Genomic DNA, 288,358 nt, shown 5'->3' on the forward strand with positions numbered 1-288,358 from the left:
AGAGTTAATAAATGTCATAGAACTTCAGCTTTATAGTGTGTAATTAAATTGAAATTTATTTTGTGTAGAAATCAACTGATACAGAACTAGCACTGGTGCGATTCATTAATAAATAAAATAATATGATATCAATTTATTTCAGACCCTATAGCACTCAGGAATAATATGGAACTACAAATAAAAAAGAAAAAAAAATTGGGCCTTAAGTTCCAGAAATTACCTCCTACATATAAACAAACAAATTGTACGATTTTTTTTATGGCATTGGTTGGCGGACGAGCATATGAGCCACCTGATGGTAAGGAGTCACTACCGTCCATAAACAATGGCGCTGTAAGAAATATTAACCATTCCTTACATCGCCAATGCACCACCAACCTTGGGAACTAAGATGTTATGTCCCTTGTGCGTGTAGTTACACTGGGTCACTCACCTTTCAAACTGGAACACAACAATCAAAGAGGTCTAACTAATATTTTACCTTTTTGTTCCTTTTTTAAACGTAACAAAATTCTTTTTTTTTCGAACCACTTACAAAAGTTGATAGAGGCATAAATTATAATTGTTTTTATGCATTTTTTATAAAAAAGGCCGATATTTTTTCAATTGTATGACAATTTATTTCGTTGGAACTTTTCATTTCCTAAACCATTTACAAAACTGGTGTATATAAAAAAAAAATATTTGTTTATATTATCTATGAATGAAAAATGAATTGTTAAATTGATTTTTTGGAATAAAATATAAACAATAAAATCGTAAACATATTAATAATAAATTTATTTGTTAATTCGGTTTATTAACAATAACTTACACCACACATACGGATCGAAATATCTAAATTAAGTGATTCATTCAGCCGTAAACAAATCATGGATACAATACTAAAACATATTAAAGTAAAATAATTATATACAAAAAATATATAAATATGCATGATCAAATTTTATTACAAATATAAAAAAATAATTTCAGTAATTGCATATTTTATAAATTTTTAAGTTATTGGAATGACTTTGAAAGCTCCTTGACTTCGCTTTCACAAATAAAAGCGTAGAAATGTCCACAGTAAACGTCATTATATTTTCCATCAGCTATGAATATGGTTCCGCAGTATTCATTTTGTAAAGCATTATTTGGTTCATTGTCAGACCAGTGACTGTAGCCCGCCTCTTCCAAAGTTTCATCTGAAAATATCACATCATTAACATCTGAGTTCTCGAAGTTGATGGCGCATTTACGATGTAAGGGATAGTTGATATGTCTTATGACAGTGTCTATGATCGGCGGTGACCACTTATTATCAGGCTGAACTTTCGCCACCTCTGTATAATAAAATCTATTTTTTTTTTATTTAATTTCTTTAAGATGAGAGAATGTTAATGGCCCCTTGCAGACGGAATCACTCCTAACACTACCAAAAACGCCGTCAACGATGAGATCTAAGATGTTTTCTCTTTTGTATCTTATCACGCTTGATCAATCAACCCATCAACCGGAACACAGCTATATGGAATATTCATGTTCGGTTAGAAAATATTCAAAGTACCTACTAAATTATTTCAATATCACGAATTGTGATTTTGATTGCAGTTCCATAGTATTCGTTTTATTTTATTTTATTATAAATAAGTGTAATACTTTATTGAATAAAGAAATCTAGATATTATAATATTTTTCTAAAATATGTACATACAGTAACGTACTTCTCCGTTTATTTCCTACTCCTACGCCCCATTTTCTCTCATGGAAAAGACTTGAATTGTACTCCCCCGCGCTGCTCCAATGCGAGTATCGTGTCATTTGTCAGAAATTCAACCGTTCAGAGGGATAATTCTACTAAGTTATAACGGTTGTGATTCGTCAAAGATTCTATTTCGATCTATCTTTTATCAATCCTCACAAAAATAAATCTCAGCTTAATCGTAACTGACGGCCACTTCTACAATAAGTACATTTATATTCTAATCTAATTCTAAAATAAGTATTATTTGCATCATTTACGATACTTCGACCGAGCCGCGCCTGGATCGGTGATTTAGTAGAATAGGAAAACGGCTGAAAAAAATTATTATTAGAATTGGCGCCCAGATTCCCTTGCGATATTTTCCTTCACGTTTAAGCACAAGGTGAATTATAAAGCAACTAAATTGATAAAAAACTCGTGATCATCGGTTAAGAAGCGTTTTATATCCACCGAGTCAAGTCAGCTCTCATGCTTCGACTTGTGATGCACTCTAATTAACAAAATACTTAGGTACAAATTTTCTTTCTTATAACACAAGTACCAAAGAGCAAGAAAACATTAAATCGAATACCGTAAACCTCGGTACCGAAAAATTATACGAGTATTACACGTTATTTAATTTAAATACGTAAAATACTTACTGAAAACAGTTTTGAAGACAATCGGAGAACCGTCTATTTTCTTCTGCGCTCTTATGCCAACGAAAAAGAAGAAAGTCGCCTGAGCACCGGGGACACTCGGAGTGGATTTCAAGAAGTTACGAAGAACCTGGCGTTCCATGTCTGAGTTCAGGATGGCCAGGTGAGCTCCTTCGGCACGACATTCATCATACGCCTGGTCCCACGAATACGGTAAACGAGGTATTTTGTAACAGCTGCTAACGTTTGCAAAGTATTGGTAGTCTGAAATAAATATTTATATTTAAAACATGGTAAACCTTTCGTAGAAATATTCGTGATTGTACAAAAAATGTGCCTTATTTTTTTTTTATAAATCGTAAAAGTTTAAAGATTCCTAATTCACATAGGCTCTTATGTACTCTTGTATCGTCATGTATCAATATTACAATGTATGTAAATCTACCACCGGTTCGGATTCAGATACTGCCGGTAGAACCAGCATGAAAGTAGGTAGGTACTTTTTATCTCAAATAACAATGGACACTAAATACTAATGTTAATAATATTTAGATCTGATGTAAAGAATGTTAAGTGTTAATGTTTCAATTAAATCTCAATAGATGGCGCACATCAGATAGCTCATAAGAATTTAATTGGATTTTTTTAACAAATAATAGTGTATTAAATCATATTTGAATTTTTATGCTATTTGCTGTAAAATTCAATTTCAAATTTGCATAAAATTGTCTCAAATAACGATTATTTTTTGCATATCCCAATTTAATTGATTAAGTACAACCGTGTAGCATTTCTTTTTGTTTAAAATCCGTTTAGTTTATAATATTTAGTGTGCATAACGTGGTCTCCTGTCATTGAAGAATCACATACATTTTCTTCTTTTAAGTGTGTCCTTTGTCGGAGATCCTTAATAAATGAATAAAAAATACACTCATCTAATATACTTACTATTATTTTGTTAAAAAAATACGATCTGAACTAATATATTACATATATTTCTCCCCACCGATCTATCCAATATATACAAAGTCGCGAGCGACAACTAGTTAAAATATATTTTAGAATATGTATTTGTGTTAGATGAGACAAATCTAGACAAAACCAAACATACAAATTTTTCTTAAGTTCTTAAGTCACCGGATCTTCTTAAGTCCTGACCTAAGGACTTCATAGTATGTTAATTTAGTTTAGTTTTTAATTTAACTATTAATATAAACCAGTAAGTGTACTTCTACATCGAATAAATTAAAATACCTGTACCAAGTAGCTTCTCAATTTGTTTTTAACTTACCTCGTCCATAGACCATGCATCGGTTATCAAAATATGCTTGATTAGCTTCAACTTTGCAGATGAATGGGAGCGTTCTGTAGCACTCGTACGTCTTGATTTCACCGTCCCTTGTCAGAACATCGCATCCTCTATCGTAACGGACCAAACTCATATCTCTGCTACCAAGATCATCCACTAAAATAATAGTAAAAATATAACGATGTTGTTTTTATTTACGTAACAATTATTTACATAAAGGCTTAAACCATTTACTTTTCTGTAATAACATATATTATTATAGATGCGAAACAGCATAGTTAACCACGTTACTCTGTGTTAGGAATAAAACTTCTCCCTTTGAGCAGGTTTGGACTTGGATGCCAGTTAGTGGATACACATGCTACAGAATTTCCTTTGAAAAAGCTTACTGGCTCACGGCATTTTTTAAATTCTATTATATTAAATTTGAATCTGGTAAATCGGTCACAGCTATTTATTGATAAAAAAAAACCTTATTTTTAATAATAATAATCCAAAATCCAAATACAATAAACCACTCATCCCGGCACTGCAAGGTTTTATAAAATATTCGTATCCAAAGACAAACAAAAAAAAATATTCTTTTATTAGATCTAGAACTTTACAACGTACGCAGAACAAGTCATCAAAGTTTCATCACAATCGGACCAACATAACAATTTTTTTTTTCATTAAAAAGATGAAGTGTTGCTGGTCGTTCCCCATCGTTGAGTGCTTTTGGTCAGCGGATAAAGGTATGTGTACCAGAGTTTTACGTGAAACACAGTGTCTAATAGACTTTATTTTTCATAGCCGAGCAGGAAGTTAATTATAGGCACAAATTAACACGAGAAAACTGAATGCCGATTGCCTGACTGAAGAAATGTGTATCCACAATACGTAAACAATATTTTACTCTAAAATAAATACTAACAATTAATTAACGGTTGTTCCTCCGCCGATTCATGAGTTTTTCCATCATATCCAATCCAAACAAAGTTTCCCAAATCGGGGTAACCTTTGAACATGCCATGTACTTGAGACACGTCGTTGTCAGAGGTTGGTATCATCACGCTGGCTCCCTCGAGCTGGCAAATGGATTCTGCTCGTGAAAACCAAACACTCTCGATGTGGAACTTATAAAATGCATCAGTTTTCCGGTTGTACACATAATCCGTCCGAAACTGTTTTGAATATGTGACAGGAATTTCTGTAATAAGAATTACGTTTAAAGATTTACTGTATTAGAATTTAACAGTTTGGAAAGACGGAGAATCTATAATAAAAGTCATCCTTCCCCTGATGCTGATTGCACTGCGACCATTCTCAAAGCAGCATTTACATAGTACAAACGTGTATGCAAATACTGGTGCACTCTCTATTTTCTCACTACCAAAAATTCGACACGATCGAAAATTCTAGAACGCAGGATCGAAGGACCAGCGGTTTTTCACGCGTACGTATCTCGGTAGTGTGAACGCTGTCAACATCTTAATTATCTATCTACTATTGAGAATTTTTCGGGGCTTAAACCCAGGATCCACTTGACGAACGAGGCAGTTAATATTATAACTAATATGCTTTATATTTAAACTAACATTGACTCCTAGGATGCGTTCTCGTCGGATATGACACAAGCTGATAATTTTTTTTTTAATACTTGTAGTAAGCTGATAATTATTTGTAACTGCAAAATTTTCGACTTACTTACCTTTCATTTAAGACATTGAGTTTATCAGCTTAAAATAAGAACTATGGTAATGTGTTTTAAATTAAATTTACTTTAATGTATCGCACTTAACATTCTCAGAATATAATTTATAGATGATATCATAAATAATCATGACCTATGTCACAAGTTCATTGATGATCTTGAATTAGTATCATATATGTTAATTTTTATGCTTGGAATATTTAAGTAAAGATTTTGTAAAGGAAGACAAAATTTTATAAAAAAAATATTTAAATCTTTATATATTCCAATGTTGGGCTATCCTCCTCTCTTTTTTGAAATGGGTTTGGAGTACATCACGCTGCTTTAATACGTATCGGTTCATGATGGCACATAATATAACTGATGACAAAAAAAATATTGAATAAATAATGATCTATATATTTGTGTGTAAATATAGTGAAAAGGTATATCTTACCAATTATAAACGTAAGTAGAAAAATATATAAACACTTCTGAACACAAGACATCTTGAATTAAATAACGTCTGATCCCATCTATATAATTGGACATACTAAGGTATCTGTCTGATAAGTTTATTATTTTAGTTTACAGACGAGATAATTTGAGTGAATAATGAGTAAACGAGTTTTGTGTAATTATGTAAACAAGGAGAGAATAACAAATTTAATGTTATTACTCAAACAATTTCTAGGAATATTTTGACGTTTTTTTATTTATCGTTTTTTAAATTTAACAAAACAAAATTATTAAAAGTTAACTATTCTTGTTTTAAAGTTTGAACGCGTTTTTTTATATCTGTGTGTATGTGTGCGTGGATGTAGGTGTACTTGAACTAACATAAGTTATTAGTAAACAAAACAAATGTAGGTACATATGAATGTAAAACACAAGAGTGTTTATGATATAAAATTGTTGGTAAGAGCAATCAAATGTGACTTAATTATAGCGTGGACAAATTTCACACATGGTTCATATTTTAAAATTTCTTTAAAAAAGTATCGATCTGGAGTCAGAACGCTTTAGTATTATTTTAGACGTAAAGTCAACGAAACACAAAAAATAGTAAAGTCAATACTTTAGGTCAAAGTTTATTTTAGATATTTTGTATTATGCATTTATTTAAAACCTAGCCCAGGATAGGAAAATACAATGTTGTCTTTGAGATGAATTTATTTATTCAATCTTTAATGTGCACCTCCAGAAAACATTCCAGAAGATGCTTAGAATTACATAATAAGTACATAATGATTTATGAATTATTAGCCTTTTCTTTCAAATAACCCTACCGAAGATGATACTTTAAAATAGAAACCGGGTAGGTGATACAACAATATAATAAAAACGAATAAATTTTCTTGTTTTCCAGTCTGTCCTTTATTATTAGGTAGGCATACTGGCGAATGGGCCATGATGGTAAGTAGTCACCATCGCCTATAGTTAAGTATATCAAGTTATCTGACTTATTTAACTGCTCGTAATTATTATAACAGTTCTCCGACACAGGCCCTACTCATTCATAGCCTCCTGGCGCATTGTCAAATATTATAGATAATTCTACTGTAAAAAAAAACAATTTAATACAGACATAGACAATTATACTCCTTTTTTATTATTTGACATATTCTTGTCAAAAATGTAAGAAAAAAAGTAGGGTACACACTTATATAAAAACCTCGCAGACTCGACTTACTACCCTAGGAGAGTTTATTGCGCAAACTTCGGGCACGATTGGTCGGACGGATTGCGTATCTCTAAATCTGACTAGACTTGTCTTATTGCAATGACAATGTTGTAGTCGTGTTTGTCATCTTATGCGTATACACTTGAGTTAAGGGTGCGTCTTTCATTGCACAGAGACAAAATGTGAAACTCTTCAATGAATGCATAGTACACAAATAGTTAATATGTCAAGTGTATCTTTAAATAAACATTATTAGAATATAAATAGGATAGGATAATAAATAAAACATCAGAAATATATTTATGCAATAGTTTTATTGTTACAGTGTCGAGCCCGGATGTTACAGCTCTACGCCGGGGCCCGCTACACTACCGACTACACAGATAACTACAAACTGTCTTCCATTCTATCATATTTAGTTCAGTTTATTGCGCGTACACGACACAAATCTTTACATATTTATACATACTAACACTATTCCATTGTATAAAAACAAGCGTACATATTGATTAGGAACATAACTGTCACTTTGACATTAGTGTCTATGGTTGTATTTATTATCTGCATTTTGCATTTGTCAATATCAATCGAGAAGTTTCCAAGAAATGTGTACGCTTCTTAGAACAAGACCTGTTTAGAATTATCTCAAACGAACATCAAGGCGGATAGCAATAAACTGAGCTGAACATATATCAGAACAACGATAAGTCTAAACATTTACACTTCATCTATTCTATGTTAACTTACGTTAATTCTAATAATTAAACGTTAACCGATAAACGTCTACATACGGTCGGTATACATTACAAAATTATAAACTGCTGAGAGACAGGTTGCATATTATCCGTGTTGCCGTGGACACGACGCTACAAAATCATTACATTAGTTTTGGCAGTTTGCAACAATGGTAAAATGCAACTAACTTCGTACACGACAGAAACACGTATCAAATATATTTACAAAGTCCAGTTTCTGTTTTTTTTTATTTTATTTTATTTTATTTTTAATAATTCAAATAAACCCCAATACCTAACGAGTCCATCGTGACACAAATAAACTAAAACTATGATACACGTAAACGTCGATAAGAATCGTTATCGCAAAGCAAACATTCCTAATACACGAGGTATTACTGAGTGAACATGTTTTGGGCATTATATTAATCGATACAGCTATCCGATAGTATTTCTAAATTACGTTTACCTTAATCACGACTATCAGTGCACAAAATACCTACTATTTACATTACTGGTAAGTAAAATTAAAACGAATCGTGTGTCTTACGATCGAGCAATTCTTTTGTATTTTTTTTTTTAATTATTTTCATTATAAGTAAACAGACGAATAATTGATTAGAGAACACAAATAAGGGCAGATGCTTAATTAATACGAAATTAAAAATCTTATCGCGTTTCTAATATTTACAGGACAAAAGAGCGTAAAAGAGACGCACCTCTCGGATGCGTCAGTGCATCAGCGTTGACGTTAAAAAGGAACAGAAATGCGTGACGCCTTAAGAACTAAAAACCGTTTTCTCAAACGATCTTGTTAGAACTTAAAATATACGAGATCTCTGAAAGTCTGGAAACGAAAAACGCATATTACATAAAATGAGATGCAGGAGACCAAGTAAAGCCGATCGACGCTAAATATTTACATTGGACAATCGGAAATTGAACAACTAACATTTTAATATTTACTCGCACTTGATTCAATCGCCTATTCTGTACGTATCGTGTATGAATTACGACGTCATCGACTCTCGTTTTGTAAACAGTCAAATGTAGGAGCGATCGGAAAGCGTATAATAATAAAGATACAATTGTCTATACAAGTCACACTGACTGCGGGAGGTGTGATTGAGTCAAATAACTACACCTAACGGATCACAGTGACAGTTTTCTGAGTTAAGGCAAGGTGGGTCCGTAGCGGTCTGAACGCACGGCATGTAAGTACAAGCACTATGAATGATCTGAAAAATACTAGACGGCAAACTAAAATCATGATAAATTCGAAATCACGGTGTACAAAAATATATCATCGAGATTAGTAGATGTTCGACACCAGAGTTCAGAGAGGGTGGAGTTTCGTTTAGAACTGAATATGAGCAAAGCAAATGTGTGTTGACTTCTCAGTTTTCAATTTACTTTCCGAATAGTAGACGATCGGAATATTTCATTCACAATGTATTAGGGAATTCTTGAAAATGAATTTTATACCAGTTCCATTAAAGGTATTGCCATAATGTTCCATATTCAAATTGCCGCCAAAAAATAGTATGTTCCAAAAAGTTCTTATATAAAGTGATAAATTTTCACTATTGAATATAATATTAAAAATAATAGTCTAGTAAATAGTACATATGTTTGAATCGATCATATCATAGTACGTGTACTTATCAGTGAACGCAGACACGCTTCCTTTTGTACCATCAATCGAATTTGATTGTACCGTTACATGCGATATCTCGGATTTGATTAAACCGATCCTTATGTTCAATACTATAAGGTTCCTTTTCCCTTGTAACGGTACACCAAACTCGCCAACCTAATCGTGCGGGATATTACAAGGGCTCAATCGATATAAGAGCCTAACTAACACTACTCATTTATTTACATATTTTTATTAATTTTTTTTTAATTATATTTTATATAGCTTTGAACTAGTTTTAAGGCTACGTCTCTTGACATGCACACAGTTTCCCCTATGCTATATTATGTTAGCAGCGTGATGCAGAACGTATACTAAATTAAACACAAATGGAAACATCGATATCGATAAACGAAAATATCGTATCTCGACACTCGTGTCACGCACACTAACACACAGTTACATGTAATACGTCTAATACACTATAAATGCTTGAATTCAATATGTATCAGTTAAAGTTACATCACTATACAATAATATAAACTACGGCGCAGATAGTAACATACTTTTTCCTCACTATTTCCTTGTGTTTCGGGTATTTTTTAATAAATTCTAATCTAACCTAACTACGTAAAAATGTTCAGTCAATGTTACATACAATGGTGTATAGAGTAAGCTTATTATAAAAGTAAAGCTCCGTACAGACTGCGGTCTGTCGAGATTCCAGAATTGGCACGAGACTGCGATCTAAGTTAAGTACGAAGCCGAAATCTGTACGAGGCTTCAAATAGACAAAGAACACAAAAAAAAAAAAAACATATTAAATTGATCGATAAAATTAATGCAATACCGCTATATTATATTGCAACGTTTATTGCTTGCAATGTCCATACAGTCAGGCACACACACGCGTATACTACATAGAATCGCAAATATAAGGAATCGGTCACACCTGAGCGGACAAGCGACAGTATGTTCCATTTGGCTTCGTTTATATCTTAGGTCGCTATTCTTTGCAAATTTCGACCGTAGCGTTACTGCTTCCAAAGAATTACACTTAAGCTCCGCTTGGTCGTTTAGATGTGACAAATCCTCGAATGTATATCTATACCTACCTACATATAAAGCAATCGGTTACATTGAACATCACATCAAGTTTTTTAACAAATCTTTCGCATTACCTTTAACGTTAATCTGCGATTCTTTCGTTGTATCAAATCTGGCTCGCGTTATATTACGATGTTTTATCTCTTAACCTATGTCAACGTTTGTATCATCTATCTCTTTCACGCACAGGGTTATTTTTATATAAGAACAGACAGAGATGGAACATCTGCTAATCTATACATTGTAATATAACATGAGCTAGAATTCCATCGTTTCCTTTGCTATAATTATCTTCCCAAGCCGGTACAACTTAAGGCTATATTCACAAACTAACCGTAGCCTTAACCTAACCTAAGAATCGAAACAGTACACATTAAAATTGGTAGCTATTTTTATACGTTTCAAGTTATTCAAATCGCACATTTTCGTACAATAATTATAATTTTTCCTCATTTAAGTTAATGCCAATTAATAATCATTCTTCTTCGAAGTTTTTGTTAAGAGTTTTGCTATAACATTAAGTGCTGTGTACATTAGTTTAGACGAAGTAAATTAAACATATGCACATAGCTTTATCATTTGATATCAGGAGTGATCTAATGTTGATTGTGATTTTTATTAAACACATTTAATCAATTGTTTGAAATTATATTAATATTATCCATCCCGTTTTTATGGTCACCGCGTGTTTTCAAAGATCTAAGAATCTTGCGATCGGACACATATAGAATCAAACTAGTAATTGGCGTATTTGTAAACATTAACCACATTGGCCATATATACGTATATCTAACATATTATTATAAAGCTGGAAGTATGTATGATTTGACGGGATGACGATTAGTCAGTTTTCAATTATTATTTCCAAGATTGTAAGTAATACAAGGCCAAGCTAGGATCTTTAAGTGAAAAGAAGTAACCATAAATCTCATTGATAGTGAAACTATCGAATCAGAGATATATGATCCAAATTTAAACGCGAGGCCCAGCCATTAACGTCCGCTGAGAAAATACCTTCCTGCCGTCCGTCAGTTATCAATAAACAGTTGACATAATCTTGTAACATTGTAGTATAGATTAAAAAAATATATTGTTGTCTTATTTAATTTGAATTAACTATAGCGTCAAATCAGAAAAAATATTTTAATTTGACATGTTTATACGATTTGTATACATATATTTTTATTTTAAATTGTTCTCCACTCCAAAGTTACAACGTCCAATCGAAAACGGATTCAAACTCATTGTCATAGTGGACAGTGAATTCTTATAACCCCCATATGTTTTCATTTTGGAAACCTTTTACTATTTCAATTTTGACCATGGTAATGTAGAAGTTTTAGTTAAAATTATATCACATCTCACTAATGAATATAGGTCTTAAATCGATTATAATCGTCGATCAAAATTAACGGAACCTAAGAATGTATTTCAATTTATGCGGTTCAAATATTGCAGGGCGACTTATTCGCCGATCGAATATCGAATGAATCGTGATATTACGATTATGACTCGTCACTTGGATTTATATCGTCAAATCGAGTTGAGATACCTCAGCGAGATCTCTGTTAAAGTTCGATTGTCGATTCGAATTGGAAAAACAATACAATCATAATAATGCTTACTTTTTGTATTTTCCTCTTGACTAAATATGTAGTCATGCGGACATATATTGCTCGATTTCGTTATAGTAATCGTTTTGAAAGGTGAATCGACTATCAAACTGTCGATATCTGTCGATGTCAAATAATCGATTAATCGAGATAAGTATTAAGCAAGTCGTAATGTTCGTCCAGTGACGCACTTAATGCGAATAATATAATTCACATGAAATATACATCGTCTATTGTAAAGCTATGGTCACACCGAGCGAAACATGACAATAATATGTCACACGCACATCAAGATGCTACGTTCATCCTTTCAAATATCTAAAGTGAGCCTCAACCAGTATTTTCTTCAAATTAAAGACGATTATTATCGATTTACTGATACACATACGTATATGAAATGCGTTAACAGAAAGCATTGTTACAATGTATTAATAAACTTTATAAGCAAGATGTTTCTACCTCCATTTTAATGAGTACAATAATCATCATACCACAGCACTTGGTCTGCACTGGTACCTTGAAATCAGAAGCGACCTTAAACAAATAGCTACATCGGGCATGGAATATTGAGCGCTACGTGCTAGAATATAACGTCGGTTATCGCGTGTCGTTGTATACGGCGCGTCGCTTGTCGAAGCCGCGCTTGGACTCGCGTCATTCCCACTGGTGCGGCGACGGCGGCAGCTCCGAGGGGTGCGCGACGGTCGAGCTGAAAGGTATGCGCGGTTAGACGTCGTCCTGCGTGCGACACCGACACCCACGCCACGAGATCTGTGCTGGACTTCGTACGTCGTTACGGAAATCGATTTTTATCATGCAAACCCCAATTTTGAGCATTCAAAATGTGTATCATATTCGTTTCAATCCAACACAGAACTTATATTTGACCATGCATGAATCGAAAGATATCTGAATTTAAAATTTTCGTCTATGATAATAAAAGACTTATCAGCAAAACTGCATCACAAATCAAACTACATTTTTAACTACTTTTATGAAGTGTAAACACAATATCACCACAACCGAGTGCTTGGCACTGTTCTCACTGACTACGCATGCACTAAATACCAGGATAAAGGATATAAACTGAAACTGTTTGCGAATTTCAAACGTAAACGTTTAACGATAAGGTGCAATATTGAAAAGCCATACATAGTTTCGTAGGATAGGTATAATGTCTTCGAAAACAGTTTCAATTGTAAACAATCTGCAGATATAATTAGATATTTTCTCCCATATCTGATATTTGCATTCAACCCTTAGTATTTGGAACTGTTTCGTTGCGCGATTCGAACTTTTTTCTTTTCCTATTTTTCGTACCCACATTGCTAACAACCATTATATATTTAATAAATCTTTTGTCTGATGAAGTCTCGCATTTTATTCTGTGACTACGATTCTTTTTTTCAATTTTTTTGTACATTCAATGCAAAGATTATTAATGACTTAGTTTGAATGTTTTTGAAAATTTATGACTTATATAAATAGTGATATAACGTTGAAAGAATGTGGGCATCCGAATCGTTATAGAAGATGCATAATCGCAAACGATCGTATCGTGAAGTCGTATTCCTCATGCATTGCAACCGAACCGGTGCGGAGCGGAGACTATCCAACGATCAACCCTTTTGAAATTACGAACGACGTCCGTTCGCGAAGGCAACACTCGTTACAATTTTAAAATTGATCGCTAATCTACCCCAAATTTTTGAATTCCGAAGAGGTATTTTTTTTAAAGTTGGGTAGATAAATTATTCGAGAACATAAAAGTGCCTTGTCGAACGGCGTTCGCGTACACATATAGATGGACAACACAAGGGCGTGCGGGCGCTTACTGGGGGGGCGCGCTAGGCAGCGCACAGAAATATCACGGGCGACAACAGCAGAATTTTTGCCGCAGTCTTGAAAGGGGAACAAACTTTTGCTTTCGAACTGGCTCTACGGCTGCCGCGAACACAGAAAAAAAAGCAAAACGTTATTACGTCTACTCTCTCGTCTAATACAAACGCGAACCACCATTTCAAGAGGGTTGATGTCGCTTGAACTGCGGTGGTGGAGAACTATCGCTCGGAAGCGGATCAAAGAAAATAGATGAAAAAAAATTAAAACCCATGCACAAATCGGGCTTGCAAAATCGGCCCGAAGGCGCGTCGTGTTAAAATACAAAAGGTAAATAAGGTATTTTTACCTACGCTGCAAAACAACTACGGAAGGCGGTTTCGGAAAGGGGGAAAGAGAGGGGGAGGATCTCGACATAGGCTTACTTTTGCGACCACCATGTATAGTATTTTTTTCGGTACTAAATAGGGATTACGATGCGGTCAAACACGCACATATTACGAGAACACAAGGCTCTAATGTGCCACACATAGTTGTGATGATCATTTGCTTTAGTCTATTTTATTATCGTTAACAAGACGTGCAGACAACTTTTATTTAACTTTAACAACAAAACGAAACAATATATACAATACTTACTATCTGGAATCATATATTATTTAACAATCAAAACTTTTACAAAACCATTACAAAAGTACATACAATTATTGGGTCACATAAAACAATTCGCCTTAAGTAATGACTGAGGCTGTGTTGTCCACACGTCACCATTTAAATAGCGTGGCCGAATATGGGTGCGGGGTGGTCGCTATATAGCTCAGCGTATGGTGCCGCCCGACTGTGGCCGAACGTCAACATTTTTTCATCATATCGAACAAAGACATATAGCCTTAACACTAATTCTTATCTACATTTGGTATATAAGTTCGACGTTGATATTTATGAGTGAAACGTTGTCTGTCGGCCATAGTCCAGGGGGCAATAGGTTATATCGCAAAGAAATCACCTAGTGTCGGTTGGTTGCGGTGGGTTGCGGGCGGCGCCTTACCTTGCGAAGCTCTTGAACGCCGCAGACTGCGGGTTGATGCAGAGCGGAACCCGCGAGGTTTGAAGTTGTTCAGCTATGAACTTGTGGATCTCTTCTGCGGATTTAAGTAGTAATGAAATTAGTATTTTTTTAGTATCTTAATTTCTACTAGACTTTATTTTATTTATAATGTTCTTTATAAAAATATAAAAAGGCATTTTAATGTAACTTTGCGCCAAATTTTAAGAAAAGGCTTCATCGTAAAAGTTAGAATTTTTTTATGTTTGAAAAAATATATGTTAAATTCATTAGGACGAATCCGATTTGGCAGAGGTGATTTTACCTTACTTGGAAAAAATGGCGTTTCTTGGTTGGATTTTAATCCAGAACATTCGTTACAACGGCGAATTCTATACACTAGACACTTGCAATTGATAAAATGTTTCCAAAAATCCTTGAACGTTACCTTTAACCTGATGAACCGAAGTAAGTTTCCTCTCCCAGCCGTCGTGGAAGGCGTGGGGCGCGACGGGCTCCAGGTCCGGCGAGTAGTGTCGCGCTGCGGGGGGCGCGCTGTAGCAACATTTACACATGCACGAATGGTAACGCAGGCGACCTTCCTCCAGGTACGGGTGGGCGAGGGCATCCACGACAGATATACGTTTGGCCGGATCAAAGACCAGCATCTGGAATTCAGAATGGTATTTATTATTACTTTCGGTATCAAGTCAAATTTTATTCAGACTACAGAAGTGTTATTTATTGATTTTATCTAACACAAGGTTCAGAGAGAAATGCCCCAAAAAATCTGAGAATACGGCGATAGAAATTTAGGGGTTTTTTATGTTAAGATGGTATAGCCGTGTAATTAATTTCATATTGAGTATTAAGTCTAGTTTTTCTTGCGAAAACTTGGAAAAAAATGGTAAGCATTCTTTTGAATATTAAGAATCTATCAAAAAGTGGCCTCCTTTCTTATCTGACGTGTTACAGTAATTATATTTAAGTATTATTAATTTTTTCTTTCTTCGCAGTTTCGTTTCGGAACCGGATCTAGTTTTTTTCGTTATTATTATTACCTAAGTGCTTAAGCTTCTACATTGAATAAATGAATTAAAATTTACAATAGCATTGATCAACCAAATGATAAAGTTGATAAATGGAGTCTGAATAGGAAATCTTACCGAATGTCACATAAAAGATTCGCAATTAAAGTAAGAACCGATTTAATAACCTGCGATAAAATAGCTCTTTGTCTGACTAAATTAATATTTCTACACTGTACGTTCGAGGAGGAAAATTATTTTTATACAATTCTATACTAAAAAACATTATTAAAGTTTGAAATTGACAGTAAGACAACGTAAAACGTGTCCGATTTCAAAACGTGCGCTTGTCGCGTACACTGAGTCGCGTGTTTTGATATACACATGAACAATGGAACAGGTACGAATGTCTGCTGTATCACGTTTTAGAATTTATATTATATTTCGAGAACAATCTATCATGTGCGATAGTAGCACGTGTACTGGCAATTAATTTTAATAATTGAAATTCACATATGAAAGACCGCAAATACAAATTTTCAAATAAAATTACCCCCATAAGTAATATTATCAAAATTGGCTCAGCAATTAGTAATACAAACGTAACAGACCGGTAGTTATTTTATCTGTTAATAATGTACAGTGCGTTTCGAAAGTTTAATGGTATTTGCATCTAGCCTACTCGCTCTTGCGTTGAATTTAACTTATATCGAAATACTTATAAATTCTCATTTATTGTAAAAGACTTGCAAATACACTGCACAAACATAAAACTCACACTCTAATATCACTAAAAGTTTGGTGGCACCTAAAACGGGAGTAAGTAAACTCACCTGTGCCAACAAGTGCACCGCTTCGTGCGTGGCTTGCACGGAGAGCGTGTAGAGAGCGGCGAGCGCGGGTGGTCGCGGCGCGCGGCGCAGCATGTGCGCACGCGCGCCCGCGCACGCGTATCGCATGTCCTCCAGCGACGGAGTGCCTAGCAGCTCGGTTATTAGCTCCAGCTGAAATAACGTGATACTCCTATGAGATGATGAAGATGTTTTATAAATTGTTGTTATAACTCCGAGATTTGATTTTCGAGAAAAAGATTTGAAGAAAGAAAAAAATGTTAGGAATTGGTTCCTTAGTTCCCTAGAGTAAATGTAGTTACAATATATTCTACTGCTAAGCGAACATTAATGCTTAAAATGATACTCCGGTTGTAGCTGAAAAAAATAAACCAGTATGAATTTATATTTGTACATTACATTACGAATGAGACGTTACTCTTTAGGACTTCTAATTATCACATACTAGACGACAAAACATTGCTTCACTTCTATCCAATGAGAAGGTGCTTATGCTTATTTGCCAACCATTTTATATGTTATATTTACTATTTATATAACAATACTCGAATAAATCTATAGATACCTGCTGCACGGGACTCTGAGCTTGAAACAGTATGCGTCGACCGAGCAGCTCGCCGAATATGCAGCCCACAGACCACACGTCCACCGCGGCAGTGTAGTGGTTCGCGCCCATCAAGATTTCCGGCGCCCTATAATCACGAAATCAACGTATTACGTATAATATAGTATATTACGTACATATCGTAAAATTAATTTACAAAAAATCATGAAAACATGCTATTAAATTTTCTAACATTTATTTAATTGTAAATGTCGGCGGCATTGAGAAAAAAAAGTTTCTCACAACTAATTACAAGAACGAAACGTATTAATAAATAGTAATTATTATTAATTATTAACAATAACAATTGTACCTAATATAATTGAAAAATATAACTATTAAATAAATTAGATATGATTCGGGTAGAAATCAATGTAATAAAATGTTTCTTACATTTTTATTGTTCATTAAAATGTTTTAATGTTAAATAAAATTAAATTATATTAAAATGATAATAAAGTCACGGCCGGTTCGAATCATACACACATTGTCCAAGATTGCGAAATATGTAGCTTCTAAATAGATTTTACTCCGATTCTAAACCCGTTCACGTCAAATTTTTATCCAACCAGATTTTTACTGCGCGAATTTCAAATCGCGCGTGCGTAAACATACATACATATGCTTACTAGTATTACATGAGAAAAATTCGCATTGCGGACTAGTCCTAAGCATGAAAACAAAAATGAAATAACAACAAAAGTTGATCGTTGTTATAAATCAAAATACGATTCGAGTTGAACGTTCAAGACGCCGTTATGCAAAGATAGAAATCACGACTTACAAATATATTATGCACTAACCGCGTAAAGTAAGATGAGCTAGCCGTGGCCTACTTTCAAAACCGCGGTCAGCGGAGCAAAGGTCATGCATTAAGCAATTTTATAATATCAAGACGTTGAATTTTTAATAATCGATTGTAGTGTTTAAGATAATTGATAAAAAAAAACCCTTGATAAATATCAAGGTTTTTTTAACACCTATCAATATAAATAAAAATAATAATTAAAATATAATTATAATATTAATTATATTATTATATTATAATTTAATAGGTGTGAATCGATAAACTTCAAAGTAATTTATGTCAAAATTAAAGTTCCTTTTTGAAATGTTTATTTACTCAGTGGGCGCTATAGGATTAAAAGCGAATCGTTTATCTTCAATTTTACACCCAAATGCACTTGCTTTGGGTTTGAGCAAAAGTTGCAGTCACTATATACGCTAGGCTGTAAAGCGGCAGGCCCGTCTTAAACTAGAGTACAGGACGTGCCTAAACCCGGGTGCCGCGCATTTGAAGCCTTGCCGTTAATAGTCAAGTCTGCAACCGAGCCCAGATGGTGTCTTAAAAATATTCATTGGGGAAGGAAGAACGCCAGAACACTGCACCGGGCGCTTGTTATGCTTAAGACGAACTGCAAAGCGGTGCCAAAATACTAACTCGCTTCTTACGAATTTATTTGTAATCACATGATCTTGATAACTCAAAGCTGCATAAATTTTGACAGATGTAAATTTTTCTGATTGACATAACTTTGCAATGACGAACATATTCTCTTAATTTAATAATTTTAAAAATTGTAAAAATATTTTAAAAAATACATATAATACAAAAGTTCCTAAAAATTCAAGCGTTATCCGAAAATTTTAAGGCTTTTCCTATTATATATTATTGCTTCAAAGTAAAAATTTAAACAGAAACACTGAAAATAATAGACGCTTGTACAATGTTACATCGGTCGGACGGTAGGGACGCGAATAGCAGGCAGTAACTGCTACAAATATCGATTACAAAAATCCTTATTAAAGATCATTGTTAAGTTATTGTTACGAACGGGGGTCCTTTTGAATGGGGTCTCTTTGGCTAGTGTTTGAGGTCTCTTTAGCTGGTATAATTCTTTTTAGAAAAATAAGTTAAAAAAAATAATAAATCTAATTTGAATTACGCATTCCATCGTTCCATCGACTGTTATATATATTATATTTTCTGTTTCTCATCACTAGCAGGTCCGTCAAAAAGATCAAGCTAACTTGAACAGGGTATAAATGTTGATGGCATTGATGGATGCACTTGACTGCAACTGCACCGCTTAAGATGATGTCACTTTATATTTATTCGAGTAACGAACAACCATTCTTCGAAGGCAATACAATGGTTTTCACTACGATTTATGTAAGTCGACTGGACCAATTGTTATATAAATAAATCGTTATGCCCAATTATCTTTATCGATGTTTGATTTCAATAAAAAATGATGTTAACTATATATTAAACAATAATGACAATTGATTCAATCGAGTTATGGTAAAAATAAAGCTATATATCGATGTTATTTTATTTGGTTAGGTTTTAATTGCTTAGGTAACATTTATAATGTTAACTACAAATAACTCGGTAAACATTTACCTTATGAAAATCTACTAATTATTGGTAAATCCCAACAAATTTTCCTATCTAGAACTTATTGAATTGTGTATATCCTTAACATATTTCTTGTATTTATTTTTACGTTTCATGAATTGAACTCTATCACCTACATAATAGAGGTTATTACGTACATATCACGATTATTTATCACTTCATCTATTCATGGAATCGATTTGCATAATTTAACTTATCTAAATGAGTTCAAAGAAAATGAAATAAAATTTATCATAATTAATATCTATCAGAATTATTAATATAATTAATTGACCATTAAAAAAACATCCTTCAATAAGTGTATGTATTGCTTTCAATACTATAGGTAGGTACTATTTAAAACAAAGTTTTCGATAAATTCGACAAAGTTATAAGTTGAAAATATGCCAAAAAAACGACAGAACACACCGCTATGCGAGAGCAACTATATCACATTTACGACCATTACGTTACGGCTCCTTTACTAACCTATAGTACTGCGTGACGACTTCCTGGGTCATGTTCTTCGTGGCGTCTGGCTCCTCTACTCTGGCGAGACCGAAGTCACATATCTTGAGCACACAGTTGCTATTTACGAGCAGATTGCCTGGCTTAATGTCTCGGTGAAGGATTCGAGCTGAGTGAAGATATTTTAACCCTGGTAACAAAATATTATATTTATTAAAAAAAATACTTAATTTTTCGTCAAAAAGTCGATCATGTTATGTACATACATACCCAGTTTTTATATATTTAAAGGGTATTTACAAAACAAAAAAACTATTTTTTGAAATGGTTCCACTTTTAGACATTGTAGCTGAAATTAATCTCAAATGATTTTTGGTATTAGTTATTAAGTAATTTCAAATAAATTTAAACTATCACATACAAAATGTTAACTTCACATATAATATTGCATGAACAACTGAAGTGACCAAATATTGCAGGTTTAGGAAATAGTAAATAAGATTTCATTTAAACGACCACCGTGGTCGAGTAGTGTGTACACCGGTTTTCATGGGTACGCCACTCCGAGGTCCCGGGTTGGATTCCCGGCCGAGTCGATGTAAAAAAGGTCATTAGTTTTCTATGTTGTCTTGGGTCTGAGTGTTTGTGGTACCGTCGTTACTTCTGATTTCCATAACACAAGTGCTTTATCTAATTACATTGGGATCAAAGTAATGTATGTGATGTTGTCCAATATTTATTATTACTATTATTTCATTTAACACTTTAATAGACGAACCAAAAACTGAACAGATATGAAAAAGACAAAGGAGATTTAACAATAAAAGGCATACAATAAGAAAATTCTAGTGACAGAACTTTACGGTCTTTTGAATTAATTGAAATTGTTAACATCGCAATTTACTTCACAGGGATATTAAAACAATCGTCTTGCAATTGTTTTAATATCACATTGAATATTGACATGTATCATAAACGTCATTGTTCACTTTACTCATCATCAACAATTTAAATGAGTCTGAATTGTTAGGAACCGGTTTAAATCCGATCCTACTCAGAGTTAATAAACAAAAAAAACAATTTCATCATATTATCCAAATCCAGTTCGATCCGCTTTCCGCCGGTCATTACCAGAATCTCAATGTACCAGGGAAACATAAAGTTCCGTACAGTTATACAGTTTTCCCCAAGACTACATGTAAGAAAGATTTGAGTTAGGATATATGAGGCTACTTCCAACCGGCGCCAGATTTCCAAGTCATAAATTATAGATACCACGAACGTAGATTCTTTTTAACAGCCGCAGTCTGTGATTCTTATCATTTTTGTTATTTGAAAGCATGTGGTTTGATAAAGCGTGATATAAAACTCTGTAAATAAAATAATTAACTACTGGACTTTTAGTAAATATTTTTATATTCATAATAAAAATTGTACTAATAATATGATGATAATGAAAATATACATATATAATGCCTACTGGTTGATATTCGTTGTTTTAGGATTTGGTCGTCAGGTATGAGGGATAAAGAAGTAGCATATTATGTCCTTTCTTGGAGTTCAAACTTACTTCATCCTAAATTTAATTAAATTGTAATAAAAATTAAAGAGCAACAGACAAACAGACAGACAAAGTTACTTTCGCATTTATAATATTAGTATAGATTACAAATACCTGCTGTTATAGCGAAGAACAGAAATGTTAAAGAATGTTAGAAATTTCGCAATACATTTTCGTGGACATATAGTGAAAATGTTTGCGATTTTAAGACGGTAGGCGGAGCGTCAGACATCCGCGCCATCCCGCAGGAACGCGTACGCGTCACCGCTGAACCGTACGAAGCGGGCTGGATGCCACGTCAAAACAAATTAACAACACTTCACCACCTCCCGAGTTTAATTTCCCAAAGGAAGTAATATTTTCGTGTACCTGACGACAAACTCCTCATTTTCAAATTTAACGTGAAAATAAAATGTAATTTCGTAACAATATTCTTTCATTCGTATTGAAATCTTAACCGATAACACGCTTCTACAAAATCGATTCATAAAAATGTATATAATATTTAAATGTAATAAATTAATAATGTGTTACATATACTCTACGTATAATTATATTTAGTAGAAATAATTATTCCCGGAACAAGCCCTATAGTTCTACGTCAGCAAATCGCCTAGCGATCTAAAAGTCTCAAATTCGAACCTTTGGCCTCGTATCCATTTCCAACAGAAGTATCACATTTTATTTGAAAATATAAATATTATTACCAATACCTTGCAAATAGACATTTTATGTTTTATTTAGAAAGTTACAAGACTACACTAAGCCCTTATTATAACAATTTTAACAGGATACACAAATCGTGCTGTGACGTCATACAGGTGTAAACATTTGGCTTGAAATACTAATTCAATAACAAGTAAATTATATCGAATTATAATTAATATTACAACTGTGTTAATTCTAACTAGAACAATGTAGGATTAGCTTAATATAAATGAGTTAGTAAATTAACATACTGAACGAATTATGTATTATGAGATCGTTTTCGAAATCTAAATAAATAATTGAAAATGAAAAAAATAAAATATATATATTAAAAATAATTAGTTCGTAATAAAAATATTATGTCAAAAGTTCTTAGCTGTACGTAAAATATATCGTTACAATTTACATAGATATGGAACTGAACAATGACTACGAGCTCTGAGAGTCTGGTATACTGTTCTTCAATTGCCTTGTGACTCACGATACCTTGAAACATTAGCCGGAGGAGTTATGTATGGTAGGAGTCTTAACGTTTTACGTCAGTCAAAGTCCATAATATTAAAGCTGACGATTAGTCTAACGGGACATGCGAGGCACAGTACACTGCAACATATGAACACATTTATAAATGCACATTTCCGTGCCGGAATACAGTTTAGAAAAGCCTCTATAAATTCTTTTTGTTTTATATAATAGGAAAATGAGCTACCTGATGGTAATTGGTCGAAATGGCTTATAAAAATTGGCGCCGTAAATAATATTAACCATTCCATACAACACCGATGCGCAATTAACCTTGAGAACTAAGATGTTATGTCCCTTATGTCTGTAGTTAAGCTCTCTTTCTTTAAACCGGAACACAAAAATACTGAATGATTGATATTTGGCGGATAATAAGTGGGTGCCTATACAGATTGGCTTGCAATAAACCCTACTTCCGAGTAAAACTCATACAAGGCATTGAATTGACAAAGGCCAATAACATAAATAACATTTAATACAACAGTTTATTTACTACTTTAAGTCATACGGTCTAACTTATAAGTTAAACAGTGATTTCTCTCTTTCATTAATTCGACATTTAAAAGAAGAAGATAAGACAGATTATTATTTAACTGAACACCCCGTACACAACATTTATATGTGAAATCGTTATTATGTATTTCAGAATGAATGATTCTAATTTTTAATATTAAATGACTACATTTAATATTTAAAAAAATCTATTGAAAATGTGGTGGCAATCTACGGTGCCTCTATTATTTCATTCAAAAAGTTATTATTTGACATTGCAAATATTATAAATATTTGTAAAACTTCATCCAAGAGTTGAGCACAGGTCGTCGCCCGCGCACCCGAGCGCGACGCTCAGTAGTCCTCGCTCCTTGCGCGGACAAAGCGCTAAACTCATTTGACTACGGTCAACGTGATACTAATTACATTTTACAACTTCATTTACTTATATTTAAGTATTACTCCCCGACCGATATATTATATCATTCCAGATATTTATTAGGACTCAATCTCGAATTTGATTTATAACGCTTATGTTATCCAGGGCTCGGCCTACATCTAAGACACATTCCATTTCGATTAGTTCAGCGGTTTAATTGAGATGATTAATATAATTGATTTGGTTATAAAGAAGCTCTAGACGTGTTTTTAAGTTTGCAAGCCATTGTTTCTTAGAAAAAATTTAAGGAAATAAACCGCTACAGAAGATTCATTATAACGCTAATAACAAAAATATAACGGCATAAAAATAAAACTTAAAGGTTACAATTGAAAAATTATACGTATTGATTAAAAAACAACGTTCAACATAAAATTATCAGTTAGATAAATGTATATGATGAAAAAGGTCATCATTTATTTCATAATTACAGTTGCGAAACATTTACCATTCACAAAATGAAACTTTTTAAATCGCATGGTTGTTTTAGACTACAACGATATAAACAATAATTGTCCAAGCATCGATTCATCACTGGTATAGATTTAAGACGAAATGCAACCCGAATGTAATATGTATCGCACAAGGAATAACAGTACGGGGTGTGATGTTTTCTCACGCACTGGCAGCAAACAACATTGCTTGCTCGTGCATCGCTCTCACGGTGAGGATGCATCACCGGGCACCGTTAGGGTGACCGCTCCGAAATGGGACGTTTTACAGTTGCGCAATGATGTTCTGATCGTCCTTTACAGTCTTATTATATATTTAATATGATAAAGGTAATATTTTAAATAGTTTATAACCATAACATTTTCCTGTGTCGACTACATTGGCCGTGAAATGATTTATACTATTTAATTTACATTGAAAGTTTTGTATTCACAATTATTTATCAACCAAAATCGCTACAGATGACTACAGTTCAATGAAATGTCAAGATAAAACATCGGACGCCATGGATTTAGACTAACATAGAATATTAAACATCATCAGATATACCTCGGGACGTCAATCGTCAAGGAATTACACAAGGGGTATTTAATTCTCAAATTGATCATAAATTATTCATATTCTTATACTTACGACTGCAAAGCAAGTTTACACACAAATGGATACAATATGAAGAATGATGTAATAAAAAATAATAAGATTTTTAGTCTGTGTCAGCATAGACGACTTCTTAAATAAGTTAGAGTCACAGTAAGGTGATAGAAAAGACTTCAAAGCACTACATGTATAATATCTTCGACGTCTTGAGATTTTATGTAACTAATACAAGACGTTTTATTTATCGTACCGACAAATACGCTGACGTATAGGAATAAATTCCATTAGCGAGATCCCGGTAGGTATAATAGCGTATGACGGTTAAAATTTTAACATCTAACGACGAAGCAAAATCCTAATAACCAGATTGATTTTAAAAGATTCTAAAAAATTATATATTTGTAGGTATCAATGCTAAAATGACTACGACATATTTCCATTAAATTAAAACAGTAAATCACAAACTCGTTTAAGCAATAAATACGATACCCAACGACCTACTCTATTTAGTATTCCAAGCATCAGCCGAGACGTAATTGATATTTTTATTTACGCCGGTGAGGCACTTGAAAAGTGTTCTTGCTTACCGTGACCATTTATCACAATAAACCCCTAGTAGCTTATACTGAGGACCGCGCAGAGATTTCCTGGGTAAAAAAATCTAGTACATAAATAACGCTAGCTACACACGAGTCGCAAAAGACCGGGACGCCGGCCGCGGCCGCATTTCCATAATTTCGCTCGTTACCGCCGCACAGGCTCTGCGATTATATCTCTTCGTTTCGTTGGATAAACAAAATTAATTAAGCCTCTTTAACTAACTGGCCTTATTTAACAATTTTGAAATTTAGAATTATGTGAAACCGACCAGTTAAAATAATACTCTCACCGATGCGAAATTGGCGAATTGTTAACGGGAAAAAATCATATTTATATTAAACAATGACTTTACGAAATACCATTATATAGTTAAATTAAAATAATGAGAATATCTTTATCCATAGTATGTTGCACATACTATATACAATCTTATTAATAATAATAATAAAAAGTTACAAATCAAAGCAAGAACATTGATACAACAGACAATGTATAATTATATATGACCCTAATTGTATATTAGGTATTCAAGGATCAAAATACCTTCCAAGTACCCGAATATTATAAAAGACGAAACCATCGGTGGAGCGATGGCTTACGAGTTGCGACCGAACGGACAGCGCATACATTATTAATATCGAACGAGCAACATTAGCATACCTACGTAGATACCTAGCTCGGTGCTATCGACGAGACCGAAACGATCAACGGAAACTGTTGGTGCGTGCACAAATATACGAGTGTAAATGTTGCATCGACGTGATGGGACATTTCAAACCGCGATGCGAAAGATACTTTAAACTTAAACGGTTAAAATTTACAATCACTGACAAGACATTTTGAACATTTTACTTATCTACTAGGGTTATTAAACTTGATGTAACGTTACCTATCTCTATCAACAATTTATAGAATCATTATTTAAATCAGTCTATTTATTGAGTAATTTGGACGATGTTTTGCAATTTGTCATTTCAATTACCTTTATTAACGAAGTAATGTAGGCACATAATTTTTAGATAGTCGCGGGACGCTGTCAAAGGACGCCTATCCTTTTACTTGAGCCGAGACCACTAAGGCAACTATAAAGTTTTTAATTAAACTCCGAGCGTCGGGAGCTTAACGATCGCATTTTTCTGGATTCCCTTCGCGCGTTTCACTCGAGGGAAATCTCTTGCTATCACAGGAATAATTGCAAGAATTAATAATATGAAATCGGGTGACGGAACGGCTGCGAAACGCTTTAAAAATACTAACGATCAGAATTAATTCCACAAAAAGATAATTAAAACGTGAATTGCAAGAATACCTTTAAGTCTCAGCACTGAGCGTAGTTGAAAAGTTTTAGCTCTTAGTAGTTTAAATTGATTTAAGCCAGGTGGAAATGGAAAAAGCCGGTATAGAGCTAGTTGCTTTAACTTTACGAGTATCCTGGTCATGGCCGTCGTACTCTCGGGAGCTGGTTTGTTTTAAACTTGAATTTATAGACGTTAAACTCAAAACGACGAGCTAGCTCCTGTCTCTGTATTCTCCGAAGGAAAATAACCCGAACATTGGCACGTACGAACCTTTTGTCATAATTAATTTGATAAAATTTTACCTTTGTTTATAACCACATTCAATTAGCAAACATACGAAAACATATTTTATTAATTTAATTTAATAAATGTTACCGTCTATATCATTGTTACACATTTGTATTTCGTTTGAGTGCATTTAATCGAGACAAACGATGTTGATGTCAATTTAAACAAAAAAAACATTAACATAATTTAATGTTACATTCATTGTTGGTTTTCATACGAGTTATTTATAAATGAAAATATTAAGGAAAATAAACGGATTATTAAATTTTGACGTTACTTTATGCGAGTTATAAGTGAAAATTAATCCTAGTTTACATCCGCTTTCGCAAATTTTCCTCCGCCCATTAAAGCCTTATTTCAAAAGCATTCCAGTATAATGAAATATTAAACAAACCTCTGAGTATTTGGTAGAGGAAGACTTTGATGTGGTCGGCGGAGAGGTGTTGAGGCGACACGATTATCTTGTGCAGGTCGCTCTGCAGGAGCTCCGTGATTACATAACTGTTTTGTTATTATTAAGGAAATTATACGAAATATCATCTGAAATTAAGACATTATTAAAGTAGTACTTACACAGAAATTTATTCGTATTCATTGGAAAACCATTCAGAAACAACGATAATTCAGTTTTTATTGATTACTAGTGACAAAAGAACTCTTTGTAATTAATTATATATACATCAGGTTAAAAAAAGACAATAATTTAATCATTACGAGAAACTAAACGACTATTAAGCATCAAAATAAATAATGAAACGATGTAATTAACAGAGAAATGAATTCATGGGCATACATAATTGCTTACATTATAGGCAATTGCAAATTTGCAACAGCAATCGGACATCGCATAATCACATCTAGCATTAATTCGAGCGGTTTTGCCCATTACAGCAGTAATAGGACTTTCACAAACAAACACGTAACGCGCAGGTAACGCTAATGAGCACAAAACCACCCAAATTTAGTTAGTATTGGATGTGGGCAACGTGTGCCGTAATATAAACACCCACGGAGGGTGTTTTCCATGGAGTTCGGAATGTCCCTTCCCTTGGGTTCCGAGGTACGGAATTCAGGACCGACGGCCGTCAGTGCTATCTCGCTTATCTGCGCTAGGTACGCCCCTAGTGGCCATTACCAAAATTACAGGACAAGCTACCTGCGGAATTATGCAGCACTTGTGGCGGTTAGTTCCGAAAGTCAAGGTCTGGAGGAATTCCGTCTAATTCATATAAATTACCATTCGCCGGAAAACGTGGAAGAAATTTGCAAGCTATTATTTTTGCTTATATTCTTAAGCCTTTTTAGAGATAACTTTAATCACTTCATTACAATATATGACAATTCTCAAGTAAGGTTTTCTAAATTTTCTATTTTTTGCGTTTGAGTCCAAGTCATAAGGACCGAGATAAATATGCCCGCAGAGACTGGATATATTGCGATACATATAATATTTATATTTCACCGTACAAAATGGGAATTTATTGTCCTTGAAACCTTGACATATAAGTCAGTATTAACTTAACATATAAGTCACTATTACCTTTGACAGATATATTTCCATATATCAACTACCGCAATGGATATAATATTTAAGAGTCATATCCCAGTCTATAACGGAGATATACGATGACGTCACAGTATTTATAAATCATCTGAAGCCTGGATAGCAGCCTTTACACACAACGCCTGAATAATTAATAATAATTTGATCACTTTCAGAGAATAAAATGAGAGGTATTATCTATAAACACAACGGCATTAGTTCATAAAAATGTATATCATTTTTTGATATGATAGTAATCTTGTATTACATAAATACCTAAACGTTTAAACAAAAACTACCAAATTGTCACTTTCGAAGTGAAATGAAATCTCAAAAATACATTGAAGTCCTCAAAAGAATTATAAAACAAAGGAAATCGCTTTTCAAATACAAAAAAAAAGTATAGTCACAAAACAGACACTCGTCCAAAAGAAAAAGTCCGTCTACAGTAATAAATAGCCTTACGTCAGGTAACTTTTGACCTATATCTTGCAACAAAAAGAGAATCCACTAGCCGTTTCCAAGTGAATCTTTGTATTCACTTGCATGTTCCATCGTGTGAACGTAGAATGCAAATTCTATTTGATATATCGCACCTAAGAAACTACATTTTAAGCGGACACATTAATATACCTATAGCCTATTCCAATGGAAGTAGGAAAAAAGATAAACAAGTCTTGGGTTCGCTAATAACTTAATATTGTGCACTACTAAGACTTTATGATTAATATACTTTTATTTATAATACAAAACTATTACACTTAACTACTTATTTTCACTTTAATTGTACTTCCAAAATTACTGATAACAGTTTCGTCGACGTTCATTCAAAACGCCATTTTTTCGCAAATCCATATTGAATATCATAGATTAATCAAGCTCTCGACCAATGATATCGCGCCAATTTGCTGTCCAATGTTTTATTTGGCCTTCCTCGTCTTATGGTTGGAATAGAGTATATGTGTTTATGCTTAGGCATATAACCCCTATTGGTTTATTATATAGAAATTAGTATATAATACGAGTAAATAAAATTCCATCCTGTCTCTAAGGTTGTTTTTGAATTTTTCGCTAGCTACAGATTATTAAACTCAAATTCGAATCTCGAATCAGGTTAAGAGACTTAGCTGTGATTTCAGAAACTATATGTACATCCCATTGCCGCGAAAAAAATGTAAAGCTAATATTACTCTTTCTGACATGTTTATTTTTGTGTGTGAGTTTAGTAGCGTTTAGAAATTGTTATTATTTTTCAATATTTAAAAGAGAAAACCACTTATAAAGTGGCACTAATCCTGTTACTATACAAAACGATCCAATTGATCGTAACATGTGTTATGTGTTACCATATTCATAAATTCGGCTATTCTTATCTAATAAAGTATTTTTATTATTGAGAATAAATTAAAATATAAAGTCGTAAGCTTATGCCGGCGCTTGCTTTTTGTATTTTATTCGATACCACCTAAGGTGAACCGCAAGATCTAGTCTTACATTTACTAGCAAGGTTCGGCTCGACCTAACGAGCGCATTTCGTAAGCTACGCGCGTTTATTTCGACTAATGAAAGGTAAAGGTTATCCACAAAGTCAGTCGGTACATCTGACCTTCGTAATAAACCAACTTTCTTTTTTTACGTTAAAGAAGCGGAGCAATCACGTTTCAATTTCTAAGACTGACGAAAATATTAATTGTCCTTTTGATAGTACTTGGAAATGCTTACAAAGGAGATAAAATAGAAGTTTTTTATCGATTAATGTCACCAATATTGTCAACATCCGAGGATTATTTTCATTACAATATTTACACTGTTGATTGATTAAAACTGTTACGGCTCCAAAAAACCACAAACACATTAAAATAATTAGGACAGTATTCATTTACAGCTTGCTACTGACTAGGGAAAAATCCGAGAACGAAATCTCATACATAAATAAAACTTGTTAATGTCTAAACTCATTTACAACATAACGTAGTGTGAATTGTATACAATTAAAATTCGTATATTGAGTAATGAGTAGGAAACGAAGGGACTTCTATTCTCTTCTTTTATCACTGGAACTCCCGAAAAGCCAAAGGAAACATAAAAGCGAGGGTTCCACGCTTAAAACTGCTAGGGGATGCGCCCTCGTGGCGTCGTAGTGGGCAGACGTAATTATTTACAGAGGGGCTGAGATTCCAACCCCTTAGCTGTGTTCAATGTTGGGCGTTATATGACCCTTATTGCGTTAGACATAAGATCCATAATGTACGATACGAATGTGAATATTGCTATACAGTACATTTGGAGGACACAAAGGGCATGCTTCAAGCGTCTGTGACTTGTTGCGTTACTTAGAGTTATATTTTGTGAAAGGTTAAGAGATTACAATAATTCAAGAAAAGGCTTCCGACCCAAAATGTTAATGGTATTTAGAACTTATAAATTTAATGAAAAGTCTTATCACAATAAGTACTAAAAAACATAAAGAACTTCTCGTCTGCCGCTTGATACAAAAAACGACTTTCGAGGGACTTTTACTTACCCTGCGATTCATAACGGACTATTTATAGAAAATTAAATGAAATATTTAATATGAATAAATAAAAAATTAAAAATAATACGAGTTTTCGATTATCGATTTTAGCAGAAAAAAATAAATCTTTTATTTTTCATTTCTTCAAAAGGAAACTCCTTGCTGAAAAATGGCTTAAAAACCAAGTTATTCCCCTTCGTTAAGCGAAGTTGGTAATTTTCGACGTCATAACTTTCGATGTGTTTGACTTAGAAAATCTAACTTGGCACGGGTCTCATCAAAGGTAATTGTTGTTCATGAATACATTCAAGCTCGTTTATGACATTCACAACAAATACATAAAATAATTGATTATCCCAGATGAATAAAAACTACAAGTATCATCTGTAACCATTAACTAGTTTATTTTCCATATAATATTAAATATCGAAGGTTTTCTGAAAATGTAATCATTAAATCAAATTCTTTTTCAGAAGCATATGGATATTTTTCATAATTATTTTTTCAATCGGACGGTCAGAAGCCACCTAATGATAAGTGGTCACCACCGCCCATGGATGTTGGTGCCGTAAGAAACGTAAACCATTCCGAACATAAGCAATGCGCCACCAACATTGGGAACTAAGATATTATGTCACTGATTACCGCAGTAATACTGGCTCACTAATCTTTCCAATCGGAACACAAAAATACTAATAATTCTGTTTGGCAGTAGAATATATGAAATAGAATATATATGATGGATTGTAAATTCAATTGAAATAGACTGGAACGATGAAATGAAGTTTACGATGGAAAGTTATCCCAGATGTACTTAGTGTACATTGATATAGTCCCAAGGAAAATCTCATTGGCTTCATCTAATCAAAATCAAAACATATATGAACTTAAGTAGGCTCTTGCAAGGACTTGATATTATTACAAGATAAAATGTGTGTAATGCAACAATTTACAACTATTTAGTTTCGAAATATAATATTTAGTAGTAGGTTAGTTTAAAAGGTTTTGGTTAAGAGTTTATTAATGGCCTACTGGGCAAAATTTGGATTTTATCCATCATGCTGCACCAAAACGGCTTGGTGGACACACACGTGGCAGAATTTCATACATCACATTCAGGTGCCCTCACGATGTTTTGTTCTAGATAGCAAGGTATGAATTATTAACACATATTTATCGCTTGCCTGTTCTTAAATCTCTTCCGTTAAGATTACCATGCCCCCCTGGGCCATTTAGGTCTGTAATTAAAACCATATCGTGTAACACAGTTAGAATGTAATACTTGATATTAAATATTATATGAATTAATTATTATTATCTGTATATTAGAGACGAGTATCTGACATTTTGTATATATTATAAAACAACTTTTTAATCTGGCAACATTGAGAGATACTCGTCATGGCGGGAAAATTGACTCTCGTATATATATTTTTAATTGGGCATCAAGTAAAACATAATTATGTTATTTATTTTTTTTAATTATATTTATTATATTTTGTTTGGTTAATTTCTTAGATAAGACCAAATTCTTACAATCGGTCTGTAAACTTGAACGTTAACACACTGAATAAATATATTTACAAATATAATTTCGAACAAATTTATGTAATAATCATAATACTACTTGTTGGTATATATGCTACGCACTGATCCAATGCAAAATACGAACAGAGACACAAAATAATTAAAAATACATATTTACAGGAACAAGGGATATAATATCTTAAATCTCATGGTTGGTACTCATTGAAGATTTAAGAAATTTTTAAGATTTCTTGCTGTACCGATATCTATGGGCGGAGGTGATCACTCACCGTCAGGTGCACTTTGCCCGTCGGCTTCCTGTTACAGATTAAAAAAGAAAAACTTACAGAGTTACAGTATCGACTCGGGTCAATAACACGACTAATGCTTGAATATTAGTGTCAATATCGTTTAAGGTAATCGGAAACAATCCTAACGCAATAAAAAATGGGTATGTTGGGTCGCGGCCCAAATCTCTATCCTGTCAAGGCGTCCCATTGGATTGTGATAGTGTGGAAACAAAGCGTATTTATAAGAACAAACCAATATATTGACGACCTCCGTGGTCGAGTAGTGTGTACACAGGTTTTCGTGGGTACGCCACACCGAGATCCCGGGTTCGATTCCCGGCCGAGTCGATGTAGAAAAAGTTAATTAGTTTTCTATGTTGTCTTGAGTCTGGGTGTTTGTGGTACCGTCGTTACTTCTAATTTTCCATAACACAAGTGCTTTAGCTACTTACATTGGGATCAGAGTAATATTATTATATACATTTATTATATATATATTAATATTTTGTCAATGGCTATTTGTCATGATATGTCAATTACAAACGAAATAAAAAAAGAATTCCGACAAAGTGACGGAAATGTCATCGAATCAAAACGGAACTGGATAGTTTCGATCCATCGACGAGCTGCTAACGGAGCGTTCCGAAACATTATTATAGACAAAGCAATAAATATTACATTTGACCATAAATTCAGTCTTGAAAACATAACAGTAACATTAAAATTAGTATATAATAAAAAACATAATGTAAAGTTGTTATAAACATCTAAATAGAGAACTAAAGCGACGCATAGATATTATTTAAGATTCCACTAGAAGTAAGTTAAAAAAAACAGCAGTTATATTCATGTACAATTTTGTATATGTATTTAATTTTCTTGGTTTTGCATATTATTTAATATTGGTAAATAACCTTAAAATATACTATATATATATAAATAATCCCTATTTTTGCTTTAACAGTAACAAAATTATAAAGAAGCTTGGAAATATTTTTGTTCTATTTTGTCAACGTACTGAAATTGAACGTATACGTATTAATGGTACGAGCGCACGCCACATCTAGTGCACTCTCTGCTCTGAGGTTAGGATGCACTTGTGTTTACTGAAGCACGATGTGGCGGCGGCTGGGCCGGATGCGGTGCAGCTGTGCACCCGACCACTTTAAACCCGAATATGTTAACAAAAAAACCTTCATACGTAAGTTTCACAATAATAGAATCTATAGTATTGTAATAAGGAGGAAATGTAAGTTTTTACTTGATACGACTTGTGTTAGAATTGACGTCCTGATTTGGATTGAAAATAGTGGATGGCCGTATAATTTCGATACTTCCAGGTTAAAATGTGAGAAACTTCAATACTGTTTTGTTTACTGTTATAACTTTATATAATTTAATGTTAAACCAAACACTCGAAATCTATTTAAGAATAATTATTTTGATGGTGACATTAAAATACATAATATGTTCACACATATAGGCAAACCGAAAGTACTAGGTAATAATAATACAATATTAATCATTCATTTTTAAATTAAATTGACATAGAATGTGATCGAAATGTACCGTCCTCATTATTGAAAAAAAAATCGTATTACTCAAACCTTCATGCATTCTTAATGCAGCTAAAATAACTCATGTGCTCCAATTGTATATATATATATTCAATTCTGATATAGAGATTTTTAAATGCTAATAACTAGAAGGAACCAGCTGATAACTTTCAAACGCTTTGTATTTTTAAGAAATTGTAAGGACTTTTGCATTGCATATCCTTTACATAAAACTGGCTCTTATAAATAAATTAATTATTATTGCAATATAAATATTCTAAACAGATTGATGCATCTTCAGAATCTGGTCTCGACAGTTAAGAATTGTTATTTTTGTAAACTTTATCTGTATTGTAGTTTGTAATAAAATTACAAAGTTTTTGATTCGACGTTTCTATCTCTACGAAATTAGTACAACATTATGTAAATGTAGCAATAATAATAATGTCTCGTTGGTCTAGTGGCTTCATATGAGTCGATCGATCCCAAGGTCCCGGATCAAACCCCATGACATCATCAACACCTGTATCAAAAAGTAACATTTTTGAATAAAAATTGACTAGCTTCTGTTACGTGTACTAAGTTGCAAGTCATTTATTATGTTGTATACAGAACTCCGTTAACGGCTTACGAAAGCGATATTTATAAAACTTTATCTGTCCGGTGAACGAGAGACGGTTGGTTATCGGACATCTTACTCATGAATCTCATGACCGATAAATCATTAGCCGCACGCTCCACCTGCTAACAGCTTGAATACAAATTACATTTTTTTTAATATATACAATTATCTAATGTCTTCAATTTATTGATACCTATATTTATATATTTATTTTATGTAAGCTAATAAAGATATACCCGAACATTTGATTTGTCCTTACTTAGACCGGATCCACTCCATATAATGGAAATGCATATAAAAATTTATCAATGGAAACCGCTGATATACTTAAATTGCCTGCATTATATCAATTATAAGTAAATTATTACCTTACAAATTTAATAAGAACGCTTTAAGATCATTCATTATCAATATTCGTGTTGGTTAACTGTTAAATCGAAGCAATACATTTAAATGCATGCGTATGTCCAGGCGATTTCGTGGCATTGTTTAAAAACGGACTGTTCGCTCCAAAACAATGAGCATTTCATCAGCTAACCTACGTCCACTCTCAATTACCGTAGCAGATTCATGAATATTCTCGAGTCGAGTCACAAAAAACGATATGTAGCTGCGTTGCCGCAATTTCTTGCTCGCATTCTTCCTGTCCGATGTTCTAAACTAGAATGCTTTCCATAAAACCGGGTAAAAAGGTGACATTGATAGACCATCGACGCTGACGTCTGACGACAAAAACTCGTTTCGAAGTGGAATATTTGCATTTGCATAAAACGTACTTGAATAATGGAAAGTGTTTGTACGTGGGTTTAATCATTCTAAAATTAAACATTCATAATTGTTGAAACTAAAATAAATTTCTAATGAAACACGTGAGTTAATAACGATACGAGGCCAAATTAATTTCTTATCAAAAGTATTTTCGTACATTTATTTTTTCTAAAACAAAATATCACTTAAGAGATGTATATTGGAAAAAAATACTTCTATTAAATGTAGTTATTAAGATTATGTCTAATGGAAAAACACTAAAAAACTAACACGCTAGTTGTTTGAAATGATTTCCTCAATTCAAATGTTTATTAAAGGAAAAAGTTATATCGAAAATCGCTACTAGGAATTTATGCAAAAATAATATTATTACTATGACAAACCGGTGTTCTTTTTTACCCTGAACCTGAATTATATCAATAGATAAACTTCAATATAATTTTGTGTTAAAAATCTATGAAGGCCGGTCAAAAAGTGCAGCCAACAAAATTCAGAACTACGTGTACAGTAACTGCAGAACGCGATCGTGAACGTCAAAAAGTAAGATGCGACTAGAATTATTACGAAGTTCAAGCATACCAACGCACTCCGGTATCATAATCCGGTTACACACATTACGAGTGAGATTGTTGTATATATGTAGGTAAGTTCTTACAATAAATAACACAAATCGACATTCGTGCCTACTTTGTTTTCGAACCAACACAAATCATTGCGATCTGAACGAAATACTTAACATAAAAAATAAAATTAACTTTAAACAGCAAATAAATGCCCTACAAATATGAAACGATTAGAAATATTCTGCGCTTTAGCAGCACCATCGGTTTTAATACGGTTAAGTGTTGGTACATTAATGGAATTCATTAAATGGTGGCCTTATTTTGTAAATATTATAGCCAACCGGCAGAGGCCGAGGCATATGCGGCAAGTAGACGTAAAAGCAGGCAAAGGTCGGAGTTCGGACGCTGATGAATAGGCCCACGGCTGTAGTGGCACACGTCCGAGCAATACATCTGATTCAAAGAAATTTTAAATTTGAAAAGTGAATGCCATAAATAAATTACTGTATGGTATACTTATAAAATATTTAAAATGTCTTTTCTATTAAAACCAAAGTTTGCAATTGGCTAAAAAGGACAAAGGAAACGTTTGCAATAAATACTTGCACAGCCTATGTTAATATTTGTCGTGGAACTTCAAACAGTAAAGACGAGGGAAATTTCATCAAACAATCAACATTCCCAAAGATTTTTCCGAAATGATTAAGGATTTGTATTAAATAATTTTCGTAAACAAGGATAATAAACAACATTTAGTTCTAGCTGAGAAATATTACTTTTACGTCAAGAGACGGCGTCAACGAGTTAAAGCAACAAAGTTCCGTCGGCGACAGTCTTCTACGCCACTAAATTATCAGCAGGATGTTAATCTAGACAAAGCAATTCACTTTGTGCGATTGAAAAAGGGAAGAAAAGTGGCCAGCGGACGAAGGTTACGCTTTATAAATCGCAAATATATTTAATATGTGTAATGTTGTTATGAAACATATATTTTAATTACATGATAATACTTTATCATATATATCCGTATCATTGAATACAAACTATTCTAATACGACGTGTTGTTTTTTATATATTTTTTTTTCTACCAATAATACGATAGGCGCCTGAAATGAAATCGAACAAACAATTCAGTCAGATGTTTAAAAATTCAATTACGTTTAGGTTTTAGGAAGAAATATTCCATGCAACATTTCGAATCTAATTTCAGAAGTATTTCAGCGAAGGGATAACTCGCTCATCACAGTTCTGACAACTAAAGATTTAAAACATGATCCCCTTCATTACGTCGCCAGCGTGTTTACACGAAGAGCGACGTTTTTATTCGCATTTCTGACATACTCGTAATGTCTACCCCAGTTTTTAACTGACAAGACTTAACAGAACGAGTGAGTTTGTGAACGTCGGTCATAACAATAAACCAAGCTACGATACTAAATTTTGACATCAAATTAGAGGATATTAGAGTTATTTGTCTTGAGTATTTTGCAGTAAAGCATTCCGTTCCACGATGTTATTTAGTAGTGACTTTGAAAAGACAAAAAAATTAAAGGGGCAGTGCTATTTCTAAAATTAGAAGATATATATTTTCTCTTTGTTCGCAATAAATGAACTTGGCTATAAATAAGCTGATGTATAGTCGTGAATCACATTTGTACATTGCCATACAAAATTATCTCTGGATAACCAAAAACAAAGGCGCAATGTAAACGAAATCGGAATCTCTAATGAATCACGAAAAAAGTTCATAACCTTCGGCGAGAGTCGCAATACGGTAGCGTTTATCTAAAGCCTATCGGGCAAGTTTCCAAGGCGTTGTGAAGGGTGGAGTGTTCTAGAGAGGAGCCAAGATGCCTCTTCGGTCATCTCATGCCAAGTGCCCCCGGCGTCTAAGCTCGCTTATGGGTTCCGGGAAATGTGTCACAAATTTTGATGCTAATTTCATATTCTTTGACAATTACTAATTTATAATGTTCAATTTTAAAGGCCTTTCTAAAAATTTTACTCTCTTATGATTGACTATTAAGACCTAAATACAAAAAAAATACTCGGTATAAATTCTTTTAAAAATACTTTAGATATAAAATAATTTTAGAGAATGAAATTTTGCTTGAAATAATTCATGGATTAGTTTTATAAATTTTAGCAAACAATCCAAAACATGTAAGCTTTGTATCATTTTTATCATATTCGTATTTATTTCGACGAGTGACTCTATTCACAAAAGACGTCTGTTTCACGGACGCGTTGTTGATCTTTACGAACAAAACCTTTACGTAAACATTTCTACATATATGCATATAAAGTTGGTAGTTAAAGATAGTTCGGGAGAGGAACTTGTAAATAAACACTGTACAGACCCACTTCGACCCATGAGGATCGTAAGTTGAGGCAATAAACACATACCTACATTTGAATCTAATTTCAGAAACTTGTACCACTTAATTCGATTAAATATTCTAGCTATCATTAAATTGAAAAACACAATATCCATTCAACAAACAAAAACATTTATATATGTAGAATAATAAATAGCCTTTAAGAATAAAATCTGAAAAATAAACTACAAGTTAGGGAACATACTGATAACAGACAAATTAAATTTACTAACATAACATGGCGGGCATAACATAGAAGCAACGCACCGTAAAAATATAATAACGCTGAAAACGAGCATCGCATAAAACATCGGAGCACATCCTGCTCAATATATCCGAAGGCAGTTTTAAGAGAAGTCATACAAAATGAAATATCACATTTAAAATTTTACTAGTATTTCAGGAACAAAAGATTAAGCACAATATATTCAGACGAAATTCTTAAAGATATTCTAGCGTACGGAACCTTGACATCAGAACATTCGCGTCGAAAGTAATAAAAACAGAAGGGTACAAATTTAATCCGGCCCTAGATGGGATTCTCCCGAGAGACAGAGCGTTAGCGAAATTGCTTGAATACATTAGCAAGGGCCGCCCTATCTCAACAACTTGCTGTCTAAGGAAGGTAAGCCTACATCTGAACGGCCTACGCATTCCTCTTATCAGTGATTATGTCAACGATAGCATAAGCGACGCTCACTTAATCCTAATATCACTATTTATTTGTTTAACTTTGATTAACTAGTTTATTTGTGGGAAATTTTGATGAAACGTTAAATGGAAACACCGAAATTATTTAAGATAAGATTACGGCTTAGTATGTTGATTAGCATACATTTAAAACACTGATTGTGTTCTGAAATATAGTATCAGAGAAATGCAAATAAAGAAATCTATATCTAGTGAGTTTTTTTTTATGATATCGGCAGGCGGACGAGCAAATGGGCCACATGATGGTAAGTTTTCACCACCGCCCAGACAATGGCGTTATAAGAAATATTAATCATTCCTTTCATCACCAATGCGCCACCAACCTTGGGAACTAAGATGTTACGTCCCTTGTGCCTGTAGTTACTCTGACTTACTCACCCTTCAAACCGGAACACAACAATACTGAGTACTGCTGTTTGGCGGTAGAATATCTGACGAGTGGGTGGTACCTACCCAGACGCGCTTGCACAAAGAGCTACCACCAAGTAGTTAATGCTTGAGTACGAATACCATAACTCCAATGTTGTATTATTAAACATAATAAATTCATGGTTACTATAACGGAGGCTGTTTACGGCAATATTCTTTTTAAGCGTTCAGGTGCTAATAAAGCCAAGGTTTAATGTTTCACGAAGGTCTTAAAGGTACGTTATGAAACGACATAATTTTAAGCAGGGCTATGGTGGCCGTTTGTATTGTACTTAACCAATAACGGCTCACAGAAAGGATAACACTTTAAGATGAACTATTAAATATCTAGAAAAATCGTATATTTCTTTTTTGTATTGGAATGTAACGAAATGAACTACCATATCATATATAGTATACTAACTATTACCCGCGGCTTTGCCCGTGAAGAATATGAATATATTTACAAATTCACTTAAAATATTACGTTCATATAAGACCTCTTTGTGTACCACATTGGTGTGTATTTCAGCCCTTAGGGTAGAATATTCAGAAACCTTTTAATACGTATCAGCTCATTTTTAATCAGTGGCACAAAAATTAAGTTTCATACTTCTAACTTCAAAAATGACGGACTTCCAGACAAACCTGTATACGAAATGTCAACTTCTATTTCTGCCCTTAGGCGTAAAATATCCAGAACTAACCTGTATACGAAATGTCAACCCCTACTTTTTCCCTTTAGGTGTAAAAAATCAAGAAACGCTTAAATATGTATCTACTCAATTTTAATCAGTAGTCAAAAAATAAAATTTCTAGCTTCTAACTTCAAAAATGACAGACTTCCAGACTAACCTGTATACGGAATGTTAAACCAATTTCCCTCCTTAGGCGTAAAATGTCCAGAAACGCTTAAATACGTATTTACTAATTTTAGTAAATAACAAAAATAAAATTTCTTGCTTCTAACTTAAAAAATGATGGACTTCCAGACTAATCTATATAAGAAATGTCAACCCCTATTAAACCCCTTAGAGGCAGAATATCTAGAAACACTTAAATACATATTAAATCATTTTTAATCAGTATCCAAAAAATAAAGTTTCATATTTTTAACTTAAACAATGACTGACTCCCATAAAAACTTTCAACCCTTATTTCACCCTATTAGGGGTATAATATGCAGAAACACTTAAATAAGTATCTACTCCTTTTTAATCAGTATCCCCAACATAAAGTTTCATGTTTCTAACCTAAAAAAATTACGGACTTCCATACAAACGTTCAACCCCTATTTCACCCCTTTAGAGGTAGAATATCCAAAATTCGCTGCTTAGTGGGTGTCATGATATGTTACTTTATAAGTGTACAGCCAAAAATATAAGTTTTATGCTTCTTGTTCTAAAATTGACAATACTCTCAACAACTTAGAAACTTTCATCCCCCTTTTCAACCCTTTATAGCATTTTTTCCAAATAAAAAGTAGCCTATGTCCTTTCTCAGGCTCTAGACTATTTGTGTACCAAATTTCATTTAAATCGGTCCAGTAGTTTTGGCATGAAAGCGAGACAGACAAACAGACAGACAGACAGTTTTTTTTTAGACTTTTAGACTTTCACATTTATAATATTAATATGGAAATATGGATGATTGTATCTAATTATACAATATTACATATACATATATACTATACAGCATTTAGATGATAGTGCTTCCTTGGTAACCGATTTACGAGTGGGTAGCTACTACCCAGACGGCAAGCACAAAGCTGTAACAAGAGTGAAAATAAAGTTTGTCGGTCTTTCGAAGTTCGGAACCGTTCGAGAAAATTCTATTGTACAAAACATGTGTTCAATAATTGTAATAAAAACTTAGCGAAACAGTTTTCCGTTATCATTTATTTTGAATAGATTATTTTACGGGAAATTATAAAATTTTACTGTTTGGTATTCAAGTGAGATAAATATTGATGAGGAAACGAGGCGTGACACAGAATGCACTACGCACTCGAAATTTACTACGCATCTTGACTTTTATTGTAAGTTTTACGATCTTATATGCCTAAATTTAATGTTGCCACTTAATTTTTTATATACCACCGTGATAAAGATTAATCTTATGACTTTATTTTTTATCTTTAGACCATAACTTAAGCTTGTTAAAGTACAATTGATCTCTTTAAAGATCCGAGTTCGATTTTTAGTTGAACGGTACTAACTGTTTTTTTCTGATACCTTGTACTGAAGTTTTATTTTTTATGTAATAAAATAATATATATAAGACATATATTGCTTAATTTGTTTCTATACTTGTGAAATAAGAGTTAAATATTATTATTTACATAGCAACACTATGCGATAAGACCTATAAGGCGCCTTTAAAACATTGAACATTTTGGTACATATCCGAGAAGGGATTTTCCTTCGTTACCGTCATATTTATACTTTGTCAAAGTTACTTAGATTCTCAAATGTAATCTTCTTAACTAATATGCCCGTCCGCACGTCGGTGGATGTGAAGATTAAGTAAATCTCGCTACATAACAGCCACCACTTTTAAGCTTACTTCACCCTCATGTATATAGCATAATATGAATTAACCGCATACAGTTTAAGTGTTTCGTATATTTATAGAAACTTTTATCGAACAAATAATTTTAAATATTACTTAGATCCATATATCGGGATGACGTGTTCCCCGACGCAAAAATGTAAAGGTACCTGCGTATGCGGAATTTATACATGATAGGTATATATACTTTAGTGTTCATAGATCACGATCAACTTTCTACCTTTAAATTATAAAATAAAAGGCAGATGGAGCATGCGGAACATTATACTAAAGAAAAATTACACGTTTTTTTGTTAATACGAAAAAAGTTTAAATATTCACTACTAACTAACTTCCTACCTATTACTATACAATAAACCATTTCGCCGGTTCTTCTCAGATCCTATTCATAAATTTGACTTTGCCTATCAATAAGTATAATTAGTTTGCATGTATGTATGTAGGGGTAAACACCGGAACTAATGATTAAATTCTGAAAACTTTTTTTAGAAAAGGTCCATTATTCCTAACTCTATAGCAGAGTATAACTTATATTTATTTAATATCAATCGTCCCTGGGCAAGACGTTTTATTTAAATAGTTCATATACAAAAATGTTATAGGATATAATAATATTCACGGATAAATCATACTTCAAATTACATACGAAGGAATCATCATCCATCCCACATAGTTAGAAACTGGTTTTAATCCTTCAACCCGTGATGGTATCCATATAAAAAATAGCTACAATATCGGTTCACCGAATGCATGCTTCTCGCATGCGTCATATTGAAAACCTGCACTGAGCATAGGTCGTAAGATCAAAATATAATTTAGCAACACAACTGTTATTTATACATCTATGTTATTAAGTAATTATTAATGTGTTGGTATGACGTCACATATGAAGTGTAGCGGAAAGGGCCACTTAACACGATGCAAAAGTAACAAAGACAATGAATTATCATACTTTTAAGATATGTATGTATTTCTTTAGAAACGTAATTGAATAATTGTATAAAATTAATTTTATATAAAAACTCGATAAATATAATAATTATAACAAATATAATTGTATGTAAGCAATAACACAAAGTTAATAAACATTTGTATAGTCTATTCCGATCGCAGAAGGAATAAAGATAAGCAAACATTTGATTTAATTATTCCACGCGAATTGCTATTAGCTCTGCCATATTGTACTACTAAGTTCTTAACTAGTATACCTAATAAATACAACACAATTTCACTATACTACTTATATCCACTTGAATTTTACTTCCAAAGTTGCGATATAATTTTCGTCGACATAAACGCAATTTTTCACAAATCCACAATGAATTTATCATAGATTATTCAAGCTACCAATGATATTGCGTTAATTCGATGTCAAATGATGTTTATTTGGCTTTAGGTCTTGTGGTAGGAATAGACTATAGAACGACAAGCCAGATATTACATGATTTAAGCGTAAATTAAAATAATTTGATATCTTATAAAGTCAAAGCAATAAATCTAATAGAATATTTAAGCTGAATCGTAAAAAAAATCATAGCAATATACATCTGAATAAGGAAACTATAAACTTAATTATAGCTGCAGTCGGGCTGTGAAAACCGAAATTCCGTGAATTCCTTGGTGAAAACATAGGTAAGTAACGTATTCCGAGAGTTAAATGTGCCTAGTTCATTGCGATCAATTAGTGCCAGCGCCAAACTTCAGTCACACGTGTATACGCTCGTGCTATTTAATTACCAATTTAAGAGCAGGTTACAATTCAAGTGTGTTGTTGAAATTTAATACTTGTAAAAAAAAAATGACAAAAATCATTGAGACCCTTTATACGAATTACACTCGCGCTGAAGGCCTCGCTCATCCATAACATTTCTATGCTAGTTTCCGTTCGTGGCTTTGCCCGCGTGTTAGAGACTGAACACCGTACCCTTGACAACGTATATACAACATTTCATGATGATCACTTAAGTAGTCATGAAGTAAAAGTGTGACGAATAGACTCACTTTCGCATTTATAATATTAGTTAGGAATAGAATTGGTATCTAGGTGTTTAGCCCGGCTTCACCTGCGTTTAATGTGACTTCTCGATCGCTGTGTCATGGCTATAAATTTACTCAATAAATGAGCTATCCAGTACACCTGGATTGTAAAGCGTTAAATTATGATGATGTCACGGAGGCTAATCTCAAAGGAGACCAGCAAACTACGCAGAACATTTTACAGTTCACACGTGCGTGCGCAAACACAGATGCCCTCTCTATTCCCTGACGCTCATTCAGAGTTCAGGCGCAGGACCAATTGATTTCCGTGCTTTCCGGAGCACGGGAGTGTGTGTGGACCTCAGAATTTGCAACCTTATATCTAGGCAGTTAAACGTACTCTTGAGCTTTATATAAAACTATAGACTAGCTGATGGGCCGAGATGGCCCAGTGGTTAGAACGCGTGCATTATATTAGAATGGTTGCGGGTTCAAACCCAGGCTAGCACTGAATTTTCATATGCTTTATTTGTGTTTATAGTTCATCTCGTGCTCGGCAGTGAAGAAAAACATCGTGAGGAAACCTGCATGTGTTTCAACGAAATTCTGCCACACGTGTATTCACCAACCCGTATTGGAGCAGCGTGGTGGAGGGTGCTCCAAACCTTCTCCTCAAAAAAAAAAAAAAGGAGAGGAGGCCTTAGCCCAGCAGTGGAAAGTTGTGGCTATTACTGCTTTAAACACACATAAAAACGCATAAATAATAACAACTATAAATACTTACAATTGTGCAATTGTGCGTGTGTGAAAATGCGTTTGTGTGCATTTATGTGACGCATGAACAAACCATTGTCTATTATAAGCAGGTGCAACTGACTGATTGTTGGAATTTGTTTTTTATTTCACGTTCATTCTTCAGCCTATCGGTACTATCGGTCGTAAAAATTAACGAATCAATATATCACTGATTGAATCGAAATTTGTTTAATGACTTTCTGCTTTCCTTGATGTTATTGTAACGTCGGATTTCAATTAGACTCGAGTAATTAGGTACTCGTGGAGTTATTGAATAAGATGAACATACACTGTTTACTTTTCCTCCTTTTCTCATCAAACTTAAACTTTTGGGAAATTCTTTTCAGAAAACTAAATAACTCGTCCCGACCAAAGATCTAAACTCAGCATATATCGCTATCAGCGGCCTTATACGCTAGTCTAACTAGACTAACGAGGCAGTTAAATTACTGTTTCATATACAATTCAATGAAAAACATATACATACTAGAACACAATTATCAAAAACTTCGCCTTCATTTAATATTTTTTAAATTAATTACTAAGCTACGTACTAACTACTAAGCTAATTTTTTAAATTAATTACGCAGTATCATCATTTCGTAAACTTTATAATTCCAATGTTTATTCAACGAAAAAAATCGCAGACTAATATTTCACTTGCAACCGTTCCCCAAATCAGTGGCTATAGGCTCCGGCTGTAATTAAAGCCGCCTAAGGTAATGGCAACAGGGAGGGACATTAGCAGGGATCGCGCCCCCCCTGAATTCCAAACACGGGTGTATATAAAATAGTATATATGTTATGTTGAGTTAAAATAATTTATGCGAATTACGTGTATCTTAAATTTTACTTGATATTTAGTTTATTGTTTGAAAAATAGATATGGCCCATAAGCATAAGTCAAACGTGAGGCGGGACGTCCCGTCTTAAATAATACGTCTCGCGATACATGTCCGCGGGACGCTAACTGTATAAATGCTAGTGAAACTTCTTTGTGCGTAATGCGGCTATAAAACAAGGTCGAATAAAAGTTTAACGTTTCTGACGCTAAAAGATTTCGTATCTGTCACATATACTGAATTGTCATTGTAGATGTACTAAACGTCAGATTTTTATATTAATAAAAAACTTCACTTAAAACTTATAACATTTCAAATGGTAATAATGTTCAAATAGCTAAAAGGAATGTATTAAAAAAAAACGAATTCCAAAAAAAAAACAAATTAAAGTAGCGACCCACCGCTAACTTATATAAATATTTATATGAAGAAGTAATCGAATAACAATTAAATAATTGAATGTTTTCAAAGCGTTCGTAAACAAAGAGAATATTTGAACTCGACAAACTTAGATAATGTATTTAAGACATCAACGCAATTTCTAGGAAGCTATCGGAATCGCGTGTTAACGTATACATATATTATGTACGCACAAATACAAACAGATTGGCATGGCATTGAAAATATGTCTCCTTTATTATTTATACTTAGGAATGTAACGCATGAACGAATACCTAGTCAAGTGGCTAGTTTATAATGCCCCGAGGTTCTGGGTTCAAGCCCAAGTCCGGTAAAAAAGTTACCGGGTTGTTCCGTCGAAGCTCAACAGCTCGCGATACATAAAAAAAATCGCGTGTACTTATCTACGCGCTCGAGAAGTTTCATTAATTCGGCATTATTAAAAATAGTTTTTAATTGCATGTAAATAATTATAATTATGACAAATGTAATTTATTCTTTTTCATCATAACTATAACACTTACTCAAATTTAAACATTCACAATTTTTTTTTAAATAAAATTAAGTAAATAAACTATATAAGACAAGGTGTAAAGTTGTCTATTTCGAGCGGCAATTCATTGACGGCTTAGCGAGCAGCTCCATCATATATCATAAACAATCTTTCTAATATATTTTTTCATGATGCGCTAAAAAGAATTATAACTTCAAAAATACTGTAGAACTACGAACCTCCTTCTTTTTTGTGTCGGTTAAAAATCAGAACCAGATATATCAAAACATAACAGTCTAAAAATATTACAATGCTTGGTAAAGCCTTCCTTTAAGAACGTTTAGAACTTAATACTCCCTTACTCTACTACAGTACGGCTTGATCATACTAAAATTAGCAATTCTAGGAACTTCAGATTCAAACTACGTTTAAAACATTATATACTTGTTATAAACTCAAGTTATTTTAGTGCATGTTTTAATTCTACCGCGACGTGTTTTATTCAAGTTGAATTTTCTGCAGTGATAAATTTGAATTGAAATGAACTAAAACTGCTGCACATAAATATAATATTACTGTTGCATTAAATGTATCCGTTGCGTACAACACTTATTAGTTAAGCCGATTTACGAGAACAAACAACAATAACGCACTTTCATTAAATAAATACCAATTTCAATAGTCAATAGTTAAATCCGTATTTTCACTTGAATTTTCTAATCGAATTTAATACAAATAAACTATCTAGAACTAAAATCTTAAATATTTCGAATACTTTAGTTACTCTTATGTTTTTTTTACAATAAAACTATATTATTAAATGTATCCCTGAGCTAGAGTCGATTTTATGAAAGAGATTTACTTGATGGTACGACTTCAACCCCATCTGGGTTCATCACACATTCTACCGGCAAACAGTAATAAAAAGTTCCGCCGTATTCTGGTTTGAAGGGTCACTGAGACACAACAGTCACGAGGGACATAAAATCTTAGTTGGTGGCGCATTCGCAAGGAATAGTTAATATTATTATATAATAGTACCAATATCTATGGGCAGTAACCACTTATCAAGTCTGCCTTTTTTATAAAATGAAAAATAATAATATTAAAAGTTATAATTTGATAAATGTAGCCCACATTGCTAAAAGAGCTTGGAATTAATCGTTTCTTATTCATCAATTCAAAATTTGTAAATATTGCAATATAAACCATTTTAAAACGTTTAAAACACCAAAAGTTTCATTAAATTCCCTCAAAACATCGCAAATGATGCATCATTAAATCGACAAAGCGGTCACCACAAATCCCGTGAGGTTTCGTTCCTCGCTCGTGACAAATATTAGTAGACTATATTATAACCGTGTATTTTAATATGGTGCGGTTCTCGAATAGCGACCACGGACCGGAAGACGCAGCGTGCGTAGGCCCGACAAGGTGGTCCGAGGACCTGGTGAAGGTCGCGGGAAGTCGCTGGTTGCTGACTGCGGTCGTTGTGGCGATCTTTGGGGAAGCCTATGTCCAGCAGTGGACGTCCTTCGGCTGAGAGATGAGATGAGAGATTTTAATATGTCACTCTATTATAACGAAAACATAAGCCTGACTTCAGCACATATGTGTATTAAAGGGAAAATATTTATCAAATCATTTTAAAAACAAAATATGTATATCTGTTTCGTCATTTAACATGATCAAATTAAATTTAAAGCTACAGCCGAAACAGAAGGTAGATTCTACGGAAAAGTGCCAGCAAGAGATTCAATAGTTACTCTTTTCGGAGAATCAGTTACACAGATTATACTTTATATGTAGCATTACACTTACGTAATAATGTAAATTCAGTACTCAGTACCGGAAAGAAACACTTCAGACGCCTTGAGAAGAACCGGCTCAAGAAACTCAACTAGGTTTATCTTTTATTTCAATTTAAAATTGTTTCCAATATATTTATTTGTATTTGAAATAGATTTAAGGCAAAACCAAAATTGGTACTGAACATAGAAAACTAAGTAAACTTAATCGTCACTTAATTCGTTATTTTCATTGGTGTCGGAGTAGTTTGGAGGCCCGTCTTAGTTGGTACCACCCACTCATTGGTTATTATAACACCAAAGATCAATTTTCCGTCGTGTTCCGGTTTGATGACTAAGCCAGTATTACAGGCGATATAACATTTTAGACCCCACGCAAGTAGTAAGGAAAAGTTTAGTTATCTTGCAGAGCCATTATCGACGTGCGAAGGTTATCTGCATACGATAATTTGGAATGTCTTATCAAATGAGAGTTCATCAGATACAGGCAGACCCGTGTGAGATGCGTCAAAGTTTAAAAGTCTGAATCACCGCCAAACATGTCATAAATAGTCTAAACGAGCTACAAAGAGCTATATCGTCAACAATGAAACAGCAAACGCAGTCGCGGTGAGGAAGTTCATCATTTTCATTACTGAGAATAATAAATAACAAAGGACATGACATTCTTAATATTATGGACGTGTTGTGTAACTTGTACTAATTGCAAATATAGCCTTTAGCTTTGTCTCTGTTTACTTCGTATGCTATTACTCGTTTGCTAAACGACTGTCGCTATTGCCATGGCAAATACTGTCGTAGTTATATTAATCGATAAGATAATGACATATATAATACATATTCTGTCTTAATAACTTTAAAAAATAGTAATACAAAGTACACGCTGCTTAATAGGCTACCCTGGAGTATTAATTTATCATTTTTACCCAAGAGTGTCGCTTTTACATCCGCAAATAACGAGGCACCTTCTTGGGTCACCAGTCTGACTTGATATCATTTCTTGATGGTAATAGATACTATTTTCCAGGATAAAAAGTAACCTATTCACTATTCTAAACCATAATATATGTCTGTGTCAAATTTTATTCAAATCTGTTTAACCGTTTTGGTATGATTGATTATCATCCATCCATCCAAACTTTCGCATTTACAATTTTAGTAAGATTATCTAATCTAACTAAATACTCAATATTGATTGATAATTAGGTCGCCGGCTGATCGTACTAAAGTAAAAATAGTTAATCAGACTTTGATCAGCGTTTCGGAAACTGGGCGTGAGATTTTCTCTTTAAAAAAACACTCGACACAAACGCGATAGTACATCACACTGAAAATACAAGTAACGACCTCAAGATCTATTTCTGTCTCAAATATGAAACAATGTTACTTTTTATTTCCATATTTATAAATTGACAGAGATTTATTGTTGAACCTTTCCCTTGTCAGTTTTATATATTTTGTCTTTGTTTTATAAGCTTTGTATAGAGGTATTTTTATCTTTACCAAGAAGGCAGATGGGCAGATCGGCTATGGGCCATTTTATGATAGAAATATAAAACACTTTTATTTTTACATTGTCAAATGCAATAACCATCTATGGTAAAATGTCACCTGACCCAATAGTAACGACTGGCTATTGTTATTTGCATTAAGATAACATACAGGTAGCCTTGCACAAAGCTCTGTCACTAGTTTTCGGAAGAGAAGATGCGTTTTTTGACTAGCACTCCAAGGACTTTATTCTAAGAGGCAACACCTGATTTATTCTTGCATACATACATACGCAGACAAAATATATTTTAATGAGACAGTCTACGATACCTATATAGACATAAGTGTTTGAACTTAAGCGCGATGATTAATGGAGACGGCCGGATCATATCATAATTATAAAGATTTTCCTGACTGACTAGGGAATCCCAAAAAGGTTCCATTTAACAAAAATACAACAAATACGCGATAAATATGAGGCAGAGCTCTATTACGAACATTCACGCTACTGAGAACCTGAAAATATCCACACAATTCCACTCTCTAAATAATCTGAATGAATGAATATGAATATTATTACGGAATATGGAGATTACTATGTTATAAATAAATTAAAATATTAACAAGGAGCGGAGTGTTATATTGGATTTTATTAAATATAACTATTTAAATATACATAAAATAATAATGTTTAGTTTTTGTACACCATGAACGCAATTTAGGTAATTACTAACTTAAAAATTGATAATTTCAATTAATTTTAAATAGAAAATACAAATTCGATATAATATAAATAGGAACAATTTACAAGGGCACGGTGATGCGTGACGCGTCGAGGTTAAATCAGGCAAGTCGGCCCACGCCGCTGCTAATTAAGAAACGCACGCTCAGGCCGCTGCACCTCGAAACCGACTCACCGCGAACAGAGACAAAGCACCTAACAAATGACACGTCTTCGAACAATGTTCAACCGTTTACGAACAAAGGACCTAAACTGGTGATGATTCGTCTTGTGACATTTGCTTACAAAATTGCGAGCTAATATTAGAAGTCATCATCGCTCAACTTAACCCAATTCTTCGGGTTCGGCCACCTGCCATGCACCAACCTTGGAAATTCTTTTTCTAGAGAATTGTTTAGCAGTTACCACTCGAAATATTATACTGATGATATTAAAGGAAACACTTAACCGAAAAAAGAAGAGCACGGGGTGGCTCTTTTTTACTTTGGGTGTAACAACACAGAACAATTACCTACCGCATAACCACGCAGGCTAATATTAGAAGTAATATCCATAACCTGAGAGACGATCAGTCTGAAGTAAACAAAGGAGTCTTAAAATATTGGCGTCCAAAAGGAATGCGGGCTAGAACGCCCGTTGAACCCTAATAATGGAATATTTCTCCAACAAAGGCGGCGTAAAGTCAGAAGTACTTAGTGCAATCATCGCTCAGCCGTGCTTCCCAACTGCCAATTTTCCTTCTTTGTTTTCAAACTGGATGTAAAAAAGGAGTTTGAATTTTAAAGGCCATTTCGGTGTTAAATTGTTATTTGCAGTTTGTATGAGTTTCGACGTGTTTTTCGACTAAAAAAATATTAAGCAACGTCTACGGCGACTGGTAGAAAATATTTTGTATTGAATGCGGTTTAGTGTACGCGAAGTAGCTCGTCAGCATTGTGTATCGTTCACGTGACAAATAAACAATACATAATTCAGCGTGAGTAATAAAATTATTAACATATGAAAATGATAAAGTCGACTTGGACCGCGCATGGGTTTCATTATGCAGACAACCTATTTAAATATCGGCTAATTAATGAATATTATTAATATTAAACATATCATTCAATTTTAAATGAGTAACATAGTAAAAGGATTTTATTTTTCAATCAACTTAAAAGCTGCATAAATACATCGGATTGATATAGGAGAAAAATGGTAAATACGAATTATATAAAAGATATAATTGAACATTATACTAATTCGTATGATATTAATCAATCATGTATTTTCAAAGGTTTAAAAAAGAAAATGCTTTAAAAATGTATGTTTGTAAGTTGTAAGATAGTCAATAAGCTGACAAAACTACACAAAAGATCCCGCTAAGTTTCTTTAGTCTGTTCCGTTCAAGTTTCTAGTATTTTCGTATTAAGAAAAAAAAAAAACGTAACCTTTCAATTTCTTTGATTTATTATTATTTTTCGATTTTGATTTTATTGTCTTTCAGTAGATATATTGCACATTTACAAATTATAACTTGATTATTTAAACTTAACTATAACTTCGACCATAACATTGTTAAGTTTTATCTTTATTTTATGTCTTCACATAGACGTTTTTTTGTGTTTTTGGAAATTTGAAAAACTTCAATAACATATTTAGTAGATGCCTTTCAAATTCGACAATCATTTTTTCTTATCACCTTTCACCCTCAAAATTATAATTTCAGAAATGCACTACGAATCGAGAAAACTTTGTCGCTTTAAAAGAACACAATAATGGCTATTAATTACTCTAATCAAAGAAAGCGCTGAAGATTCATTAATTCGATTCGATGGAAAAGTTCTAGGTGTGAAATGAGTAAAGACTACGTAATACGAACGCTTGATTTTTAAAGATCCTGGAACACCTTCATGTGTAACTACATATCTAGTGCTGTTTGCGTTTATAATACACGAGCTGCTGCTGCGACTTCTCAGCTATCAGATTCTATCATCATTTGTCGTAACGTGATGGTATATAAGCCTTCCTCGATAAATGGGCTATCTAACACTAAATGTTTTTTTTTTTTTAATCAGACTAATAATTCGTGAGATTAGCGCGTTCAACTAAACGAACACTTCAATTTTATAATATTAGTATAGATACGTCTGAATTATTTGTACTTACAAAATTGTTAGTGATGACAAAAACTAAGATGTTTTATGATAATTAAGTTATACTGATAAGGCTTTGTGAAAATCCGACTGGATACCAAGTACTGTTATCGTTGTTCTTGTAAAATATAAACAATTTATTTTAGAGAATAAGGAACTTAACTAAGACTGGTTGGTGGCACATGGACGTTGTAAAAATAGTTTATGCAGTGTCTTATACGTCTATTTTAGATAAAGGTGGCAATTTAGCTTTACACAGCTTTTTCTTCTAGTATTTTAATATACATATATAGAAAAATAAATGTTAGTAGTAACTAAGGTAAAACTTGCAAACCAATATATGCAGATCTTTCTCTGGTTGATTTACAATATACCAAACAAAATATGGAACCACCGCGAGACTTAACTTTGCAAATCGATTTTAACTTTTCCGTTCGCTTTCAACTCGAGTACTTTTTCAAGGATTACACATGTTCGTATTTCTACCTGCTCTTTTTGTGGAACAGAACGAGTAACTCGTAACGGGTCCCGTGGGATTTAGTACAAAAATTGTGATTTATTTTGTTATACTAATGTTTCTTTAATAAGCATTCGAAGCGTAAAATTGTCTCTTTGGTCGCCCTCTTCCGTTCGCTGAGCTGTGATTCCAAGCAATAATTAAATTTTAATTTATTGCCTCATTATATCGGAATGACTATTAAAATGGTAGAAAACGTAATTTCTAAATATAAAATAACGAGGGGGATTATAAAAATAATGAAAGTAGGAAATAAACAATTATCTGTTATTTACTTTGTCATTCCATTCTTAGCTTACTTAATATAATGTATAATTTATTTATAAATACTTCTCATTAATATTTCACAACATAACTTAAACGTATTGTATTTATAGCATTAAATCGAATAGTTTAGTTTGAAGCTGCAGCTTGTTCTAGCAAACCAAAGTAGTTAAATTGTAACGAAGTGATAAATTCCCTAGTCCTAAAATCAAAATGATTCGATAATAAAATACATAGCATTCAATTGCTTTTTCTGTTGTCGAAAAAAGACGTACTGTCGAAAGTTAGAAGACCCCTAATATCAATGGTCGAAGGGGAGCAAATCGTAGGGTAGGAGCCAGCTGACGCCCTCAACGCGCCGGTGGCGAAAAATAATGGGAAGGGTAATTGTATTAATTGCATTCGCTTTCCTCTTAAAAGAGGTTAAAGTTGATAGGGATTTTATAGTTTGATAGAAATTTCTAATGTTGATAAACGTCGTACTACACACATTTAATAATAATAGTCGTTGATATTATAAAGATATTGTATTTCACAAAAAACCACCTCGACCCAATCACAGTGTGATGAGTAAAAAACTCATATACCTACTTAATTGAGGCTTCCGGGCAATATTATACAGAACAAGATAGGCATCGCGTTGAAATGTTCATTCAAACCGAACCTAAATACGATTTTAAATTAACATGGTTATTTTTATTACTAACATTATCTAAAACGGGATATTTACCATGTTTTTTATTTTTATTTGGTGGAGCTCGATATTTCGACATTATCTACGAATGTCTTGTTCACGAGTCTCGTGAACAAGACATTCGTAGATAATGTCGAAATATCGAGCTCCACCAAATAAAAATAAAAAACATGGTAAATATCCCGTTTTAGATAATGTTAGAACCTAAATACATTCGCGCTACAAGATAAGATCTACCTACGAGAAGCAGAAACTTCGTCTTAAGTCCTCTAAACTAGGGTTGACAACCGCTCTTCTTGCGACTAGTTTACCTAATCTTGCGGTGTATAGATTTTGCAACTTTTTAAATTTTGTTCTAGAAAAATAAGCAATGTTTTTGAAGTCTCCTCTTAGGGCCGGTCTTCTAATATATTCGGGTTCTTCTAGTATATTTTTAATTAAAAAGTACGTAGTATTTAGATTCAGTAAGTTAATATTCGTGATATCTAGGTGAAATATTTTCAAAGGCGAACGTTACCTCAGTTAATGCAATCCAAACATATGGAAGTAAATTTTCTTTGAGTTTTGGAAGCACTTGTCTCTTAGAATTTTAACTCGAAGAACACGAGCAAACTGGCGGTTAAAACGCGATCTTGAGATAGGAAGACACTTTTTCTTAAACGACTTTTAAAATGCTCTCTTAACTCAGTTGTCGCCAATCACACGGAAAAACAATTTATTCGTTCAAATAAAATCGTGACAATAAAATATGATTATTTTTAGTTTAGTTGAAACATAAAAAACAATTGTTCTTAAACTGAAACTAGTCAATTTGAAAAGAAATAATTATATATTTTTAATTTTTAAATAAAATAAAATTCCTCAAATAATTATTGTTTATTTTTTTTAAATTGTACATATTATTATTATCGAATTTAGCCGTTGACGACCCTACTCAAGGCGAGTTCGGGCTATGAACAAAGAAACGAAACGAGACGAAGGGCGAACGTCCCCGGGCGGACGAAAATTCGATCACATTCCGTCCTTGGCTCGCCGTGTCAACGACTCTAACATGACGCTAATATAGAAAGTGCATTAAAATTGGCTAAGACTGAAACATTATATTTAACATGTAATACAAGCATTACGCCAATACCTAATGCTCCACCAAAACATGTGAATTGTTTCAAGCCAAATTATGAAACACATTTGCAATTTGAATCGTATTCTAATTTAAACAGATATCATTTTAGTGTGGCCAAATAATAGTATGATATATTTTTATTTTATTATTAATAATATATTAGGATAGAGATTTATTACAAAATTTATAATAATTTAAGACATATCTCCGATGAATCCACCACTTTATTCTAGTGAGGGTTCGTTGTATATTTATTCAATACTGAACATGACTTGAATTACAACTACAAATGACGCCTACGATAATCCTATTATAATCCATGGTAAGTAGCACTTACCCAGATTTAAGCCTCAACTTCCATGTGTTATATCCACTGTATCTTGGCTTTTATAAAAAGAAATGATATTAAGTATTCCGTTTTTACAAGATTAATATTTAAGTTAATTTAGTTACTCGTGCGTATGTTCGCTTGAACTTTGGACATAATAAGACTTTTGGCTCCAATCTTGATCTTTGATTTCCCAAGATAAATTGTGTCAGTTGATTTGCAATACAAATTTTCAATGGAATAAAACGATTCTGTGGTATTTGCGTGAATGAAGTAATTTCTGCCATTTATGAATCTTTTCTTTAAGCGGCACGCGTTATAAACTACGAAGTATATTTTATGTGTCAATAGAATCTAGTCTAGTAAATGTAATTCTACATTTACCTAATTTGTTTTGTGCAGGTTTTTTTGTCTTTCGAAGAAAAATATTTAAGAATTTAATAAGAATAAAAAAGTTTTGTTTAACCATTGTAAATATTTCAACATATATAATTATTTTTTGTATTGTCGTTGGACAGACGAATATGACCTAAATCGGTTAGGTCAGGTCTGTTAGTGATTGGTTGGAAATAACACGATCACTGCCAGACGTACAAACGATCATATATTTAAGCTCATAGTAATGCCAAGAGACAAATTTTGTTTGTTCGTTTGAATAAATACAATAGTATTACATTCATGATTTACGTTTTTCACATAAACAAATCAATTTTTAAAATGTACCAATTAGTATAAAAATATCAACCAACTAACCGCTATCATCTCCAGAAAAATCCATTCAAGAATTCAAACTAATCCCAAAAATACGTTTAATATAGTTTCTTGGCATGTAGCAATATTGCCAGTTAACAGCTTCTAGCAGTCAGTCAATGATGAGAATAAATTTATAAAGTAAAAAACTAATTTCAAAGAGGTTTTTTGCCACCAGATATTAATCCTAATTAACGTTGACAGCTGTGTAAAATAGGTAATTTAATTAACCTTTAAAGGTATGGACGTGAATATAGATTATACGTTATGTAGTAAAAGGATACATTTCTTGGAAGAAGTCGAGGCTTGGTGGCTGGAGGATATCTAACGCCGACAATACCTGAAATTAATAAAATTGTTATAGCATATGAAATTTATTATTTACGAAACGAAAACAGTATAAAAAATATGCTCCACAGTTATTGTATGTAAATCACGAGGGACTGTCTTACAGCAATTTTTTCCTAAAGTTTTCACATAAATTCCAGCTAGGTCATTAACACAATAATATCTATTCTTTACTATATACTTGCTAACAATTTACGATTCTAAATAAAATAACCATTATACTGTATTACAAGTGATTTTAATTTCGTCTAGGTATGCACTATACTTGTAAGTGTGCACTAACACACACACGTAAAACAAAGTTAAACCTTTAAATCCGCTTGCATTATTTATTCAAAAACAATGCCAGTGTATCCGCATTTAAATACCTTCATATATATAACAGTAGTGTGACAATAGTTTAACATCTTTATATATTTACATTCTTAAATTGTTAAACTCATAGTGTATAGGAGTTGTTTTCTTTTTCTCTCAAAAAAAAAACACTGCGATTGATACGGACCTTTCATAATATGGTAGTTTATAGTTTCAGTCCGGACGCTTTCCAAGCGAACGCTGCCAAAACATTAACAGATACACGAAAACTTCGTAGCAGAGATTTTAAAAATTAAAAAAAATATTTTTACAACAACTTTGTAAGTAAATCTAGTTGAACCTCTTTTTGTAACACAGTTTTAATCCGTGTCAAAACAAATAAACATACCAATGTTAAATGTTTCTGTAAATAAAAACTGCTGTTTAAACTTTTCAATTTGTATCTTAGTTTTAGTTACATATAATACGACATCATTGAACAACGCAAGAAAAAGCCCCGTGTCGCGTTAAGTAAGATTACATTACACACAATACATGCGGATACACTGGCATGATAATAATATTTATTCACATAATTATTTTAAAAAATTTCAAGGATTATTTTTTTGCCTGATCGAAGTCGTGACGTTACGTTTCATATATTATCAAACTATACGCATTAATATATAGTTCAGTTTATAGTATATTTATAAACCACAATGCATAATTAATTTTGTAGTTTTAATAAGTCACGTACCCATAGATAACAGATTTAATAATATCGTACTGTCCCCCATATTAAACACTCGATGACGTCAAAAAATACAAAAAAATATATGATTTAAGTTTCAATATATCATTCCGAATAATTTATAAAAAAAATAACGTATCAAATGAGAATAAAACCCGTTGTCTCGACCACTTGGCAAATAATTTCCAAGTATTTTCAACATTTTGCAGAAATTCGGTTCGCGCAACGGAGGATCCAATTTTCCCGTTTCAATGCAAATCCTGTTTAAACATGGCGACAAATACTCGACCACCGCAAACAATACACGTTGATCGATAAAACATACAGGGGAAATGAATAAAACATGATCGTGGGCCGCAATATAATAATTACACTAACTATGCATGTGTAGAAAATAAATCTGCCACAAACCAAAAATACACTAGACCGTTTCGGCTTACCTTAACTAAATCAAATGTTTAGAGACTTTTATTTTACTTATAATAATTATTAAGAAAATAAGATTAATGTTTATTTTATTGTTGACAGCGATGATGATAAGAATTGAGCGGCTATTTGATTAGCCTTTCAGAAACCCGCCGTATTGTTGAAGTCAAAAATAACTTTATTTATGTTTGAACGAGAATCAATAAGTCCAGACTCGTGATTAAATATTCAAGCCATCAGTTAAGACCTTCGATGATTTCGTTACGTTATATCAATATCATCTATATGATAAGACGGATAAACACTTGCATGAATAAATCACTATAAAAACCACGTCTTGACTTGTAAAATGATACAATTGAGCAATTGATAAAACGACAGGTATTCCCATCGTAATCGTTAAGGAGTTATGTATTATTTGTTTCGGTTTTATAAATAAACACACTCACATACCTACACATACGAAATAAAGTACGATACATTATTCAAAACTTTATAAACATGAGTTTGATTTTATTTAATTTTGTTTAGGATCTACAATGCTGTTTAAAGTTCTTAATAAGATTATTATTCAAAATTGGAACATTCATAATACTTTATATGGAACGTTCATAATAAATTAAGATTGGTATTCAAAATTGGAACTTTAAAAAATGTGAGTATCTATTCAGCCTCCATTGTTTTTGGTAGGTATGTTCCTCTACAGCCGATTGTTAACTAATTTGCTTAAAAAAGATCAAACGAAATTGCTTTCATTTTAATTAAAAAAAAAAAAACACCCATAAGGTTTTATTAAAAGTAGAAATAGGATTTCTCGCTTGTTATTTGTCACTCAGCGTACTATATAATTTGAAGAAATTGTTTATTACACGTAATGTGGTTTTAAACTACTAGTGTTTGTACAGTTGGTGAACAATTAGAGAACCGTAATTCAGGTCTGTATTAGTCAATCCCTTCACCGATTGAAAATTTGATTTCATATATATATATATAGTATGAACACTATACATAATCAAATAATCAGTCATTTTTTTGGGTCAGTTAGCGAAAGCGGGCAATACAAATCATTAGATATGAAATTTTATTTAGTTTTTTTTTTTTAAGAATAATAAATAAATATAATATGTGATTTTTGGTAGAACTGATACCGATTGTAAGCAATGTATGTATTCTCATAATCAATTGATTACTTACGTTCTCGTGTTTAAAGAAGCAGAGCATCTTCAGCTCGCGGAAGACACGTTTTGAAGAGACGAGCGACTGGAAAACGTTGGGCAGTTTCTTGAGAGCGACGCGGCGGCCATCGCGCGGGTCTGTCACTGCCCTGTGGACAATCAAACATAGACTTTTAGTATATTATAAAACGGTAGAATTAAATTTAACTAACTAAAATAAAAACAAATGAAACTCAATCAGGTACACTTTTACGTTAAGCACAAAGAAGCGGTTATACTAGCGATTTAATTCGCGACAATTGATATTTTATTTTATTATACAAAAAATATATCGTATTCTTATCTAAATTTTAAACTAGTCTTGTTTCGTTTACACCGATCCAGTTATATCTATGTAAATTTAAAAAAAAAAAAAATCAATATAAATACGATCTCTATTTTATAAAGCGATATACAATCTCGATTATTGCTTTATTCAATAATTTAATAAAACTTAACAACTACATAATACACATAGGATATATTAATTTAGAAATAATTACTTTTACATATAGAATTTATTGATTAGATTCACGTTTCATTTGTATAATAATCACGTATTACAAAAAAGTCTATCGTATTGAAATCATTAATTACAGCGTTGAGAACTCATATTATTTAAAAAAAAAAATTACAAATACATAAAGTATTTTATACTTCAAAAGAATACTGACTTTAAAAAACGAAATATATAAAAATAATAACTATTAATATTTTTTTATGAAAAACGGGCAAATGAGACACCTGATTATAATTAGTCTTCACGGTTCATAGACCGGCCGTTTGATATATATATATATATATATATATCTCCAATGCGCCACCAACCACCCTTCAAACCGTAACACAACAATAAAAACCATTGCTCCTTGGCGTTAGAATATATAATAATATTTATTCCACAAAAAAAAACATCTTTATAAACAATTACGTGGTTGATCTAGGACAATAAGTCTCAGTGTATAATAACTTAGTCATCAAACGAAACACGGTTCAAGTACTGGCTATCTTAGCTAGGCTAATTAAATAACCCGTGTTAAGGATAATCAGTCCTCTCCCCGAAAGTTGAAATAATTTAACATTAGAAATATCGTCCACAAAACATGTCTTATGTAAAGTGTTTGTAAATAAAATAGAGGAATGTTTTTGTGTGTAATTTTTTAAAATTATTTTTATTAATTAAAATTTGAATTGATTTAAAAATAAAATAGTTCAAGCATTTTTAAGTCCAATAACAAAATATATATTTAGATCTAAATAAAACAAATCATCACAATATATAAAAGAACTCTAAATATATATTCTAAATAACCTTCCGACCCTTACAAATAGAATTTAAACTTTTATAAAGAAAAAGTTCGGGTCGTTTCACAAAGAAAATAATAAGAGTTGAACACGTTCCGTTTCGACATACTGTTCGAGCGATACGAGACGACGATAAGAAACAACTTTTGAATTTGTTGAAATCATATATTTTCACAAAACGGATATATTCAATTTGAAATATTAGACCTAAATACAAAATTTTCATAAGGTATTTTTTCAAAGCTGCCTAGTGCCTATGGTCTACTGCTAAACTTATCTCATTATGATGCAGGTTCGGATGAATAGAAATATATCAGTCAAGTGTTATTTATGCATCAAAGATCATCATCGTAAAGCAACGTTATTTCTTATTTTGAGTATACATCTAATTCATTAATAAGCCTTTATTATTTTGTCACTGTGTGGTCGTATTTTTATTAAAATATTAATATAAATATTTTTGAGTTCGTTGCAGTTTTATTTAACTTTTCAACGAATGCAATTGAAATTAACGCACATGAAACAAGTTATTTTTTTTACAACTACATATAAGAAATTAATTTAATAGCAGCATAAAAAATAAAGGTTTATTGTAACGGAAAATTAATAAGTCATAAATTATACATTATTCAATTACCACTTATAACTGCATTTATTATTACTACTTATCCACCAAACCGTAACGAGATGATTTCGGTACAACTTCAAGCTTCGTTCCCAGCCGTGGGTCACGTCACGTATTCTAATCACATTATATACTACTACAACGTGCAAATGAATGCGATCAAAGTTCATAAATCTCTAAGTAATCGAGTAACAAATAACCCGAACAATCGAATCGAACGAGTTGTTTTTATCGATACGTAAAGTAATTGATATTGCACGCCATTATTTCGTCACACCCATATATAGCGTTGAATGCTAAAGTCCCGTTTCGGTAACATTGAAAACAAAGACAGGAAACGTTGAAGGGTCATAGAAGTTACGGCGGCGAGTTCAACAACTTTATTAAAAGTTTTTCTGTTCACGGTGACCGATCGATTTTTTTTTTTTATTTTATAACTTTGATTGATCCTTCGTCAGCTGTCGCCATACGTTTGATGTATTTTGTTGAAGGTTAGATAAGAATTCTGAAGTTAAAATAGGTAAGGTCTTCGCCTTAACCTCGGTAACTTTAGCGAGAATATTTTACGTTACAGGTTTTATTTCATTCAGTGTTCACTGGCAGAAGTGATACGATATTTTTACCATTACATTAGTAATGTAAAGTAGACGTAAGAAGAATTATTTATTATATAAAACCAATAGCAGACTGAGTGATAGAGAGCAAAGTTTGTTTATCTTTAAAATTGAATTTTTTATGCATTTTTAAGATAACTTCGGACAAACGGACAGACAAAAAATATGTAATGGTTGTTTCTGGTTCGGAATCACACACACATATGTCTACTGCTACCCAAAATATTCCTGCTAACCAACCATCTATACCAACATATTATACTATACTACACCAACCAACATTCAATAATAATTAATTTACATTCAAACTTTTCTCAAACAAACATAGAGTTCAAATAAACTACGAACATTTGAAATTACATCAAAAAACAAACATCATTCGAGACGAATTGTTCATTTAGGTGAAGAAGTTTAACGAAAACAAAAAAAAAAATTATGCATGTCAACATCTTTATTTACACAGCTTTAAAAACATTGCACCTTCCGTATAACGAATGGTAACGTTAAAAGGAAATCAGGTGGTATGTGTGTGCATTTGAACTTTATGGAATGTTGGAAACAATAGAGGAGAAATGGAATTAACTTAAGTGTTTATGGCTCATTGATGTTTATATAAGAACCAAATTGTAGCACACACAGCGGTACATTCAACAGTGCAGTAACCTATGTTGAAAAAGCTCGTCCAATATTTATGACAGGTACCAGGCTTGTGGAAAACCGGATGGTTCTAGTAAGTTGTGAGTGTATTTACAAACCACTGCTTATATTATTATCAATGCTCTACCAATTGAGGTATCTACGGTATTATATACTTTGTAATTACACTGGCTCACTCACCGTTCTAATTTAAAAACAGTTAAAAACACAAGCAACGTGTTAGAGTTCTTATAAAATTTAGCTTTTTCTTAAAACATATTTCTATGTATATATAAATTTATATTAAACATTACATTAGTACATTACTCAAAAAAATAATGTTTTACGAATATGTTTTTAAACACGTATGTAATGTTTCAAATGCACTCGTCATGATATTCAAATTGCATTACGTATGTATTACAAACGAGGCGGTTTCGACGAAATCAATTCAGAATTTTCAAATCAAGATCAGCTCGAATATACAAACCAACGTGCTTTGGACGGTTTTTTTTATCAAGTACTGATTTTGTTTTCAAATGTTATTCGGTTTTGAGATAAATGTATTTTGAAATAACAGGATTCCTTTTCAATTGTACTAATATAATTACGTGACTATATCATATTAATATTGTTTTCAGAATAAGGATATTTAAAAAATAAGATATATTTTAGGGCGTAACTCAGCTTATTCTCGTAATGTTCTCGTAAACTCATTTGTTTAGTTTAGAATGTATGTTAGTATGTTAAATACATTTAGCTTACGAAAGAAATACTAAATATAGTATATTAATTGTGCTTAACGGATAATTGATCACAATTAACATTCGGGATGCTGATATATTTATCTACGTCATAAAATAAATTATCAATATTTTTAATTTATTTACAAAAAAACTTATATGTTAGATAAAAAAAGTTAATATAGAATAAAGTAGTAGTACCATAAAATATTTGCGAGTTTATGATAACTGTTAAAGAAAAGTCCATGGTTTAAGACGATATTTGCTTAAAATAAAATAAAAAGTTCTTATATTACATTAAAAGTGTTAAAAGCTTAACATTACCAAATAGTTTAACTTTTAAAACTGACTCTCATAGGTGCCATACACGTCGCAGAATCGCTTTACCTAATACCTAACCTCAAAAACAACTAAAAATCATAACATAATAATTTAAAATACCATTGTAATGCTGGATGTTGAAAAGAAAAAGAAACATTTGAAATTGTATTTTTAAACGACATCGTTCGAGGGCATTGCTTTGGAATACATATATTTCGAGAAATAATTATTTTCTTTGTAAATCTTCGTTCAATGTCAAATGAAATATAACTAGAAAACAATGTTAAAGACGTTTTACTGTTATCCGATTACGTCACGGCGAGAAGGTTTATGCGTTTAGTATATGAATATTGCCGACATAGAGATATAAATTGAACTAAGAGATATAAATTTTTGTTATTAAAACCGATTCTTAGGAAAGATCACGTTACCAATTTTTATAATTTTTTCTCAAATAATTAATTTAACATTATGATAAATTTACAAAATAATATACATGAATTTTAATTAAAAAAATAATAATAACGTGTATCCAGAAGAAATGACGGAAATCCAAAAGTGCTTCGTATCGCTAAAGGCCGATCTTTTCGTAACCTTGCGTAATAAGATTTAATATTATTTAATACCACAAGGATATACACATTTAAATATATAAATGAATCTTTACTTTAAATTAATTTATTCGCATATAAAACTGAAATGTTTTCAGTGGAATTCAACCACTTTTAAATGAGTAGGGCATTCGGAAATGTATATTTTAATGGAAGACCGGCTCGATTTGGCAACGGGAGCCGAACACGATGTATTAGATAGGCACGAGGGATCCCACTGGATTCGCCCTCTCCTCTATACATCGAATTATGTACTATGTACTTTATATAAGACACGTAAAGGAGATGGAGGAAGTAAAAATATCTGCAGTACATTTCCTTTATTAATTTTAAATCAACGGAGACATTTCAAATTTAGAACTTCTCCCATAACACCTGTTTAGATTGCCAGGCCAGGGTTACACTCATATAATACTTTACTAGCCATCTATCACTTATCCTAATAGACGACTAATTCAGTGCGATACACCATTACAGCCATTTACAACAATACATAAACAATGAACAAAGTACACTTGTCTTACATTGGAAAAGTACAAAAGAAAACATAAACTAAAAGAAACAAAACTCAAGTAAATCTTTTATTTGGATACGGCGTTTTCGTCCAAATTTGTCACCTTATACAAAGTGAAATATAAGATTTATTAGCATCATTGACTAACGGATTACATTTTTTAAATACTTGGTGGTAGGGATTTGAGCAAGCCCGCCTGATTACCAGCCATTTAGTATTGTTGTGTTCCGATTTGATGAGTGAATGAGCCAGTGTAACTACAGGCACAAGGGCTTATTCTAAAAATCATAGCTCCCAAGGTTGGTGGCACATTGGCGATGTAAGAAGTGAGTAATATTTTCTACAGCAGCAATGTTTTGGGAGGTGGTGACCACTTAACATATGGTGGCTAATTCGCCTCTCCGCCTACCTATATTAAATGAGACAATAAGTAAGTACAGTTAATTCGGGTAACATTGAATACTGTTTGTGATTTATTTTATATTATCAGTAAGAGTTGTATGTGTGCACAACAATTTTATGGTTTAATTAGTGTTCTCATTAGCTTGTTTATCACACACAATAGAAAAAAATCATAAAAATGATGATTAACTTCCGAAAATTTAATCTCAAATCGGGGTTCAAAATTATCACGAATTTTGGGTAAATTTGAAAAAAAAACGCTTAGAAAAAAATTATTAAACAGTCTGTTTCATTTCATTCAAAGTTGCACTCAAATTCAAAGTTACCCGAAATGACTGTACTTTTCCGTTCAATTTAGGTAGATTTATGTATAATCCGAATTAGTAGTAGTACAATTAATTAAATCCTATAAAATGATTCAAAAGTGCTCTAAGGTCGTACTCGACTAACGTATACTTGGACGAACAATTCCCGATTGTTATATCATTTTTATGTTACCGCCCGTGTGTCGTCTCAGCCCGGCGGCAAGACAAACAGTTATATAATAAAAAGGCTAATACTTAAGACTACGACTCAACCAAATATATTTTATCTAGCAAGTTGAACGCCACTGTGTTAATGTTTGTTTATATAAAAAGAATAATAATTAAACATTCAAAACACACAAAACACATTTAAAATATAATTTCTATATACTCCCAACTATAGAACAACTAGTCGCCCGCGGCTTCGCTTGCATTTTAAGCTTATGTCCTCAAGTGTTTCGTATAATAAGTAGCCTATGACTATCCTTGGGAATCAAACTTGCTTCATTCTAAACGTCATCAAATTTAATTTAGTGGTTTAGCCATGAAAGCGTAACAGGCAGACAGACAAAATTACATTCGCATTTATAATAGACTTAATAACATGAATAAAGAGGAACAATGTAACAGAGAAACTAACAATGGAACCAACTATAATAATTTGTAAAAGTTAATAAAAAAAATAATACGAAACTCAATTCACAGAGGTGAAACTTCGTATCAGAGACGATTGATGTCGATAGGTTACAATCTAGAAACTTTTTAAGACAACTATATTTCTAGTGATAATGACTAAAATATCATCAGGATCGAATGCTACTTAAAACTCTACCATCAAAATTAACCCATACAAAAATCATACAAGTGCAATGGATAGATATTGGTAAGATTTTAGTAAATTTAACGTTTATCATGGTTTCCTGAAAGTTAACTATTCCTAGACGACCGCTTAGGGAGTATAGTAGGAGACAGTTTACAAATTACTTGCTAAGTCTAGATAGGAAGATTATTCTAATTTTAGTCATTGTTATTAATTCACCCGAGAGCGTTATTAAGGTCAGACAGCTTGTGTCAAATCAGGGTTAGGCGAATGAGTTAAGGACAAGATGCTTCAAACATAACCGTAACGAGTTGAAGATAAAATATTTACCGTAGTGTAACCTCCAAACCTTTTCTACTAATGGAGAGGCGGTTTTAACCCAGTAGTGGTTGATGTTCAGACTGTTACTTATAATCTTCTATAATCAGCATTATATTTAAAAAAAAATGTTAAATCTCAAAAATCAACTACGAATACAGAAAATAATTTTAAAAGTTCTTAATTACAGAAGGCTGATACAAATACCGTCTCTGGAGGCATCAAGATGAAAATACGTTGACTAAGCGATAATTTAAAAAAAAAACTAGTTTAATCAAAATGAAAAAAAAAAATATTAGTACACTAGATAAAATTTTCACCAGCACCAAAATTGGTATAAAAACTTCATTCTATCGTTCAAAAGGTGTGACCCACAAATACTAACAGGTGAAGTTAAGTACAAAATTATATGCGTAATAACACTACATCAAAAATCACTGAATCATTGCGTAACTGACACACAGAAATTTAAATGCCGTACCGTGGTGACCGAACACGAATCTATCGAATATCGCTAGTTCAACAATCATTGTATTATCAAATGCTAAATCTATACAAATATTATAAAGAAATTGTCTGTTCGATCGTGCTAATCTCAGGATTCGATAAAGTTTATGCATTAGAAAGTCCGTTTAATTAAGAAGGTTTTATAGGCTATATAACTTCACGCTACGACCCCGAGGAGAGGAACAGTAACCGTAAACACGAACCAATCCGGCGAACTGTATTGGCATTACGTTAATGAGATGCCACTTCGTTGTATACTCATCATATGTATGAACCAGGAATGCATAATCCTAATTTAATGTTGATGAAACTACGGGATACAGCTAGTTTCATATAGGTAGCATGGAATTCATACATTTAATTTCCAGATTTGGATAATTAAGCTCTCGTATAATCATGAAAATCATTGAAGATAAATTTCAGAGTATGAACATTAAACATGTGGATCATTAGATTTGTCACAAATGTCGCAAGTTCGAATCCGAATGGGTACCATGTAGTTAATTCAGATGTTCATATTACTTCTCGTACGTGGAGTACGAGAAGTAATATGAACATCTGAATATAAACCGCTATGGTATGGTAACATAGTATGCATAATATGTGAGATAAAATGTAGCCTTGCCAAACTGAGGTAGAATGGTGAAATTAACTCTTTGGAGTTTTTTTATACAGTCCCCGTCCTTAACAGAAGAGTCCTTTGTCCGTTTATTGTTATTATACATTTAATCTTAAATACTTAAATCGCTATCAATATTAATAACATATCTGTTAAGCCTTTTGAACAATGTTTGTTCGACTTGAAACTTTAAACATGTGTTGAGGTATATCGGATAATTCCTATCCTTTATAAGGAACAAGATTAAACTCTTATACTTCACAGAACGGAAATAAACATTCCTCAATGAAGTCCATCTATTGTAAGGGCAATATTGTTAGTTCACAACAAGAATTGTCTTCGAACCTTTTATCTGTGTGAATTCGAGCGTATAGCAGCAAAAATAAAGGACACATTACTTTATCAAAGATACTTCGTAGAACCGAAGCTGTTCCTCAATTTATCTATACATGTAGTATGAAATTGATTAAAAATATACAAAGTAACTAGTCAGGAGATATATATAAGCCGATATGGCCCAGTGATTAGAACGCGTACATCTTAACCGATGATTGCGGGTTCAAACTCAGACAAACACCACTGAATTTTCATTAATGTGTTTATAATTTATAATGAGCTCGACGGTGAAAAAAAAACGTCGTGAGGAAATCTGCACGTGTCTAATTTCAACGAACTTCTGCCACATGTGAATCCACCAACCCACACCGGAGCAGCGTGGTGGTATATGCTCCTAACCTTCTCTCAAAGGGAGAGAAGGCCTTAACCTAGCAGTGAGAAATTTACAGGCTGTTACTATACTCCTCCCACATTTCATCTTCTGTTTTCTTAGTTAGCGTCTATGTCCCGAAAGCAGTAACTATCCTAAATTAGTCACTGGCACTGAAGGAAGCCTATACCACTTCTAATGACACTGGCCCAATTTTATCTCATTCATTTGGGATAGGCGTAGTGTTTGTTATAAAAGAAAAAAAAAATCCTTAGGAACTCTTCAGCTGGTTCTGTTTAAAGCGCTGGACCCAATACCATCCATCAATATCAGCATGATGGATGCGCTTAACATTTCCCCTTACATTTTCCCTTAATCTGTTCTTTCCTGTTCGGATTGGAGTGGGGTGGCTGCTACTCTGATAGAGACCACACAGCATTATTATTAATTAATCTTTATATGTTCAAAAGAACATAACTAATCGCATAGCAAGAACTAAAGACTAGAGACTAGACTAGACTTAGTCGGAACGGGCAAAGTTTAGTTTGGTCTTAAAATAATATTAGCGCTGTAAGATATAATAACTATTTCTTAAATAACACCAATGGACAACCAAATTTGGGAGTTGAGATATGATGTTCCTAGTGTATGTAGTTACACTAGTTCAGTCACCCTTACACACACAACACAACAGTACCAAGTATTACTGTTTGGTAGTAGAATATTTGACGAGTGGGTCGTACCTAGATAGGCGGGCTTGCACAGAGCCGAACCTCTAACTAATTATATGTAGCTTCTTTACATAGTATAAAACAAAGTCGCTTTCTCTGTCCCTATGTCCCTTTGTACGCTTAAATCTTTAAAACTACGCAATGGATTTTGATGCAGTTTTTTTTAATAGATAGAGTGATTCGAGAGGAAGGTTTTTGTATATAATACATAGACAATATAGTTAAGTAACACTGATAATTTTAAAAGTTTCTAATGTGATGTCGTAAATTTATACATTTTTTTGCGCTTACATTGGAAACGCTGGCTGAACCCTACTAGATAGATCAAAATAATGTACTACAGAATTGTACACCTCAAAAATGTCTACAAAAAAGTCCGCGATGGTATAGGTCTATCTCTTAAAGATAGCCCACAATAACATTTTTTTGTCATTTATTTTTTACCACAAATATTGGCCAATTTTCGAAGCGATTTTAACCTATACAGCATTAATCCTTATCCAATTAGGTACCTTAAATAAATTGTGCACTCAATATAGATCAATATGGCCCTTTATAGCATGTAATTTAAATGAATATTTTCGAAGATATTACAGTTTTAAAACGCAGGGACATAGCGGTTTGTCTTTCCTAATAAGTGAAAACTGTGTGCGTTGTACCTATTTGTTATCACTATATAGTATAAAACAAAATTGTTGCCGCTGACTGTCTTTTTCTGTCTATGCTTAAATCTTTAAAACTATGCAACGGATTTTGATGCGGTTTTTTTTAATAGATAGAGTGATACGAGAGGAAGGTTTTTGTATATAATACATAGACAATATAGTTAAGTAACACTGATAATTTTAAAAGTTTCTAATGTGATGTCGTAAATTTATACATTTTTTTGCGCTTACATTGGAAACGCTGGCTGAACCCTACTAGATAGATCAAAATAATGTACTACAGAATTGTACACCTCAAAAATGTCTACAAAAAAGTCCGCGATGGTATAGGTCTATCTCTTAAAGATAGCCCACAATAACATTTTTTTGTCATTTATTTTTTACCACAAATATTGGCCAATTTTCGAAGCGATTTTAACCTATACAGCATTAATCCTTATCCAATTAGGTACCTTAAATAAATTGTGCACTCAATATAGATCAATATGGCCCTTTATAGCATGTAATTTAAATGAATATTTTCGAAGATATTACAGTTTTAAAACGCAGGGACATAGCGGTTTGTCTTTCCTAATAAGTGAAAACTGTGTGCGTTGTACCTATTTGTTATCACTATATAGTATAAAACAAAATTGTTGCCGCTGACTGTCTTTTTCTGTCTATGCTTAAATCTTTAAAACTATGCAACGGATTTTGATGCGGTTTTTTTTAATAGATAGAGTGATACGAGAGGAAGGTTTTTGTATATAATACATAGACAATATAGTTAAGTAACACTGATAATTTTAAAAGTTTCTAATGTGATGTCGTAAATTTATACATTTTTTTGCGCTTACATTGGAAACGCTGGCTGAACCCTACTAGATAGATCAAAATAATGTACTACAGAATTGTACACCTCAAAAATGTCTACAAAAAAGTCCGCGATGGTATATGTCTATCTCTTAAAGATAGCCCACAATAACATTTTTTTGTCATTTATTTTTTACCACAAATATTGGCCAATTTTCGAAGCGATTTTAACCTATACAGCATTAATCCTTATCCAATTAGGTACCTTAAATAAATTGTGCATTCAATATAGATCAATATGGGCCTTTACAGCATGTAATTTAAATGAATATTTTCGAAGATATTACAGTTTTAAAAATTGCGGAACGTAGCGTTTGCGGTGGTACCGGCCGGCCGGTGCGGCGGGAGCGTGCTATAGGCGCGTCGGATGCCGCGGTTCTCCCTGTAGCACTTTGAATTTAGCAGCAATCGGACGCGGTTATTATCGGAGCTCTCTAGCGATTGAAATAACAATCCATACTTCCATACTAATATTCTAAATGCGAAAGTAACTTTGTTTGTCTGACTGTCTGTCTCGCTTTCACGCCAAAACTACTGGACCGATTTAAATGAAATTTGGTACACAAATAGTCTAGAGCCTGAGAAAGGACATAGGCTTTTTATTTGGAAAAAGTGCTGTGAAGGGTTGAAAAGGGGGATGAAAGGTTGTAAGTTGTTGAAAGTATTGTCATGTTTAGAATTTTTAGAACTAGAAGCATAAAACTTATATTTTAGGCTGTACACTTATAAAATAACATAATATCATGACACCCACTCGGGAACGAATTTTGGATATTCTACCCCTAAATGGGTGAAATAGGGGTTGAACGTTCGTATGGATTTCTTTAAGTTAGAAACATTATTTTATTTTTGGGATACTGATTAAAAAGGAGTAGATACTTATTTAAGTGTTTCTGCATATTCTACCCCTACGGGGGTGATATAAGGGTTGAAAGTTTATATAGAAGTCCGTCATTTTTAAGATAGAAACATGAAACTTTATTTTTGGGATACTGAATAAAAATGAGTAGATACGTATTTAAGTGTTTCTAGATAATCTAACATTAAGGGGGTAAAATAAGGGTTGAAAGTTTTTATGGGAGTCAGCCATTTTTTAAGTAACAAACATGAAACTTTATTTTTGGGATACTGATTAAAAATGAGTAAATACGTATTTAAGTGTTTTTTGATATACTACCACTAAGGGGATGAAATAAGGGTTGTAAGTTTTTATGGAAGTCGTCATTTTTTAAGCTAAACACATGAAACTTTATTTTTGAGCTACTGATTAACAATGAACAGATACGTATTTAAGCGTTTCTTGATATTTTAGACCTAAAGGGCAAAATAGTTGTTAACATTTCGTATTCAGGTTAGTCTGGAAGTCTATCATTTTGAAGTTAGAAGGTCGAAATTTTATTATTGGGCTACCGATTAAATATGAGTTGATTCGCATTCTAAGGGTTAAAATTCATACATGACAACATACAATGTGGTATTCAAAGAGGTATTACATTAACGTAACATTTTAAATTAATTTGTAAATATATTCATATTCTACGCGGGCAAAGCCGCGGGTAAAAGCTAGTTATTTATATATATCGTTTAAAGTAGCTAGTATTGTATATATAATATGATATAACTTGTACTTCCGGCTACGCTTGTGTGGACGCTGCCATATTTTGAGTACCCTTTGAAAAAATATCGAAGAGACAATAGTGCCATCATATGGCGAGAAGCTAGCGCTATTGTCTCCACAAAGATCCCTCAGGACAATCTATAAAACGTGTTCCTTTTATAATCTTTATAGTATGTTTAATTTTAACTTCGAAGCTAACAATATATATATTTTTAAATCTATGTAGACTTTGTAATACATAATTAAGATAGACTTGTAATCCATATTAATATTATAAATGCGAAAGTAACTCTGTCTGTCTCGCTTTCACGCCAAAACTAATGGACCGATTTAAATGAAATTTGGTACACAAATAGTCAAGAGCCTGAGAAAGGCTACTTTTTACTGGGGTGAAATAAAGGTTGAAAGGTTTTATGGGAGTCAGTCATTGTTTAAGTTAAAAGCATGAAACTTTATTTTTCGGCTACCGTTTAGAAATGAGTTGATTCGCATTTAAGCGTTTTTGCATATTTTACGCCTAAAGGGAAAAAGTAGGGTTTGACATTTCGTATACAGTTTAGTCCGGAAGTCCGTCATTTTAAAGATAGAAGCATGAATTTTATTTTTGAGCTACTGATTAAAAATGAATTAATTTGCATTTTAACGTTTTTGGATATTTTACACCTAAGGAGAGAAATTGGATAGACATTTCATATACAGGTTGATTTGGAAGTCCTGTCATTTTGAAGTTACCGATTAAAAATTAATAAAAACGTATTTAAGCTTTTCTTTATATTTTACTCTTAAAGGGAAAAAATAGATGTTGACATTTCGTATACAGGTTAGTCTGAAAGTCCGTCATTTTTGAAGTTAGAAGCATGAAACTTAACTTTTGTGCCACTGATTAAAAATGAGCTGAAACGTATTTAAGGGTTTCTAAATATTCTACCCTAAGGGCTGAAATACACACCAATGTGGTACACAAAGAGGTCTTACGTGAACGTAATATTTTAAGTGAATTTGTAAATATATTCATATTCAACGCGGGCAAAGCCGCGGGTAATGGCTAGTAGCTAATATATTAAATAAAATTAGATGTGATTACTACAATTTTTTTTTATGATATGTTTAAGTATCTCAGTCACTATGTGATCAGTCGATGTGTTCTCGATATAGATGCAAACGTTTTTAATTACAGTTCGCTCTCAATAATATTATTATTATTATTAGCCGTTGATTAGATTTAAACCACAAATTCGAATTACACAGGTGTTAGCTGTTTTGATTATTACGTCTTAAAATTATACTTTTCACATTTGTATATAATGTGGTTTTATTATACATAAGCTCACATCATGAACACTATATTGAGATTCAGTAATAAAGTCTTATTCTTTTAAATTTAGACAAAAAAAACATATTGTCTTCAACTTATTCCAGTATTATTAAAAATGAAAAATTATATATCTATGTATGTATATAATAAGTACGTCATATTTTAATACCAAATAAAAATGTATACATTATGTACAATGCACTTCGCTTACACTCAGATTAATGTTAAAACTCTTTTTTTTTTTTCGTTTCAGAACTTTTAAAAAGTTAAAAGCTACAACTATCAAATCGTTATGACAGTTCCAGTTTCAAATAAGCCAGAATCGAATTTGAACTGTCAAAAATGCCCTCAACTGACAACCATGCCAAAGCTCGGTTAAAATGAATGATATGCTACGCCATTGTGAAAAAAAAGTGACGTAAATTATCAGCTAAATAACTCAAAGTTAGACATCACGATGTATTAGTTATAATATATCACACAAAATAAAAAATCTAATGTCTTTTGTCCAATGCCATTCGTACCTTGACTAGTGATTGAAAACTTTTGTAAAATTATAAAATGTTTTGTCATTTCTTTTAACATCAATTAATTAACTTTCACCAATTAAAAGACATTGAAATTGACCAATAATATATATTGAAATTGACTATACCTCACGTGATTATAAGAGTGCATTACACTTAAGCAAGGAGGGGTTAATTTCCGTGGGCGTGTAGGCGATCACGCTGCTATATTTATGGCGGCCGATATAAATCCTATACAATAGTGTGGACACGCTAACCCTCCACTTATCTCACGGACGCACAAGTTCCATGAGCTCTCGTTTCTTTGTTGAAAAAATAACCGCACTGCGATATATAATATCAAATAATTCGCAGACGTTCAACAATTTCGTTGAAGGAAATTTAGTATCATCTGCGGGTTTACGTATTTCTCTGTTTGATGTTATATCATTTGTAATGAAATCACAAGAGGAATGGTGTTTGAAAAATGAGTATAAATGCGACCTCCATGTTAAACATATCACACAAATATAACATATAACGGTTCTGGTAGTGGAACAGTTCTATACCTAATACTCGTATTATATTTTGATTCTTAACTTTTTTTTCAAACTCAAAAACTTGTCAACCTTCCGTGTTTTCAGTATGCCTCTAGTGGACATATAGTTGTTGTGATACACTTTTCCACGACGATATTTTAAACGTATTTATGTCAATCATTCACGACTGTCATAACCGATTTTAAATACAATTAATCAAACATCGCCTTAATTTGTAGTTTTCATTATAGATCATTAATATCAATAAGGAAATAAATACAAATTTATTGAACATTTCGTTTTCAACCACAAGCGTAACATTATTTTTTACAAAAAAAATGGTCAATTTGTTTGAACACCAGAAGAAATAACGACAATTCCTTCAACTGTTTAAGGCACCAGACACAATGGGAACCAAGATATTATCTCTCATGTACCTGTAATTACACTCGTCCTTCGGGACGAGAGAGCCATTCGAAAATTGGAACATGGTAATATGTTCAAAGTATTGCAGTTGTGTGAGTGGTACCCCCCAGACGAGTTTGCCCTAATCATTATCATCAAGTAATAATCTATATATGAATTGGAAAAACCAAACAGATATGACGAAAACGAATTTAAAAAAGAATAACACAACACTTAAATAATTAAGATCAGATCTGATCAAGACATTATGTTAAACGATTTAATCTGACCTTACGCAAGTGTTTGTCAATGGAACGATGAAGAAACAACTCAAATGAAAATTTAATGGATCAGCAACATCTGCGAAATCATGCGAAACGCAAGCGACCGCGACGTAATCGTCTGTAAAGCTACCATACATGAAATAACTACAATAAAGGCTTCAAACCGCTTGATTGTATAGAAATCTTCAATCCATTAATTTTGAATTGACTCATGAAACTAATATTATAAAGGCTAAAGTAACTGTCTATCTGTCTGTTCCCTCACCAGAACCGATTATAATAAAATTCAACATATGGGTAGACTGATCTGGATATGAACAAATAAATTAAATTAGATTTTCTGGAAAAATACCAGATCTACGGATGGAACAGGTTTTTTGAAACCCCTAAGAACGTATGAAAAATTTATTGCATGTCATGAACTAGATCGAAATATTATAAACTAATATAATATTTAAAACCAGCACCTATTTGTTTATAAATTGAAAGTGATCATAGACCTGCATATAATTGTTCGTGAGGTGGGAGGGGACCGCAGGAAGTCCGGTAGATCTGTGTCAATGTCGGCGTATCGGGGACTCGATGTTTTTGACACATTTTTTTTAGTCCGCCGTCACACTCAATGCCACTACGGCAGGTATTGCTCTCTTTATGAGTCACGAGTCACCTAGTTGAATGAAATATTGAAAAGTTATTTTGTTTTATATATTGAAACATCGAAGTAGTGACAGATATGACGCCACTGCTATTTCTCTCAAAGAATATTATAAAACAAAATCGTTGAAATAATTTCTTGTATCAAATTTTATTTCATAAGGAAGAATTGAATTCATACAATTAGGAAGGCATGGATGTTCAAGACTTACAATTCACATAATTAGTATATTGTAATGTTAATTAAACTGTACCTTTTATTACATAATTTCATGAATTCGTTCATTTTATATATCTCAGTTTATTACAGTTATCAAAAGTTTTCAATATAAACTTTGTTGATAGCTTATAAAATTCTAAACAACATTTCCTAAAACCATTTCATACACTTTCAACTTCGACTGTGTTTGTCTAAATTAAAACCGAAAGCAATTTAAAACACTAACGATAAAGACAGTCACTAAAAAGTTTTAAGTGTTGTCTTGAGTTAGTTCGAAAACTTTAGAACTGTTTTGTTAATAAATGAACTACTTACATATACGAGTAAATATATAAGCTACTTATAATCAAATTGAAGTTAATCTGTCTGGGACAAAGAATGACACCTAAATCTATACTAATTTGTATCATCAATGCTCTGTCTGTTTGTAAATCTTTCACGGCCTAACCACTAAAGAATTAAATATAATAAAATAATTTGGTATGAAGCAAGCAACCCCAAGGAAGGACCTAGTGACATGACAACCAATAGTATCATTCAACTAGAGCGATAACTAGTATTCTACATACTAAAAATCATCACCACGATGAAAACATCATAATAATCGGTCGTGTAATCTCAGAGACAACAAAGAGCCAATTCTTTTATGATTGGCTTATAAATATGGAGAGATATAATAAGGATGAATTCGCAAACAAGTATATGTGGAGATATAGAAAAATAACGGAATAGATATCGTGAGTTTTTCGGATATAGGGGAAAAATTGGATGGCAACGGAACAGGGTTCGTGGAGACATTACGACGATGCGTACGTTTTACTAATGGCATTTATGCGAAGGTTTTACGCCAGCAATGTAGATATAAACGTACGTACATATTTTGTGTAACCACGTATACGTTGTATAAATGTGTTTCCGAGCATAATATACTTTGTAATACAAAGTTATGGAACGTACTGAATTGGCCTTGAAAAAGCTCGGATCAGAGAGTAAGTATAGTTACGACTATTAAATCTTTTATCGTATATTTTATTTTATATATAAACATAGAGGGTCGATAAATGAATTAGAAATTATAGGACTTAAATGCCGTTTGAACGATTACCATGAAATATAAGATAGTAATATATATAATCAACTTTGTTGCAACTTGCCAACAGTAGCACTGCACCAGATCCACATTTATACCGATCGACCGAGCCGTAGAAATTGATATAAAAGTACCTACATTTAAGCACTTCGTATATTTAACGCAAATCGTATCGGATAATAGTTTACAAACATAAAAGAATCTAATCACATATCGGGCATCAGCTAGTATGATATATAAAAGTTATTTCATTTAGTTTGTTATAAACATGACGTCATATAACATTTGACATTCGGAACATATTTAGTAATATTTATGATTTACATCGCACTATATACAAACGTATAAACAGAGTAAAAGCATTACTCGCATTGGGCACCGTCCCAGTCAGATATTTTTTTATGATATCAAGTAGATTTAAAAACAGAGCTGGTTCTTTTTCGCAGAGAATCGGAATTTAGATTCAACTGGAAAATGCTGCTAGGATTAGTTCTACCGTTTCACACGGCCATGATTTATTTATTTTATCTTTTGTCACCCTAACTAATATTATTAAAGAAACGCGAGTTTGTTTGTTTGTTTGTTTGTGACGCTTTCTTCTACCAACTACTCAACCGAACATCATGATTGCTTATACGTTGCCATCGGGTACATAACAGGACAGAGTGACTAACACCTGCTACCTTCTCACTAGTGGGCGAATCTGCCCGGACTAGTGCATAAACAAAATATTATATACTGAAGTAATAAAACATAATTAACCTTGCATGGAATTAAACCCGCCATATTAATTAAAGATTCACGTGTTTTATCTACTGGGCGATAGTGGCTCGGTTTATATTTAGTGCTCGGATAGTAATACGATGTCGTAAGGCGCCGGCGCTTGACCTAATATAAAGGAATTAATTACCTCCCTGGGCTATGAAATCATCACAATAATGTGCATCTTCCCAGACTAGACATAAGCGTAGTTATACTCAACGGTACTCGATATAAAAAAAACGGTTTATTGTGGTTGATGGATATTGTTAATGAATATTAATTGAATATTAATAACGTACTTAATTACAACGCAGAACTACAGGTCACATTTATTCAAATTATATTTTTGAGTTAGTCCGTTCGTTACAGAAAGTTATGTAACTTCATTGTTACTGGTTAACGGATCTGACACATTTTACATGGTCGTCGGTACAAAATGCGGTCAAAACCGTAGCTATATAGACATTTTATGAAAATACCATTCAAATATTAGTATTTATATATTTTATGAATTTGTGATTTTCTTTTAAAACGAATCCCATTAAAATATAACATTTTAAAACTAATATTTTCTCGGGAAAACGTCGAAGAAAACCGGAACAAACTTGTGTCTGAAATCGAGTCTTCGTTAAACACAGTCTCGAACTGGGGCCGGCTAACCTAGTCCATTTCAACCCCAAAAAGACGCAAGTTTGCACGTTAACCGCCAAAAAAACACCATTCGTCATATCTCCACGATTTGAGAACATTCCGATAACCGCCACAGCTAGTATCGGAATACTTGGCGTTGATATTTCGAGCCTCGTTCAGTTCCGCGGTCAATTGGAAGGCAAAGCCAAATTGGCATCAAAAAAGCTCGGTGTGCTCAGCAAGGCAAGACAGTATTTCACGTCGGCCCATCGTCAAGACTCTACAAGGCACAAATTCGGCCACACATGGAATACTGCTCTCACCTCTGGGCGGGTGTTCCTCAGTACCAGCTCCTGTAGAGCGGCTCGAATTATCGACGATCAAGCTCTTTCCGATCTGCTTGATCCTTTGGCTTTACGCAGAGATGTTGGATCGCTCTGCATCTTCTAAATTATTTATCACGGGGAATGTTCCGAGGAATTGTTCGGCTGCTGAATTTCACCTTCGGACATCTCGTCAAAATTCCAAATATCACCCGCACCACCTAGATGTCCGAAAATCCACAACAGCGCGATTTTTAAGACATTTTCTGCCTCGCACAACCACTCTGTGGAACCAGCTTTCGCCGGCGGTTTTTCCGAACCGATACAACTTGGGAATCTTCAAAAAAAGAGCGTACTCCTTCCTGAAAGGCCGGCAACGCACCTGCAAGCCCCCCGGTGTTGCAGATGTCTATGGGCGGTGGTAGTCACTTTCCATCAGATGGGTCTCCTGCCCGTTTGCAAGCTCTAACATAAAAAAAAAAAAATTGGTGATGGCTAAGTTTGTTACATTAAATAAGTAGGAATGAGGAACATGAACGATTTTATACAGTGAAGATTAACTATTTAACTCAACAGAATTCTACCGTCACACACACAACAGTACAAACTATGTGTTTCAGTTAGAATGGTGAGTGAGTCAATATAATTATAGTAGATATAGCTATTTAAATCCCATAGTTAGCGGCGTATTGAGGTACAAGGCTGGTAGGTTTTATTCCGTTCAGTCCATTGTATATAGGCAGAGATTACCACTAAACATCAGGACGCATTTGCTTTTAAGGATAGAAAGGAATATCAGGTATTTTAAAAAATAATAGGAAGCCTTAAGCTACCTCTTCCAACCAACAACAGATATTAACGAAATAGTCCATAGAAAACGCGAATGATGTTTTTATAGCTCCGTAATTATTTCAATGTGAGAATAAAATAAAACGTCATCTATTTACGATAAAAATTGATGGATAACCATTTTATAACATTTAGCGAGCGTCCAAAACGAATACGAAATGCATTCGTGTTTTTACTGTTAGCTACATTTACGGTACAACGGGACGGAGATAAATATTGAACTTAAAGACCGAAGGATAAAGCATATTTTAGAAAAACAATGGCTCTGTTACGATTTTATAATCGGCTTTCAGTTGTGAACAACAATGGCCGATTCCGTTTATTTTTACTAATCTGCAATACAGCGGAAAAAGTGAAAGTCGTCAACATTATTCGACACTGTTTTTGTTCGAAGTTTGTTTCTAATTATTGACGTGACTTTTAGAATAATTAATTGAGATTATTTTAAACACAATAAACAATGTCCATGAATGTAATTTCACTCAAGACAAAAAGGATTTAATCGCCTTACAGTTTAATTCTAATTTTTAACTATTCCTTAAACACGTTCATCGTTTACATATTACCCGATAAAAATGATGAATATCGTTGTTTCTTTTTTTGGGGTCTCATACGAAAAACGGACCCGTATAATTATATATATATTCCCTTCGGTGTCCGTGTATCTGTCAGTCTGTCAAGACCCCTTTTCTTAGAAACGGTTTAAACTATATTGAATAAATATCGTGTACCTAAGATGGTTCACGGCTTCTTCAAAAAAAAAATATGACCGTTTAAAAGGCATTTGTACTTATGTAAATATTTTGGCAATTTTTGTGAACTAACATAGTTTAGATTCGTATGTAGGATGGTTTTATGTCACTAAGAAGTGTTTTTTTAATGTCATACGAAACTATAAGAATACGGAATACTGATAGTTGTTATTTTTTAATTTATAGAGAAAATATAGGCTGACTGAAAATTGGACTATCTGATAGTAAGCTCAAATGCTCCACTAACCTTGAGAACTAATATGTTGTATCCCTTTTACCTGTAGTTAGACTTAATCACTCGCCTTTAAACCAGAACACAACAATACTGAGTAAGTTTTCACTCATAAAACAAATGTACGCGAACGCCCAACGCCCGATGAATGGCATTTGCTATTTGACATTGCACTGTCAACCATACGACCGATGGTTTGTCAGAATACCTAATAATGTCTATATTCGAAGTGTACACGGTACCACATAAGAGAGCCATATGAATTACCATAGAGATACCACTCTGATGACCAATTCCGTGCACTAGTTCTTTAACGAAGACAAGCCAACACATGTATTCCCGTACTCATAAAATCCTACACAACCGGAGAGAGTTCAAGTGCAAGATAAAACGTGCTTAAAGTACAGAAGATTCTTAGCTAACTTTATATTAAGAAAACCGTCTGGAAAATAAATTAAATAATAAGTTATGAAACCTTACTTGATTACTTATCATGTAATTTCATATATGTTTTTTTTTTATCTCGTGATTTAACTACCGGCTAGAACTACTAGTATAACAACATTGCCGTTACTAGAACACCCAAAGTCGTTATAATTTGTGCCAAACGCATGCGGTATAGAAAAGGCCACTCGCCTATTTTTATCCACAGTGAACCTAAGTTAGCGCATATGGGTCTAGCTCGTCACCGACGCACGCCCTCATTTCACCTCTACGTGGGGCTTCGAACGATACGCCTACAATTTTAAACCTTATTTTTTACGTCGTACGAGCTAAACTTGCAATCGTTTTAATATTTCAAAGAGACGTGTTAATGCACTGTGACAGTATGATTCAGGAAGACATTTTCATTAATATGTTTTAAATTAATTTGTAATTAACTTTACGACGATAGCGTTCGTTATTTAACAGTTATTACCAATATATATATTTAAGAAAAATGCATACAGTGAGTGAGTCAGTATTTTAAACAGGCACAAGGGAAATATCTAGATATCAATGGTTGATGCCTGCTATTACTGTATTGATGGTTCAAAAAATAGTTTTCATCTGTTGCAGTAGTTACTTACCTATGGAGAAGAGTGGCCACTTCATAATAAAAAAAACATAACATAATCAGCCTGTAAATTTCCCACTGCTGGGCTAAGGCCTCCTCTCCCGTTGAGGAGAAGGTATGGAGCATATTCCACCACGCTGCTCCAATGCGGGTTGGTGGAATACACATGTGGCAGAATTTCGTTGAAATTAGACACATGCAGGTTTCCTCACGATGTTTTCCTTCACCGCCAAGCACGAGATGAATTATAAACACAAATTAAGCACATGAAAATTCAGTCGTGCCTGCCTGGGTTTGAACCCGAAATCATCGGTTAAGATGCACGCGTTCTAACCACTGGACCATCTCGGCTCACTTCACTATCCTCATATGTTCCATTAGTTCGTCAACCTTACTTACAATAACAATAAATATATATAAATGAGTCGAGATCGATATGTTCGAGTTAATAAACAGTTTACGAACATAAACATGTGCCGTCAAAAGAATATGCATGAACTTTTTTTTAAGTCCAATATCATATCATCCGCTATTACACAGTCAATGAATGCTAAATTATAAATTAAACGCTAAAAGTAATTAACGTGTTTCACATTATTATTATTAATCTATGCTAACTTGGACGTAGTAACGAGCTCAATTACAAAGCGTTCGTTTCGCAACGTGAAGTTGTTTCAACGTTATATATTACCTCTACGCATTGCTAATTTTACAAATGAAACTTATATTCTATGTAATAGAGAATCGTAACAACTTATAAACAATATTAGCAAATAATTTTTCCATGAAAAAATAAATAAACAATTCTACTTCTCTGAAATTATACGACATTATGGATATATTTAAAAAGAAAAATCAGCTTTCAATAAGAAAGTGTAAATATTATTTTGTCTCACTTTTTTATTTTAAATCATATGTAATTAATTCGATAGGAATAAGGAAGAGGCAAATTAAAACCTGTTAATAATTGTCTTCTTAGATATCATTAGTTCAATCCAAAATAAAATAATAGTCATAAATATACAAAGCTAAAACTCCCCTTTCATAGTTAAAACATCGAATTGTCGATAAACCTATAAGCAATACAACATTAGATATACAGAATATTAAAGGACGTCAAAGTTTGAAAGTGAATTCAGTAGTAACTTGTAAATTGCTCACGGTAAATTTCAATAAAACCACTGAGTAGTTGAGGAAAAGACTCAACGAGCTTTTGCCGAGAGTCATACTTGATTTATATTATGATACAGCCTCCTATTCAAAATGTCGTACAATTTTTATTACTATTATTTATTCAAACACTTGACCTATATGAAAATTAAAATACAAAACAATATTATTTGTAAAATAAATTAACGATTATCTTTAAAACTAAATAAAAATGTATATTATTATAGAAATATTCAACAATAGAACGTCCCTCGTATCACCCAACGGCCGTATTGCCAACTTATTAAGAAACGCGACCTCGTACGCACCGCTAATTCTAAAACAAATTAGACGTAGATAATTTAAATGAGAGACTGAATTAAAAAAGAAATCTAATTTTCAAATATGAGGGCACGGTTCGCCTTTATGAATAGTAATTACTCTCTAGTCCCTTGGGACGATCACGTAAAAATGTAAATTTATTGGCACATTGAATATAACAAAGTTTTTCCAACAACTTGGAAACATTTGCAATAAAATTCATATACTATTTGTTCCGAACATTTTGCCTTTACATATATATTATTTGGTTTAATAATAATTACAAATGAAGAAACACTAAAATGTATTACTAAAACTTCATATTTAATATAAGTATCACACCGAGTCGCCTACGTACTCTCCAAGGAGTTCTACAAGGCTTATCATTGTGAATGTTATATTTTAAATTAGTGTGGGTAATTAGTGTTAGGCCATCGACATACACACTCAAAGCATTTCTGAAAACCTTGTAGTTCTAGCTGTTCTATTTATCGTTTCTATTAATAACTTCAAGGGTACTTTCTCCAGTTATTCTGAGGTGAACAACGTTCAATAATTTCTTGTTTTATTGATGGATAAATTTTCGTATCATTACGATGCCAATTTTTAAAATATAACGACCTCTTTGTTTGATGAAATTCATTACTTGATTACGAATCCTACTGAGGTAATAAATATATTGACTTCTGAAATAAATGCAAACAACTAAACTAAAGAGAAAAATCGGTAATCATTTTAGATGTTGGATATTTATAGCAACTTTTTTATTTATATATGTTCAATTTAAGAAATTGATTGTATGAAAGCGTAGTCAGACTTAGGAGCCAATCATGACGACAAGTGGAACGGCGTAGGCGATAGATGAACGTCACGCGGGAGGTTGCGATGACGCGATGCACGTCATGCGCTCAGCTGATCGCGCGACTCGCTAGACCGATGTAAACAAATCATAGTAGAACTCCCACGCCCGTAACATCGCCTCCGGCATAGATCGTATTATGATCACACTTTAGAAACTCATAAATCGAAATATCGTATTCTATTCTTACGATTTTATAATATTAGACGTACTGACGACGTACGACTGATAACAACAAATAAACAATTTACACCCGGCTAAAAAGGGTATAATTAATTTACCAAAACATATTGAACGCTTTCGTCGATATTTCCACAAAAATAATATTTTGGTAATAGTCAATTAATTAAGTTCTTATCTGATATATGAAACAGATAACAATTTAATAATATAAACTCACGGGGCCATCGAACCGCAAATTGGTAAAAACAGTTAGAGCAATACATCCTTATTAGTATCGTCATAAGGATGAAAATGTTTATCAAAATATTACTGTGCCTTACCAAAAAAACTAGTCAGTGTCGATTTAATTGACTCCCGCGAAAATGGCGCCGGTTAAGTCATTAATAACTGGGTCAACTACAGACCGGCTAGCGAAAGATGCCAGCATCGACTTACAATGGAAGTGCCGTATCTGGGTCAAACAGCTGTTTTGCTTGTGACAGCTAATGTTCTCACGTCGTCATATGGAAGTATCGTGACGAAGTAGAGACATTGTCGCAAAAGATTGTAATTGAAGTAGTGGCAGCATCAGATGGGTGATCAGTTCCAATTGAAGAACTTTATGTCCAATTACTTGTTACTTTTGCCAAGGTAGTAACTCCAATTTTGTTTATTTATAGCTAAAGTCAAAATATATGATTCCTTAATCTTCTTTCGGTATTTTCATTACATCCTACCAAAGAGTGAATAGAACATTTCCAATATTTAATTTAGATTCTTTGGTGTTATGTGTGATGAATTTGAATTCATTAATATTAACGACCTTTACGTAGGTAATTGTCCATCGGTATATTATGCTATGTATGGAAGTAGATCTAATAAAAAAATCTCAAATATACAACGTGACACTTTCCGATTCTAACGTTTCCTCGCAAATGAAAATATATTCCAAATATCAATAACATATCATTTTGTTATCAATCAAGCGCACCGCTGTTACATCAAACAAAATACCTCCCAAACGGACGATCACGCGTGAATAATACCACCATTATGCGTTTCAATCAAGTCGAATGGGGAACAATTACGACATACCGTCATCGGTGAGTCCAAGTATATGTTATATATGCGAAAGGTCGTTTTAGTAGCAGACGACTAATACGATCTTGACACGATATAAACTATTAGTGATCTCTTAAAGCACAAAGATGATGATAAATTGGTGAATATTTTTCAATATGCATAAACGAGTAATGAATAAATATTTCTCTAAAACATATTTGTTTTTTCATAGTGTAGCTACATAAACGACACTCATTTTATTCTATGATGAACTTTTTAGATAATTATTGGTAAAGAAATTATTAGTTCGAACGTCACTGATGTAAAAATATCGTATGCTCAAAATGTCGAAACTGACACACGACGTCCCCCTTGTGGTGTGGATAGCATTTTCCTACATTCGACATGACGTTACAGGTATACATCAAAATGTAAGTTCGATATTTAAATGTGTGCACACTGGAGATACACAAGTACACTTTCATGATCATGACCCAATGGATGGCAATCGTAATAATTTATTCGCAAAAAAATCATGAGCATTATACCAATCTATATTGCAAATCATAGAAATAAAGAATATTTAAAAAAATATCAAAATCGAACTCGCGAATTCTGGTATTTGTGTTCTAGATTCACTATACTGAACCACGAACCGTGAACGTCGATACGATTTGAATATTTTTTGCGATACAAATTCTGAAATATATAAAGTTTTCTTAATCTTATGCGGAAAAGTTTGCTCTTCGAATCGAAGCACCAAACAATTTCAGTTTGCGGGCAATGCATATATAAATCCTTCGATTAATATCAGAAATATTTAAGGCAGCTGAGATAATATGTAAGTTTTAATACATTACGTATAATTTATACAATTAATCCGATTAAATGAAAACTTTGTTTAATTGTTATGATGGTGAACGTTTTTTAGTATAGTCAAAGTCTAACAAACAGAACGCGATAAATATACACATATATACTGGGCATAAGCAAGCTAGTTTATAAAATACTTAACTAAAATACTCAAACATAAACTGCCTCTATAAAAAAGCTATTCCTAACTTTGTCGCTAAGCAAGTTCTCTCATGTGAACTTTAAAAGTACCACAATATTGTAGTTTTGATCGTCACGTCGTACGGGCAAGTCTAATGGTAGTCACACCTGCCGGTCTTGTCACCTCACCCGTGACACACCTGCGTCTCGCTTGAATGTTTAAGATAACACCAGAACAAAAATTCAATACTTCGCTTTCTAAACAAAAATTCAATAGGCTCTGTGGACAATCGAGGAGCACACAGAGTAAATGTGAAATACAAAAAAATATATATTGTTTAGGAAATGTGGGTAGGATTAAATGGATTTTATGTTTGCCGTACTTTACCTAACCTTATTTATGATTTTTTATAGTAGGAATTATTTGTCTTTGACTTTATTTAGTAAAAGATTTTTAATTGCAATGTACATATGTATGTATAAAATCATTAATACTTTGATAATTATTATTTTCCTTTTAAACTATTATTAAACGAAAATACAGCGAATATGTATTTTCTCTGTTTTAATGTTATATGTATTATTATGTTGTTAATATGTTTAAGAAACACACTTGCCTAGAAGATTGACTTGATATACCCCTTTTAGCAATGCTAAACAATTTTTTATAAAGAAGAGAATGACATCGTAGATTGGAAATGAACCCAGTTGCCCAAAAAAGGAGCAATTCGTTCCTTTGTCATTATATTGTGACTTAATGGCAAGATAACCTGAGGTAAGCCAGTTTCAGTTGAACTTTCCTCGTAACATTACCCATTCATACTTTTCACACGGTCAATATTTATTTATATAGCAACTATTTTTTAGTAAATATTTGTATATATTAAAGGACTTAATGTCAATAATTCTTATTTAATTTTTTTTTCTCTTTATTGATATTCGTTGTAATAATAAGTTTAGTATGAACAAGACAAACAACAGAGGTCTGAGAATTATTTGCAAAGCGCATTATCCACACGCTTATAATCTGGATTTTACTGTTCGATGATTTTATCTATTCATAAAAACTATTACGAAGCTGAAACGAACAAGAAAGAGATATTTTTAGACAAGTAAATCGATTCGAGAATTTACTGCTACATATTGATCGAAAACTACATTTTTTTTTTAAATATATTTAATGATAACCTTATACCCAGAATATTATTACACCCGAACAAAATAATTGCTATGGCACAGTCAATATAATATATTCCGGGTAAAGATTTATGCCCTAGAATAGACAAAATACTTCGATATCGAACGTACACTAACGCAAGCAAAGTCACGAACACGGGCGCGTTTAATATGTACAGCCTGACAAATAGCGTATTCATATTCCACCTACACATAACACGATTCGAAATCCTCACACTGAGGAAACCGTGAAAACGCTCACAATGTATATTCAAATATTACGAGAACATACTTAATCTTATTACGGAGGTACGGAGCGAGAAATATCGGAAGACACGGATATCTGCCATCTCCAGACCAGTCCCGAGGTTTGTTTCAGTCGGCTTTTTAGGAAATTGCGTACCGCAAACAAAGAAATTGCCCCGTGATAAGCCCGAGCGTGTCGTGATTATAAACAGTGCTGTATTGCGAACACTACGAGCATGCCTCGGCTACAGAGAATAAATTGTGAAAAGAGAAAACGAAAATGAAAACGACTCAATGGACGTTGTTATACCTACTTTATGATACGTTGTGTTATATTCAGAGACCACGTACGTTATTAGGATTACGAATAATTTTATTTTATATAAAATATAAGATACTAGGTATCGGCCGCGGCTTCGCTCACGTTTTAGGAGATGGCCATGGGGGGGAATGGGAATTTCATCAACAGACAAATCCACCTACAGACAGAGTTGCTTTCGCTTTTATAATATTAGTATAGATTAGATCGTCTAGGTTTAATTTACTTTTATTAATAATTCTCGGCTTTTATTTATTCCACCACACTGCTCCAGAAAGGGATGGTCGAAGTTCATGTTGCAGAAATGTATCCAACACATTCAGATTATCATAGGACGCGATCACTGGATACCCGAGCACGAAACAAATGTTACAACCAGAAATTCAGTACATTGAAACTAAGTTACGCTCATCTGAATATTAACACGCAATCTTTGTTTAAGAGTCGTGTCTTTATTTATATTATCAATCTTTGATCACTATTATCATGTACAATTACTGAAAACTATATACGTATAATCAAATTTTATTGATAAAATTTAATTAATTACAATTACAAATCAATTATTAAAAATATTTATTAAATCAATTTATTTTATCATATGATTGTGATACATAAAACAGACAATTACCCTGAACCATTTAATTACAATGATGCAAGTTGACAGTCGATAAATACAATCAAGCTGCTGCTTCGTTCAGAACATATCAAACTAATTTATAATAACTGATAACGGTATAAACGAACGATAACCACGTAAAGCTATCATTCTATCTTAACTTCCCTATCTGAATAACTTTAATTACTCTAATTATATATTACTAATAGCCGTATACAAGAACTGTTACAATAACACTAAAACGATAATTGAATATCGTTATAACCGAGCCGAGATGGCCGGTGGTTAGAACGCGTGCATCTTAACCGATGATTGCACCGCTGAATTTCTATGTGCTTAATTTGTGTTTATAATTCATCTCGGGCTCGACGGTGAAGGAAAACATCGTGAAGAAATACGTGTCAAATTTCAACGAAATTCCGCCAAATGCGTATCCACCAATCAGAATTGGAGCAATGTGGTAGAATATGCTCCTAACCTTCTCCTCAAAGGGAGAGGAGGCCTTAGCCCAGCAGTGGGAAATTTACAGGCTGTTACTATTGAATATCGTTGTGTTTGTGTACTTTCTTTTATTTACTTAAGTAAATTACTCGTCGTTATTTATAGTTCTTAAATTGCCAGTTTAAAAAAACGCCAAAGACATTAATTTATTGGTCGACATTGCTTGATATAAAATGCTATTGCATGTTCTGTTAAATGTAAGTATTTATTATGTGTGAAATAGTGAAAACAGCATTCGAGATACGATTTCTTAAATAACAAAAACATGCCATAACTAGATATTTTACTCGCGATAATAATGAGATTTCACTGTCTTATCAATGAGATCGATCATCCTTTTATATATATTATTTTCATTTATATTTCATCACTATGTTTATTTACTAAGAAGGTTTTATTAAATTTTGTTTGTATGTATTAATATCACCATATTCAAATATAATCGTTTTAATTGTTCCTTCAGATATAAGAAGTATTCTATATATTATACTTTATTAAGCAATACTTGCAATGTTTGCAATGCAAGTTATCGCATATCAATCTGGGATAAAAATACCCAGATTGATATGCGATAACTCAAGTTTTGCGTCTGAATGTATACTCTATTTTTAGTCTGTGTATAAGGATGGATATTATACAAAGACGAGTAATATGTACGAGCAGTAGGTATTATATTGAGGTTCTGATATTGTATAATATAGCATGGGGTAATAGGTTTCGGTTCGATATTATACATAACGCTGGCCGGCAAAGATAGGAACGAAGGTATGGTCTTTGAAATCCGACTCAAAGAGCAGCTTAGCGAGGCACAAAGAATTCCATCGTGTTTTCGGGAATCGGGCTTTAAATTTAAGAACGAATATTGAGCTCGGTTAGGGCTGCCACGAATTAAAAAAAAAAACAAAGTTTAATATCATTAAAAATTCTACGTTTAAATTGCTTCACCCTATTTTTTTTTATTAACGCAATATTTGAAAGCATTCGTGTACACATGCGCAAGCTGACACCCGCAGCTATTCGATAAAACGAAACGACCGATACTAATATCTCATCGTTTGCACACGCAACGTGGCAACGTGCTCGCGATGGCTTTGTGTGTAAATCCGGATAAGAACATCGACCTTAACAGATTTATTTAAAACGTTTATAATATATCAATATTTACTTAAGCTATTCTTATCAACCTCTCGAAACTATTGCGCACATAGTAACAATGAACTGCTAAATTGATTTTAATTTATTAACATTAATATGTAGATTAACATTCTATATTACAAAAAATAAAAATAACTTTACATTAAAAGTTTTAATTCAACTACATACATATTCAAAATATAAATGTACCTACTACTCAGTCCCTTATTTTGTAAGATGAGAGGGACCATGAAATGTGTACTCTTTGAGTCGCTGTAATTTGCGAATTTTAATGGGACACGCCAAGACCCATTTTCGCTTTATACACGAGTCCTTTTAATGCTGCTTTACTTCAATTTCAGAGCTCGTTCGTACTGCGCAGTGCACGGCTATAACAGTGTAGCCGAGGATAAAGCCAACGTATCTAGGTACCGTTGCGGGGTGTTAATAGCGTCCATAAGAAACGTGAACTTCATAAGTTCCATAGCGGCACTGCTATTCAAACAGAGACCGCTAGCTCGACTCTCACAGCGTCATCAAGTTACTAGCAGTAGACACGTAGCGATCGTTGAGTTGGGGCGACATCGGGGGATACGGTTGAGGGGGGGAGGAGGTACAGGGTCTTTTTAGGGTGGAATGCTTAGCGACGTGACATTTTCGCAAACAAGCCACGAAGAGCGAGGCAGGCGAGGGCGTAGAGAAATTTGCAACATCGGCGCCAGCCGGCGGTCGTCCGCGACGCTCGCCACTTAATAAAGAAAATCGATGAATAAATTCGGCGGTGCGCGTTTCACGTGCCCAAACCCGTACCCGCTCCGATGCCGTCGACACCCATTACAAAGACAGTCTGCGTACGTAAGACGTATACAGTAGACTAAACGCCTATTGGTATGTGAAATAATGGTGAGAGAATTATCTTAGAACTACGATTTCATTATTGATAGCATGTTGATTGCAATATAATTCTTAAGTTAACTAAGAAATTAAGCCTTATTACGATAAGATAGCGGGAACTAAAATCAATCATAATGTTCGTAATAAGTGAAACGTACAAGCAATTATAATTTCTAGCAACAATCCATAAGATGATAAAAAACAAAAACGATTAAATCATTTATTACGATACTCAAATATATTTTTACCAAAATAGTCCCTTGCTCGTGATAATAAATTTTAATCATTATTAAAATATAATAACGAATTTAATGTATAAATATTGGATTTTATCTAATAAATCTTCTAATTTAATCTATTTCTGAAATTGTAGGCGACGTCTCATAGTGAACTTTTAATTGTACATTCTGGAAGTACAATTGTATTTACATTCGTATTACAACATTACACATATACGAACAATCACATCACGGAGTCTCAAGGTCACAAGTACATTGAGAAAACCATTAGAAAAACACCTTACATATTTATATTACAAGTATTAATATATAAAATCTTGAGGTTTTGACCTTTTTTTTTTAAAAAAAAAACCCTATTCAATCTGTCTGATGAATCTACACCAGCCGTAAATAATTACAAATTCATTATATTGATTAATTGAAAAAGATATACAATATTTTTTATGAAATCCCAATACCCTATAGACCACCGCCCACGATCAGTGAACTTACAATTGTAATCGTTGAAGTCAGCCAAATAACAATCAGTTAGTTAATAAAATTCCTAGCGAACATAGACGTAACGGAATTACTGTGACAAACTTAATCTAACTTCGTACAAATTAATTGAAATATTTATATTCATATATTAATAACCGTCAACGTATAAATGCGAATAACAATTAAGCTATTCTTGAAACGCTTTTGTATTAAATGTTATATTTGTAATTATGATTTTATATCCGAAAGTTTATGCGTTTATATCTTCGTTACTTTATAACTCACGAACATCTGAACGGATTCTAATTAGATTTGGTTTCGGAGACGATTATATCCCGGAATAGGATTGAAGATGCTGTGTTAATTTGATTTAATCTGCCTTCCGAAATGGGCGGTTAACAGCAAGCTTGATCTTGCTTTTGATACTCTCATTCATTTATCAACTGGCTACAACCAGCAACTTCGCCCTTCTTATGAAGTCTTCAAAGTCAGAGGCTTTCTATTCTAAATGACATCCAAATACGTTCAGTCTTTTTTGTTACAAGTGATAATGATTCATAATTTAAAGAAAATTAAAAGAATCCTACAAATTACTATACAAACGATTAAATGTATAACAATTTAGTTGTAGCGTAATCCCAAATAACACCTTATCACGGATCCGAATAAAATCGAATGAATGTTGAATGAATGAATGAAACGAATTAACTGCTGTCTCATTCACTTCACTTTTAGACTGATTTACTGTTCTACATAAACGGTGCCTTGGGCGACATGGCACGGGCTCAGAATTGCATTTAATACTGTTTGTACTGTTGCAGAGAAAATCAATGGCAGCACTATCGACACTGTTAATATTTACTAAAAGTATGAAATAGAAAAGTTTGACACCGGCGTCGGGTCGATGACATTCATGGTCGCCTTGGAAGACGCCTCCATAAATATTCTGCGATAAAAACCGTTCATAAACTCGCAGAATTAATATCGATCCTCTGTATTAGTGGACTCAGCTATAATTATAAACTCAAACCCTTTTTTTCTTACAATAGATCATTTTTTTAAAAGAATATACCAAAAACAATACCCTATTAAAAATAATTTTATATGGTTTACTTGGCTAACTATTCGCGTATTCGTATTAATTGTTCGAATACGCCAACCCGTAGATAACCAATTTTATTGTACTTGCATATTTTGGCCCAAACACGACCAATAACCCAAACAGTAAAGACATACTTGTTCCGTCTATTTGGTAGCGACATTTTGACATATTTGGGTTATTGACGGTTTCAGTCGAGTGTGGATGATGTGTTTGGAATACACCAAATATTTATCGAAACAAAACAATATCGCAAACCTTACAAGACTATTATATTAAATATCTAAAACAAAAAACATTTCTTTTTATAGCGACATTTAAATTCTTCTGTTCTTTAATTTCACCCCTAACACCAGAACACAACAATACTGACTGATATAATAAGTGGTACCTACTCAAACGGTACCACCAAGGATAGTATAAAAAATAACTGACATCAATTCTTTAAAACATATACATATAAATATGATTGCTTGTTTTTTATTCCTTTTCTATGCGACCGCATATCGTTCATCCAATTGAGTTAACATACTGTACAGTTGATGGAACTTGCATGAGTTTTCTGACATATTAGTATAAACACGTAAAAGGTGACGTGCGAGTAGCATATAATAGTTGCAATAAAAACAATTATACAAATATACTACCCGACTTTGTAAATTACAACCTTCAAATACAAATTTCCAGAAACGCTTTAATATATGCTTAATTTATAAAATAAATATACGTTCCAAATTTAAATTTTCTAGAATCATTACTTTTGGCTGTATGTTGATAGTCGGCCAGAATAAAAAGATTACATAAATTTTATAAAAAAAAATTGAAATATGTAATCGAACAAAAATAAAATCATATAGCAAGCTGACCAGTGAAGGAAGGCTTTGTAACTGTAGCAATAGACTCGGCAAGTCCATCCATCATCGACATTCCGTTATCCGTGAGAATCGATCATAGTGTCAAATAACGTTTGAAAATTTGCGGTGCGATTTTCGATTGCAAGTTTTATGCTTCGTTTAGGTATATTTGGTTAGCTCTGATATTGGATTTATTGGAGTTTGAAATAACATTTTAAATACAATTTCGGATGTGGCGAAACGATTATAATCGTTTAAAATATTTTATATATCGATATGAATTCCCATTTGGAAGATAGTAATCGGTTCGATATTTGAAATTTAAATTCGTGGGGTCCCCAGAGTTCAATTTTGTATTGCTTCATGTCGGTGTGCGTCTATTTATCTTTTTATGTGTATGTGTACGTATCATAACGTATCAGCTCATACTTTTTTTACAAGGATATGTCGGTGTGAGTATTATTTTTGAATTTTATGTATGTGTGTACGTACATATTTGTAAACGCTCCTTCGTCTCACATTTTTTAGTAACAAATGCTATTGACTCCCAGCAGATACATAATTATATGACGTACAAATTAAGTTGACTTTAATTTCAATATTTGAAATTAAATAAATGAAGTGTGTATAAAACACACAACCAGGGCCTTTTTTTACGATGTAAATAATACATTTTAAATTGTAATTATTAAAAAAAAATATTTCAAGTTGAATATAAGGGTTTACATCGATTCGTGAAAACTGATATTACAAAGGAAATATATCTTTTTACGCTGTTCTTAGACATTTATCATTGTTCACAGGTATTTGTACATAGTCAGCATTTTAATATCCACATACAGCAACCCGCAGTCACCGAATGCGGTACTGAATTCCAAGGTAAGTGCAAAAGAATGTAAAAACTTCTACAGGCTGTTTTTTTTTTTGTTCTCGCTAGAATTATCAGCAGTTTTACGAGTTCGCATCGTATCCGCAGGAAACATGTTGTAGTCGTGCTTTTAAATGGTCCCTTTGGTCCCGTAGGCCTGTGGCAGATGGGCAGGTGCACCGCGTGCCAGCTGTCGTCAGTCTCATTGCGTAATTGATGTACTAAGTATAACTTGTTTTAACACAAACCCATTTTAATAAAACGATGTATTGCGTAAGTATTATGTTTAAACTTTTAAATTGTCATTGAAAACTTTCGAAGTTCTTGTTTGTGTTAATAAAAGCAATATATATTTTTTTTATTTCAGAGATATATATAAATCTTCTTCGATAAGATTATTTTGAACACAATCTTAAATTAATTATAATTAAATTAATTAAACGATTTTGTAAAAAAAAAAAAGTACTATAGAATATAAAACTTGCACATTTCCATTATGCAAGTTATAAAAAAATAATATATAATTTCCATTTGTCTTGTCATAGTTAGAATTGCAACGAAATCGTGAGGAAATTTATAATGAATACCAGCTTGTGTAACTGAACCGTATAAATAAAAAAAAACATGCTGTATAAAGAATATACTACTACGGAGTACTGAGGGCAATTTGTAACGCATATATGTAGATGCAACAATGTCAATTATAGCAATAATTAAATTAACCATCGACCACATACCGTACGAATAGAGTTAGCCAGCAAAAACTCACTAGTACAACTAATATCACTGTTGAACCTTTGTAAATATAATTTTAATAGCGAGACAAAGCGTATACATATCTGTCTCTTTCTCTCTGTCTCTGTCTCTCTCTATCTCTCGTGTTCTTTTTTCAAACTTTTGAGCATTTACATTAATACAATCAGATTTTCATAACTGCCGTAGTCACACCGTATTCGATAATCACAATATAAGTATTCTAATCGGTATCATTACATTTACGCACACAGTATCGTTATTTACGATTATCGTCTGTCAAACTGTCAGATGAATCATGAATTGAATAAAATGTCAGTCTTCTTTATGGCATTTTCAGAGAGATAACGTCATACGTTGTCACTATCGCATTCGATACGAGGAAAAGATTTAATAAGCTCAGAATCGCGTTCGATTAAATAAAAAAAAAAAAAAAACTATTTATAATATTTTAAAAACAAAGAAATTTGATTAAATTATGATAACCTGAACTTGTTGTATGAATATATTATTATTTTTTAAATGATTAAAATACATGCCACATGTATTGTGATTTATATATTGAGTAGTGTTTTGGTACCCTCATCGCCCTGATTTTACCTCAGTCACGGCACACTATTTGTGAAACGAATGTTAACACAAATTTTCACTCCCAATTTGACCCTCTTAAATGATTAATTCCCATAAACACTATAACAACTATATCTCTTAAACAGTAACCTAATACACAATTCCGTAATTCTAATTCGAAAAAATGACTATTACAACTTACTGCTTAAAGGATGAATTTTCAAATGAAACATTTTACATCTGTCTTTATATAAAAAACACGATGTATCTAACTATAAAATAAAACGATCGAAGGATTTAAGGTAGAAATAAAAAATCATCATCGAAATAAAACATCCGCCTGATTCCCACGTAAGAATGGTCAAAAAAAAGATGTAACGTTTAGGTTCAGAGAACGATAAAAGGCTTATCTTCAGCGAGGTGTGTGTCTGTTTGTTAATAAGGCAATTAATGAGAAATGTAATGACGCTGTTTTGGGCGAGGTCAACGGCCTCTGGCGCAGAGGGCGCGACCCGATCGAATTCAGGTAAAGACCTTGTATTATTACTTATAATAAAATTGCAATGAATCAAATGTCTTGTTCATTCTGACTGATATTCATTTATCGTTCTTATTCCACAATAAATATTATATTTCCTAATAAATTGAATATTGTTTTTATTATTAGTACCCCCCCCCCCCCGCCATCGGAATAATGAAAGCAATTAATATTTTTAATATATAACATTGCTACAAACTACACCAGGTGATTACTTTCACACTACGTTGAATTAAAAGGCTTTTTTTTAATACTTGAATCCGAAGGATGAAAAATATACATAAACGAAACAAAACGTACCAATTTATAAAATAACACGGTTATATTTTAATTATGAAAACGTGTATTGCTACGTGAGTTATCGTTATCTGTCACGCAGGTTTCAGTCGCACGAAGCCGGTTCCAGCGCGACTGTTGACAAGAGTTTCGTTGTCTTTAAAATGTGAAAATTTATTCATTGAAATATATATTATATTCAATTATCATGTTAGTTAGTATGCATTAGGACGCCATTCGAAATAAGAAAAACGTAAACACATATTTATTGCACGTTGAAATAGGCTTTTTATTCTAGGAATACGGTTTTAATTTGCTTGCAGGTGCAGTGTGAACCGTTTATTAATTACAAGCAAAGCAGTCGGCAGACGCTGTCTGCGATCTATTACATACTAAAACCTTTTCCGAAACGTAATGCATTTTATGATGGTATAAGTATAACATATATTGGTTTAGTAGATTTTTCACTTAGGAAATATAAAAAACTATTTCCTGGTGTATTAATATAGATTACTCAGAAGCTTACTTTTTTTTAGTTCTTTTAACAAATTATTACATTAAATACATCAATGTATAATAAAACACACTACAAACCATGACCTAGTATGCAGTTAGAAAAAAAGGTAATATCAATTATTTCGAATGAATACAAAAAAAACCTAGTAATTATTTATTTATATTTTAATATATGGCAATATTAACGGCTGTAACATATGGTATTCAGGTACCGAACGGCAGTCGCTGCGATCACTAAGCGAAATATTTATTACGAGGGCTCGAGGCTACGACCGCGTTTATCAATCATCTCCCCCCACGCATGACCTAGCAATCTCGGAGTCCCTAGACGTGGTACACTGCTAGTAACGAAATATTACGTATTTTTACAAACATAAATATTTTTAGTATTACAACTAACGACTATCGTACGACTTCGCTTTCATTAGTATAAACGAGATAAACCTGTCGAGATGTTTTCGATGAGAAACACCTTTGGGCGCGATTGGAGTTAAACTTCAAGGTAAAATTTTGTTTAACGCATCTGGAGCGAAGAAGGAACCTTTGTGATATTATTTTATATAACACTATAATCAAAAAAACACAAGATATTTCTCCGCCCATACGGCGTAAACCTTATTCAGTTCTAAACATATAATCGTCCGCCGAACGCCTTCCTCATATGTAATTTTGATCATTTTTTATATATTCAAAACTTCTGGTGAAAAAATACCCAGTTATTATAATTTATCTATAAAAAATATGTAAGAAACATTTATCCGTTGTCATTTATGCATTATGCAGTCATATTATGGCATATTACAATTAGGTATAGTTATGGAATATTAGGGTTATGTCGTTTACGATACACACATAGGCTAAATTATAATATGTATGTATATATAAATATATATGAAAACATAAAACTTACAAAATCGTACTAAAAAAAATCTCCGGTACAAAAAATACTCAATATTGTACTAAAGCGTTTTAACGTCACAAAAAGTATTTTATTATATAACGTCAAAAGAGCATTACAGTTTTATTCTCGCAGTCCATGGGCGAAAACCCGTGAAGATAAAATAAACAGAGCGACTGAAGCCATCAATCATCACTCCCTTCCCCGATCCGCAATATCTCGGGAACCCTTGTCCCGCTCTTATTATACGCAGATGGTCGCCCGCTTTAATCTTGAAAAGATTAACAATTTATCAAGCGAAACAAGTATAATCCATAATAATGTTCATGCAATCTGTATACGCTTCTACGAGATCGTTTCTATAATCCCACTATCAGGACTCCTGTACAAATCCATCACTAATAATATACCACCTTGTTATATATAAATACGAGTGTATAGATTAGGCATTCTTCCCATTACGGAATTAAAGAGCCGAGATGGCCCAGTGGTTAGAACGCGTGCATCTTAACCGATGATTTCGGGTTCAAACCCAGGCAGGCACCACTGAATTTATGTGCTTAATTTGTTTATAATTCATCTCGTGCTCGGCGGTGAAGGAAAACATCGTGAGGAAACCTGCATGTGTCTAATTTCAACGAAATTCTGCCACATGTGTATTCCACCAACCCGCATTGGAGCAGCGTGGTGGAATATGCTTCATACCTTCTCCTCAACGGGAGAGGAGGCCTTAGCCCAGCAGTGGGAAATTTACAGGCTGATTATGTTTATGTATGTTTTATGTCCCATTACGTAGAAATAAACCGAGATTTTTTTTTTTATTAAAAATGAATACAAAGCATTCATCCTAAATCACAATCGACTTCTATTTCAAATTTCATTAGAACCGATTCAATCGTTCGAGCGTGATTGCATAAAACATCCAAATAAACTTTAGCATCTATAAAACACAAACTATTTAGTAATTTCGCGGTGATTTCATCCGTGTCAATGTTTTTCCCGAGTCCAATCTAGCTCTTTGACAAATTACATGACGATCGGTAAAATTATTTAATTCTGTTATAGTAACAAACAATCAGGAGGAGTAAGTGATAACATTCGTAAGATTCATTTAAATGTAATACATATTCTTAAAAAATCAAATATGAATATCATATTAACGGCTTCAGTCAGCTACTCACAAAACACTTGAGCTAGGTTTCCTAAGCATAAATTATGTATAGCATTACTTAACATTAAACGTCATATTAAGCTGAAATGTACGGACTAAGTATAGGACCATTAACCCAAAGACCTTTGTGCGTATCGCGATCAGCTGAGCGCTCTTGGCTCTAGCTATTCTCGACCTACTTACTGCTCATGACGCCCAATCGTGTGTGGCACTCTGATATTAATATATAACTTACAGCTTATCTTATATTTCTAATTACACCCACATCTTACGAAATGAATCAATCTTGAGCATCTCATATCATCTATCAATAAACTCTGAAACAGATTCCAATGTAATCATTATCGTCGAATCAAAAATATAATCTAATATTATATATAAGAAAGTAACTCGGTAAAGACATAGGTTAATTTTTAATAAGTACCACCTACGGGGTGTAGGCATGCGGGTAAACTAGTACTTATAATATATAGAACTATGTGTAATTTGTTCTCTAGTTATGTTTCTATTATGCATCCCGATGTTCATACCTCCATATATTAGTTGACTTCCGGTATTATATTGAATAAAGATTTTTGACTTTGACTTTGACTTTTGACTGTTACCGACGTACAAATAGTTTTTATATCGAAACTTAATCACAATAGCAAGATTACATAACGGATGGAAAGGCGATTTGTATACTGAACACATCAAAAAGCCTGTACTGATATATGAATCTTGAGTTCGTATTAGTTTTCTTTAAAACTTTTATTTAACGTTAAGCGAGAATAAAACCGCGGGGACAGCTTGTGTGAAATAAAGTTCTAAGTGTAAACCTTGATAAAATGATACCTTCAAGTCATTGTGTAGACAATACTTTAGGATGTCTATAAAATTTTATTACTTAGTGAGATTGTGACAACAGTAGAAAGTGCGCCGGCTCAGAGAAATTGACTTTATTGTGTTACAACATTGAAAATTGGCTACAAATATTGGGCCAATTACATTACAGACTAAGCGTATCTATTCGAAATAATACACACCAGAAATTGACACCTTCATATTTTAATATTATAGACTACTCTTATTAATCAATAGATGCGTAACAACCGAATTTTGTTTTTTTCTTAATTGAGTAAACATTATCTTTAATATATGTTGGTTAAAACATTTGAGGCCAACTATGGTCGCTTGGTAACTAAAACCGATCCGAGCCAGATTGGTGCCGTTAACCTACTTCTTCTATGCCAACTCCTTACCCGGAAATGACCGGCAATGTTCATTACCTAATTGTTAACTGAACTGTTAGGCTCGGAAATTAATTTATTGTAAGAGAAAAGTTATATTCTTCATTGAGGAAAATATTAGTCACATAAATGTATTAAAAGAAAATAATTAATAGTTTGTGTGTAATCATGATGATGTCCTCCTGACCGAGAATTCAATCGAGGCGGTAAATCTTAGGGAAGCTATCTCCTGTGCAGATATAGATTAAACGGTAGCGACACATGCAGGTTTCCTTCACCGCCGAGCACAAGATAGCAGATACAAACTTACGGGTGCTTGCTCGGGTTTGAACCCACAATCTTCAATTAAGATTCAGATAGTCATCGCAGAGCTATCTTGAATCTATAATTAAAGAGTATATTTTTATAAACAAAACCAAGATTTTGAAAATAAATTAATTATCGGAGCAAAGTTATAGCCATTTTTACTGTATACACTCCAGAAGGCGGGAATAAATCAAGTAGGAGGAGACGTTAAATTTGTTCATTTTAATAAAATAATCAAACTAATATAATCTATTTTGTATTTTTTTGCTGACTTTACTCTCACGCACACTAAGATATATCATAATGTAAGTACGTCACACATAATAATTCACGTTGACAATAATTTCTCTATAGAACATTATAAATCTATCTTATCGTTCTAATCGAAGACTAATTTATCTATTAAAGTGTTCGTTGTTAACAACGCCCAAGCGTTTGAGTTTGATTTGTCGTTCGAGTCATTTTTAATGTAATTGATGCAACAATTCAATTACCATTAAAATTTATAACGCGTCCGTGATTGGAAACCGCAAGCTACGTATTTTATGGGATATTCTAAACGTGGAAAAAATCCATAACAATAAACTTAGCCGTAAATCGTATGGATATAACTGTGATTACTATCACTGCGATCTAGTCATAAACACAAGTAAAATATAGCCTGCAATAACCAAACACTGCTCAATGTTTATTTGCGTACTTATGGGGATACTGATTCAACAAAATCGTATTTAAAGTTCTTCAATTTTAAAATTCATAATAGTTTCTCAGGAACATTTGTGTGGCCAATATTTGTACTGTTTGGTTGAATAAAAAAGCGTAAATTAAATAATTAGAAGTGACTCTTACGCCAATTTTATTCAATTTATTTATAAAACAATAAAAAGCTACCTAAGCGTGTCATATTGGGTAAATTGATTTGAATCAATTTAATTCATTTTATACATTTGGGTAAGTTTTTGTGCAGGTTGATTTATTAGGAAGACATATTTTATTTTATTTCAAAGATACAATCTATGTACTGAAATATTTTTAAAACTGCATACTTTGTACACGTGCTCGCGGTTCGTTACGCGAGGTTAAGTTCGACGAGCATCCGTAGAGGCACAACAGCATGCCTGCGTACATCAGCTAACGTGTATCATTGTAATAAAAAAAAATGATAAAAAAAAATTATAATATAATCTTTATATTTCTTTACATGAGCCTAAAAATGTTAAAAGGAAATGTTTCAATGAACTGGTAATGTGCTGGTAAGCGAGTTATCTTTAATTTCATTAAGGTAATTAACGATCGCGTGTCTCGTCACTTTAACTCAGATCCGAAATACCGCTCCCAACGTTGAGCCACGAGCGACGAGCTTAGTCTCGAGGCATATAACGCAACGGTTACATACTTGCGCCTCACCTCGTAGGCAACCATGTGTAAATGCAGCTTTTGAAGAGTAACCACTAAGCTATTTAAAATAAACAATGAAAACACATAGAAAATAACGCCTCAATGAATCAATTTTATATCTTTTTCTATTCTTCGACTTTACTTAACTATGTTTTGCCCCACGAAATTTGTCAACTTGTTTCAAAACTAAAAGAAGAATAAAGAAATAAAAATTAATTAAAACCACAACCAGGTTTTACAAGACATTTAAAAAAAAACACTCATGTTTAATTCTTGTATTATCTGTACGTTTTATATACTACGTTATATTCGTATCATACATTGATGTGCAATCAAAAAAAATTTTACAAAATAATAAAGCGATAGCAAAAACCCTATCGCTACCATGATAAAAATACCCTTCCCTGAAGCGCAAACATAGTTTAAAACGAATCCATAAATATTGACCCTTTTTCCACTGAACACGCGCTGATAAGATCAAACGATAGCATAATTTATCGCGTTTAGAAACACATTTCATTCTAAATTCGTGATAAAACCGTCTATTGTATTTAATAACATAATTGCTGTATTCACGGGAAACTTATGAATAGGCATTCAAGTCTATTCATAATAAGTACGAATCGGGCGCACTTTCTGAGGATGCCGTATGCCGTATTATATGTATATATGAACTATTATAACAACATATATGTTGAAACTTATTATGATAGGTTGTTTAGGTAAGCACGCAAGTTCGTGCCAAACACCTTAAAACTTGTGGTGGTGTACTATACACAAACAAAAAATATATAATACGGAGAAATAGACGTAAGCTGTATTTATAATTTGGTATTCTAATTTTTTATTTATTTATGCATATTTCGAGTATGTGTTTTTATTTCCTACTAATTTCCATATCTAGTCTGCTGTTCATTTTGCAATCTCATTCTTCAAAAAATATATATATATATATATAAACATATATTTAAGGTAATAATTTTAAACGCATCGTCAAGTAAGAAATTATAAAAGAACCCTTTAAAATATGTCGAATCTTCGAATACCCTTCAGAAACAAAAAAAACATTAAGGTGGTATACACATGTGCCCACGATCAATCAGGAAATTAAGAACACCCTTTTCAGATAAAAACATAAAAAATACCACAAAAATGAAGTCTGAAACATAATTCGTCGATACGCTTAAGATGGTGTACCAATACATTAGGTCACATTACATTAAATAGGTACAAGGCAACCAAGATTAGAAACTTTAGTTTATGTAATCTATAAAACTACAGAAACCTAATACAGCACGGTCGAATACAAACTCTAACAAACAATTGTGTAATATTAAGTAAGGGAGAAGATTACGAAGCCTAATCCGCTGCCCATGGGTTTGAGAATATAAAAGAAACATTTCGTAGCCGTAAAATGCCGTATACAACATTATAAATACATTATTTTTCACGCCAAACGAAAACAAAATTAAATTACTTCGAACACTAAAATTAAAAAAAAATAATAATAATGATACAATAAAATATCTAATATGAAATATGATATAAAAATATATAACACCTCTATCGTACCAGCATTTATAAAAAAAAAAAATCCGTATGCATTACTTATATGTAATATATTCATGATTGACTTAATTTTAAAACGTTTAATTTACAAATAAAATAATAAAAATCGTTCATACGACTTTTGGCATCAGTTATCAGGCTATCAGTAGCGGAAATGTAGTGAAAATGGAATACAGACAGATCACGTTTGGTACCTTTTGTTAAATAAGTTAATTTTTCTTTTAAATAATTGGCAAATTTAAACCATGTCACATATAACGTATTTCTTCAGTGGCTAACACAAGGTTGCTTCCGAGATTTCGCAACAAGACATTATTATAAGCAACGATATTAAACAATTCTGTACTGAGTCATGTTTATAATATTCAAAAGGCTTTGTACACCGAATCCAGTTTACATTGAAGAACGTTTTTGACCCCAATATGATGACAACAAATATTATTACGTACAAAATTATGTTGTCATGTAGTAAGTGGAAAACAGGTAAACATATATAAAAAACGAAAGGTTGGATTCAAACAGAATTTCACATAGAAACGATTACTTCACGAAATATAAAGGATTATTTTTCAAATCAATTATTAATAACTTAAAAAAAAAATACCTTAAAGTTTTATTAACGCTTAGACGGGGGATGTAACTTAACAGGAGTCGAATTTCTACAGTATTAGACATTTGCGTTTGTCCTAGATTGCCATGACACTGGCGACAATTTCTATGATATGTATATTAAACTTGTTATCAGGTGTAGCCTTAAATAAGCCTATGTCCTTCCTTGGAGTTCAAGATTGCTTTATTTTAAATTTCATCAAACTCGGTTAACAAGTTTGGCCGTGAAAGAGCAACAGACACACATACACCGCCTGTCTGTTGCTCTTTCACACTGCAAAAGTAACTCTTACTTTCTCATATATAATATTAGTATAAACGTGATTACATTTCATAAAAAAGATGAACCACAATGACATCACTGTTGAACGTTGAAGATTAATGCAATATTTTGACTCGTAATTTTTAATACGATTCGACTTAAACACGAATTTTAATTCGAATCCTATACGTCAATCACACAAGCACACGATACGACGAATCGATTATTACTCGTCAATTAAACAGACCACTCTTACTGCTCTTCAGACCGTTGATAATTTCAAGTCGTTATTTCATATTGAAGCCCCGAGAATAGAATCGTATATAAAATATAACTTAATGACTTTCGCTTTAAACGTTGTCAAGTATTGGAGGATTGTTTTTAGTTTCATATTAAAATACACTATGTATTAGGTATTCTTTTATTGTTATATTTATACATCCATAAGTTGTCCGTGCCTTCGGTGTATCTATCTTTAATTATTTTTTTTTTGTGTGCCTTTATATTTTATTACCAGGCAGCAACACGATTTAAATTTGAGGATTACTTAATATTATTCTTTTTGGTCTATATGTACCTAATACACGTACACCATATGTGTATTAGGTACATATATAAGGTGTTTGGCAGTTCACTTATATGCACTAACATTTAAATATATTAAAATGTTAATATGGACATAAATTAAAAACGATATAAAATTGGTAATAAATACATGAAATGAAAATCAAGGATAATGAAGTAAATAGGTGATTACATTATTAGTCTCTTGATATTTTTCGACCGTAGCAAAACAAAGGACAATGAACATTAGGGCCTTATTTCCGTTCAATAGACGTTTGTCCTTCCCTCGATATTCGTAAAGGTCACGAACTCGCGAAGGGCACCGTTAGGGATGAATGAGGCTTTTGAGACCCGGGCGGGGATAGGCCTGCGGGGGGATCCTCCTTCCGCAGATCAACAACCCCAAAACCTTATTTGAGATAAGCCCGGTATGAGGATGTGAATTCGAAGCATATAATCTTAATTAAAACCGAGATTATTATCACAAAGTATAAAAATATCATCTTTCATATAATTCAATTCTTTATCTGGACTTTATACTTAAATTTTAGTTAAGGCTTAAGACAATAGCTATTCTTAATAAAAAAAAAAAGATTTTCGTCTCTTGGTTTGAATTTACGCAAACAATGAACTATCAAACTTTGAGATATCGTAGTGAATTACTTTTCGTCACCAAGTGTGAATAGTAAGTGTTATTTTTTATGATATGAAATCGTAACTCTTTTTACTCAAGAGCGGTTTTGTACGTGAATCTTTCGCACACGCTGAAGTGAGATACGGCTGACGTCACGGCTTAGTAAAATTTATTGTAATATTCTCGTGTGAAGCGGACAACTCGAACGATCAACGCAGAGCTACCTGATGCGACTTCCGGCGGGCATTCCGACCGCGCGCGACAACCAACGACTGTAATTGTTGAACGTTACCATTTCTTTGAATTTAGCAAATATCCTTTTGCGTTTAAAGACTTCACTCGCTTATTCGTGTATTCTTATACAAATATTTTATATTACGCTGTTACAGAATTTATTTAATTAAATTCACAAAATAAACGTAACAAAATTTTGGACTTAAATTTTTTTTAAAAAAATGTACTGTTTTACTATTTATTTAGACAAAGATCCGTCTATATTTTTAAGAATTATTAAACTAGCATTTTGTTTCAAACATCACCAGAAAATATTTAAAAAGTATAAAATTAATAAATTACAGCAGAAAGTCGAGTCGCACGTAATTTAATTCACGCAATGAAGTTATAAAAAATTATAAATGCATAAGTCATGACCGCGGGCACTTATCTCTAGATCGGGGGCGCATGCAGAGGCAAGTAGCCCATACAAATAAGGCAAAATGAAGACAATCTGATAGATATAGTGCAGTCGAAGACGATGCCCTACACACCGAAGCGTGACCAACGAGACACGACAGCAGAATTATCGATTCCGAGCATCAAAGCGCACCAGTCCCTGGTTTTTAAGTAGATTGACTACAGATTAGTTTCATTCATCGGATTTCCATTTAAAATCCTTAACGAAATATACAATAGCGAACTTTACACACAGAGATATCGGATATCTTACTCCACAGTTACTCCTTAGCTTGGATGTTTTGTAGACAATAAGTAACGTTCAAGCAACTGTTACAAATGATGTATGCACGGAATGCATCTTTTTTTAGGATAGATTCTAAGATGACGAGATTCGTGGAGACGAACCATTTTGTCTACGTATAATTTTGAATCCGCTTACCTGTTAGAACCAGTTTGAATTTTGATTCGTTCCTAGAAATCAACGGCAGTTAAGCTTTTATCTTAAGACGTTTGTAACGAGGATCGAGGACACCTTTCTATATTACAATGTTAACGTAAATGTATTTCAAGGCATTACATTTAACAATATATGTCTTAACAAAGAAGTTTTGTATTAACTTCATTTGGCTGAAATCCATGAGTAAGCGTTTTAAGGAATCCATTAGATTAGTTGCATGCGAAGCTGTTGCAATTGAAAACGTAGTATATACATAGGAATATCATCCTTATGTTGTTCATAAAACGCAAGAAAAAAACATCTTGATTACTATAACAATAGTGTTTAAATATATTATACCGTGTTAAAAATTTAAGAGAGATATTAAAAAATAAGATGCTTTGCGAAGCAATCCTTAGGGCAAAAAATTGTACGAAAAGTTGAAAAAGATGAGTTTAGGTGGGACTTAGCCCATCGTCGCATCGATCGCGTGCGGTGAACGCACCCCTAAGCGACACACCCGGTGAAGAACAGCGAAGGGTACGACCTTTACTTGAATTTGGACTCGTCTTTTGAATATACAAAATATTTTTCTGCTGTTACATGCACACTATCAATAAATTACTTGAAACCGGCTCCCATTAGCGCAATATTAAAGTGTAATGACATTTGTGACAAAGAGATTCTAGAGAGGGCTAAAAAGGTATACATAATACAAAGTTAATGGACCTGCGACAGACAAAGTCTCTGTCCTCTTGGAACTAATGACCACTCCAAACGAGAAAATTACACCACGCGGCCGACCGAATAGATGGGCCAAGTCACGAAGCAGCAGCTCCGGTTACAGATAAAACTAAAAACATGAGTTCATTTCATAACAGAGATTAAGTTGCATGTCAATATAATTTCAATCATCGTTAGAAAATACGGTTTCTTGGAACACGTTCTAGGCGAGCGGAGGTTGGACTTACGGCGGGAGTCGGGAGTCGGGTGGCGGGTTTGATACGGAAAACACAAAAAGCGAATGTTTAATTTCCAGCTGCGTCGGTCTCGGGTGCGGTGACCCCGGTCGCATCTGCCACGCAACCAAGCTTTACTTGATGCGTAACGACCACACTTCTATTGAAATGGTTTCCATTCAAAGCGGTAATGTCGCTCCATATAACGTTTTATCGCAAAGGTATCAAGGAGCTCGCTTTTAGGTTAACAGTGGTAAAAGCTGATTCTAAAATATCATTAAGTTTACGTGTATGTTAATCGTTATACCAAGAGAACATATTTTTTTATATATTTGTTAAAATTAAAAAGAAAAAAATCTTATATAAATTACAAAACCCACAGAGACGAAACGCATCATAAAATTTACAGTACTTCTACAGAAAACCAATAGAAAACCAAAAGTTTTGTAATTAGAATTAAAAAAAAACCTATAAACCTTAAACCCCTTCATAAAATCGCCAGAAATAGAGATACTATAAATTGATCTCCAATGCACGCAATGAAATTGCAAGAATAACCAAACTACAATGTTCTGGCGTGAGTTTGACGGTTATACGCAATAAAATAGTAAATAGGATTATTCTGCCAGCATTACCTACGTCGTTCCTTCAAGCAACGGCTAAAAGAGATGTAACAGAAAATATAACTTTGTTCGTATTCATAGAATAAGTTGTAAACAAAGTTGAAATTAATTTTTAGTGTTTGATCAATGTAATTTTAACTGAATTCATTTAAATTTTGATATCACTAAAAAAAATGTTTACTTGAAAGTATTATGTGATCTCCACTTTATTTTAGAAAAGACGTATGTGTTTTGCCGAAAGTATAAAATTACTTTAAAAAAATGGTTGTTTTAGTTCTATGTCATTTACAACGTCTATCTGTACCAAGGTCTATAGTAAAGTTGATTCACATGCAAACCATTAGGAGCAACTTTTGTTGATATGTTGACTGAAATTGTATCCCTAATGCTTGCTTTGACGTTATTATGATAGACACAAAGTATGTAATATAATAATACATTACAAACAGGGAACACAAGAAAGCGACGGTCCAGATTTTCCCAACTGCGCATCAGAGTATGGGTTACATCTGGTCCATTGTGAGAGCGAGTTTCCTTTGTGAGTGTCAGATGTAACCCTACACCGTAGAAACGAGATAGCTGCTACACTGGTTGAGATCCGGAATTGATCGGATCAAGCCGGTTACGGTCCTGGCCCTAGGATAGATGGGAATTAGCCTGAAAGTATTTTTTTTTTTACAAATAAACTCACTTGCGGTGTAGTTGTTTTAAAGTTTTCCCATACATTTTGTAAACGGTTTCGGGATGTTTTGTATCTATGCATTAAAATTAAAAACTATTTAATTCAATTAATTTTAGTTCAATTCATATGTAGGTAATCATAAATTTATGCGCTCATTAACATTCTTAAAAATTGTACGTGTATACTATAGAATTAATCGCAATTATCCGTCTAGCCATAAAACGATGCACCTACAAAGCTTTTATAACACGCTTATTCGAATTTCAAACTCCAAATACTATTCTATTTCGTTCGAAAATTTTAGTCAATTACAAAGAATACTCGTGGCTGTAAAACCGTCCGGAATAACGCCGCGCTCTATGGAAGTAATTACAGGCCTGTCGGCCCGCTTGTGCTAATACAACAATTAATTAAACACCTGCTTCTACCAAATTATCGCCTTATAAAAACATATTGTTATTTGATATAGTAAAAAGGGATATAGAAATGCGTTTATTATTAGTCAATTTACGTGATCGAACATATTTGATAGTATTAATAGAACTATTTTAGGATTACTTACGACTATGTCGATAAATATAGGCATATCTCAGCTTACCTGAAAACAAATAAGTCAATATTAGAATTTTGCATGTAATAAAAAAAGCTATAAATACTTGTTGACGTTGAGGCAGGATATGTTATATACATACATATATAATTGTATTTAATTAAGATCACTTTTTATTTTAAACATTGGAAAAGAGTAACTATTGAGGTTGTTGTCGGTTCTACTCGGAATCTAAATTTCGAACCGATGGAAGCTTCTCTTAAAAAAGGTAAAAGCTCCTTGAATAAAGTATATTTCGATTTTGAATATTTAACAGATAAATAAATATTTTACATACCAAGCTTACTTATTCCTAACCGATAAATTAATAGAAATAACGATTGATAAAGTTACCCAAGATACTGTTGTTAATAAGACTCATAATTATGGTGAGAAAATATAATTCGAATCGAAATACGAGACGAAAACCGACTTAAGACAAAATAAACGTGTCGTATTCTCAGCGTCTCTCCCAGAGCATGATGCATCGGTTATTATAATCATTTCCATTTTGAAAAATTAATTAATACTTTACGTTTTAATTTTTTTTTTAAATTGAATTCGGAAAATATTTTATTGTTTTAATTTTTAGTTTAAATTTATACTAATTTCAGATTAAATTTGGTAACAGGTCGTTTATGGCGGTCGCTAGCTAAACTATAAGGGATACCTCGAATTGGCCTCGTATTTATTTATTTATTTATTTGACAACATCAACAAGTAGTACAACAAAAATACACAGTAAACAAAAAGTCATAATAAGTAAATGGGTAATTGCCTACTTTTTTACAGGTGTTCTAAGATTACTTGGAAATTGAAATATAAGTCAACATTGTAAAAAGCTAATTGATAAAATAAAACATTATAAAATTAAAAATAAAGAAACAATAGGAAAACAGTCTAAATACGGTTTTATGTCAAAATGATAAAATTAAATTAAATTAAGCAAAATTATCGATTGTGAGTTTAAATACAATGTTAGAATTTGTAAAATGTAATAATGAAAATATAAAGTTTGAATTATACATAGAAATATTAATTATCAGTTTGTATGTGACATCTTAAAACCAGGATAACCATTTGGAGTTTCTGAATTATTATAGGCTATGAATTATAATTTATATACAGTATTGTTTTTTTCTTAAAACAACGTATATTATCATTAAAAATGTCAATGTCTGGACAAACCGTTGAATTATTTTCGTTCTTATTATTATAATGTAAGGAATTTGCTATTTTATATATGCTGTTGTAGTTAATAATTAATCTGTTCATTGGGCATAGACGACCATAACGTGAATGAGCAAAACTTTCAACAAAAGGTGTGTAAGTAGATGCTCTGAAGGATCTAGAAGGAGCACGAAACATTATTTTAGACAGCAGATAAGATGATTCAATTGACCCATTGACTAATTTGAACATAAATGAGTTGTCTAGAACGCGTCTACGGTTTTGAAGCGAAAGGAGTTTGAAAAATGATAACCTCTCTTATATCTTTGTAGTTTTTTAGCTAAATTGAGACTGTAGGTTAAATGCCCGAGAAATATGTTTTGTACACTTTCTAACCTATTTTGATACATATCAAAGTAAGGGTTCCAAACTATACTACCATACTCCAAAACGCTTCGAACCAATGCAGTAAAGAGCGATATTTTCGTCTCAGCGTTTTTGAAACTCATTTATTACTTTATTTTATACATAAATCCGAGTTAATATTTTTAATGCCATTTTACAACAGTAAAAAGTAACAGCCGTATAAATATCCCAACGCTGGGCTTTTGGTCTTTACGTCCCTTTCTCGCCTCTCGAGGAAAATGTTGAGATCGCGTAAGTCCAATTATATCATAATATTTGTTTATACCTATCTCGTTCTTCCCGAAGTGCGAAGCCGATGGAGAGCTTGTCCGTTTTTAATAAAACAAAGGATTATTACATTAACATAGGATTAGTATAACAGTTAATACCTACAGCAATGATATTGTTACGAATTTAGGTATAAATATATATACAACTGTATACCATATCCATTTACTTAATCCCAACATACAATTTACGCTGCTTGAAATTGATAGTTATATTTGCAGCTGAGCTGGTCGTATCTATAAGACGGCGTGTTAATTCGGAGTCACGATTCACGAGAGGCAATGCGCAAGGCGGTACGAATGCAATCACAGGCGGGAAGCCCATCCCGGGTGCATCTCCGGCGCGACGCGTTGCAGTTAAATTAAGAATTTCGAGCCCTCGCTGCTAGACGTCAACTGTATGGAAAGTCCTTGGAAACAAGGTTTACTTAAAAAATGGAATATGCTGATTTGAAACGAATTAGTTAATTATTAACCGTGTTAAAGTCGTTATAATATCTATTTATTACAATGATGTTTGTAGATATATATAAAATTGTTGGATTTTGTGTAAGCACGACTGTTGGATCAAGTTTTGCATTTGTAGTTACGTCTCTGCTTAGAGGTATACATAAACTATAAGCTCCCCCAATAAGCCGACTAATGTATATAATCTAATGAAAAAATGTTACCAAAACTGGGCTGATAGTTTTTAAAACCGGCGAGTTCAACTCTTCAGCTTCAGCTCTAGTTATACGTTTGAGCTACGAAAACAATTATATCAATCGCAAGAAATGGTGTTAGTTTACATGACTTTCGGTGACTAAGTTCAATGTTAGAGAAATATGGTGAAACAGCTGTAACGTGACTGACATAAAAAAAGGTCATAGTAGACAAAGTAGTGACAGGTCTAAGGGATTCATCACCAGATACTAGTACAGGGAAAAAAATATAAAACGATCACCAGATTATTGTCGTGTGTGGTGTGGTGAGTACGTAAAAAATAACTGATTATCATGATGTAGACATGTAATGACAAGCGTTGGGTATCAATGAAGATGGTTATAATGCAAACGGAAAAGCGTAAACTATATGGATAAATTGTGTAAGAGGTGACACATTTGAGGATACGTGTCAAGAACATAAGAGAGGAATGGAAGAGCAAATCACGTTGGATCGAGTAATGACCAGAATAAATGGGACAAATTCATAACATTTGTCACCTGATAGATTCGCTTTCGCTTACATTTTACGATTTTTTTTCTTTCACTAAAGAAGAAACCACTGTTTACAGTTCAATGAACGCTCGTTCGCCTTTACTCTCATTACATAGTGTTGCGTTTGATGAAGTTATCGTTGGTTCCATCCAGTTTCCGAGCTTCGCTGACTTGGAAGTTATACGTTGAACAGAGAAACGAGAATTGGCGATACGTTCTATTCATACTAGTGCAACTTGCCTCGATCCATGCTACCACTTAGGGTAACACAAATCTTCAGCCTTTAAATAAATCACTATCGATCTATCATTCTGAAAGCAGTGTTGGACAAACAGTTTTTTCATAGTGAATTTCTATCTGTTTCCAAATATTAAGAATGAGCCATAAATAATTGTTGATATAAATATCCCATTATAACTTAGAACTTAACCCCTTCCCTGTCATTTTTATAACATATGTTTGAAGCTTATTGTTTCAGCTATTTGGACAGGGAACCTGTTCAAACAACATGGCTCTAAATAATAATGCTAAAATAATGTTGGTCTAAGAATATAAAACATTTGACTCGTCGAAATTTCGAATATAATTAAATTAATGGAATTACAATATTGAGGCTGAAGAGACACGTCACTAAGCAATTACTTAAGTAATTATATTTCGTTATGGTTTTAGTGAAATCTGCCACTGAAACCGCATATCCAAGAAATATAATAATTGGATTAAGACCGTCGAAGTAAAGACTTACTACAATGAGTCGATGATCGAATATAATTCAAAATGTATTCGTAAGCTGATAGATTTCAGTTTAATGTGATAAATAAGATATTGTCGTTTGAATATCTAGTATTTTTTATTTACTCTTTATATAGTTTAGACTCATTTTTGCCCGAATAAGCAACAATAACGGTATGCTTAGAGCTTAGTAGTCTTACTACAATGGGTCGATGACCGATTATATTCGGTAGGTATTCATTAATTGAATTAATTTAGCATAATGTATATAAATATTATAAGGTGGAATGATTTGTTTGTTTTGATAAACTCCGGCCATTCTGGACCGATGTTAATGATTCTTTTACCATTAAAAAGCTCCTTTATGCATAAGTACCATACATCCCGAGTTAGGCCCTGGGCACTGCTGATATATAAAATATTTCAATCAGATTTGTCAGTATTTTGAATTAAATTGATTTTATTAAGACCCTTTGACCTAAACTTAAACACTAATAACCGTTTGCCTATACCTAGAATTAGGGTTCAATTAGCCCAGAGTTAACAGAAATTGATGTTTAGTACAATGCCACTGTGGGTGATTTCTGTGCCAATAATCTCCGATTATCTATGGCTCATGACCAATACATTTCCATAATTTGTTTAGTAAGTAAATGTTTTGTTATACGTCTTTACTTGTAGCTCTCACGGAAGATATTCGGGAGACCATTAAGTACAGGTAATTATAGAAACAACGTTATTAAAACAGTATCTCTACCAAATGACATAATTTATTATACCATTACCAGATTTGTCGGAGAAAAAATTTTGAAGAGGAATCTCCTTTCATTAGACTGGCATAGAATGTGCAAAGGATACACAAAACAACCCAGGTAGGTACAGTTAGATATTAGCGAGGAGCTAGGAACTGGTCGGGCCGGGTCCCGGTGGGTCGAGTTTCGCGACGCAGGTAGATTTAACATTGTGTAAATCGTTTTCATATGCCCATGTAAAACGGAAACTTGGAAACGTATTTCGAATACAAAATTGCGAGGTGTTTTTATATACCGTCAGATAGGTGGGTTTTAAAGCGAACAGGGTGCTTGAGACTGGATACTATATAAAATTTTACGAATAATATTAGATATTATTGATTGATTTTTCTTTGAACTTTTCGTGTGACAATAAACATACAATATATTTCATACTTCTCTTTGGCTTACTGTTGTATTATACGTAAACAGTTTCAAATAAATTTGATGAAATGTATGTTAGTTCGTCGTCTGTTTTTACTAAATTCGCAGTTTAATAGTACAGCCGAATTGAAATGGTATGGTTGTTTATGAGGTCGTGAACAAAATATTGAACACCGTTATCACGAAAAGTGAATTTAGAAACAAAGAAATAATAATCAAACGTTTCCTGTTCGCGTTATTTTAAGGTTTAACGACCGTGTCTAAAAAAAAATTGGATATTTATTTTGTTAGGTTCGTTCTATCGGTTACAATTGATTATCAGAACATATTTATTATTATCGTTAATATAAATAAACAGTTGTTATTTTTACTAGAACAATAAAGAAAAGGGGAAATATTTCGCTATAGACAACCCTTAATAAAATATCATTTTAAAACACAGTCATTGCAACGTATTACCTCAGTCATGCTAAATAAAAAAAAACTTATTTATCTCTGGAAGACTTTACTTTGAGGTATTTTTGAGGTCACCTGAATATAGATCCTCTTAGGAAATAATTATGACGTATTAAATAATTCATCGTTTCCCCGCCCCAATTAATTTCGGATCGGCGCAGCATGTCTTTTCCTCCCATTCTCCTCTATTATATGTCATCTGATCGTTCACATCAATCCCTTTTATATCCCTTCTAACATACTCCATCCATGTCTTCTTAGGTCGTCCTCTTACCCTCCCTCCCTCTACGCTCATCACTCTTTCAATTACGTGTCTCCTCTCTTGACCTCATATGACTAATAAACTATTTTGTATTAAAAAAACAACAGGGTTGCAAATGAACATTTCATAAAATTCTTATGTAGCGTTAACAATCTCACATCAAAATTACTGTAGAATTTCCTACATAAACATCAAAACTTGATATCGATATATTTGATAAGAATTAAAACTGGCGTTTGTTTAGAATTTTTAATCGAATTTACAACAACCATTAAACATTATCGTTGTGTTCGAGATCGATGTAAGCCGGTAAATTTTATCGTACAAGTATTAATTGCCTCATTGAATACAATAACAAAAACCGAAGACTAAATTTCAGTTTAATAACGCGTGACTTTTGAATTAATAAATGATATTTAAATGTTAATGAAACCCAATGCAACGCGCTTTAACACATTTCGCCATATTTCCAAACTGCCAATTTTTTTAGTTGATGGATTTCGTATATGATTTATGATTGTATGCAAATAATACTTACAAATCATTCTAATATTAATAAATAAAAAAATAAGTAACAAAACTCAATATAACTTAAAACATTTGATTACCAATACAGCATCAAGATATTCGCACATTCGGTGAGCAAAGGTCAAGCTATGTACGTGTACGAGCGGCACTCAAACGATCATAAACTCGATTAGGAAGTGATTGATGGTATCGGGAGGGAAGGGGGGGGTCTGTATGCGGGTTGCGTTACGCAGGGGCGGGACACTAATCGATAGTTGGGGATATGATAAGGATATTTGGGAAGTTTTTGGTACGGATATATGATACATTACACATAAGAACACGCACATCAAGCAGTAATTATGTTGCACGCAATTTAACTTAAAACTTTAACATAGAGGACCCAAAGAGGTTCAATTTCGAAACCAACTTATTTTGACCTGTAAATGTTCCACTGCTGAGCAAAATTCTCATTGCAGTTAATGAGTCTGCGCTTATTGGTGTTATTGGATTAAGCTGCACCGCTGCAGGTTTGTGGTTATAATAAATTAGGATTTGTTTTAAGAAATTTTGGTACTTTCATGATATTTTCTTTCAACACACGAAAAATACGAATAATTTAAGATCATGTATTTAATTTATTTAGCATTAAGTAATGTGACAATAGTTTAAACTTACGACAATTGAGTCTAGGCTCGATCTATCAAGCTCTTTATACTTTGGTTTTAACTTATAATTATTTTTATGAATTGGAGATAAGTCAAAATTATGTAAATTATAAACGTCGTTGCACTAAATATATTTTAACTTATTATAAACGCATTAACTTCTAAATATACTACAGTGATCTGCAGAAATATATGTTATTATTTATGTATATCTAAAAATAATAAAAAGAATATAATGATTTCCGGCCGCTCTGCCAATGATCATGACGGGTACATTTTGTAATTTTCGGTACCACTGATAACGTTTATGTAAAATTACGTGACTTTAGTAGTTAAGAAGTGAAAACGTAACAAACTCACTTTCGCATGATGAGAAGCAGAACAAAGATTAAATCAGTACTGGTTAAATAACTTTTATGAACTTTGTACTGCGTGCTGGCACATGCGTAAGCTAATAATAAGCCAGTTGGAGATCACGTTTCACAACCTTCCCACATTTTATGAGATAGATCACCTAAGGTCGACGGATGTAGAGTGACAGATATGGGCATACTCGAGCGACAATACGTCGAGGACGACAAGGATATTGCCTCCATACTTCCTCGTATTCCTTCAAGTTTAAAAATATATAGAAGTATTTTATAACGAACGGCTCGTCCGATTTATATACAAGAGGTTATAATAATAAATTTTATAAGGAACTGTAATAGGATATCGGATAGAACATACCTATCGTAATTCTTAACGGAACATAGTGGGTTCAAAACCGGCCAAGCACCAATTAATTTTCATGCATATATGTAAAAGCAATAGTTGTAAAAAATGACATTTAAAAAAACTCCCGCTGAGTTTCTTTCGCCGGTTCTTGTCAGTTCCGAGGTATTCATTTCCGAACCGGTGGTAGATTTTTGACTATTAATAAGCAAGTGTTACATTTCTATATTGAATAAAGATTTTTGACTTTGACATGTATATCTGCTTATAACTCACCAAGTTCACGGAAATATAAAAAATATGATAACCACGCGATTTTTATCACCGTTGTAGAATTAGTTCTAAACCCTTCCCCCACAGACACAGAACATTTACAGCCTGATACTACAATAAAGTAATTGCTTTTGGGCAACTTATTTGACACAAGCAAACAAGAAATTAAAAGCTAGTAGCAAACCAGGAAACCTTGTGCCTTAACGGAAACAAAATAACGGAAAACGAATAATTCTACGTCCGCTACAAATTCTTTTACGTCGCGAACAAACCATGTTTATACAATACAATTAAACTTTTCTGAAGTTAACTTATTTCCAATATTATAAAATGTTTATAACCTTCAAGTATTCTCAAGAAAGAAAAATATGTTTGCAATTCTATTTCTTCTGCTTAAACTTTAAATAAAGTTATGTTGTACAAGTCAGAAATAAGGTCAATGGGAAAAATTAAGTTCATACTGAAAATATTATGTTTAAAATCGTCACATCATAATTAATTTGGAACACAAGTATTTTTTAATTATATTACTTTGAGCGGTTTAAATCATTTACTGCATTAAATTTAATTTAATTTTAAGGTCGATGGAAAACGTAATAATAAAAGCCTGTTCAATTCCTTTGTGTAACAATATCGTGTTTATTTATTTATCGGCGTTATCCTTGATAGGAAGGACATCGTCGCATTTTCCTCCATCGACAAAATTCTTAGTTGTTTTCTTTTGAAAGATTTTCCGTTAATCAAATTATTATACACTTTCTTGATACATTTATTGTTTGATTTTTTTTTTGTTTCATTCACGATCTGTTTAGTCGCCTAAATTAAACGCTATACATCACGATGTCAAAGTCGAATGACCTCGTTAAACGGCATTTATTTACACACAACGTGTTCCTCTTTGCGGATGTCGAGTAATAAAAATAGTGATCAGAATAAACGGCTAAATAAAATTCGTCAATTTTAAACGAAAGCTATTTCCATCGTACGCGAATCCGTGCCGAATGTCAATGGCATGTGAGCGACGCGCGAGTTACGCACGCTTTTGGACGTTATAGGCTTTAGAATGGAGCTTCATGAATTCTCATCAGATCTCGGGACATATCTGTCAGTACCGGGCTACATAGCTGATGTAGTATTATTGCTTTTATAATAATGGTTAATTTTTAAGGCGAAGGTTTTTCTATCAAGGACAAGAAGCTGAAGCGCTTTAAGTTTTTTTTGGTGTATAATATTTAAAACCTATATTTTTTTTGTATTAATACCTTTTATACAATTTCGAATACGAGTGTTAGTCCACTAACCTTGACAGAGTACTGTAAAGTGGAACGTATCTCGACATACTAAGATGAATGCCAGTTCTACTTTAGAAGGCGCATCTCCCAGATACGGCACCACAATGACGTGACTTACAGTCGTACTTATTTTAGTATATGATTTGAAAATGTAGCCTACACACAAAAAAAAACATTTACGTCTAATTTCAGGAACATCATAGGGTTTGGTTCTTTTAAATAAATAACTAAAAGGAATAATAATAAAAAATAGGCTTTGACAAGCACTTCGGAATCACAATTTTATTTGATATTTAGATAATACCGAGAAGCACCGGCAAAAAAGGAAATTGATAGATTGACGTAAACATTATATAATAAACAAAATCAACCAATACGAAACTCTTCGCGTAGTTGTGTAGGTCTGTGACAATTTCATAAAGGGCAGTTCGTTACCTCAGTAAGTTTAATCCATGGTGTTCACTAAATCGTTTGTCTGGCGCAAATGCATTACACAAATTACATAGACTAGGTCAACATAAAACCACCTTCATCAACATCGACTGCCGATTTTGCGGTTCTGGTGATCTATGGCATATTAGATATTCGATGAACCATTGTTAATCGATCCTAGGCAGCTGTTGACCAGGAAGCGTTCCACTTGAATACCTACCAATAATATCAACATACAGCCAACATATATCTTATGTGCTTGGATAAATTATGCATGAGTATTATAATTAACCTGTTCATATCTGTACATTAACAGACTGAATTATTATATTTGAGTATATTCGTTCGACTAGAAATTAATAAGTGTTTTAATTACAGGAACTCATTCATCGACTGTTTTATTAATGATATAATACTCAAAGCTACGGTAAACGGGCCGCCAAGGTGCAGGTTCCATCCTGACCCTGTTGGGTTATTATCGTACACACAAATAAAAATAGACAAAATTATAAATTGTAACAATTATATTTATTACTAATAATTTTAACAAAAACCAATTAAATATATGTAATAATGCTGTGTCGAGAAGTGCGAATATTATTACAATATTTAATTTAACTTCACCTTCGAATGTCTGGGTCATATCTTGCAAGTGAATTTTAAACCAGTTCCCCCCTCAACCGATTGAGCTGAAATTGTGCACACACTTTCGCTTCTGGTGACAAAATAATCTTGTATACTATATTTTATTCATTTTGAATTGCACATGCAAACAGTGAGTATAATGATTTCAGGACTTATGTATGTGAGTTTTGTTTATTCCACTATAGCTTTTGAAATACTTGAATAGATTTTGATGTTTGGGATGTCGTTAGAATCCTTTCATAATACAGGGAGAGACAGCATTATAAAAAAGTTTAGACTGTCGTTTTTTATATTTTAAGCATTATTTAATGTATTTTGTTTATTTCTCATTTATATTAGGACTATAATAATCCTTTTTATATAGAACTTTGACTTTAAGAAGTAGTTGATAAATTGAATGATTTAAAAAACATATCTACAATTATTATTTAATATATTCAATAAGAAAATAATTTGTTTGACCGCGAAAACACCGCGATATATAAATACCATTTCTAGATAACGTGTATCAAAAATCTTGTGTATAAACCATAAAAAAAAATTATTTACGTTAGGTCGTTTTTTAAATAATATTATCTAATTATTGATCGTTTTGAACATTCATAATAATATTGTTATTTTAAGAATTTACTCTGTAATTTGATCGAATACTTTAAGGAAAAATGAAATATATACCGAGCATATTACTAAGCGTAAATCTTATCGACTTTACATTGTGATATTTGTTTTTATTTTAATGTAAAACACTATAATAATACAACAAAAAACCTTGACTGCCCGCTGAAAAAGTGAGGCAGTATACTGTAAACGAATAAGAAAAAAATGGAAAATAAATATTCCACCAAATCTATACGTCATAAGAATAATAGAATCTGTTAATATTTTCACTGAACAAATAGCATGACAGCTAATTTGTAGCTTGAGAGATTTTAAGTCTAATCCGATATCTGCGAATATCTCCTTTCACAAGACACCAATTAGCGTTTGGTGACGACGCGAAAAGACATGATTAATGGCCAATTTACTAACGCGAATTTTACCCCAACGTTAACTAAATTCTATTATAAAGATGTTTGGTCTAAAACTACCTAAATATTTGTATACTATATTAACAAGAATTTCGCGATGTCATTATCTTGAATTAGAGCTATTATTGTTTTTATTAACATATATTCACTTTGAATATTATTAATGACAGCTTATATCCTCGGTTTGTATTTAAATAGTTATTTCATATGTAGTTTAATAAAAATGACACTTCTATTATATTTTTATTTGACTTCAAAAATATGGTTCTCGATATGAATGTTCATATTTGCAAAATTCTGATCTGATGTTGGGTTTCTGATACAAATTAAGGAACTCTTCAATAAATACCAGCAAATCACCGTGTTTTCTAAAAACATTTCATTTGTTTTAAGTAAAAAATATCGTAAGTACATAAGGCGCTTATGATATTTTAAGATTTTTTACACTGTTGTTATAGAAATAAACTAATTTCCTTAACTTTTATTGTAAATATATGATCCAATAACTAAGTTATGTACACCTCGTAAATGTGTTAATTAGGTGGTTCAAACCATTTTTACGTAGCATTATAAGCTATTAAAGTGCTTATGGGTTAGAGATAAGGTTGAAAATTCGTGTTTCGATGGCCTAGTTTATAATTATGTCACGTCATGTAATGGCTAAGGTGGCGGTTCCCATGACCTGCTTAAGTAACCAAAGCGATGGCAGAACGAGCCGTTATCTCTGCACTCTCCCGTTTGATATTCCGTACGTTTGATAAGCACATACAAAACCTCGCCCGAAAAATAATCTTTAGGTATTCGGCAGACATAAATAGTATAATTTATGACTATTTCTAATTCCACGACGGCACTAAATCCTGACCGCGGTAAGATATTCGTTTCAATTATTAAATACATAATATAATTTTAAGTCTATTTGAAGTCTATTATATATACATACATATTGCTTTTATTTAGATTAAAAGATGATGTCGAGATGTCAATGTTAATACATACATATATATATATAAGTATAATTTATTCATTTATTATTGGGTTTCCTATTAATCACTCACACCAACATAAGGAAAAAAAGTTTAGTTCATTAATATAGCTAAATGTAGTATAATTAATTACAAGTAAACATATCCTTGATATAATACTAAAACATATTAAAGTTAAATAATTAAGTGAAAAACAATAATAAATAAAAACAAAAAGAAGATTATATTGATAAAATAATATTTATTTACTTTTAAACATAAGAAAAAGAATATCTTTCAAATTAACTTCATCATGAAGGATTAGCAAGTAGGACGCAAAAAACCATAAAACATATAAATAGTAGAGTTTAGTTCGTATTCATTGATTTTCGTGTAAAATTTACTTATTATATTATTGTACATAAATACAGTTAATATTTAATCAGTAACAAAATATTAAATATAGCCTATTCCAATCGAAGTAGGAATAAAGATAAACAAACCTCAGTTTTACGTATTTCATGCGATTTTCTAATAACTCAAGCTATATTGTGTACTACAAACCGTTTACGATTAATATATCTATATTTATAATACAACACTATTATACTTAACTACTTTTTTCCACATTAATTTTACTTCCAAAAGTCCGATAGCTGATGTCGTCGTTCAAAAACAAAACGCAATTTTTCGCGAATCCATAGTGAGTATCATAGATTAATCAAGCTCTCGACCAATAATATCGCGTCAAATTGCTGTTAAATGTCGTTTATTTGGCTTTTCTCCTTGTATGGTTCTAATAGATTATACTGAATTTACAGTCGGTTTTAATAATCCAAACCTTGGAGCTTACTTACAAAGTGAAAATTAAATATAAACTATGTAGATTATTTTATACAATTTTACAGTTAAGTTTATTTAAAAGTCAAGAAGAAGAAATGGGGCAAGATAAAAGTATTAAATAGTAAATAGTCGTTTCGAACGAAGCTTTATCGTAATCGTCTTGTTATGTTTTATATATCTGTGGCAAACACGTCATATTTTGTTGACATTACGATATCCTAAGAGCAACTAACCTCTAATCTAATAAACTAAACCTTGATCAAAGTTAGATTATCGAATTTGGTTCTAATCTAAGCGCTCATTGGTCGCCTAGTACGTCATCGTCTGCCACCGACCAATAACCATTTAGATTTAATTGCTTTATTTTACTTTGATCAGTGTTTCAGAAACTGGAGAACAATGACTTTGTCACTTAATAGATGAAGAATTAAAAAAAACAGCTTGTGAAATAATAAATAATTAAAAACAATTTATTTACTTGTATAAGAATTTTCAACAAAAGATACATTTTTTTATGATATAGGTAGGCGGACGAGCAAATGGGCCACCTGATGGTAAGTGGTCACCACCGCCCATAGACAATGGCGGTATAAGAAATATTAACCATTCCTTACACCAACAATGCGCCACCAACCTTGGGAACTAAGATGTTACGTCCCTTGTGCCTGTAGTTACACTTAAACAATTAAACATTTGTAGAAAAAAATACGATAAAGTACAATTGCAATATGTGCCCCTGCAATTGATATGATCAGAGCTTCGTATTAAAGTTAGACGAAGCAAAATCTTATAAAATATTGATAAAAACATGTTATACTAGATAAGCAAAGTGAGAGTATGCGAACCAAAAATATTTAGTTAAAATAATCTGTACTAATATTATAAATGAAGAAAAAACTATGTCTGACTGTCTGTTGCTCTTACACTGGCAAAACACTGAACAGTATTTAATGAGATTTGCTATGAAGCAGGCTTGAACTCCAAGGAAGTACATAGGCTTTTTTTGCCCAATACCTGCCAAGTAACGCGAACGAGGCCGCGGGCGTCGATTAGCTTACCTTTTACCTTTACCTGAGTATATATACATTTTTAATCTGTTCATTACATTGGGTTTGATTTGTTATTTGGCTGTGAAATAGTTAATGCAGTCGATTCGCTAACAGAGCAAATATTATAAAATATAATTCGAAGTGTAATATTTTTTTAAGATTTACATTATCAAACATTCAACAGCTTATCAAAATTAATATTGTGGCATGTATTAACGAGCAATTACATAAAATTATAAATTATCAGCAAAGAGTAGGTACTGAAGCGTGGCTCATTATAATTTAATATTTAATGGCAACACCATAAATTAAAATTGACATTGTTGTAAATCTATTTTGGTTTGGCCCAAATACTTAGTGTTTTTAATGGCTCTAGAAATTGTGTTGATAAAAAATTAGCCAATACTACTCGCGTGCTACATATTGTGCGTTTATGATACTATGACAAAAACCTTCACGCAAGTGTCAACAACTGTACAAAGGATTTCCATCGAAATTACTAAGAGAAAATATTAACTTACCGCGACTAAATGAGAAACTGAATAACAATTTGCTTCATATTACTAATGAAAGGACTTGGTCTAAAGCATCGAAATAAAACAATATTTCTTAGAATTTCTCACATAATTTCTCAATGACAAGAAACGTTGTAATATTGAGTATCACGTTTATCCTGATTAAGATTTAATAATAATAATAAGCTTATTCATTAATTACTTACATTCTAATGTACAAAATTGACAATCTCCTAGTACATTATAGAAAAACCTGTAACAGTAGCCCTCGTTCTTCTAACTAACTAAAATCAGTTCTTATGCGAGGAATTGATATAAACATGTACAAACAATGAAAACTTAAAATATAAAAAGGTTTACAATGTTACATCCAATTGAATGAATATAGGTACATAATAAAATATATCAAAAAAGCAAAATTAAAAAAATGCATTTAAAGGCAGCACAGCTGGAATACGCCGGAAGATTTATAGAGTCTATATCATTAATATTGAAAATAAAATATAACATACACACGACATCATTGACTCAGCCGCTGACGAGCTTCTGAAGTCGTTTATTACGGAAATTTTCGGAGAGTCAAGCACGACGATGATTATAATAATGGATTAAATTAAAGAACTAATTTATCTTTATATATATAATTCTTCGGTGCGTATGTATATTACTGTACACCTCCTTAATGGCTATATATATGTGTATACTATGTCTATGTATTAGATGAGATTGTAATCGGGTTCCAATTTAAACAAACAAAATAATCTTATTTCACGTACGATATAAGAACGCGCAAAACGTATTATATCATATAACTTTCAATACATTTCTCGTTTTGAATCAGCAACGACATCAAGGTGACGTATTTGTTTAATAATGGTTGAATTTTCTATGCGATCAGACTGTATGTATTATATGGCTCTATACAAAAGTTCTGCTTCTCTTGCCGTTTCGGTCTCGGATTTTACATTTATAGATACTAGAATAATATATATGGTACTAAAATATTATATGCCATGAATGCAGTTTCATGGAAATCCACACCTTCAAACTAGCGTCACCGCGTCTCTTTGAAATTACAGACAGAAATATTTTTAAGTATTATATTATAAAATCTGTTGTATAAATAATAGAACAAAAATCGAGTACAGTTTTATTACATGGAAGTATATATTTCGCAACAATGCCTTATAGTACAAGTTAAAACAAACCAAATATTATGAATACTACCATTGAATTAGTTCTCAAGATCTTAACAATGGAAATGAAGTTAACTTCGCGTAAACCTTTGATAAAACTGCTTTACAACCCCATCGACATTATTCCCAGAACAATCTCAAGGTTCAATCGGAGACGCGTATTGTTCTGACGGTATGCTCAGGTATATGCATATCGAAGTCAAAGAAATCTCAGGTAGATAAGCAGGTATAACGAACTGGCGTAATATGAACTTTTGCAGAACAGTGGGTCATTGGCACACGAACAGAAACGAGTTTTTATGATCTTATAACGTTTAAAAAAAAATATCCTTTATATTTCTAACATAAGATCACCGACCACGTGATTTATATCACTACATCGAGGCATGCATTTTTTTGTGCAATTTTGAAACGCTTAAAAAAATTCTTCAACCAATGATTGGAGGAATTTAGACAAACCATTGTATCTTTCGAAATTCCATTGAATTGATTTCAACAAAACTCATGAAGCTTTATTGGAATTACCCAAATTTTGCTAAGACAGAAACGTTTTGTCAGAGGTAGAGGGATGGATCGAGTTTTGGAGTCGCAATTAGATACGGCAGGGCGGAGACGGGCGCGACCCGGGCGCGGTTCGGACCGCTCCCGATCAATCAGCTCGCATACCCGCGGTAATTAATTTATTGGACGATCTAAACCTAGACTATAACTAGTATATATACTTGATTATAAACCTATTTATAAGAAGACTTACAAATTCATCGTATAAAGTTAATACAAAACGAATACGACTAGATTTATTTAAATTTTACTTCTTAAATATTTAAATTTATTTAAATACTCAATCACGAAAGAACAGCTGAACAGATATGAATAAAACCTGGCACAGAAATAGATTACAGTCTGGAATAGCACAGTTTCAAGAATTGTGTCATATGTATATAGTATTATCATAAAGAAAAATAATATTTTTCAATATGAATATAACAAATATTAGTTATTATTCGTAAACACGAATATAAAAAAATTAGACATATACAATCTAACTTTCTATGTCGGTGTTCACGAAAGCCCAACTAGTACATCACTTCAAGAACGTTATGATTATCTTGTCATTCGTGAGCATCTCACAACGATAATCTAAAACAACGGAGATACTAATAGTAAGGCGCTCAATTGGAAACAATAAACTCAGTAGTTATCTCTAACTCTAGTACAAAGGCAAAAAAGACCGGCTTAGAATAAAAAAAATCTCCGGAATGTCTTAAATAAGTTTAAATGTTAATTTAAAACGAGTCCTTATTTGCATTCATCGAACGAGTGTAGAACTCCTTCTTTCTCCGAGCGCAGACTCAGGGTCGGGTTTTTAGGGCCCTCGACCTGATCGACGCGATCTCGGAATAATCAAGCGTACCTCCCCTCGTTGCGGTCGTTCACACACAATCGACGCGCCTAGCGCCGTAAGGGCCCTACCTACGCAGGACGAGTCGACACAAAGCATCCACCCATACCTAACAACCCTCGCGGTGCCGTACGATGCACTACACGTAGCTAGATTCCAATATCACGAAAGCAACCTTAACGTCATGTATCGTAGGTCGTTATTGTAAGTTATAAACAGGCGTTGCAACCATTTCGACAACGGAAAGCAGCTCCGGCGAATCAAAAACGAGACAAATGTGGAGCAATAAAGCGCAGAATCGGCCAAAGTCGGGTCGCTGTCGGAGGACGCAATGTGCATTCGATTGCAGAAAACATGAATATTGAAAACCGCTCTTATGTCTTACACGGTGAATCGAATACACTTCGACGAGTAAATCAAAACGCCACGTGTTTACAGAGGGCACTAGTTAGTGCCGATTAGGAACACTGAAGTTCCTAACTCGACGCACATGTTGTAAAATGTAAACTTATTTCGCGCGCTAACTTTGTTATAGTTCACTGAAATAAATTCGAAATTGGAAACGTCTTCGCAATAAAACATTACGATGACCATTAAAAACTGCATAAAAGTTTGAAACTGTTTCAAGGGGGCTTTCTCTCGCGTTTTAACGCTGGATTGAAGTGTAGTAAAAATATCGTATGTGTACAGAAACTTTACAATAAACAAGAATTATTTAAGCAGATTATTAATCGAGGTTATAATGTTTTTTTTCGAAATCTGACTTTCTAAAGGAAGAATGTTCAATAAATGCATGAATATTACCAATTAAATGAAATGAAAACTGACATAAAACCATTAAAATTAAAAAATGACCATATTTATGAAAAATATTTAGTTTACATTTTTATTTACAACTTTTACGTTTTTTTAATTTGTAACCACCAATTTTGAATAAATTACAAATAATAATATATTGGACATGTTTTAACCATTTCATAACAAAATTAATATAAGTATAAGGACCTAAACAATAAAAGTAGTAACTATATATGTATATTTATGTAAGAATTTAAATTAATAATTGTGAATTTTAATCTGTGTTACTTTTTTACTTATTAAATTAATCTTTTAAAAATGGAATTATTATGATGGAAGTTTTTTTTAATATATAATTTTTTAATATTGTTTTTTTTTTTTTATTTATGTATTAGTCTTAGAGAATAATTTTTACTTTTGATGTGATTCATTAAAAATTTAAATAAAAGAAACATTGTAAACTGTAATAATGTGTAGGCCGTATAACTTAGTAAGTGTTCCCAAAGAAGTTAAGTTTATTTCGATAGGTGCATTACTTAAAAGTAATTGTGTGTGTTAATACTGCCGTCCATAGTTCTGGGCATTGTAATAAAACAACAATAGCTTATGTTATTCCTGTGGGTCACAAGTTTTCACATACATACATAATATGACCCTTACTTCTTAAACAATTACATCACATTTGAAAGGAATTATTAATTATTATTTTTAGGCTTGTCGGACATAGGGGTGTGTAATTTAAATGGATAACTTTAATTTCCATAACATTGTTATTGTTAAATCAAAACAATTACAAAAAATATTGCAACAGTAACAATATTATCTAGAGCCTTATTAATACTTTGAATTACTAATATAAATGAAAACAATTAGTATTAACTCAGGAATAAACAACTATTTATGTTTGATAAATATTTATATTAGATGTTTTTATGACTTATATCAATTATAATATTAAAAATATAAATAGAGAAGTCTAGCAAAATAGTTGTTACTAAGAGGAAGTTGTGTTTACTAACAGATTAAAACAAGACTGTTAGGTCAATATTTTTAGTATAACATTATGGGACTTTTTTCTAATATAAAACAGCTTAAGGGCAGTAAAAATGACACGAGGTAAATTTGTATAGGCACATAAAATGACTCACCATACGACACCAAAGGCGCCGTAGCCTATGGGGCGGTCGGGCTGTACGTCGGTCGGTATGGCCGGCGTCTGATAGTAGGGCGCCGCCGCCGCCAGGATGGCGCCCTGCGGCGCGCTCTGCGTACCGCCCTGCATCAGGGACATGGACACACTCATGGAGACGCGAGAGTGCCGCGCGGGGCCGCTTACAGCCGCCATCCAACCGCTCCGCGGCTCGCCGTCACCGCAGACTCATCACACGGTCAACCTCTCGGCCTCGACACTGTGCCTCGATCACCAGACCGCTCCCGGTTGACACGCGACGCTATCACCGGTTTCTTCTTTATTATTCATGCTCGAACGACTATGCGGGAATCACTCAACGCACTTTACACGGATGAACGGGACACCTGTCAATTTCACCGATTATTTACACGTTAACGGGTTATTTTGCAGTTATCGATAGCACGGAGATAAGTTTTGATTCCAGTTTTAAATGTTTCAGGACAAAGGATGAGACCGTGATAAATAATAATTATTTTAACTCCACACACAATCGTCCACACGGTACGGAAATCGAGCGCGACTGGCCTGCTTTGGAAGGGGGAGGAAGCAGTATGAGAGCGAGACAAAAAACAACAATGGCGGCGACGCAATGAACAGCTGCTTAGCTTGATGTTGGCTTTGGCTTGGCTTGCTTCGGTCGACTCACTCAATACAGAAAATGGGCAAAATCTGCGCTAACCCGAATTCTATTTTATTATAATTATATTTTACTTCAACGAGACTACAAGATTTTCTTGTATTGTGACAATTTTTGTATGTTTTATACTCTAGGTATTTTTTACAAATTTAACTTTAAAATTACTTATTATAACAATATTATTATACTTTTTTATATTCATATGAAACCTTTTTCTTTAATAATATATCATAATAATTTATCATAATGTAACTTTTTTTTGTCTGTGTAATTATCTACATTTTAAACTAGATATTAATGTCATCTTTATTCTAAAGTCATAAGTCATAACAGTTACCTAGACTGTATATAGTTTATTGCAAATCAAAATGACCTATTTCGATCCACTTTCAACATTATCTGTAAATATATATTGGGTATATATAAGGTTCATAATACCTACCTAGCTTATGTCATAATTTTATATTAAAATAAATCACTGGTCCTTTTATGTTAGTACCTACAGCTAAATACTTATATTTATAATAGTTTTGAAAGGCTTACCTTTTCTAGTTTAGTACCTACCTACCTAGATACAAAGATTATGACCTTACTATGTATATATACTACAGACTTTTATTTTTAATAGAAAAGTAAGTTTTACGTACATATTTTACATTTTACACGGAAACAACATCTAGTAATAAAAATTAAAAAAATATTATGGTATATTCGTCATGGAATAGCTACTTCTCCCGAATAGCGTCCTTATATCGTGTCAGTGTCGCGTCACTATCGATATAAGTCTATATTCCAACATAAAATAATATATTTTTTCTAAAAAGAATGGTATAGCATTCCAAATTGCGCAGTGAAAGCGAGAAAATTCAAGTAATAGCAAGAATATATATTGATATGTACCTCCATACGTATATAATAAAAAATAAGGTATTTATTTCAAATTACGATTAAAAATTTAAATTTTTTGTCCTAACTAGTTTATAACCAACCATGAACTCTCAATTATTAGCTTAGGAAATATTTAATAAAAATTGATATTATATTATTTATTAGCTATATTTTCTCATTTAGTGTCTAGTTAAGTCTACTGTCTTAATTTTTTTTTAGAATTTAATCGTCGTAATGTATAGAATTGTATGAACTTTTTGCGTTGTATCTGTGTCCTGTGGTGTAAACTTTTGAAGCTTTTTTGTCAGCATAGACAGGAAATAGGGATTCTTCGTTAGTCTTTAGTCTAATAGAGAAATAGCCAATGGTTTAAATTTAAATGATATTTAGGTACATTGTGAGTAAATAATATTTCAAGAATTCAAGAATTTTAACTGTTGTAAAGATAAAGTCATATCATTTGTCTTCGTTAAAATGGTAAATAGCAAAACCTGCACTATATTTGCACAGGTTACATAGTTGTTATGACTTAGTAAACTGAATTCATTTTAGATACCAATGCAAACAGAGATTAAAGACTCCTTTGCATTGCTTTATAATGTTTTCTGCACTTGTTTAAGTTTCATCCGTTATTCCATAACACAATGTCATCTGCATATACTACATATATTTGGTACTCATGATATGGGCTCAACGGATTTAAAGGCTGATAACGCTCGAGCATCAAGCTAACCATGACTGTGACCTTAAAAAATTACTTATATTTGATATTTTAACAACATGTGTTATTTGGTGGTACATATAGACTCATTGTACTATTTTAAATAGGTAGGTACAATAAAATAATTTGTTAGATTATCGCTAAAAGTATGACTATCACTTTTCCCAATGTACCTTTTCTATGTCAACTAATGTGCTGGGCCTGTGAAGTTTTGGTCAATCCCCAAAAACATACCAACACCGTATCTAATATTCGTAGGTACCGTAAGTAATACAATACTACTAGATAAACTTACGCCACGCCTTACGCTGCCCCGTCTTTATTTCGAATTCAAATCAATTTTGAATTCCATAGTCGCGTAGTATTTACTTTGTAAAAAGTAATTCACCTTAGAATTATTTTTTTTCCACTTTGATCGGCAACTTTATCCGATAAAACGATTTTGTGACGACTTTCCAAGTACCTTATAAAGCTTGGTTTTGCTTATAGGTATGTGTTCTACCTATAGGAAATAGTAAAATTACGTTAAATAATATTATGAATTATTTTACAAACGGAAAATACTATAAATTGTAGAGAAAGACATTGGGATACTTTGAATAAGCCACAAAGTTATTGTTGATTAAAAAAATATATCTAAATCGACGTTTATAAGAAAACGTAATCCGATAAGTTTAAATTTCTAATAATGTTTCGCTCACTACTAATATTAATATTTTTTTACATACGATAATAAACAGTATAGTTTAAGAAAAAAACTCCTGACGTTAATGGTTTTTGAATACGAAAAACCAACCAACAAAAAGTTCTCGAGATAATCAAATTTGCTTATCGACAGTTTATTTTTAATAAAATTAAATAATTATCAGCATTCATTTCAAACTCTATTTATATATATATTACGTTTTATTGGTTAGTTACATCGTTAGGGAATTAACTTAAAATGAAACTTCCGTATATAAATATCAATTATTTTATCACAGAGAATCACATTGTGTTATACAACATATTTACGTGGCTAGTACAAAATATTTCTTACAATGATCTAAATAGATGTATAGAATAATATTAGTAAATACTTAAATTACCAGTGAAAATCTACACACAACTACAAAATACTATATTATTTTTAGCTCAACAATTTTATTTAATACAAAATATAGAAGATTACATTAGGGCTCGAAAAAAATTGCACGAAAATAATAACAAAACGTAGATATTTATTATTATATATAAACATTTCTAAAATTCAAACGAGTGTAATTTATTGCAAGATCAGATTAGACGTCAGAATCTTTTTTTAAGACAATATTTGCTATGAATTTATTATCTGTACGGCTGTAATTAGCAAGAGTTGATATCGTTATTTATTGTTGTATTATAATGTAAATAATAAATTTCTTATTGAAGTCTGAACATCCGTTAGTCGTTCACTTGGGCATGGAGGTAATTTGTAAATATTCTTTTTAGAATATTTATTATCCAGAGTATATATACTCTTTAATGTTCAGCTGTACAAGTGGATACCCAGATAAACAAACAGATGGTTGTAGTGTTGTTGTTACCGTACTTGTACCGTTGGTACTGTTCGCTGGTTTATGCGAGCCCGTTTGAATGGTTCTCACAGACTATCTATTCTCCCACCAAACCGACATACATTTTTGTTATTGTGCTATCTTAGCGTAATTAAGGACACGAAAGTCACATGTTTAAGATTCCATAGTAAGTGCAAAATTCATGGTGCAAGGAGCGGTTATATTTTAAAACAAAGCCAGTGTCTATGGGCAATGGTTACCACGACCCATCAGATAGGTCATTTGCCATCTAAAAATAAAAATAAAAACTTGTATCTAACGCTACAGTTTTGTTTTATGTTTACATTTACAGTTTTTTAAAGACAACATTTAAAAAAGAAACTGCTGTTCTAGTATTATTATATGAATAACATTTTCATAAAGATAAATAAAGAAATAATTGTAGATATATGCCTATTTCCTAATTGGTTGGAAGATTTGGATTGCTTATCTGTGGGTTACAATATAATGGGTTAAAGTTATTTATAAGTGCATTACAATAATATTTTAATTATAGTATTAACTAAAGGTTTTATACATTAAACGCCGAAAACACAATCAATTCCATAATATGGTGCAAGAGATAAGAATGACTTTAAAAATACATTATTTACAAGATGAATGCTCTTTTTATGCAATAAAAATTAAAAATTTAAACCCTTTTGTATTTAAAAATAATCACATTCCATACGTTCTATATTTTGTATACGATTATAATTCTAAAATTATCTCCTTTCACTTAAGTCCATTAAAAAAACTATGTGATATTATTTACAGATATTTCGAAAACTTTAATGAACTTTTATTATATAACAGTAAAACATAAACGGTGAAACGTTATTATTACTGTGTAAGATTTTTAACATTTTTTTTTTTTTATTTAAATAGTCTTAAGTATGCAAGTTTAGGTTCACATCCAAAATACATAATTTATTTTGTATTCAAACTAAAGTGGTATATAACAATTCCCAAAATATTGAAATTGTTTCCGTTGTAGTAAAACTTTAAAATATGTTCCAAACTATTAATGTACAGACATCACTACGAATTTATTACATTAATTTAGTGTTATTGTCTATGTACACCTACTTTTTGGACAGGACTGAATCCTTTTTTAAAAAATTCGTTTCCTTAAACCTCTACGATGAGAAAATATTTAAGAGGTTTATTTCGACTCATATTTCTTTTAAATAGCCATTTATCATAACGTCACATAGTTTATTATTCTTTTCTTCGGTTAAATACTGGCCTTTAATATTAATTATGTAATAAATAATGAAAATTTATATTTTAAATCATAATTAAATACATTCTACAACAATTTAATTCATTGAATATTTTGAAGTTTCAATTAGAAATAATTGCTTGTAAAGAAACAAAAGAGTAACTGAGGTCAATCATGGTTTTGAATTTCGAATTATTAACGATGCAATTACAAAAAGGAAAGAAGCAAATGAAGTAGTTCGGTAACACATTTAAATGGAAATATTGCCAGTGCACATAGGTAAATGCGAAGTCACACATTCGAAATTTGAAAACAACCATAGTCACTGGCCAGAATATTCGCAATAGTTTTCAATTACGCATGGATTTTTCTTTGAATGTAATTATTTAAATCCATGATATGAACATGAAACAATGATTTCATAGTCACACGGTTTACTATATAATGAGATCTTGTGATACTTTAATGAGTCTTGTTATATTTTTCTTGCAAATGAAAAGCCTATATTAATTTTTGGTACATAATTCGTATAACACAGCATGACATTGTAAAGTGTATAAACATTAACAATAATTTGTACGTATTTCTAGATTAAGAGATCAAAAACTATTTTCCATGGTAATGGTTTCATACACTGCTATTAATGCGTTATAAAAATTAACGGGTTTAATTTTATTTTTAATTTTCTTTATATTTTTCGTCTGATTTACGTGCTTAAAAGTTGATCACTTTATTTAAAAAAATATTGCACATAAATTCTGTTCAATTTCAAAACCTAGTAACAAACCATTTTGGCCTCATTCATAGGTCATAAATAAAGGAAGTAACTATATTATATGTGTAAAAAGACATATCATTTAAATATTTATTGATATTGTAGTAAATATATATATTATATAAAAAAATCTTTATTCGTTGTTATACCTAAAAAAATATTTGTAATAGGTTTTGAAACCAAACAGTCGATTTAAGTTGTAATAAGAAACGTTTTAAAGAGTGTTTAAGAAAAATAATTTAAAATATATTTTTTCTAAGGGTGCACTAAACACGATTATTAAAGGAAGAATATACAAACATTTGCGTATACACTATGAGAGTTCAAAACCAGTGTTACTGTTAACAGCGTATCGAAGTTTATCTCGAAGCGTGCTCCTTTTCTGATAATTTGGTAGTTTAAGTAGATTGAAACACGTTGACGAAGTAGGCAGCCGATTTAATGGATCCTTCTTTCTTATTGTAAAGAAACCGCGTATTACGCTGCCTGTAATGAAAGAAAAATAATTAATGTCTTGCTTGGCTGCTAACCGATGTCGGCTATTGCGGTTCGTAATAGATAGCAGGTATATAATATAATTGTGCAAATCCGAAGCGAGTTCGCATTAACGAAATCCACGATCCAATTCCCAGGATTAAGCACTGCCAACTACTTTGTTTACTTCTGTAAATTTTTTGACAGAAAAACTAAGTTTTGAACCCGTCTGGCTTGCGTCTGGTGAACGTTCGGCGTAAAGAGAGTTGGAGAATTACTGGTCTCACCTATAGTGTCACCCGTGTCTTCGTCGTCACCGACTTCTACGCAGCGGATTGAAAAAGGAGGCTTCAAATGTGCAAATCCAAGAACCGGTGGTTTCGAGCATGATGTGACGAACTATAAAATAATCAAAAATATATTTCGTTAGAAATATTTATTTTACTTTGCATAAATATAGTGTAATAAAATAAAAATATTATAAATAATAATTAATTGAAAATATGTTGTGTTGTGTTACGTCATAAAAATTACGTCACGTCGGCGTACCACTGTTAGCTGTATGGCTAGCTGTCTGATGCGTACCGTCTTTATCGTGCCAACGTACTCGATCAATCGTGCACTTAATATGTCGTGAGTTGTAGTGTATTATGTCGTGAGTTGTAGTGTATTATGTAGTGTAGTGTAGTGTAGTGTAGTGTAGTGTGGTGCAGACGATGCAGTGTCACAGTTGTTACGTATTACCGACTTAAAAATTCTACGACTTTTTCGAGTTTTTTCACACAGATTATATAAATATTCCAGGTATATTAGGGTTCAATTAAGAACACTTTTATGTTCGGGAAAATTTGTGTACCAGAAATGACAATTCTCAATTATAATCTCATATTGAAAAATATTTTCTTAATTTACTTGACTTTTCCCTGATTACTCCATGTGAAAAATATCCCCCGAGTTCATCCGATTTTCCCTACTTTGCGTACGCGTAGCAAGCCGTGCGTACCTTGAGGAACATGGCGCGCTCGTGCTCACTGAAGTCGCGCTGCAGCACGTCCCACAGCCAGCACACCACGCGGTGCGAGTCGTGGAAGCCGCCGTAGTACTGCGTGTGGCGCCGCAGGTCGCGCAGGTCCAGCGGCACGTTGTCGCCGCTGATCAGCCGCTGCAGCTGCGCCGCCGCGTTACGTACACGTTACACACACACACGCACACACGCGCACACGCGCTACCCATACCCACGCCTGAGCCCTAGCCTCGAGCTGAGCCGATTGAAAGATAAAAATTGTTCTCCGTTTCTACCATATGTTGGTATTTGTGACGTTTATTTTAAATTCTACTCCATGGTTTATGTGAAGGTTATAGGTTTTATAAAATATTAAGGAAACAATTTTTATGTAGATCGAGCATAGAAATTGTATTTTTGAAAGAGAAAGAATTTCTACTGAGTATAAAAAAAAAGAAATTCAAGTTAATACCTACTACGTGTTTTTTCTATGATAAATTTGACACATTGTATTGAATAAATTAAATTATCATATTTGCTACGGTCTTATCGAGAAATTTGTATTGTTTAGTTTTTAATCCTTTCTTATTTTATTATATCATATGTAGGCAGACTGGCAAATGGGACCTGATGATAAAATATATTGCTGTTTGTCGGTAAAATATATGACGAGTGTATGGTACCTACTACCCATACGGTCAAAAACTCTACCACCGAGTAAATCTGTTTTAATCACCTTTACAATAATCGACATGCATGGAGTGACATTAATAAAGTTCAATATTTACCTTCATTTATAATTACCTCAGGTGTGGAAAACAGGGAGAGCCACTCTGGATTTATAATCGTCCTAAATCCTTTAATAAAGGCATTCGTCTGGTCTTTAATTTGAGTATGCATACGGAAATGTGCCATTAGATGTATGTAATTAATTCTGCAAAAAAAAAAAATTGACAAAATGTAAAAAATTTGGCTGTATAATGATAAATCTGTGATTCCTGTCAAATTAAATTAAAAAAAAAGTTGATCACGCCACATGTGTAGAACTTTATATATTCTACTTTTAAATATTCATAATCAATTTATTGTGTGTAATATTACGCTACAAAGTTTCATAAGTAAAATGATTCACTTGTTTTCATTAGTGACGGGTATAGCTTTTCCTCCGGGTACGAGCTCATGTGTGACAATTTCTCCCAATCTTTCTTCGTCAACCGAAAACGTTAGTTCTAGACTTGAGATATCCCCCTGAAAATTCAAATACAAAACTATTAAAAATAAACGTATTATTATATTTAAATAAATTTATATAAATAACGATATTTACTATACTAAATAATATGTAGCTATATAAATTATAACTATACTACATGTATAATTGTGCAGATTGTGCCGTAGCCAGTACAAAAAGGGTGCACAAGGTCATCTCAATCGATCGGTGAACTGGTTTTAAATTAATACCGATATTTGACAAAGATTTTGCCCACACTTACAAAATCGTTAAATAAAAGTTACAAACAAAACACTTTAATTTTTTTTTTAAATTAAAGATTTAAGCTAATATGTTATAATCACCTGGAAATGTTTAATATAGGTGAGACTGCGGTACAGATCTCGGTCGAGGGACGGCAGCTCGTCGATCCAGCTGTAGAGCGCTTGTTGTGTCTGGCCTAACACTTGACTTAGGAAGAACGAAGCGAACGGCACGTCCACTACTATACCCTGTGGGTAAATTCATGTTGTTAATAATATTCATTAATAATACCGTCCGTGCCAACCCACATCTTTATTACATAATTATGTGAAGTTGGCGTAAACGTCAAATTATACTAAGTCCTGAAATTATATATTATATTATATATAGGTATTTTTAGGGATAATATATAAGAAAAAAAAAAATAATTATACTAATATATAAATGTTTCGTTAAAAACCAAAGTTTAATAATTTTCAATAAACAAATTGCTAATAAAAATACTTATATTTAGATATTTATTTTATAAATAAAACACAATTTGTAATTATAATAACATTTTGAATCGTCATATCACCAATTTGAATGGTAGATTCTACAAGAAACTCATGAAGTACAAAATGTCCTAAGTCCAACAGCAATTGGCACAGATAATAAATGTAAATTGTCTATTATTATAGTCTATTGCAACCACTAGAGGAGTAAAGCAACATTAACAATTTTGCCATTGAATTGACATTATGAATTCGCGAAAAATGGCGTTTTCAATGTCGGCAAAGTTGTTAAATAAGTAGGTGAAATAGTGTTGTATTATACATTAAAATATATTGTATAATATAACAGAGCGAAAAAGATAATTCTAAAATTGGAATCGGATATGTAAAAAGTACCTCATAAACAGCCTTTCCAAGCATACGTCCGATAAATTCAAATAGTTGAAGGTGATTTTCTTGTAGACACGACGTCGGCGATGGATACAATCGCTCCTCACTTGTCACCCGGAAAAGGTTCAGAGACGGATCGAAAACACGCTTTATCGTCTCCTCGAGAAATTCTGCGAACAAATGTTCCTATAAAATTAAAATAGTTTTATACAAGTTACCAGTGACAAAAATTTTAATTCAATTCACAAGATAGGATTGTTCGTTGTTTTGTTGATTTATATTCTGCGTACTTTACCGAAAGGAAAAGTTATTTTGTTCTAAAGTACTTGTAATCATAACTTTAACACAAAGTAATAAGTGTCATGGATGTTTCTAATAACATCAAAAGCCGCAAGCGGTGCGAGCGGGGCAGCAAATACATGGATCAATTACGATTGGCACTTTGGTTTTTTGGATTTGTATTTTATACCATCTCGATGTAGTTGTTGTTAAAATATTAGTACTACATTACAGTACACTGACGATGAAGATGATGATGATGTCGTCCGGCCGATTAGGTTACGGCGACCAATATCTTGGAAGACTAGCCAACTACCCCGGACATATTATAGTGCAAAAATGCAGATCCGACCCAAGCTTTCCGAGGCACGGGAGGGGCACCGAGAACGCATCGTACCCTTGAAGACGCCGTCCTGGTCGATGCCGGCCTCGTCGAGGCCCTGCTCGTTGATGAAGCGCACGCGCACGACGCCCCGCAGCGCGCGGCTGGGCAGCGCCGCCAGCTGCCGGTAGCCGTCCTCCACCAGGCGCGTGCGCCGCACCGTCACCAGCGTCGAGCGGCCGCCGCACGCGCGCTCCGTCAGCCCCAGCACCACCTGCGGCGCAACGGGTTTGATTGACGCGATATTATTTTTGACATTCAATTCTGTGCAACTGTGTACCAGTACATCATCATATCGCCCTCTGAACAGCCATGGTTTACGACTTAGTTCTGCGCCTGCTCGTCTGACTTACTCTTGTTTTCACGCAATATCATATGAATATTAATAATTTACCTTCTCGTCGGCTACAGCTCGCCTAAACAATCTGACTCGTTCACCGTGCGCGATCATGTGAGGCGTCTTTTGAACGAGGACCTGATAACGGAAATATTGTAGGAATTTAAAATTACATCATAAAATTTGAAAGTTTAATTTAAAACAGTAAAATATTACTACATTTAAAAATTTGGACAATCGATACAATGTGTCATTCTAAACATATTATAACTTTACTCTTGTAATATAACATTACAAGCCTATTACACACACGTATGCGTTAACACACGAACACCGCACCGGGCTGTCCCGCTAGGAGTGCGGGGTGGTGCGGGGGCGTGCGGGGGAGGTGCGGGGCGGTACCTGCTGCGGCTTCTTGCCCTTCTCGAGGTCGGCCATGAACTGCGAGTCGCGGATGTCGCGCACGAGCCAGTGCTGCTGCGGCGCGAAGGCGCGGCGGCAGTCGCGGCGGTACAGCGCCAGCAGCAGCGTGTGCAGCGACGAGAACACCGCGTTGTGCGCCAGCGTCTTCAGCTCTGCGGGCAATCGGGTTTTGATTACAACGCATTTCATGATCGGAGAATACATCGGAATAACATCAAGGATTTTAATCTCAACAAAGGTTTTATTAAAAATAATACAATATCACTCACCGAACAATTGTCCTATGATAGATTTGTATATGAACATATTTAAAAATTGTGACATATTGACGAAATCTTGCAATTTGAAAGGATCTTGCTTTTCATACATTTCCATATCGTCCAATATTCTGAAATAATAAAAAATTTTTTTAGTAAATTATCCTTAGGGAAGTCGGGTTTAGAATACTTTTATAGATTCCATTTCTTCATTTAGAAGACAATTTACATTTAATTTTTTTATTCGTTTAAAGTTTTAAATTGTTGCAATTTATATTATTAATTGTGTGTAACAGGACAAGCGCCACATTTTATATATAATAATTAGTGCAAATTAACGGTATCTTTGTCTGAAGATGACCACATACCAAAACGTGGCTCATTTAGCTGTCTGCCTTACTAATGTACTGAATGTATTAAAATGATAATTAACTTTTTATAACAAATTGTTTATTTAAAATAATAAAATATTTATGATAATTATAATACAATTTACGCCGTTAAATTAACTCACGTTACGTAGTGCGTCATACAATCGGAGAACAAGACGAGCATTTGAAACTCGGGCGCAGACGCCTTCGTGTTCAGAGCTAACAGATCCAGGAAAGCCTTCAATCCGCTGTTAGGTCCTAACGTACAGAGGAACTGCCAGAGAGAGTACAGGATTTCGTCTTGATTGCAGAGCCCTGAAGGGAGAGATGTTATAGTGAGTTACGCATTAAAACGAGCAGACAGCAGTCGCATGTTATTTGTAATAACTGACATATAACTTTAGTAAAAAGCAACATTAACCAATCAGAAAACGGTACCGCTTGGCGGTTGCCTTGAGCAGGCGCGCTCATTGGTCAAATCAAATCGCGTGCTCATCCCAGACTGTTACACACTTCCGTCCCTATTCATGAAATCACTCCCACAGATTATATTTTTAAACGGAAGGTAAGGAAGTTAAGGGTTACTACCATCGGTAGTTGCTTGGTAATTGTTAGTTTGGTACTAAATTTGCCATCTACTAGTAGTCTTAAAAATAATGTCACTATGAAAATATCAATCGGCCATGTCTTTTTTTTCATAAAGAAGAATTATAGATGAATTTATTTATATATACCCTGAATATTTATAGCCTCAGTTCTTCTCATGTATACATATTTTTTCCGAACTGTTGGTGAAAGCAGAACTCTTCTTTATTGAATATATTCATATTGAGTTTTAATATCGTAACAGTATCATCAATAGATTATTTCTTTGGTTTGAACGACAATATTTTGTTCCAAACACGAGATTATCATATTTAGAATATTAGTACACAAATTATAAATACTAATGAGTAATATTAATAAATATATTACCAGTTAATATGTCCAGTTTAACTTGAGACATTGTCTGTAGAGCTGTGTGATACATCGAACATATAAGAGCGACTTTAGTGCAGTCAGGTGATCCTAGCTTCCTGAAGTTCTTGCTGGAGTTACCTCTGCAAAAGTATATTGAAAAAAAAAACCAATAATTATTTAATTTAAATCATAATCGCGTGGTTTTTTTTTAAATTAATTTAATTGTATTAGAAAACAGTTACTAGAGACCAATAATGTCAATTAAAAGATTGGTTTAGTTGGAGACATTGAAAATTACATAAAAATGTTTTCTATTTGGTTAAATTACCCGCATTAAAGGCATTGTCACCAGTGACTGCAAAACGTGTAACAGCTGAATTATGGAAATAAGTTTTGATCAAATCAAAAACGGCACTCAGTCTCAAAACAACAATATATATTCTATTCCAACCACGAGAGGACCAAAAACAAATAAACAACCTTTGACATTGAATTGACACTATGTCGTTGTACGAGAGCTTGAATAATCTATTATGAATATCATTATATATTCGTGAAAAAGTAAAGTGTATATGAGTAGTCAAGAGGAATAATGTTGTAATATTAATAAATATATATAGATATACACAGATAATAATAATAATAATAATACCCCACCCCCCCATGGGACCACCTTGCCGTGGTGGGGGGGCTTAAGGGAAGGGATGAATGGTCATCAAGAACTAAACCATATATACCCTGTTAATAAACGAAACAGGAGATACATACATTTAACACTAATGCCTTTTGCCACTAATACCTTGGCTATGCCCTTCACAACTAACGGTCCCAAACCCAAAACCTAAATGGAGATGAGTAAAAGAGAATACAATTTAAGGCCGCTTCCCGGGGTTCGCCGGGGCGCATCTGGAGCCGATGCTGGATGATATAGCATGCGAACCATCGGTGGTGAGGAGCAGGCGGGCACTCATCAACAAAAATGTTACCGGTCACTGTGAGTTGAACAGGCGGACTCACAACGTAGAAGCTACAGCTAACCCCTTGGGCAACGAAACAAATACCACTTCGTCTCGCCCCATCATATGACCCAAGCAGAACACGAAAAGGACTCCGATATGCTTAACGAAATAATTTCAGCTTCACCTTCACCCTTCAACTTATATGAATCACCTACTTTATCTCCACTTTTATACCAGGTTTCATCAAGATCAAACACAATTTCACCTATGTCTGTGGATGTTGTGCAGGAGGCACATGCCATTGAACCTGCACCCGCCACAAGTACAAATCGTGCGCGTAAAAGATGGTCAGACGATATGAATAAATTCATCTGGCGCACGTACCTCATTGCCACAAAATTAAACACAAGTAAAATATACCTTGCTCATCTACACCACGAATTTTCACTAAAATTTTCTCAGATGCAGGAATCTAGACAGAGACTAGGTGACCAATGCCGAGCTATAGTCAGAAATAAATTACTTCCCCAAGAAATATTAGAACAAATAAAAGAAGAAGTAACAGAGAGCCTACAACAAACTAACAACCAAGATAGAACACAAAATATTCAAACTAATTTAAGCATGCACATACACAATAGCCACCAACAAGATATAAGGCAGAGAAGAAGATGGACCACTGAGTATAATGAAACCATTATTAGAAACTACTACAAAATTACAGAATTAGAAGAAAATAGATCAGCTTACCATCAACCCATTCATCAAGCGGTAATCGCAGAACACACGGAATTATCAGAAGTAAGTGAACAGCGAATATCAGATCAGCTTCGAGTTATTTCAAATAACAAAATGATTAGTGATCAAAAACTTAAAGAAATCCGTGAAGAAATATCAAACAATCTTCGTTTGCGTCGTAACCATCTTGAAAATACTTCACAACACTTGACTATACCACAAAATCCGGCACCCGCAGAAAATAACAACCACCCACATATATCACCACAAACACAACCAATACTAGAAACCTCTACTATAGCTGAACAGGACCAAACCACTTATTATCTAGATGTGGAAAAAATTAAAAAACAATACAACATACATTAGAAAAATTTCAAAACACCAACCCAATTAGCCGTCCCTACATACCAAAACAAAACAGCTCAAGAAAACTAGCCCAAATTGTTAATGTCATTAACACCAAAATACTGCCTCAACATATTTCAGTAGAATAAGGTTTTGTGACCACTCATACTCTTATTTACTATACTGCCTACACAGCGGCTACCTGCAATGGAACTAACATTAAGGACATAACCAGCCAACCTTGCCAACTCCAGAAAAGAGTACACGCATGGCAGAAAAGGTTACAGAAAAAGATACAGAATCTCAGAAGAGACATCGGAAGACTCACAGAACATATTAACGGCAATAAGACAAATAGACTTACCTTACTAGTAGAAGCGATATAAAATAAATACAAAATACACTCTCAACATGAAGAACCTAATTCAAGTAACGAACATTTTCTTGACACCCTCAAACAAAAACGAAATGCCGCATCTAGTAGGCTGAAAAGACATTTAAATTGCACTCTTAGAAAATCACAAAACACACAGTTCTCGAATAATGAGAAAAAGTTTTATAGAATCTTGTCATCTGCTGCACAACGCAACACTAGTACAAATACACAAGACATAACACCACCACCAGCCAATCCAAGACATACTTTCTGGTCTAGCATATGGAGTGATCCAGTATGTCACAATACAGACGCTGCGTGGCTAGATACAGGTCACGAAGTAATTAATTCTATCGAACCTATGAATTTTGAACATATATCTGTAGAAGTGTTCATGCGAGTACTCAATAAGGCGCACAACTGGAAATCACCTGGTAGCGACCATATACACAACTATTGGTATAAAAAGTTCACATCAATCCATTCATTACTACACAAACACATGAACAATTTCATTCAAACACCAAACATAATGCCGCACTTCGTGACACAGGGCCTTACCTTCATGATACCAAAAGACACTGACCATCAAAATCCAGCAAAACTTAAAAAAAACAAACATCAATTACTTGCCTGCAAACCATTTACAAAATACTTACAGGATGTATCACTGAACTCCTACACGAACATATTGCCGTTAACAATATTCTTGCTGACGAACAAAAGGGATGCCGAAAAGGTAGACAAGGTTACAAAGAACAGCTCGTAATAGACTCAGTAACAATGAAACATGCTATTTCTAAGAAAAAAAATATTAATACCATGTATATAGACTACAGGAAAGCTTTTGACTCCATACCACATAGCTGGCTTCTTTATGTATTACAACACTATAAAATTCACCCACAACTTATTTATTTCCTTGAAAACTCTATGCAAAACTGGAAAGCAACTCTTAAAATCACGGGACATGCTAATACTGAAACACCTGACATCTTAATACGACGAGGAATCTTTCAAGGCGACGCCCTTAGCCCACTGTGGTTTTGTCTAGCGCTAAACCCTCTCTCCAATATGCTCCAAAAATCCAATCTCAGCTACATTATTACCCCTCCACACAGACACCACTCTCACACACCTCATGTACATGGATGATATAAAGTTATACAGTGACACAATACAATCACTACATAACCTTGCAGACATCACCCAAACTTTCTCAAGCGACATACACATGGAATTTGGAATAGATAAGTGTAAAACATTTTCGGTCAAAAATGGAAAAATCGTCCCAAATAGCTACATCTTAGAATCAGGAAATATTATTGAACCTTAAGAAGAAGAAACTACTTGTAAATACTTAGGCTTTCAACAAGCGCGGAAGATTAACCAAAAAGAAACAAAAAGTAGCCTTAAAACTTAGTTCAAACATCGCCTAAATATCCTTTTCCGATCTCAACTCGACTCCTCTCATAAGAGAGAAAAAGTAAAATAACAATACAATAATAAATATCATAATCATAATAAATATATATAGACAAAGATTTCTTAATCTCAAAGTTAGCAACTTCGAATGTTGTATTTGTATATCACTACGGAATACAGGAACAGTTTATATTTATATTGGGCTGTTTTTGTATTAACAGTAATTTCTCAAAATGGAGAATTGCTATTATTCTTTAGAAAAGCTTATCTTCACCTATTGGTTCTAGCTTCGATCGCTCTCCGGATGAACGATGCTGGGTTACTAGTCTGCACTGGTGTCGACGGCTGCGACGGTCCAGCACCTTCCTCTCCAGTGATCCCTGCATCCAGCATCTCCTTTAGCGGCACACCGAGAAGCTTTTTCAACATGGGTGTTCCCCACAACAGAGACAGCTGACTCCTGAGATTCCCCATCGCCGGGGGAAGGTAGGCGTCGAAGCTCTGGGAAAACCAGCCCAGGACCGGATGCCAGTTACTGAGGTTCCCTTTCTTGCATACGACATACTGTTGGCAGCTGTCTAGGAAACGAGTCACAACAAGCTGCAAAATGAAATTGTCATATTATTGATTTGATATTTTCTTAATTCCTCATTCCATTCCTAACTTTGGTTTTAATAGTTTACTTTATAAAATTATATTTCTAAGAATACAGGGAGCCGATATGGCCCTGAGGATAGAACATGTGCACCTTAAATGATGATTGCGGATTCAAACCCAGGCAAGCACTACGAATTTTCATGTGCTTAATTTGTGTTTGTAATTCATTCCATGCTCAGCGATGAAGTAAATGTCGTGAGGAAATATACATGTGTCTAATTTAAATGAAATTCTGTGACATGTGTATCCACCGACACGCATTGGAGCTGCATTTGTCTATCAGTGGGACATTTACAGGCTTATTTAAGTATAACTTAAGACCAAAAGGCATCAGCAATTACTTACGACAAACGTAGGGTAGTATGTTCCAGGTTGTGCGTGTTCTCGCTCAGAATAGGCCAGCTGTATCAGGTTAGCGAGAAGGCACAGAGCGTAGTTACCTTCCAACGTATTAAATACAATACGCATGTTTTGATCCGCACTTAAAAAGTCTACGCATTTGTCGAACATCGAGTGCGTTCTGAACGCTGCCATAGACTAGAAAAGAAAGTGTTTTGTAAGTAAATAGTTTGTCTCTTTCTGTTATCAATAACTTGACTTATAAAAGAACAAGACAATGCATCGTGTGCTATGTTATTATTATGAAATATTCATTAATAAGGTGGTGGTGTATTGTATGATGATTGGTACGTCTTTGTGCTCTCAGTTTATAATTATTTGTTGAATAAAATAGGATCAAGCCTAATAATGGAACTCGTTTTTTTCGCTTGCGTTAGCTTTGGTTGACACACGTGTTAGTGAGATATCTGTGATTTTATAATAATTCTCACCCCTATTCTCTTAAACTACTGTACAATGCAATAGTTCGTAGTCATTTAGACTATGGACTAATGGTCTATGTTTTGCCATACAAATGTCGAATACTACAATTAGCAACATTTTTTAATAGTCATACTAAGATTAACTTAAACTTCTCAGGGTTACCAACTTAACAAAAAAAACGAGTGAACTATCTGAAATTAAAGTTAGGGTCAATTCACCTCAGGCGATATCTGTTGCATGTGGAAGACAAGTGTAGGCACTGATAATATTTGTATGATGTACATCGTCAGCAGCTTCTCAGAGAACTGAGCCGACACGAGAGGACGTAAGGCCAGCGTCACAATCGCTGTTAGTGCTATATTCTTCAAACACACTTTCTCACGACAGAGACCGCGGAGGAGGAGGGACTGAAAAACAAATATTTGATTAGTGTATCTTACATAGTCTGCAAATAATATCAGTTGATTTTTATTTATTAACTATTATCATTATCAGTGAATAGTCTCAAGTCTATAAGCAGATAATATGTTGGTCTAATGAAAATTCAAAGGCAAATAGATCAGTGATTGTTCTGCTTATTCACAACACATCCTTCCATGCCTGGATATAAGTATGAAGTAAGAGGTGTTTTGCATATTTCTTTAAATACCTTTCTATATCGGATTACACAGTTTGGACATTATCATTTCTGAAGAACCACAGAGTATTTGCGATGATAAGTAGGATATTGTTTTGTATTAGTTGTAGATAAATTACTTGGTTCTTGCTGGTGACCTATAGTAGAATACAGTAACTCCAAGCCGATATCGAAATCAAAATAGATTTTGTGTATGTAGAAATACAATACAATTTTGCAACTATTTGTTACCTTTAATGTTAAGTAATATCCTCTATGGAAGAGTGATCCCATGACATTGGCACACAGTTGCGTCATCCCTCCTCTGAGCTTCTCAAAGTTTTTGAGTCTGGTCAATGCCCAGGTGTTTGTAGCTGTGAAGGCTAGCAACGTATGGAGGTGAATGAGTATACCCTGCATATCTATAGGAGATTCCGGTTTCAACTCTTCGAGAAATTGACAACATTTGTATAATAAGTCCTTTATATGAGATATCCATCGTAAGCTGGAAAAAACAAACACTAATTAGCAACTTTGTTTCCTGCTGACCTATTTTGGTTAGTGCGGCCATTTTCATTGTTGAATAGCCATCTGCAAAAGGAGATATTACATGGGACAAGTGAGGACACAAACACATTATCAATGCTTAGTGTTTACATGGGCACAGAGTAACGACTTCCAAACTTCTGGCAGTTACTGAGAAAATCTTAAGAGAAAAACCAAGTTGCTTATTATTAGCTTAACCTTGTATTTGAATCCAGAACCTTCAAGATTGTTTCCTGTAGCTTAAAATATTTAGTGTATATATATAATATAAGATAATTATTTAATTATAGTAACCGAAAACAAATAGCATAAATAACATCACTTTATTTAAATAAATGTTTGTAATATTATTCAAAATATATTTGTGTTGTAATAATCTAATATTTTCTAATAATTAGATTGAACCAATATCCTTACATGTTGTTTCCCAGTAAGTAATAGCAATATGCTTAAACAAAATAATTTGTACAATGTCTTATTCTTAAAAAAACTGACCGATTGACTGAAATAATAATTCTCAAAAAAAGTTTTAAATCCACAAATAATAACAAATTTGTGATTAAAATACTAAGCATATTGTTTTAAAACAAACAATATAATTTTTTGCTATGTGAAAATTTTCATAAATGGAACAGTACATGTGATTTTAGGAGTATTTTATATGATGCCAGTCTCTAAAGTTCTGATTGGTTGTATTAAAATAATCAATAACTATACCTGTACTCCTTATTTAAAAACACGCCAACGTAAGATATTTTAACAGATTCCGAATGGAGACTCTGTACAATATACTTGCAGAGTTTCTCGAACCTCTTCCTATCCCTCTGATTTTTAAACACGAGAAAGAGACGGCATGCTACCCTGTACACGTCCAGTGCCTGTACTAGTTCCGGTTGCTGGTGTTCATCTTGAGAGCTGTGACTAACCAAGTCCGGTAAGAGTTGGTCAAAATCATTTCTGAAAATAAAAACAATTTGAGTGTTAACAAAAAGAACAATATTGAAAATTAATACAATTTTTTTATTTCAAATAAATTAATAATCCATTAGCTCCAACATTCAGTAATCCAATTAGCGTGATGTATTCATTCAACTAAAAATTGTATCACACATTTCGAGTATTAATCTTATTATATGTTGAAGATAGGTTGAAGACTGAAAAAAATTTATGAAATTTACTATGCACTTTTTTACTTATTTACTTCATATCTTGGAATGCAATATAGGATATTCTTATTTTGAAGAAAATAATAAAGGTAATTTAAGAAGTATCATTATAATATTTTTCCATTACACATGATCTGTGTATTTGATAAGAAAATAAATTACTTTATTTATAGAACAGATAAACCTAAATTTAAACAAATTTGATTATTTTTAACAGTTCTTATTCATTATTAAATTTTATATATGAAAGTCATTTGTTTTTATTAATTTTATTATAAATATTAAAAATGTGTTTAATGAAATACTTTAGTAATCATACCTTATTATAATTTTTAGTGTAATAATTTTACAAATTCTTCGTAATTGTTTCAAGAAATAATGATAAACTATATGCTAAGAACAGGATATTCAATTGTATAGTTCGATAACCCTCACTGACATTAATTAGATCTTGAACATATACAATTACACAATAGTCAATTTGATATGCCAAGACTATCAGACCGTTAATCGATTCTAATAAGATAAATTGAAATTTTAAGACTGAAATAATTATATACAGATTGTTTTGGTCACATTACTCACAAAATAAGTTTGATGAATTTCTGTTTGGCGAGCCAACCACGAACTATTGCCTGTATTTTAATTGCAGATTGTTCTCGCTTTTTTTCGAGTGCCCGCTCTTCCCTGGCCGCTTTTGTCTGTTCTAAAAACGTATCTTTACTGGTAATAGATTTTGAAAACATTTTATAACTTTATATTGCACACAAAATATGGCTTTGTTTTCCTTTTGGATTTATCGCTGTCAAGATAAAGGGCCATCTAAATTCATGATAGAACACGATTATCGCTGTAGCTGAATCATTTTTATTATGGAACGGTATATTTGACGCTGAAAAACACGGTTTGTTTATTTCATTTCGTTGGTAAAGATGATTATCATTAATTTTTGATTTTTTTCTGTCGCTCTAGGAAAAATATCAAGACCGTTTGACAATTGACAGCTATTGTTATGTGGGTTGCCACATAATATTTATTTATAAACTGCCTTATTTTTATTTTAACTTAACAAAATATATGACTGTCTTAACTATTTGACTATTTTAACAGTTTTTAAATCAATAATATTCGAATTAGTTTTTAATTATTTTACTATTTTGATTTCATGTATTTTTTTTGAATACTTAACGGGTTACAAGTTTCTTAAAAACTTTCAAGAAAAAGTGTTCTTTGTATATGTTGCATGACACATTCATAATAAATGTCGGTTATTCAATTACTGAGACAATAATAGTTGATATTTTCTTTTATTTTTCTCTCTTTGAATATTCTACTATTAAAATTGATATTTTCAATCACGGAAACCACACTTTTACACCGTTTATTTAAACCGTTATTCATCCAAATATTGATTAATTTTTAATAACAACAAAAGAAAATAGAATATTAAACGGGTACTTTCATCAATTCCATATATAAGTAATATATGAAATTTGAATTTATATGAGTACCACCATTGAGTTCTATGTAAATGTAATAATTCATACTACAATTAATCAGAAAACAGAAGATCAGGAGTTTATAAAAAAATCAAACTAACTTCGGCATTACAAGTCAGCAGATTGGGATGGGATGCGGTCTTTCTTTGCATCCTACCCATGGGGGCAGGTTTGTTTCTCGCCGGATGATCCGAGCGTTATTGCTGACTGTTGCCGATGTGGTGCTTTAGTGGGCCGGCTAAACCTAGTCCATTTCAACCCCAAAAAGACACAAGTTTGCGCGTTAACCGCCAAAAAAACACCATTCGTCGTATCTCCACGATTTGAGAACATTCCGATACCCGCCACAGCTAGTATCGGAATACTTGGCGTTGATATTTCGAGCCTCGTTCAGTTCCGCGGTCAATTGGAAGGCAAAACCAAATTGGCATCAAAAAAGCTTGGTGTGCTCAGCAAGGCAAGACAATATTTCACGTCGGCCCATCGCCTAAGACTATACAAGGCGCAAATTCGGCCTCACATGGAGTACTGCTCTCATCTCTGGGCGGGTGCTCCCCAGTACCAGCTCCTTTCATTTAACCGTATCCAACGTAGAGCAGCTCGAATTATCGACGATCAAGCCCTTTCTGATCTGCTCGATCCTTTGGCTCTGCGTAGAGATTTTGGATCACTCTGCATCTTCTACCGAATTTTCCACGGGGAATGTTCCGAGGAATTGTTTGGATTAATCCCGGCAGCTGAATTTGACCTTCGGAAATCTCGTCAAAATTCTAAATTTCACCGGCACCACCTAGATATCCGAAAATCAACAACGGCGCGATTCTTAAGAAATTTTCTGCCTCGCACAACCACGCTGTGGAACCAGCTTTCGCCGGCGGTTTTTCCGAACCGATACGACTTGGGAACCTTCAAGAAAAGAGCGTACTTATTCCTTAAAGGTCGGCAACGTACCTGCAACCGCCCTGGTGTTGCAGATGTCCATGGGCGGTGGTAATCACTTTCCATCAGGTGAGCCTCCTGCTCGTTTGCCCCCTGTAACATACAAAAAAAAATTATATCAGAACCGTCTTAACCCAGGGGCATTAAGACGAGTCTGTGATATCTTTCATTTCTACATTTCAACTTTTTTTTCAATTGAACGCACTGAACTCAGAAGCTAAGAGTCTAAAATAAAGGCCTTTTTATTGTAGGAGTTTAAACTACGTCTCGAAGTAACTTTAAATTAATCTGGACCACACTTGTAGTTCGTTTTATTATAATCAGTGACAACTAACTTTTTATTTAGTTTCCATAGACATACAACCCACTCTACACCACAAACTAAAATAACGTGTTTTGTTGTTGTTTTTTTAATTTTATTATTCACAAACATAACCCATTAATACATATAACAATAAGAAAGTTTTTTACAAATTAAAAGTTTTCACACACTATATTATCTAACAAAAAATGGTATTTTGGTTGAAATACATATAAAATCTTCATGTCTTTATCTATTTTCCGTGTGGATATTGTACCGTTACTACGATTAGTTACTAAGCACTGCATTATTTATTATATTTATAAAACATAACTATATACGTATATATTCAAACTAAGTAAGTGTAACACACTCAGTATAATATATTATAATTATGACGGGGCTCAATAGATGACGCTACGCATACAAATATTTGTATTACGAAGACGAGATCGACGGTGAATATTTTATACTGAGAATATTATAAACAGTTAGTGTTGCTTAACTAGATTTCAAACCTGCAATATTCGTGTAAGATTCACGTGCTAAATCTACTAGGTTCGAATTAATAATAACATATATCGAACTATTATTATTTTTTAAATTAAACAGTTGACTCACAAGGAAAACATTTGCCTTACATAATATATTTTGTCAAAAATACTTAAAGTACTTAACATATGATACGAAAATTACCTTTTCTTATACAGTTAAAAAAAAACATAATAATAAATAATTATTTACATGCATATTTTAAATCGTTTATAAAGTATAAATTTCTTACGCGATTCAAACTTATTAGTTATTAAAGAAAAAACAAAAAGAATAATTAACAATTATTAATAATACAATAAGATCGACTGACATCGAATACTCGTTAATAAACAACATGTATGTACCTACCTACCTACTTTAACTCGAGAGTACTGGCTAGTGCAGTTCTTTTTCTGATGCTGAAATTTTTAAGAGTAAAAAATATATGGGAACAGTTTTAATTAGGTACTAGGTGTCATTAAAGTGGCGAAACGGCATGAATATGGACAATTATTTTGATTAAATTAAGAAACGATTTTAACAAATGTAAAATAGGTCAAGTTCGCAAAACATAAAAGACTTGGTATTCTCATAAGTCTGACTGAACGAAATGCAAACGTTTATATAGTATCATATAATATTTATCGTACGGTTCCGTATGATTTTTATTTTAGTTTATCTAATCAAAATATGTATTTTATTTAAAGAAAAATAAATAATTAAAATCAGACAAAGTTATTTAAAAGTAACAGTTAGTACTGATTGCATGTCTAGATTTACGCATTGAGTAGATTTTCGACTTTTGGTCTTCGTAATAATTGCATTATTTTCTTCAAAATAAAAGTTAACTTAATCTGACGCACTTGAGTATTTCGAATCGCTTTTTTATCAGAATAATAATAAAATCTTGTAAATAAAGTATTTAATATTTAGGCTTGTGTTAATCAGTAAAATATAGGTTTTAATGATTTTTGAATATTCATCACCTAAAAGGGTGAAGCTTATGATGAAAGTTTGTATGTAAGTTCGTCATTTTTGATGAATTTAAGAACATAACCTGTATATATAATGTCGATTTTCAAAATGATATTTTTATGTTACGTGAATAAATTTAATTTGATCGGCTTAGTAACAAATGATAAAATGGAATAGGTTGATAAAATAAGTACTTTTACTTGATAACTAATAGTAATTACAACATTTTTACTTTTTAATTTCGAACAACACTTTTAAATTTTTACAAATGTTTATATGTAAACATCAATAACGATTACTAAGCCATAGAAATCCTAGCCGTCCGGCGAACTCTACTCAATCATTTGATGTAATATTATATTTGTAAATTATGCTATACGATAAGAAAAACTTAAACTAATATGAACACAATTTTAAATGAATTATTTGTAATTTAAATCTTACTAAAGTATACAATATGTACATATGTATTTAAGGAATGTTAGTACTATGCTAAGGAACCCTAAAATGTAACTTTATGTAAAGCTATCTCGCGATAGTTTTTGTCCGTTATCATTTCAAAGATTATTATCGATAAGATCGGCCATTATCAACAATCAAAAATGCAGTTTCGAATTTCGAAACACAAAAACAACTCCAATTCGAACCTGATCTGACTAATTAGTTTTTGGTAGAACCAAAAGCATTTATGCTACCCAATATAGATGGTAATTACGCAATTAGGTAGTAGAATGGAAATTGGGTGCTTTTCGTAAATGGCAGGTTAGTATCTGTACGAAGGACATTTTGATCAATGATAGGTTCAAAAATGTTGTGAATTGAGTTCAAATATTTGGTGAAAGCGTATTTCTCAACGAAGTCATTTACAAAAAATAATTAAATGTTGTGTTTTAAATAACAAAACAACCAAGAATAAAATTATCCTCGAAACAATACGAAATAACAACAGTTAAAAGGAGTGAAGCTAATTAATTAACCTAATAAAATTGTTTTTAAACAAATAAACAAAGGGTGAGTGTTTTTTATGTAAATGAAATTTACATAATTCCCAAAAGTAAAGCGTAAGTAAAAAATGTTTGCAAACTAATTCAGTCATACTTTATTAAATATGCTAAAAAACTTTATACGCTATTTTAATTGTTTTCTTTTTTAATTTCCTCAAGGAAGCAATGACTTGTAAATAAAGTCCAATCACAGCGTTCATTCGACATTCAAACCAGAACACACCGATGCCAAGTTTGGCGTTGAAACTGGTGAAAGACCCATGGTAGAGCTTTGTGCAAGCCCCTCTGGGTATGTAACACACAATAATCATATTATATTCTACTACCAAGCAGAAATACTTAGTATTATTGTGTTCTAGTTTGAAGGGTGAATGAGCCAGGGGTAAGGAATGGTTTAAGTTTCCTATGACAGTAATGCCAATGATCGGTGGTGACGACTCACCATCAGATAGCCTATTTGCCCGTTCGCCTACCTATTTCATAAAAAAGAATAGCCTGAAAAAATCCACCAGAAAACGTTCGGAAAAGGCCTGTACTGTAAATTATTAAATTATGAAATTAGTTTTATTTAATAATCAAGAATTAATCTTTGTAAAAAACTAGGATCGTGAATGTAAACGTTTGTGAGCCAAATATTCATTATAAAACTAGCAATCTTTTAGATTACGGAACACCTTGGCAATAAAAAATCAAGAAAGACATTCCCGCTGACTTTCTTCTCAGATCTGAGTTATTTAATTCAGATCCGATGGTACATTTTTATCAATCAATCAAGTCTACCGAATACTTCTACATTGACTGTAGAATCAAGTTCTTGATTACGATTTTATGGGAACAATTTTAAATTCTCACTGAGCTTACATTCCGTGAGAAAGTGTTCGCTAAACAGATTAATAGGACTCGAGCAATAATTAGTATCAGTCAGAAATATTTGTGACACATAACGCTATCTGAAGAATGCACGTAACTCATTAAGTAGGCACCTTAAAACTTCGCAAAGTTCGTATCCGGTGATTAAGGTGAGGAGTGATTAAGTGCAGAACAAAAGAGTGATAAGCTATTTTGATTACATGCGAGGAAATGATAAGGTTATCAGAAGGATCCATATCCCGAAATGACTTGTGACGTCATATAGTTCGTCATACTTCCGATGATTTGAGATTAGTGTTTTTTTATGAGAAAATTATAACTTAATCAAAGAATGAAAAAAAGTAACTGAATTCAACTAAAGGTGATTCATTCAAAAATCCGTGGGTATTCTAATTTTCAACATATTTTTTAGTAAGTTTTCATTCTCCGGAGAGCACAGACAATTTTTAATTGTAATCTAGATAATTTATTTATTTATAATAGTTAATTGAAATTTAAACACAATATGCAAAGGAGCCGTGTAAAAATCAAACACAAAAAGTATTTATAGCACATAATAAAATATAAGTATGTATGTATACAAAATGTATGTATAATATTCATTCAATTCGCCGTCCCTGTATACGAATGAGATTACACATAGGATGTATTTTTTAATATTGTAACATTATCCCGGATTTGGAGGTCTTACAAACAAATCATGTTAGCTTATGCAATTATTCTATAGATTTTTTGGGGTGGACTTTGTAATGCATCGTGTCATTTATGCCAATTTGGTTTATCGTTCATGATGAGAACACTCTCATTGATGACTAATAGTCCTCACTATTTAAACTGAGAACGCTTAAAATATTTTATTCAAATTGGATGACACGCGATAAGTGCCTGTTCCAATAAATGTGATATCTCAATAAATAAAAATAATTATTTATGTATGTATGTTCCTCTGTGTTACTTAATCATTAATCTGAATGTTCTGAAACATAGTTGACTTGAGCGCTCAAAACAACCTCGGTGGCTCAAAAAACACAATATTTTTTCTTTGTATGTTTCTCCTTTAATTTAACCGAGGTTGGTGGTGCATTGGTGATGCTAGAAATGGTTAATATTTCTTATAGCACCATTGTCTATGGGCGGTGGTGACCACTTACCATCAGGTTGCTCATTTGCTCGTCCGCCTACCGCTATCATAAGAAAAAAACGCTATATGTAGATTCCTATTCTACCCACCCGTATGAAACCAGAACGGGTATCTAGTAATCGTATTATATTAAGGATATGTTTTGATATGTTTTATCTTTGATCGTCTAGTTATATGTAAGTTTAAGTTACATTTTACACGCTCATAATCGAATAATTATCATTCGATTCTCCAACACTTGATACGAGTGAGAGTTAGGCCGCCCACATAATTAACTTCCCATTTCACGTGATCCGAGTATTTTCGAGTCATTTTGTCATCCTTTAATTATTTTATTATTAAAGAAAACAGTTCAATTGGTTTGGAATAATGACGTTTTTACGACATTACGCGTCGGAAATAAGCTTGGACTCAAAGTAAGCGCTGCAAAATAAACACTTATAAACGGGCATACGTACCTAACATACTTATAGCCGTATACGCAACAGCCGGGATCGTGTCTTTTAAGGAAAATACACTTTCTCTCGAAGAGCTAAGATTTGGTTTTAAAAAAATATATCTATATCTTTTCAGTATTTATAAAGACACTTAAAAGATGATTTTGACGACCTCCGTGGTCGAGTAGTGTGTACACCGGTTTTCATGGGTACGCCACTCCGAGGTCCCGGGTTCGATCCCCGGCCGAGTCAATGTAGAAAAAGTTCATTAGTTTTCTATGTTGTCTTGGGTCTGGGTGTTTGTGGTACCGTCGTTACTTCTGATTTCCATAACACAAGTGCTTTAGCTACTTACATTGGGATCAGAGTAATGTATGTGATGTTGTCCAATATGTTGTGCATAGATAGCTCTTTAAAAAACGTACTAATCTTAATTAATGATTTTGTATGAAGGTGAGCTGCTCAACAACTAGCAAGTTCCGTTGAACGAACACATTGAAATTCCTATATATTCCTAAATAATGTTATAATGTGAACGTGAATTGGTTTATTTGTTTGTTTGTTACGCTTTAACGTCTTAATTACTCAACCGATCATTTTTAAAAGAGACGTTGTCAGGGGTACTGAAAAGGACAGAATATCTACACCAACCCTACCTGTCAAACTACTGTTAATACAAATTATTATTAAAACAAAAAAGCACACGATATAAATAAAATGACTTCAAAGTTAGATGCCGAGATGGCCCAATGGTTGGAACGCATCGATCCTAACCGATGATTGCGAGTTCAAGACACATGCACTGAGGAAACCTGCATGTGTCTAATTTCAATGAAATTCTACCACGTGAGTATACGCACTGGAGCAGCGTGGTGGAATAAGGTCTAAAACTTTTCTTTAAAGGCTAAGTGGGATATCTACAGGCTGTTACTTTTACATTAATTTATACAAATGTTGCATTCGAGAAAACGATCAATTCATATATCTTAACATCGCACGGCCATGCTTAATTGCACTTTGAATTACAGATTAGAGATAATCAGGTTGACAGACATTGTCGTTTGGCAGCCCGATTGTCTCGATACTACGTCGAACGAGTTGTTACGAAACTGTAAATATATAGGTATATTATATTTTATAATCACTAAAATAAGAGCTCTTGACCGAATTTCTGCAGCCAATCTCAAGTACCCAACTGTGCAGTAATATTCCAATGGGACGGTAATCTAACACAAATTGTACGAGATTAGACATCGGACCAACTCGCGACTTTACGCGCTTTCCAAGGCGTGTTGCAATACTAAATCTTTTTTTTTTTTTGCTGACGCAGGGTAAATCTTCATAGATACCCGACTCCTGGGGGGGATGTCGGGTTATGTGAGATTTCTACTCACTAAAAACCACGACTCAGGAGGGCGAAGAATGGTCTCGCCCTCCCCGCACCCCTCGCTGGTGCGTACACCGACAGTTCGAGGCCATAACCGGACTGCCGTCCTCCTCTCGGCCGTATGAAACGGATGCATGAGACCCCCATCTCACGCACCCACGGCCGGTGCTATACTAAATCTAGGCCGCTAAGAATATCTTTTCAGAAAAACTCATCATAAGCAAACTAAAAATATGGCGATATTACAAATCTATTTATTATGCAATAATATTATATATCAAAAATACGCTTTTATTTTACCTATCTTTCTACTTATATTGTTTAATAATATGCAATGGAGTTTTTATTCCTAATGGAATGTTTTAATAAACAATAATAATAAATATTGGACAACATCACATACATTACTCTGATCCCAATGTAAGTAGCTAAAGCACTTGTGTTATGGGAAATCAGAAGTAACGACGGTACCACAAACACCCAGACCCAAGACAACATAGAAAACTAATGAACTTTTTCTACATCGACTTGGCCAGGAATCGGACTCGGGACCTCGGAGTGGCGTACCCATGAAAACCGGTGTACACACTACTCGACGACCTCCGTGGACCTCGTTGTAATGAACACCGAAGAGTTGTGTCCATGCGGATGCGGATTTTAAATGACGGCATCATTCAGTTATTTAATTTTTTTGAATTTATACAAATAATTTAAAAACTATATCATTGGGAGTATACAATAAAATAATGCTTAGGAGAGGAGAGTATTGACTAAGTTTATAAAGTGTATTTTGTTAAAAAACATTTGATAAACGTGCAAGTCGCAAGTGTTTAACTGACCTACCGATTGCCCTGCAATCACTACAGTTTTTTATCTTATAATATATACTCTATTCCAACCATAAAAGCAGAAAAGACAAGTAAGCAACATTTGACAGCAAATTGACGCGATATCATTGGTCGAGAGCTTGATTAATCTATGATATTCACTATGGATTTCCAAAAAAATGGGCGTCGACAAAACTGTTGTCGAAATTTTGGAAGTAAAATTAAAATAGAAATAAGTAATTAAGTGTAATAGTGTTGTATTATAAATAAAGATATATTGATCATAAAGTCTTAGTAGTGCACAAAATAGCTGAGTTATTAGACAATCGTATGAAATACATAAACAATAAACCTTAGGTATGTTTATCTTTCTTCAATTGGAATAGGCTATATATACACACATTTAACAGATGAATGATGATATTGAAACAATGTATCTATTACACAAATTAGTCACGCTCTGCTGCGAAAATTGTTTACGAACAAAGGGAGGTTCCTACGAATGGGCTAGATGCAAATACTCAATTGCGTAGTTACGATTATAACGCATACATTTTTTAATTGGTCACAGAAATTACATAATTGCTCTGGACTTATGTTCGTATTATCGATATAATTACGGTCATAAATAATACAGTTAGTTGTTATACGAGTCTCTCGGTTGTGTTTTCTTAAGGTTTTTTAATAGAATTATCAAAGGAAAGTACCTACATTAACTACGGATTAGGATTTTTATTTTCTAGACTATGTAGGTAGGTAACAAATTAACGGTATATTTTGGTACCAGTAAATATTATTATTTTTAAATAATATATATTATTATTAAATATAAATATATATGAATATAAATATAAACATAAATATAAATATAATAATTAAAATCAATATATATAAAGTTTTTTCACTGTCTGCCTTTCCATAATACATTAGTTTAATCTTTGGAATTGGAACAATTTAGCCTATGTGACCGACACTTTCTACATTAGAGATAAAACAATATATTACAATAAATAGGTATTCATTAATTATTATTGGTTTATAATTATCGTTTTTTATTCTTTCTGCTTAATGGGGGATATTTGTTTAATTGTTAGAATTATTAATACTTATAACTTCAATTTTTTCATAACACATGAATTAAATATATTTAATAATTACAACATAATTATACAATAAACTTAAATTAAATATAAAATTTATTAAAATACAAATGTATTTTATTCAAGTAAACTTTACTTTAAGGTATTTTTTAATTTCGAATAGCAGCCTCCGGCGAGAAGAAATGGCAACTCGCAAATAAGCATCAATTTAGTTCCCATTCAATGAATTAGACAAATATTATAATTAAAACATCAACAAACGTCTAAATGTCGTATCTATTTCTTTATATACATAATTACCTACTCAATTTAACTTTAAAGAAAACAATTGCTTAAAAGTTTGTAGGGATTTTTTTATAAATACATTATTTAAAATCTTCTAAATTCGTATAGGTATATATGGATGTATAAAGAAACCATTTAACAGCTTTTAAAAAACAATTTAAAACTGCCGACTGTATTATGTAGATGACACCTAGGTGGTCTCGTTTAACATTTCTCACGAAAATTCCAGTCAGAAAAAAAACACGTTTCCAGAATCATGAATTCTTAAAAGGTCCGAAACAGGAGAACACTAATAAAACCTTATCTGTAGCTACTTATTGACTTCATATATATTAGATATATTTTAATTATTTATTTTTCTACGACAAATCATCTTCGTATATATTTAGAGTTATATAATTAACAGTTTCAGCCCTTTTAGCTCTAGGCTGACATTGAATTTATTAAAAATAAAATGTTAATCATAGGTTTGTTAAGTCATGTACCAAATAAGAACACCAAAAGTCAAGCTAAGTTTAATATAAAACAAACCAACATTATCCACTATGGTGACGTGCGGCGTTTACTGTGTATTTTATGAAAAGGCGGTATCTACCCAGAGGGGAAATGCATGAAGTCTTTATAAATACCGGGTAAGGATATATAATACTTAGGTATAACAATCATCATAGATTTCCATTAGAAGTCGAAGGCAAAAAAATAGTTTAAATGTTAGATAATTGTGAAAAGGACACGATCGATTGATAGAGAGTAAAATATATGTTTAATTCTACAAATAAACAAACTGAAGCGGGCTAATCACCTTGTTTATAATAAGTATCTACTGGACTATAACTAAAACCAATATTAATAAAAAGATAAATTACGATTCTTATCTTAATATTAATATGAATTAAATATACATTTATTTTTATACAAATGTGATATTTTCAGAATCTAGCATAGATAAACATAAATCATGACTCCTTTTTGTTTTACCGTAGTCGAGTAATAATAATGACGACTAATGACTTAAAGTAATCTCGCGACAGTGTGATATAATTCACCGAAACATAACAATTAAGTTATATGATCAACAAAAAAATATATAGGTATATAAATATATACATATATAAATATAAATAGAGAAAGATTTTTTCGAAGAAACGCAATTTGAACGAACACGGATAACAGCGTCAGAGGCCGAACTTCAATTGAAGGGATTATTGTGCATTGTTTGAGCAGAGATACGATCTAGTTTCGCGCGATGACATCAACCACTATCTCATTAATATTTGAACTTCTCATTTTATTGTTAATTAACTGATTTATTCCGATTAAATTTCTTTTTTTTTGATTGATATACAGATAATTATTTTAATATGTCATATTTTGATCCATGATGTATCTCACCATGAGTAGTCTCATTAAGTTTCAATGAAATATTAAAGTGACTTGCGTACAAAGGCAGAAGACAGATACTGTTTCCCCTTTTTGACACCCTGACTGGCTTTATATAGTTACCTAAATAGGTATATTACCTATATGATTCACTATATATTTAGTTAGAAACATACCTAAGCAATATTTATATACGTAGGTAAATAGGTAAGTATTAATTGTAATAAAATAATTTTGCATACGCCTATATTATTTTAATTTTGACAAGTTGTTGGTAGGTGTAATTTTTCGTTTACCGAATTGTATCTGTGGTGAAAAATAAATTCCAATTTGATCATACAACCTGTTTGGTATTTTAAACACACAGGTAGTTCAAGGGCGAAACTGCTTATTAAATACAGTAACTTCATTATCTCATTCTGATAGATACCAGTGTTCCATTCATAACATACATTAACAATAGACCTTCATCGATATCTGCGCCCACGCATCCGAGATTCAATTGGGGCCGATCACCTGCCAAATATAAAGGCGGGTGGAAAGCTCGGGTACAACGCTAAATACGAAGGCTTCGACGCCCGCCGCCATTAGTCCGAAACCGGCCAATCAGAACCGACGGGCGTGGCCGTGCGCACGCGCCGCCCGACTGTCCTCGCCGTGTCAGTGTATACGCAGCTGTCGTTGCATCACTACGCGTTTTGTTGTCCTAACTTTTTCAATTATGAACTTTTTTTGATCATTGCGACTGTTTCTTGAACTATTTCTCATTTTACAGAACTGTTTTTGTGATTATATTTTGGCTGTTGTAATGTTTTTGTGAAGTGACTTTACGAGTGACATTTCTGAGGTTTTAATTAAGCATACAAAGATGATGATGGATCAGGCACACTTCGGAGAATATCTTCTGAGGCAGCAAATGTTGCACGCCGCGTCTCTGAGTAGTCTACGTAAGTAATATATTTCTTTGGTCAATTGTATTTGAAACAAGTGTTATTAATAATCTTTTATGACTTAAAATCAGTAACGACGTTAAGCTTAATATGACACATATTGCTTACAATTAAATAAACCTAATTTATAAACAAATTAATAAAATGAAAGTTTTATTGTATCATACTTATAAGTAAGTTTATTGATTTATATTGTAAAATTATGATAATATTGATATCAGGTAAAACTTCAGAATTCACATTTGTCTATGTGGGTATTTATACAATGCTCTTGTCGAAGAAATTTAATTATTTATTTAAATATTACACGGATAAGAAATATTTAAATTAAATATTATCGTATTAAATCGATAGAGAATCGTGTGCGCGTTGATGTCTTTTGAAGGAATGAAAAGTTATCTAAACATTATTTGGCGTGATGCAAAAACGACATAGGTTCATATTATATTATTATTAACAGCTTATATACATATAAATTTTAAGACAAGAAATATTATTTTCCAATTTAGTTTATTGAAGTCTAGCAATTTTGACGACGAAATCATACCAAACTTATTTACAGAAAAAAACAATGTTAGAACGTTTTGTTTTGAACTTAAAATAAATAATTGTAAATAATTGCTTAAAAAGACCTTCACTTAAAACATTCCAACCGACGTATCAACCGCAAAAGGTTGTAAGTAACTTACCTACGAATGCTTTTAAAGTATTAATGACTTATTTATGTAACTGAATTAATGTGTTCAATTTGTTAATTCTTATTAGGAGTAACGTTTGAAACGGTGTTAAATATGTCAATCAAGATAATTTTTTTCACCTAGTTATTTTAACTAATTAATAAATTTACACTTATAGTAATTAGTAAACTCAGTAGCTGATATGCTTCCGGATTTCTTCTTTGTAGAACCTACACCTTGAGTTGCCATACGTTTATAAAATAAAAATTATGTATATCATTTTGATCTTTACCAATTTCTATATTTTGCCGTAGCATTAGGAGTTAAATAAATTATTTATTTATTTTAAATTAAGCAAAAGATGCGGTGTTTTGGATTTTTAATATTTCATCTAGGTTATTTATTAAAAATTATTACATATATGTATGTTACAATTATAATTAAAATAAGATGACTACATAGTGTTAGATACTAATAACAAAATCATTAGATAAAACATAATACTTCTATCGAATGAAATCAAGAAGATTAACTTAAATTTATATTATTGAAAATAGTAATACAATTATTTTAAAATATAACAATATTTTTCACGACACAATAAACTACTGTACTAACTTTTCCTAGAATCAGTCCAGTTGCTTCGGCTTCATTGCGTAACAAATTTTCGCATTTTTAACGTTACAGTTTATAAGTAATGTTATTTTATCACCGACAATGAAGATATTTATTGAAATCGTCAGTTATTTAAATAACAAACTTTACAATTGTTATATTACACATTGATATACTTGAAAGTTTATGGAGCCTTGATATTTCTATTGCGTCTATAAAATTAAATACCATGAAATGCTTAAACAATGTTTTAAAACATAATTAAAGTTTTTTAAATTTATAACTTGTATTAAACTCATTTTGAGCTGTAGAAGGAACAGGATGAAAAGTCGCGTAAATAGTCATATTTGACAGATATACAACAATATTTATAGCTTAGATATATGGTCATAACATATAGTAATAGTATACTTATTTAATAAACAGTTGCGTGTGTTAACAACCTATGACAATATGAACCTCGCGTGGACTAAGATGAACACTATATTTACCTTCTTTTATTTAGTGACAAGCTTTATTTAACTGTAATTGTGTGCGGGTCGAAGCAAATGAATTTTAAACAATATCTACACAAACATGCAAAAAATTGTTACTAGTGACAACATAATTAAACAATATAAATTTTAGTATAGGTACTTATGAATCAAATAAAAACTTATTTTTTAGAAAGATCGTTATAATCTTAATTTGAATGTTGTATGCGCCGAGATGGCCCAGTGGGTAGAACGCGTGTATCTTAACCAATGATTTCGGGTTCAAACCCAGGCAGGCATCACTGAATTTTCATGTGCTTAATTTGTGTTTATAATTCATCTCGTGCTCGGCGGTGAAGGAAAACATCGTGAGGAAACCTGCATGTGTCTAATTTCAACGATATTCTGCCACATGTGTATTCCGCCAACCCGCATTGGAGCAGCGTGGTGGAATATGCTCCAAACCTTCTCCTCAAAGGGAGAGGAGGCCTTTAGCCCAGCAGTGGGAAATTTACAGGCTGCTAATGCAAAATGCAAATAAATTATTATTGTTTAGTTATAATTTCTACTTCACTTTACAATAATATAGTATTTTTAAGTAAGCAGTAAGCTTATCTAAAGTACCTACCTACCTTTCAAATTATATAACAATATAGTTATATTTAAATCTTTTTATTAAACACATCAATAGGCTAAACCGGCCTTAATATCGGTCAATATATCTAGCAAAATAAATTTAGTGTCTGTTGCGTTCTGAAATGGATAGGTTTCATTGTAGTTTAATATGAAGTAAGCATATTAAGAAAATTACCTTTGCATTAGGAAAATGAATTGCGGTACGCGAACATGATCAACTAAAGAACGAACTTAAGATCAGCCTTATGAGTTAGAGATAATATAAGAACATAATAAACATTATTAGAGATATTAATATGTATATAAAATATTAAGTATTAAATATTTAGTATATGTAATATATAAGTATATAGCGTAGGAGCAATCCTGTTAATCTCGAGATATATTATTATAAATAAAAATAATCATATAAATTAACATCAGTAATTTTGAGAGATTTGAACGGATACATATCCGGAGACCTTAAGGTCCACGTGTTCTATCCACGTGGTCAGACACGTCTATTTAAAATTATTATAACACGTGAATATAACATTCCTAAGAATATGTCGAGACAAGTGGTACTTTTCTAAGACGATTTACGAATAACTAAAACGCAAATATTCTCTATGAATCGTACCAATCCTGTGTAAGTATTAACAAAAATGAACTCGCAAGCGATCATAAGTCTCTCGTATAAACACTATAAGTGATGCGATTAACAATTTTATTCGTTTTATTCACTCATATTAATATTAGTATTTTATTGCTAACGGATACTTGATGAGACACGACTTGATTAAAGACACCGCTTGATTGCAATTACGAAATATAAGGCCTCTTATACAAGTATAAAATAACACAAGTTTATATCTTATTGACTTAGTAATAAGAACTTTAATGGAATGCACAAATATGTCCGTAATAATGTACACTACAATATTGCATATTACATTATACTCTCGATAAAATTAAATGAATGGATATAGGGAGTATATTGTAATATGTTACGCATTCCAAATTTAAATGTTTTAAAAGAAATATATTGTACAATTTTTGTTCAAACAATTAAATTAAATGTATTCATAGTTTTTGCTGTATATACCTATGATAATATTTGAATAGATTTTAGTTTATTACAAATTATTTAATTAAATTAAGATATTAATATGTATGATTGTTACGTTTTAGGTATTCCATTTATTATTATATATTCTAGTATTGTACATATATTAATATAGTAACTGTGCCCCGCGGCTTTTCCTCGTGAAATTTCGATTGAAATGAAAGTACCCGTTTCATACATACTAACAACAATTTAAAAATATCTGGTTTACATATAACATAATATTCATATTGTTTGCCCGTGAATCCAAATTGCGATTTGAGAAACTCTGCTAGCCTTCTTATCACTATTAGTCGCGCGAATGAATTGTAGCATTTTTTTTTTATTTCATTACCCGTGCACTTATTTAAGTACTTAAGGTATTATATATATAAATGTAACACTGCAATAGATATCTTTGACAACTACATGTATGTTATTAAGAGAATTTAATTAATATCACCTGTGAGACTGGATTAATTCTTGCATTTGAATTTGACTCGCATTCGTTATGACAAACTAGTAATTAGGTATACTAAACTTGAATTATTTCTACAGAAATCTGTAATGAAATAATGTAACGGTTCGTTTTGTAATTCAATTTTAAATTAAAGTGATTAAGAACAATAAAATATCAATCATACTTTACGTATGAAATATTGAAACTTTGATTAATTTATTGTTATCAAAATCAAACTAATTGTGATGTCATATTTATTATTTTATAATTAATTATGTATGTTTTAAATTACAAATAGAAATGCCGTTTAATGTTTTAACTTTAATAGGTACTAGGGGCGCGCAATTGCCAAAACAAAATGAATAAGTTAACCGAAACTACTGTAATAATAATGCACTTCGAATGTGTTACGGATAAACAAGCAAGCCTGCGGTTTTACTCGCTTCTATACTTACAACTATGAATTTAAAAAAAACAAAACAGCGGAAAGCAACTCCATTGAGTTTTTATTAAAATGTTTCATATGTAAAGTATTACAAAACTCTTTGAAGTCGCTGGCGTTGAATGTAATATATACTCGTACGTACTGACGTAATTAACAATTGCAAATTAAACTTCATATGGCCACGTAAATGAATTAGCCATTGCAAATTCAATTAAATATATATATGGTCTTCGAATTAATGTAGTTTAAAAAAAGTTACTTATAGGACGACATACAAAAATAGCTGTCAACTACAACGGCGGAATTTATGTTTAATTTATTACGAAATTAATGGCAAAGTCGCAAAAAATATCTCATGAATATTTTTACAGTATTATTTTTATGTGTATTTATTGCGTATTAAATATTAAATAGCGTATAATTTTCAGAGCACCGTGTTGGCGCAGACGCAGAACCGCCCGCGTGTGAGGCGCGGCTTCTCAACGGCGATCTCTGGAGACGTTTCCATGATATCGGCACTGAGATGATTATCACTAAAGGAGGAAGGTACGTAATATATTTTGTATTTAATTTGTACTTATTTTACAGAAAAAAGATCGTCAAGTAAAGCGACTTATAACAAAATGAGTGTTGAAATAGTATGTTTTTTGTTTACAAATATAACCAGTAATCAAGATTTTTTTAATATCTTTTCTTATTAAATACTTTTGAAATTTCAATACAATGATACAATATGAATAAAAATGAGTCAAATATTATCATGTTTAACAATATTTGTTAAGATAAGTATAAATAAATAATTAAATTTTGTTATTCTTCATTATAATAATAATACTTTTGAAATGTTCCTACATTTACATTTAGGCCTTCTCGTGAGTTAATACGCGTCAAATCTAGCACTAATTTTAACTCAAGGAGAAGTTAAACGTTACTTTTAGGTTCATTTAACAAAATGTGTTGTCTTTAAATGAATATGTTTTAAATCTAAAGCCAAAATAAAACAAAAAAGATTTACAAGTATACCTCATATTTTCAATAATTTAGCATATGAGAATGCATTCATGCATATAATATTTTGTTGTTTTTTATTTTTATTGTAATGTACATATATAGTTATACCTAAGTATATATAGTAACGACTCCCTGGACATTATGTACCTACGTATCTACGCTATATTAAAATTGAGACGTTTGTAATTTCATTTGACATAAAACTACTTATACAATAGTAAACAGTATAAGGGACCAAAAATAAACTAATAATCTTTCTATTATCAAACATTATGTATTATAGTAACATTTTTATAGCCATAAAACGACCCTAGATCCCGTAGGAAATTAAATGGGATATTTGTCGAAATAGTTTTCTGTAATTGCTAAGCAAGCTGCTCATCTGCCATAAATTTATATAAAGCAACAAAAACTTAACGAAAAACCATTAGGGCTGCCGAATCTGACGCGAGGCTTGTTAACGAATAATTCGGGTCCGGCCGGGACCTCCGTCATAGACAAAACAAACAGCTGCCTGTATAGCAATTTGTGCATTTCTCTAAATGGCCGAGCACAAATTATACCTTATTATAAGCTTGTTTGCTTTACGAGTGTACCCCTTCAATTATTTTTTTTCGTCATCAATAATGTGAAACGAAGATTCGAGTTTGAGCAGTGAAGAAATTACACGTTCGTGCCGGCCTCAGCGCCTCGGCCGTTTCCTGCTCTCGGCTCAACGACTGCCACGCGATTTTCTCACTCCCTATTAGGCATCCGACTCTTCATTAAGGTCAAAGAAGCTTTGCTTTAAAATAAAAATAACTTCGCATCAAACAATGTCAGACCATATTTAAGATCAAAATAATTCATTTTTCAAAAATCTTAATTGAATTATTTAAATAGATTGACTGACCCGAATATATCTATTTTAATATATTACGTTAATGAACTTACGGGGCTAGTTGCAGCCGATTTCATTCAAGCGTGCTTTTTGCGAACGCGTAATTAGGAACGATCATCTCCGCGCCTGTCATCTCCTACACTTTTTTATTGAACGCGAACAGGACCACCGTGCGGTTGGCCAGTATTTCGATAATTTACCGCTTTATCCAGACGTTAGTGAATCTCGTTAACTGCCCGCACCGGTCTAAAGGTCACTTTTGTTTGTTTTGTACTAATGAAGCCGCGCGAGAGGCCGGGGGCGCGCCGGCGCCGGTCCTGGCGCCATAGGAATCGAAATGGGTCAAAATATTTAATTTATTTCTCGTATTGAAGGCTAGTTGCGTCCGCGTGCTGGCGGTAATTGAGTTATTTCACACTAGCACACTTTTCGTGGTTGAGAAACACTACAAATTGGTAAGGCTCGGAGCTTTTAGCGCTCGTTCGAATGAGTTCTTTATCCCGAGATAGAGAAGTAGGGTCGCTTCCTAAATGGAAAGCGCAAATAGAGAGCGCTGGGCGGTTCGTTTGTGCAAGCGCGATCGGGTGGCAGGTATATAGCTAAGTTAACACCTGCCACATTCGGCCGCCATGCGCTCGCTCTATGTATTACAGAGGATTTGTAGCTATTCCCATAAGTCTTCCACCTGCGACTGCTAATTATAAGAACAAACAAAGAGCTCACCAATCCAACATCGTATGCTCCATGTTACCTTCTCATTAGTACAAGGTTTTTTGAGTAATTTTACTAATAAAACATATACGACTCTTTGAGTGAAACGTACTTTAAAGTTTTATTAGATCATGAAATTTAAAATAAATAAACATTCCGGCTCCTAATAACAAACCACAGAATATACAAAAGTGACATGTTACATTTGCTCGCTATTCGAAGATAATACAATCCCTAATAATCGTCGTACAAATAAACAAATACTGTTTAGGATAGAATAGGTCATTTGTTTTTTCTCGAAACCGAAATATGACAAATGGGCGAGGCGCGCCGCCGCGGATCGCTCGCGTGTCGTCGCGCAGACCTCCCGCCATTTTAAAAACAAACAGACAACATAAAAACTCGTTATTTATTCTCGTGTTATTCCGAAGGGAAGGGCGCGCCCGAATTCGCTTGAAAAAATCATAACTTATAATTAAAAACGTCTGAGGTCTTGCGTTCGTGTTTTCTTTAATGTGAAATCTTATGTCGCGACTGAACCGGCGCGGCGCGGCGGGACCGTCAATCACGTGGGATTTTATCGTCGCTTCTATGGAGCTTATGAGATTTGAGATATGTGATCGTATCAGTCATATCCACGATTTCACATCGCGGATGAACGTAGCTCCGTCCCGGCGCTTATTTTAACAGAAATACCGATTAATTGATTCGATCTGTGTCGTAATTAAAATGGGTGATTAGAGCGCGGGGAGCGGCGCCGGCGCCTCAAAGCGTCTCAGCCAGCATTCCTTTTGTTTTACCACGGGTCGTTTGTCGCCTGCATGATGCGTGGGTCGCACTCGGTCTCGCTCTGGGGCAAGGGGCGGCACGATGGAGTGAGCGAGAGGTGCGCGGGCGCCGACCTCCTGCGGTGCCGCCGGCCGCCCGCCGCGCGCCCCGCCCAGCCTCGCAACACTAATAATCAGATTATGACAGCCCGAGTCTCAACCGCTTCCCCTGTACTCCACTCATCACTCTTCACTGTCTCCTGAAAATTTGACAGCAGTATTTCACTTATCCAATCACTGCAATAGCTAAGATCACGAGATAGCAGTTCCATATGGGAAACGTCATGATAAATATCTCGTTTACAATTCCGTGTCGTCTGACATCTTATTCGTATCTAATATGAAAATACCAATCCTAAGAGATAAAATAAAAAAGCGTTCAATACATTAATATAGATTGCACAACGTTTTGTAAGTATTTAAAAACAGCTTTGAAAATAAAATACTCACATCTTAATAAAGTACTCAATAAAAAAAAAAACCTTTATTTTACTTCGCGCAATTACTATCAAATCGAAATATCCGTAAAACGAAGTTATTTGTATGACTCAAATTTGATTGAAAACGTTTAGTGTAATAAAGGCATTGGTGACGTAAGAGATTGTGTCGTTAAATGAAAAAGCGTAACGTCATTGTAAGTAATGGTAAAGTCTGAATCGAAGGGTCGAAGGGATTTGGAATCCGAAGCACGCGCCGCGAAGTCGTCGCCACCGAACGATCATATCGCAATGTCTCCAGGGAGCACGCACTCTCCCTTGATTACCTCCGAGTTTTCAATAAAAACATCTACCATTGCTGCTATTAAATACGATGACTTAACACGAATGTAGGTAACTCTGTCGATGGAACACATTCAACGCGAACCATACACTAAATTAATGTAGCCAAGTAATCGTCAAAAACGCAAGATCATCATCGACTCCCGCGCCTCTCCTAAAACAATCGACCGTCAAAAAAGGCTAATACGAAAACAATAAATTGAATTTGGAACGTAAAAAATGTGCGGACCACAGGATCGAAGATCCGTCCACGAGTCGTTTTTTGCCGACAACAGCGACCCTTGATGATAATTTCTCATTAGGTTATAACATTTTTGTCAGTCGAAACGTCGTAAATTCCTCGAATAATTTAGGGAAGAAAGTGGTCGTGTTAGTGATGTTTTGTTTTTATGGCGCCAACGAACAGTCCGGGTTAGATCGGTATCTCCCGATACAAGCGTTTAACCCATGTTACGTGGAAGCGGAGAATTATTCTCACGGAATCCGTTCTTGTTTGCTAACAACTTGTAATATACAGATAAACGATTAACTTTACGATTTCAAATTCGAGTTTTGTCACACTTAAGTTAGGTCGATAAGATTTAATTTGATTTCATGAACGACGAATGTTTATTTATATTTTCGGATTGTTTTTTTTATATGACAGCGCTTTAGTTAAGTATTATCTGTGACATCATAGCGCCCATGGGGTTACATAAGATACATCATCTCGTACGTGTTTATATTGTAGAGCCATTTCATGCGTCTCCTCGAAATCTCTGTCATAATGGCGTAACCACTGGGTGCCTCTATCATATAAATCATTAAAATTTGAACACGTACTAAGGTAGCGACGGTTAAAACATTCTTTGTCTTAAATCACAGGTTAGATATTAAAATTTTCATATTTTTATCTTAGAATAATACAAAGTTTATCATGACATTTTTTTCGTTTTAATTAAAAGCTGTGGAAATCCTTATTCATTTTGAATTATATTTTAAATTAAAAAAAAAAAACAAGAGTACAAAAATATCAAGAACGAATGGTATTTGGATTTCCAATCCGTGAGATCTTATCCTGCTGCAGTCGAGTTCGCAATACTATGTAAATGTGCACTGGCGCCAAACGATATCATACTAAAATCATTCGCTCAATAAACCACAAAAAAAAAAAAATTAAATATCTTAATCTTAAATTAATTTGGGGTATATTTATGTATAATTATAGAATCAGTCATATTTCAATTTTTGTCTTCAATAATAATCAGCATCAATTATTTTAATAGATTATGCGAGGACAATTACGTGTTTTGTTTTTTTTTTTTTTAATTTGTCTAACAATGTCAGTACTTAATCCAGCGACAATGTCGACGTGAGCCACCCGCGCGCCCGGAGATACCATCGCAGAGACATCGCCGCGCATCGCGACATCACGCGCGATGTATATCTGCCTCGCTACCGACCATTGTTACCCACGCACGTTTTTTTATACAACAATCACCCTTACATCAAAAACATATCGCTTAAAATCCTTTAAATTTACTGTAAAGCATCTAATAAATACTAAGTAACGAACTAGCGAGCACTCGCACGACTTCCTAATAAAAGTGTCACTTGGGTGTCACTGCGTCCCACTAGAGTTGTGAGAACAAAACATTACGAAGACATACCGCATAGCACATTACGTCAGTGCGTCGTAATAATGTAAACTTCTTAATTTTTTTATTGGAAATTGCAACTTCAGGCGATATTAATAAAGAATGAAAGTTACAAATCAATCAGTAGTAGAATATTTTTAATGAAAAATATACAAATTATAAAACTAACACGCCGTCCGATAACCTTTGACAGACTACATATAAGTAATCATACATCTGAGAGTTACCACCAATTGATTAGCGAAAAGTAACTAAGCGTATCACACATATTTCTTTGAAATATGGAACACGGGTTCAATGTCAATAACGCGTACGCGACAGTGTCGCAACCCGCAACCGCCCACTAATTGCGATGACGCGACGCGGCGCGTTTGAGCTCAGCATTACACGCTGCGCGATTCTCAGTATAATCGCCTTGATCACTCGACCGTGGAGCAAGCGATCAGCGAACACCCAAAACAAGTATTGATGACATTACGAAAACCAAAATTCCACAAGTACATTTTAACTCGAATCAACCATAGAAAGAAGTATTTTTATTAATTGACGTTTTATAATCAAAAATATTTTAATGGCTAATCGATAATTTTATTAACTAAATAATAGATAAATTTAAGTACAAAATAACTTTTAATAATAATCATTGACGTAATTATAAGTACTTATTTACAATGTTTATGTTAGGCGATATCAGTTTTATGTTTATGATATGAAGCAGTAAGTATTCCATTAATATCAAAGTGAGACCGCTCGACAGCTTACACCATACGCTCCGAATTAATTTCAATTAACACACGCGGGCTTAATTGTGAATCGGGTGCGGTTCGCGTGCGGCGGCCTCTTTGTCGGCGAACGACTCTTGCGCCTTTAATTCGCAACCATAGCGACTGTATATCTCTTTCGCTTCCTCGAATCGCTTCCTAAAATACAGGCGCCGTTCAAATCCATATTTCCGCTTAGGCATAACTAACCCTGGGCCTCGGGCATACGTTTGCAATTAGCCGTCGAGTTACTTCTAGGGATTGCGGCTCTACGCTACAACGAGCGAAGATCCTGCACTTGATGGATCAACTGATTGATAGTCACTCACGTTTACGTATGTTCATTCAGAGTAACTCACGTGAATTCTGTTCCTGTAGAAAAACTTTATCCCAATGATCATGGAAATAAAATGTTTTAATGTTAAATTATTTAAAATTTTCTATGCTATTCTTGGTGACTGAGCGGGGACAGATGTTTTACTGGGTAGTCGGTAGGTAAGCCTATTACAGTACAACCCTTATAAGTAATTAGTAATGATATAATTGATATCAATGATATATATATATCATTTTTATTTCGAAGTTAATTCTAACTCTCACTTTATCAATTTAATGTATTTGTAAACATCAACTATTTGCCAAGAAAGCAATGATTTATTTTGGCTAAAATTAGTGGAACTGTCTCGGTTTTCGTCTTAGTTATCTATTCATTATGTAAAACTAAAGCTATTCAAAATACTAATTCACGTGCTTTGAAACGTCCGTGAAATCGATTTTTGCGGTTGTAAATTAGTCGATGAATGCATGCAAAAGAAACTACGTGCATTAATATGTAAATCTTTAATTATCATTCCGATCTAAAAGGAACATATATCTATGAATTCAAATATTAATAATATTAAATAAATATTTTATAAATAATAAATATTAAATTAATATTTTTTTGTAATTTTTATTCGAAACTACTATCTCGTAGATCCGTCTAATCGTAAGATAAAAATCACGGCAGTTCAGGTGACCATCAATTCATTCCTTATATCGTAGCTTTGACAGAATTATAATTAGAAACTGTCCGTCCTTATGGTTTGTCGTTTTTAATGTCGCTAGCCGGGTCCCATACTGCGCTCGCATTTCATTAAGGGAGTTAAAAAATTGGAAGATCTCATAAAACGGCGTGATTTATGCGCGGTCGGGAGCTAACGAGCGGTCGCCAGTCGCCACTGCTCCGCGCACCTTAACGCGTCACTACTATGATTTCTAAACATTTTTTTCCCATATTACATTATTAGGATTGATTTTTTTTTCACATTAAGTATAAAAAAAAACTTAAATATTATAAATTATGCATTAATTATACACAGTAATTAAACATCTCGAAATCGATATGTTTGCAGATACATATTTGTAATAAAAAAAACTCGTTCAATAAAAAACACAAAGACAACGAAATCGAGATCGGAATCGCATAGTATCTCATGTTGTTATCTAAATGATCTGTTGTCCGCATTGATCGGCGTCAAAAGGCGCATAATAGGCTCGAGATGCGGCGAGAAGATAAGCTTTGTCCTGAGCAGGCGCTCCGCTTGCAGTCCGCACTAACTGTCAACTAAATTACCGCACGTTTGTCGGTCGCTTTCGCAATTTAAGGACACAATCGCTTTGAGTAACGTATCTACCGGCGCCGGCGCATGGACTAGACTTTCCTCTTCCATTATCTTATGATAAAAGATACTTAAAGTGAAAGCAATTAAAAAACCTATAATCACTTAAAAAGGCTTTATCGTTGCAATTTAACTTTCCGTAGATAATAAAATACAAAAATCCGAATATATCTCATACTGATTTTATGCAAATTCTTTGTTTCAAGCTATAACTATAAAACAAGAGCATTCGATATTCAATAATCGTGATCGGGAGTTAATTGCGGCGGTGATTTTAAAAGACAATTTTATAATCTGCGAACACATTACGAAATGGATGCAATTGGCGCACGCCACTTTTACAGCGCAAAGGCGCCGACTGGGTGATTAAATATTCACAATTCTCGTAAGACCGCTTGTATGGAACTTTAAATTCAGCAATGTGTTTCTAGCGTTGTCTGATAGTTCTATCGCTTTCGCGCCTGTCGCTCAAGCGAAGTCGAGCAAATGCAAATGTCTGAAACAATCATTATGTATTTATACATACATGTCATGTGTTACGTCTGACCGCTTATCTAACTATCAATCTTCTTTAGCGAAGACATTTTTTTTGCTATAACGGTCCGTAAATAATTAAAAATTACACAGCCCTCATCCGGATCGATGTTTGTATTCCACCTGCTACATGGAAAGTTCTTATTAAAAAGATTAACCCCTTAACAGTTTGTGAAATGTATTTTTTTTGTCCAATTTTATTGTCAATTAATTACTTATCGGGTAATCGTTATTCCTGCATATGTCTGTTTTAATGTTGCTCAAACCTTTTGACGGTTTGTTAATATAATTTATGTGTGTCCGAACCCAAAACGTAATATTTTTTGCCACCTGCAACACACACACACACTTGGAGCAAAAAGCGGACGATAAAATAAAAAGTTTGACTAAAAAGATAAAGTTTTTGTCACGAACGTTATGATTGAAGGTGCTGTCGCTGATTTTAAACAAAGGGCGAACAGATAGAAGCCCATCAATATGCTAATACTGAGTTAGTCGCTCGGAACGATACTGGGCTTTTTTTATCCGTCCCAAAATGGGTTTATTTGTTTTGTTACAAGCATATTCCGAAGTCAACTCTATTTGCAGAAGCGACCCCGTCGAGCATATGGCATATGTCTTTTTTGAACTGGAAACGTTTATGTAAAGATTTATGAAAATATTTACGGATCTTGTTTGCGTACAAATCATTACTCGGTTTTGATACAACAACATAAATGGATCCTGAACCGCCCTTTATATGTTAGCTAGTAATAACGGCTGTTGTATATTATTCTGAATCATAGACGGAACTTCCACTTTATAAATTAAACTAATATAAGCATAAACAACATTTTATTAAGTTACAATTCATTTTTTCCATACGCATTAAATTTTTACCTTTTTTCTCACAGCCATTGAACTAAATTCGCTCAGTATTATTTCCCATGTAAAAAATAGGAATATTTAAAATTATTTGTTCTCATTTCAACAACAAATATTGCCATAACATTGTTAATCAGAGTCAAAACAGAGCCGTGCAAGGTTGCTGCGATTCTCACGGGCGCGGGCGCGACTACGAACCGAGTGAACAATTTGACACATCCAGGTGTCCAATTTTTTGTACACCAGACAATGAGGGAGGAGTGTTTCAATGTTTACCCAGGCTCACATCTGGGATCAGTCCGACCGGGTCCGGACCTCTCGTATTCTCGCTAATGAACGCGAGTATACGAACTATTCGAGTAATCCTGAATTTGGGCACTCGACTCAAGAATTAGTTTGTTTATCATCCGAAAGTAAATGAAGCAGATGGCGGGACAAGGGCACGACTGTCGCATTAACGATCACACTGCTCCTTAACATTGAACTTGACGATAAAACAACCATGAAATCAGTAATAAAGATAATTTGAACTCGTGAAGGATAGGTTAGGGATAATTTTATTGCTTGTCGAGTGAAGTCAAGCCGAGAAGAGAGAAACATTACGATTAGGATACGGCTTCTTTGACAGTAGTTACTGTCTAAAAATTATCCAACATATTTAACGCATTGAGTCTCGAAGACGTATTGTTTCCATTGTTTATTTAAATGTATAGGGCATCTCAAAATTCACATTGAAAAACTGTTAGTGTTATATAATAAGCGGATACGATTGCAGACGGCTATTCGCGGTCCGTTTAGGTTTTCGAGTGCGGATGCGAGAGCGGATGTGACGGTTTCTTCCCGTGCTGTTAGCGCCTCCGTGCGGCAATTGGCAAGTTGTTACAGATTTACGACCCACTCTAAAGTTTATTCAACACGATTTTGGTGGTCCCATTGTATTCCGCTAAGTCCCTACCCACCGGCGAAGCCTCCGCGGCTTAGCGCGCCCTCGACCGCCTTTTATGGCGCTCCCTTTTTATAGTCTCCTTATTTCATTTGCATTGACGTCTAACATATCGTTAAAGTCACGTGAACATATCATTTATGATTGTTACAATATCGTTAATTTGAAAACCCTAAGAGACTTATTTACCGAGGTGTAATGAAAGTTGATACTTCGTCTTAATCGTTAAAGTTGATCGTTTGTAAATTCACCGATAATGTGGTCGGAATAATCGAGGGTTTCATGTGTTCATAAATAAGAATGTAAACGCGGATATTAATTAGGGTTTTTGAGTGCTTGTATCGAGATTTTAGAGTGCAGAGAAATGCAAAGTTTCAAGAATTTAGATAACAATATTGCCTGTTAACGATCCAAAAGCCATTTGATTTTACGGTGTAAGTATTGATAGTCGGCAATAAACGTGGCATTAACAATATCTTAAACGTATACAGAGGTCCTTTTCTCTGCAGTAGCTGGTCGTAATAGGCTTTTAAAGTAAGGTCGTCAGTGCTTTTCGCATTTTGCGCTTCGTCCGTCACCTTTGTCGGCCTTTCAAAGAGCTCGATAAACGGACGAGGGACGATAAGGCTTGCAACGGTAGCAATGGTTTTGTCTGGTACAGTCAACACGAGGCGTCGATGGCGTACAAGTATTGAAAATACATATTTAACTTACTCACTGTTTATTTGGACGACTTCGGGAGCGGGACGTGTGTCAATATTGTCGACGTGAGGATAAGAGATTTTTGTTATCGGAAACATTGCATTATAACATTTTTCCATTTTAAGTTACAAAACATTTTTTTATAAGATTTTTCTATTCGTTTAAGAACATGCTTATTTCTATATTAAGTTTATTCAAATATACTTTTTAACCTTTCATTTAAATTGTGAAAATAATAGATTAAAATATCCACTTACTAGGATAAATGACCGATATTTGTCTGAGCAGCGTGGCTCCTTCCATTAGATAGCCTCCGCTGGTCCACACCGATAGCACGTAAGGCGGTAGCCGACATCGTAAAGTTTAAATGGAAGCTAATTTAGTGCGTTGTTAATTGTGGCTGTTCTTATCGTGTGCATTAGCGGCCTCCCGGCGTCCTGATAGCACCGCGTTATGACGGATGACTGAGACCCGGAGTTTGCTGATAAGAATTGGGACTTTGATGGGGGCCGTGTGAGTTTTATGGGACTATGGTATAAACACAGTTATTTGATGTTTTTGTACATCGTTTGTTTAGTTATATCGCATTGATCGGAATGCTATCGTGACTAATAGACACAATATTATTTTTATTTAATTTAGCGTAATGTATGAATTTAAGCCACGGTTTGGAGCGCATCAACATCAAAATAACAAATCTATATAAGTATAATTATGCATACAGTAATATTTCTTTATTAATATGTTCTACTATATATTTTAATACTTCTTTTTTCAAACATAAGTAGCGAACGAATCTATTAGAATTTATTTCTCTATGTTGCGGTGCGTTTTTCTCCATCGTTATACTTGATTCGCTAAGTAGCTCCCCGGCGGGCGAAGTTTGACAGACGATAAGATGGCGCCACGCGCATTTCTCATTTATGACGTTCCACAAACGGGTGCCAAAAGCCCCTCGTTGGTCAACACTTTTACTCGTATCAAGTTTTATACTCACGATAAAATACACGCACAAATATGTATTGTCTACGCGGCTAAGGAATTCCGAAGCAGTAATTTTATTATCGACTTCTTTGTCAAACTGCCTCGGCCTTTATAAGCCACAAAGTTATCTTTTATAGACTGTTAAGTGTTAGTTTTTTAAGTGAAGTTTCAATTTTGTTTTATTTATTCAAATTCAAATTCAAAAACACCTCTGACTGTCGACCATTCTTTTACATTAGAATATGATAAGATGTTATTACAAATTAAGTGTCAACGTTACGTAGATTCTTCGAATTTTTCAGTTATTAATAAACTATACAAAGTTTCATACGTTTTAAGAAAAAAATATTACTTTTATTAGATAATATATTAGCGTCATTGTTAATTAAGTAATTGTTTCTTTTCTTTTGTTACTTAAAAGAAAGTCTCGTTTTATTTGGAGATATCATAAAGATTTACAATACCTATAGTAAGTAGTAGGTAATTTAGGTATTATATACACTAAGATATTATACAGTATACTATTTAAATATAACTTTTTGATTTAGTGACTAGCTAAACAGACTCATTGTATTATTTATTTACAGACGCATGTTCCCATCGCTGCGTGTATCTCTCAGCGGTCTCGACCCTCGCGAGGAGTACTGCGTGTTGTTGGAACTATCATTGGTTGGGCGTCGGCGTTGGCGTTGGGCGGGTGGAGCATGGGCGGCCGCTGGAGGTGCTGAACCTCAGTCACCGCGTCGCCTCATGTTACACCCAGACTCGCCAGCTCCAGGACACCACTGGACAGCGAATCCTGTATCATTCAGCAAGCTTAAACTGACTAATAACACAATGGACGCACAAGGCCACGTAAGTACATAGATTTAATTTTTGTTTTTTATTTAAAAAATGCTGATTCCATAATCATGATTTCCAACTGAATTGTGAATGATTAAAACGCCTTTTCAATTATCTGAAAGGCTTTGATTACATCACAATCATCGGTTAGTAATTTTTCCAAATGCAACGTGTGCAATATTAAAGTAGTTATATTGTTACATAATATATATAAATAAATGTCAATATTTCAATTATAAACGAAGATTTAACGTAAATATACATGTTTTAAATTCATATACCTAATCAAAGAGATAATAATATTTAATAACGCTAACATCCTTAAAAATTCCAATATCTGAATTCTCGTAATAATATCGTCACACTAATCTAACGTTCAAATAAACATTTTAAAAATATTTCACATACTAAAAACCTTTAGTAAAACCTCGAAGCTTTATTAAATCATTTGAAAACAAAAAGACAACTACGATTTGGGTTACAATGCGTACAAGCGCGGCTCCATACAGAGTCGTGACTATGTTCTTCCACCACAAACTTCAAAGGCAACGCCTCCCGACCACTTCCCTCTACGAAAAATCGCTACGAACAATCTCCAATCAGATTTAAACTTTATAACACTATAAATAATAAATACATTCGAACGGCGGTATTTATACGTAGGCCTATGAATTAAAAGCTGCGATTCCATCTAACTATTGCAAACAAAACTAAACTTTAATTCAAGAGCATAAGGGTGATATTAAATTGTTTGCGATTTTTGTTATACATCTTAACGACTTAGAAGTTAAAAAGCGTATACGAAGGTTGTATGTTACTATTGTGATAGGTGATGTAACCGTACTTCTTTATTCCTGTGTAAACATCGTGGACAGACGGATGACGCTTTTATTAATGATGCCACATACAAATAGTGTGTTTAATGAGGTCTGTCGACACTCTTTGTTTGTACAAACACTTACCTGAGAAAATTTCTATTGTGATGACTTGCGCGTTTGAAATGAGAGACTTTAATTTTTTTTTCTGATATTACGAATTTTGTCGGTAAATGGATGCACAATAAAACAGAAAGTACCATCATCATTACCGTCTTCACCATAAGAGTACACGGGCGTGCCCAGGGCCCCCCCTGTCCTGAGAGGGTCCCGAAAAACCGACTATTTCTCTCACATGTTTGTGTACACGTTGACTGTTATGTATATTTTCGAAATTGCAATATTTCTAAGTCTACTAACGTCTTTATCAAAAGGCTAGTGACAATACTCGATATTAAACCTTGAAAGCTGTAGACGTGCTCTTTATGGTAGACATAGGTGTGCTACGGCCATATGATCGTACAACCAATCAGTTTCCTAAGAATTTACGAAAATTACCGCACCGTTTATTTGAAACTTAACTTAAGACCCGGCTATAAGCAATTATTTTGTTAAATATTTTGCTAGATATTTTATTTTAGTAAATATCTCGCAAAAGGGCCCCGAATTCATTTGAGCCCAAGGCCCCTAACAAAGCTTGAGACGGCTCTTACTATAATACGAGCTATTTAAAACGACCGCTCTGAAATTACTCCCCGAAACATTTGCAAATTTAAATCGATAAAATATTACAACAATTGTAATCATTCATCCAATGTATACATTTCTAGCCGCTCTTTATAAGTGAGCCGCACTCACCTTTTCACAAAACTATTTGCGCAGCAATTCGTGACTAATTTCAGGCCGGCTGAGTTAGAACGCGGCTATTGCAATGCTGTGAATGTCATTAATGTACCTGATGCTAATCATTGTTTTAAATTAAGCCCTTTAAACCATTTATTGATAACTCTAAAACATTATTTACCTAATTGCTGTTTGGCGGTATAATACATAACCTACCCGATATGGAATAGTATTACGCCAGTACCTCTAAAAGCAATACTTTATAGTTTTATACCTTTATTCGCAGAAATTAATTACACATACAAATTTATAATTTAGCCGTTGGAATTTAAGAAGTAATAATATATAAAAAATACGATTGATTCTTGGTAATTAAAGATAATAACATACTATGTTTTATATAGGTATATATATTGCGCTTGTTTTACGTATAGATATATTCTTGTTTATTAATTAATTTTATTCATTATATCGCTTCTCTTTGAACGGATCAAATCTGAATCCGAATAAAAACTGCAATAATATACTTATATTACTCGTATTTCGTTTCAGATATTCTAAAAGATAAATGATAAATATCTAACACTAATATCTTAATAAATGTAGAAAATATAAAATTGATCTTATCCTTTCAATAAAACGTGCTCCCATGTTTGATAAACACGAAACACAAAAAACATACTATTATTAAGGGTTAGAATGCCCTCGCGCATACGCATCGATGATTAGATTGAGACACGGCCCGCGCACGGGCCCGTAAGTAATGCACTGAGAGTTCTTTTTTTATAAACTCCTTGTAGAAATATTATTTGTCATATATTGATTATACTTCATTTTTTTTTTTGTCAAACGTAAAATAACATACAGCCCATAATAAAATAACAGCTTTTATGTATTCTATATAAATTGTAGGTAAACACGTGGAAAGCTTGATATGTTTAAGGAAATGAATATTAAATTATTTTGCTCGTTTGCTTTTTGTTAATAACAACATTTAAAATATATGAATTTTACTGTTAGGTAGATTTATTTAAGCTCAATTATTAGTATGATAATTATTTACTATAATTAAGCTTTTCATACAAATTCATTAAAAAAAAAAACATACAAATGGTTTGCCAAAGCCACTTGATGGTGTGTTGTTACTCCGCCAAAAGACAGGCAGTATAAGAGATATAAACCATACCATATACAAACGATTTTATGTCACTTTTACCAGTAATATAAACGGGCTCTCATTATTTTTAGTAACATAGCGATACAAAACATTTCACGGTAGAAACTGTTTTATATACAACGCAGACTTGTACAAATCCCTACTACCGGTACTTTTGTATTGTTTTCAAAACGTTTCTATAATATTTAAAATACAGTTATTTAACCTGTTCATATTGCCATCTTTACAAACCGCGGCGTCTTTTGTGAGCAACAAAAGCCAGGCTACTGATATAGTGTACGAAACCTTTATTCTTGAAATACACGCATGGCTTGCTCACTTGAGGTTTCGCCACTTGCAATAAAGCCTTACCAACCATTATACCATTGTATGTTTTTTAGCGCAACATCAAAGGTAAATCGACCCTTGAAAAACTTTTGTGAGAAATATCGTTAATTACAAGACGGATTATGAGATATCGTTTAAAAGAGTTACAATGAAGGGATTAGTCTTATCGAATGTTAAAAAGATATTTAACTATTTTTTTAAAACTGTAGACAGTGGCTTTACTCATAAATATAATTTAATATATATTTTAAGTAAATCGCATTTTGTCTTTGTCATCCAAAATATGCGATTAGTTTAAAAGAAAGAGACAGAACTTATTTAATCATATCCTAAAGATCCTGTAAATTAGGAAGTTTTTAAAACAAATCGATCGTTTTATGCATCTAAATTAAATTGATTTCAATTGATACGATGTGTTATCGCTTCCTTAATAATTCCTTCAACGAATAAAATGTCGACTTTTGAATTAGCTTCATGTAGAATTATCACTGTTTCTATGAAATAATATAATTTTGACCAATTAAGATTTAAATTTAATATTCTAAAAAGTATTATAGAATTGCAAAAAAAACTGAGAAGTCTGAGTATATAACAAAATGACACCGCTATATGATTTAATGTTAATCACATGCTACGAATAAATAATCACATACCCCTCAAACATATACATATTTACATTGTATTTGTAAAAGCTGATTGATATGCTGTAAAGAGTTTCAAACGAAATGTTTCTAAACGTAGAATAATATCCTTTTTATTTGTTTATGTAAACAAAACATTTCAGAACTGCAATTTATCTTAAGGACTTACGATATATATTTACGAAAGATTTTCTTTTAAATATACAGCGAAACTCGGAAGTTTAAAAAACAAAAGTACCTTTTTATTCGACGCGATTGCCAGTATAGCTAAAAGAATCTATGATGCTGTCATTTTAGAACCCAACGTTTTTAAATAGGTTTTTTTTCTAACGGTTCCTAATCTATAATTATTTGACGCTTAATTAGAGCTAGATTTTTATTTGTAATATAACAGTAACTAAGACATATTAGTGCATGTATCAAAAATTTCCGATTCAAATTATATGAAGTTAGATGTTTATCCTGCTGCCACTAATACGGTTTTTAATACCTACGTGTACTTTAACGCCGGTCTGATTATAGCAACGAGTAACTGCGCAAATGTTTGTATTTTTTGTTTGTTGTATAGTATTATATTGTTAAAAGAGATAATTTAAGACCGCAACATTTCTGGAAAACGCTGCAGAAAATATTGTGTAAAATTTGATATATTTCCAAAAATATTTTCGAATACATGTACAATGTACATACATAGTGGCCATGTTTTATAGATTAAGGTAACATATAAAGTCACAAAGTCAAAATTAAAATATACTTATATATAATATTTTTACAAGCATTTTGAATCATTATTTTACATAACTATATTAAACGTACGGTTATCACCGGTTCTCGGTCCGGAAACTCAGTAGTCGAAGTCAAGGTAACTTAACTTATCTTTAAACTTTCTTAAATACTTATTATTCGAAATAGTGAGTTTATTCGATGTGTTAACTTATAACTAGTGCCTATTTCTTGATACACATTTACAAAATGTATTTCACGTTTTTACGTCGTGCAACAACTTTTAATTTTAAGTTTTCTAAATCGATTTAGATGTTTGAAAAATGGTTAATCTGTTTTGGTTTCGGGAAATGTAGCTTTAAGTGAAAATGTTGATTTGATGTTCGTTGTTCTAATTCTGTCAATAAACGCTTATATTACGGCATCATTTTACGGATTCTTCAGTTGGTAATCATTCATCAGTCTTTGGTCTTGACAATTATAAGAGTTAGGGAATAGACAGAGTACCTGTTAGTAGTAACAATTTCAACAACAAAGTCCCATCCTCTTTCTAGGATAGTTATATATATATGTATATAAACATATTATATAAGTACATAATTATGTGTAATGTGATTAAATATTTAATTTTAATGTTGATGAATTTTCTTTACCGTTCTTGTTTCTGTTTTTACCCATTACTTATTATAGAAACAACAAATCAAAGATTCCTTTTTAATATTATGCAAAAAATATAGAATATTGATATTATCAGTGACTTCAATCTCCTTTGATTGAACGCGTATCAGGTTGATGGACGAGCTTCCGAATACGGTGAAACTTTTATACTGTCCGTCTGTCAATCAGTTTGAACATTGATACTTGCCTTTAGATAGATTTATATCTAGTTTTAGAAGAAAAACATTTTTAAAATCATTAAACATTTCCAGCGTAAAAAATAAACGATAATGTTACGATCTTAATGTTAAATAGTACGGAACTTCCTGGATTGTGTGACCAAATATTTTACTTTAGTGAATTTATTGGGAAAAATTCAAAAGAGACGGTCAATTCAGAAGCACCTAATAGATAAGGCGACAGAAAGATAATACCTTATGACGACTAAGTAAATTATCTGAAAATGAGGCTTATTTAATTTAAGGGGCATAAACGAATTTAAATAAGGTTATAATGGCTCATTTAATGAGCTTTTTAATGCCATTTAAACTTGTATCTACGTAATTGCCTAGCCATAAAAGTATTCACTATTGCGCAAAGCCTAAAATTATTTAGTAATTACCTTTGTGGTTAAAATTTAATTAGAACAGTAAAAAAGTTAATGAAATTTAAAAAACAGTTCGGACACAAAACACATATTAACGTAATTAGCTTTCTCCTAATTATCTTTTTATCCCATTCAATTAGGTTTTTCTTCGTCTCATTTGATCGGAATAATTTCCAACAGAAATAAACAAATTTATTAATGTAGTTACCTTTAATATTTGTTTAGTAAGTATTAATGAATTATTTATTGTGTGTGTATGAATTGCATCGTAACGCTGTTAGTTTTTTTTTTTCGATCGCACGAACAGAATCATTGGTTACGTTAAACAAAAAGTTGTGAGGGAAACTCCGCAATATGACAAGACAATGTGTTCGTTGAAGACGGGAATTTATTTAGTAATAATATATGAGAAATTCTATGCAATTTTTATGTTATTGAAACCTATTTAAATTACATGTATCGCCGTGGTTGAGCAAGCATCCAACTCTTAATATATATAAATGTTTTAATTGGAATCTGTCTTTGCTTGTTAATTTTTTTTACCTGAACTCGTAATAGAAGTCAAACCAGTACGAGAAATTAAACCCGGAAGTATATTTTAATGTACTTCAAATTAAGAGTTGAGAGTCATCGTAGTTTTTATACTTTATTAAAATATATTTCGATGAGAATACCGTTGAGCTGATATGAAATAGAGTGTCCATGAATTTTCCCAGTCTTCGCAGGTTATTTATGAATAGTAGACTACATTATATTCCAAAAGTCTTTGTAAATTACAAATATATACTAATATTATTACGATGGATGGATTGTGTGAAAGACGATATGGTTAGAAAGAACGTTACTTGTGAGATGACGTCCGACAGAGAAGTATGGAAGAAGAAGACAAGCTGCGCCGACCCCAAGTAAAATTGGGATAAGGCCTGGAGGATGATGATGATGACTAATATTATATGTGCGAAAGTAACTCTGTCTGTTACATCTTCACGGGCAAACCACTGAACCGAATTTGATGAAATTTGTTATAAAGCAACCCCAAGGAAGACTATAGGCTAATTATCTTTACCTAAACTTGACGAACCGCTAATATTTAATATAATGAAATTAGAATATTTTGAAAGTTTAATTGAAATGTATTAAAACCACAATTTTCTGCATGTTTAAACAATATTGCGGTGTTTATGTGTAGGTACCTCTATGATGTGTGATAAAAACGTATTCACGCAATTAGTCAAACTGCCTAGACATTTTATCTCTCAATCGGCACGTGATCACTTACTCGTAATACGAAAAGACACACAAACATAAAATCGAGAATTGTTTCAACGTGACCGGGATAATTGATACCGTACAAAGAGTATAAACACTTCAATCCATATTTAGAAATAATTGCAACAAACTTTTTGTTAGTTGTCTTCGCATTTTGACCTTTAATTTTTACCTTATTTCTATTGATAGTTTTTTATGAAAACTCATAAAGGAGAAGTCATCTCCGCAATTGTGAGATGCCGAAGCGATTGCAATGTCTTATCATTCATGTACCGTATCGGTGACACCTGTGCAACAAAACAAGATAACTTTAAAAATAATCTCCTGTTTGTTAATCGTTGAGAACTGTAGTATTAGGTTCATATGTTTCTACATTACGATCGGTTCCGCATCACGTTGTTGCGCGTGTGTGTCCGACCCTTAATCGTGGGAATGGAACGTCATAATGATTAAACTCTCCAATTAGATTAGACTCTGATACCTTTCCATTAAATAATATATGTCCATTTAATTATATTTTATAATCATAAGTAACTTCTTTAATTCAAAGTGTTTTACGGCAAAGATTTTTTTATAGCATGTTGTACTGGTCACAGTAGTCTTAAAATGATCAAATTTCGTCAGTAGTTCGTCGTAATAAAAAATGGAAAGTTAAAAAAGTATACAAGTGAAAACACAAAACAGAACCCTTTACGCTTGAAGAGTCGGCGCCCGCAGGTAGCTCCGCGTCAAGTACCAGATAAGCCCTTGTACGATCCGCCGCCTGCGCCTGCCCGCCTAGGAGACGTGTCGCCAAATCTTGTTTTTATCATCTAATACAATTTTGCACTTCAACTATTTTTTACTTATTTTTAAAATATATTTCAGAACTAAGATACATGTTTTATAAAAATATTAAACGTGTTTTATATTATCATGTAAAGTAACCGATATCTATATTGACGATACAAAAATGTAACTCAAAAAAACACGAAAAAAATAAATAATAATATTAAACCTATAAGGTTTGGAAACTGTTCTTTGATGGAAAGAAAAATCATTATCATTTCCTTTATTGATATCCTTTCAAAGGCTTATGATAAGAAAATTTAAAAAGTCATCAAGAAAAAAACATGTCAAGTTTTAAAGTTATAAAAAAGTAAACGATGCAATCAAAACGAAATAAACTCAAATAAACTTATTGTTAATTTTACATAACATTTTTTTTATAATTAATGAGCTTTCATTATTTTAAACAGCCGTGGTGCACTACATATTATTTATAATAACCGTTGGTTGTTACCTTTAAGCTTATTTTAATGATAATTTTTAATTTATTATTTCAATTTTACGTACATACTAAACTTATATGTAATTTATGTGGGAAAAATAAACATCTCATACGTTTACCTACTACTACTACAACTACTACTACTTTGCCACAAAGCAATTAAAAATATTATGAATTAGGGATAGCTTTATTCAATTGTTTTACTAGCATGCTAGTTCTTAGACGTTAAATAGATATTTTAGATCTTAAAATGTTATTTGAGTTTTTGATGTTAGGTATTTAAGTGCAATTAATTTATATTACGAGAATAACTTTCTATTTGTAGACAAAAATTTCAGAGGTTTAATATATTGACTCAAATAAAGTAGGTATTGTAAAAATGTTTCGTTATATTTCAACCTTAGAATTAACCTATTTTTATTTATGATTCCTTTGGCGTTTTTAGTTGCCCACGGGCATATGGGCAGACGCGTTGCCTATATGGATAATCCGCAACTAACTAAAGCCATTGATGTTATTAATTTTATGAGAATAATATTAATTAAATCATTATTTTACAGATGGTACTAACGTCCATGCACAAGTACCGACCACGCGTGTTAGTTGTGCGCGCTCGTGACGCCGCAGCCTTGGCCTGGGGCGCGCCGCACGCCTCATTTTCATTCCCTGAGACTGAATTCATTGCCGTCACTGCCTACCAGGTAAATATTATACGGCTAAAAAAAAATCGTATATACTAAATTTAGAGACACTCTTATAAATGAAGATTTTAGTTATAATTAAATTTTCGAAATTACAATTTTAGTCGTAAGTAAATTGTTTTAATTATCTTGGCAACATATATTAAAATAGCTTTATTAGACATTTGTAAAAAATGTTAACAAGAAAAACGCTTAGGTGTTTTTTCAAATATACAAATATTAACATAAATGTGCTAAATACATAACTAACACATCCAACAGTAGATAGACTGGAGATTTAAATTATTATTTATTCAAAAATACGATTCCAAATATTTTTTAAACTTTAATTAAGTCTCCGATTGAGAAACGTACGTATTTGAAGTAAAAATAAAAATTAAAACGTACGACGTAACGTTACAAAATAAATAAAATTAAATTCCAATGATAAAGTATGAGATAAATGTTATGATATTTATTAGCATCTAAAACAAACAAAAAGTTTCAAATACATTTTCCGATCGTAATGTTTGGAATTGTTAACAAAAACAGAATATAACAGCTTAACCATGACTGGTTGAATATTTTATATTCCAATACCACACGCACACATAAAAATTATCAGGATAGATTGGTAACATGTAATATTTTTCCAAACAAAAAATTATAAATAATTTCTCAGATAACATGTTCAATTAGGTCGTTTTGTGATCGTTCGCAAAAAGATCATTTTATTATAGCGTATTTATACGTTAATCATATTGTTAGGGTGCTATCGGCGCGGCTTTAATCACAGGTGTTATAATAACAAGGTATTTTTCCCTCAACGGAGTTCCCTATATGATACAATCTGAAACTATTCCAAGAAATCGAGCTACGTTTCCATGAAGACAGAGCGATTCGCACTTATGAGTACGAACCGATTTTTTTTGAGTCAAAGGCGCCAAAGCTTTTACACTACACGACAGGAAAAAAATCCCAAATTGCAATGGCGACGAACGGTCATTTGTGCTAACAAAACAAAAGTATCTAATTGAAAACCTTGACGGTCCGTTTGCTGAGCAGTTCCGTATTGTTTTAAAAAATGCGAAATTTGATGATTCAGAGACACTTAGTCATATTTAGAGTTGACACCAAACTATGGATTAGCAAATATTTGTTAGGTACAAAGTTTAAATATCGGGTTTAGTACATGTGGAGGCATCTATTGTGTATATATTTTTTTAATCAATTATTGTTGGATTACTTATAGCAGACTATATTTATGTACAGACTTTAATAAGTTTTATCAAATCTGTCTCCAATGTAACAGATACTGTAAGGACACCGAGCCCTCCCGCTGTTTTGTTTTCTTACACCAAGCTCTTTCCCTTGACGCTCAGCGCAGCGTGTCATTTTCTTGCATAATCCATCGTCCAGTAATTAGGTCGCGGCGGCTGCTTTATTCCGGCGGTATGTTTAATGTTGACTGCAGCGAGGCGCGAACGGCTTCTCGCGTCCATTTACAATTACGGCGACCGGTCGCTTTGTAGGATAATCCGGGAATTGTCCATATAACGGGACCTCGTTGTGGACAAAGACTGGCGGCGTATCGTTGCGCATTATCCCCGCCCAAATGAATACATGGCTGCCAACGTATTGTTACGAATTACCATCGAATTAGAAAATCCTCTTTTGCAGTAGCCGACGCTTATTTAAAAGCGTAACTAGGTGGCAGACCGATGCGATTATTACAAAGGAATCTACCGTGCCACACAAATACTTATAAAAGATTTAAACACGTTCAATCATTATGTCTAGACAGGACTTTCGCATGTTTGTAAATCTCTAGTCGATATTTTCACTGCTTACTTTCGATAACAAAATTTACTCAGATCCTAATTACACATCCCTAAAAAGTCGGCGACGAGACAGTCGCTAATATGTGGAACGCAAAACGTAAAAGTAACTGCAAGTTTGTGACGTGACGTCACAGCCGACAGGGCGGAGCTGGGGCGGCGCCTGGCACATCTCAAGCACTCGCTTAAACTAACCGACCGACTCGAGAAGTCCTCAAGAGCGAGCTTATGGCATGCTTTTAGCAAACGTTCCTATAGCGGAAAGTTATCAGTTATCTCGTTCTGCGTTAAATAAACGGCACCCGCCGGCGCCGCCTTATCAGTTCATGTAAACAGCCATTTACAAGTGACCTGACGTATCACGGCGGGTCTATTTGCCATCGGATTTTGCTAGACAGTCTAAGATACCAGTCACGAAATGTGCAGATATCGACGTTGCTTTTTATCAGTTTTCTTGCAGCAATTTTAAAGACGAGAGACGGTTAGGCTGTTATTAAAAATTTGTTCACAATTAAGTTGAGATAATTATTTTAAATATCATATTACGTTTTACGGGTAGTTAGAAAGCTAGCGTGTTGGCGCCGTGTTTTGGTAGCGTTGCTTGCTGTCGCCGTCAGTCGCGCGACGGGCGGGCGACGGCGATACGCATACATGGCATGCTAATTGGCCTGTCGCCAAGCTTACACCGCCACATGTGCGACAATTATCCCTTACAAGCTATTAGACGACGGAGATGTATGCGGAAACGGATGTTTAAATTGCATTCTCAATAAGATAAGAAAGTTCGTCGTAAACCGCTCTAAAGAACATGATTGGTTTAACTTATCATATTATTAAGAGAAAAAAAAAACGGATAAATGCCTTTACAAAGTTTATTATGTTATAAAATATAATATGATTATGATAAAACTATAAAATATTAAAAACCAAATCCAATAGAAAATAAGCAAAATTGCTTGTGACTCGTAGGCGGGTGAGGTGGTCTCACGAATAGGTATAATCAGAGGGAAATAAAAAATATACTGGCCAAATAGAATAATTAAAGTAATGCTAGAATCGTGACGGTATGCGAGAATGTGAGGAACCGACCAATCGCTCCGAATTTTTTATGCCGACAGTCTCGATAATAACTCAATCAAATTTAAACATAATTAAATTATTACTAAAATCGAAACAGATTTTATTATAACAATTATTGTTTTTTGTTCACAGAACGACCGAATAACGAAGTTGAAAATCGATAATAATCCCTTCGCAAAAGGTTTCCGCGCGTGCGGTCAATCAAAATGCAAAAGGAAGAACGTCGAACCAGAAAATGGTAGCACAGAAGCACAGAACGAATCCTCGGACGCCAAACGCCCATGTTCTGATGCTGCGTCTTCCTGCTCAGAGGAAGGAAGCCTGCGTTCATCTTCACCACGGTCGCCACCACTAGTCGAGTCACCAGCTCCACTTGTCGCTTCGCCAGAGAACATAAGCCCCCCTGAACATCCTACATTCTACCCGCCAGAACTACCATACATGCACCCCCTACATATGCCAATGCCTTTAGGGATGTGGCCCACGAATACTATCCCCGGTGGCTTCTTGGGATCCTCGTGGAGTTCAGTACCCCCACCGCCTCCCAGTTTTCCGACGCCCTCAAACCCGCCGGCACCCTGTCGACGTATTAAAAGCTTTACAATCAGCGCACTTCTCGGTGAAGGCTGACGACGCTCAAATAAATAAACAACGGGCATTATTCGCAATATTTACATTGGTTTGTAAATATATTTAGATAGTTATTATTTTGATGTTACGAGTACTCCCTAAACCTACCTCGAGAACTTAAAACGATAAGGGTCGATATATTTTGTATGTGATAAAAGTGCCTTAAGCAAACTTAAGTAGATTAAGAAAAAGATATACTGATATGAGTTAAATATATGTCATATATCAACGTTATTGCTAGACGATTGGTATAAGTTACGAATAATTTATATAAGTTTTATTTTTAAGTTTCGTGTACATAATGTACATAGCAAAATGTTTGTTTTATATGTTAGGAAGTTAATAAACTTTTTAGAGAAAACATGTTTTACTTTTTTTATTGTAAAATAACCCGTGACCAACCTACTTATTTACAAACTTAATTACTGTCAGTCTTTTTTGGAAATTAAAAGTTACGTAATTGGTTTATCCTTGTCAAATGTATTAATTACAGTAGGTATATATAATACAAGGATATAATGTACCTGGACCACTTTGTGGTACGATACGTATACTAGTTTTTGAATACAGAGTTTTATTCACTCACACACACTCAACTTATATAACAGATCATACTTAGCAAATTTTGGCAGCAGGCCGCTAAACTTAAATGTTAAAAAATGTGATGTCTTTGAAGAAAACTAATTTACATCATTATATTCATGAAAAAATACCTTTTCAAAATGAATCAAACTTGTCTTTTTAGAAGAAAGACGGTCTGTGAAAAGTGCCAATTTTAAACGATAATTCATTTAAAAAAAAAAAAATTATCAGATGCTGGATATTGTTCTGGATTGTTTTGTTGAAAGATACAACTTATACAAACTAAATTTTTAACACTCTTCTGGACTTGAGTACTCCGCCCCATCTGCCTAGAATATCACAAATTATTCAATTTGATTATCTTTGCAAATATAGGCCATACGATTCCACAATTTTTTCGACATCTCGTTAATTAATTAGGTAGATACACCAAAAAAACAACGAACCTAATACGTTATATCCTCCTTCAAATCACAGAACGCAATCGCCGAGTAAGATTTTTAATCAATCCAGTTGCGTCACTCTCGCAATTCAAACGTAACATAAATCCGATTCTGTCCGCTACTCTGCTCACTTTAATTTTTGAAAAAACAAAACACTTGTGGTGATTGAATGTTCATGTGGTTAATTTGCGTTTATAATTTACTAGCTGTTACGCGCGGCTTTGCCCGCGTAGAATATGAATATATTTACAGATTAACTTAAAATATTACGTTCATCTAAAACCTCTTTGTATACCACATTGATGTGTACTTCAGCCCTTAGGGGAGAATATTCAGAAACGCTCAAATACGTATCTACTCATTTTTAATCAGTATCCCAAAAATAAAGTTTCATGTTTCTAACTTAAAAAATTACGGACTTCCTTACTTCAACCCATATTTCACCCGTTTAGGGGTAGAATTTCCAAAATTCGCTCCTAAGTAGGTGTCCTGATATGTTAGTTTATAAGTGTACAGCCTAAAATATAAGTTTTATGCTTCTAGTTCTAAAAATGACAATACTTTCAACAACTTACAACCTTTCACCCCCCTTTTCAACCCTTTACAGCACTTTTTTCCAAATAAAAAGTACCCTATGTCCTTTCTCAGGCTCTAGACTTCATTTAAATTGGTTCAGTAGTTTTGGCGTGAAAGCGAAACAGACAGACAGACAGAGTTACTTTCGCATTTATAATATTAGTATGGATTTCGTTACATAAATCCATCCAAACATAGTAAATTATAGATATAGGGCGTGGATATTTTCATATTCTTCATGTTTATAGAATTGTGATCTTATTCGTTTATTATTTTTTTAAATAGATTCAAGGTACATTGGCAAAAAATATCACTGCAGATGTATGGTACGGGTGTATACGTAGTACTTAGGAATAATGAGGCTTACTATCAGTTAATTTTTTTTAATTGGAACCATTATTTCCCGAGATTACACCTTACATACAAACAAACAAAATTTACCTCAAATTATACTTAGTCTAATATTATTATATTACAAAATAAGACATGTCTGGGTATTGGGATGACGAATTTAGATTGTTATGCACAAAAATCACACAAGACATAAGTAGTTATTATTATTATTAGTCATTTTAAATGTATGAGCCAAATTAATTGCTATATAGTTATAATAAAGTCATATTTCAAGATTGTAGAGATCATTGTTTCCTTCATATGTAGACATTTCCCTATTTGATCATGAACTAAATATTGAGGACATATTCAGACAATATTGTATGTATGGTAGATATTATTGTTAACAACGAAAATTATAAAACCTGGATTGGTGACGTGATCGAGTTTATAATACCTGACTGTAATCTGCGTATGAAACTTTTTTTACAATTTTAATTACAAATTATATATTCCTGGAGGAGTTTCGCTTAGCCACGGTAGCAAATTTGAAAATTAAGTAAAATATAAGGTATACTCATGATATGTGACTGTCATCAGTCAAGTTTAATACGACGATGACCGGACACTTACCAATTTAAGCCACGGAAGTAATTCTCAATCTAAATTGCATCCACAATTCAAGGAACGGAAAATCCGACACGACTGGCATATGAGTCGCGGGACCGGGGGATTTATGTGCTTTCCGAGGCAAAGGAATATAAACAACACCTACTCGAAACTCCAGGCTGCAACTAATTCTTCGTCTGAGAAGCCCGATAATTTTTTTCAGGCCCGATTTGAGCTCGAAACTATTTTACTTGGTGATTAACGTAGGGCTTTTTGCGAGCCCGTCTGGGGAGATACCACCCACTCATCATATATTTTGCCGGCAAGCAGTAATACTTGATATGGTTGTGTTCTGGATGCGCGAGTGAGCCAGTGTAACTACAGGCACAAGGGACCTAACATCTTAGTTCCTAAGGTTGGTGGCGCATTGGGTAGGTTAATATTTCTAACATCACCAATGTCTATGGGCGGTGGTGACCACTTAACATCAGGTGGCCCACACGCCGGACCGCCTATCTATAACATAAAAAAAATCTGTAGCCTAATTATTATGATATATTCAACCCTTACGAATATATCACAATTGTAATGATTAACCTAGTAAAAATAAAACTACTTTCCAAAAAAAAAATTATCCATTTAAAACCGCTTTATTTGATTCCGAAAGATGGTAATGCTCATAATACCGAAAAATTAAATTACTGATAGTGTTGATAAACACATTCTGTACCAAGACTCAAGAACGTTCAGCGCCATCTATTAGGATAAGGAGTAAGTTGCAGGAAGAGGAAATGGGCCACAAACGACCAAAGACGTCTGTCTTTACTATACTTATAATTGCCTGTTCGCCTGTCAAGCTGAAATAAACACACAGCAAAACTAATTTGACGAGATAACATTGTTGTATTAAAAGTAGTATTGAGATTTTTTTCAAAATAAAGTTAAATATTTATATATTGATTTCCTTATTAATCTGGCTACGGCGTTTGATAGTCTTCATTCTTATACAAATATTAAAAATGGTTTATTGACTATTTACAGCTCATATAAAACGGCATAGTACTAGTACTTGGTCAACCGCGGCTAGAGTTTTAGTCAATGGTTTTTGGGTTTTATGGTACAAATTCTGCATAAATAATTTTATTTATATAAACAAATGAAATAAAAAAAATATTTTTTTTGTGTGATTTTATTTTATCACTAAAGTGAATGTTATACAATTATGTGACACTGATACATACAACAAGAAAATATAATATGATTTGTCTCACACTCTCAGATAGAGAAACTACCAATAGAAAAGTATTTTGTAACAGCATCGTACATTCATAGGTCAATTTGACTAAGAATATTAGTCATGATTGGTGTTCTAGATAAGACACAACATTAATTTTATATATTTCTTTACATAAACACATTGAATTGAATTTTTATTTCTAATAAATCTATAATTTTATTTATCTACTAACAATCATTATTTTGAATAGGGCCATCTATAAACTACATATGCAAAAAAATCTACATTAGGACAGATTTTGCTCAACACAATCTCAAATTTTATAGGACTTGACATATTACTATCTCTTTTACATGTGGGGAAAAGTTTAAAGTATTGTAAACCAAAGAATAGCTTAATAAACAAGCAGTTGAAATTTCTTGAACAAAAATAAATCAAGGTTTATTCAAAATCAAGGTATTATTAATATACTTCAAAGGTAAATATAACTTTATTTATATAAAACCAACTATTTCTGTTTCAGATCTTAATTCATTTCTTTGTGAGAGTTTATGACAAAATATTGTATAAAATAATAAAGTTGACAACCCTAGATTAGGATTAATCCAAAATTAATTATTTTCTCTTGTAAAATGACGATTATCATTGTAAGAATATTCATCAATAAAATGTATTATTATTTGTCTATGGTTTTTGTCCAGAGAGAAAAAAAATGACATGATATAGATAGCCCGAAACATTAAAGTGAAGCAACATATATTTTCTAAATGCATATGGAATACAAACAAAGACTACAATACAATAAGAAATTTGTGCCTCTCTCTACAGTCACCAATACAAAGGTAAAGAGCAAAAATACAGAATTGACAAAATCATTTTTAACATAGTGTTGTTAGGCCTCTGGGTTTTATAGTCTAGTATATGGCTCTTTACATGGTTTTAGTTAAATGCAAAGTAAATTCAATAATGAACTTCTTTTCAAAGTATTATTGAGCAGAATATATTGTATGTCTGATATGGAAAAGTTGATACAAATTAAATATATATTGATAGTTTTTGCTCATTATTTTAAGCATTTTGCAATGAAATGGAATATGTAAATGGGTATCGTCTTAAGTTCAAGTCAAACAATTCTGAGTTTATGGCCTTAAGCCTTAAATTTAAAACCATAGTATTTATTTTAACTGAACTATAAACTATCCAGCTACAAGATTTTGTAACTCAGCGGTAATCTCAGTGGCATCCACTGCAGGTTTGGAGTTGGTGATGGGGACACTTGATTCTCTGTTACAAGCCTTTTTATGGACAAACCAATGAAGGCGTTGGCATTCCCGATCGCAGTACTGTACTGTTTTACATTTTGAACACTTCTTAGCTGGTTTCTCTTCACCACAAGTACTACAATAAGGAATAGCATCTACAAATCCTCTTTGGCCATTTATGGTACAGTTAATGACTGTCAAAGCCGGTGGAGGATCCTTGCTTGTTAATGAACTCACCATCTGGTGGAATGTGGTACATTCTCTGTAAGGAAACTCGCGGACACAATCTTTGAGGAATGAGTCCATCAGATCTAATGAAATACCATCTTTTCCAGGTTTCAAAAGCTTTTTAGCAAAAACTTCGACAATGTCATGTTTCTTATCTTCCTTGCTTTCATTATTAGGTTTCTGCTTATCTCTTATATTGTTCAATTCTTTCAAAATGTAAGCGAGGTAATGATACTTAAATGCCATCACTTCATTAGTGTCACTTCCTCGGGTCATTTCTTTTTTACAAAGCATCTCAAGAACTTTACTTACTTTCTCTGCATTATCTAATAAAGCTGGCAAATGTTGTAGGTTAAGAGCCAACCTAACTGGATGAATATTTACACCAAGAACGAATTTATGGAGAGGTTCAACTAGGAATGGTTGTAGGTATGGTTCGGTTTGTTGCCCTTGAGACATTGAGTAGTAGGAAATTTCACTATTCGGTATATAGTTATTAATTGTAGCCACAGTGTGGTGGTTACCAACGAAAGCTGCCATTTGTGAGGCAGTGCGGCCCACGGAGTTGGTTGCCGTTGGTTTAGCTCCAGCATCTAACAGCAACTTACAAACCTCTGAATTCCCTGACAGAGCACCGAAATGTAATGCAGTATAATTGTATTCATGTTTACCGGAGTTTACGTCCGCACCCTGTAATTGCAACATTAAACCATTAAAACTAAAAAAAAAATTGATAACAATTGACCCACTAAAACTCATAAAAGTAATTCACTTACCCTATCAAGCAGTAATTGCACCATGTCCTTATTACCCTTATAAGCGGCGTGCTGAAGTGCCGTCATACCATTTTCGTCAAAGAAATCGACGCTGCCCTTATGTTGAGCGAGGATATTCTTAAATTCGGTCAGGTCACCTTGCGCTATCGTATTAAATATTGTTTTCTCAGGTAGAGCTGATTCGTCGGATTTATTGTCCATAGTGGATTACAATTTTATCTTACAGAAAGGATTAATAAAAATCTTATAACAATTAGAATGAATATAAAACACGCTGTCAAACTCAATATTAATCAGATAGCGACTGTGAATGTCAAAGAATAAATTGACAAGTGTTAATGACACTAACAAATTAATGATAACAGATGATAATACCGTGCTGTTGTTTTTTTTTTTTGTATTAATACTAAACTTGAAATCCTTCCGAATGGCTCCTTATGTATATAAATCTAAATATAATTACTACGTGACATTTTTTTATAATATTAATCGTAAAATCGTAAGTATAAATGAATATAGCTTTCAAATGTTTAGAGACATCTTTAGTTTTAAAATAAAACAACGCACACTCACATTTATCATGCTTTTCTAAATAAAGTATAGATGGCGTCCTCAAGGAGTATACAATCACTACGTTTTACTCGCGAATTCTAGAGAATTTTAATTGAACCTTTTAATCTATACAACAATTTTTCGAAAAATAAATTAGGTACTATAAGTATCAAAAATGAATCCGATTCTTTCGATCCAGATATCAGGACCGAATGCTTAAAGCACTTTCCGAAGTAAAAAAAAAAAAGTATAAAATATTCTTCTTACGTTTCCGCATGATTTGTCTCGCGACATGATTATTGGTTCTTAGTCGATACGAAGTGAATTCATCTTAATATGTTATTTATTCCTAATACAAAATAAATATTGCAGACATAAGATTTCAGTAAAGATTTAGGTAGACAGGAAATCGTAATACTCAAAACTTTAACGCTCTGACAGCATAATATTTTTGACAATTTACATAAAACCGTAATTCTCCATCCATTGGTGAAAAACATTTTAGTAGTTTCTGAGTTTATCGCGTTCAGTGGGGCTATTACTATTGGGCATTTTGAAGAGTCTACAGTTACAGTGTTGAATTAAATTTAAGGCCGGTTCGGAAAGTAGATTCTACCGAGAAGAACCGCCAAAAAATTCAGTAGATACTCTTTTCACCATTATAATTACAGAGTATATCAGTAAAGTACAATTATTTTTTTATATATCCTACCTAGAAATCAGTAAACGCTTTTTAATCTTTAATATAATCTATTAATATAATATTGTACTTTTAAATGTTTTAATAGGCCAACTTAAAAGTAACTGTGGACCCTTATTATAGAAAAGAATACGAATGAATATAATCAGTTTGTGTACTTTTGACTATCTAGTTTTGATAGTTAGCTCGTTTACTTATTCAATCGTTTTCATTATTTAGTGTTTTCAGCTTTTTTAAATTAAATGCACTACATTTACTGATTTAATTGATACCTCAATTTCCTTCCAAGAGATTTCCTTAATTTATATTAGAATTGTTATCTAATATGTTTGATTTTATTAACTTTATTTTTAATATATATCTTAGTCGATATTATTTAAGTTGGCTTTATGTCGAAAAATGAGGGTTAAATGAATAAATAAAATGAAACGACATTTACATGGAGTATAAACCTTTTTATTATATAATAATCAATAGTCACAATGGCTGATATGACAATTGATTAGTTTATACATAAACTACAAGTACACGAGACATTTTTCACATCGATAACTAACACCGAAATATTAAAGAGAGACTACATCAACTAGTTATAGTTAAAGATACTATCAAAGATCAAATGGGGAAAATTAATTTTAATTTAATATACACATGATTTTAGCCATGGCAACATTGTCACTACAATTTTGTTTTGTTAAGATAAATCGTGACTTATATATATAAGCTTATTTGAAAATCTAAGATACTACATAAACAGTTTTCTACTTCTAATGAATATTATATTTTGATTGAAAAAATGACAACATTATAAAAGTAAGCGCGTCGTGTGGAACACTCTTTATCGTCGTTATTGTAAATTAGTATAATATTTAATTTAATACAATTCATCAATCCGCATTGCCCAGGACGGAGTGAGGAATAGTATTAATAAAATCAAAAATACATTTAAATCAAATAATATTAATATATCGGTAAAAATGGAGCACCTTAATACTGAGAGAAAATCACAACATTCAGAGATAAAATTTTAAATATTTGGAATATAGATCATTATAATTTTTAACATGAATAGATAAAAATCACTAATTGTACAGATTAATATAGCTTATATTCATTTTTTTTTTACTAGTAACACTTATATGTGGGTATATGAACTCTCTTAAACATCAACTAGAATGACTTAAATTCACTATTTTACTATTATCTACACAGCATTTTTTTCTTTCTTAAACAACAGTTAATATTAAGTCGATTATATCGATATAAATTATGCGGAATATTTATTATTTGTTATATTTTTAGTGGATATTGGACGAAAAAAAATAACGTCTACCTTAACAAAATATAGAAAAATGTATTAAAAAAAATGTTTATAAATAAAAATAAATAAAATTATCCATTTTTTTTTTAAATTGAATGTAACTTGTAAAGCATTCGAAACACATAGGAACCTAGTATTTAATATTATTTTCAAAGTAGCGCTTGCTGTAAAGCCTATAAATGTAACAGCCAGGATCATAAAGTACAATTTAAAAATAACTATATTACCCTCAGGAATCTGTGTAGCGACTCATAAAATAGACTAATTGTTCCAGCGTCAACCTTTTTGCTCTTCGGCTAAGAATTTACCCATAGACAAGTCAAAATATCCAATAAATAAATTGAATTAAGAGCGGAATATCTATAATCACAATATAAATAAAATAAATATTTATCGTGGAACAGATTATGATGAATGAGAAAAACATTTTTATTTCATATTTTGACTTGTCTATGAAAAACTGATTATTATAACTACATATATCTAAAACATCGACGGTTTGCTGAATTAACCAGATATACAGACTTAAATCTAAATATAAATAGATATCGAATCTGTTAAAATTTTGCTAATTAGACAAAAGAAAGCTACATAATACCTATAAGTTGTGTTGTAAGTTGAATAACATTTAATAAAACCTATATAATATACCTTATTGACGCGGTTAAACCTCAGTGGTTTAACCGCGTTCATACTTTTGTTTAATATTTTGCGCGACGTTCCGAGAGTTGCATATTTCGTACAAAAAAGTTGAAACCCAAATGTAAGGTATAAAATGGATATATTACGAAAGTTTTAAATGTTTTTACTGGTATTTTTATTAATTAAAATCTAATATTACTCTTCCACACGTAATATAATATATTATATAAATGTAAGTATCTGACTATGCAAGTTCTACTCACTAAACTATTAACTGTTATTATAAGTACTATTAATTATTAAGATAAATGTGTATATATGTTAAGATTTGAAATTTGAAAGTGATTAAAATTTATTCTACAAAAATTGTAATGTTATTACGTTAAGTATAAATAATTTAAGCAAATTTATACTACGCTAGACAAATTGTGTTAACACTATTACGAATAATAATCAATATTATTTTAAAGATTATTTACCGATTTCGCCTATATAAAACATTATTATATTATGATATTATGGATTCTGTACATAAAGTAAATAGAATAAATGTGTAAAACTAATAATAAATAAGCTTAGGTCGTATACACGTATACATTTGAATCATAGACATTTTTTTTTTCTTTAAGTCTTCGTCAATGATAAAGACAAAGTTATTAATCATTTAGCCTTACGAGAGACGATACGATTATACTTAAAAAAAATAGTATTCTATTTATGACATTCTTCTACAGACTACACCTATGTACCCACAGGTATTCTGTTGTGTAATCTTATTAACATGGGTACAATAGATCATTGTCTGTGACGTATACGTTTTATGTTGCCATATACCATAACATTCGATAGAATAGTAAACCTAACTTATAAGTTTATAATACTGCAGTTAATACATTTATTTAGGTAATGGGTACATACATTTGATGATTATACTCGTTGATGAATTATTTATTAAAGTTTATTCGATAATTAATATTATATTTAATGGCAAACAAAATATACGAAAGCGCTCATTTTGTCTTTATAAACTTATTAACACGATTAAAATAACAAAGAGATGAACTTACCTTATCTTAATACCTTCAAATATATATATATTTTTTAATCCCAACTGTTTTTTCCTTCTGAAGAAAACAACATTTTCTCTGATATTGATTTCTTTAGAGACAAAAGGTTTACTCATATTTTGGAAGATATAACTGATCCTATTTTTGTAACCACAAGTAGGTACGATTCAATCCTCATAACATAATGAGTCACTTGAAGAAGAATTTTGCTATAAGTAACAAAGCAATTAAGCTCTATTTTAACGTCTAAGGTAAGCTGCAAGTGACAACCATTTCCCACAATTAGTTTAAGCATAAAACGCCGCCACCTTTCCTCCCTCTGACACCTATACGGCCTATACAATACTAATTATGAGCGACGTTAGAATGAGCAACTGTTGCCGCATAAGACAAACATAATTGTCACTGCGCCAAGAGACCGCGGATTAAGTATTAACGTCGCACATAAAAGACGATCTACACGTAGTAGACGTCAAAGGAGAGCGTCGCTCAGACGAGCGCGGGCTGGTCGCGCGCAGAGAGTGCGGAGGGGGCGGAGGGGGCGGAGGGGGCGGCCGCGGGCGGCGTGCCGGGGGTGGTGACGGCGGACGACAGCCGCACGCCACCACTCTCCGACACAACCACACCGTTGTGGACTGCGCTGTGTTCCGTGTCTGCGTACGGTGTCGTCAGGATTTGCAAACGCTGGAAGGATAAAAGTGTTGTAATACCTTGTCTCCTGTTAATAATAATTACACCAAACTTAATATCTCATTGATTGATTAATTGACTGAGTATGGCCAAATAAAACAAATGAAAATATGATTATGTAATTCTTTCGACACACGTAGATTTTCTAATAGTGACCCATGCCCGTCAGCGTTCATAGTCATATGCCATCATGGTTGCAGTCAACCCGTTATTCATGCTTAAATCATGAATTCTGTCTCATCTTATCATCATCTCAAAATAAACCATACCTAATAAGTATGTTTTACATTTGCAATATATTTCAGTAGATGTCGTGGAAAGAAAAATTAATAATTACTTTCTATTTAAGTATCCCTTACTCAACATATTTACCGTTTTCATTATACCCAAAATTGCATAAGTAGAATAAAAAAAGTTAGAAATTAATTAAAACCTTATTGTTCAGAAACACCTACCTCTAAGAAAGTTCCTTTAGTGGTGAGGATCTTGTAGATGGCCACTGCGGGTATACAAATAACGCTAGAACCTGCGATGAGCCAGCCAAGCGCATTCGCCCAGAATGGATAAACGTAGTTATCATACTGTAAAGGCTCATAATCCATAAGACCATACGCTGTGATAAATAAGAGGAATGCAGGAGCAGCGAAACGCCAGCAGATTCTCCAGTACAGACCAGGTCGGAAACCAATCATGTCGCGGATATCTTCGCAGAATCTCTCAGTACCTGTTAGGAAAATTTATAATTTATACTATTATGGAAACTGAAGAGTTTGTTTGATTGAACATGCTGAATTCAAGATTTGAAAAATATTTTTCCGTTAGGTAGCTCATTTATGGAGACTGATATCACGCTACAACCCACGCGGACTGAGCAGTAACGTGAAATTGCAAGAACTATCTATTTGATGTCACAATTAGGTCAAAAAAACTATATCAAGCGCAAATAAAGTCCACGTTTACACGTGGCGGAAGTAAAACCTTTTTGCGTTACACTAAAACATTGCACTCATTTCTAACATTAAATATACTTTCATCATATCCAAATAAAGTCAAAAACAAAATTATGGTTAGACATCTTTCAAAAAGGTACATTGTTTTTACAAAATAATATTATTAAAGAACTCTTATGAATCCATAATATTTGTCAAACTCAAGTTAACTCCAATAGGATTCATTAAATGGTTAAACCAAACCCTTCCAATTAACACTATAACATACCATAGATCCAAGAAACAGCGATTGCTTCAAAGAAAACTGCAACAAGCATAGAATAGCCAGCTGCGTAGCGATCAAGCAGTTGGAAGAAGTAGAAGCCTCCTTTAGTGCAAGACGTCAAGCCGACGATGAAGTAGAGAGTGAAGAGGCAGGCCACGAATAGTTCTCGATGTCGACCAATTGGAGGAAACTCGTCACTTAGAGCGGTAATTATTGCCTCTGACCCCCCGAACTGAAATAAATAATGGTTTTGTAAAAAAGGACCATCCCATTTATAAACAGAAACACTTTAATTAAATGGTAATATAAATAAGGATTCTAATAGTAAAAATATATTTTCAAAATCCTCTCGTATAAATTATGAGTATGTTAATATGATTATGTATATTGAAAATTTAAATAATAAACTACTCACAGAGCTATCCAGTCCCAGCGTGAGTAACATCATAAAGAATATGAGTGCCCAGAATGTAGATCCTGGCATAGTCGCTATAGCAGCTGGGTATACGATAAATACCAGACCCGGTCCTTCAGTAGCTACATCTTGAACATCCTTGCCAGACGTGTGGGCCATGTAACCCAGCACGCTAAAGATGACAAACCCAGCAATGAATGAAGTGCAAGAGTTGATCACGCTAGTTAGAATCGCGTCCCTAGAAATTGTGGGATTGTCAAAAATAGCACACATGAAGTAGTTATTCCAAAATGTGTTATGTTTTATTGTATGAAGATTATAATTGGAACTAATGCAATTGATACATACTGGTACACATTGTTATGATATTTATTGTAAGAAGCATAAGCCAAGAGAACGCCAAATCCTGGACCCAAAGAAAAAAATACTTGTGTCGCTGCGTCGACCCAAACCTGTGAATAAAATGTTTCATTATAATTACTTTCCATAAATGATTACCAAAATAATTAAAGAAGTTCTTTACCTGTGGTTGAGTAATAGCTTCGAAATTAGGACTTAGGTAATACTGTATACCAGTAGCAGAACCAGGTAATGTTATTCCACGTACTAACAGTATTAGAAGTACAGCGTATGGGAATAAAGCGGTGAACCAAACAACCTAAAAGAAATAATATTTTAAATACACAAACAGAAAAGAAAATACTTTAGTCTTATATAAAAATATATACTTTGCCAGATGTGCTGATGCCTTTCCACAGTGAGAAATAACAAATTATGTAAACCGCCAGAAGACATAGGGCCATGTCCCACTTAATGGGACCCAAATCATGTAACCCTTCGCTCCTGTGCAGTTCCAGTATTGCCCGACTAAAAATATAATTATATATAAGAAAACTATTAAATTATATTCAATATACGGTTAGTGTAAAACTTACTTAAAATATTCTGAAGCGGCTGATGTGAATGGTGTCGTTTGTGGAGTGTTTGGCGCTGAAGAGTTGTGGTGACGTGTTGTTTTGTTTACATTTACAGACTCCCAATTAGCTTCGAACTACAAACATATGGCTTGTATCTTATGTCTATTCAAATTCAAATAATAAAAAGATCGAGATTTTTAAAATTCTTTAAATTTTTTTATTATGTGAAATTTTCATTTTCATTTTCATTGAAGTCGGTCATGTCGGTCTGGTGATTATCGGTCTGTCTATTCGCATATCAAGTAATGTAATGAAGTGAATTAAAAAGTTAAAATCTGTTTTTTCAAAAACAATCTTCTACCAATTATTCAAGAAGTATAATTTAAAAAGTTTGCATATTTTTTTCTCACCGGTTGACATGCAGGTGTATTCCACTCATTATTGCAGTTGGTCCAAGGTAGCATGGTGGTGAATGACGCGAAGAAAAATCGTAAAGCCCAAGCGATTATGACATTATAATAAAAATCCACGTAGAATGCAATCAGAACCACCGCGTATCCAATACCTTCGGATTTAAATTATTTATTAAATACACGATATTATAGAACAATTTACTTTAAAATAAAGTAAAAAGGCAACAAATACTAATAAGTTATGCTATATCAATTTAAAAAAAGTATTTAGGTAAGCTTAATAGAGATTACGCACCACCTGTTTTTCAGTGAACGTGACGTCATTACATACGTTTGCTTCCATTTCTGTATGCTTAATTATTATTAAATTGTTAATAACAAAAAAAATAATTAAATACGTCGTTGAAATATTCATTCAGAGTGATAAAGTAATTGAGAAAACCAAACCAACATTAAAAGCGACGTATTTGAAACGCTTCATAGAGAAAATATGTTTCGAGAAAGCTAGAAGCTTTTCAGTTCCAGTCCATTACCAATTTTATTCTTCAAAATCATATCGGAGCCACTCAGCCGAGACGTGACAAGTGAAATGAAATCACCGGCCATAAGCCGACCTCGCAAATCTGCAGTCTTTTGAAAGCGTATGGAGCACTTAAGGGGAGCCGAGAAATGGTGTCAATTATGGATGTTAAGTGCAAGACTTGGGAGGACCGCGACGCGAATGATATGATCTTTATTTTATTCCAAGAACAATATCGTAAGGGTGGCAGTAACATAAGAAATGGCGGCAAAAATGATAAACGATAGAATTATAGGTACATAGCGATTTCTTTTTTTTTTGCAAACCATAAAACAGAAAATGTTAACAAAATAGAAAATTAAAAAAAATATATAAATACTTTGCATAATCAAATTAGTATTATATATTTTTTTTAAATTTTTCGCCTTCTTTAATTTCCCAAATCAAATGACATATAAATATTAATATGGGAATATATAATATTAATATGGGAAATTAGTATTATTATGTACATAAAAATATATTAAGTCACAATTATTTTTCTTAGAAATTCTAAGTAATAGTTAAGAGCTATAAATCAAGATCGCACAGACATTGAGCTCGCATAAAGACTATAAGAAATACGGGACTTGAAGTGGTCGTAAATTTACAGTGCTTTCATATATATATTGAATAAAGGATATTTTATTTTAAGCTATATTAAAATCTTTATGAATACATGAAATTAATTCTAAAAAATGTGCGTAATTCGAAAGGTCAAGGTAAGAATCATAGAGTAGAACGAAATAACATTGTCAGAATTTTGACCACAGACGATAATAATAATCCCGTATTTAACAATAAATGTACGATTATGATTCTGACGTAGATTTTTTAAAAATAAAAATCTCGTAATTTTTTATGTCAATGTCGTTTTTACTTTACTCAAGATATAAAGTTGTCATTGACAATTACGTCAATAATAATTAAATTATTGAATTGATATACCCTAATAAAGTACTAGGTAGATTATAGAGGTAATGTATATAAATAATGATAAAATAAAAGTCAGAAACATTTGTATTTATTAAATAATACATAATGAAATTTTACCTTTAAGTAGTGGCACGAGCCTGCCCCAGCAAGTGATGGCTCCTTTGCGATGAAACTGTCCTAAAGCGAGCTCCATGTAGAACAGTGGTATCCCTCCCACAACTAACATGATGCAGTATGGCACCAAGAAGGCCCCTGTGATAATCAGGGATCAAAATCAGTAAATATACTTTGAATTAAAAAAAAAACCGCTATGGAACTTAATAAAACAATGTTGTGTAATTTTTTGTGACTTTCTGAACAACCGCAAACCTTTGAAAACTTAGAAATTGACAACTATTTCATCGGAAAGGTATAAAGAAATACACATAACCAAATATCATATTATTAAATGGATTATAATTAATTTATAAATTGAATAGAAAATAATTTCTAAATGAATCGTTAATCCTCTTTACTAGTACTTTTTTTCATCGTACATTTAAAGCAATCTCAGATCATAGATCGCAATTCTCAAGGCAATAATTTCATATTGGCTCCCTCAGAGGGTGGAAGGAGAGTGGAGCAAATTGTGCTATAATTGGCCTTTTAAGTCTCGCATTTACTTAGAACAAGCTTTTATGATTCTCGAGACATTTCTTCGCTATATAAGTGTGATTGTCTACGTAAGTACGCCTTCAGAATAAAACAGTTTTTTGTAATGCTATAATTCTTGTACTTCAACGTCTTTATCAATAGTTTTTTGCGCTTTGTACAAGCCGGTTTAGGTCGACGCTTTAATATACGATGACTGGGCGTTTGTTTAGCCCAACTCATATACTTATTCTACTGCAAAAAATACTTTGTATTTCTATATATTAATGATTAGTGGCATATTGATGGTAAAGGAAATTGTTTTATTATATTTTTAACAGTGTCTAACCTCTAAACCTTGTCTCGTAGGAAAGTGGAGGCTTAACCTCAGCCCGAACATTGCAGACTTTTAGTTTACTTTTAGTTTAATCCCACAAACCTATTTCTTTTCGTAATCAAACGATTTTAATATTTAATGTAAAGGCAATTTCAATTAGATTGTAATTTCATTATCACGCATCGCTTGCGTAAGGAAGTACATCGTTATAATTTTGTTAAGTACCTAATAACAGTGACGCGGGGATGAGTAATATCTGAATGAGACAATTGTTAAATAGGGCTCTTCCGTTAAAGAGCTAAGAATACATCTTGAATGATTCTATCAGTAGCAATTTACCCAAGACGATATTTCATATAAAATAATATTTCTAAACGTAACTAACTAACTACTGGGTATTATTAATGAAACGACTCTGATAAATGTAGATTTACTGAGTGATTGAAAAAAAAAAACCAAATATGTAATGAATTACTTAAACGATCAATCTTAAACATACGTACTGTACAAGTCGCAATATGCGTAGAAATTGTTTTTAACTAACTATTGAGTCGTAACATTATTAGAAGATAGCGTATTGGGTCTAGTTACTAGATCAGGCCTCAGATCTCGAGGTATTGGGCTCAAGCCCAGGTCGCACCGATAAAATATTATTAAGCTTTTCTGTTGAAAAATTCTCAATAACAGCCCGGAGTCTGGAGGTTAGACGTATGTGCTGACCCTTCTGTGGCTTAGAAAACACGTAGTCATTGGTTCAGCGCCTGAACCCTTTCCGATTTTGTCGAATTTGAATCCCATTGGATTATGAGCGTGAGGGATTAGAAAGTGCACCTGCTATAGTGCACTAGTGTGTTGCGCTATAATATGTCCTGCGTAGCTTTTTAGGCTCTCTTGAGATTGACCGCCGCGCCGCGACCGAAATTAGGACGACATAATTTTTTTAACATATACAATAATTTACTATTATTATCTATAAAATGATTATTATGATTCAATGACCTACAAAATTGATCTGATGCCTTTCAAGGTATTTTCATTTAGAGCCCTATCAGTTTATTAATCCCAAAAGTACTTTTACTTCATTTTATTTTTATTTTTTTATTTTATTTATTTTAAGTGAATATACATTTTATTTTATATTTTAGAGAGCCGAGATGGCCCAGTGGTTAGAACGCCTGCATCTTAACCGATGATTTCGGGTTCAAACCCAGGCAGGCACCGCTGAATTTACATGTGCTTAATTTGTTTATAATTCATCTCGTGCTCGGCGGTGAAGGAAAACATCGTGAGGAAACCTGCATGTGTCTAATTTCAACGAAATTCTGCCACATGTGTATTCCACCAACCCGCATTGGAGCAGCGTGGTGGAATATGCTCCATACCTTCTCCTCAACGGGAGAGGAGGCCTTAGCCCAGCAGTGGGAAATTTACAGGCTGATTATGTTTATGTTATGATTATATACATTTTACTTATATTGTACTGTGTTAAAAACGATGTAACAAAAACCCTATTGGATTTATCCGTACATCGGTATTCGTTGTCAACACTTATACACTTAAAACTATACAATAATAACAAAATAAAATATAAAAGAAACAAAAAGCAGGTACATTTTGCCTGAATTTTAAACCGCAATTGATTACCATGCCAAGATTTTACATTCATTTGATAACCAAAAAATTATACTGAATATAAATACCTCAAAGCTATCTAATTATCATTAACAACGAAATTAAACAAATTAATATTAAAATCCTAACATTAAAATAATAACAGATACATTAACTGAACCGAATATTTCATAGTGATCTTGGATTCACAGATGCATAAACAATGATAAAAATATATATCACATTGTACGTTATTCCTTTCTCTATTGAGTTTAGGGGGTGGGAAGGGGATTTATTTTATTGCCGGATGCAACAGGTCACTGAATGAACCCATCTTAAGTTCCATAAGTCGGCCAAAGTGAAGTGTTCCAATGTTTCCTCGCCGCTTAACTTGGATAATAGGATTTTGATAGTGTGCTATCCTAAAAGATTTATGCTTCTTGTAAGTTACTTTTAGTGTTTCATTCTATTCCATAATACATATTTATATCTCTTTGTAACAATGGAATTTTAGAAAATTGTTGTTGACTATATACTACTTTTTAAATAAGAGTTCATCGATTCACTCGTTTTAGGAACACAGTTGACTTGTACTGAGATTTTAATATAATTTACTGTAGTACATATAACGATTACAATCATAAACAGTATTATCTGATAAACATAACTAAATGAGCAAAAAACAACTTCTATATATGTTTGAGTTTGTGTTATAATATTGAAACGGACTTAGTGCTAGATAAACTTTTATATAGTTGTCACTCCTCAAATTCATTTGTTTTAATTCCTCATTTAATTAATAATTGATTTATGAGAAACCATAATGCTAATATTATTCCCTTTAACAAAAAAGAATATGAAGTAGAACCAACGTCATATTAAAATAATCGACGATTAAAAATAAATTCAAATTGTAAAAATTCTTTTTCAATTCCTCCATCTAAGCCAGCGTCTGGACTTAGGATAATGAAATATCTCTGGCTATTCCCGGCGGGTCGCGGATGATTGGGCATTACGAGATTTCCATCGAAATGTTTCAGGTATTAAATCATCCCCGGGTAGAACGGTGCGTTAACGGAAACGTATTTATTATGGACCGATTGAATAGATTACTTCTAATATTCAATTACGTACTTTAATAGCTATGGAATTATGTGATTACTACTTTTAATTACTACTTTTATTATCGTATGTAAAAGTTTGTAAGGATCTCCTTTCGAGGAGAAAATTTGGTTCGTATTCCACCACGCTGCTAGAGTATACATGTTACAGAATTTCATTCGACACAGGTTTCCTCACGATGCACACCGTCGAGCATGAGATTGAATTAATATAGACTCAAATTGGTCACATAAAAATTCAACGGTACTTCGCCGGGCTTTAACCTGCAACCTGGGGCGTTTTATGTTGCAATTCACTTGTTCTAACTCTAGGCTCATCGTGTATATAATTGTAAATATGAATAAAAATGAATACATATTTTTGTTTCTCTTACGTGTTTCTAACAATTTACTCGAGTTGTAGTGAAAACATTTTACCGAACTGAAATACGCGAGAACCGTATCGGAAAATTGCTTACACAACCATTGAAAGCAACATTAATTAATTATTAATTTATTAATATTTGTTCTCAGTGTATTTTAAGAAAACTATACAAAATAAATTTCGTATAATTGACATATTGTAGACGTCACTTTTTGCCGCAGAAATGCGTACGAGTACGTAGCGCGTAAGTGCCTGCGACGCGGACAACGTGGTCATTCCATATATAGAAGAAATATCCCTATCGATGGAGAAATTTGGCTTTAGTCTCCTACAAGTGACCTCACTAAAGATTTAGAAATGTAAAGTTTATAAAGTGAGTTCTTACAAGTGGAAGCCCAATTTTTATTCGCCTAATTACATAATAAAATTTGACTGTTTTTGCAGAAATATTGCTGTAAATCGTCCTTCACTGGCTGTAAGTTTGTTTTAATATAGAATTATAAAGTTTCCAAAGTGAGTTCTTACAAGTTGAATCCCAATTTTTATTCGCCTAATTACATAATTAGTTGAATGATTTCATCAGAAATATTGTATATCTGTTAGTGTTAGGACGTCCTTCACTGGCCGTAAGTTTGTTTTAATTAAATAATTATATAAATTCTCAGTCTCAATAATAACACCACGACTTTTGAATATGAAAATTTAAAATGAATATTAGTGCGATTTCGTGACAACGTCTTGATCACGAGCATACGTTTATTTGGTTTCGTGTGCTTAACAAAATTACACTTTGAACAACTCGATCGTATTAAGTTAAGGATTCAGAGAGCAGTGCCGTCCTTGAAATCGAGTTTTCGCATCATCCTTCCCTTGCTTAGTAATTTTTCAAATTTCAATTATCGATTTATCAGATCTACAAGTGCGTCGACAGTTTCAGAAATATATATTATGTATACCATTAATATACACAGAATGCATTTTAAAATGCCACGAACAAATTAACATTAATAATATAAATAAAAGCCGAGGTGGCTCAGTAGTTACCCAGCATTATTGTAACCCATGTGAAGAATTCTTGTTCAAGCCCCGGCAAAAACTACTAAATATTCATGTGCCTAATTTATGCTTTAATTCAACTTGGGCATTGCGGTATCCACCAACCAGCATTGAAGCAATTCGATATAAGGTCAAAGCCTTAATATAAGTTCAAAAGAATAATCAAGCCTTTAAAACCTTAGCCAGGCATTATTTACAGACTAGAATACTATTAATGTGGTAAGCAATGAGAGTAAGACAAAATAATATATCCTAAACTTTGGCGCATAGACTATCTTGAGATACTGAGGCGTATATTATTTAGAGACGGATCCAGGTATGAGTTTAGCCAATATCAAGGACCGAAAAAATAATATATTTTATTTAGGATACGTCACAATTATTTGATTACCCTGTACTGACTGACTGACTGACTGATTAATACATTATAATAATGTAATGAGAAATTGTTATGATTTCGTCATCATGCCAAATGTGAAGTACTTACAACTAAAAAGGCGATGTGCTGACTGCACAAAAACACATCTAAATATCAGTAGCGACCCGCCCTGGCTTCACACGGGTGCAATGCTGCCACTAAATATACGAAGAATGCCTTACAACGTTCACAGTTTTTCATTCGTTATTCAATACACACCACTATGTCCCTGCGTTTTAAATCTGTAATATTTTCGAAAATATTCATAGTCAACTAATAGTTATTGTGGGTTAACCCTAAGAGATAGACATATACCATCGCTGACTTTTTTGAAGACCTTTTTAAGGTATACAATACTGTGGTACATTATTCTGATCTAACTCGTAGGGTTGAGCCAGCCAGCATTTGCAATGTACGTGCAAAAAATGTGTTTATTTACGACATCACTTTAGAAAACTCTAAAATTATTAGTGTATCTCTTCTATATTGTGCATGTATTATTCCATAAACCTTCTTCTTGAATCAATCTATCTATTAAAAAAACCGCATCAAAATCCGTTGTGTAATTTTAAAGATCTAAGCATACATAGGGACAGACAGCGGGAAGCGACTTTGTTTATGCTGTATAATGATAACAAAAACAAACGAATATCAGTTGATATTTATTAAATAAAGCCTAATCAATTACGATACCTTCCATTACGTACTCAAAATGTCAGTGCGAACGAGCCGTGACGGACGTCTAGATCGCATGATGAAGTGCCGGCCCAACCAATTACTGGACGAAATTTCAAAACTGATTACGCACCATAACCTCCTATCGAAATGATTCGTTTTAATCATCATAATTAATATTCCAATGCTCAATGTAATGTAGTAGCTTTGAATTGAAAACATTTAGAATTCAATTACTGATCATACAATAAATCAGCTAATTATTAACATTTTCATGAATTTAATCACGAATCAGAATGTACAGATAATATAAGCGATAAAAAATGTAGAAGTTATTCTATATATTTTTTATCGATATTGAAGTTGCTACTATTTATTTGCGTGAATTGAAATTATATTTATCGATTGTTACTAAAACAGTAAAACACCCTAATATGAAACAACCTTATAAGTAATATTATAAAAATACATATTTTCTCGTCATCTCTTAGTTAAAATTTCTCCATAAAAATGACATTATAAATGTAAATATATATGGTATCATTTCAATTCCTACATGACACGACGCGACGCTCTCAAAGGCTCAAGTTCATAACTATTCGAAATTCAATTTCACTCCGACCGACGCGTTTAAGCGCCGCTAAATAAATTTCCGGCGATGACCCTTTGAGGGACATCACAAGATAACATTGATATAGAATTGATATTTAATTAGATCTGGGGTAGACTATCGGCTCCAGATGACCCCCCTCCATTACCTTATTACCCCCATTATTGCGTTACTAATTTTCCTGCACATCGAGTAGCTAACGAAGTTTCTCGAAGCGTCGTGTAAAGGGAGCTTTCTGATTGTCAATTACTGGCTCTTGGACGCCCAAAGAGTCGGTGCGGTACAAAGAAGAACGAGAAGGATGTAATTAGTAATGTAGAAACTTCGTTCCTCTTGTGGTAGTTTCAGAACATTCGTGTTTTGTTTTTAATATGAGATTTTTGATTGTGAGAAGAACGCTCCTTTATTTGTAAACGTTAAATTATTGTACATACATATTTTTTACTCTATGTAAATAAATAGACTGTAACCTGTTAAATGCCTATTAAACAATGATAGAACTAAAATGCCCATCCATTACATCAGTTTTGATAATGGATTTCTATAGCGGAAAGTATTGTTTTTTAAAATCAATTGTAATTATGTATGCTAATCAAAAACGCTGTTATAGGTAACTAAATGTCAAAAATACTACCTACGATTGTATATTTCATTAAAAACAAACGGAAATTTTCAAATTAATAAATTAAGCAAAGGTCACCGTATAATTAAAACCTAATATTCAATACAGATTTTTTTATAAACGGTTATATTTATTTTTTAATGCATAAATTGCCATCGTCGGCGTAGTGTTGCTCGTTGTCAAAAGACAAAGATCAAACAAAGGAAGCTCATTTATTTATTTCCGGACATATCAGAAACGGACATTTAGCCGGGAGACCGCTAGCGCGCCCGCACTGAGTGATTCATTTCCGTCTGTTTATACACTCGAGTTTATTCAAAAGATTAATATATATATATCTACCGATCTAGGCTGATATACATATTATAATAACGTATAGCTTAATAATTAAATTCTTTTTAATTGTTTTCCACCTGCTTAGTTTGATGAAATCGAACCGAATTTGATGAAATTTGGCTGAAGCAATCTTGAACTCCAAGAGAGAAGCTCCTAAAACGAAGCCGCGGGCGGCAACTAGTAATATATATATATATTAATACGAGAAAAGGAAACTTTGATCTCGTTTTATACATATTGTGCGCGCGGACTCGGAGTGTGAGATTTGCCATAGTTAAAGGTAATCTGCAGAAGTAGCGTAGAAAGATGTAAAATAATCTATGATATTAATTTTGGATTTGCGAAAATATGGCGTTTTTAACAATAATGAATCTGTATATAAGAAGTAAAGCGGAATAGTGTCGTATTATATTTAAAAATATATTCAATATTAATCAATAACCGTCTGTAGTGTATTATACAGCCGACCAATAAGCACATCGCATGGAATATGTAAATCGAAGGTTTTTTTTATCTTTACACCTAATTCGATTGAAATAGAGCATAGATCATTTGTGTTTCAATTCCAAAGCGTGCTTTTACTAGTAAAGTCGTTAAAGTCATAACTATTTTAGCATACAAACGTTCTTTATCGGTTTTGAATCTTACTATAGAAATCATTTCAATGTTTTCTCTGATCCAATTGTAAAAGCGTACACATTATACCACAAGTGTTATCTTGTTATTGTATAAGGCGATTATCAGTTAGCTGAAGTGCCGTCCTAACGAGAACACTAGGAAATTTACCACACAGAATTATCGTACTAAATACTTTTAAAATACAGAAATTTAACTACGGAAAAAATATAATTTTATAAAAATGGTTTCGGTCTTGTTAACCATCTTAAACATATTGGAATTTATATCAGATATTACAGTTACAAAACTAAACAGTTCAAATTAAAGTAAATAGCGTATTTACAATTTTAAATAATACAGTAGAAATAAATGAACATAATTCATCCCTTTCTGTCATAAATCCAAGTAAGAAAGCATGATTATTTTTATTAGTAAACAAGAGAGAACTAACTCACACTAAACAAAACACAACTAACGAGGGAACACAAATATCGTATCCAGAATGCAAGCATCCAATTGGACTTTAGACGATGTTAAGCATGGACTCGCTCACGCTCGGGCACGAAAGCACCAAGTGTCATTATCGACTCAGCATTCGAGAGTCCTCCACCAGTCGCTGAGCAATTAGAATTACACCTCGAGAATACCAACTCATATCGGCTTGTAACTTCGAAGCCTATTACGTATTTGTGTTTCTATGAGATGAAATAGGCTTGTATTAAAACGTGTCCACTTTTCAAGCACAATTTAGTTGTTTACTGCTATACGTACGACCGATGACGAAATTGCTCAGTGTTTAGAACATTGTACAGCACTAACAAGAACAACTTCATTAACGTGCCATGACACGTGTTAAATTTGTTTTTATATTTCAAATTGTGTTCGGGGGCGAAGGAAAATACTGTAAGGACACTGTGTCGGATGAAAATCTTCCACGTTTGTATAAACTATCCCGCATTAGATTAGGGTTGTGGAATAAGCTATAAATAAAATAGTTGTTTATATGTAACAAGATTCATAAATAAGAGCCCACGATAAAAGTACTTATCAAAAAATAAAAGGTACTTATATAATTTTCGTACAAAAGCAGTAATGGAAATGTTTTTTTTTTCAGACACACATACAAAAAGCTTAATCCCGAAACATATAATACTTTTTTTAATGTTATTAGTATAACAGTTTAACATAATATAAACTTGTGTTTGATGTGTTGTTATTATAGTTATGTTTAAATCTTTTAATCAGAAATAAAACTAAAATTCTTTGTAAACCATATAGTCAAAAAAAAAAAATTTGAATTTCTATAAGTAAATACATAATTACATATGTATATGTCAATGCTATTAAAACTAATTGCGTTATAATAACAGAGCTAAAAGATTTTTGATCGGTATTATCGAAGTGGCTTCGCTGTTGGAAAGTCTGTAGCTTTTTATAATGTCTCTCTCTAAAGGTATGTAAGGTATGTCGCCTTCAAATTACAAATTTCTTTGTGTTAAATTTAAAGCTATGCGTTGTCAGTCATTTCACCCGATATTGCCTTTTATAACTTCTATCAAACTGTATATCCATTACTACAAAATATCCAGATACTATGCGAAGAGAACACGCTGTATTTTTCGTTTGGTATAAACGTGAATACGTCTTTCAAGTCGGAAACAGACCGACAATTAGCGCGGTTAGAGGTTGCAAGAGGTAGTAAGAGGTGGCAAGAGGCGGTAAGGGGCACTTAGCATTCATGCCGGCGTTTCATCACCTCGCCGCAGCGCACCTCTTACTCGATGATTTAGTCGGGATAACGTAATAATGCAGGGATAAGTGAATATGCCCTAAAGATCTGTCACACTCAACGTATAAGAGAATTTATAAAAACGTGTGTAACGTATAAAAAGGTTGTTATTAAAACGTAAATTACTTGTTTCGTATGCGATAGCTTGTCCAGAAAAAAAGGGTATTAAGTACAATTATACTGAATAAAGGCAAAATAAAACTTAATGTTAATGACATTTTCCACAAATTATTAATCAAAATTAATTTAACAACTTACATATTTTAGGAGCTTCGACTACCTGCGGTGATGTCCCTTAAAATAATATTTCTTATTGGTTTAAACTTACCTCCTCCGTTCTTGTAGCACAGGTAGGGAAATCGCCACACGTTGGCAAGGTCGACAGCGAAGCCGATGACGGACAGCAAAAAGTCCACCTTCTTGCCCCATGTCTCGCGCTCGCCGACGCCCGGCGTCGGGGTCTTCAGCGACATTCTAATAACGGTCGGATTGCCGCCACAGGCTAAACAAAAAAAAATTGTAAATAAACATATATAATATATTATTATATCGAAGTTGCCTGGATCACAAATTGCAATCTTCGATCGGGATCTACGAGTTCTATCAACTGACTCATTATAGTCTTATAAAAAAAGACAAAAATAGATTTTATAAAGATCGTAACACGTACGGGCGACAAGCACTTGACCTTTGACTTTTAATTAATAAGGAGTGAATAATCGGTCCCTGAGTCCACTCCATTAGGATATGGCGTATGGAGTGACAAATGTTATAACGAGCGCCTCGCTGGACAGTGGACACCACTCCAGCTGACCAACGAATTACGTGTAGGGTTGAACAAAATTAACGTTGATTATTTTATTTTATATTTTACATATTTTTACATACCGCTACTTGTAATTTCATATTGTAATTACTTTTAATGATTTTTAATGATTTTGAATCTTAATGATTTTAATCACACTTTTTATTTGATTTGAGCAAAATATTTTACAAGGCTGTAGGTAGTGTTTAATATACGTTCTTTATTAAAATTAGGAATATAAATGTATAATTTATATGATATAATAGATATTTAATAACATCTTTTCAATCATTTGATTGTAAACGAAAAGCGTAGCGTACGCATTGCGTTACGTTTTACTTCGAAACATTTAATACCGTAAACCACGTGAAATAAAAAAAAATTGACACGTAAAATAAAGTAGGCATTTATAAAAAGGTTTAAAAATAAAATCTATAGACAATATCAACCCTGCAGGTCGCACTCGATCTCCACCAGCAGAGTAGCTGTCACTGGCACCACGTTAATTCCCGCGAAAAACCATTACGTCATCATAACAGCTCTACAGACTGGCATCGAAATTGAATACCAATATCTGACAAATTTGATTCTACAATTTTGACGGCACACATCGTAACTTGATAAATGAGGTTGTTTATTTTTTAAAACAACATGAATTCGTGCTTTTCAATTACTTAACGATCTTTATATATTAATAGCGTAAGCCGATTTTTGTCTCAGTGATTCTGGGACGAGCTGCACATGAAAGATCGGTTATGGTCTTATTTTGAAAAACTTCAGCCTTAGAAGTGCAGAATATTATAGAGGATTCTTGATTGCAATTTATTAAATTGTTACGATTTAACAAAGAATTAATTTTAAAAAGTTACTGGCCGGGTAGAGCCGCGTAATGGTTCTATTAAAAAAATGTAAAACCTCGTCTTCAGTTTACAATGTAATTAAATCAAAACAAAACCTGTCATATGTTTCAAAATCTGTTGAATAAACTCGAAGCTTGGAGTGCGACCCACTAGTCTAAATTTAAAACGGGGAATGTAGAAACTAAAAAAATCGCGAAGTGTACTATATAAAAGAACTGCGTCTTGTGATATAAGTTTTATGCACATGGGTTTAGTAGTTTTTTTTAGTTAAATATTACAACAAAATAATAATAAATTGTATGCATTAGTTAACTTATTTATATTTATTTTAGAGAAAACATTAGTGACCTATTTGTGTTAAGTCTTTTATTTTAATTTTAATATCAATAAAAATAAATCTAAGAAATAACTTAAAAATGTCGGATATTCAGAATTCATTTCTTCACTGTATGATGTCATATTTTTTAGGAATAAATCAATGTTAGGAATATTTCAATGTTAGGAATATTCAAATGTCTATGTCTAAATCTCGTTGTCTTTGATATTAGTAGTTTTAAAAGGATATTTTATATTTGACAGTACGCTGAAAGGCTATGTATGAGAACGCTCTATACTAGAATACTCTGTAACAATAATTAGTATACAGGGAAAATTGATAGTCAAATAAAACAATAATTTTATAGTGATAATAATACAATAATTACACTGGCTCACTCATCCCGTGAACAAATAAAGATTGACATTAGAAGAAATTATGAAAGCGTTGTACCAACCCCGACAAACCTGCCCGAAACCCTACTACAACACTGATATAAAATTACAAAATGAATATTATCGTCCTGCGTTCTAATTTGGAAGAGTAAACGTTAAGTTTTGTTTACAAGTTGAAATGGGACAATGAACTTATCTTCACATCATTACGAAACTACTTTAAAAATAGATCTAGTCCAGGGCACCGACTATCGATCAGGAAAATTTATTTGCCTGAGGGTGTTAGGCAAGTAAAAAAAGGGAAAATAAGGTTTTAAAATTGTAAACTTAATAAAACTTTTTATATAACCCTCGTTTATATGAATACATATAAAATTAAAAAAGGCATATACGTGCCTAAAATGGAAAGATGGTTCATGTTATTAGCGTTTCCCCATTGAATTACAACGGTTACCTAGGCGAGAAATTAATCAGTTCCTACTTTCTACGCCTTTGATTTAATTCAGGAAATCACTATATTAAAAAACTCTCAAAATTATTCTTGTCTGCATATAACAACCACGTAATTGATCATCTAATAAAGCTGGAGTGAAATTAGAAAACAAATTCAAAGAATCAAATCCTTCGAAAGTCAGATGTAATTTTTTCATTTGTCAAAGAGTGCGATAAAAAGTACTACTACCTACTTCGAAAAAATGGAATCGAGATATAGGCTAAAACCCGGATGGTTGCATCAATAAAATAGATGCCTCGGTTTTAAAGGCGCTATATCCAAGATATATTTGGCATAAGAACTCGTCTATTATGAGAAGCACTCTGTCCGAATGATTAAAAATTCCATGGCCATGAAATCTAGAATATGGTGCACGTGTTTCGTCCTTGTAAGCGAAAATTGCCTTGGAAGCAAAATGTGAAATAATATTAATGAGTTTTCTCTATTGTTTTTTTTATGATTATTTGTGTCGATATCGTTTTGGTTTTATTTTCGGAGTTTAAATTAGACGTTCTGTTGCGTTTTATTGTTAAATTATTTTTATTTTTTAAGAAATAGGCCACAAATCCCTTTTGAAATGGATCGCCCCATATACTTTTACGGATAGTGGCCCGACTATTTACATAAAAAATATTTATCGGTTTTTTATTGCAAGGCGAAATATTTTCCAAATATGAGCGAAAGCCAGGCGTGGTCCAGCGCTACATCAGCTGGACTGAAAATTCTTTAGATCATCAAAAGATCAACAAGATAGTTAGTCTGAGTACTTGATTGATACTAGATCATGAAGTCCTTTCTGGAGAACTAGTGTTAGATGAGCGCACACAAGAACCTGAATTTTAACATCAAATGACCAAGACAAAATGCTCTTCCTATTGGCGATCAAGTACAAGACATTGGTAATGAAGACAAAGATATTTTTTTGTCAAAAATATGAAAGAATTGGAAAATACCAATAAAACAGAAATCAAAAATAAAGTTAAAATTTTTCTAATATTGAAAATTAAGAAAACGTGACTATAAAACCTCTAAAAGAAAAGCTACCCAAGGATTTCAAATCAAAGGGAGTAAGGATTTAAAGTCGATATATATACGTTATAATACCTGAAAAGTTATAAAAGTTAAATTAAAAAAGGAAGACTATTGTGTAGAATGTTTTGATAATTATAATTTTACAAATATCAAATCAGATTGTATGTGCTATTTGTGCAATGTAACCAAATTAACATGAAACTAGAACATCATTTAAAAATATTGTAAAGATTTTATTTGTATTTCGATTAGTACTTATTAAAAGGTTCTCAATTATTAATAAAGATTGTTTTAATCCAAAAACTATAGAAGCAATATCACAGTGAGTCATTGTACCCTGCATGAGGTAAGGATCCCCCGAAACATTTTTGAGGAGGAGGACTATCCGCTAGTGAAGTCATCTATCCCTTTTTTAGAAATTTCAAATCAAACTAGATTTACTAAAAAACCAACAATTATTATGTTTAAAAAAGGGTCCAATGAAAGATTAGAGAACAATGAGGATCGATTACGATTCAACGGCGAAATTTTGCCATTATTGCTTCCATTCTACGCGGTCATGATTTGTCCAAAAACTAATTTTAATTGTATTTGTGAATAACAAAGGCCTTAATATTAATAATTCTTATTATACTTCTTATATAAATAAATGTATTTATTATTCGTAATTCTAACACTATCCGGGTTTCCCTATAGAGAAGTGTACCAATGCGAAGAGAATGGCTAGTTTGTTAACAGATGATATCAACAGTTTGGAATTATTCTACAACACTGATTTTCATTCTTTGTTAAACATGGTATCTACACATTTTCTTGTCGGTGACAATACAATTTCGCATGAACTATATTGTGTTAGTTTTAGTACATTTGTACATACATACAAAAGATACCTTAAAAAAGTTATATCATAAAATAAAACAATTAATAATTCTCTTTAATATTTGCCCTACATTCACCTTAAATTAACTATTGGTGACTATTTTTAACTTTTTTCAATGATAAACGATAATCAGTGTGTTCATAAAAAAAAGAAGTCAGTCACAAGGAGATATATAAGAAATTACAATATCAGAATGATAATTTATAACAGATATTTAACTCTGGTGAAATGAAATCATTACTGGAGCCGGGAGGATTATTAACAGAGAATCTCTCCAAAAGACGGTGCACCATCCACTAGGGAAATGGGGGTATGGGTAGTTACTGCTTTTAGTGTATATTACTGATACATTTTTTTAGTAGTTGTGACGTTGTGGGCAATCAAAAATATTTGGTTAGTAATTAAGTTAAACAAAGGCTTTTTTTAGACTGTAAAGACTCAATTACACTATGATTAAAAAGAAGGTAAACAACACATGTTGATTTTTGATATATCCCATGACAAATGATGATTTATTATATAATTAATTAATTTTATACTCATTATGTCGATTATAATAATTTTCTTTTAAACAGTAGCGTAGGTACTTATAGGGCAAGGTGGTGCGGTGTATAAATATATTTTTTTTAAATATTACCATATATTTAAAAAAAAAGTAATTATAATTTTGTTAAAGTAAAATAATTGTTATCTATTTGGATACGTTTTCGAATTCTGACGCGTAATTACTGATTTTTTACAAAATATATGTCATGTATTTATGTGAATAGTATGTGAATAAATTAATTATACATTAAAACCACGTGGAAATTCTCAAAGCACAGAACCGGGGAATTCATCCGCCTAGTTAAGCCACTGCTTTTAACGGGTATGGTATTGCTGTACCTAAATATGATGTCGAATCTACGGAACTACATAATTGGAAATACGCTTCACAAAAGTAAGAAATGAAAATTATTCGACTGAGATGCGCTTTTGGTTCTTATTATAATTAAAATTAACAAAGGTTAATCATTTGATTTTCATTTTTATTTAACGCCATTTCATCTTTATGAAATGAAACCTGATTGCCATTACAATCAAATTTGTGATGCGTTGTCTTCCTCTCTCTCTGCAATATATACAGCATATGTAATTTTCAAATAAACTATAAAAATACTAAATATGATATTTGTTGGTTTTAAACGCTAAACCATTCGGTTAATTTTGTTTCAATTCCTGTTAAAAAATTATGCTTTTTAACCGAGGTTACCACTAGTCAAAAACAATAAGATTTTCTCAAAGCCAATTATTTACTTTTTACTTAACTGACATCTTTTTTTCCTATAGGTTTTATAAAAACGTATTTTATATAACATACTTATAATAAATTCAGTGTTAGAAATTATATCACAAAAAGTTGTTAGAATGTAAAGTAATACTTACGTGCGGCTCGGTGGGCGCAACACACGCGCCATGTCCGCGCGCCGCGGCGACCGCAGCTAAGTGAGACCTAGGAGTATTCAGTGTTAAGAGTGGTGCCTTCTAGCGTCGACTCAACCCCGTGTCCTCGAGGGGCGGGACGACGCCTTCTGAACAGATAAATGTATAGGCTATTAGAAAAAAAACGCATTAGAAAATAAATTGTTTTGTTCTCTTGACATTATGTTCAGAACATTTCCAAAAATATACTTTAAAAAGTTTATTTCTAATAATAGTTGTCGCCCGCGGCTTCGCTCGCGTTTTAGGGGTTGGCTGTCATGTGTGAGACAAAAAAGGAGCCTATGACCTTTTTTGGAGTTCAAGTTAGCCTCATACCAAATTTCTTCAAATTCGGTTCATTGGTTTGGTAGAAAAAGAGCGACAGACAGACAGATAGAGTTACTTTCACATTTGTAATATTAGTATAGAAGTATATATTTTTAATAATCAAAAGAATGAGATAGTACTAAACCTGTGTTATGTATGTAGGTACCTAGTAATCTATTACGGTTGATGCAGGGGAAATTTAATTTGCCTGTTTGTTTATGCGATTATGCACTCATTTGGTGGTAGAGCTTTGTGCAAGTCCGTCTATCTATACCCACTAATCACATTTTCTACCGCTAAATAGTAGTACTTAGTATTGTTGTGTTGCAGTTTGAAGAGTGAATGATCAAGGGTTTCTATGCAAGGGACGTAACATATTTGTTCCCGGTGTTGGAAGCGTATTGGTTATGAAAGGAATGGTTAAAATTTTTCAGAGCGCCAATATCTATGGCCGGTGGTAACTCATGTACCGAATCAACTTAATCAAACATTATACAATAGGTAGGTAGGTATACAATAGTTACCTATGCGTAAATAGATATACACATAGTTTTTGTCATCCATTTATATACATACGTAAGTACGTATTAACTATCAGTCAGTATAAACGCTGCACAATGTATTACATAAGTATAGATATATATGTACATACACAGGTAGAAAGTTAGTTTTGTTTAATGTTTAAGAGCTATAACAATTCGAATATTTTTTTCACGTGTTTAAAAGTTTAAAAAACAAAACCCTTATATTTAGATACATCATGAGACTGCCATATAAATGTAAACCATGTCGAAGTACGTGCACACGTTTAACTATTAATAATTATTAGCACAAATCAATACAATCTAAATATTAAATTATTCACTTATACAGGAAATATTGGTGGCAATTAGCAGTGTTGGGCGTGGCGATGGGCGGAGTCACGCTACGGACGCCCAGACACGACCTACTTTACAATAACTGCGTGATAGCGAACGACAAAGAATGTGTCAATTGCACACAACTTTCAGTAAATGTGAATAGATTGTTCTAATACATATTTATATTCTATTCTGTTAAAGTCAGGGTCGGATTTTCTTTTAGACCCGGCCATATTGCTGCGGACTTTTGGTGGCAGCAAAATTTGTTTTTTTGACGATTGTGTGGAGACTTTGTAGCTTTTTACATTTAAAGTACTGTACTTTAAATGTAAAAAGTATATATAATTTAAAGTATATTTTAATTTTGCAAAGCGTAGGCGTTCCAGTACGTTGGACTTATCGGTCCATAACGAAATAGTGTGTAACACGAGAAAACGAGCTTTGGTGCAGCTTGGATGAGACTTATGTTCAGCTGTGGACTGCAATAAGTAGTTACCTTTATTGAAATTATCAATTGTGAACATTCTAATTCCGGATTTCTGCACTATATTTAGAATTTTAAAATAACACATCCCAGCCAATAAATAGGCAATACCTTTTTACCTAATATTTTAGACAAACAGACTAGGTGTTTTTCTGTCATAAGTAAGCGGACTGGAGTAGGCCGTCTGATGGTAACTGCCAAAAAATATTGAATAAGAAAACTAAGATATTATATCCAGAGCCGTCTCAAGCTATGCTGGGGCCCTTTCGCACCCACGAATTTGGTGCCCTTTTGGTAGATATTTACGACCATATAAAAATAATTAGCTTTTAGCCAGGCCATAAGTATAGTTTCAAATAAACGGTGCGGTAATTTTTATAAATTCGTAAGAATCTGATTGGTTGTAGAATCTTATGGCTGTAGTACATCTATTTCTATCATGAAGAGCACGTCTATAGCTTCCTACATTTAATATCGACTATCGTCACTAGCCTTTTGATTAATATGTTAGTTATTTCTTACAAATATGGCAATTGCTAAAATATACATAGCAGTCAACGTGAGCACAAATTTGTGATAGAAATTGTTGGTTCTTCCCAGCCGGACCCTCTCAAGATGGGGGCCCTGGGCTATAGATACTAATTATTGCTTTTTGGCCGTAGAATATATGGTAAGTGGGTGGTACCTGAACGGGCACGAAGCCTTACCACCAAATAAAGTTTTAGGATTACAAATTTAGAATATCCTATTATTTGTTTACGTTATACTAGCACCTGTAACCTAATCCAACCACAAGAGGAGTAAAGACAAACAAATGTTTATGAAATTGAATTGACGCAATTTTATTGCACAAGATCTTGAATAATCTATAAATATCGATATTATATATACAATTTAATTGAATTTAAGTGGTTAAGTTGAATACTATTGTATTATAAATATAAATAAATCAATAAAAAATATATATTCATCATAATAATATACTAATCAATAACCCAAGCAACCACTGAATTTCCCTGTGCTTAATTTGTATTCAAAATTCGCCTCATGTTCGGTAGTGAAGGAAAACATCGTTAGGAAACTTGCCTGTGTCTAATTTCGATGAAATTCTGCCACATGTGTATCCAATAAACTGCATTGGAGGGACGAGAAATGGCCGAGCTATGGGACTTTTACAGGCCGTTACTTTACTTCACAATAACTTTTTGAATGCATAATATAGCAGAACAATTAGAAAATGGCATAGAATATGTAAGTCTAAGGCACATTTCACATCCCTATTCCTGTTTATATTTATTTTTCGATTGGAACAGAATGTTATTGGGTGGTTAGTAGCTTAAAGTAGTTGGGTCATAAAATATATTATGGATATAGATAAGGAACGTAGGTTGTCGTTCTATGCGTACCTACAGCCTGTGGCGGGTGATCTGCACTGCGTGTTCAGTAAAAATAACTCGATAAGGATAGTACTAGGGCTGCCATGGCACTGCAGGCTGTCGATGATGTTCGCGGTCAGACGTAGGTATAGATCATACCTATGTACGTAATAAATCTGCCTGCTTACTCGCAAGTTTCCGCGGCAGCCCAAACATTATCTTGAGGCTTTATGCAGATAGATGAAAATCTTCAATGAGGTGATATTGGATTAGTTTGTACACTTCATTAAAATTAAGATAGCACTAATAATAATAATATTAACGTAACGCTTTATGGGCTTAGCCTGAAGTGAATGATTATGATTATTTTATTTATTTTACTTTTTCACTGCTCTCGTTTTAACGAGGTTGTTTTTCCATTTTTGCCGGATTTAATCTAAACAAAAGCAGTTAGGACCACCTACTCATTGGATAAGATTTTCCGGATAATTCTGCATGTATTGAGTATGACTGCTTTCTGTAATAAAATAAAAGTAACATTATGAATGCTAAGCGCCCGTACAGTTATTATTATTACGATTATGAAAGATACATTAAATGAATGATATGCATCAATTTTAGTCTTGAAAATGTCTAGAGAAAAGTTCGCAGAGGTGTCGTTTTTTTATTATACTTATAAATTATACCCAAGTAACAGTAACAACATCGCTATCTTTAAGTATTTTACACGCAGCCTGGTAATATTACTTCTAGTATTATAGTGCTACGCAAGGCTCATGTCTGACCTGCTATAATAAAACTACAATAAATATTATTAACAAGAAATTAAGTACTGCAAGTAATGGAGTTGCAGCACTTAAGACACAAAAATATCCTCTCCTGCTGTTACCACTTTTCTTTCTTACCCAGGCTATAAAATGGAACAATCCTTTGTACCACGAGCTGGGGTGAGCGTTTAAATCAGAGATGATATCTGCCTCGGCAGCCTTGAAGGGCAAGACCTATCGATTATCTGGCTGCGTGTAGACTGCGATGACTATCCGCGACTCTACGCGTGTCTTTATAGGTCCCATAGCGGTAATGCCAACTGGTTGAGCACGTCCAAATAGATACAGATTCCGTGCTAGAGCTCATCGCATCCGCAGAGATAATTATTCTGGGCGATTTTAAATATAGTACCTACCTATGCCTATTTTTATTAATTTTTTTGTTAGATTTAGTACCTACATTATTTAGCGTGCCTTTTGATTACGCTACATCGATTGAAAAAAAGAAAAAGGTACTTATACCCTGTTCAAGTTAGCTTGATCTTTTTGACAGACGGGCTAGTGATGAGAAACAAAAAATATAACATATATAACAGTCGATGGAACGATGGAATGCGTAATTCAAATTATTATTCCATTTTTTTTAACTTATTTTTCTAAAAAGATTTATACCAGCTAAACAGCCAACCAAAAGGTTCGTTCGTAAAAATAACTTAACAAAGATCTTTAATAAGGATTTTTGTAATCGATATTTGTAGCAGTTACTGGCTGTTATTCGCGTCCCTACCGTCCGACCGATGTAACATTGTACAAGCGTCTATTATTTTCAGTGTTTCTATTTAAATTTTACTTTGAAGCAATAATATATAATAGAAAAAGTTTTAAAATTTTCCGATAACGCTTGAATCTTTAGGAACTTTTGTATTTATATTTTTTTAAATATTTTTAAAATCATTAAATTAATAGAATAATATGTTCGTCATTGCAAAGTTATGTCGATCAGAAAAATCTACATCTGTCAAAAAGATATCTTGTATAGGGTATAGCCGATGATTTGAAAGAAATATTTAAAAATTAAAGCTTTATAACACCGTGTTATTCGTAACAGAAGTCGACGAATTTGAAATAAAAAAGTATATAAATATGTATCTTAGTCAAAGTTTGGCCAAAAAATTTATTTTCAGAAACTTCATACATTTTTTCAGAAAAAAAAACCGCTGTTCCCGATGTTATTATGGAGATATTCGTGCTTAAATTTTAAGGTTTCAGTAACGTTCTGTGAACTGCTGTTCAACTTAGAACTTGTACGTCCATCATATTAGACACGTAAATGCAGCAATACAGCACTTTACAATATTTAAAGGTATATAACGATGTAATATGCGTAATCGTTTAATGCTCATACATTTTCAATGAAGTATTACGTAGGGACAGAAATAAAATTATTTGATTGGCTCAAATTGTACCTACTCGGCCACAAATATCAAATTGCATATTAATTTTACTAAAAATCGTAAATTGGGGAACAAAATGACAATATTTATTCATTACAAATTATAAAATGCAAACAGAAATGATTCGGCATTGACATTTCGCCATGAAAATTAACCTTAAAAAAGAAATAGATGTACTGCACATTTGACCTTACATACACCCTTCGCTATATGTTTGTTAAGCTAATTGTGTCGGTTAAACATTAACTGTACATTTGTTAATGATATGTAGTATAAAATTGTAAAATATTAAAATATATGTTTGTATCGTTACAAAATGTTTACAAAAATAAACCACATCAATAACAATGTAATAAAATGGGAATAAATGTTGGATATTAATAAAACTTATATTGATTGTTTGTAATATGATCTAGTAAACAATATGGTTAGTAATAATAAAATTTTATTTGTACTTAAAATATATTTTTGGAAGAATCAAATTTCTTGAGACGCGTGAATTATATATCTACCCGAGATAGTTTTCTGATTATTAGATAATAAATGGCCAAGACAAAATCCAACTCAACTCTTGTGCTAAAATGAGAAGTTTTATGGCAATATATTGTAAGCATAATATTTACCTTTTTAATCTATAATAGAAATAGCTATACTTTATTTCTATAAAGCATAGCAACCCTAATATTAATTATTATCTGTGGACACTCCGCTGGGAATTATGATTGTTTCGTCATGAAAACCAATCAGAAAAGTCCAAGCAGACAGTGAAAAATGTCGGCGTAGGTGTAGTCGTCCTAAAGTTTTTACTTTTTATCAGGCTAAGCGCGGGTGCATTACATTAACAGTTGTGAAATATTTAATTTGACCTTACATCTTTCCGTTACCCCGTAATTACATTATCCAGGTAAATATTACTAAAGCAATAAAAAACAGAAAACACTTTCTCTCTTGACAGATGATTTGTTTCCAATGTTTTTTTTTTTAATTGTAAATAAAAACAAAAATATTGCTGTGTAATAGAACTTCTATTTTTTGCAATTGCGTTTGAAATTATAGGATTGTGCCACAATGTAATCGTGTCAATTTATAGAAATAATTAAAATAGTCATGTAATTGTCCATTATGACGAGTGCGTATCGAAAATTGAGCGACGATTTATTTTTTGCGCAGAAATGGGCGATGAAATGGACCCGTGTGAATGCCTCTGGAATCACGAGTTGGCAATGCGACGGCTCATCTCGTTGGTGAGTCGATATTATTCAGTGACCTTGTATCATATTTATCAACATAATAGATTTACACGTCCGCAATAAATGTTAACTTAGAAAATGTAATTGGTTTTTAAACCTATATTTTTAAAACATAGCTTCAACGTGAAAGAATGCATACATTATACATTTTGACTGTTTTATAATCTCACAATTAATTATACAATGAATGTTTATGCAAATATTTATGAACTCATTTAATTTATTATTTGTAAGTAAAAAACAAAAATAACTATTATTACAACAGCGTGGCATTCAAACTCCAGTCTGAATGTATTATAAAACAATTAGTTACACAAATCAAAACCACAAGCTCTTATCAAACTCTGCCAATTATTGCGACTTGTTAATCATTATGTTACAACAACATGCATTGTATAGTAGTTATATTTATATTTTTTAATAAAATTATTATTTAAGAAAAAACTTGATTTTTTTTACTAAGTAAAGCAGTAAATAATAAGAATTGATGCAATAACATTAGTAATTGTTGAACATTTTCCTAGATTGGCTGTTTTAACTGTTTTTCTGTAGTCTTTTGATCATTATTTAATCAGACTAATAGATCCTGAGATAACCAATCCTTGGTTCAACAAATTTGGCTTGTAATTATAAAATCTTAAAAAATCATGTCAGAGTTTGAATATGATTTCTGCATGATCTGTGGCTGTTCAAAGGGGCAGACAATGCATTTGTTGGCCTGCACAATTTAACTAAGCAAGATCAATAGAAACTCTGACCCTTAGCATCTATGTTTGGCTATGCACTAAAAACAAACACTTGTAGTAACTGACACCAATAATTCCCCTTCTTGCCTGAGAGGAAGCCCAGTCTTTAGCATAATATGCATATTCCTGTTGCATTTCATTTGAAAGAAAAAAAATATTTTTCCATAGGAAAATAAAGTTATTAATTTGAAATGAGTATGCAAATAAAAGTTATGATATATTTATTTACTTTTAAATAAGGAATTATCAATAATGAGAAACTTCATTTCAATTTTTTTAATTAAAAAAATGTTTGTAATTATTATATGTATATATAAATTCACTATTTTGTTAAAAATTGCATTGTTGAAATAATTGTCAGTTTACTTGCATCATTGTAAACTTTCCAATCTTTGTATATGTGTTACCAATTATCTTCCCAACCCCAGACAGTTGTAGTAGAATTTATTATGCTGTTATATATATATAATTACAAGAGATTTAATATTCTACAATATGGTAGATTTATAATTAACTAAATTTCACAATCACAGCTTCGCCAAGGCCAGTCTTATTGTACAGACAATGAATGCCTGGACGACCAAATGCCAGGGTTGCCGAGACCGGAATCTGCCGGCAACAGTTTTCTCGTCATGTTCTTGATGATGGCACTCGCTGTAGCTATGTACATGATGCGCCCGCGCCGCAACCAGATAGAGGACGCCGCTAAACCGATGCCTAATCCACAGGTTACCTTCATATTACTTTATATATTATTACATATATATATATATATTTGTAATAAATATTTGAAATAATAATTGTAGTGAAGAGCATGTATTGCGATATAACATGCTCAAGAGGGTTTTTATGTTTTATCAACACTAAACAATGTGTGGATGATTTTCAAGAGATTTAACATATAACACATGCTTCATTTATCATAATACATTTTATTAAATATATAAATATGTATATAAGAAAAACAAGTGCTATATGCAACAAGTATTTTTTTAAAGTTTCAATTTATTTTACAAATTATAAGATAAAGGTGTACTTTATAAAAATCTCACATTACCAATGATAAAATAATTATTTATTCAACCACTCACCATTAACACATTTTGTTGTTGAGTTCTCATACGAAACTCAATTGAACCAGTGTCATTACACGCACCACGGACAGTAACGACTTTGATCTTAGATCTATCATCTATGGTTAGCAGTATCAAAGGATTTCACTTATTGCAACCCGGTGTCTATGGGTGACTACTTAACATCAGATGGCCACTTCCAAAGTAAATAAAATATACGACATACTTGGATTTGGAATAACTCTGAAAAATGCAAATATAACTGTTATGTATTTTTTATATTAAATTAGCTATACTTAAATTAAATGCATGATCCAACATAATATATCATATACATTACATATATAGGTATCAAATACATATATTAACTATAGATTTTTGTTGTTAATAAAGTGCTTACTAAATTTGACATGTATACATCTCTTACCAGGACCGAGATGGCGCTCCACCTACGCCTCCAAGAATTTAATAAATACTGGCAACATTCTTCAATTTGTCTGTTCAGGGGGATAACTCGAATCCGTATGTATAAAACATAAACCAACAAAATGAATATAAACAATAATTAATATCATATTTAAGTATAGATAAGATATATATAGTTATATTACATATTATACTAGTAATAATAGTTCATTTTAAGATGTGACATTTTTACGACACCAATATTAAAAAAAAACCGTTTAATCATTCCATGGAGAAAACGATTAATTGCCAAGATCTAATATGTTATTTAATTGTAGGTTTTTATCCATTCGAACTTTATAGTTAAATTCAATAGTATACAAGAGATAATTAAATTAAAAAGCCAGTTAACTATCAGATGTGAGAATAAAAAAAACACTGTAAAACTTACAACTGTCGATATTTAAAATCTACTCAATAAAGTAGTATAAATAAAAAAATAAAAACTTGTGTAACTTGTTTTTATTAAAATTACTCAAAAGTGAGATTATTACGATGTTTGTTTGCAAATTTTTGTTAATTATATTTAAATCAGATAAACATAAATATATTAACTTATAAAAATTGTTTACCAATTATTGTATTGGTGCTAATGTATAAAAAAGTTTGCAAATAGATTTTGAAGTTTTACATCGCGTATTCCAGAAACATTTTATCAATAACATCACGAGTGTTTTATAACCGGTAAAAGGAACCGTTTTTCAAACAACACACAGATCTGACATGTAAAATAAAATTTGAATCTATATTTTCGGATTTATTCTCCTTCAATTAGTGTTTTTTATAGCGATCATAATTGACTAATGATATTTTTTGTTGTTTAAATTACCAGATTATTGGTCTGGTTCAGCTTGTGATATTCCATTAATTTTAGTTGTTTTATTTTGGGTTGGGTTTTCGGATTAATAACTTTTTTCATTAGATTAATTTTTGCTTTCACTTTTTATTCTAATGGCAACAATCAAGATTGTATAATATGCAAAGTAATAAATATGACACATAATATTTGGTTGTTTCATTTGTTTTTAACAAACCTTATGAATATGATTTTATTCCCTTTAAAAATAACGGTTACTTATACAAGCTTAAAACATGAGCACAACAAAACTAAAACATGTACTTTACCTCGCCGCTATTGTACTTTTTTTTTGATAATATATATTTTAAAAAAAAACCTTATTTTCACAAGATTATAAAGCGGGCAATGAAGCAAATGGTACGTGTACCATTTAAAATCTTAAAGTATTACCCAGGGTACAAAAATATTTTATTTCGACTTACTGTACAGAATTGAGCATAGAATAAGACTTATACTATTCCTACACAAATACATTTAAACTAAAATATGCTCTGCCTCTCTTTCCTTAAGTGCATATGATTTTTTATAAAAGGAAAAAGTTTTTGTTAATCTTTTTAAGAACTATGATAATAGGCTGATGTTTTCAACTAGCGATCTCTATGTTAGTGCGTTGTACAAGCTGCATTGTTATTTATTACCTAAATTTGTCAATTATGAAACGTCGAACTTAGCCTACTATAATCCGTGCGCGATCTTAAATGAATGCAAAAAGTCGCATCGCGGTAGCGCGGCACAAACGCATCGATGTCCGCTAAATATTACTTGTTAAGTCGATTTTTTTAGTTCTGGTTGTACGATTATTTACTTATTATTTTAATAATAAGTAGAAAGAAAAGGTACCATTATACCCATCTTAATATAAGGTACAGGGGTTACAAAAAACCCGAGCACTGCGCGTGGGGCGCCTCGCCGATGATAGTCAAGTCATCGACCATCGTAGCGTCCCAAAAGGTATCTTAGAAATCGTTATGGGGGGCGGAAGTAGGAACGCCAGAATATTACTTGCACCCAGGCACTTGTAGTGCATATATGGGGGCCAGGTACCATTTAAAAAAAAATTCTTGCATTCCTACATTCACCCAAGCATTCATATCTATTTGATATCTATTGACATTATCTGTTAAAATCATCCTTCTGACCTGCTCCGTAGTCCAAAATTTTTGTTTACTTTGCTAACGGTTATCCCGTTCCCTCTATAATCCGACATGGGCATACAATACAAACAAGGCTCATTTGCATTGAGGAAAATCTTTGTCAATGTATGCTTATAAACCCTTTTGTTACTTAGTCGCGGTTTAACTGCTATTTAATTTGTAAGATTATAACGTACTACAATCTAATAAGGTGCTCTTCAAAAATCCGGATTGCAAGGGGGTCGGCGGCGCTACTCTATAGTTCAACAAATTCGATCATCTGACACCGTCTTGCAAAGCGTTTGTCGAATTACTGCGCGTTAACTGTATTTCGAAAAGGTCCCATCCCTTTCTGACAGCATGTCGATTATACGTAATTTATGTAACAAGCTCCTGCCCGGTCATTCCTCCATCACGAATTCTATGAAGTACCCGAGTCTGACAACATTACGTAATTTAAAGGTTCCATTATTATGGACTCAATACGATTGTGTCCGTTGTTCTACGATAATCATTTTTTATAATAACAACATTTTGAACACTTGTGTTTCATTAAAGTAATTAAATATAAGATAATAAATGCTGCACTATGCCGCTATGAATTAGTCATTTACATGAACTTGTAAATGGACGTGTAAGAATTTAATATAAAATATGTAATTACCGGTTGATTAATATGAAAAGTGCCTAGGCACTTACGAATTCAGGCGATTAATATGATAAGTGCCTTATAGGCACTTATCATTTTAATCAACCGGTAACTTTTAATGGTAAGCATAATATTGATTTCTCGCGAAACCAAAGAATTTGAAAATGAAAATAATCAACAGTAAGTGTTTCGATGCTGTACCATTAAAAATACCAAAAATGAGTGCAGCTATTTAAGGCATACTTTTTTTTGGATTCTAAAGATATTATTTCTTCATTGAATCCCGTACAAATTCAACGTTAACGAGACCTTCTTGTTTCTTTTTTTCAAAAAATTGTATATCTGAATGTTAAACTATAATTTTATTGTAGAGTTTTTGTTTTATATACAACGAAATAAGGTTTTTTATTATAGTTCTATTAAAGTCCTCCACATTATTATTAATTCTCAATGCACCACCTCGCAGTAAGGTGGTCTTTTATAATCATGAATCCTGTATCATATCCACTACAGATTTAACTTTCTTAAGCAAAGTACTGATTTGCTTGAACTTACCAGTTGAGTTTGGAAGATTTTCAAAATTAATAACATCACAAATATCTTTAGAAAACTTATCTTCACTAGGCAATTTCATGTATGTCGAAGCGACATTTATAACTGGTGTACCATATTGTGTGGTTTTGACTTGACCTGCCTTTGAGTTTGGTGTCTTTACACTCTTATCTGAGTCATTTACAGGAGTCACTTCATTATCTTTTGTTTCGTTGCATTGCTCTATAATTTCCGTCTCACCGGTATCAGATTTAGACGATTTGGGAACTTCTATAGATTTTGAAGTGTGTTGCTCGTTTATAGTATTGTCATTGTTAATATTATGTTCTTTAGTAACACTTTCGTCTTTGTCAACATTTTGTTTAATTATTTCAACATTTGGGTCTGTTTTTCGTGCTGGAGAAATTGCAACCTCATTAGTTTCAATTAAACTCTCAGTTACATCTACTGATGATCTTTGTTTTCTAGATTCGTCATCTCTATCAACTTCTTTTTTCGCATCATTTAGTTGTTCCTTTTCTACTGATCCCTTCGATTCTTCGATTTCTATAACACTAGCGCTATCAGCTTCACTTACACTTTCCTCCGTTTCAATTGATTCTGAGAGGTCAATAGTTGCTTCGACGACTGGTACAATATCAGATTTGAGTGCATTCAAAAGTAGTCTTTTCTTTTTCTCTAAATCATCAAGGGTTGGACTTTGTCGACCGCTGCTTGTTGGCGACGTAGACTGAAATATTCAATTAAAAAATAATAAGCAATTCGTTAAGCGTTAATGTAAAAGCGGTACTAACGTTTTGTAGAATAATAACTTAAACTTACATCAAAATCTTCATCAATGGTGATCAAATCATCTTCTGGCACCGGTATATCATTTACTTGAAGCACTTCTATAACTTCCACGTCGCTGGACGTCTCTAAATCTATCTTTTCATTGCTTGAATGTTCTTTCTTAGCAATAGATGAACTTCTGTCACTATTTGATGTTTTGTTATTGGATGGCTTGTTAGGTGAAACAGATTCAACTTTGTCTTCTGGAGGTGGCAATGGTGGTGGAGGTGGTGGAGGCTCTACTGATGGAGGTTCTTCATCAGGTAAAGGAGGAATTAAGGGAAATACCACCTCTGAAAAAAATCGTATGTAAAATACCTATATAGTTTTTAAACTAAACACAACTTCTTCAGTTTCTAGCAGCAAAAAAGAAGTAACTTTTTAACTACAAAAATAATAATAAGAAAAAAAAAAATGCTGTTGTGCCAGAGCCAACAATAAAGAATAATTAATGGTTTTGAAATAGTAACTACAATAATATCTGTTTAATTTATCCAAATTTAGTAATCAGTTATGAAATAAAATATATTCAGAAATCAGTGGTGGTTGTTGTCTTCTTAAATTGTTTATAAACTATTATTATACACAAAAATAATGGTAACAGTATAGATATATGGCATAAAACAAACCATCGTCACTGTCCAATTCCATTTCAGCCTGTCCTTGCAAGGAGGTATTATTAGATGTGGGGAACAAAAGCAATTTCTTGCGCTTGTATGCCTTCACGGCATTAGGAGCTAATGTTTGCAGCATCATCATCTTACTGTCCTGTTCCGACATCGGCGGCAGACCGAACAGATGTCCTTCCTGTGTGTGAAGTTTAATCTACATTTGTCTTGCCACTTTTGTTTATTAATTAACTAATGTCAAGATGCAATCGGATAAAATGGTGCCTTAATCGAACTTCCTTATTAAAAAATAATATACTGCACAATGAAAATGTTTCTCTCAAATATTTGTGAAGAAAAGTCTGCGCCATTATATGTCCTGTGCAAAGCTGAATCAGCAAGCATGTAAATAGACATTGATATAAATGTAATTATTAAATAGAAGAAAAAAATTATAAAAATAATTGCATTATTTGTGGTTGTAACTCAGATGTTATTGTTGAATCTATTCACTTAAATTTAGACGAACTAGTTAAAAGCTTGTATTAACTTGTTAAGTGGATATATTTTAATCTTTATCACTGTCTATGGTATGATAATAGTCATAATATAAATATATGCCAGATCAATATGTTTGCACAATATTAGTGTGGTTTTAAATCACATGCCTGTGACTTCACTTATTCAACTATAATTGGATATTTTTTTACAAATCTATAATAAAGATGTTTTTCCATCAAATAAGAATTTTAAGACAGACCCCTTCACTCTGTTACTAATTTGTGATAACTCAATTTGAAGATGTTCTGTCATAAATTAACATATAAGGCTCTGATAATTCATAAAATTTTATAAAGAAGACAGCCACAGTCCAGTAAAAAGAAGACATTTTTAATAAGGTTATGCTTAATCTTATTTTTTTATGCTTAATTTGCGGTTTTAATTCATATTGTGCTCAGAATGTGTCAGATATAACTCTGCCAATAGGTTTAGACCAACCAGAAGTACTTAAGTTTGCAAAGGCCAGGTCTATAAATAAATAAATATTGGACAACATCACATACATCACTCTGATCCCAATGTAAGTAGCTAAAGCACTTGTGTTATGGACATCAGTAGTAACGACGGTACCACAAACACCCAGACCCAAGACAACATAGAAAACTAATGAAGTTTTTCTACATCGACTCGGCCGGGAATCGAACCCGGGACCTTGGAGTGGCGTACCCATGAAAACCGATGTACACACTACTCGACCACGGAGGTCGTCAAAGTAGAAGAAGTCTTGTACTTCTACTTAGCAGAAGAATAATTATGGGTAAATATTTTATAACAAAAAAAAATGTTGTTGTCCCATTATAAATCAATATGCAATGATTTAATATTTTTAATATTACATGTTTAAAATTGACTCTAATCTTACACTAAATAGTTGTAATTCTGTATATTTCAAAATATAATATGTATTTTTACCTCCACATACTGTGAACTGGCGGAAATATTGAAACCGGGAAAGTCTAGTATCTTCTTTATATCAAATTTGTCTTTAGAACCTGGTTCGCAAACTTCACCTTCCTCTTCTTCAGGATCCAAGATTGCAGTACCCTTAAGATTTTAGAATTCAAGAATTATTATAATAGCAAGCGCAAAATCATAGATGAAAATAATAAAAACAGAGAAGAAATTAGTAAACTATGTACATAAACCTCACAAATAATGACAATTTTAAAATGACTTTGAGATAACCAGAATGATTTCATAAAATTGAGTGTGGAACTCGATTGTGAATGTACAATCTTTAAAGTGGGTAGTTTTTAATATTTGAAAAACAAATTAACTATGTGAATGCCCTGTGTGAATTTATAGCTGTAAATTGATTGAGATATTGAATGATCTGTAATTTTAAAATACTAAAAACAGGTACTAATATTCATTATTTATATGTGGCTACACACAGATGTAGGCAAACATTTTGAATGGTATGTCAGTAATTAATCTTACAGTGGAGTCAAACATTGTGATCCCAGAATGTGATATACGAGCCTCTTCTAACCAACCAGGTGGGTAACCCAATAACCTCATGCGATAGATATGTAACGGCAGTTCATATCTCTTCAGTCCCAATGCATTCCTCAGTGTAGATGATATCCTACCAGGAACTAAGTGTCCATACTTTTGGTCGTCTTCCACATGGTAACGTCTGTAAAATTGTTAAAGTTATAAGGATAATTTAGAACATAAGTCTCTAGTAAAATTATGAATACATTATATATACAGAGTGTTTTAATTGCATATTTATAAATTATCATCCAGTGTTCGTCCTTTCCTAAAACAAGGCACTAAGCTTAATCTTCAGCACTTATGTTATAACTTGATGAAAACCTGTCATATATGCCTTGACACAATTTCCACTCAACAATACATGTTGCTCCTACTGGTTGTCAGTTGTGCAACATATCAATTTTGTCCACTTACACTTACACTATAGTTTGCAAATTCATTCAATTGTTTTCAAAATAATTAATTTTATTATTATATAATGACTTTATTTTATTTATTTTATTATATAATTACTTCCACATTTAACTAACCCCACTTTAGCAGGCAAAGCTTTCCTGTTCTCAGCTATTCTCTGGTTATCTCTGGGTAAGGGGCATTCTCTGAGCTGGTGTTCACCATCACAATTGAAACATATTTGTCGCCTCCTTAATGACACCGGAGGACTTTCTTCTTCAACTTTGTTTGATATGACTGCTGAATTCTGTAATTTTTTATATATATTATATTAGTAGTAAAATCAATGAATGCTTATTTGATCTAGTAGTTAGCTTAAATAAAGTAGATCCCAAGGTCCTTGTACAAACCACAGGTTGGCTGAATAAATAGTCTTAAGAGCTTGAGTACACATCTACATCAAATATGTATATACAAACATTACAATATATTATTTATAAAACATTTTCATTGATTTCAATTACATTCTTAGTTTAATGGCTTTTAGTTTATTTATATATACACTAGATATACTCTTAGTCTAACCACAAATATTGAATTCAAATAAAATCAGTAGTTGAGAGCTTGAATAAACTATAATATGAAAAAAAAATACATTTGAAACAGTACATACAGTACATCAACAAAGCAGTTATCAAAAATTTGGCAGTAAAATTAAAATATACATCAATTAAAAGTTTAGTGAAATATTGTTGAATTATAAATAAAGTTACATTAAGCAAAAGCCATTCGCAGTGCACATTCTAACTAAGCTATTAGCAAACTGCATAGAATATTTAATCTAAGGTTTATTTATCTTTATTCCTGGGATTAAAATAGGCTGTAAATACAACCCTCTTAAAAATTCCTGTCATGAAAAAGTCGAATATTTAAATAAGTAAAAATCTGACGGACATACCTGACTATATTTGGGTATTTCTATGTGCTTATCATCATAAGGTTCTGTGTCCACAAAGAACAAACCATCATCTATTGGATTCGATATTTCCTCTTTATTACAGTCCTCATCTACCAAGTCCTCTGACCAAATATCAAGTTCATTATCAGATTCATGTATATCATTAATTTTTTCATCACTCCTTGATTTTAAAAGGTTAATTAGAAAGCCTTTTACCTTTTTTTTATATACATGAGCTAATTTTTTGTCTTTAAAACGCACTGATATTAACGGTGTCCTATTTTCACAACCGACAACACCCAAATCGCTGTTAGAAGCAGGTGAATCAACAACTATATCATTGTCAAATATTATCGTATTTAAGCAATCTTTCCTGGGGTTTCGACAATTAGCTATTTTTGATTGTTTAATATGTATGTTATTTGTGTCACTTTTTACGTTAAAGTTGGTTTTTATTAATGTTTTTTCGGAAGGTATTTTCCCTCCATTATTAACTTTGCTTTGTGGTTCTACTTCTGCAAAAATTTCTTCAGAACTATCAATACTAATAACTTCAACACATTCACGGTCACTTGTACTTTTATTTTCGCACGATTTCTTAACGTTTTCAGTTCCAAGTCGACCCTTTTTCGGTTCTTTAGCATCATCGTCACTACTTATTTCAATGTCATCATTATCTAATTCAAAAACGATATCATTAACGCCTGCTTTTCTTTTAGCCATTGTTATAAATGATATGAAATATACAATTAAGTCAAATATAATAATTAATTAATAAGCATACTAGTAAAATGTATTGAATTTAAGAAATACTTTACATTTCTATTGTGATTTTTGACTTGTGTTTGAAAAGTCACTTTTCTCACGATATCCCACAGAGTAGATAACTATTAACTACTACGTTTTACATTAACCTATTATAGCATACCAATGAATGACCATATTCGACAGATTAAATTATGACAAATTTATAGTACAAAGCCGAATTAAATATATATACAGGGTTATTGGTAATTCGACGTATTCCCATTAGGAGGTGATAGGGGTGACTATTTGCGATAATTTTAACCCCCATATGCATGATGCAAAAGTGAACCATTTTTGAGTTATCACGTTTTTTAGATTTTTTCAAAATAAGTCAAAATTGCAACTTCAAAAATGTATTAAAAAAAAGTTTCGATTAAAATCTACTTTTTTCTTCTGATTTATAAAAAACGATTAAAAACTGGATATTTTTCAATATTTAAACAATAATTATCAGTCCAAATTTAAAAATGCGAGATGGAATACGATATTATTTCAATTTTTTTTTTTTTTTTTCCCTCAAATATGCCTGAAAAACAAAAAAAAACATTATGAAACTTGTTCTGCAGATTATTTTAAAAACATAATCGTTTAATTAGCTTTCCGAAAATGTATAAAAACTAGGAATTTATTTCAAAGCAACGGAAATAAAATGATCAGAAAGGACGCTGGTGTAAATTCGTATTCGAACATGACCGAATTCGTACTAAAGGTCGCTCTTTAAAATTCCCACAAAATTGATTTAAAATAATAAACAATGTAAAAAAACTTACTTATTTATTTAACTTACTTACTTAATACAAATTTAAAATTAAATTTAGATTCATAAACAGTTCAGTAGCTAAGTTACAATTAAGATATTTTGTAATTTAGCCTAGTTCTTGCTCGAAGTGACTTCCCCTATTTTTAAATCACCTCCTAACGGGAATACTTCGAATTACCAATAACCCTGTATATATATTATTGTAAACCTAACATTGTTTTACTAATTCAGTTTTAACAATATTTTAACCATATTTTATTATACTTAGTAGTAATTGTGACGGATAGTCGGTTTAAAACAAAAATTAAATTTAATTGTGCAACGGTCCATCTCAAACTTTCTCATAAATTTTAAAATAGTGATTAAATTGTTAAATAATCCTCTTAAATACGCTAAAATATATAGTTAGGTAAACAACGCTTAAGTCAAGAAAGCATGTAATGGCGGCTATCCTCAAAAAAATTACCGAGGGAACAGGAACCAATGCTTACACTTTATAAGTATACTAAAGCTGATTTCTAATTTAGACAAACCGACAACCGTTATATTCGTAGAGCAGTGACGGTCAAGACCGTATTTAAATTAGATACAATAAAAATATGATTACTACTACAAGAAAATAAGCGAATGATAAGTCTACGTTTTTTTTATCATATTTCATCAGTTTTTTATATCTAATCGTGTAATATATACACTATAAATATAATCATGTAAATTTGTCATGTTATATATAATGAATTGCCAATAATAATAAAAAGTATAATGTTATTTTTTTTGTCTATTAATTTGGTAATGTCATAATTGTCAATTGACATATATTTTAGGTTATGATTACTAAAAACTAAATAGACAATTTGTGATCATGTCTTTATTAAAATTATTAAAAAACAATACAAGAAATGTATTGATTAAATGTAATGAATCACAGTTAATTTTCATATCGTCGAGAAAGTTGAGCATAGTGCCTTCAAGTTACGGTAAGAGATTTTTCAGAGAGTTAGCTTTAATCGCAAAGCTTATTCTTAAGTCTTATTTAACAGTTAATTAATTTTGTTTCATTCGTTTGTAGATGGAGAAAACCCAGCACCGAAGTTTTTTTCATCTGGTATACAAATATTGCTTAAACGTTTAACTCGGCCCGATTATGCAAAAGTATTTCGTAAAAGGTCAAACAGTAATGCTCCTATGTTAGAAACGCCACAATATAAATTTTTAACCGATGAGGAACTACAGATTGAAAAAGAAAAAGCTAATCAAAGTGCGGATCGCTTACTCCAAATGCCACCAGTTGTAAAGGTAATTTTGTTTCATCTCTTGATATTTTTGTAAGACTACAAACAATTCGATATAATGTAATATTCTTATACAATTAATATTATATAGGATAGCTAATGGTAAGTGGTCACTAATGCTCCTAGGCACTGGCTCTGCTATTGCACCATTAACTTTGGAAACTAAAAAGTTACATCCCTTTTGCCCTTTGAAATCAACCGTCAACTCACCCTTCATACCTCAACAACAATACTAGGTAGTGTTAGTTAGTAGTAGAATAAGTGAGAAGTATGTGGTACCTACTGAGACACTCTAAGTGACCAGGTCTTGATCACAAAATCCTTCTACCGAGTACTGCATTGTAAAATTATAGTGAAATTAATAACTTGACATACTTAATTAACAATCATGTTTCCTTTTCAGGTACATGAACCTATAAATGATGTTTTATCCAAAGATCCAGCCTTAGTGGGTTTTGATTCTGCTAAATATTTGTTTACTGACATTAGTTTCGGTGTTGCCAATGAACACAGACTAATTGTGGAAAGGTTTGTTAATAAAGTATTAATATTTTTATTTTTATAATATCTACCCCTTTTCCTGTCCATATACCTAATATGGATGGGCAAATGGGTAACCTGATGGGAAGTGGAATATTTCTTATAGAACCAATGCACATAGACATTGGTTCTATAAGAAATATTAAACATTTCTTGAATTACCATGTGCCTATGTGCCACCAACTTTGGGAACAAAGATATTATATCTTGTGCCTGTAGTTACACTGGCTAACTCACCCTTCAAAATGGAACAACAATACCAAGTATTATTGTTTGGCAGTAAAATATCTATTGAGAGGGTGTTACCTACCTAGAAAGACTTGCACAAAGCCATTGTAGTGTTTTAATTAATCTCTTAAAATAACATATATTATTATATAAATGTTAGCAAGTATGATTGTGCTTTCAGAGACCCTGATGGAATTCTCCGTAGTTGTGACCATGATGTAAGAAAGAGATTAAATCAGGTAATGTTTAATATGTTTCAAAACTTATTTGTAATACAATTATTTTTTAATTTAAATGAGTACTTCTACTTTATTATTATAAAGTATATTTCCACACCACCTTATTGATGTAAAGAATGTTTAAGTTGTAAAGAATATTTATATTAAAAAAAATAACCATATAGAAAAATTATCAGTTTTATGTTAAAAATTGTCTTATATTAAAAAATAAAATAATTTATTTCAAATATTAAAATATGCCTTAAATGAAATAACTTTCTTCTTATAATAGAAGACTTAAATTGTGTAAGTGTATCCTTGCCAACCACTATTTATATTATTGTTATTACTTTGATTTCAGATATATTTCCCAATGCTGGGTCGAAAAATAAGAGAGCCATTGATATTTGCAGACGACGAAAAGTTACACAGCCTCCTTGATAGGCAAAAGTATGAGTATGTTTTGGATAGAGCCTGTGTCCAGTATGAACCAGATGAACCTAAATTTCAGAAGGTCACAAGTATCACATACCAGCATATTGATACTAACATGCAGTATGATTTGTTAAGGTAAGATTTGAACAAAACATATTCTGAGTCAATATCAATGAAATATTAAACATTACACTTACAAAAATATATAAATATAAACTTGGATTATTGCTTGTTTTTCTTTTAGAATTTTTTATATTTACCAATGCTTTCATAGAATAAATGTTAATAGTTTGTTGAATATTGATTAACAACTAGTTAGCCAGGGTTATATTTTGGAGCAATTTAATAAACACTGCACATAAAACCCTAGTGAAGTGCTAGCTATTACTTATGAATAAAATGTGTTCCAAGCAATTCATAATATTATAGCTATAACATGTTATTAGTAATAGTACAGCTATATTGTGCGCTACTAACAGTTCTTGCAATATGTTTTTATTTATAATACATCACTATTCTACATAACTACTTATATCCTTTAATTTAACTTTTATTTAACTTCCTAAATTCCGTTAACCATAGAAGTATTTTTTTCATAAATTCATATTAATACCGCGTCAATTCGCTGTCAAATGTTGATTTGATTTTTGCCCTTTTCGGTTTGGAATAGATTATACATTTAGCTACATAGCTTAAGTTATAACTTTTTTTTTTGCATTAGGTCAACACGTCATTTTGGGCCTCTCGCGTTCTACTTAACATGGCACAAATGTATGGACAGTCTGATGTTTGAATTAGTACAGACTGGAGCTATACGGGAGGCTGTGTTGCTAATGTCACTTCGACATGCTGTACACGGAGATCTGAAAAATGGTGCAGATAGTGACGCTCTTGGCAAACAGGTTTGTTCTACCTAAAATAAAAATCACAATTTTTCTTTGTATTATATGGTTCATTTAGTTATCAAGAGATATGTATCTGTAAAATGTGCTAATTAATATTCAATATATTTTTAACCATTAAATAAATAGTAGTACATAAATATCTGTCATAATTGATTATTATTGTTTATAGGTTTTAACCACCCCAGTTCAATTATCAAAATCAGAATATCTGACAGAAGAGGATATTCAGCTCGATAACAAATGTATTGAATGCTTAGATGCATACATTGTCAACAACTCTACTATGAAGAGCCAACAAGGACTCGCATTGCAAGGATTCAGAGAGTATTATCAACAGATGGTTGAACTTAGTCGAGGCTTGAAAAAAGCGCATGGAACAGCTTGAATGTGTAATAATATATTTAATTAAATGATTAGATAAGTAACTGGCCTTTCATTTATAATATTTTATCGTAATTATACTCTATAATATTCGAAGAACAATAGGTGAAGAAAATTGGCATTAAATGATTGCTATGTTTTGAACTTTATATAAATATTTATTCATGTTTATTTGGTAATAATGACGAAAACAAACAATCTTTGCCTTTTGTTTTTTTTTTTAAAATATTATTTTAATTAGAGACAATCTGCCTGACATTTTTGAGAATGACATTTCGGATTGCTTTATTTACATTTTTGGTACGATATTTACATTATAGATACGAATTATGCCTTTCTATCAAAAACCAAAAACATTCACCCCTTTATTATTAGCAGCAGAAAAAAAAGCTATTAAAAACGGTGTACATAAGGCAATATTTACATCACGTTTCGATAAATACGTTGGCGATTGGAATAAAGATTTAAAAGAAGGTACATATTTGAAAAAGTTAATAATATGTAGTTAAACGATTTATTTAATAAACATGATTATATCATACAGGCAAAGGATTATTTTTAACATTCACTGGAAAATTGTACGAAGGAGATTGGTATAAAGGTTTTAGGTTAGCACGACTTTTACATTCAAATAAGTTCGTAAAAGTTACCTAATTTAACGTTATCTATATTTAAAGGCATGGGTTTGGAACTCTCAGTAATAAATTGGCTAATGGGACCTTTAGTCTAGAATATAGAGGTGAATGGATAAAGGGAAAACCGGAAGGGATAGGTTGGAGGTACTACGAAAATGGAGATGTTTACTTCGGATTTTGGAAAAGAGGTCGTCGACACGGCTATGGAAAAATATGGTATAAAGATAGTACTTTCTACGTCGGATATTGGAAAATGGATAAAAAAGATGGACTTGGAATGTTTGTTCAAGGCAAGTATGTCGTATTCGTGTTTCTTTTTTTTTTTTTTAAATAATAGTAGCAATGTCCCAATTTAATTAATTACTAATATTCCTATTTACCCCTTCTGTGTTAGAAGTGGGGACTACAATAGCCTACGGGGTCAGGAGCGATCCTGCGACTTTTTACATCGTTAGGAGGCCCGTTAACCATTGCACTATTAATGCTTCATATTGAATATTTATTTCCTTTTTCACTTGTAGAACGTTAATACGTACTGAGTTTTTTGGCGGTCCTTCTCGGTAGAATCTACTTTGCGAAATCCGAACTTTTAGTAGTTTTACATTTAATTCAATACTGTAGTATGACGATCCAGAGGTGCTTTTATGAAACTACTTGAGTACCTAAAGTATATTTTTATTATTAAAGTTAAAACTTTTAAACTAGTTTTCTTAAAACCTTAAAAGAAATATGTTTTGGAAAGTATTGGTTAACGTTGTGCTTAAAATAAAAATTCCTTAATTTAAACCAACCGCAACTTTTTAACTCAGGTTGTAGGAAAACAACGTGCGGATACGGCTCTATTTTTCCATAGTTTCACAAAAATGAGACGTTTAATGACTTTTGGAGTGTAATTGTAAAATAAAAATAGCTCATTCTCAATAAAATTAGAATGAACGTAGTGTAAACAGACAGTTTACTACTTTGTGACAAAATCAGACGTTTTTTGTCCATACCTATTGCATACAACACTTATTTAAATTATATTTTTAATTTCAATGTTTACGTATTAATGTGCAGAATTAAGTTTGAATTGATAATAGAATTAGGTAAACGCTCATGAACGATTTAACCAATTTAGATTTAAATGCAATTTCTAAATATTTAGCAAATGGCAATCGTTACGAGGGTCATTGGGCTGATGACTTCAGGGACGGTTTAGGACGTTTCTACCATTTACACACTGGTCAGCTGCAAGAAGGATGCTGGAAGCGAGGATTGTGTATTCAATCGAAGATGTGTGACATAATTATCCGCCAATTTTGTGATCTACCCACACCGTATCCTATTCCACAGGTAATAAATAGGTAAAAATGAAATCGGAACCTACTATAAATTGAGATTTGGGTTTCGTAGCGATTTCATAAAAATAAACATAGTCTAATCTCAACAAACAGTCTAGCGAATAAATCTACCAGATAGTGAGTTGCAGGACATATTTCAGTTCATATGATTTTTCCAAGGCACGGTAATATTTTAGTGCAATCCTTAAAACTTAGGGGATTACTGAGTTTTTATACCCTACCCAGTTTTTTCCTTAATCCGCGGTTTGAACCCAGAACCTTGGGGTTTACTATGGTTCGTTAGGGTAGTTTGTATAGACCAACTAACCTAAACCAAGACAGTCGTATTTAGGATCAATTAATAAGAAATAAAAGTACAATTTATAACTGTATAATTAATAGAATGTACGACACATTCAAATGAATGATTTATTTCCGTAACACATACCTAAGGCTATTTGGTTACCCAGGTCCCCAGGTCATTACCCAGGTTTTTACTCTCTTATTAGCTGAGATGGTCCGGTGAATAATAAATAACAATTGTTATTAGTACACGTGAAGAACATTAAACTTAAAACCTTCTGCACAAGATATGACATTTAAGGGCTGTAACTATACCGCCTCTATACTAATAAAAAAAAAAAAAAGAATAACTATCGTAGTTAATTGAAATTGTATTATTTTAGGAAACGCTTCGAAATTCACGTAAACTGCTCGAAGAAAGTGAATTTTGGCTAAAACAAAAAATAGGAGACATCGACAAAAACTTAAAATACTGCATTGACAAAATGTAAGGTTTATTGCGAAATACAATCAGATCATCATAAATATAACAACATCGTTTAAATTATCATTAAATGATATTCTTTTTATTAAACCTTATGTAAAGAAAATAAACAGAACTTTATTACTATGTCATTATCATATCACAGTAAATTATTTGATTACTTAAGTAACTTACAATCAATAATGTAATTTTATTTCAATTAATTATTTATATAAATTGATAGCACTACTTTTATACATGATTAAGTTATTGGTAACATTGTTTAAGAAATAATTTACAAAGATATTAGTTCTTATCGATTATAAAAAGTTTAGTAACACGATCAGTCGACGTATATAATTTATAGTATTATATACTGTCCTGTTAAGTAAAAAAACCATTAGTAGCATAAATGTAACAGATGTATAAAAACGTGGACTCGGCTGATTACTATTTTCTATTCAAAATACGGATATACGAAAGTTGTATAAATTAAAACATGATAAAAAATCGAAATATATACAAGTAATTGACATTTTTTATATGTTTACATGGTTTTATTATATAATTAATTATACTATTTCTATATTCATGAAAATATATACCAATGTATTGGTTGAACGGAGTGTATAAATCCATCGAAATGTACGGGATAAGAGATAATGAATTAGACTTGGCAACACTAAGGGTTAGACAAGGGTAAATTTTTTTTTTATATTTTACAGAACTAAATAAATTTTTGAGGCACTGATTAGTGTAAATTACGTAATAATATATTATTCATGTTGAATCTGGTTGAATTTCTGCTAAATTTCTTGTTCGTGTATTCGGACAAAGTTTAGCGTTGCCTTACTCAGTGACGTGTTTCTGTTGAATTATTACGACGCGACGTTTAATAAATCGTGCACTTAAAAACAATACTGTTCTCTATAAGCTCAGTCTCACTTACTTAATATCGGAAACAAAGGAATAGAGATGGTTTCAACGACACATTCTCATTTGAATAATAAAACAATATCATAGCAGATATGAATGATAAACGTTTTAATATTTGCGTCTCCGTGGCGCGCATTTATTCTGCGTACGTGATAATATACGGCTGAAATATTAATCACATTTGCGATAACAATAAAAAAAAACTATGCTATGTTCTCTATTACATTTTTTAATCGATATATATTTTGCTAACTACAGTCTATAGGTAAAAAAAATCATATGAAAATTTGAACAAAGCGAGTTCTACCTTTACATAACCGTAGTTGTTTATTTAGTCGAAGCATATCGATAAGACCGACAATAAACATCGTGTTACAATTTATAGTCACGATTTACAAGTACCTACTTAATACATATTGTCAAATACAGAATAATATGAAAACTTAACACTATATATTAAACAAAATCCCTGAATTTCAAAGTATTTTTGAGCAATCTTGATATTTAACGCTATTTCGATTAAAATATATTTCAAATAGCATTTTTTAATTCCACAGAGATTCAGGTTCAACGTGTTTTTTCTAAAAAAATTACAATTATATTGCTATTTACTAGACATGTCATTGTTTTTTTAAATTATGTTTCTAATCGAAGATAATTATTTGCCGGGCGCTATATCATCGTCCAAGTTTTGATATGATTTCCAAATCTTTATTTTATCTGTTTATTTGACTTTTCGTTTTCGTCTATACCTAGTGACATAAACAGAATCAATTTTTTTTTCATCACACTCCATATATATACCTACTCGTAAATTTAACGATAATAATCTAACCATTGCTTAATATAATATTTTCAAGGTATATTTGTAATTGTGCAATACATTGGCACCCAATAAGTACGTGCTGATAAGTACTCGTTATTAGCATAATTACGGTAAAAAAATTCTTGGTAATTCACAAACGATCAATCGCACCAAATTAAGGCAATCGTATTAAAACATAAATATATAATTTAAAACACATTTCTTTTTACTCCGTCTATTATAAAAAAAATACTTATTTTGAATATATCACGTATATATAACAACAGTTACCGATCAGACAGCCCTATTCTGGTCTAAAAGTGTTAGATTATTCATCCTCGAGTCATGATCACCTAGTTCTATTTGTTCTTTGAGCAGCTCCAATTCTTTAATACCTGTGACTGTCACTTCATACTTATGTGTAGCTAGCGACATATAGAAATGGATCGCGAACGCTAAAAATACTATCATAACCGGTATTAATACGACGCAGGCTGACCACGCGGCCGTTTCGCTCAGATCGTAGAACTTCACCCAACAAAGTATGGCTATCTCAACTAGAAACAAAATTAAACCGAGCAAGGTTGAAAACGCCCAAGCGATTTCGATATACCAATGTAGCCTTTCGTGTGGAGATTCGTGGACTAGTGATATGCTGTGGAGATTGCCGACTGCTTCTATGTTTGGGAGTATGCAGGTGCTGATCATGAGGGCCAGCATGTGGACTGCTACCAACAACGTGGTACAAACAGTGAAAGCTACCAGCATAGCCGGGGGTACTTTGGTTTGAGACGGCGGATTCAACTGGACTTCAACCATTGCTACCTGTTAAGAAAATAATAAAAAAAATATTTTTTTAGACAAAGGTTATTCTGAAAATTAACGTAATTATCATAATTGTTTATGAAAACATTATATCGAACTAATAATCTCAAAAGTATTAAGCAAACGAAAACTCAGAAAATTTTTACACAATGTCGAATACAATATAGATATCAAGTTACGATAGCTAATGAAACACAGTTTTAACGTAACAATTTAACCATATTTTACTGTACAGATCGTCGTGTGCATAAACACAAAAAAAACATATCCGCATAGTACACAAACACATATAAACATTTTATCCAATCCACGGAAGTACATACCGAGGTACAAGAACGCCGGAAATCGACTATCGGATAGAATATTGGCATACATGTTTCACGTATAAACTGATAAACATGTACAAAAATAAAAACAATGGTTTCATTATTTTGCAATCCCCATCATCCTTTTGAGATTTAATATCGCAATAGACAACATAAAAATAATCTCATCAAAAATTATTTAATCATAATTAGCTATAAAAAATTTAAGCAAATTATTATACCATGGCAAAACCGGAGAGAAGGGCTGAAGTCTTGCTTGATGCTTTAAGTTTTGCTCGGCTGAGTTGCAGCTTCCTCCAGGAAAGGTATGCTGGTGTGTGTAATGCATCCCCCGACTGTATTGGTGTTTCACCCGACATGACACACTTGTGCTAATATAAGGAAAGAAAATTTCTAGTTACCTATGTTTTCATATAATGTAAAGTTTTACACAAAGTTATATTTTAAAGATTGAAATCATTAATAATTTTGAATAGAAACTTCAATCTGGACTTAGTCTGCACCTAATAAAGGTATTATTAGAATTTTATTATGTATCCATATTGAAGCCGCAATATTTTAATTGTCTTTTAAATAAAGAATGATTACAATTATATCCTTCACAGATAAAACCTTAAAAAAAGGTCAATTTAGTATTATTTCAATCCTTTTATTCATCAATATATTATTTCAATGTGCTACCGAGAAGCTGGTGTTATAAATAGGAGTGCACATGAGTAGTTATTTAAGAATAAATAAAGTGTTTTTATAACAAGATCCTTTGAAGAGATATTTAATCAAGATGAGAAAATAATAATGCAAATAAAATTCAGAAAGATTTTTAGTACATGTGGTCTTGTTTTATAAACTAGTTTGAAAATTAAGTTAGCAGAAATAATAATTTGGTTTACATATTTAATAGAACAGACTGATGTGCAATTCAATAGAAAATTGGAAAAAAAAATTCTAGATTATCTATTGCCAAAAATAAAATAAAAAATAACATCATTGATAAACCCTTTAGATAATAGATAGAATATTGAACAATTAGTTTGCATTAAAGTAAGCAATTGTATAGGTAGTTCAAGGAGTTAATTATTAGCCACATGACAAATATTGAAGTAATTATATACATATGTTTTGGTTTTGTATACAAGTAATTTCATCAATGAAAATATAAAATTATCTAGAACTTCAGTTCATTTTAATACATTATGATTTTGAACAGATTGCATAAAATATTTATAAAAGGTATATTATTTTTAATATATAAAATAAACTTCTCTTACAAGTATTGTAACATAAACACATTGTTTAACAGAAAGCCTTTTACTATGACAGTTCCAATGAGACAGCACTAAACCCAAAACTACAAAGCAAATATTGATTAAGTTAATAACATTTTGCCCATAAGTTTAATTTATAAAGATTAACAGTTAAAATGACCACTAATGATTAAAGCCCTTCTGCCCTGTTTATTGCTTGCATAAACTCACTTTTATAAAAAGAAATAGTTGAATCACGTCTCAGGCTGTGCAGGATATACCAAATACTAAGACTTCATAAAAGACCTGTCATCAATAACACTAAAGAAAAAAAAATAGAATTAGCAAAAAAAAATTTGTTATGAAAATTTATAAATATAAAACTAATACATTTTAGGTTTTTAAAAACATAATATACTGTAATACTGAATCTTTATGTTATGATCTGTGTAATTTATAAATAGTTATAGTAAGAACTAATTGATAAGTAACTAATATATAAATTATTTGAATATATTGGTACAATTATAAAGCATAGTATTAGGAACCTAAAACAAAATGTTAACATAACTAATAAATACTTATATGAACATCATACCTTAGTCAGATTTGGACACCAATTTTTAGAAGAACTGTAGCGACTGCTCGGAGGCCCGCAGTGATGATTATTGCCGACAGTACTGGCTGACCAAACAGACATACCTAAACAAATTACACGACAGTCCTTCAAATTAAGAGGACGAGGTCAATTGTATTCTAATAACGTTATGTATTCCATGGGAATATTTTAATGTTGAATATTTTATAAATTATATGACATGGGATTTAAACTTTAAATTATTTACAAAAAAAACATTTTTGAACCATCAAAAATAACAATTAGTAAAATGACGTAAGCGCATACGTAAGGCTACAGAGAAAAATTATACATTTGAGATAGACTATAAACGTAATAAATTATTGAATAAATATCTACTCGAACGACTATGATATTATACAAAAATAAGTTTTCCAAATTATTTTAATTAAATATCTGGTAGTAATAATTGACAAATTTTACTATAGTATGTTTTTATGATTTTTAGATTGAGTATCCGAGTGTCTAATGCAGACTCGGAGTAAAAAAGATGGATAGATTTATCTTACTCACTTTTGTAACGGTATTGCGTCCGTACGGGAGTGTCCAAGAAAGTCGGGCGCACGGGCGAACGAGAATGATAAGCGAATTGCTTTGCTAGTGGATAATGTAGGTCGGATATTGCGTTTGTTTTGGTTTATTGTTGGCTATATGTTGTGAGTTGATGTTAATTGTCTGGTTTGCGCCCGGTGATCCGTGAGATTTAAGAGATACTGTGACAGGAACATACTGTAAACATTTGATCTGTGGTTAAGTGCTTTTCCTATTTGTTGAACGTCGCGATGGCTGAAGCTGCAGCAGCTGCTAGCACTAATCCTAATGCTGAGATTGTACGAGGTCAGGTCTTTGAAGTTGGCCCTAGGTACAAGAGCCTCCAATACATTGGCGAGGGAGCCTATGGCATGGTTGTGTGAGTATTTTCGACCTAATATGAAATAGCTACTAATTTAATTTGGATTTTCCTCAACCTGCCTTTTAAAATAATTGTATGCGTAATTTAATTTGCAGGCAGGCTTATTTATTCTATATATGTTATTTATTTATTATATTACTCTTTTGATAACCTAAAAATGTTGTTTATTCTTTCAAACTGTTTGTAAAAGCGTAGTTCAAAAAAAATAAAAAAGGTTTTGTTTGATTATACAGAATATGAAATAAAAACACAATAAACAATATATTTTTTGAAGTCAAATGAGTTCAACTAATCAATCTATTATCTTGTATTGATGGAGTTAAAAAGAAATCAGCAGTTAACAGTTGATTTCTTTTTAACTTCATAAACAAGCAATTGATACAATAAAATATCTAGACTTATAATTTTTTTTTCTACAACAGTCAAGTATTTTTATTAAAATGCATCGGTAAATAGGTTTCTTAATTTGATTATGAACTTATCAAGTTATCTATGACATCACTCTAATCTACCTATTTAGGTTTATCTGTTGTATGAATGTTTTATATGGTGTGGATTCAATTGTACTTGTTTGTTTTTAATATTAATGGATTATTTGATTTTTATCATACTGATTACAAATTAAATTTAAATAAATGGAAAAGAAATAGTAAATTATTTATATGACATGGATGTTTTCCAAATGCCCTAGACACCTTACAATTACTTTACTTACTTCTTGGAACATTGGTTCGGAATGTAATCTACATTGCGGTAGCTTCACTTAATATAGTTTGTAAAATGACTATTCAATAGTGCTTGTAAAAGCCTACTTGAATAAATTATATTTTTGATTTTGAATAATCTCATGGGAAAAAATGTAATTACGACATACCACAATTAAATAAAAAAGGTTATAAAAGGGTATAAAATTAGGTTGTTTGTTGATTTTTTATCATTTAAAATTGTGTGTACTCATATTATTCCTTATCACAATACTAAGTGTTTAATCAGAAAAGATTGTAAATACTCGATTATGAGTATGTTTATCAGAATATCACCTCTGATTGGTCTTCCAGTGGAATTATTCCAAAATGAACTAACGCAAAACTCTACAAAAATGTCGATCATGAAATGTTAGAATATGATAAGCGACTTTGGCTGCATTAAATATAATGTTCTACTTGTCTTCGTGACTCCATTCCTTTTATATAATTTCTTCCATAGATCCCATAAAAAAAAGTAATTAGGTCTCAAACTATCTCCATAACAAGTTTCATTACGATCGGTTCAGTAGTTTAGTCGTGAATAAGTAACAAACAGACAAATAATTGCTTACGTATTTTCTAATATTTCTGATAAAGCAATAAGCACACATTATTCAAGTGCGTCATCGAGTGTCAAATTTGTTTTTACAGGAAAAACTGCAGTTTGTAAAATTTTTTGGATTTTATATAAAAAAATCAATACTAGTCAAAAATATTGCATTTATAATGTAGAAATTGATTATATCTAAAATATCATGATCATTTTATCTAATAATTGCTAAATGTATATAATGATTGTTACTAAATAAACATCTTATTTTCTATTGAGCAGTATAACAAAAGAAAAAAAAATACTCTCGGATATTATATACGGATATGACAACGAGCGTCGGATACGACTGTATTCCTATCGAGTCTTGGGCATCCATCAAATTCCGGTCACGTACAAACGCTCTCCCTGTACAATAATCATCTTCAAATACCGAAATCTATTTCGTAATAGTGTGAGAGAAGCTATTCATATTCATATATTTTATTCGAATTGTTTCTATTAATAAGATATTATATGATTTATAACATGCAATTATAAAATAGTCAATTCTAGTAACGTAGAGACAGACCTTATTTATGATTTATAACAAATATTTTATAACGTGGTTTTATTGTAACTACATCTGTCGATAATTTGCGTGTTACAGTACAAATCAGATTTTTGATATTTTGACGCAGTTCGGTGCGGATTTAAACCGCGAAAATAGAAACTCCGCGGGGTATCTAAGTTGATTGATTCAGATTGAAATTTAAAATAATTATTGTAAACATAGTACTGCCGTTATAAAAGATATATATGCGTATCAAATTTAAATTCTGAATTCCATAAAACAGATGTTTGATATTTTAGCGGAAATAACGCGGGGTAACTTATTTTGATTGATTCAGATTGATTATTGTACACATAGTGTTGCCGTTATAAAATATAAATGCATATTAAATTAAAATTCTTAATCCCAGCGAAAGTGAAATAACACTCATTAGAATTACTATATATAGAGATATTTTAGTATTTAAATATTTATGATGTATTTCGCACCATGTAAATTAAAAAAGAAACAAACGAAACAAAAACGAGAATTTAAACTTCTTTTACATATCAATGAATGTTGAATTTATGAAAGAGAAATGGGAGGCAAAATAAGATTATTTTGATTCAAAACATTAATAATTATTATTAACTGGTTGAATGCCGGTATCCCCGCGCGGAGTTAACGGGAATTTTGTAACAGTGCCGGCGACTCCGCGCGGGGGTGACTAGCTGTTACATTTCTATGCCTCAGTATGCCGTCGGCATTGTAAGTGGGCGGTTGTTTCTCGGTCGGCGTGAGCCTATGTTCTAGCGTAGATCGTAAAATCATTTAGGTTTTTAAGTTCACTATTTTTTAAGAGAACCATGGACGCCGAAACTCCGCTTTCATCATTTGGCAAACAGCGACGTAAACGACGTCTTGTGTTTGTTTCTTCACCCGAAACATCAGAAAACGAAGAACCTGCAACTTCAAGCTTGCCCCGTACTCGTACATTACGAAGAAAAAATACAAAAATTCTAGATTCTGAGGTCTTAAGGATACTTGAACAAATTGACTCTGACTTTAGATCCTCGTCTTCCAATGATTATAAACCAGTATAAACTTGTTCGTCGTCGTCAGATTCTGAAAATACAGACTTTGAATATAGTCAAGCCGAGTAGGCTGAACAGACGCAATCGTCAGCGTCTTTCCAAGTTGAGCAGGATTTGGCAGCACTAAATCCTCCTGGACTGTCTCAAGGGCAAAGAACGGGAGAAAGGCCGTCTGTACCTTTGTCAACAACAAGTGAAGGTATGAAGACTTTCGACTTCACGGAAAACGTCGACTTAAAAGTGCCGGTAACTATAGAAACAAAACCAATACATTTTTTGAGTTTATTCCTTGATGATGAATTTATGACCTATATTGTTCAGGAAACTAATAAGCATGCTATTGATGTTTTGATGAAGCCAGGAGTTGCAGTAAAATCAAGAATAACGGACTGGAAAGACACAAGTGTAGCGGAGACTAAGGTATTTTTTGGCTTAATTATGCATATGGGTATTATTCGTCTTAATCGTTTGACGGACTACTGGAAAACGGATCGATTATTTAACATTCCTATTTTCCGACAGTATATGTCACGGAATAGGTTTTTGTTGCTGTTTATAAGCTTGCATTTTTCTAGCTCATCAACAGGGGGATTGAACAAAGTCGACGAATTAATCGAAAGATTTAAAGAAAAGATGAATTATCTAATAGGTGCTCAGAAAGAATTATCCCTTGACGAAAGTATGATTCTCTACAGAGGTCGTTTATTTTTTAGACAGTATGTAAAAAACAAAAGACATAAATACGGAATGAAGCTGTACATGCTGACAGAACCAGATAGCCTCGTTCTAAGACTGCATCTGTATGGAGGGTCGGCCGATATAACAAGTGGAAAAGGGCACACAGAAAAGGTAGTGCTATACCCGTTGAAAGATTTTCTAAGAAAAAGCCATTCTGTATATATGGAGAATTTCTATAATGGGTATAATTTAGCCGCAAAGTTGCTTACTCACAAGACTTACTGTATAGGAACTCTGAGAAAAAAACGTCAATTCAATCCTGAGATAGTAAGCACAAAAATTAAAAAAGGAGAGAATAAATCTGTGTTTCATAATGGCATACACGTTGGATGTTACAGAGATAAGCGATACATTCCCTACATATAAACAGAACACGATGAAATGGTCACAGTGACCAACAAAAGGGGAATTTCAAAAAAAAACCAAAAGCTTTAGCGTTTTATAACCGATTTATGTCTGGCATTGATAGGCAGGACCAAATGTTGTCGTACTATCCTTGCGAAAGAAAAACGTTGCGTTGGTATATAAAGTTTTTTATACATGTATTTCAAATAAAAATTTTGAATTCTCATATTTTGTATAATAGGTATTCCGGGAAACGCTTAAACATGTACGACTTCATGATGTGTATCATAAACGAGTTATTACCACATAAATCTTTTTCAGTTTCGACTAGCTCACTGGTTCCTTCTCGTTTGGAACATATCCACAAACTAACTAAAATAGAAAATAAAACCGAAGAAACTAAAAAAGATGCGCCTGGACATGTTCGAAAAACTAATAGGATAAAACGGAAAGTTTGTCGGCAATGTACCGCTATAAGAAAAATTTGGAAGCAAACATGCTATCACTGTGTTTTATGCCCAGAGCGGCCTGGGTTGTGTGACCAGGAGTGTTTCGATGCATATCATGCTGGTCTGAATTAAATTTTATAAGTTTTTTTATTCTTGATTTATTTCAATCTACTGATTACTACTTGATAATTTTATAGTGGACCCTAAAGTTTGTTATTTTATCTAATTTTTGAGTTTTTATTTTTATTTTATGTAGTTGCTAAGAATACAATTATGTTCATGAAAATAAAAAAAAATATATATTTCTATAAGAACGTTTTGTGTTTTATTTCATATATATTTTTTAATGTATTGTTCTGTGCCGAGCGACTCCGCGGGGAGTCGACTCCGCGCGAAGTTTCATGGCGCCACGCCTTGGTAAATCTTCGCGCCTGCCGACGACTCCGCGCGGGTACTTGTATATATATATATGTACTATAAGCTCTAACAATATTTTTACTTTTTCTTATTGTATTCGTACATATTTTTTTAAAAAACAGTAACTGGCATGGGAGACTTTTTTTTTTGTATGAAGCTAAATTCCGGCAATTAACCTGTTAACAACCCTCTTCCAAGTTTAGAGTTTCATAAATCCCCGATTATTTAGTTTTGAATCGAAATGTTTATGCATATTAAATTGCCGTTTAATAATTCTGATTTCATAAACTGTACAAAGCTTATTTTAGTTTAGCAAATATAATAATAGTGTATTCAGAAACCCACCGGTTTTTCTTAAATATTTCTAACTCAATTATCAAACGCTGTAAGAACAGTATTTTACTCATAAAAACATCTAAACACCGATTTCCATTTTTCAAACATAGAGAAAAACGAACTTCTTTATAAATTTTCATCCCCAATTTCACCTTCTTGGGTGATGGATCTTCAATAACGGGTTAAAAGTTGACTTTTACTTATGAAAATTAACCTTAACACTATTTTTCATATATCCAACTTTAATAAATTAAAATTCAAAAAAGCGTTAACTGTATTATCTCATTACCAGAAGTATAAATACCGATTTCCATCCGTACCATACCGAATTCGACCATCAGAAATGACGAATTTTCATACAGTCTGTCATCTCTTATTATTAAGTAGATTTTGCTTAAACATCTGTTGGAGATATAATCTTTTGTGCCCTGAAAGGGTTGGTTGTAATAAAAGATAGTCCGTCAGCGAGAGCTTGAAGTGCTTTGACTTGACAAATTTAAGTTATTAATATTTTTTGTTTTTTTAAATATTTGGGCTCATTTGGGCCAACTTATGGTAAGTGGTCACTACCGCCCATTAGACATTAGACGGTACACATTGTCACCGTAAGAAATGTTAAACATCCCTATACGTATACACTGCAATGCGTCACCGACCAACCATAGTAATAACCCTCGCTTACTCACACTTCAAACACGGAACACATATTTATAAAGTTTTGCCGCTTGGCATTGAAGTAAGAATATTTAGATGGTACATACCCAGACATGCTTGCAAACCAAGGGCCCTACCATCAATTACGATAATAGGCTAAGCTTACAAGAGAATAAACTTTAAATTATAACAAAATTGGTGGAATGACGAGGACATATTAATGGTTTATATTCACCGCTGCCCTAGGCATAGCCATTTTAAAAAGTATGATATTTTTCTCACTTTGGCAATGCGCTGTGAAATAAGAAGTTGCGTTATTCATTTGTTTTTTATTCTAGAACCAGCGACTCGCCCCGGCTTCGCTCGGGTGCAATGCTGATACTAAATGTACTACAGAATGTCTTACAACGTTCACAGTTTTTCAGTCATTAGACAATACAAAACGCTATGTCCCTGCGTTTTAAATATATCTTCGAAAATATTAATTTAAATAACATGCTGTAAAGGGTCATATTGGTCTATATTAAATTTACAATGTATTTAGGGTACTTAATTGTAGAAGGATTAATACTGTATTGCTTAAAATCGCTTCGAAAATAAGCCATTATTTCTCTTAAAAAGTAAGTAAAGGACAAGAAATTGTTATTGTGGGTTATCCCTAAGAGATAGACATATACCATCTAGGGCTTTTTTAAGACCTTTTTAAGATGTATAATACTGTAGTACATTATTTTGATCTATCTCCTCAGCCAGTGTTTGTCCATGTAAGCTCAAAAAATGTGGTTATTTACGATATCACTTCAGAAACCTCTAAAATTATTAGTGTTTCTCTAATATATTATGCATGTATTATATTATGTACATATAAACCTACCTCTTGAATAAATCTATCTATTAAATAAATTGCATCAAAATCCGTTGTATAATTTTAAAGATCTAAGCATACACAGGGACAGACAGCGGTAAGCGACTTTGTTTTATACTATGTAATGATAAAATGAATGTATTGTAATAAATTATGTACGTCTTATACTTGATGACATTATCATTTGATTGCCGTTATCTCCTATGAAGTGGGCACAGTGCATAAACACCTTGGGAAACATCAACTGCAGTTGAATGTTTCTATCTCCATATGGTATGTCTTGATTGGTCGGATTAGTTCTTCAGGTGGTTGCAGCGATTAAAAGTGCCTTCCCACTTTACCGTCTCATACCATTACAGCCCTAAGAACGTGTCAGAAAAAAGGTTGTGTCTTGAGAAGTATCGCATTGGTGTAATATTATAGATAACAGTTGTTGATGCTCCGTCCTTGGCCTGCGACGGTTTTGGTCGGTGCCGGAACGGTTTAGTAGGCATAATCTCATTCTTCTTAATAAAGAGAATATTTTTGTACGAGTGAACGGGATCTATACGGATGTGACAAGATGACAAGCGGATGCAACGGATACTAAAACCGATATGCATGGGTGGGTCATGCTTGTTTCCATGCCTGATACGATCATACGGTCCTGGTACCTAGAAGGTGTAGAGGGTTTTAAATGCTAATAGATGAGCTTAAACAAAATCCCTTAAATCGTCTCTTACGAGATTCACTGCTTAAAAACTATCATTCAACTTTATTTTCACGTCGTATTAATAAGATAATAATTCGACTGCGGTTTTTGAATTTGAACTTTTGTGCTGTGTCCGAATCGATCCCAAAAAAGATTATTTTTATTTACAATATATAATAAGTATATGCGGGTATTAATCATGCTTTGGTTTCGTTTGTTTCCGGACCCCGGGATACGGTAACATAATGTAATCCGTCGACTGTGAAGCATATTTTTCATTTGCTTATTTGTGGTAGATGCACAGGTTCGTCACTGGTTAGTTATTGTTACTGCTACTTAGGGTAGCTATAATTAAATGTAATGCCGAGTTCCGGTTTTAAAGTTGAGTGAGCCAATATTATTTTTCTCATGTTACAATTACGTCCGTATACTTGGTGATGTGATTTTGTGATGTATGAAATGTGTAGAATTGTGATCGTTATATTTTTCGGGTATTAGTTTCGTTTAGTTGTTATGTTAAAGATGTATGTCTCATTTAAAATAATATATAATATTCTGATAATTATATACAATTGTTAAAGTTTTACTGTCACAATTTCTGATAAGAATTTCGAATGTTGGCTGATATTCTTTATTTAAGCATAGCGTAAGTTCAACCTTCAACGTTCTATTGTAGTGCAGCATTACGCAACAGTAAGCGATTACTATTGAGGTAATTTAAAATCCGTGTTCATTCATGTTGAATTAATTGTTCTTTCCGTAGCGATGTATAAAATATCCTTTTTCCGATCTAAAACCACAGGATTTTGTACGCCACGTTCCCACATAGTCTATATTTACTTTATAAATAAAATGAGTAAATTGCCTGAGGCGCTTGATGGAGATACATCGTTCGCCAATTTAATGGAATATCACTCACTGCAAAGATAATATATATTTTTTAACTTACAGGATCTTAAGATATCGTATATAAAATTTTATTTGAAAATTAGCAAAATGCTATGCTGCAGACTTGCCTGTGTTTTAGGTATAGCTTGGATAAAGTTGCTGTTACCCGTCTTGGATAAAAGTTGAAGTATTTTTGATACTCTTACTGGAACGTATATATAGAAGTTTTTTTTAACTATTTATATTAAATAGATGGATGCGAAATATGTAGACAATAAGGGTTTCACATATTATCTGACCAGTTTATCAAACCTGAAGACAACGTAATATTTATTGTATATAATTATAATATCATAACTTAAAAGAAGCATAATAATTATCTTTGACGAGTTTTAAAGTAAATAAGATAAAAAAGAGTGTTACAAAATTTTTTTATAGAGAAACGTAGAGAATAAATTAATATTTTATTGTTTATATAGATGTGACAATAAATGATTACATCATAAGCCGGGCTATGCTGTTACTTCGAAATACAAACTTATATTACTTTTTATTATGCTTTAAAAATAATTAGTTATTAATAGAAGTTATTTTTAAATATAAATACGCATTTATTTATGATAGTAAAAGTACTTATTCCACTACGCCGCTCCAATGCTGATTGATATATGTAACTTTTCATTCTAGATCTTCATCCGTGGAGGCGATGTGGATGGAGGTTTCCTTACGGTGTTTTGCTTCAGCTATAAGAGACTAATATTAAATACGAATTAATGACTTTGCTTACCCGGATTTTAACTTACAATCTTCGTTTAAGATTCACGTGTTATCACCACTAGACCATCGTGGCTACATTATGCTGTCATGACTGAGTGGAATAGGACTCTAAATTAATAGATGTAACATTTTTTTTTTTGTATTATTTCATATCTCATGGTTTCAGAAACACGTGTATAAAACGTTGTATTTTTACATAAACAATGTGTTCGGGTTCTTATTGTTTTTAACGATCCAAATACCTTTTCTACTATGCTGCGAAATTAAAAAGTCTTCTCAGCCATAGTGTACATTTTGTGCAGCTGTTGCTATCTAAGGGTTTTTTTTTCGTATTAGAGTAGGTGGCCCGGACGCTACCCCAATTGTTCTTGTAACTTTTATTAAGGGATACGGGTCGATACATTGTAGTCATAGACAATGTTGCATCTTTAACGCTACAAAGTGACACATTTGGTACGATATAGCTTAGCAAATTGCTAGGATTTGGTAACATTATCATAGTAATATTATAAAGAAGTGACGTTTATACCTAGATCGTGCTGATAAGAAAGGGATTGGGTGTCTAGAATTTGGAAGTGCGTACAGTCCTGTGCAAAGCACGTAAAGCCTTTGATCTTGCGACTAAACTCTACGAATGTGTCGAATTTGATTTCCATAGGATTATGAGAGTGAGGGAATAAAGATTGCATCTGTGTGCAAGTGTGTGCCCTACTAGCTGCCGACCGCGGCTTCGCTGGATTTTGAACGGTTGCTCGTCAGGTATTAAGCATAAAGAGTTGGCTATATACGTTCCTTGGAGTTCAAGGTTGCTTTATACCAAAATTTTCGGTTCAGTGGTTTACACGTATTTATATACTTACTACTATACTTTCGTATTTATATTATAATTACTATAAATATCCTGCGTAGTTGCCTAGTTTCCCTTGCGATTGCCCGCCGTGATCGTAATCAGTCAGGACGATATCATCATCATCACCATTAATATTTTAAATATTTTTGTGCACAAATTCAACTATAGTTCAAGATGCTGACACAGACAGAGAGAAAGTTGTCGATCCAGCCGCTTTAAAAGCGAACGCTGCCAAAATTATAAGGGATAAACAAAAACTTTGTATAAGAGGTATGTAGGTCTTCAAAACGTCTGATGCATCACAAATGACAGCGTTATCTTTTATAGTATCAATAAAATCCTTATTTTTCTCACAGAGTCGGTACGTGTAGCTAGTGGATGAATAACACTGAAGATTGACATTTCGCTTTAATTATTAACACTTCTTCTAATAAACTACATTGTCTATGGACTGGATTGAAGGAAAAGAAAAAAAATACTTAGGGACAGGGCCATTACTTTGTTTTATTAGCTATAGCAGTCACTCGGTTATCGCTGCTCGATGATAAGATAAAATACGAATTATATTCTTTCATATGTATTTAATAAATCAGTTGCGATATTATCAGTACAAGTAAAAACATGTGATATGGATTTCGTTAAAATTATATTATTCATTCGTTTGTTTTCTATTTGAATGGTCTTTTATCTATTAAGTATTACCTGTATCGTAAACGCGGGAATCTAAACTTATTTATGATAAAATATTTCTTAGAAACCCTAAAATAATTGTTTATTTATTTAATAAAATACTGTTAACGTCCGCGTTTCGCTAGTCAAATTCAAAAAGAAAAACAAATAAGATATTGATAGATTCTGGTAAAACAAAATAATGTATAAATTATTAAGGACTTTTTATGTCCCCTTTATTTACTTTCAGTCAAAGTAAAAATGAAAAAGAAGTAATTGAAAAATCAACAACAATTAAAATAAGATCTAATATTTATTGGCAAATAGAAAGAAATAAACAGAACAATTAAATTGATCAATCTTGTTTAAAGATAAGTATTTAAACTAAACTCTTCCTCTAATTATAGTATCCAAGGTTTTTGTAATTCTATATATAACATATTCTTATAATTTTAGTAGAACTTCTCCCGAACCAAGAAAGTATTTGAATAACTTTTTATTCCTTGTAATAAAAACTTTGTCGCAATTGAGGAAACTTTCATCAGCTTCCTGAAACCTCTAAAAATATATAACTTAAATGTAAATATATATTTGCACAATTTAACTTGATATAAATTTGTTCTAATATCGTATATTTATAACAGCCGATTATTCTATTATACGAAATTCCAATCTGGTCATTAAATAAATTATTAAAATAAACAACATTAATGTAAGTTTTATGAAGTAGATTTTTACTTCAAGGCATTTTCAATTCCAATCGCTTCGATAGAAAATAAACATCAAGTGTTTCTATTGAAAGTTCTAGAATTGAAATCGATATCACGAACATAAAACGAAAAATCTTTTACAATAGAAATCTACGTCTTTTCGCTCGATGGCCATGTTGCTCTCGTCTCGCCGCGTGAGTTATTCCGTTAGATTGCACTCCGGACCTCCGGGCTGGGGCAGTGCCACGACCACGCCAAGCCAGCCATGAACGTCGATCATTTGTCACTTGGTCGGCTTCAACTCGCTACAATTTTTTATATTGCTATGTACATATATTACAATCGCTAGTATTAATATCTGTAATAATGATCATTAACTATTTTGTCAATTTATTGGGTAACACTGATTATAGTCCTCTGTTTACACAATCAGATGAGTTGGTCCAATGAATAGAACAGACGGATATTTCTTGAAAAATCGCTTTACGGTAGATATGTCGAATAATGCGCGGTCGATTAATCTTCGATACGTCCTCGAAAGGAGAAGATAAATGTATGTATTTACTTTCGATTTATTTTCTAGCTATTTCCATTGCTCTTGGGAATAAACCCATCGACACAAATAGGTAATGTCGGGTATCGGTCGATAGGTCAAATGACGCGACAAGAGAAATTACACGGTCAAACGGACCGTGATGTAATGGCTCTCTCTCGCTATTTATCTCATATAACAAACGGTCGATCGAATTAGTCATTAAGGGATGATGTATAATGTACAAGATGTAAAGCTTAAATAAATAAAATTTATTTGAATTACATTAGTACTTAGAGTTACATGTTTAGTAAGTCGTCAGATGAGAATAACTTACTTAAGTTATTTGGTGGTAGGGCTTTGTGCAAGCCTATCTGGGTAGGTACCACCCAGTCGTCGGATATTCTACCGCCTAACAACAGCACTCAGTATTGTTGTGTTCCGGTTTGAAATATAAGTGACTCAGCGTAACTACAAGCACAAGAGACAACATCTTAGTTCCCAAGGTTGGTGGCGCATTGGCCGTGTAAGGAATGGTTAATATTTCTTGTGGTGACCACTTACCATCAGGTGGTCCATATGCTCGTCCGTCAACTTATACCATAAAAAAAATGACTATATATTAGTGATGTTGGAGTTTCCGAGACTTTGTATGTGAGTTCTTTGTATGTCGTCAGCTTTGCGCAAAATCCGTAACATATTTGAGCGTATAAGGCTTAAGCTTATGAACTGTTTAATTATAATAGCATTAGTATAATGCGGTCATTCGTCCTTCACGTTCTCCTTAATTAGTCAAAACGTTATACCCATGTGGTATTTATTATTAATATCTGAGTTTATATAGTAGTGATTGTTTCAATTAGCCTTAATTAAACATTGTGACAAGTCCGTTCGTTCACCTTTAATGACAAAAATTATTCGTTAATTACATATTCGGACTTTAAAGTCTGTAACGTCCACCGTTGCATGATAAAGTTACTATTATAAATGAACATTTCATTATATAGAAAAATAGATGCCTCGAATCGTGATTTAAATTTCAGTAAAAAGAAAAGTCGAATATGTAATTGTTAATTTTATTGTTGATGTTAAAGATATCCTCCTAGTGATTATCATGAAACAAAATAGCTTCAATTTTATTAGTCTAATACAAAAATTAAGCTGGATTAGCTGATGGAAAGTAATCTCTAAATCCTAATGCTGAAATTATTAAATTAAATGCTTAAAAGTTACCATTTTACTTATAATAATTAAAATCGTATCCTTTTTTAGAATAATTACGTTTCCAACTACAATTTTGTAAATACGCTGGTATCCTTATTAATAAACATACGGTGAAGCTTAGAGGAAACCGTATTAAGTCTGAAGATAAAACGGATGACATAGTTCCATGTTTATTCATACCGCCATTGTTCAGCTAAGCTAGATGAGGATTAAGAAGTCGAAGCCGTTTTTGTGGTAAACGGAAGTAGACTCTACAACGATTAGTCGTGAGTCAGATAATTGTGGCATATTATGACATTACATCATCGTGTACTGTCGTATCTATTCGTGTATTTTCGCCCTTTTTCCTGTACGAATGGTAATAGTGTTTACTGCGTGACATACAATACGTATAATAAAACTGGTGAGGACACACCGGGACTTGAAATATGAGAAAATATGCTATTGTATAGATGTTACGGAAAAAGTCGGTAATACGATTTGTAAAATATGTTCTTCACGCACATTCTACCAATACTGAACCGAATGTAGCTTAAAGATGATAGCAATAATAGCAGTGAAATTTTAAAACGACAGGCTTTCTATTGATTTTAATGGCGTTTTTAGTATACTTTTTAAATATGCTATTTCTCTTGTCCAGAATTGTAAATGAGGATGTGATTATGGGACCTTTTTTCCAAAGTACTGTGATTTTTATTTCTGCAACGATTTATTTCGTATTTAGAACGAGTTCCATAGAACTCAATTTCTAAATTAAGCGGCTCGGTCCATCACTATTCCAATAGCCTATACCATTGTTTCTGAACAATGGTCACTAGACAAGAGCAACATCATAGTGAACTTTTTGTTCATGGATGGCTTTGTTTTCGAGTTAAATTGAGTTGATGTTGTCTCATATTACAATTTCATAACATTGTTCACGGTTATGAAGCTAGTTTGAAAATACGTTATATAATATATGTACGTATTATATTATTATGACATTTAAATTCAACGGGTAATGCTGAGAATTTATGGCGCCGTGGCGCTACTCCATTTCATCTGGTAGGGTCACCTGGGTGAAGATTATTACGAATATCTCAAACAGCCGCCTTATCATAATAAAGTTTGAATGAGATATATACGGCATCATGAATTTGTAGTATGAGAAAGTACTGTGGCTTTTCGCCATGTCTCCAGACATAGACGATTTTGATAAACGAGCAATGTTTTCTGCGTCATTTACAAACATCCTAATTCGCTTCAGTTAATACTATAATTACTTTCGGTACGGTTGGATGAAGTTCGTCGGAACTTAAAAGGGTCGTGAGAAAGCACTGTATAATTAGCTAAGAATCGACTAACCAACCAACGGTTTGATTTTGTACTTAGAATATGACCCATATACTTTGAATAATAAATAACAAAATATGTAATGTATTGCTCGAAACATAATGTCTATTCCATACAATCGAGTGTTATTACGATAACGTTAACAATTTTACTGATAAATTGGATTAAATTGAAGAGAAAACGGTTTTGTATTATGGCTCAAAAATGACATGGACTTTGTTTTAACATTGATATTTTAAAAATCTAAATTAATATATCTATAAAATTTAACATTGAGTCCGCATTGTGAACCTTAAATAATAGAACCTCTGTGTGTATATCATTTATTAATTAATTGTTGCTGAAGTTTTCATCTGAGGAAATTGCGTACCGTCTAACAAATGTTCCTTAATTAAGATTCGAACTGTTTTAATTAATTGTAGAGCAACGAATGGAGTGTTTATTACGAATGCCCTTTTATTTATCGATCTTATTAACGCGATTGATATTGGGGGAATGTTATTAGATAAGTTTAATTTTATATATAAGTTTATGATGCCTTTAAAATAATACCTTCTTCTAAGGTTCGTTACTACTGGAATATTTTGTTGAATATTAAATAAGTCAATTATATTATAAATGAGAGATTCGAAGGATATATGTTTGTAACTCAATCACGCCACTTTGCCAGTTTAGTCCAGACTATATCTGTGCCAAAGTGGCGTAATTTCACTTTGTGTGTATAATGGCGTGATAGGTCAAGACCTATCCAGACTAAACCTGTGCCAAATGATCTTAATACTACATAGGTAACTTTTTGTCCTGGAACAATGTACGTCACACCTAACTCATCCTATACTCTTTCCTTACAAGCGGGATGAACCTTGAAAGTCAATAAAAATGCACGAAAAGTATAATAATTTTAATAGTAATAGCATGATAATAATGAAAGCAAAGTAATTTCACATAATCATTTTGCGTTTATGAATCACGTATTGTGTCTAAGTAGGTTAGATTAGTTGCATTATTTGCTGTCAATGTAATATGTTATTGCTGCTAATATAATATTCGAACTGTCAAGTCATAAACTATACTTAAAACTTGTATAACATTTATGTGCTTATTACTACTTCACACGCTCACGAGGAAAATATCTTATAAAACTACGTGCCTTGTGAAAAATAATATCTTAATGTACCTACATGCCTAAGTGAGGTCTGATTGTTTATTTCACTTAATGTAGGGGCACAGCAGGTATATTGTGTAACGACGTGGAACATTATGTGACTGTTTCTTAAGTAAATCAAACGAAGTTTCGTGTAGGTATAAATTACAATATAAATTGTGGTATCGCGTGGAGGGTAAGAAGCAGTCGAAGGCACGGCTTAGAAATATAACTATCCATTAGCGATATGTCACCTTAGCAATTCTGTTACTATATTCATATCAAAACAAAATGTAGTGTTCGCAATAACCATAGTGTCATAAGTGCCTATCAAATAAGAGGTCATTATGACCGTTTACAAATACGTTTTGGCTGCCTCGTTGATCTATTGACAGGCTTATAAGGTCAGATATACCGAAATTCTGAATTTAAATCGAAAATTAAATTTGAAGTTTGGTCGATAAAAAGTTATTGAATTTTTCCGTCGAGAATTTATTTAGCGGCATGGAGTCTGAAAATTGGCAACGTTTACACTTCCGTGCCTCGAAATGCTTTAATTTCTGCGCTTGAACTTTTTCGGTCAAGTTAAATGTGATCATCAATGGGTTTACGAGTATGAGAGAATAGAGTTTAGACTTTTCTTAGCTTTAAGTAGATACTATATAGCACCAGTGTTCACCCACAGCCTTCTGATAAAGAAATTACAGCTTCAGATATTACCTTTAGGTACTTTGACAATTCTGGCATCAATTTCAAATGAATTTCGGTACAAAACGTAATACGGTAATCTAACCAAGGGTCACCGTAAGGGTTTACGGGTTACAATTTGATGTGTACGAATACCTATATATTGTTGCATTCCAACACAATATTAAGAACACAACCATATTTTGTCATTCGTTCAGAAATATGCGATGATATCTTTGTAATCTTTGACTAATCTATTTTAAAAAATATGCAATTTCAGTAAGTTTAAACAGCAATAACAACATATATTGAAAATTGTTTTTTTTTTATGCAAATAATTTCTCTGTCATGTGAATTTTGGAGTAACTGGATTATATCAGATCCCTTCAAAATTCGATTACAGTTTTTTTTTTGTCTTAACATTTTGTTTTTCTACATATTACCACAGTATTGTATATCTTTCTGAGAGGGTTACGACCCGTTTTTGTCATTTCACGTTTCGAGAGGTCGTCTTTCAAACTCTATTGTAATTTTAGGTCAAGCAGAAAGTAAACAATACGGTCGAAGTCTCTTCATATTACACGACAACCTAATAAATGGAAAAAGGTCTTATAGATAATTATTTTGTCATACGATATTTCACTCAAAAAGGCGTTACTGACATCGCTTTTAGGGTGTATGTGTATATTTGGTTGTTAAATTGTAGCACAATAGAGCCTCGATTCAATTTAAAAGTTTGCGTTTTCTATTTTTAACATTTCTTGATACTTGTAATTTATACATTTCGTCATAAAAAATCTCGTAAGATTAACTAGCAACTAAGCTAACAGTGTGCCCAGTAAAGAAGCTTATAATACAATATTATGTTATAATAGTTCCATAGTATCGCTATGTTTAAAGTAAATATATTTACATATTATGATAAATGTTTACAATATGTCAGAAATACGAAATTTTAAATTATTGAATTTAAAATGTAACGGGCATCTGTTGCTAAGTCCCAGTTTACGCGCATTGACACCCAAAAATATTGGGTATTTCTCATACCGTACGCTGCCTAACATGAGAACTTAATATATGCATATGTTTATTAATTAAACTGGCGCTCACCCTTCCCGGAACACATGGATGCAAAGTTTTGCGGATTGGCTGTAGATGTACTTAACAAGCTCTCATAAAACTCTACCACTATGTAATTATTTACTTAAAACTAAAACCATTAATATTTAAACCAACACAATTACAAGAGATTTACGCACAAAATTTTATCCAAATAATGATCCAATATAAAAGCTATAAAACGGAAAATAAGAAATTATGTTCATAGATGAAATACGGAGACTTCTGAAATTTTACATATTCGCGGTACGTTACCCGCGCTCCTCAGGCGACCTCGTAATGTTATCACTTACGGTTCGTCGATTTAGCTTCGTCGAAAATTACAGCCTCCGTGTTACACGCTGCGTATACGTTTCGTAAATACTAATATTTCTCCACGAACAACTTGAATAAGCTTTTATTAGACATGCTGAAATTTATAGTGTGAGAAGCAAAATAATTTAATAAAGATTTCAATCTTTATTTAAGCTAGATTTTTTTTAGGAGATCACTTTGATGATGGATTCAATGTATGATAAAAGTATTTTCAGATAGCAAATATTTATCGTATAAAATCGAAAGAATAAATGATATTAATAGTGTTTTATGAGATAAACCGTTAAATAGAAAATAGTTTTGTTTTGAAAATTATACGTACCAAAATGGTCTAAAAAGTAAATGCTCAAATTAAAAATCTTAAATTAATTGGCCAGTAATGGATGATTTTAAATGTTTCAATAAAATTGATATTATATGTGCATTTATTATTGTTCAGTTTTGGGCTCATTTTTATTTTGTGACCCCTGTTCTTGTATTTTCATAATGAAAAGATGCGTATCATTATTTTTCGATTAATCTTTATTTACATTGTTTGCGCGGCGAGAGTAAAATCTTATGAATGTTTTGTGTGATTAATACTTAATTCGTGCTATTTTAAGCGTTGTTGTTTGTTAATTCCATAATAGTCGAAAATTACAAGTTATTTTACAGAAAATTCAACGTAAAAGTATTAAAAATAAAGTCTGAATCTCTATTTCCCAAGCGCATCTATTATTGTACAACAAGAGCCTCTAAGCGGATTAAAAAGGGCATTTTCCATGTAATAAGGCTTGTTAAGATTTTATATAACAGCTACTAACTTCACAACAAAATACTTTGGTAAGTGTATTTTAAGTCAAATCGTTAGCTACCAAAGATATAATAGTTCCTTTCAGCTTGCTGGCGAAATTCCAATTTTGCTAAAGATTAATCAATCTCTACGTCGCAACTTTAGCTTGGATTAATATTGGATTTTAAGTTTAATAACCATTTTGTTTCATGAGTATATTTACAGTTTAAGAAAAAAATATTTTTCAAGTTGATGTACTTTAAGCCGATATTGTATAAAAAAAGTATGCAATTTTCTGTTTAGGTTCAATGCAGGTAATTCTTCTATAGTCAGTTACAAAACATTTTAATTTTGATTATTATTAAATATTTTGTTTTGTTTCAATCTACAAAGTAAGTGTGCTACTGTAATTAAAAGACCATTAATAATAAATGTCCATTGGTAATGTAAGATCGTTAAATCGTGTGAGCCAAGATGGCACATCTTATTTAACGACTCATTTGCTATATTGATCATAGCAGCAGCATTGTATACGATCTAGCTAGCTTAAATATATGTGTGTATATTTAATTAATGTCGCTATTTTAAAGAGGTGGATAATATATGCCTTTGATTTTGCCCGATTGGGCGTTACCGATAAATATGTCTCCCGAAAACCTCGCACCCCCAGGCCCGAATATCCAAAGCTTCTAGTCCAAAGATCCTTTCAGAACGATGTTTCGTCGTTCATCCTTATAAACAGACAGAAGGTATCGTAATTTGTGCCTATCGATTATGTGAAATAACAAAGAAAAAAAAAAACATCTTTTATAAGCCGAAGGTGCGCTTAGTGTTGTAGTATTGTGTTACTTAATATTTCAATGTACATAAAAAATCTTTTGATTAATAAAAAAAAGGTAATAAATACAAATTCAGGGGAACTGAACGTGTTTATTGGTATTACATCAAATTTTATTTTATTTTTTTTGGAAAAGAAGGGGAAATTCTATATACGAAATTGGTTAACATTTATGTAAATTTTATTTTTTCGCTCAGGATTACCGAGAAAAAAAGGTATTAATATAACTCAAATTAAGCGATGTAACGTATATCCGCGCCCTAACCAGCTTAATTACAAGGTACTACTGACTACGGACAAAGAAGCAACTAATCAATGAACAACAGCAAGTTTATCGATATTAAACGTCCCAGGGTGTATATCTTATTCAGCTTATCTCTTAACTCGATTTGATTAAAACACCCATCTTTAGGGATTTCAAATAAATTGAACGTCTTTCAAATACTCCCCCCTGTATTAAAACAATTAAATTAGATTTTGAGGTTGTAAATGAATGTTCTAATATATTTCCGCCAACCAGTAATGGGGTCCAGTGATCGCGGTTTAATGCCAAATTGTCCTTAATTGAAGTTCTCCTTAATTAGAAAATCACAGAATATATAGCAGATACTAAACAGTATTAATACTGTATAAACAAGAATTGGAAAAGCTTATGTCTTCAAAATTAGCTGTAATGTCCCAATGTGGAGAAGAATAATGCTGTTTTTAAAAACAAATACCATTAAATTTACCATTTGCTGTCTCTCTTTCTATATATACGTAGCTCGTCAATGTGTTCATCGTAAAACACATACAAGTTTGTTTCAGAAATCACATACATACATCTGTAACATATGGAATCTCCCAAACTTTTTAATTCCATCTCTTCTCGTTTCTTAATTTGTTTTAAACAAAGGAGGTTTTTATCCAACAGCAGGTCATTATCGGTCGGTACATGTGATACAATCACTGTTATGTTTCAACATGTAATTATAGGATGTAATTACTTAATATTAAAATGTAATCATCACTTTTGTTTCTTGTAAATTTTTCAAATGTTTAAGTAAAATTTGTAATTATGAAGACAATTTATCACTCGTTTTTGATGGTTTTTAATTATTAACGTAAATAAGGCTAACTTCCAAATTAAAGTCAAAGTTGGATGAAATTTTATTGATGGATGGGTCTGTTTCGAATAATTGATATAAATTCGTTTATAAACGTAGTTTATTGATCTTGCTTCTAACATGAAAAATTTAAAGTAGAATGGAAAAAGATAGTTGTACGGGGAAATGTCTCCTGATAGTAAGTAGTGTTTTGATAAAAATTAACCAATCCTTACAACGCCAATGCGCTATCGACCATAGAAACTAAGATATTATGTCCATTAAGTTACACTGGCTAAACGATCTTGCCCATAGACTTATCACTAAGTAGCTTGCGTTGTTTTGTCCGAACTTCTACTTCAAAAGTATGTGCAACGGTTTGTAAATGAGAACAACCCTCTCAGACTACCGTTGCATACTAATACTTTATATTTCTGTGCTTCCAACTGAGCAGGTCCTTATATATTCGACAATGATAAACACCTTCTATCAAGTAGCTTATTTATAAACGTTGTCCTTAAAATGTTACATCGACAATTCTCAAGTAGCAGCTAGTATCTGGAGTTAAATTTAAATAAAACGTTTCCCTCAAAATTATTGCCTATTATTGTTGCTAAAGATGTTTAAATTGGCTTATAAATGTGAGTCTGTTAAATTAAAACGAACAGCACTCAACTTTAATTTGCAAGACTCGCTGAAAGACAACTTAATGATATCTTTGAAGGCGGAAATTGTTACGTTTACCATTTAACACAAAGAGGCGGGTGCATTCGACTTTGAATAAAATTAAACTGACTTTTCTAATCTATACATTACCTAATATATTTAAAAAAATTATATAACTTATCTTGTTAAAAATGTATAAAGGTTGAATTTTGACCAAGGGGGGCGACCATTAATTTTCTTAATTGCCAATAACGCAAATATAAATTTCCGTCTGCTTGTCGGTTTTTAGTTAAATACAAACGAGTGAAATTAGGCCTTTGATATTTTTTTTGTGAATATGTGAATATTTTGGTTATTTACGTGTATAATCTTTTGTAACGTAAATTCGTATGTGGCTGACGTATTAGATTTAGGAATACATCATATAATTTGTCTCGTAACGCGATCCCCCTAAGCGATGTATCGCTATTACTATATCAATTTAAATTTAAAGTACTTTAGCTCTCAGGACATATCGAACTTAGCTTACTGCTTAACTTTAAATTTGAATTTTAAAAGAAGTAAAATGCTTTTAATTTTACAATACGAATAATCGTAGGTACTCGTGTAACCCGAGAGCTATCCACTAGTTGGACCACGGATTTAGCTAAAAGCAAGTGCTCTTTGACCCACCGAAGAGCTCTCGTTTTCACGGCCCCTGCGTCAGAATGGAATGAAAAATATAAGTGTAGAAAGTATGGATTCAAATTAATGTCGTATGTAATAAGTTCGAAGTTCGGTATTTTGCCATTACATCAGTTCAATGATCTCGAATGATCCGGTTTGAATTTATGAATTCAGTTATGTAAACACCGATCAATGTCGTTAAGAATATTTATTTGTAAATGTGTTTTTAATATGTATATTAGTCATTCACGTGTAAATAATTAGAGTAATTATTTTCTAACTCATTGTTAGGTTTTGAATGTATAACTTTATATACAAGTCGATGTCATGGAAATAGGTAATATAGTAATGGTACATTACGCTACATTTAAAAAAAATGTTTAATTTTGATTTACGCCTAATAAAGTAGGTTGGCAACATATACTCAATATAATAATTACGTGCTACTTCATATTACCAAAGATAGCACAATGTTTTTCTTATTTTGATGTTTGCGGGTTATTTAGTGTACTGCATTTCTAAACTAAGGTAACTTTTTTGCCCTACGGAATATTAAACTTTATTTGAGCATAAACTATATATTGAAGTGGCTAACTCGGTTATATTAGAGATTCTGTCATACATGATTTTTTGCGAAACATTAAGGAATAATTTTAACTCCGTTTTGCAACATTTTTCATGAAGACTCCGCTCCTATTGGTCGTATCGTGCAAAAAATAGGATTACAGCCTTCCTCGATAAATGGGCTATCTAACACTGAATATTTCAAATCGAACTAGTATTTCATCAGATTAGTGCGTACGACAAACAAACAAATAGCGCGATGGCTTACAGGTCGCCTAGCGATGTAGAAATAAAATTCCTGACCCCGAGCTTAATGCGTAAAATTGAATTATTAGTAATTCTTTAAAATCGGAATTGCTATAACTCATTAAAAAAATCATGTCTAATAATATATTTTTTAACTTAAATCGATTGCAAGCACTCGGTGATGGGACTCCATTTTGTTGTAACTTCGACTGTGATTCGTTGCAATCCTATGCAGGTCACCTGGCGCGGAATTGACAATCGATTATCGTACGATTTCGTGTGACTAATTGAACTAGCACCCATTAATACGCCTTCTCTACGACGTTTCCTAATGAATATGTGGTTCTGTTGTTACAACACTAATTGCGTTTTAAGATTAGCGGTTATTGCAGTTCAAAACGATGATGAATGATGACATTACTAGCAAAGCTTTTTTTTGTCTTTTTTATTCGTAGGCGTACGGACAAATGGACCACCTTATGGTTAATGGTAACCTCCGTCCAAAACATAAACGCTGTGTCAATTATCTTCCTTACATCACCATCAACCTTGGAAACTAAGAAGTTATGTCCCTTGTAATTGCAATTATTCTGCGTTCGTCCTTCAGACTGTACCGATACTAAGTACTGCTGTTTCGCCTAGAATATCAGATGTGTGGGTGGTACCTATCCAGATAGGCTTAAGTCCCTAACTCAACAATAAAATATTTTTAGGAAAATAATTTGAAATACAAGCTTCAATGTTCTAAACTTTCCTCATAATACTTATTCTGGTGGTATCAAATTACCGTAACACGATGAGTTGTGTTATTAAACTTATTTTATTAGAATACAAATTACAACATTATAAGAGAGATAGAAATTTCTACAATGTATAATGCAAAAAGTTTGGCTATGTTTTGGGTCTCGGTTTCATGTATTACTTTAAATAAATTGAATAAAGGATTTGATCACGTGGTCTGCGTTTTAAATATTACGTAATCTATCACATGTGATATGAAATTATCACCTAAGAAGACCATTATAATCCTATTTACATTATACTTAATGCCCATTGCTTCTTAAAGTAAACTATTTACTGTGTGAGTGGTCTTTTATCGAATGCAATGAGTGTATTTCTATTCCTGCTGCCCACTTCCTTGCCCAATTGCTTGCTCAGTGACATTGATAATTGGTTTGAATGATTATAGTTTGCTAAGTACTTGATTCTTTATTAAAAATAAAAGAAGTACTTGCATGTGCAATATATTGAGGTACAAAGCATTGCTGGCAGTAAGTGATAGCTATCTACATGGATTTGCAGCGAGACTGACGACTGGTACATCAATAAATTCGCCTTGTGTTGCATCAAGAGTATTCAGTTATAATATCCTTTGTGACAAATTGTATCGAGCTTAAATATGATTGAAAAGCCGGACTGTGACGAATGGCAGTGAACTGAAATATGACTGAATATTGAAACGCTGGAATAACGTCTGTTCATCTCTCATACACCAGTGAATGTTGGTGCTAATAGCATAGATAAATCATCCTTACAGTAAATTATCGGTTTTTATGGCTCATTACTTATGTTTTAGCTTCGTTTTCTTTTTTATATTATTTATTTTTATACAAGTAAAAACATTATTTAAACGGTTATATAAAAAAATGTTTGCTGTGCGATGTCAATGTTTTTTTTTATTTTTATTCTAATAGCAAAAATAAAAAAATTAAAATCAAACCTTTTTTTTAACTAATTATTTATTAAACATACATATAAGTATTTAGTGACAAAGATAATAGTATATTTTACTATTTCGTTATGTGAAAACTATTCTGAACGCAGTTTTCCGGCTAGCCAATAACTGACACTAGACGGTGCTTTACTAGCGACCCGCCCCGGCTTCGCACGGGTGCAATATGGGTTATCCCTAAGAGATACTATTGCGGACTTTTTTGAAGACCATTTTAAGGTGTACAATACTGTTGTACATTATTTTGATCTATCTCGTAGGGTCCAGCCCACGTTTGCAATATAAGCTCAAAAAATGTGTTTATTTACGACATCACATTAGAAACCTTTAAAATTGACAGTATTTCTCAACTATAATGCATGTTTTAAACATATAAACCTTGCTCTCGATTCACTATTAATAAAAAAAACCGCATCAAAATCCGTTGCGTAGTTTTAAGATCTAAGCATACATAGGGACAGACAGCAGGAAGCGACTTTGATTTATTCTATGTAGTGATTAGTAAAAAGTGGAATTTGCATTACAGAAATAAGACTCTTGTTCATGAATAAAAAACAACGATCTATTTAATACATATATTATAAGTTCAATTGATAAAATGATCGCCCAAAAAATATAATCCGAAGCCGATATTTGTAAACAAAAAATATATGTTTTGGGTTAACTATCACATAGACATAACAGTTACGTAGCTAAAACAGTGAGCTATTTGTGTAGAGCTATATAAATCTCTTCGGTATGTTTCAAGTAAAGTACGAAAATTAACTGCAATGTCACAATATATATCACAACAATAGTAAATATATCCACAACAAAATCAAGGATTTGATAAAAATCGTACCAATATTATAAACAGGAGAGTCGATAAGTTGCATAAGAAAAACGTGTAACACTAAGTTTCCGCCTTTGCATGGCTTTTTGCGACAGAGTCCATAAAATGCCGCATATTATATACATTTACCAATAAAAAATTAGAAGCTCATTTTATACGCCTCACGTCGCGTAAACGTGGGTGTGCTCAACCCTCGATATGCTAACAAGTGACAATTTCACATCACAAAATCGTCCTTACATCTCAAACAACGTGAACTGTATATAAAAAGGATGTTTTCTCAACTAGAAAATATAAGAAATTATTCTAAAAATATTAATAAATTCAGCAAATTGTTCTTTACAAGATTATGTGGATAATAAAAGAGCTCGGAGTTAGTATTCGTTTCGTATCTCCTGACGTACCTAGCCATTCTACCGAGAGCTAATACCCCGTCTTACCGTACGCCCTGCTTCTTTATTCTTATTATTTCTTTATTAACGTCTTTTAATACTTTCAGAAGCTACTGGTCAAATTAAAAAGTTTTTTTTGATGTATTTTTTTTTTAAATACATGTATAACTCTATCGTCTTTGTAACTCCATCGTTATCGTCGTATACCAACTAATTTACTCATAACTTTAATTTGAATGATATACCTAATCTCCAGCAATCAAATTTGGTGCAAATCGTATTAAAATCCGTTCAATAGTTTTTGAGTTTGAGACGTTAGACAGACGCGGCAGATGGGTCTTTGTTTCATAATATGATATATAGATTTTGGAGTTCTCTTCTTAACTAAGTTTTTTTTTAAAACGCACATAAAATTAAGATGTAGTTTGCTTACGTCTGCATCTATTAAATGGTATTTGACTTTTTATAAGGTTTTCATAAAACTAGGTCATGATAGCGGACTAACGAATGCCGTTCGGGTATTTTTAAATTGCACTTTACCTCAAAAATAGCTAGCGAATAATTGAAGTTCAACGTCATAACTTGGAAGGTTTTGATGTAGAGTTTTTGGGTACTTTTTTCTAATCATATTTACTTCAAAGATTTTTTTAGCAAAATATCAAAATCAATAAAGGAATGTGTGGGAAATTTTGAAGGAAATTAGAAAATGTTGACTTAAATTGTTGACTTGTTTTTTATAATTGCAAAAATGTTACTCGTTGGATTTCTAGAGTTATTTCGTATTGTATATGTCATCATGCTTTTATTTTCACATAGACTTATGTTAAACTTAAAACATAGTTATTTTAAGAACATTGTACCATTATTGAATATTTCAAATACAAACTACTAAACTTCTAAACTGTAACTTTCTAAACTGTAGGCCTCTACTTCCAGCTGCTTAGGCTAACATGCATATAAACTTTACAATTCAATTTATAAAAACTTATTCAATAATATTTTTTATTAGTCACTGGGTCGGAAATAGGTCTAGTCACGAAAGTGGTCTAGTCTTAATATAGTTATTAAAATATACGATAAATGAAAATTCAAAAGTAGGTTGGTAAACTTAATCTTCTATAAATAAAAAGGCAGCGACAAAAAAGTTCAGTACCTATTTTTCATCTTTTTCTAAACGGATTTAATTTTGTCGAGTTCGATTATTCGTAGAAAGCAGGAAAAATCTATAACTGTTCTGCGATTCAACTACTTTGCTGAATCAGTGTATAAAAAGTTGAACCACCCCTCAACTCACCAACGACAAACGCAGCACGCCAGCATATATCTCAAAATCTGCCTTCTCGGTTCATTTGCATTTCCAAATATATATAATGATTGGAATAACATACAAAATCACCCGACAATATATTAAATCTTCGTTTTCGTGCCGTTTGTTAAATATTATTGCGATAAAACGTAATCATAATTTCGAGGAGAGGGATATATATGTATATTAAAATTATTCATTCATCTACCCTCGTCTGCTTTTAATATTTTTTTTCTTCAATTACATTAGAGAGGGTCCGCGAATACATTACTAAATTTGTGTTATTGTAATGAAAAAATTGTAATTCATTTCTGTGACGATTTTTTCGGACGACTTTGGCCGCGATTATAGTAACATTTCAAAATTAAATCTTAAGTGTGACGCTTTTTACAAGTAACGTTTAGACGAAACGTTTCTAACGCAAAAAGATGCCTTGGAATGATGGTTGATATTATAAAAAAAAACACTTCATTTACATTGATTGGCTTTTATTTAGATTTGACTTACGCAAATAGATTAATTTTAATTATGAAGCTTAAATTAAGAAAAATAAAGTAAATGTTATAGAAGATATCACGTTTTATAATAAATTGAAAAGTGAATTTTATTTTAATTCAGGTTACACTGGCGTATATAATATATAAAAATATATATATACATATATATTTTATAAAATACTTTAATTTGTGATCTGTTACTCACGTCCTCGTAAAATTGATCCAAGTTTGTTATCAATTTCAAAGCTTTTAGTTTTTATACACGATACCCTATTTAATTTTCTAAAATAAAAGTAACTTAAGCTACAGCTATTTTGAAGATTGGCCGGAACAAACAGACAGACCAGTCGAGAGGAAAACAAACCCCAGAAATTGTATTATGCATTTAGTAGATGAAAGCGTTTTCGTTATAAATATTACACATATAATAAGATCTAATGTTAATGAAAGAGAATGAGAAAGTCTCGTTAGATATCTTATGTAAAAGGTTTCAGTCGTTATAAGGTGTCTCGGTATATAAATAAATTTCAATGGAGTGTATTCGTATTGATATAGACTGAAATGAAGATATTTGTTTTTATAAAATAATGTTTTCTGACTTACTTTCGAATTATCTGTCTATTCTGGAAATTTGTTAATTTAACCTCGTGAAATGATGTTATTTTGAATTTTTGAAAATGCACAGAGGACATACTCGTACATGTTGCATTAAGTTCAAAATAGATCGAATACTGTGTATAATAATTACAAAACTTTGAAAGTAAATTACTTTAGTTAATCTTTAGTTTGCCAATATAGGCACGCATTTGTTAGCCAAAAAATATATATTCGCCTTTTTCGCTTGGCATATAGTATATATAGTACATAGTTTTAGGCTATTTGTCTCACACGCTCCGTGAAACACATCAAGCTAACGCTTCAGGCCAATCACTAACCCAATAATAAATGTTAACGTTCATAGAGTCGGATCTACTCAAACCTCGATATACCGGTTCACCGCAGTAAGATATTGTCCACAAACGTGCCATAAAATGAGTTTGGTATACAATTTGGTCTGGAATTTAAAATATACTTTCGATTTGTCGTGTATTATATACGTTACGTACATAATAATCATTCGTTCTTTCTTTTGAAATTTATTTGTGGTCGTGTGGTCGTGCGGTGTGCACACACAGCATAAAATGCATAAAAACTGCTTGACTAACTTAATAATTCCTTTACTCAGGTCTTACAACTACGGGTTGATAAATAATGATACTTTATTTTATTTTTATGTAATAAGTAGGCGGACAGGCAAATGGGTCACCTGATGGTAAATCGTCACCACCGCCGATAGACGCCGTAAGAAATAATAATCCTTAATTACATCACACCAATGCGCCACCGACCTTGCGTGTTAAGATGTTATATGTCTGTAGTTATACTGGCTCACTCACTTTCCTCTATACATATAAAACGAAGACGGGCTTGCACAAAACCCTGCCACCAACTGTTATATTCTATTGGAACCGGACAGCTGTAGTACATAATATGTATTTGCAAATAAAATAAATAAAATCTTGCTATTTCGAAATTTCTGCTGTTTACACATACGAACACTCAAACATCCGAATTTAAACTTTCTGACTGTCTGTCTACTCGCAATCTTTCAATCAATTTGAGATATATATTGGCAAATAAAATTAGGATTAACGCGTAATCATATGCATGAATCAGTCATCTGTCGATTCAGTTGCAGGTAAGTCGCAGGATAGTAAACTTTATAGGATCCGGTATCGAACCACGAGACCTCATGATACGCAGTTCCATCCCAGCAAGGTAGTTTAAATATTGCATAATATATAGGAAACATTTTCAATTTGTACATCAGCTATCAATCGAATATCTCGTTTGGGGCTAACAAGATCCACGAGGCCGGATCTCGGGACAAAACAACTTTTATCCCTTTGTTATTTTACCCAATTTGCACGAAACCTATCACGTTATTATTGTAATATGATTTTTTATGTTGTAACCGTCCTGCTAAATTTTTCAATACCACCTTATTATATACCAATCTATCTAATATTATAAATGCGGAAGTATCTCTGTCTGTTACGCTTTTACGGCCAAACCACTGAACCGAAATTGATGAAATTTGGATCAAGTGAACACCGATTAAGAATATAGGTTATTTTTTATATAAATAAAGACTTGAAGACTAACCTCTAAAACGCGATTTAAATAAATAATTGTACTCAATAATATATATATTTTTTAATTAATACGTCATACTGAAATTGATATGAATATTTTATCGACAAAATAAGTTGTCGTTTTGTTAATAGTTATTTATTGCTGAATCTTGACCTCTTAAATCGTTCCTTAACAATTTATATACATATAGTATGTATATGTGATTTGACATTAAATATATATCTAGTTAATGATCTTTTTAATTGAATCGTCTGAAATTATCATTCATATCAATATCAATCATTTCACCCTCCGGAACTGGTGGTGGCTTTTAATTTATCTGGTAAAATTGCGTTTGAAAAGTACTCATAAGAGCCTATATGAAAAAGGTATTATATATATACTGTACTTTTTTCTACATTTTTAAATGAATTGAATGGATGTATACAACTGACCTAGTGACATATTTACTAGAAATGTGTAATACATTCGTAATAATATTTTTTTATTATCTTGCGAACATTTGATATGAACGTAAAACACGGGCTACAGCTAGTTACGAGTTATTGATCGTAAATCAGTCTTCTAACGCAATTTACTAATTGGATTACGCACGGTGTACATATTTCAAAATTTTAGTTTTATTTTAAGAGCATTGTAAACATTTTTTTTTTAATATTTAAGGAAATTTGTGAAATGGCTCTTATAAATAGGCCTATGGCATGTGGTCATGACGAAAATCCATGAGGTGTTCACAGGCCGAGTTGATGCAACCTTTTCCTTTATGATAGGGCTTTGTTCAAGCCCTTCTAGGTAGGTAACATCCACTTATAGGATATTCTACCGTCAAACAGCAATATTTCGTGTCTTTGTGTTCCAGTTTGAAGGGTGAGCGAGCCAGTGTAACTACAGGCTCACGGGACATAACATCCAAGTTCCCAAGTTTGGTAGCCCATTGGTGTGATGTAAGGTATGGGCGTGGGCGTGGGGAAACTATGTATAGTACATATATATATAATAGTTACATTAGTTTAAAAGAAATCGGAAACATTAGGTAGTAACATTTTAATAAAATTAATAAGCCGCTAAATAACAAATGAACAAAGATTAACGTACCTATTTCAAAAACATGCCTCAATGTTGCCTGAACATTAGGGTTGACGGGTCAAGAATAATATTATTATTTGACTATGAAGTCGATTTAAATCTATAAACGGATGAAAACAAAATATTTTCGAATACATTATTAAACTTAGTTAGAACTATAAAAAAAATAACTGTTTTACGAATTAGTCAAAAATATTACGATGTGATCAATCACAGATAATAAACTTGCACAACATCAATGTCGGGTCGGGTATAGTACAACACAATTTAAATGTAGCGTCGACAAATAAAAAAAAATCATTCAATCGTCATTTAATTTTGGCGAATATATTCGGTTATATGACATTACAAATTATTACGTTTGCGTAAAGATCATTTGCGCATAAGAAATAAATAAAGTTTGACGATTTTGATGTCACTTAATTCGGATGTGATCGGTTTTACGAATATTGACATCTAAGTTGTGTCGTACTATAGCTATATACGAATGGTTTGCGCTATGTAGAATCGTTCATATGTTTAATTTGTCGTCGCTGATACGCTCAGATCAATTCTTTGATTTAAAATAACATACAAAGGATAACGGAAATCAACGATATTTGGTAACGGTGCTCGAGCGATACGCTCAGGGGTAAAGTGAAGCAGAGATTTGAAGTGAAGTGGATTGAGATGATATAAAGTGAACGAAATTGTCACGGATTAGGCTAATCATATTCACATTTATATGAGTTACATCTATTCTCTTACAAATACATTTTATTACTTATGTTTACAATCGTATTATCCGTTTTATATGAAATAACCAAGTTATGAGTTTGTGACGAAAGCTGTAACGTTTGTTCAGCGTCGCTAACAACTTGCTATTTGTCATTTATAATATAAACTTTGTTATGATCTTTATTAAAATATGACTGAGGTTTTG

The 288,358-nt window shown here is 32.5% G+C and overlaps 12 protein-coding genes across 16 annotated transcripts in view; 5 read left to right on the top strand and 7 right to left on the bottom strand.

Annotated features, from left to right (window-relative positions):
• Positions 1–983: 983 nt before the first annotated feature.
• On the bottom strand, positions 984–5,931 carry LOC113396277 (lymphocyte antigen 75). Its single transcript, XM_026634160.2, has 5 exons — positions 5,824–5,931; positions 4,608–4,883; positions 3,677–3,850; positions 2,389–2,649; positions 984–1,187 (listed from the first exon to the last, which is right to left on the bottom strand). The coding sequence occupies exons 1-5, from the start codon at positions 5,873–5,875 to the stop codon at positions 1,003–1,005; spliced, it is 948 nt and encodes a 315-aa protein (XP_026489945.2). The 5' UTR covers positions 5,876–5,931; the 3' UTR covers positions 984–1,002.
• Positions 5,932–12,222: 6,291 nt separating this feature from the next.
• On the bottom strand, positions 12,223–130,681 carry LOC113396243 (serine/threonine-protein kinase NLK). Of its 3 annotated transcripts, none has more exons than XM_026634116.2 (10): positions 130,098–130,680; positions 60,158–60,287; positions 57,429–57,484; positions 27,729–27,835; positions 20,398–20,566; positions 17,469–17,595; positions 16,886–17,056; positions 15,473–15,692; positions 15,028–15,121; positions 12,223–12,849 (listed from the first exon to the last, which is right to left on the bottom strand). In XM_026634116.2, exons 1-10 carry the CDS (start codon positions 130,292–130,294, stop codon positions 12,795–12,797), a joined length of 1,326 nt encoding a protein of 441 aa, XP_026489901.2. In that variant the 5' UTR covers positions 130,295–130,680; the 3' UTR covers positions 12,223–12,794. The 3 variants fall into 3 exon arrangements, with proteins under 3 accessions (XP_026489901.2, XP_064071541.1, XP_064071540.1); XM_064215471.1 differs by having other exon boundaries at positions 12,710–12,849; positions 14,986–15,121; XM_064215470.1 differs by lacking the exon at positions 12,223–12,849 and adding an exon at positions 13,630–14,084 and having other exon boundaries at positions 130,098–130,681.
• Positions 130,682–133,346: 2,665 nt separating this feature from the next.
• LOC113396238 (ubiquitin-protein ligase E3B) lies at positions 133,347–151,457 on the bottom strand. Its single transcript, XM_026634112.2, has 19 exons — positions 151,044–151,457; positions 150,010–150,249; positions 148,999–149,251; positions 148,349–148,537; positions 147,654–147,845; positions 146,926–147,251; positions 142,821–142,945; positions 141,989–142,160; positions 141,487–141,605; positions 141,197–141,369; positions 140,852–140,932; positions 140,473–140,671; positions 139,803–139,966; positions 139,014–139,160; positions 138,571–138,686; positions 138,243–138,372; positions 137,439–137,603; positions 136,723–136,834; positions 133,347–136,447 (listed from the first exon to the last, which is right to left on the bottom strand). The coding sequence occupies exons 1-19, from the start codon at positions 151,202–151,204 to the stop codon at positions 136,275–136,277; spliced, it is 3,237 nt and encodes a 1,078-aa protein (XP_026489897.2). The 5' UTR covers positions 151,205–151,457; the 3' UTR covers positions 133,347–136,274.
• Positions 151,458–163,815: 12,358 nt separating this feature from the next.
• On the top strand, positions 163,816–194,532 carry LOC113396240 (T-box transcription factor TBX6-like). Its single transcript, XM_026634114.2, has 5 exons — positions 163,816–164,084; positions 168,906–169,023; positions 181,359–181,626; positions 190,504–190,644; positions 193,674–194,532. Exons 1-5 carry the CDS (start codon positions 164,006–164,008, stop codon positions 194,169–194,171), a joined length of 1,104 nt encoding a protein of 367 aa, XP_026489899.2. The 5' UTR covers positions 163,816–164,005; the 3' UTR covers positions 194,172–194,532.
• A 4,100-nt stretch (positions 194,533–198,632) lies between these two features.
• On the bottom strand, positions 198,633–200,524 carry LOC113396239 (ankyrin repeat and MYND domain-containing protein 2). Its single transcript, XM_026634113.2, has 2 exons — positions 200,218–200,524; positions 198,633–200,131 (listed from the first exon to the last, which is right to left on the bottom strand). The coding sequence occupies exons 1-2, from the start codon at positions 200,416–200,418 to the stop codon at positions 199,148–199,150; spliced, it is 1,185 nt and encodes a 394-aa protein (XP_026489898.2). The 5' UTR covers positions 200,419–200,524; the 3' UTR covers positions 198,633–199,147.
• A 3,851-nt stretch (positions 200,525–204,375) lies between these two features.
• On the bottom strand, positions 204,376–226,056 carry LOC113396280 (sodium-dependent dopamine transporter). Of its 2 annotated transcripts, none has more exons than XM_026634163.2 (12): positions 226,038–226,056; positions 220,160–220,333; positions 209,762–209,896; positions 208,147–208,301; positions 207,755–207,870; positions 207,548–207,686; positions 207,343–207,477; positions 207,168–207,271; positions 206,820–207,057; positions 206,408–206,636; positions 205,645–205,913; positions 204,376–205,183 (listed from the first exon to the last, which is right to left on the bottom strand). In XM_026634163.2, exons 2-12 carry the CDS (start codon positions 220,302–220,304, stop codon positions 204,989–204,991), a joined length of 1,860 nt encoding a protein of 619 aa, XP_026489948.1. In that variant the 5' UTR covers positions 220,305–220,333; positions 226,038–226,056; the 3' UTR covers positions 204,376–204,988. The 2 variants fall into 2 exon arrangements, with proteins under 2 accessions (XP_026489948.1, XP_026489949.1); XM_026634164.2 differs by lacking the exon at positions 226,038–226,056 and adding an exon at positions 220,502–220,538.
• A 5,986-nt stretch (positions 226,057–232,042) lies between these two features.
• On the top strand, positions 232,043–235,880 carry LOC113396281 (small integral membrane protein 14). Its single transcript, XM_026634165.2, has 4 exons — positions 232,043–232,245; positions 232,512–232,585; positions 233,871–234,065; positions 234,841–235,880. The coding sequence occupies exons 2-4, from the start codon at positions 232,514–232,516 to the stop codon at positions 234,877–234,879; spliced, it is 306 nt and encodes a 101-aa protein (XP_026489950.1). The 5' UTR covers positions 232,043–232,245; positions 232,512–232,513; the 3' UTR covers positions 234,880–235,880.
• Positions 235,881–237,858: 1,978 nt separating this feature from the next.
• Positions 237,859–243,824, bottom strand: LOC113396284 (zinc finger CCHC domain-containing protein 8). Its single transcript, XM_026634168.2, has 7 exons — positions 242,920–243,824; positions 242,099–242,268; positions 241,509–241,707; positions 240,981–241,112; positions 239,529–239,706; positions 238,891–239,192; positions 237,859–238,798 (listed from the first exon to the last, which is right to left on the bottom strand). Exons 1-7 carry the CDS (start codon positions 243,640–243,642, stop codon positions 238,001–238,003), a joined length of 2,502 nt encoding a protein of 833 aa, XP_026489953.1. The 5' UTR covers positions 243,643–243,824; the 3' UTR covers positions 237,859–238,000.
• A 1,431-nt stretch (positions 243,825–245,255) lies between these two features.
• Positions 245,256–248,529, top strand: LOC113396248 (small ribosomal subunit protein mS22). The gene is made up of 7 exons (XM_026634122.2): positions 245,256–245,463; positions 245,556–245,782; positions 246,182–246,306; positions 246,728–246,785; positions 247,126–247,334; positions 247,921–248,101; positions 248,274–248,529. Exons 1-7 carry the CDS (start codon positions 245,349–245,351, stop codon positions 248,487–248,489), a joined length of 1,131 nt encoding a protein of 376 aa, XP_026489907.1. The 5' UTR covers positions 245,256–245,348; the 3' UTR covers positions 248,490–248,529.
• A 232-nt stretch (positions 248,530–248,761) lies between these two features.
• LOC113396250 (MORN repeat-containing protein 3-like) lies at positions 248,762–251,261 on the top strand. Its single transcript, XM_026634125.2, has 5 exons — positions 248,762–248,959; positions 249,030–249,093; positions 249,163–249,410; positions 250,268–250,455; positions 251,129–251,261. The coding sequence occupies exons 1-5, from the start codon at positions 248,815–248,817 to the stop codon at positions 251,234–251,236; spliced, it is 753 nt and encodes a 250-aa protein (XP_026489910.1). The 5' UTR covers positions 248,762–248,814; the 3' UTR covers positions 251,237–251,261.
• Positions 251,223–256,247, bottom strand: LOC113396249 (calcium release-activated calcium channel protein 1). 2 transcript variants are annotated; one of them, XM_026634124.2, is made up of 4 exons: positions 255,943–256,246; positions 255,576–255,665; positions 254,322–254,471; positions 251,223–253,774 (listed from the first exon to the last, which is right to left on the bottom strand). In XM_026634124.2, exons 3-4 carry the CDS (start codon positions 254,457–254,459, stop codon positions 253,244–253,246), a joined length of 669 nt encoding a protein of 222 aa, XP_026489909.1. In that variant the 5' UTR covers positions 254,460–254,471; positions 255,576–255,665; positions 255,943–256,246; the 3' UTR covers positions 251,223–253,243. The 2 variants fall into 2 exon arrangements, with proteins under 2 accessions (XP_026489909.1, XP_026489908.1); XM_026634123.2 differs by lacking the exon at positions 255,576–255,665 and having other exon boundaries at positions 255,943–256,247.
• A 237-nt stretch (positions 256,248–256,484) lies between these two features.
• The window catches only part of LOC113396244 (mitogen-activated protein kinase 1), a 62,965-nt gene continuing 31,091 nt past the window's right edge, over positions 256,485–288,358 (top strand). The window contains exon 1 of the mRNA XM_026634117.2: positions 256,485–256,891. Within this exon, the coding sequence (XP_026489902.1) occupies positions 256,764–256,891 (128 nt within the window). The 5' untranslated portion in view covers positions 256,485–256,763. The remainder of the gene's footprint in view (positions 256,892–288,358) is intronic.

The sequence above is a fragment of the Vanessa tameamea genome, chromosome 8 (assembly GCF_037043105.1).
Source record: "Vanessa tameamea isolate UH-Manoa-2023 chromosome 8, ilVanTame1 primary haplotype, whole genome shotgun sequence".
NCBI lineage: Eukaryota > Metazoa > Arthropoda > Insecta > Lepidoptera > Nymphalidae > Vanessa > Vanessa tameamea.

What these genes read in the sequence shown, in the direction of transcription:
- LOC113396243 (XM_064215470.1), bottom strand. Translation starts at nt 130,294, where the DNA reads ATGGCGGCTGTAAGCGGCCCCGCGCGGCACTCTCGCGTCTCCATGAGT. An exon ending in GGCGCCTTTGGTGTCGTATG is followed by an intron (nt 60,288 to 130,097) that starts GTGAGTCATTTT and finishes GATTGTCCACAG; the next exon opens with GGCAGTGACAGACCCGCGCG. An exon ending in CGGTGCACTTGTTGGCACAG is followed by an intron (nt 15,693 to 16,885) that starts GTGAGTTTACTT and finishes TCTGAATTCCAG; the next exon opens with ATGCTGGTCTTTGATCCGGC.
- LOC113396280 (XM_026634163.2), bottom strand. Translation starts at nt 220,304, where the DNA reads ATGTCGCTGAAGACCCCGACGCCGGGCGTCGGCGAGCGCGAGACATGG. An exon ending in GTGCTACAAGAACGGAGGAG is followed by an intron (nt 209,897 to 220,159) that starts GTAAGTTTAAAC and finishes TGATTATCACAG; the next exon opens with GGGCCTTCTTGGTGCCATAC. An exon ending in GCATCAGCACATCTGGCAAA is followed by an intron (nt 207,478 to 207,547) that starts GTATATATTTTT and finishes TATTTCTTTTAG; the next exon opens with GTTGTTTGGTTCACCGCTTT.
- LOC113396281 (XM_026634165.2), top strand. Translation starts at nt 232,514, where the DNA reads ATGGGCGATGAAATGGACCCGTGTGAATGCCTCTGGAATCACGAGTTG. An exon ending in TGCGACGGCTCATCTCGTTG is followed by an intron (nt 232,586 to 233,870) that starts GTGAGTCGATAT and finishes TCACAATCACAG; the next exon opens with CTTCGCCAAGGCCAGTCTTA. An exon ending in AACCGATGCCTAATCCACAG is followed by an intron (nt 234,066 to 234,840) that starts GTTACCTTCATA and finishes ATCTCTTACCAG; the next exon opens with GACCGAGATGGCGCTCCACC.
- LOC113396284 (XM_026634168.2), bottom strand. Translation starts at nt 243,642, where the DNA reads ATGGCTAAAAGAAAAGCAGGCGTTAATGATATCGTTTTTGAATTAGAT. An exon ending in GCTTTGCCTGCTAAAGTGGG is followed by an intron (nt 241,708 to 242,098) that starts GTTAGTTAAATG and finishes ACAATTTTACAG; the next exon opens with ACGTTACCATGTGGAAGACG. An exon ending in GGAATTGGACAGTGACGATG is followed by an intron (nt 239,193 to 239,528) that starts GTTTGTTTTATG and finishes GATTTTTTTCAG; the next exon opens with AGGTGGTATTTCCCTTAATT.
- LOC113396238 (XM_026634112.2), bottom strand. Translation starts at nt 151,204, where the DNA reads ATGTTTTCAAAATCTATTACCAGTAAAGATACGTTTTTAGAACAGACA. An exon ending in TTTTTAAATAAGGAGTACAG is followed by an intron (nt 149,252 to 150,009) that starts GTATAGTTATTG and finishes TGTTTTTTCCAG; the next exon opens with CTTACGATGGATATCTCATA. An exon ending in TTGGAAAGGCTGTTTATGAG is followed by an intron (nt 139,161 to 139,802) that starts GTACTTTTTACA and finishes ATTTACCCACAG; the next exon opens with GGTATAGTAGTGGACGTGCC.
- LOC113396239 (XM_026634113.2), bottom strand. Translation starts at nt 200,418, where the DNA reads ATGGACAATAAATCCGACGAATCAGCTCTACCTGAGAAAACAATATTT. An exon ending in TGCAATTACTGCTTGATAGG is followed by an intron (nt 200,132 to 200,217) that starts GTAAGTGAATTA and finishes TTGCAATTACAG; the next exon opens with GGTGCGGACGTAAACTCCGG.
- LOC113396248 (XM_026634122.2), top strand. Translation starts at nt 245,349, where the DNA reads ATGTCTTTATTAAAATTATTAAAAAACAATACAAGAAATGTATTGATT. An exon ending in AAATGCCACCAGTTGTAAAG is followed by an intron (nt 245,783 to 246,181) that starts GTAATTTTGTTT and finishes TTTCCTTTTCAG; the next exon opens with GTACATGAACCTATAAATGA. An exon ending in TAAGAAAGAGATTAAATCAG is followed by an intron (nt 246,786 to 247,125) that starts GTAATGTTTAAT and finishes CTTTGATTTCAG; the next exon opens with ATATATTTCCCAATGCTGGG.
- LOC113396277 (XM_026634160.2), bottom strand. Translation starts at nt 5,875, where the DNA reads ATGTCTTGTGTTCAGAAGTGTTTATATATTTTTCTACTTACGTTTATA. An exon ending in TCTACTTACGTTTATAATTG is followed by an intron (nt 4,884 to 5,823) that starts GTAAGATATACC and finishes TTCTTATTACAG; the next exon opens with AAATTCCTGTCACATATTCA. An exon ending in ATGCATGGTCTATGGACGAG is followed by an intron (nt 2,650 to 3,676) that starts GTAAGTTAAAAA and finishes TATTTATTTCAG; the next exon opens with ACTACCAATACTTTGCAAAC.
- LOC113396250 (XM_026634125.2), top strand. Translation starts at nt 248,815, where the DNA reads ATGCCTTTCTATCAAAAACCAAAAACATTCACCCCTTTATTATTAGCA. An exon ending in ACTTGGAATGTTTGTTCAAG is followed by an intron (nt 249,411 to 250,267) that starts GCAAGTATGTCG and finishes CTAAATATTTAG; the next exon opens with CAAATGGCAATCGTTACGAG. An exon ending in CACCGTATCCTATTCCACAG is followed by an intron (nt 250,456 to 251,128) that starts GTAATAAATAGG and finishes GTATTATTTTAG; the next exon opens with GAAACGCTTCGAAATTCACG.
- LOC113396240 (XM_026634114.2), top strand. Translation starts at nt 164,006, where the DNA reads ATGATGATGGATCAGGCACACTTCGGAGAATATCTTCTGAGGCAGCAA. An exon ending in CGCGTCTCTGAGTAGTCTAC is followed by an intron (nt 164,085 to 168,905) that starts GTAAGTAATATA and finishes TATAATTTTCAG; the next exon opens with AGCACCGTGTTGGCGCAGAC. An exon ending in CAATGGACGCACAAGGCCAC is followed by an intron (nt 181,627 to 190,503) that starts GTAAGTACATAG and finishes ATTATTTTACAG; the next exon opens with ATGGTACTAACGTCCATGCA.
- LOC113396249 (XM_026634123.2), bottom strand. Translation starts at nt 256,044, where the DNA reads ATGTCTGTTTGGTCAGCCAGTACTGTCGGCAATAATCATCACTGCGGG. An exon ending in GGTGTCCAAATCTGACTAAG is followed by an intron (nt 254,472 to 255,942) that starts GTATGATGTTCA and finishes TCCTTATATTAG; the next exon opens with CACAAGTGTGTCATGTCGGG. An exon ending in TTCTCTCCGGTTTTGCCATG is followed by an intron (nt 253,775 to 254,321) that starts GTATAATAATTT and finishes TTTTCTTAACAG; the next exon opens with GTAGCAATGGTTGAAGTCCA.